We start from the raw sequence: 288,358 nt of genomic DNA, 5'->3' as shown, positions 1-288,358 counted from the left end.
AGAAACGACAAACATTAGCTCTTAATACACAAATATATACCAAGTGATTTGTTCATTGATAGTTTGACTTAAAAAAAATAAATGATTGCATGACAACATTATGTATTTCGATCATAAGCACTATAAAGTTCTATTTATTTGTTGTTTCCAGATAAATGTTCTAAGATAGAGTAGATCTTAACACATTGCATTTCCAGTAAAAATAATTACTGTTTCTGTTGCTTTTTACCACAAGTACTTTCAAAGACTGCTTAGAAATAGAAAGTAGTTGGACCCCAAGGGAGCCCATGAGCCCTACCACATAATGATGGAGCCAAGACAGTGAAAATGGCTGATAAGATCAGCTGTGAGGAAGCTGGAACTGAGTGACAAATCCCAAAGCCAAAGGCCAGCAGAGTTAAGAGGTAACCAGAAATGCCACAAATGGGAGAAATATGAGTAGAATAACATTATCAAGTCACAAAGCCTTGGGTTATACCATTGGAGACAGATGGGGTTGGAACAGAGGTCACAGAACATGGTGGAATAGAAAAGTCAAATGGAGCCACTTTGGAAGGGTGAGCATTGCCACTCCCTTACATCTGCAAATTGTGTTTAGTTGGCTACTTCTTGACTTTTGACTTTACAAAACTAATTTGAAGAGCTTTCTGTGATATAGCTTGTTGCTAAGTGAAGCATCATAAATAGGTCTAAGATATTTAAAAATGAAAGCAATTTGGAGTCAATTCAATTCTCCTTCCCTCACACACACACACTAAGTTTATAAAATGTATTATGTGTGCAAAGCCCAACCATTTCATGGCCCCCTTGTGGACATAATTTCATGTTAAAGAAACATCAGTCTAGCATCCAAAATAATTGAAAAACATGGAAATTTTTGCTGCAACCATTCATAAAAAACATCTAACGGGGAGTGCATCCAGAAAAACTAGGAAAATAGTTTTCTTCTAATCCTCTCAACTCTTTTCACATGTAGCAGCTGCCCCAAAGTCCCGGCTCCTCCCTGTAGTTCCTCCTCCCCAAAACTCTCAGCCTAGCTAATGCAGCATCTCTTTTCTACTCCCTGATCTGTCTCTGCTACAGCCTCTTTAATATGGGGCTCATCTTAACTTCTTTCAACTTCCTTGTTCCTCCTTTACCAAGATTCTGTTGAGCAAAAGTATGCCTAAGAATTTGCACAGCCTGCAAAAAATTCCTCTCTTTGCTTTCCAAGATGGTTTGTTGAGCGCGGGGAGAGATTGGAAACATTTGTAACTTGTTTCTTTTATCCTGTCTCACCAATAACATATATGATCTTTCCTTTTAAAGAAACAATGTGCTAAGTAGCAAAGTTGAAAAGAAAGCTCAGCTTTGCCTTTGAATCATAGAATGCAGGCAAAGCTTTCATTTGAAAGACAGCAAAGCCCCACATCCTTGACCATGTACGAATACCAAGGAGACTTTCAATCCAACTTTACAAAGCTGAAAAAACAGTCAAGTCAAGCTCAGGGATAAACCAGGGTGAGGCTTCAGTAACTCAGAGTAGATCTGAGTGTTTACATTTCTTTCAGGAACTTGACGTTAACATTTTTATTTTATCTGGTAAACATTTTTATTTGAATTCAAAAATTTCAAGTGAGCACGATTACTCATTTATCTCTGAGGTAAAATGTGATTGCTTGGACCACAGACTCCTAACCAGGCCTGATTACTGGCAGAACATTGGAATTGCAAGTAAAGGAAGAGCTAGAGCAGGAGTGTCCAAACTTTTTTCAACGTTTTTTACCAAGGGCCACATGCGGTAAAATACACCAACAGCCGGGCCACTCATTCGAGGTGAAGTACATATTGCCTCACCTGGTTTATTTAAGTAAACTAAATATATTTTTGGAATTTGCTGCGGGCCAATTAACAATGGATCATGGGCCGCAGTTGGCCTGCGGGCCGCAGTTTGGACACCCTTGAACTAGAGTCATCAGAGTAGTAATACCAAAATCAGATAGAATATATATGAGAGTATTAGTTAGAATATTTGAAAATTAATAAACTTCCACAGAAGTCATTTATTTTGTATTTCTACCAGTGATCACAGTGCCATTCTTTATTTTGTTTTACATTTTTTCAATTTAATTTTTTACATTTTTAAGATTTGTATTAAAATATAGCTAACATACAATATATTATTGTCAGGTGTACATCATAGTTATTCAACATTTATATATTTAAAGAAGTGATCACCATAAGTCCAGTAACCATCTGACACCATACCACACAATCACAATATTATTGACTATATTCCCTATGCTGTATATTACATACTCGTGACTTACTTGTTTTATCCATAGAAATTTGGACCTTTTATTCCCTTTCACTTTTCCCCCCTTTTAAAATTTTTCAATTACAGTTGATGTTCAATATTATTTTGTACTAATTTCAGATGCATAGTATAGTGGTTAGACATTTGTATAATTTAAGAAGTGATCCTCCTGGCTACTCTAGTAGCCACCTGGCACTATACATATTTATTACCATATTATTGACTATATTCTCTATGCTTTTCTTTATATCCCCATGAGTATTTTGTACCTATCAGTTTGTACTTCTTAATGTCTTCATCTTTTTCATCCTACCCCTTACCCCCTCCTATGTATCACTCCAAGAAATCTAGTAACCATATGCTACCATACATAGTTATTACCATATTATTGACTATATTCCTTACGCTATACCCGACATCCCTATGATGACTGTGCAACAATCCATTTGTATTCTTAATCCCTTTCCATTATTCACTCCCCCCAAACCGTCTCCCATCTGACAACCACCAATATGTTCTCTGTAATTATGAGTTTGTTTCTGTTTTGTTTGTTAATTTTGTTCTTTAGATTCCACATATAACTGAAATCGCATTGCATTTGTCATTCTCTGTCTAATATATCTACTCAGCACATTACCCCCAGGTCCATTCATTCCCTTCCATCACAAAGCAGTATTCCATTGTATATATGTACCGCCTCCTCTGTATCCATTCTTCCATCTACAGACACCCAGACTGCCTCCACATCTTGTCCATTATAAACAATGCTGCAGTGAACATATGGATGCACATGTTCCCTTGAAGTAGCATCTGGGTTTCTTCAGATAAATACCTTGAAGTGGGGTTACCATGTCCTTCTTTGTCTCTTGTTATAGCCTTTGTTTTAAAGTCTATTTTGTCTGGTACAAGTATTGCTACCACAAGTTTTTGTTTTGTTTTGTTCATTTTCATTTTCATAAAATATTTTTTTCTACCCCTTTACTTTCCATCTGTGTTTGTCTTTCAATCTGAAGTGTCTTGTAGGCAGCATATGTAGGAGTCTTATTTTCTTATGTATTCAGCCCTCCTATATCTTTTGAGTAGAGTTTTTAATCCATTTAATCATTTACATTGAAAGTAATTTTTTTATAAATATGTAACTATTTCCATTTTATTATTCATAATTTTGATCCTTTTTTTTTTTTCATCTTAAAGAAGTCCCTCTAACATTCCTTGTAATACTGGTTTGGTGAACTCCTTTAGCTTTTTCTTGTCTGGGAAGTTCTTTATCCATCCTTTGATTCTAAATGATCATTTTGCTGCTTGGTTATATGCCATTGCTTTTCATCATTTTGAATATTTTGTTTCATTCTCTTCCGGCCTGCAAAGTTTCTGTTCAGAAATCAACTAACAATCTTATGGGAGCTCCCTTCTAAGTTACGAGTTGCCTTCCTTTTGCTCTTTTTAGGATTCTCTCTTTGTCTTTAACCTTTGACATTTTAATTATGATGTGTCTTGGCGTAGGCCTGTTTGGGTTCATCTTGTTTGGGACTCTGCATTTCTTGGACTTATATGTCTAGTTCCTTTGCCAGGTTAGGAAAATTTTTCAGTCATTATTTCTTCAAATAGTTTCTCAATCGCTTGCTTTCTCCCTTCCACTTCTGGTACCCCATGATGTGAATGTTGTTATGCTTGCTGTTGTCCCAGAGGTCTCTTAAACTATCCTCATTTTTTGGATTTATTTTTCTTTTTTGCTGTTCTGATTGGATGTTTTCTGCTACCTTATCTTCCAAATTATTGATTGATCCTGTGCTTCCTCTAGTCTTGTGGTGATTCCTTCTAGTGCATTTTTCATTTCAGTTATTGTATTTTTCATTTCTGACTTTTTTTGTAATAGTTTCTGTGTCCTTTCTTTATGCTTGCTATCTTTTTGTTGAAGTTCTCACTAAGTTCCTTGCGCAGCCTTATAAACACTGTTTTGAATTCTGTATCTGGTAGGTTACTTGCCTCTACTTAGTTTAGTTTTTTTCTAGATTTTTCTCCTGTCCTTTCATTTGAGGTGTATTCCTTTGTTTCCTTATTTTGGCTGCCTCTCTTTTTGCTTGTAAGTATTAGGTAGATATGTTATGTCCCTCAGTCTTGGCTGGGTGGCCTTATGTTGTAGGTGCCCTGTGGGACCCAGTGGCAAAGTCTCACTGGTCACCTGCTCTGGGAGCTTCAGGGGTGTCCCTTGTGTGGGTCATGTGTGTCCTCTTGTTGTTGTTGAGCCTTGATTGCTGTTGACATATCAGTGGGTGGGATTGACCCTCACGCTGCTTGGCTGTGGGGTTTGGCCATGTCCACAAGTTACAGGCTTCTGTGGGGGGTAGTGGTGGATTACCTCACTGAGTGGGATTCACTCCAGTAGGCTCTGGTGCCTGTTGAGACTGCCCTTTGCGTGTGCCACTTGTGGGGCTAATTGGGAGGTTCTCTGCTGTGGTCTAAAGCCAACAAGTATGTTGGTTCTGGGGCCTCTGGTAAGGGGCTAAGGTGCAGGCCCAGGTCACCCACTGCCTATGACTAGCCAGGAATACCTGGTAAGAGTTACAAATGATCCGCAGCTGTTTGTTGCCTCTGCTAACCCGGGAGGCATGAGGGAGAAGACTTGCTGAGAACTGAGGATGTCTGCCACCAGTACTGGACTTATGGTAGCTCCACAAAATGCCAGGACACCCAAAGCCTGCTGCCACCTGCCAGCTCCCTTAAGGTTCAGCTACTGATGAAGCCTTCTGTGGTACACAGGTTGGGTGAGGTAGGGTCTCAGGGAGTCACAGTGGGAAGAGTTATGGTCACCAGGTCAATGTAAATTCTGGTTTGGTGCCAGTGCTGAGTCTGAAGTTACTCAGCAGAAGTCTCAAAGACCACTGAGGCCACTCGCCACCTGCCAGGGTCTGTGGGACTCCAAACATTTTCCAAGAAATAGTGCAATGTGGGTGGGGCTGGATGCTCATGAGAAAGTGCTCCAGCATTGGGTGGGTTGGGTAGGGCAGGGTCCCAGTGAATCAGGAGGGCAGAGCTGTGGAGCTCACCAAACCAATCAAATTCAGATTTGGCCATGTGGGTGTGGGCTCAACACAAGAAAGATGGTGTCCACCTGCTAGCTGCATGGAAGGAAAACCTCCTCACAGGGAAAATCCTTTAGCCCTCAGTCTAAAGCAACACAACTCAGTCTGCCCCCATATGTCTCCAACACACCCAGAGTTACTGTCCCACTGCAGGAGCCCAAGGTGAGTGCCTGGGAGTGAATGAATGAGTCTGTGCACAGGCCCTTTAATAGGACACCTTCCAGCCCACCCAGGTGGTCAGAATCCCCACTGTTTTTCACAGCCAGGTGTTGTGGGGCTCCTTCTCTCGGTACCAGTACACTGGGCTGGGAGGCTGTTGTGGAGCTGGAATTTCTCACTCCTCCAGGGGGAACTTCATGGCTGAATTATCCCTTCCAGTTCTTAACTGCCACACAGAGGCTTGTGGTTAGTCAGTTCTGTGTCTCTGCCCCTCCTACCAGTCTAGATGTGGCTTCTTCTTTATATCTTTAGTTATAAAACTTCTGTTCAGTGAGACTTCAGATGGTTCTCCAGGTTGATTGTTCTATAATTTAGTTGTAATTTTAATTTGTTCACAGAAGGAAGCAGGCACAGTGTTTATCTGCTCCACTATCTTGCCTCTCTTCCATAACACCCTTCTTTAAGTTACAATAATTTTCATCGTAATACCACATGGTGTCTGTGAATAAGGCATTTATATCTAAAGCAAATAGGTAGAATTGAATCAGGGGTCATGATAGATGTAAATAAGAGCTTTGTGTAGACAAAACAAAAAACAAAAAACAAATAACTGAAAAATGTGGTAAAAGAAATTTGGGGGTAGAGAATGAGAAATGTTATTTGATTGTTGTTTAATTGGCAAACACAAGAAAAGACATAAAATGTATAGGCAAGAAGTATCTAAACTAAGGTCTACGGTCAAGAGAAATTTGACTGTTCAGGGAACTGAAAAGGCAAATTAAGGGCATAAATAGATTACTGGCATCAAAACTGGGAGCAAAGGAGGTAAACCAATATCAATGGAGGTAACTATGTCAATTTTTTTGGTATATTAATTTTGCCAAGCCCAATACCTAGAATATAGTGGATCCTCAATAACCGGTCTTTCCTTTTTTCTTCTACTTTCTTATTTTGGATTTATTTTTATGCTAAAAAGATTATCACTGGTAATGTGTATCCATCAATTTGTTTCCTAGCTGAAAGTAAATATTGTTCAAATTACAAATTCTAAAAATTAAATTATAGTACTGTCAGTGCTGTGTAACAGCTTAGATTAGCCTCATGTACACTGTGCCTTGAAATCTTTGCTTTTCACATGGATAATAGCTGCACAGAAGTATACATAACATAGTGCTTACAGCATGACTTTCAGAATAGAACAGGTAATCTTCCCTCTTTCAGAAGGTGACTGAGAAACATGAGGCTATTCCCCACACCAAGTGATAAAGGGAAGGAGATTGAGATGTTGGAAATAGGATGGATAAACTAGTGTGGTCCAGGTAGACTATAGCTGACCACATCCCAGGGGCCTACCCTCTGGAATGACAGCTATTTCTACTGCAAACATTTTGGAGTTATGATCTACCATGGTTACAATCACCTGTTTCTATTTAATTCTCTGTTGTAAATTACCCCACAAACTTAACAGGATAAAAAAAAAAAAAAAAAAAAAACATTTATAATTCACAGTTCTGTGAATCAGGAATTTGGGAGTGGCTTAGCTGGGTATTCTGGCTCCAGAACTTTCTTGAGGTTTCAGATAAGATACCAGCTGGGGCTAAAATTATCTGAAGGCTTTACTGGGGCTGCAAGATCTGCTTTCAAGATGGTCTTTCACATGGATTTTGGCAACAGGCCTCAGTTCTCTTGCGCGACTGGCAGGAGGGTTCAGTTCCTTGCCATGTGGACCTCTTCTTAGGGCTGCTTGAGCATACTCACAAAATGGCAACTGGTTTTCCCCAAAGAGAGGGATTTAGAGAGAGAGAGACAGTGAGAAAGAGAGAGAGAGAGAGAGAGAGAGAGAGAGAGAGAGAGAGAGAGCGAGCAAGGTGGAGAATGAAATGCAAGACACAAGAGTCCTCCTACCCTCAAGCAATTCCTGATTCTCTGCCTTATAGACATGGTCTAGGATTTTGTCAAAGATAATATAATATGTAACAAAATGGAAACTATAAGAATGATATAGGTGGTAAAGCTGGCCATACAAGTCAGTAGAAAAAATAGAGAAGATTATCTTAAGTTACATTATAACATATATTGGGTACATTACGTGTACAATTTATTAAGATTTTATTTGCTTGATATCATCTCGGAGTGACACTACACAGTAAGAGCTAGAACACGTAGTCACCCTTTCGCTCAAAGCATCCTTGTGTATCTTGTATTGTCTCTGTAATGAGCATGAAGAAGCTGTATGCTTCCCTTTTTTATAATGTTTTTCACAGCAATGTCAATTGACCTATATTCGGCATTCTGGGTAATAACTATGTTCCAGAGATTACCAATTTAGTACAAAGGAAGATGGGGCGGGAAACACAAAAGGTGAAAGAGGTATTTTACACTTTTTTAAGAGTATCAGAAGTGCCAGATAATACAGGAAGGGAATGGAAAGAAATCCCAGGAAGGTCACATCAAGGTGGTCCCTGGCAACAAGAGAACACCAGCCTACTGAGAGAGGGGAAAACTGTCCAGTCTCTCTCACTGATAAGAGAGATTCGTAAATGTGGAACAACAAAGATAAAATTTGCATTTGGAGTCTACATTAAGCACATCAATAAAGAAAATAGACATTCAAACACTTCTCAAGGCCAGAGAGTAGAAGCCGTCCATTCTCTGTTCTGAGGCTTCACAGAAGACATGGGGATTTGGGAACCCAGATACTGAAGGTTTTGTTAGAAAGTATAGATTGGACTCATGGATGGATGAGATCACTCAAAATCACTCCTGTATAACTTGAGGTTGTCTAACATACTTACAGAAAGTGAAAGGAACTTGGAAAGTTGAGCTCTAGTTATGAGTTTGATTTGGAAAAACCACTTACAAGTTCTCTAATACAGAGCTTTTTCTACATGGAAGTTGCAGCCTTATTATGTCCTTCAAAAACTTTAGCAATAATTGTTGGAACTTCCAAATCTGTTCATAGAGTTCCATAAGACAAAGGCGGATAGATTCACCCTATATGTACACTAAGCCACTAAAGAAGAAGAGAATCAAGGCAACTAATGTTTTTAATTCAATATAAGATACTAGTTATTCATCATATGACATGCTATTATTTTATGTAGTACCAATGCTGACAATCACATTTTAATGCAATCTTTTTTCTCACTTAAAAAGATGTTATGCTTATTTAGAAATGTTGTCACCATATCATCCCTGGTGCCTTAAAGAAGACTGATGATTCAGAATTTTTTTAAAAAGTGCTCCACTACTAGCTCCATATTTTCTTCAAAGTAACTTATACCCACTTTGCAAGTTCTGATACCAATGCTTTTATACTCAATTGAATTCACATAATGCTGGAAGCTAAGCAGCTTCTGTTCAAAGTCATCAAGAAGTTTCTAATAATTTAATGTGTGATGCCTTACAAATAGTCCTGCATAATGCATGAACCAGTCACGTATGTTTCTCATTTCTTGGAAATTTCTTTCATCTATTCCCAAAGACTTGGCAATTTCTCCTGTCTTTAGTTGCATTGCTTAGTGCATGATAGGCAATCCTTTTCTTGTATTCTGGTAACAGCTTCATCTGCTTGAAGACATCTCCCATGCTTAGGTCATATAAAGCACATAGATGGTTCTCTTGCTAGATAATATAAAAGTTAAGTCCCTCTTCCAACAACAAATATGCCCTCTGTTCAGTTTTCACATCCTCTGCATACACAATAACTTCTTTTCAATGCATGGACTATAACCTTGAGAACATCTTAAATTGTACATATTTCATATATATAATATCAGCAATGCATAAAATATAATCGCAGTGACAACAATATAAACAGCTATGCCCAAGTTAGTGCATATAATAATTATTTCATGACTGCTCTTTGCTAACATTGATTGCATGACAAATCTTAATTTCATAGGTAAAATTCAAAATAAGCCCATCTTATAACTAATGAAGTAAAAATTTTTATGAAAGAATGTGAAATTTTTCATGTTGGACAATACTGTAATGTTAGCTACTTTGGGAACAGTATTCCTGAGAATGAGGGGGAAAGAGTTATTCAACTTGTTCTAACAAATGTATTATAATGTTACAACTATTAAAATAACAGTAACAAGAAATAGGAATAATCAATAAAACAGCATGGAGAGCCCCACAAAATACACTTATATATGTGTAAATTATGCATGTGGTAAAGATGGAATCATGAGGGAAGAGTAGTAGACAAATTGAGGAGGAAAAATTTGTTCACTGGGGAAAAAAATTAAAGAAATTCTTCATTTTACACCATACTACAAAGTAAATTCCTGATATATTAAAGATTTATATAAAAAGAAGAAAACCATGAAATAATTAGATTATTTCTGGGTGAGGCTATCTAAGCATATTAGTAAAAGAAAAAATACATGTAAATTTAGTGACATAAAAATTAACTTCTATACATAGAAGAAGCTCATACACATAAAGGCAGGCAACAAATGGAAAAAAAAGTTTGCCACATAAATATTATAGGTTGGTATCCTTAATATATAAAGAGCTCCTACAATTCAATGAGAAACAACCCATAGAAAAAAATGAACCAAAGAAATAAACAGTAACTTTACAAAAGAACCATATTAATGATAATAATCAATGGATAAAGCTAAATCTCAAGAATTTTTTAAATGCAAATTAAAACAATAGTTAAATATTTTTCATCCTTCAAAGATTTTTTTTTTTTGTAACGACCTAGTAGCCATCATAAATAAGTATGTAAAATGATCATTTTCATAATCTGCTGTAGGACTATAAATCAGTACATTTTTCTCAAGAGAAATTTAGAAATTTTCAAATGTATATCTTTTCTTTGGCAGAATTAGTCTATTATCTTATAGATTCTTTCAGAAATTTAATCCAAAAGAAAATTTAGCTATGTGCAGAGATTTATAGACAAAAATATTTATTGCAATATCATTTGTGATGTTTTAAAAACTCAGAATCAACTTATATTGACAAATTCGGTGAATAGTTAAATCTATTATTGTAAAACCCTCTGATAGAAAATGTACAAGCATCAAAACTTATCTTTTGTACACTTTACAATAACATAAAAACAGCATAATGTCTAGTGATAAAATCCAGATACAAAACCATGTTCAAAAGGTAATATTTTTGAATATTTGAAGTAATTACACTGTATGGCAGGTAATTTTGATTTATTTCTGATACTTTTCTATATCGTCCAAGATCTCTACAATGAGTATGTATTATTTTTTATAATGAGGAAGTATGAAAAAGGGAAAGCACCTAATCAGCATAATAAAAGACAAGATTAATACATTCTTTTTTTAATAGATAATGCAAATGGTAGAAGATACAAGTATATAACAGACGTTATAATAATTGTGGTTCTCAACTATTTCTTGTGCTTGAAAGGATGAAAATATTATCACTCTATATTTGTTTTAGATTGGAAAGTGTAAAAAAGAAAATATTTAATTGGTATGGAAAAATTTAAACATATAATCTGTATTATTTTACAGAACAGCTATGTCCTTTTGGACTTTAATAACATTATTTCATAATGTAAATTCTTGAAATGACAATTAACAGCCTATTATATGCTAATCAAAGACTGTTTTCATTATCTAAGGCTTAAAGAAGCACCCAAATAGAAACAAAGAAAATGCATTTTCCATCAAAAGAACTTAGATATTTACTTCCCATTCACACAGACAATTTGATCCATAATTGTTGATAATTTTTTTAAATAAACCAAATTATTCTGGTACTAGAATTGGGAATACAGCTCTGTGTTCAGAACTGGAATGATCATAACCAAATAAAGGCAAGTTTTCTCTAAGATAAAGTAGAGAATAAACTTGTCATCTTGATGGGTCTGTATTTTCCACCCCGTCCCTCCAAGTACTCCAACTCTGATTACCTTCTCCCGGATAAAGGCAAGATTCAGCCAACGTGTTCATTAAATTGAGAGATATTTTGAACATCTTGCCACTTTCTTCAGTTTACTGTGAAAGACAAAAAATTTCTTTCACTTTTTGCTAGATCACTGACACACAGAGAATTTAAAACATCTCCTCAGGGACTGAAGGTCAAACACTTAGGTGGTGTTTGGCTCTACTGTCTGACTCTGAAAAACAATATTTTTTTCTAAGGGGGTGTAAAGCTGAACACACAATTCATCTTTCTTTGACTGATGGATTTATCAGTAGTCACACAGCTGTTTTGTAAGTACTGCAGTTTCTCCAATTGTATTATTAAATAACAAATACTGGGGAGAAAAAAAATCACTTTTAGGAAATATGAAATTTTAAAACTGTTTCAAAAGTAAAGGAAAATTGAGTGGCTGTTTACCTTCATCTCATGCTGCAAGACTTAACACACTCACTTCTTTTTTTCCAAAGCCACACGATTTTAAAGTGGCATTTGTCTGATTTAAAGTGTTTAAGTAAAAAGATTCTCAAAATACATCTCATTTGAAACCGCTATCTGGGTGGCAGGAACAGTGGCATCAATTACAGAAAAGTTACTGACAACAAAAACATTCAATTCACAAACAAAGGTCAGCAGTAAATCTCTATAAAATATGTATAGCACATAAAAGTAAGGGATTTGCAACCATGATCGAAACAGATGTTCATAAAATCAGCATTTAAACATGAAGAAACTGTAAAATAAAAGAAGATGAGATTAATTTAACAAGTTAATTCCAAAGCTGAATGGGGAAGAAAATTAACAGTAAGCCATACTACTCAAAGTGAGACAGGATGGGTGGCAGTCAAAGACAAGAATATTGCAGTGAGGTAACAAACTGGAAAGCTAACAAAGGGTTTTGTGTAAGGAGTGATTTGAATAGGGCACAGACATTGATTTTATACTGTTTCACTACAGCAAATTACTTTGTATTCTCAGATTATATCTGCCTATATCTCTTCCTATATCCGCTATATATCTATATATAAAACATAAAAAAGATAGAGACATTCAGTCAGTTTCCTTTCTTCACCAGTTGGAGATGAGGGAGTTTCATCTCAACTAACTTAATTCTAGTTTTACGAAAACCCCCACGAAAAATAGAAAACTATGCTAGAACCATTGACAGCTCTTATTTTCAAATGCCAAGTTTGGACGTGCAAAGGCAGCAGTGGAACCAAAGTCAGAGTTCTCCAGAACACCTAAAGAATATATAAGGATGTCTTTCTGGAGCAGGTGAGAGCAATTATCTCAGTCTCATAATCATGAGCCTATAGTCCAGCTCTCTCTGTTCACATTTTGTTTCTAAAAAAAACAGGGGTGGTAGTGGTGCAGAAGGGTCATTTCTGGGTCACAAAGGCCACAGGCGACTTTACATATCCACACACAATGCACGACCCTGAACCCAGAGGCATTTTCCACTATGCTCCTCCTGGGTGTGAAGTAAATCTTAAAGGACTTAAATGTGTTCTCACCACTCGAAGGCAGCAGGCAGAATTTGGGTGGCCTCTGCTGTGTTTGGGCCTCTTGCTGTTGGCTGCAGTCTTTCTTGTAGACATTAATGAAGGGCAAGAGAGCAGCACTGGCTTTAAATCTTCATAAAATAAAGACAACTGTGACTGGAGTTTGGTTTGGACTGCTCACATAACAGAAACAGAGCCAGAGTGTTTTGTACAAACTTTTTGTCCTCACAAAACAGACAAAGAAGTTAGCACTAGGCTGGGGAAAGAGGAATTGGTCCCAAAGGCAAGTTTCTGAAAATTATGCTCTCACTGAAAAACTGATTTATACTGAAATAATTCTTTCAGTGCCCACTATAGGATTGGCTCCTCTGAAGATTGTAAAATTAGCTCTTGCCAGAACAGTGGTTTTATTTGGGGTCTTTCTTTATGATTTTTGACATAATTCACCATATAGCTCAACTTGGCCAAATGGATTGGCATAGATATAAACCCTCAAAGACTTAGGTGCCCCTTTTTAAACAAAAGTCAGGTCTAAGGCATCCAATAATTAACCATGTTGGACTTCGTCTTGAGTTCTTTTGTGTTTTATAGACTCATTCCTTCATGCATGTTTCGACCATATAGTTGATCTCATTAAAACTGAACAAAAATACCAAACTAATAATTTTTCAGTGTAACAAGTTAAGTCAACAAGTTAAGTCAGTTAACCTGCATGTATTAATATAGTACAACAAATAGAGCACTATGATAGATATTAAGGGGGTGGAATGCAGGGAAAAGAGAGAACAAAAGAAAGACTTTAGTCTTATCCTCAGGAAGCCTACCATAATAAAATAGTTTCTTTTTAAATAAAATATATAATTTTGAATATTAGAAAACATTTTTTTTCTGATTTTAGAATATGGGCTCATTATAAACAATTTAGAACACAAAAATGTAAAAAGAAAAAAAAATTATATTACCCATTATACAACCACCCAGAGAAACCCACTATTAATATTTTTAAATAAACTTTTTATTTAAAACAGTTTTAGACTTATAGAAAAATTGTGAAGATGGCATTGAGAGTTCTCATGTAGCCCCATTTTCCCTTACTTACATTAGTAGAATATATTTGTCATAATTAATGAACTACTATTGATACATATTATTAACTAAAGTCCATACTTTATTCAGATTTTTCTTTTACTTTTTACCTACTACTTTTTCCAGTAGAGCTCTTAACATTAGTCCTGGCTATTTTAAATTCCCTGTGTGATCATTCTAACACCTGTGTAATATCTGAGTTTGATTCTGATGCTATTTGTTTCTTCCGGCTGTGCTTTTCTTGCCTTTCAATACACCTTGAAATATTTTGTTGAAATCCAGACATTTTATATCAGGTAATAGGAATTGAGGTAAATAGGCCTTAAGGATGAGGACTAGGGTTATTAATCTGACCAGGGGTTGGGCTGTGTTTAATATTTATTGTAGTTTGTAGATGCCAGAGTCTTTCAATTCCTCTTGTGTCCTTGTTTTTGTCCCCTCTTTTAGCTTTGGGCTTTTCTGAGTATTCTTCCTCAAAGAGTCTGTTATGTCATGCAGCTTTTTCAGCTGTAATCCACCATTATGATACTGGAGCCATGTTGGTGTTGTGGTCAGCTGTGAGGAAAGAGAAGTAGTCTATAAAATCTCAGTCTTTTGGTGGGTTTCTTTTTCTGGTCCATAATCTTTACAAGTGCTTCTCAAGCGATATATCTTTTTTTCGTTTTTTTTTTTGTTTGTTTGTTTGGTTTGTTTTTTGTTTAAACCTACCTCAGGTGATATAGAACGTTTACAGGGGACTAGAGTGAGAGGAAATCTCTTCTCCCAGCTGGGATAAAAGCCTTTTCCTAAGAGAATAGGTCTTTCTTACAGAGAAACTCCTGGGTATATTTCACAAGAATTAGTCTTTCTCTTTCTTGACAGAGCCACAAGGGGAATCATTTTTGGATCTTCACTGTGAGAATCTGGTGAGTTTTCTGGAAAACTCACTAAAGTGTGGGGATCTCCCAAAACCAATTCATAAAAACTCTTTGTATACTCTCTGACATCTGACTGTAAATATTTTTCATATGTTGCCTATTGTTTTTTTTTCATTTCATTTATGGTATGTTTTGGATATACAAATTTTATATTTTATGTAGTCCAAAATTATTTTCTATTTTCATTTTGTGCTTAGAAATGCCTATATATTTACTAATTTCTGATTGTTACTACTGCTCTTTCTATGTTTAACTCAATATGTCTGGAACTTATTTTGATATAACATGTCATTTAGGGATATAATTCTTTTCAAGTCATTAACAGTTTCTTAAGAATTGGTATTGAATATGCTTCCTTTCTCTCCTGATTTGAAATGGTGCCATTTAAATACACTAAACTCTTATGTATAAATGTTGTTTCTATAATATCTATTAAGTTCTGTGGATCTATCTGTTCTTGCACAGTACCTACTGTTTTAATTAACTATGTAATTCTTTTAAATAACTGCAATCCTTTTCTTTTATATCCAAATTTGCTTTGATGTCCATGCTTATTTATTTTTCCATATTAACTTTAAAATAAATTTGATAATTTATCAGCCAAGAAAAAGTTGTTTTGATTGGAATTACATTCTTAAACTGCTGGTAATGGGTAACTTATGAAATATTGAATATTTCCACCCAGAAACATGAACTGTTCCTTTTATTAGACTCTAATGTCGATCAGAAAAGTTATTTTGATCGTCTTCATTGCTGGTTTTGCTGGTTCCATAGAGTTCTTATATTTACTACTAAGTAGTTTATATTTTTATTATTTTGAAAGTCTAGAATATAATTATTTTTCTATGTTCTGTAGTCATTTCAAAACTAAATGTATATTCTTTAGTTATAAGGTGGGAGATTAAATATATATCCATTAACTCAATACTTTGAGTTATATTTCTCAAATTCTCTGTATCTTATCTATTATTAATCTACATGATCTGGCTCAAAAACAATTTCAGTCCTGATATTTACAGCCATGGTGTCTCCTAATTTGTTTAAAATAGACATGAAATCAGGACAGGTCTTAATCAGAGATCTGAACCCTGGCTGCACATTAGACTTACCTGAGTAGCTTTTTATCTTTAATTTAATTTTATTATTAGTTTCAGGTGTAGAAAACGAAATAATGATTAGACATTTACACCCCTCACAAGGTGATAACCCCACCAAGTCTACTACCCCTCTGACATCGTACATAGCTGTTACAGTACCATTGACTATATTCTCTATGCTGTACTTTACATCCTGTGACAGATGATATAGATATAGATATAGATATAGATATAGATATAGATATAGATATAGATATAGATACAGATACCGATATCGATATATACACATATATATAATTATGATTGACATTTAATATTTTATATTAGTTTATTAGTTTCAGGTGTACAGTGTAGTGGGTAGGCATTTATATAATCATCCCCATGATAAGTCCAGTACCCATCTCATACCCTACATAGTCTTTACAACACTATTGATTATATTCCCTATACTGCATTTCATATCCCGTGACTATTTTGTGACTACCAATTTGTACTTTCTAATCCCTTCTCCTTCTCACCCATCCCCCAACCTCTCCTCCCATCTAGCAGTCATCAGTTTTTCCTCTGTATCTATGAGTCTATTTCTATTTTGTTTGCTCATTTGTTCTGTTCTTTAGATTCCACATATAAGTGAGATCACGTGGCATTTGTCTTTCAGTATGACTTATTTCACTTAGCATAATATCCTCTAGGTTCTTCCATGTTGTTGCAAATGGTAAGATTTCATTCTTTATTATGGCAGAGTAATACTCCACTCTATAAATGTATCACAATTTCTTTATCCAATCATCTACTGATGGGCATTTTGGTCGTTTCCATATCTTAGCTGTTGGGAATAGCACTGTAGTAAACATAGGGGTACATATACTTTTTTGAATTAGTGTTTTGGATTTCTTTGGATAGATACCCAGGAGTGGAATTGCTAGGTCTTAAGGTAATTCTATTTTTAAATATTTGAGGAAACTTCATACTGTTTTCCATAGTGGCTGTACCAATTAGCAATCCTATCAACAGTGCATGAGGGTTCCCTTTTCTCCACATCCACACCAACACTTGTTGTTTGTTTATTTATTAATGATAGCATTCTGACAGGAGTGAGGTGATAACTCATTATGTTTTTTATTTGCATTTCTCTGATGATAAATGATGCTGAGCATCTTTTTATATGTCTATTGGCCATCTGATAAGGGGTTAATACCCAACATTTATAAAAACTCATGAAACTCAATACAAAAAAAAAAAAATATTCAATTAAAAAAATGGACAGAAGACATGAATAGACATTTCTCCAAAGAGGACATACAGATGGCCAATAGATATATGAAAAGACGCTCAATATTCCATTGATCTATCTGTTTGTTTTTATGGCAATACCATGCTGCTTTGATTACTGTAGCCTTGTAGTATAATTTGATTTCAGGTAGCATGATACCTCCCACTTTGTTCTTATTTCTGAGGATTGCCATGGCTATTCGTGGTATTTTATTGTTCTATATACACTTTAGGATTATTAGTTCTATTTCTGTGGAAAACATGCCGTTGATATTTTGATAGGGATTAATTGAATCTATATATTGCTTTGGGTAGTATGCACATTTTACCTATGTTAATTCTTCCTATCCATGAGCATTATATGTGTTTCCATTTATTGTATGTACTTTAATTTCTCTCTTTGATGTCTTATACTTTTCTGAGTATAGGTCTTTTACTTCCTTGGTTAAATTTATTCCTCAGTATTTTTTTTTATGCAATTGTAAATAGGATTGTTTTCTTAATTTTTCTTTCTGATAATTCATCTCAATAGCTTTTTAAAAATATGAATGCCTTATCACCCATTCTAGACTGTTTAAAAGGAACATTTATAAGAGAGGGTTTGGGCTTTAGTATTTTTTAAAAGTTCCCCCAAGTGATTCTAATGGAACCAAAGTTGCAAACCACTATCCTAAATTATTATTATAATCATGTGAAATTCACTAATAATTCTACAGCTAATTACATTAAAAAGTGGGTAAAATGTTATCTGGATATGCAAGAAATTTACATATTAAGCCACAAGTGAATTAGCCTGTGTATCTAAAAGGAAAACACTGAGCTTTAGACGTCTGAGTTCTAATTCTGACTCTACCAGGCTCTGACTCTAACTCCTCTGTGCCTTATTTTTCTCACTTGTAGTATAAGTCCGCTGAACTAAATTATCACTAGAAGAAGCTTTAAGCTTAACCATTGAAACTATTTCTGTAAGAACAAGTCAAAAATATATAAATAAATCAGTAATTATACGCAGGTGGGGTGCACAAATAGTCCTGTTTAGCTTGACTATGAGATATAATATAGTCTCAAATTCAGGTGCCTTCAGGGCCCAAAGAGATAACATCAATTTGTGAGGCAGGCAGGTCTAACAAGTATGAGATCTATTCTCAGCTTAAGGCATATGCAATGTCTAAAGATATTCAAATTCAATTATATACACCAGCAGTCTCTAAAGTGGGGTTAATACAACCTAGTGTGTACACAAAATGATCCACTGGGCCGCAATAAAATAATAAGCTATATTAGTATTTAATGAGTGGATAGATAGTAATACATCTGTAACTTGGGGAAGGCTGCTCAAAACTTTTTCACTAAACTTTTTAAAAGAAAGTCTGAACACGAGTGATATAGACCAGTCACTGCCCTTGAATAAGTTTCTTAATTTCTCTGAATTCCTAACTGTAAAACGGGAATAATAACAGAACCTTCCTTGCATGGCTATCGTGAGATTTAAATGAGACATACATACCATGACTGTTAAATACTATTGCAATCAATTAATATCAAAATTAAATCTCCTATGGTACGCTGAAATTATTTCATATCTGACCTTCCTGTTTCAAATCCCTCAGCTATAGTGTTAACTCAAGTTATTTTTCTAGAATACAGCCTAAACGTGTTACCATCCTGCTAAAATGCACTTGTTCATGCACACACACAGATCAGTGGTTATTTCCCTGTTGTCTAGAGAGCAACTTCAGTAGTTAATACCAGTAATTAATATCATTCACAAACTGACCCTTCCACTTACCTAGACTGTTTTGTCACCACTCCTTGACACAAACCAAATGGTTCACTGGTACTGGACTCTTGTCCTTCTTTAATGTGCCAAGCATTTTTATATCTCCTTGTTTATCTCTTTTGGGAATGCCCTTTCTCTGCTTTCTTTTTTCCCATAACAAAGTCCTACTGTCTGTGCATGTTAATTACTTAATGTCCCTAGAATGTGTCTCATGGAAATAGGAGTAGAAAAATAAGAACATATTTGGAACACCTTGGAAGACATCAAAACTTGCCAGTTGTGACTAGACAAATGATGAGTTGTTATGAGATGTAAACTCCCCAAACCTAAATCCACCCAGGTTGATGTGATCACTTTCCAGTGGGCTTGGCATTTGCCAGGAAGAACAAGGCAGGAAAGAGGAATACTATCTCTATTAAAATGAAATGATTGGAGGCTAGGCATTAAATAAATAGATGTTGACTAGGTGTGTGATCATCTACAAGTCAGTCAGTAATTCTTGGTCTTTCTTCAACTGTAAAATTGAGGAAACATTCTATCAGTCTCTCCACAAAGAGCCAAAAATTGTAACATGTAAGTTTACATTTATGTCGTTCAACTTTAACCGTGTATATGTGTGTCTAATCCTGGAATCAAAGGGATGTTATGGTACATCCCTTATACCTTGAACATAGGAAAATCTCTACACTAAGTAAAATAAGAGCCATTTAAATATCTGAGTAAAGGTAAAGCACTCGTCCTCTCACAGTGATGAGAGAACCACAATTAATAGGTATTCCAGATGTGATGTTATTCTGACTCACTTTTCACCTCTTCTCTATTACCCAGGAGAACTGAGGTTTGAATTTCAATTAGAACCCTTTATTGTAAGGATATACAGGTGTTTCTTGGTTTATATAGTGCTAGTGTCGCTCCTTAAAAGTTCTTTGAAAATTACATTTCTACAAATTAAGTCATTTGAAATAAGCCAGAAGCTCTCACTCTTCAAAAGATGCCTGTGATGAATTGCTTTGTGAATGAAGGAAAGTTTGGTAGGATAATATTCATCAGTGTCTGAACACTGGGCTTTCTAAAAGTTTAGGACACTTGTAAATGCATATATAAGTATAAGTGATATAAACATAAATTGCACATATAAATATAAATGTATATAAATGCACATATAAATCTATGTACACAAATATAAATGTATATAAATATAAAAGTATATAAAATGAGCAACAGCACAGTTCAAATGAAAATAGTCATCTAGTATTAAGTGTACTGTCTTACGTAATATGGTCGCCACTAGCCACACGTGACTATTGAGCCCTGAAATATGGCTAGTCCAAATTCAGGTGTATTGTAAGTGCAACACATACACAAGTTTTTGAAGATTTAATACTGAAAAAAAAATATTTCATTAACAGTTTCTATATTGATTACTTCTTGAAATGTTAATTAAATATGTCATTAAAATTAATTTCACGTATTTCTTTTTCTGTTTTATAATGTGGCTGCTAGCAGAACTATATATATGGTTTACATAACACTTCTATGGACAATGGTGATCTAAAGGTCTTATGGCATGTGTGGGACCTCTACACCTATATTTGTCACAGGTATAGGGAAATGGAAATTAAGGATTCTGAGTGATTTATTTTCTTATTTTAGTAAAACTTGGCTTTCCTATTTCAAAGTGAACATCTAATTTGGAATGGATGCCCCTGATGACATTTCCTCAAAATTTTTATGTGTGAGTGTGATAGAAAAAAATATTGTCCATGATGTTGAAAGGCTTTCTTCATTAAAAGATTTTCTAGACGCACTCAGCACGAGCTTTATAGAGCTCACTTAGAAAAATAGTGCTTGAGGTAGCAGAATGCACAAAAACAAACAAACAAAATACAAATATGGGAAGTACAGAAGTTGCTTCAGGTACCAGGCAGCACTTTGCTGCTTCTAAGTCAAAAATGTACACTCTGTATTTAATTAGTGATTGAACTTCTAGAAGTAGGTATCGTAATCTGGCTCAAAGAGTGACTTTCTTCAAAAATAAAGGGAAAAAAAAACTTCCTTGAAAAGTTTTAAGCCTCTTGGTTAAAAAAAACGGTCAGGCTTGACTCAAACATATAAATTATTCACAAATATTAATATCCTTTGTGTAGCATGTTTGAAGTGGTACAGATGTAATACTGTGGGGCTAAAAGTGTTTAATCTCTGAGAGACCTTTTTTTCACAAAGGTTTGGACCTGTAACTAATTAAAAATTAGACTTGTCTATAGAGATTCAAGTTCACGATAAAACTGTCACAATGGCAAAGACCTTTCACATTTTGGAAAACATAGCTTTGTTTTTCTCTTCCCTGTTTTTGCCTTTAATGACTGGCAATAAAACAGAAGGAAATACATTTTAGCCCTAAAACACATCTGGAATGTTATTTCAAATAATCCCCTCATGGGTCTCCCAGAACGGAGTTTAAGCACCCTGCTGACCTAATTCCCTTACCACTGGAAACTCTCTAGATGAAATCAGAAGAGTATTGACGGTAGTTCAATTGGGTCTTGGGGAAAATAAATATGTAGTCCTCGCCTTTAAAACTCAACAGTAGTCACACCCACGTTCATAACAATACTACTCACAAAAGCCAAAAGGTAGAGACAATTTACGCATCCATTATCAGATGAATGGATAAGCAAAATGTGATAGACACATACAATGAAATATTATTCAGCCTTAAAAAAGAAGGAAATTCTGCTATTTGTAACAACATGGATGAACCTTGAAGATATTATGCTAAGTGAAACTAGCCAGTCACAAAAAGACACTGTATGATTCCACTTATATAATATAGCAAGAGTAGTCATTTTATAGAGATACCCATAGAAAGTAGAAGAGTAGTTGACAGGGGCTGGGGGAAGGGGGAGTTATTGTTTAATGGGTATAGGGTTTCCGTTTTACAAAATGAAAAATTTTGGAGATTGGTTACACATCAATGTGAATATATTTAACATTATTGAACTGTACACTTCGAAATGGTTAAGATTATAAATTTTGTTACATGTTTTTGTTTTTTTACCACAATTAAAAATTTAAAAAAACCCAAAAAACTCAGCAGTAATGCCCTCTTCTTTTAATTCAACAATTTGGCTGGTTGAGTCAATGATATGCATGCCCTTCTGCAGACATCAGTAATGCAATTTTGCAAGGAAGTTCATTGAGTGTTCAGTGTTGGAATTCAAAAGCCTTGGAGACAGCTAACCCACGCCCAGAGACAATCAACCCACATTCACAGACAGCTAACCCACACCCACCGTTATATATGCAGGTAAGGGGAGTAAGGTACAGGTAGGCAAAATGGCTTTGACCTAAGACCAGGAAATTAATTGGCAGTTTGGCCAGGGCAAAAATTAAATTTCTTCACAACACAGTACTCTGTTTTCTTACACATATCTGTGACCCAGAAAAGCTCCCTGAATGTTACTATAAACTTTTTTTTTTTTTTTAATGAGAAACTAGCTTAGGTGTTAATCATTGCTGAGGTCTTGTTTTCATCAATTGATTGCTTGCCCCAAAGCTCTTTAGCAAATGTGAACAGAGTGAAACATACAAATGATGAGGTCTCATTAGTATATGACTTCCCAGAATTTCTAGACTTCAGCAATTCAATTTTTATGGTTTTGATCTTCTTCAACACTAATGTGAATTACTGCTGAATCATTTGTTCAGAGAACATCAAAACTGTAAGATGGCCTATTGTGAGGTTCATATGACTAGCATATTTAGAAGGCCAGATTTTTAAACAGTTGTGATTAACCATAATTATTTGTACGGAATACCTACCTAAAAAGATTGAAAACAAATAAAAAGAAAACGATTAAGAGAGGAGCATGCATGATTAGAGCTTCCTCCTCATTACTTAGAAACTTTGGATGATGCATTCATATACTAAAGTGTCTAATCTACCTCTATCTCCTTCCCCATCTAGCCCTCCAGAAAGCCAGGCCTCTTACAAGCACATTTTTTTTTTTTTTTTTTTTTTTTTTTGTAATTCCGTTTCCCTCTTTGATAACAGAAACAATTCCCAAGGTTCACAACCATCCACAACACCCACATTCTCTCTCTAATCCGGACAAATTGTCACTTCCAAGAACATGCTCAACACGGCTTTCACTTTTAATTTGGTCAGTCTCTTGAGTCTCTGAGCACAATATCTCAATAATAGTGTTATTAGTTTTGCTCACAACTCTTTAGAACTGCAGCTCCCCACATTTCCACCGAGGCAACCTGAGCATCTGCAGTGAACTCAGAGAGCACCACGAAATATTTAATTGTTGAGGGAACACAGCAATCCTCAGGCCCAGGAAACTTGGACACTACACAAATTACTAGCTCCAGAGAGTTAACAGTTTCAACATTAGATCCCATGACATTTCTTTGATGATGTCATATCTTTCTATGGGTATTTAGTGTTGACTGTGATATAAAGCAAGTGCTGTGCAAAATCAATGTGAACCAAGAAATGAGGTTGACAATGTCCAATTTGATTCCAAGTTTGAAAAGTTGTGCAGTGCACAACACATACACCTGCCCTATTAGTAAGTAACTGTGGTTACCTAAGAATAAAATAAAAACCAGTATTTTTGTCTTTCGATATATGTGTATTTTTTCCCCCAATGGTTGCCAAGTTGTTAGAACATAAATACACATTGAGTTGTTTGGACCTAAGTACTTAACACACAAATATTAAGCATTTCCTTTGGCCTAAGGACATCCTGAAAAACTTACTAAGACATTAGAGATGCCATGAACTGACAAAGTTCAGGAACTTCTTCTCTAGGAGACTTCAGAGTTGATATGGTAATTTAAAGTGGTTTGAGTTCCCTCAAAGAACCGTTGTAAAAGGTGTGCTTGTTTTGTGCCAGATTATTGGTGCCCAACACACTTTTTGACAGTGATGACAAGGAGGAACTCTATTTCCAAAAAATTGGACAACAGGAGGGGATGAAAAGCTGTTCAGAAATACCACTGCTAAGCAATTGAATATGGCTTTTAAATTGATTCTTTGTTTAGATGATGGTTCTAAAGCATATTGTTTGTGTAGCTATTGGTGACTCTGCTTCTTGGAATCATACCCTAAGAAATTCTCATTGAAATTAAAATTCTCATTAAAATTCTATCTGAAAGCAAACAAAGTGCAGGAGCCCTACACAAATTTCCCTTTAGCCTTGGCATTTCCTGACCATGTCAAAAGGTATCAACAAATAAACATCAAAGGAGCACCTGCAACAATCATCTCTCTCACAGAGATGCACTTCCAGGTAGATACCTTTAGGTAACAGTTTTCATTGCCTTGCACATTTTCCTGGAAATCTAGTTTCCAGGATTCCAAGTGTGATTACAATGTCATGATGAAGCTCACAAAAGAAGTTATATTGGCTTTCATATCGAAGAAAAGCCAAGTGATTTGGACTCTCTAATATGTTATTAAGCATGTTCTTGATTGTAAGATACACTCAAATGCTTGAAATACCCTCTAATTAGATTTCAAAGTCCTCTGTTACAATCTCAATTCTGTACCAGGTGGTTACAATACATCTGCAGACACCAGTGATCACTTCTGACCACATTCAGGTTTTGCTTTTCCAGTCCAATTTTTCTCATGTATGTCTTTTGCTAGAGGCCACCTCAAATATATATGGAAAAAATCAGAGCAATACATTCCAGTAAAAAATTATAGTGACACTTACTTGGACTTCTTTGAAGCAGATTTGTCAACAAAATTGATTTTGCATCATTCAACATGTTTCTCCATGTTCAGCAATAGTAGCTAATCCTAACAAATGGGGAAACTTTCGGAGACTTGTCTTAATTATCTTCATCCATAATTAGCTGATGACCAGAAGACACACAAAAATGTATCCAAGATGCTCCTTTGCCCATATCTAGTCTTCATTCATTTTACCCTAAGAGATTTTCCTTGTTAAAAACCATGTGGCTAGAACAGATGGCCTGCATGTGTTATCTCTATCAGCATCTTGGACATTTCTGTGGGGGTGACTTGACAGTAGCAGAATCTTCAGGAGTATCTATCCTACAGCCATCTGGCATTGATTTTTCAGCTACAACCCCTGAGGTTTCATGAGTATCTCAATATGAAGGCAGTAATAAGTCTCTGGTCACTGCAAATGCTGATGTGTGTGACCAGGACTTTCGATGCCTAATGTGAGGCAGAGATAATCTTTAAATAGTCCTGTCTCCTTAATAGTCAAAAGATTATACAATTAAACTGAGAGTTTGTTTTATGTTTATTGGATAACATTTAAAGCCAAAGGACCTGAGTGCAATCCTAGTCTCTGAACTTAGTATCAGTGAAAGCTTGAGGAAGCCACAAATATCCTTGGCCTCAGTTTCCTTGTATATAAAATAAGAATAATCTTAACATCTAAACCAGAGTGGTTTGAAAGGGATATTCAAATATGAATAAATTTGAAAGGGATATTAAAAAATGAATTATAATTACCTAAAGAGGAAACTGGTATTTTGAACTCAGTAGGGTTGGGTAATCTGTTAGATGTTAGCATTTTTATTGTCTTTAAGTTACTGTTTATATTTTATTGATTGTGAGTTATTAGTATAACAGTGATAGCTCAAGAGAAGTCTTGTGGTAGAAAGTGCTTCTGTCCAAGACACTCTTGTTTTATCACTTTCTTAACACAACATGTAAGTACCCACCTCCTTAAAAAGGTACCTGTTTAGTACCTTGGTGATATCTAATATACAACTGGTGTTTAGATTATTTCAAAAACCTCACCCTTTTAATACAGCTTTTGGTAATGACAGTGTTACAACTTTATAACCTTTTCTTTTAACCCTTGAAATTTTAACTTTAGGAAAATCTCTTCTTAATTTAAATCCCAATTTTTAATTCTTTTTCTCCCAAAAGCTGGAGAATACTTTCCTGTTTTTTGTTTTTTTTCTTAGTCGCTCTTAATTTGGTTTCATGGGTAAAACTTTCTGAAAGTCACTTTCTTGATGGAAATTAGTAACCAAACACAGAGAGGGAGGCCTTCTGTGGGCTCAGAATTTTCACTTTCTACCACCTTCCTATCACACATCACCCAGAGACAGCACAACCATCTAAAACAATTTCAGTAGAAAATACGCAATTCTTTTTCTATTTTTAAAATTGATTTAAGACTGACTCAGTCTGAGGCATGCTTTGGATGCCACAGCTGACCATTTTGTTCCTGTCAGGGTCTTGAGGAAAGGGGGCTTGTCCTGTTTATCAAGTTCATCCAAATTGAACTACATTCTTCCCTTATTGCCCTATTTGCAATTGCAAGGACATTGGTAGGTACTGATTTCCCACAGCTTAATGAGATGGAGGTGTTTCTGTACTTTTGAAATCAGTTTGGGCCCACCTTACCTTTTGATTTGCTTTTGATGAATTGCCCCTCTTTTATCTTCATTCTGTGGTAGTTTTGTTTTGTTTTATTTTATTTTAAATTTCAACCATAAAGAATTCCCTAATAACACCTCTATTGACCAAATACTAAGCAATTATTTAAGGCAAGTCTTACATACAAAATGTTTAGATTTTTTTCCCAGAGGCCCACCCAGCGTAAGATACTTCTGGTGACCAACTTGTTCCGGTTTGCTTGGGACTGTCTTGGTTTTAACACTGAGAGACCAACAACCCAAGAAACTCCTCCATCCCAGGGAAACCAGAATAGATGGTCACCCTAGCACTACTGAACAGTGTGATTAATTTGGCCTAAATTTAGATTCTCCTAACTGAAATCATTTCCACACAAAGCTCTTTTTATAGATTCCAGCACTGTATAGGAACGAGTTCAACTCGTGGAACAGTGAGTGATCTGGGGTCAGAGAACTCTTTACAAGTTTGTCCTTCATTTATGAAACACTCTCTTTTTCCTAATTCCTGTATATGAACAAGTTCAACTTGTTTAGTAGTAATCTGGGGTCAGAGAACTCTTTGCAAGTTTGCCCTTCATTCATGAAACACTCTCTTTTTTCTAATTCCTGGCATCCTATATTTATCCTTTTTCTTGTTGCATTCATTTGTAAGCTTTGGAGAATTTTTATAAAATGTGATTACTTGAACTCTGTTTTTATGAATTAATTGGTTGGTTTTTACTTAAAGAGTCAGTCCAGTTAAAAGAAAAATAATAAGTAATACAGTTTAAAATATTAACTGGGTTTATTCCGTAGTAGAATTATGGGTGATTTTATTTTCTTCTTTTCTAAATCATACTGTGCGTATATTACTTTTACAAAATAAAATCTTTAAAAAATAACTTTAAAATTAGTTTTAAATAATTTCAATTAAATAAAATTTATAATGCTCATCAAAATCTATCCATGAGACCTCACCATTTCTGGTCAGGACTGTTCATGGGAGTACACAGTGAAAATTATCTAGATCTTCTGTCCAGAAAGACATCACACCAGAAAAGAAAGACATCAATCAGGTCCATGAAATAAAGAAGAAAAGCTTGAGAATTTTGAAATAGGTCATCCATGTGACAAGCTGACAAGGTCAGTTGAAGATTGAACAAGATTCAGGAACAAGAGGGCAAGAGGCAAAATGGAATTTGAAAGGGGAGGGGCATGTTGGGAAAATAAGTCTTAGAATGTTTTTTATTGAACCAGAGAAACTTTCATTCATTCATTCATATACTCATTCACTTGAAAATATTTATTGAATACATTCTATGTGTCAGCATTTACACCAATGAACCAAATGTATAAAAAACTCATTACCCTTTCTTATGGAACTTATATTCTAACGTGATAGTAAAAATTGACAGCAAATATAAGTAGATAGTACTTTAAAAAGTGAGAAGCACTATGAGAAAAAATTGAGTAGGCTTAGGGGCATCAGGAATGCAAAGTGGGATGGACAGAAGGATTATAGTATTAAATTGCAGAGCATTGAAGGACTCAGCTGGTAAAGTTCTTAAAAGGGACCAATGTTTACCTAGAGGAAACAGTGAATGAAAACAATGACTTTGTAAAAATTCATTGGGATTCAGAATGCTATTTGACATCTGACCTGTAGACTTGGTAAGGCGAATGGGGTACAATGGATTAAAGTCAACTGAATCTGGCCCAAATTGGGTCTTGGACTGAGTAAAACTCAGTTCTGCAAAGAAGTGCAGAAAGGATATATATAACTTGATGAATGAATGAATGAAAGCAAAAATGAATGTAATAACAACTACAAACTTTGGGCATTATGAAAATTTAATCATATAGCCACTGTTGCTTTTTATTAAGAAAATGAAGCCTCCCAGAGGAGAAACATTATATAAATTGTACTGTTTAAAAATTGCTGTGTTCATTAGGAGGAGCTTAATTATGGTCATCATTTACAAAAAAAAAAAAAAATCAGAGTGTTGTAAAATAATTCATAATAATGAATGTTCCTCATTAAAAATTAATGAACAAGTAGCTTATTCTGAAGGTATAAAGTCTGTGGAATACCATCAATTTCCTTTCTTGTTTAAAAGAATTAATATTCATGCAAATTAGATCCAAATTACTACAGTTTAGGTGGTTACTTAGTGCTACAGATTATGGATTTGTTTATTACCATAGAACCCAATTATATTTGTCAGCATAGGCTAGATTGTGTTATGATAAACAAACCTTGAAACCTCAGTGGTTTAATAAAACAAAACGTTCTTTCTCGCTCTTGCAAAACGCGATGTAAGTCACAGTACCCCTCGAAACAGCTCTTCTCTCTACAGTGACTCAGCAAGCTATGCTGCTTCCATTTTAGACCATTTTATGGTAAACCATTTCAACCTTTAAGGTCATCATGGAACAAAAGGAAAGAGGTAGAGGGTTGTGTATCAGCTCTTACATGCTTCAGCTTGAAGTAACACACATCACTTCTCTTCACGGCCCAATGTCACATGGTTTCGACAAACACATCTGGGATATGTGGGGGAAGCAGATGAATATTCAGTTAGTAACAATGTGCCTGCAACAGCAGTATCAAAACCAAAAGGAGAAATTAGTTAAAAGCATATTACTTACTAGGTAAGTAGTGCTAGGAATTTTTGCACAACGTTGGGAGGAGGAAAAGAGCAGAATATTCCAAAGCACAGCCCAAAACAGCTCTGTATCTTGAAAACAGTAAGTATTCATGAATCTATAAGCTAATGATATAGTTGACATTCTATTCCTGTGGCACTGTAATAATTGTTCATAGCTCAAGAGGGATCGAGCAATCAGTGCAATAGACATTTGGTAAGTCCATCTCTCAAAGGAAAATGAAAGGAGTTACTTCCTTGAATGTGGGGTTACAAATGGCACAGGCAAGCCCCACTCTTCAGATGGATATACTATTCTGTTAAAGTCTAAGAAACGCTCATGTGGCCAAATTAACAAGGAAGGCAGTGCTTTGGGAAGGAAAACCTCTCCATTCTGGTCTTGTTTGAGAACACACACAATTTAACTTCACTTTCATCTTCATCCCTGGGCTAAAATAGCAAATAATTGAAGGACTGAGTTAATTAAATGCATATTTTAACGGCATTTATCTGGCATTGATTGGCTGAGGCCACTTAGAGTAAAGTGTGGGATAGTTAATACAAGTGCTGGCCCTCTCCTAAAGGAGGCGACCTCAAGGTTCTATAATTGTAGCAGTAATTTATTTAGCTTAAAATGAATGTGTTCTCAATTAGGTTGGTAGACATTGTAATAACACAAGTGGGATTTATATTTGCTTATGTCTTGGCTGTGAGGGTTTAGTTATTGGATTTATTTGCCTGTATTTAGTTCTTCCAATTGGTGATCCTTCCCAGTAAAGATCGAGAAGCTTGTTCATGTTAATTAATAGGGGCCCAGTCCTAATGTTGCCAATATCAGCCTGATCTCACCAGAGGCAGAGGAGGAGCAGACACAGGGCACAGCTGCGGGCAAACAACATTATCTGGGACGTTCTGCTCGTGGGAACTCTTTCTCCCCCAGTACAGATCCATTAGCATCTTAAATGTGCCCCATAACTTGGGGATACTTCAGGATTTATTGCAGGGTTTATCTTGCTGAAACTCGTATTTTACACACACACACACACACACACACACACACACACACACTTCTCTTTTTCTAATCTGCTGGTCTTGTAAGGCAGAAAAACTGTTATCCATGTTGCTCTCTACTCTCAAATTTGAACTTAGGATTTTGTTTGTTCAGATAGGGGAACTGAAGCATCTTTACCATTCCTTAGTCAGATGTGATGAAGAAATTTGAAAAGTCAATGTGCAAATATGGCTGATTCTTTATCAGCCCTGCTCACCCAGACCTCTGTGAATTTTTCAATCTTGGCATGTATGCCAAGTGTGTAACTAGTAATTCTGTATGAACAAACATAATATTATTATTATCATTTTTATGTATTTACAAGCTGTCAGATATGAGGGGTTGGTCAATCACAGGGACCAGCAAAGACTGGTCTGGAAGCACAGGATTCAGCCAGTAGTTGTCTGTTAGATTCGCAATAGTGAAGTGTTCATGCCCCCTTGGGAGGATGCCAACTCTCTCAGGATGAATGGAGCCTACTTGCAAATGTGTATTTCTGTCCAATATTTTAAAAACTCTGAAAAAGTAATCTGGTACCAGTTGTACTTGTGTTCAAGTTTAGACTGTCAACTTCACAGCATATTTTGTGTTTAGATCACCCAATGGGGTCGAAGGGCCCACTTGTCATTCTGGTGGAGAGAGAGTAACTCCCACCATTGGATCCCTCTGCATAAAATACAGCCCACATGCAACCTTCCTTTTGTGGGGGGAACTGGAACTAACACCTCACTGTCTGCTCTGAGGCCATCTGTTTTGCAATGCGGGCTTTCACTTTGTTTGTTTTTTTGTTGTCTCTTATGCAACAAATTCAAGTAAGGGATCAAACCTGTGAAACTGCTGGTGATGAAAACTGCCACCAAAGCAAGAAGGAAGGTATATAGATGTGTTCTCCAAAGCAAAGAGTGCACAACACCAACTCATTTTTATTTGGTGTGCTTCAGTAGCTTTGCAACCCAGAGAAGCAGTTTCTTCAAGGATGTGCCAGCACGTCACTGGAGGATATGAGGGTTTTTTTTAATGGTTGCATAACTGAGTCTCAATTACTATGATGCTGCTAGTCTCAGGAAACACTGTCTAGTGGAAAGAAAATTGGATTCAGCATTAGGAGACCCATGTTCTACTTCCAATTTCTCTTTCATTCTCTGTGTAATGTCGAGTTACTTAACTTTGCTGATCCTGCGTCGTTCTCTGTAGCATGGGGATAAAAACAAGAACAAAGGCAGGCAAATGTTTCAAAAGAGGTTGAAAACTTCTTCCTTCTCAGGATTGTCCCAAGGCGTAAATAAGATAATGTGTATAATCCTCCTGAATCATATTCAATTATTGCTTATTTCTTTTCTCCTCCTTTTCTCATTGATCTGAACAATAGGAAGGCTAAGAATACTTTTTTTAAAAATTGATGAGGGGATTAAGCAGTTAAAATGAAGCTTGGAGATTATTAGAGCATATCAGAGATTTTTATGTTTTGTGCTCCATAACACCCTCTTTTTTCCTTGGGACGTAGAACATGTGTTCAGCATCAGAGCAACAACACAGATTATGTGTCAGATTGTTCAAGGACTCTTGGGTTTGAAAGCTGTTGATTAAGATATGCTTTCTTAGCTATCAAGCAGTGATAGATGAAGAAGGTCATTTGCACATACAAATATAAAATACCACAAGCAAAGTGTAGATATCTTCTCTAACACCCAGGCATTCATATTTACTCATTCACTTGTTTATTGAGAACTTCTTTTATGCCAGGGCCTCTGCTGATGGGCAGATGACTCTCAGATCATGGTTCCTCCTATCAGCGAGCTCACTCTACAGCCTGGGAAGAACATCTCCAAGTGAATACCTCCAATTCTAACCGATAAGGTAGATGCTAGATAGAATTTAAAACATTAAGAGAACCCAAATAAGGAGATTTTGCACGCTTGAATAGTGACAAGAGTGTGGATCAGAGAAAGTCCCCAAAAAGAACAGGTGGGACTCAATTGATAAAAGGAAAAATAGCTGAACAATAGATGGAGGAAGGGGAGGATGACATCTTAGTTTCTGAGAATAATAAGAACAAAGGAAGACAAACATTTTGGAGGAAGTTGAAAAATAACCCCATACTTCACTGTAAGAAAGTGTCCTAATGTTGCAAAAATATTCATACCAAACACAGATTTATTCCCTAAAGCTGCTATGATCTTCATGGGTAGTGAGGGGAGGAAAGCTTCACTGCTTCAAACCTGGTCCAATTCCATATTTTAGCAACCTTCTTAGGTTTGACTCAGGCTCTTTGTGATAGCTGGTCAGTCTTCCAGAATGCTCCTCCTTTCCCTGATTCTCTCCTTTCTTGGCTTCCAATGTAGGATTCCTTTGGTTGACCACAGAGACCCCTAACTTTCCATTCAGCATCTCCCTCCTTTCAAAGGGCAAACCAGCCTTTTCAGTCCATCCAATAGAGCTCTCAAGATGGGAGGGCCAAGCACACTTCTCACTCTGTCTATCCACTGCCTCAGTCTCCCCTCTCCCCTTCTCAGATCACCAGGTTGCAGAGTGACATCTGTCCTCCGTTTCCTAAAGGTATATGTGTTCAGGAGATGTAGTGAGAGAAATTGACTTGCCCACCAAGTAATATATCTTGAGAGATAACTCAAAAATACATCTATTTCAAAACTATGCATATTCAACAGAGAGTTCCTACGAGTGTGACTTCAAAGCACTTTGAAAAATTCCTATTTCAACATTACAGAAGGGCCCAGGTCACATTTGCCCCTTGTTCACATTTCAGATAACAGTCTATATAGACAAAATACTTCAACTCTCATTGTTTTAAGCTTTTGGCTCCAGAACAATAGATGGGAATGGGCTCATATTATATAGAAGCATATCTTTCTCCTCAGCAGTGATGGGAATGCCATATAAAATTTACACCTCCCACAATTAGGGTAACACCAAACATTTGAATCCATTTCATGCTAAAGATTTTTCCCAATATCCAAATTGTAATGCTGATGAGCCAGGCCAAATGAAAACACAGCCCAAAGATTGTAACTACAACCACAGTATCTCAGAGAGTAATAACACTTTTTTGAACAAGAAATATCTAGAAAAGAGAAACATGGGGACAGATAGAGCTCGAAAATAATCGCTCTGATTAATGGTGTTTGTGAAGTAAGTGAAGGCTTTCCCCAGAAGGTGATGCAGGCTGGCCTTGTCCTGCAAATGTTTTCTAAGAGCCTGGGATAAATTTAAATTTCAATGTTAATAACTTCATTGGCATGACAGGGCAGACGTGTTTTGTGAAAGTCAGTATAACTGAACCCCTGCTATGAGATTGGTTTTCTAGCATCTCTCCTTTTGCTACCCTCCCTGTCCATGTGTGATTGTGTAACAGACAGACAGCTAAGGCCAAGGTTAACACTTTTCCCCTACCTCCTTTCCCTCTCCTCTAATTTTCTACAATAAATGGTGTTTGGAAAAGGAAAGTGATTTTTTTAAATATGCTACTTTTAAACGTCTCCAGTCCTTGGATTTTGGCCAAGTATATTTCTATATTGTGGTTAGTGAGCCTGAAACGGATATATCTGCAGAGTTTGTGAATTGGCCTTTTAGAAAAACAATGTAGGATATTTGTGAAATGTTCCTTTTCTGTAATGGCAAATATAAGTATTTCTACATTTACGACTATTGCCTGTTTGAGGACCTTTAGTCATGCCAGGACTGGAGCTTGCAATGGTGCAGAAAAAAAAAAAAAAAAAAAAAAAAAAACTGTCAAGAAATATATACCATTCATATACAGGGTGTCCTTAAAAGTATAAAAATATATGTGAATGCATATAATGCCATCTCCAATCTGCAAGAGAAATAAAATAATACGGAATAATATTAACATATCTTTGCTAATGTCAGCAACTCTACTAATATTAACATAGGCACACGTCGGAGATGCTGTGGGTTCAGTTCCAGACCATCATAATAAAGCAACTGGCAATCATTTTGCTGGTAGAGGGTCTTGCTTTCAATTTGTAAAAAAAAAAAAAAAAAAAAAAAGAAAGCACAACACCTGTGAAGCACAACAAAATGAGGTATGCCTATACTGATGTTAATGCAGATAATTTCTTTTTTCACCTGTGTTTTCAGACTTTATGGACACCCTGCACAATATAACCCCAAATTTATTTTTTAATGTATGTACACATGTGTGCATATTTAAAACACCAGAAAAATATACACCAAAATTTTAACAGTGTTTTTCTCTGTGAGGTAAGATTATATACTATTTTTAGTTTCTTTTTTGTTTCTCTGATATTTCCAATATTTCTAACACTAGCATGTGTTACTTGGTGTTGAGGTGAAAAAAAAAAGAAAAAAACAGCAGGATGAACTACGTGTCCACATATCGACCATGCAATATAAGGACCGGTAGATAAATTCTTCTGTAGACACGTTCTGCTCTTTGGACTAATGGTTGTGAGGCTCATACTTTGAAGATAAATGACATGTTTCAAGAATCAAGGGAAGAAAGAAACAAAGGGGAAAAAAGCACTAACAAGAAGTACCAGAGGGTCCAAATGTTTGTCTCCTAATGCATTTATAATAATCTCATGTAATCCTTTTTCTCCCATAGACGGAGTTCCTAGGAAAAGGACAGAATGTGATAGAGTGCTTCCTTCATCTTTGATTTCTTTTGTTTTCTTTGACTATATCATCAAAAGCATTCTGAAAACATACATAAAGTTCCACAAATATTTGTTAACTGATAAATTATGCAAAATATGCTCTTGAGAGATTACCAGAAAGGGTGACATATATGTATATATGCCTGTGCTAGGTATTTTTAAATATGAAAGTGGTTTTAATTCATGTGGTAATAGAAATAAATTATTGGTTAGATCTATAAGGATTAATAGAAAAGAATATCCCAGTGCTAGTCTATGACTAATTCTGAGAGAGCATTTGTGTAACCCGAGTGTGTGTGTGTAGAATTATTACTACAATCTATAGCAATGGTTGGTTCCAAGTTCCCTGTGATAATACAGATTGAAATATGCAATCTAATAACTTTGGAAAGAGATTTTGTCATGAAACTGAATGTGCCCAGTGGTTTATAGATGGTTCAGACCTCTTATAGATTGTTTTCCCTGACACAATATCTATAGCCTTATAAAACTTCTCATATGTTTAACCTATACATATGAAACACAGGAGATGAAAGCCAATACTGCCAAGGTAGCAATTGCTTTCCCTATAAGGAAGACCATATGTTCCTGTAAACCTTAAAGACAGAACGTAATTTTACTTTTCTCCGTGGAATATTTCTAATGCTTAAGTGTGCAACATGACCCAAGCACGTCTGAGTTACATTTGAAAGCTGTTTAAGGACAAAATTGAAAATATGCAGGGATTCTAGTGGTTCTGTTTTCATGCAGGGCTAGCCATTCTATCGTGGACCACTGACGTTATGTATATCTCATAGACATACGTTTCTCTTGCCTTTGAGAAAATGACTTGCAGGCTATTGTAAGGAAAGAGTTTTCATTCTGTAGACACTGGAACTAATAGATGAAGATCTAACCCCAAGAGAAAAATCATTACTACTCCATAGAAAACACCACACCACCATCACTGATCCACATCTGAATAGGAAAAACTCCAAAGAGCACTTTTGTTGAAATGATAGTGTCACCAGCTAGCTCAGTGCATTTTTAATAAAAATTCTTCCACCTTGATCAATCCATGCTCCACAATTTAGAGCTGAGATTAATTCTCCAAACACATTATGGTTTAGTATTAACACTTGAAATCATCTTATAACTGCTTGCTTTCATATTTGGCATAACTATTGTACCACCTTAGAAACAGCTTCTATTGACCTTTAGATTAAAAATATGTTGGATTATCATGATTGACACTTTTAAAATGACTCATTCTTGCCAAACACAGCATAACAACTTTTCAACATTCTCTTTTCTTTACAACTGCCTCTACTTTCATTATATGAAACATGGCTGTATTCTACACCACCTCTCAATGCCTAACATGCTTTTCTTTTTCTTTTTTCTTTTCTTTTTTTTTCATAGTTCAAGAAGATTTACATTTGGAGCAAAATGTTTCAGTGATTGCTCTTTTGGGTTTTATTATACCAGTGTAGTTAATCACAGCAAGTCTGGCCTTGCTACCATGATTCATTGTATGGTTTTTTGAACTTAATCATTTATACAGAATGAATATACACATTATCACCAGGGCTGAATTATTTTAACAGCCTGCCTGACATGGTACAGTAATGCCTTTGTCAACTGCTTGTTACTGAGAACTTCACAGTTGCTAGGGTTTTTGTTAAGACATTTTACTGATGGGCTTTCTATTAGAAAAGGGCAAATGGGAAGCCCCTAGGTGAAGCTGCAGAAAGCAGAGGAAATATCGGTTGACTACTTATCTCCAAGTTGGGCTAACTGGGAATCCTTTCATTGGTACATAATGTTTCTTCTCATGGTGTGTGTGGTCTTCACAGTCATAATTAACAAGTGACTTTTCTTCACTCTCATTCCTAATCCCATCATAAGTTACTGGCTGCTGCCATCTGGGTCGGGTTCGGCAGATCTCAGGTTTTAAGTACAGCCTGAGGGAATTACAGGGTTGTTGTTTTTACACTGAAGAAGCTAATTGTGTAAGTATTAACATATGTGAACTAAGTCTAACAAGACTAGTTTCTGTGTCTCACAAGTCAAGTCCAGTGATGCTCCCACTGACACCCTATTCCTTGACAAAAAAAGCAGATTCACATTTACCCAGAAAAAGTGGAGTGTGAGAGCCTGCTCCAGGCTCGTAGAAGTCAACTGTCAATTTTTCAGGATTTTTATACACTCATTGTTAAGCATAGCCATTATTAAAAATCAAAGTGCATAAACTTTTAATTAAATAAACTATATTTTTAAAAGGTAATAAATACTCAAAACTCATCATTTCCTAAATATTTTACTACATTTGACTACAAAACTAAATACTTTACTATTAATCCTTAAGTAATTATTTGGCCATAGGATTCCACTGCAGGTGTTTTCTGACTTCGTTGTATTATTATCTATGTTCTTGAGGTTATTTGTTATCTAGTGTCTTTCTATGGCGGAAATACCATATACAGTAGTGGCCCCTTATCCTTGGTTTTGCTTTCCAAGGTTTCAGTTTTAAATTGCGTGCCATTCTGAGTGACATGATGAAATCTCGTGCAGTCCTGCTCCGTCCTGCCCAGGCCATGAATCATCCATCCCTTTGTCCTGTGAATCCACGCTGTATACACTACCCACCCTTCCGTCACTGAGTAGCCGTCTTGTTTATCAGATCACTTATCAGAGAGAGAGAGAGATCACATTCACATAACTTTTATTACAGTTTATTGTTATAATTGTTCTATTTTATTGCTAGTTGTTCATCTCTTACTATGCCTGAATTATAAATTAAACTTTATCATAGGTGTGTATGTATAGGACATACACATAGTGTATGTAGGGTTCAGTACTATCCAGAGTCTGAGGCATCCACTGGGGATGTGACCATAATGGCATACTGCACGTCTCTTCCCAACTCTACATTCAGTGGCTTCGTGGCATTCACCTGAAATCAGCCATGATGAGATCACTTACATCATAGGAATTACAAATACTACAAACCAGTACATGATTTGTTGTTTTGCTTCCTCCTTGAGTATGAAGGATATACTATTTGATTTTGCCCACCAGAAAACTAAATTCCACATAAGTTCAGTAAATGATTTGGCCATAGGATTCCACTGCAGATGTTTTCCGACTTCAAAATCCGCTCTCATAAGTCTTGTATCCTATACCTCCCTTCCAGAGGGCCTTTTACCTGTCACATATAGAGCCTGTACCTATATACTCATTAAAACTACTAGTGTTTGATCTGTGTGGTGTGTTCCTTGAATGAGGTATAACTTAAGTACATTTAAGTCTGCTTTTTTTTTTTCCAGAGAGTCAGTTGTTACACATTTACCAACACATCACTATCCAGAATTGAACTTCAATTTAAACAAATCTACCCCCAGGAATGACTGAAGTCAGCTGCAGCAATCCTATCATTTGACTTTCAGGTCTTTATTGCCTATCTTCCATACCATCTCCTAATCCCAGAAAACACTGAAAAGTACTTCCTAGAAATAACTATTTATTTTCTGTTTATAAACAGTCCCAATTACTAGAATTCACAAATTGTCAAACCTCTTACTGCCCTTCCTTCAGATGTTTTTCAGAGTTCACCATCACTGCCACCGCTTTTGTTTTCTGGCATCTGCCAAAATGCTCCCATTTGATTTCAACATGTAAACAACATAAAGGAAACAGAATTAGAAATGAGTAAAGGAGGCAGTTACACAGACATGAAAAGAAGCCCCAGCCCAAGCACCAGGCTTAATGGACTTTGAAAGAAATAGGTCTTGGATGACCCAAGCCTGTCCTCTCTATGCCATTCTGATTTGCTTTCCACGGAGAACACAACATCTCAATGGGATGCTCAGGGTAATTTTTCCACCAAATACTATCTTGCTGACGTAGAATGAAGGAATTGAGTGGAGTAGCAGCTAAGAGACAGAGACTACAAGTCTGATAAAATTATAAGGGGCCCACCCACTTCTGTTTCAGCTTTTCTTAGCATTATTTGTGAGTGTACTCACAAAAGAAGTACTAAGTCACTGTGTGTGTGTGTGTGTGTGTGTGTGTGTGTGTGTGTGTGTTCAAACGTCTTACCAGTTTTGTCTGATATTTAAATTTTGTGTGGGAGTGAAGATGACACATCACATGCTCTATGGGTGGAGCTTCTCTAATGGGATAGTTTATCCCCACCCCCACCCCAAAGCTCTTTAAATGGTGATCCAAAAACCTGACCTGACACATTTCAGTCTTTCTGTTCATTATTGGTACCATATGCAGCAAGAATTACCTTCAGTTTTACCCTTGACCCCGAAAGTCATGGCTTTCTCACAATTTTATCTACTATGGCATGAAGATTGTTTCTTCAAAACTATTAGTCACAGCAAATGCTTTCCTTGTGTGTACCATCAACAACATCCTTGCCTGTTTGGTAATTTCTGGTAGAAAGAAGCTGACAAGTTTCTGCTTCACTCCTGACTCAAAAGAGGCCTGTAGATAGCTCATAATGGAAATGGTTTGGTGTGTTGCAATTAGATACAAATCACACTATTTCCAAGAGGCTTTGTTCTCAAATACAAAAGAAAAATAGTGATAGCAAAACTCTTTAAATATTAAAGAAACTTCTATGCAAAAGTGATACCAAGGTAAGATAATACCAGAATTCATTTAACTGTAAAACCTATAAATTAAAGAACTAAAACGGCTAATCACAAAACTTGTCAATTGTGGGTGTTCTTTTTATTCTCTCATTTAAAATGCACGGTAGCAACTTGCTTCTCCCTAACATGTATGTATTTTCCCTTAGTTGACTAAGAATTAAGTATTTTGCAAACAGTATTGTTGGAAAAGACTAGTCTACTGGCTGACTTCAAAAGCTGTGGGATTCTACAAGTTGACTCATTAAACAGCTATTCCAACCTAAAAGTTAGTCCTGTTAACATTAAAATGCAAGGTTAGACCTCACCTAGGCTTGGTAATGACAATCTCACCTAGTGTATAATTTCAATATGCCAAAATTTCAATTAGGTAACAGGATGCTGGACCCATAGGTGGTAGGGTACCTGAAAATTTGACCTTCCATGATATTTTATTAAGGAAATCTTCTAGCTAACTCACCTTGGGGTTGGACTGGAAGAATAATAAACAGTGATGGCATACAGTAAAACTTTAGGGAAAAAAATCGACAATGTACTGTTTTGTCAAGCTGGTCAAAGGAGCAATTTCTATTCTGCAGTTTGGCTTTAGAGTGCCAGTATGTTCGGTGACTTTGGCCAAGTATCTTTAACTCACCCACTGTCATGCATTTTTTTAAAAGAGGAAAATAATACTCTCTTAGTCAGTTTGGGATGCAATAACAAAATATTTTGCCATTTATGTGTTATGATAAAATACCAAAGCGACATAAACACCAGAGGTTTAGTTCTCACAGTTCTGGAGGCTGGAAATCCAAGATCAGGTTCTGGTGAGGACCTGTTCCTAGTTCATATATGGCCAGTCATCTTTTTGCTGTGTCCTCACATGGTGGAAGGGGGAAGGGGTTTCTGGGGTCTCTTGTATAAGGGCACTAATCCCATTCATGGGGCTCCACCCTCAGGACCTATTCACTTACCAAAGGCCCCACCTCCCAGCACCATCACCTGGGGATTAGGTTTCAACATATGAATTTGAGGGAGGGGTGGGGGGAACACAAACATTGACTTCACTGGAAAATTTCCCTTGATTTCCAGAAGATGAGAATTCTGGCCTTCATATCTGCAAGTGCTCAGAGGGCTTAGTCTAGGAGATACGATTGCATTTCTGGCACAATGGCAGCGGGAGATAAAGAAGTAAGTCTGAAGGAGATAGGCGCAGCTGCAGTGAGAAGCTTTCTTAGCACATAGCAGGATTCTGGCCTCTTGAGTCTCTGACACACTCAGATTCACTGAACACAGAGAGGAGGAGGACTACGTATATTTATATATTGATCTGCATGCTAGGGTTTCAAATGTGATTCATTATGTACTATTTCCTTTACCCTAATCCATCTGCTAAGGTTTTCTTCTGCTGTGCAGAAGGGATTTGAAAAAGAAATGTGACTTCAACTGAGAAGAGAGTAACAGCATGACATAGTTAGAACCACCTGCACTAAGAAAGATTCAAGATGGTATTTGTCAAATATTGGAAGATGTGTGTCTGCTAGCTGAGGGATAACGGGATGTTTTTAGAGACTGTTTTAAAGTTCTATGGCCAAGGAAAAAAAAAGCTGCATTTGCTTCTCATAACAGTGGTTATCATTTCTCTTGTGAAATGTTTATCTACTGGTGATCTCACTATGGCTTCCTTTGGATTGTCTTCTTGTTTTATTTTCTCTCACTAGAAAAAGCAAACATCTTGCTTCCTGTCTCTTTCTATTATAAGTACGAAGCATGTGCAAAGTTAAAACAAAGGCTGCACATTTCCAAGGAATTGGATAAGTACAGTAAGTTGATCCTAATGGGAATGTGATGGTATGGGCATTTGATAACAAATGCTTGTTGATTCTGTAAGAAGTGGAGAAGAGATGGATAAAGGAGAGAAGGCAGGGGTGGGGGGAGTAGAAAAGAGAGAATAAAATAAACATTTAAGAACATAGGTGGGGGTGTATATCAGCTCAACTTACAGCTAGCTGGTCGACTATGCTCTATGTAAACAACATACTAAATTTCATCTGTTGAAACTAGTTGATTTTCAATCAGGCATAAGTAAAATTATGTATCATACCAATATGAGCATTTAAATTTTAGTCTACTGATTTGTTTATTATCTACACACATGGAAAGATATTAACTTCACAAAATTGTATTTTTGAGCTTGACCAAGATATTTATTGTAACTGCATATTTTCCTTTATTCCTGAGTCCAAAGGAAAATTTTAACCATAAAAATAATGTTGCTAAAAATGTTGTATAGTAGTGAAAATGAGAACCAGATACTATCCAAAATGTAACATGATGACCACCTTTAGAATGTTGGTCTATGGCCCTTTGATTTTTTTTGTTGTTGTTCTTTTCTTTTTACTCTGCATTTTTATATTTACTGTTATCATTCATATACATCACACGATTATATATATAAATTTCACATATAGTTATACATACAAATTTTCTATCCTATCTCTGCTCCAGAAAATTATATTTTCATCATTCTCATGCTTTAAAAAATAAAATTTATTGGCTGCATGTTATTTCTAAGTAGATTATAATTTAACCTAGCATTAAGTCCATAGAATATTAATATATGTTAATTCAATAACTGGGGTCCAAAAGGAAACAGATTGGAGTACACCTCGTTGGAAAATTTACAGATGCTATTTTTTAACATTTAATATTTTTTAACTACTATTATGTCCTATAAAGATCTAGGATAGAAGCTTAGTGTGCTCATTTCTCAAACTTAATTAAACATGGAACCATTTCACCATGGAGCATTGTACAACATTGTTTTTCCCCAGAGCACACTTTAGAAAACAATGGTTTAACTATTTCCTTATTGTTGGATAATTAGATGGTAAAAAAAAATTTCTCTATAATAAATAATCAAGATTAAACATCATGTGCAAACAGATTTTTCTATACTTAGAATTATTCTTTGAAGCTAAATTCCCAGAAGTTAAAAAATAAAAATAAAACAAGTGGAAAGTTTCATATATTTTTAAGGTCTTTGCTACATATTATGAAATTTGCTTTCCAATTGTTTCACCAGTGTGTTAAATATATTTTAGCAAATATAATGTCATTCCATGCAGTCATTTATGATACTATTGACAATCACTGCTGGTCTTGGATTTGAGCATGGCTGAGAAAACCAACCAATACATGATCAGTAATATATTTCTACACTGTACTAGTTACACATACTATTAGTTTCCTGATGTATATGCCCTGTGAGACTTATTGATTTTATAAGCTGAAAAGTGAACTACCTACTTCTGACTATCATACACTCAGATTGTAGGCTGAGGTTATTTTCTGCTGATCATAAAAAGGTTAAAGATGGTGAGGGTGTATTGTTGAGATACCTAAAAGTTTTCTGACACATGGTGTATGCTTGGTAAATGTTTACTGAGTGAAAAAATTATTAAATGCATGAATGCATAATACCAAAAAACAAAAGGTTTTTTTTCTGGCCAGGTATCTTGAGATAGCCCCTTTTTCATTCCCCCCTCACCCTGGGCCTCAGCCTATGCTCTAAACCATGGATGATTCAGGTTTGCCATAGAAATTAAATATGGCTGACAGGAAGTGGTTGAGGTACTCGAAAATGCTTATTGTAAGGATGATATAAACAGCAAGCCTCGGAGCTCTTCAGCAAATTTTAGAACTCTTTGAGTTTCAGTTTCTTCACACACAAAATAAAATTAATAATACCCTTTCCTGGGTGTCTAGAAGCTCAAATAGATACAAAAGCACTTTGAAAAGTTAATACCGCATTGAAAATAGAGGTATAATTATTATTTTTACCAACTCTATAGTACCCAATCCAAACAGTGAGAAAGTCTGGAAAATGGAGTGTTAGGAGTTTGTAGATTAAAGAAGAAAAATTAATGGAGGCCCTAGGCATTCATTTTCCTTCAGGTGGCAGACGTACAGACAACACCAATGTTTTCCCTTAAAGAACAAAAGTCTTCCCTCTTTCTGGGGTTTCCAGATTCTTCAGAAGTTGCAAGGAATAGCAAACCTCAGGGTAATTTGCTGACTTAAAAAAATATATTGTTGACAACTGGAATTATATGGTATCACTTTTATCCTAGACTTTTTCTTGATACTAGTTTTATTGGGTTTTAATCAGACACAATCTTGTGAAATGCTTTGAAACTTGATTAAAAAGCAACATGAATAAGGGTGAAGGAGAAATAACAGCAGTGTTGTGGACCTAAATAATAAATTAACGAAAATACAGTGGTAATTATATGCAATTAAAGTAGACATGCCATTCATGAGAGATAAGACTGAGCTCATTGGAATCCTCAAATTTGTGAATTCAGTAATATTAGTACAGACATTCCTGTTGAGAGTCATACATTTGTTGAACATATCTTCATATCATATTAATCACTGCTTCAAACTTTGAAGTTTATATCTTACTTGATAATTTTGGCAATGGCTGGCACATTTTTCTGAACAATTTCATAAACCTAATTTCCTGGTTTCCATATAGAAGTTATTATGGTCTTGTTTATTTTATTTTGTTTGTTTGTTTATTAGTTGGAACCCATGGACAGCAGTTTCCATAATGCTTCATTTTTTTTATTTTCACATCCAATGTTTTATTTCTAGATTCTATAATAAAGTTTCTTTCTCCACATCAAAAATAAACACATTAAAAAAAAAATCTAGAACAAGCATTTAGAGACCACCCTGCATTTAAGTCACTGCCAAATAGATATTGCACTTATTTTCCTAAAATTCCTAGTTGTTCTTCAAGAACCCATTATTTCTTTTCCTTCCTTCCTTCCTTCCTTCCTTCCTTCCTTCCTTCCTTCCTTCCGTCCTTCCTTCCTTCCTTCCTTCCTTCCTTCCTCCCTCCTTCTCTCTCTCTCTCTCTCTCTCTCTCTCTCTCTCTCTCTCTCTCTCTCTCTCTCTCTCTCTTCCTCAAGTGCTCTTAAAACATCTTACAGTGCACAGGACAACCCCTTACAACAAAAAATTACCTGGCCCAAACTGTCAATCATGTCAAGTATAAGCAAACCCAATCTACGATGAGTTAAAGTAATGATAAATAGGAGTGGTTGAGGATTCTTAAACAAGTCCATTGCCCTTTCTTTTTATTTTTGTGATTTTCCTGCTTACAGAGAACACACATTTCCAAAGTTTGAGCTATTCCATGAGGTAAGTTTAATGGGACAGGTTCTGCCGCCCACAGGGCAGACCTGCATTTTAGGGGTATGTGTTCAATTCAGAGTAGTGATGGCAAGCTCATATATCTGCACTCCCTAAACCTTATTAGTTTTAAAAAATGAACATTTTAATCTCCTTCTGCTTGAGTCCTGAATCTCTTTCTCAGTTTATTCTAAACTTAGGTAAGAGTAGTTATTGTTGGTGGGTGGGGATGGAGCTCCCTCAAGCTCCAACACTATATATAATGAAGACAGCACGAAATATGGATAATGGATAATAAGATAATGACCAACTGGGTCCATCTAGCTGCAGCTCTTCCCTCCTCATACCAGCTCCACTAGCAAACGTGAAATGGTGATGGTTAAAGCAATGGGTGCTAAAGGCTGGACAATTGGAAAGATTAAGGTCCTATAGGCAGGAAAATTGAAGAGCTCATTTATTTAAAGATGGAAGAATGACTATGAATAAAAACAAAATATATAGACATAACAGCCATTTGGGATATGCCCACAAATATATCTGTCCCCAACTTGGATGCTAGAGTGCACGTGTTCTTTTTGTCTATCCAGAAAACATCTTTTCAGAACAGAACTTATGAGGTGTGATTAAAAAACACAGTGAATATTTAAATAAAAAAAAAATATTACAGTAAAAGACACATTGCCATTAATCACCCTCAAAATACTCCCCCTCAAGTTGAACACACTTATCCCATCATTCTGCCACTTTCTGAAGCAGTTCTGGAAGTCCTCTTTCATGAGTGTCTTTAGTTGCACCCTGTCACGGCTGCCTCAATGTCCTGAATCATTTTGACTTTGGGGAAGAGCCAAAAGTCGCACAGTGCCAGATCTGGTGAATAAGGTGGATGAGGACACACTGTAATGTTTTTATTTGACAGAAATTGCCCTATACCAGAAGTGATGTGTGACACTGAGCTTTTCTTGTACTCTTGATTCCTCCCTTGATTTCATTTGTTCAACTGCTTTGGACACACTTGAAAATATTTCCTACTGGTCACTGCATAGTCAGACAGCCATGGGTAAATTGATGCCATGAACCAGCCTATAGGTGAAACACCCTATAAAGAGATGATCTTGGCACTTACCTGACCAAATGCTGGGAAAAATCCACTTTAACCAAAAGCTAGTCTACAATAATGACTAAAATAACAGCACAACTAATATTAATACCACCTACCATTGATTAGCACTTTACTGCTTTTCACATATTATGTTAAGTGTTCTCTGTATTATTTCATTCAATGATACTACCAACCCTGTAATGTAGTCCTTATTTTCCTACTTTACAGAGGAGGAATCAGAGACAGAAAGAGGTTCAGAAACTTGCCAGAGGTTACAAAGCTGGCAGCAAGTGGCAGTATTGAGAATCAGATCAGATTCCAGACCCTGTGGCCCAAACCATTGTTCTTTTTTACTCCTCGAGAATACTTGCTGATGGGTACCCTTAGCAAGGTTTCATAGCAGTCAAGGATGGGAATCAGTGATAGGTCCGCTTACTCATTTTTCCCATGAAATTCATTCATAAAGTTATTCCTTTATGGCATCTACAGAGAACAATTTTAAAATAAAAGATTTACAGGTGAAAAATATAGTAGGAATTGTGATGCCCACATAAAGACACAGACCCCAGTAGTACTTGCCATTATCAGTCTGTAACCCTGGTTAATCGCTTACCTCTTTCCGTCTCAGTTTCCTCCACTTAAAATAGAAGAGGCTGTTGTAGTGTGTCATGATAATGGTGAGCACTGATTGAGAGCCTACTATGTGCAAGGCGTTATACTGGCTTTTTACATCCATTGGGTCTAAGCAATCACTCATGCCTTTTTAGGTCTAAACCTTCTGTGATTGTGGCTCTCTATGAATTAAAATGTTTTGGAAAGGGGCATGTGAGAATACAAAAATGCAACTGCTTGAAAGATTTGGATTAAAAATTCCAAATCACAGAGTCCTCCAAAAGTTAATTTTTACTTTTATTCTTCACAGGGCAGCATTGTTTGTACTTGGCAAGCACACACACTGCAGCCATTATCCTTGTCCCAGGGCAGCGCCAATGGATTTGGTGTGAATAAGAAATAAAATGCTTAGAGCTGAGCTCTTGGTGGCCTGCTTAACCTTTTGGCTGAGTCCTATTGCCCTGCTGACACCCAAATGGACATGTGAGAAGCCAGAGCATTTTGTTAATGTGTAGGAGTTTCCTCCAAGGGCCATGAAAGACCTCTATGACTCAAAGAAAGTTAGGTTCCTCAGCACTAAACTGCCCTTTGGGGAAAAGGAAGAGAAATTCCAGAGGAAGAAAAGAAAAACGAAAGAATAAATTTCAACTACTCCTCTCAATTATAATTTAAAACAATAAGAGCAATAAATGACAATGGCTCATTTCAGATGTTTGCCTGCCTCAGACTCATCTTCCAACGAACTGGTTTCCTCTGTATGTATTTATTTTTCTTTAAATATCCTGGGACATGCACATCATTATCTTCTGTGGACATCTTTAGTAAACAGGGATCTTAGGCATGTTTGCATTGTTCTGGCTTGTTGCAGTTGTTGACCTGATTGGATCACACACTGCTTTGATCACTTAAAAGTGAAAGCAGTTTTTACTGCAAATTGTGCTGGAATAATTTTAAAACTAAACAAACCAAAAAGACATGTTCTGTTTATTCTTTATTACTTACACATTTAAAAGAACACACAGACCTCCTTTCTCTCACTTCCCTAAATATGAATGCATTTAGAACGTACTTTTGAACCACTTTCTCTTTGAACATTCTAGGCAAAACCCTCTGGAAGGTGCTTCTGAGAAACATTCGACAAGCTGACAACTTTGGTTTGGAAGCAAATCACACTTTTTTTTTTTTTTTTTACCAGACGCTTACTGCAGCCCTGTTGCATAGGCACAGGTGTTTTAGCCTTGACTCCAGCACTTACTGGCCAAGTAAACTTTGACTCAATCACTAAACTCTCTGAGCTTCACTTTCCTCTTGTAAAATGGGGTAGTAGCTAAAAGTCTTAGTGAAAGAACTGACTCTTTAAAAGTACACAGTAAGTATCTTTCAAGAAAAGATGGGTATTGTTTTTATTTTGGGTGTTGTTATTTTCACTTTACAAATGAGGAAACCAGATCCCAAAGAAATTAAATGGCCTAAGTACTCACAGCATACGAGTGGTGGAAATTAAAAACAAACCCTTTTCTTTTGCCTTAAAATTTGCTTGTTCCTATTTTGTTCATAAAATAGAAACAATCTCAGTAAAAACTCTGTGATCGCTATGCACACACCACTTTAATATAACTCCATCCTTTGTCACCTTACTCTGAGGTTGTCAACTCAAAGTCCCTAGTATATACACATTCTAAAGCTACCAGTTTTCTATCCTATATTTTTAATTAAAGTATCCCACGATTAAAAGATACTGTTAGGAAAATGAATTGAGAGGCAGCGGTTTTAAAACTACTATTTGCATAATGATGTATGTGTTGCTGTAGTTGCCTTTTCTTGTCTTTTTGATCAACAGCCGTGATAGCCTTATCTTTTCCATGTTACAGTCATGAGGTTATTAAAAGGGACCAAATACCCTAACAGCCTTGTACCTTTGATTTTCTGCCATACTCTCCAAGTTAATGAGTAAAAGGCTCAAGGGAATTTATTTCTGTGCTTTAGGAAATCTACAAACAATATTAAAAGAGAAGTTGGTGGCAGATTAAGAAACTTTTAATAACCTTGTGTAAACCTCCCAGACACTCATTACTCAGCTTCGGTTAGCTGATAGGTGATTGAAATATGCAATTTCAAAATATGCCATGGGAGTTAGGAGAGAGCCAGTAGCTGACAGAGAGGTAGTGCAGGGCCAAGGAGTTCAGTGAGTTAGCTCTTTTATTTTGCTGTATTTTTAACTAGAAAACCACATAAAAAGGAATATTGGAAGCCTTGGAGAGTCTTGAATGCGCACCATTTTGAAACCCCCTTAGGATCACTGATTGATTAAGAGGCAAGTATACTGTGGTCGAAAGAGAACACTATATTCTCTCCCCATCTCCCTATTTCTCTTTTTCTTAAGATGCTATTTTTCCAGGCAAGCAAGTAGCTTCATAACTGCTTTATCAGTTCCAGTCTAAGAAATGGAAATTCTGAGATATTTTCCTACTCATCTTTGAACAGGCATTTATCTTCCTAATGCTGTTTCTCAAAGCCAAGTGAATTTGTACATACAAGTTTGAGATTATCAAGTGGATTCTAACTTCTAGCCTTAGCTCTTTCCAGTTCTGGGAACTTGTGCCAGTCATATTATGGTTTAACATATAGCACGTTAAGTAGTTTATCTATATCTGACAGATGAAAATCTGAGGCTCAGAAAAATTAAGTTACTTACCCAAACTTGCACAGCTACTGAGTGGAATTTTGAACAGTCTATCTCTAAAATTCTCAATACCAAACTGCATCCTGGCATCAGTTTTTTCTTCATGAAATAATAATAATAATCTCCCCTTAACCTTCTCAAAGAGTTTTTTTGTAAGAATTAAATGAACAAATATTTGTGAAAGCATGTTATACACTCAAGATCATAATAAATGAATGTGAAAATTTCAGAGAGAATAGAGGAAGGATAATTACAAAGAGAAAACCACATGATCAGGGGCATGGAGGGAAGAGAGAGTGACAGTTTGGATCACACTACGTCGAGTGGGTTTTCATGTGATAGAGTAGGGGTCTGCAATTTTTTTTCTGTAAAGGGCCAGAGAGTAAATATTTTAGGTTTTGTGGTCCATCCGTTCTGTCTCAAATACTCAACTCTGCATGAAGGCAGCCATGGACCACATATAAATAAATGTGTGGCTAAATTCACATAAAACTTTACTTATGGACCCTGATATTTGAATTTCATGTAATTTTCACATATCACAAAATATTGTTCTTGTTTTGATTTTTACTTGAATCATTTAAATATATAACAACCATTTTAACCCAGAGACCATCCAAAAACAGGCAGTAGGTCCACAGGGCATAGTTTGCAGATTTCCTCCAGAGCAATGAAAACTGATGAAGTGGCTTAGGTGTGTGGGTAATGTTTGATAAACAACATAATGTCACTAGTGTTCATTAGCAAGAGAGTTACAAGGCTATATTAATTAGGAGTGCTCTGGGCTGCAAGGAACCAATAAAGCTGATTGACATTAGCTTAGACTACAAGGAATTTTTTGTATAGTTAACAAGAAATCTGAATGTAGAGTTCCAGGATCTGTTTAGAAATTTAACAATGTCATCAGTGACCCAGACTTTTTCCATCCGTTTGTTTCTCCATTCCCAGCATGTTGGCTTTCCAATATTTATGCTTGATACCTCACAGTGCTAAGATTGCTGCTATGGTTCCAAGCAGCATGGCCTCATGATAGCATCCCCAGCATGAAGGAAGGGAAAGGTTGTTCACCAACAAGCTTTCTCCCCATATCGGTCTCTTTTGCTAGGAAGTAAATGCTTTCTCAGAAGCCTTTCAGCAGATTACCCATTGGCTAAAATTGGACTGCATGGCCACATCTTTGCATTGCAAAGGAAAATACAATTGTCATAACTGGTTTAGATAATTTGTTTTGGTCAGTTTAGACTATAACAGAACACCATTGACTGTGTAGCTTATACAACAGAGATTTATTTCTCACAGTTTGGGAGGCTAAGAAGTTCTAGATCAAAACACCAGCAGATTCAGTGTCTGGTGAGAACTCTCTTCCTCGTCTGCAAATGGCCATCTTCTTGCTATGTCCTCGCCTAATGAAGAGCAGAGAGTGATCGTCTCACTTGTGTCTCTTCTTGTAAGGGCACTAATCCCATTTATGAGGGCTCCATTTTCATGTCTTCCCAAATTCTCTGCCTCCAAATAAATCTGACTAGGACACAAATAATCAGTCCATAGGAATCATTTATCATATTGGTCCAAGCAAAATTAGGATTCTATTAGCAAAGAAGATGTGGCTCTATGACTTTTGGATATGCCACTGAGGGATACTTCCCTTTAATGAAAGAAGTAGTGTTTTGTGGGAAATTGAGCTCAAAGCCAAGTTGAGGTAGGATGAAGTTTCTGTATTCCCACAAAATCCTCTGTCTTACCACGTACCATGTGACATGGAAAGTATTAATAATTACTTCTATTTTCAAAGTTGACCATACCTTATTCATTAGGGTGCTCTCAGTGTCTGGAACATGCCTGCAATTCAGTCGGCTTTGAGAATATTTGTTGAATTGAAATATTAGAACTTGCAGGCAGAGTTAAAGAAATCTTCCAGTAAAAAAAAAAAAAAAAAAAAAATGATGGGAGTCTGAATTAAAAAGGAAGAAGAAATAGAAATAAGAGAAAGGAATGTTCATGATTTGAAGCTTCTGTGACCTTAACTCTTTGTTTTCCCTGTGGGAAAGACTGAAGCCCTTCAAGCAGCAAAGCCTGTTCCTCTCCCACAGCTCTTGATCTTGTTGCATCCTCAGTGGAATGGGAAAAAAACTAGATCCAATCTTTTTGCATCACAGTGAGTTAGCCAAAAATGTTATCAGTGTCCCACTGAGAAAGGGCCCTGGAAAATTTGAATAAATTTAAAAGAAATTTCAGTGAAAATGAGAAAACCGACTCATACTTTGGGTACTTCACCAATAACAATTGGAGGCTAGATTTCAACTGTAGAAAATTAGGTTTTTCATCTTCTGGTCCCTTGTTTTATGAGAGATGTATTATAATGTGTTATAGTCTCTTCTAACTTGTAAATTGATGGCCATGTTCTCTGAGCAGATGGCAACACCCCAGTGAGTTAGGTAAGCAAAGCTTTGTCTCTAGCAAAATAAAGAAAACGATAAATGCCTTTTGTTTCTAATTTTTTGAGAGATCATGTATTGCGTGAGTTCAATGTGGTCGTCAAATAAAATGTACAACAAAGTTAATCTATTACAGCATTAATAATACGCTTATTTGTCACGCTGCATGGTAAAAACACAAAGACAGTAAGCAGTTCATGTACATGGCTATAATTATTATTAATCTTATGTAGCAAAGCCAAGGTTTCACAATTTGTCTTTCTGTTATTAATTTACCGTTATCTATAACCATGTCAATGTTTATTACCTTTGCTATCATTTTGTGTAGTTTTATCCCATCACACATAAGAAAACATGTACTCACACAGCATAATTCATACCAAGAGTCATGGGTGCTCATTTGCAGACAAATTTCAGAGGTTTGCTTCCTTTATTGTTAGAATCTTTTGTGTGTTTTACCCTTTTAGCCTCAAGGTGAAGGTCCCTTTTCCCACCCACCCCTCATACTCTTGGTGACTTCTTTGCCCTTTCCACTCATTCCCATTTCCTATTACCTCAGATACGGATGACAAAGGAGTTTGAGCTGAGGTGTCAACTCCAACTGGATCAGACTTGTTGGTAAAGAGCTGTGTTTAGAAAAGTTATGAGCGATGTCTACTCTGGGCATAAAGAGAGTCTTGTATCTTCCGTCTTCCCTCATATCAATGGTTCTTGGAAGGTATTGTTTGATCTGCCCCATTCCTAAGGACAACCGGACCTCATTGCCACGGGCACTGGAGAACTTAAGACAGCCAGAAGTAAGGACATGAGTGCAATGGCTCAGGCCAGCAAGAATATCCTTTCAGTCTGTAGTAAGAAAGAAAGAAGGTTGCCAAAGAATGGGCTTAAAGCAAGCATGGGGATGGACTTCAGAAGATGTAGAAAAGAGGAAAGAGTGAGAGAACCATTTGAGCAAGAGGAACTGTTTTCAGGCACATTTTATGCCTGTAAAATCCATTCTCTATGTCCATGATCTTTATGGGAACAGCTCTTAAATAAACTAGGTCTAAGGAAAAAATATCTAGTGACTGCGCCAGTCTCTCAATGTGTGAGAAAACAGTCCTAAACACACACATACACACACACACACACACACACACACACACACACGCACATGTGCACACACAGAAACACATACATACATGTAAGCACACACGCACACACAGACACACACACGCACACACATACACAGTGTCACCTTTCTTCATTCAAGTTTCTTTTGCTTGGATCGTCACACTTCTTACACATATCATCCTTGGAGTCTCCTGTCACTGGGAATTGTTCGTGCAGCCTTGGATCCAAAAGCTTGCCTGTTCTCTTATCAATATGCTGTGCTAACCTAGAGGCTTGTTTTCATTTTAGGTGTGTGTGTTGCCAGGAGAGCAGAGTGGGCGACAGATTACAAATAGAGGCCTTAGGCAGTGGTAATTGAGGGCTGGTGCAACCACAGTGGCACAAAGCTTAAAGGGAATATTGCTCCTGACTAGAGGATGAGAGGCTAGAAATTTCTTTGTGGAAATAGGAAGTGCAGACAATGTCAAAGACTCCAAACAGCAAGTGTTAATGTGTCTGGGGAATCTACCCTGTTTCCCCGAAAATAACACCTAGCCAGATAATCAGCTCTAATGCATCTTTTGGAGCAAAAATTAATATAAGACCCAATATTATATTATATATATTATATTATATTATATTATATTATATTATATTATATTATATTATACTATACTATACTATACTATACTATATTATATTATATTATATTAGACCTGGTCTTATATTATAGTAAAATAAGACGTGGTCTTCTATTAATTTTTGCTCCAAAAGACACATTAGAGCTGATTGTCCAGTTGGGCCTTATTTTTGGGGAAGCACATTTTTTGCGAAGTTAGCGTTAAAGTTGAAGTCGTACTGCTGAAATTACTCCTCTGTGTTGCTAATATTGACGGTGCTGCCCTCACCTGCAGTTTACCTGAGGTCATTTTAAAGGCTGTACCCCCCCTCCCTCTCTCATTCATCCCTGGGATTTGCAAAATGGAAGCTAAAATCTTTTATTCTACAATTCAGTTCATATTGATGGAGCATCTGTCATGTGCTAGGTATTAGGTGGTTTGGGAAGTGAATTGTGCTTTCCTCACAGAGTTGACAATCTGGAAAATTAGAGAAAAAAACTAGTAACTTAGAAAGAAAGGTAAAATCCTGGCTTAAGTTGGCATTCAGGCGCTTGTCTCTCTCACCATCAGAAATGCCCTCTGTGGGGATATCTCAAAATTGTCCACAGAAGAACTTCAGTGATGAGAATGAATACATACGATGGACACTTTGGGGACAAAGCCCCAAATGGTCCATCACAACCACAGAATTTTGTGGAACTGTCATGCCTCATATCAGTGGTTTTCAATCAAGTGTGAGTTTGTCCCCAACTCCCAGAGGACATTTGGCAATGTCTGGACACATTTTTGTTGTCACAACTGGGAAGAGTGTGCATCTAGTGGGTAAAAGCCAGGGCACTACGAAACACCCTACAAGGTACAGGACAGTCCCCCAAACAAAGAATTATCCAGCCCAAAATGTCAGTAGTGCTGAGGTTGAGAAGCCCTGCTATATATTAAAATTTGTGCAAATTGTGCATTCTACTCAATACTGAAAATAATATTATTTTACATGTTTTTATTTTTCTATGAGTAAAATCCATGCTGAAAGAAAATGGGATGATGTTTTTTCTGATGCCCTGGTCTGGGTCCTGACCCATGGCAGCGTACCATACTTTGAAAAGCATGGCGCCGTCCCTGCCTCTACATTGATTCCACTCACTCATCCTTCCACTCACTCAGCTTAGTTCCCACCTCTTCTATGAAGACATCACAGAAGCTGGTAGCTAAGGGTTACCAGTAAGGCAAGTAAAGATACAAGATGCCTGATTAAATCTGAATTTCAGAAAAATAATACTTTTTAGTATAAGTATATCCCATGCAATATTCTGGACAATTGAAATTTAGAATTTTGGTTTAAATTTGGGATATGAATTTCAAATAAACAACAAATATTTTTTTAATTATTAAATTGTGATATTTGGACTATATTTATACTAAAAATTATTCATTTTTATATCTGAATTCCAATTTTAACTAGGTACTCTACCTCCCTCAGCTTTGTGTTTGCTGTCTTCTCTCAACATCTCTGATGCTATGGATTGTATTCCTCCTTTGGTACTTGTGTTTAATAACTGTATTTGAGTAATTATGTTTTAGCAAGCATATTTTTATCCCCCAAATAGAATCTAAGTTTCATGAGGCCAGGATCAGGCCCTATTGTTTTTGTTCTTTTTGCCTAGAAAAGTGTCCTGAACAATAAACATTATGTGGCTGATACATCATGTCATTTTAATGCTATGCTTGAAAACTAAAAACCTTATCAGGTAGCATTACATGCTAGGTGCACATAAGACTAATCTTTTAGCAGTGGGTAGACTGTATTGGTTAGGATAAAACAAGACCAACAAGAAAAAAAAAATCATCCGTAAAACAAGACAGAAGTTTATTTCTGTCTTACATCAAAGCAAGCTGTAGATCAGTAGGGCAGGGCTAGTGTGAAGTCTCCATGGTCAGAGACAGGCTTCTTCCAGCTTCTCACTCTACCACCCACAGAGTGTGGCTTTCATCCTCATGTTCCAAATGGTTGCTGGAGATCCAGCCCTCATATACACATTCCAAGAACCAGAAAAAGAAGAGAAGAAGGGCTCACCCTCTGCCTTTAAAGACAATTTCCCCTACTTGCATCTCATTACTATGAGAACTCAGGCACATGGCCACGAAGAGCTACAAGGGAAACTGACAAATGCGGTCTATATTCAGGGAGAAGTATGCCCAGCAAAATGTCAGGTTAATTTGAAAGCAAAGTGGAGAATGGATATTTGATGGGCAGGAAGTAGTCTTTGTTACAGATCTCTTCCAGCTTCAGTCACTACACCATTGCCACTTTTGACTTATATCCCTCATTCTGAAAGTAACTGGGAAACAGACATTCCCAACCAACATCACAACAGTTCACATCTTTGTTGTTTTTAAATGCCACCTCCTTTGCCCAGCCTTCTTAGGTTCTTCCTCTTGCTAATCTACCCCTTATGAACTATCCAAGCAGGTTATGTGCCTTGCTTGGGTCTGCACTCTTTTTATCCTGCATCTTAGTTATTTGTGTGAGTTCACATTTTCCCCACCAAACTGTAGATACCTTGAGGACAGAGTCAATTTTGAAATCATGTCTGTGGCCTCTTGAAGTCTTGTACACACTAAGGGTTCAATATTTGTTTCATAGGTGAACAACTGTGTCATACCTGTGGGAAAAAAGTGACAGCCTTGCAAAGACACACTGGGACCCAAGGGAGACATCGTTATCTTTAGTGGTTGCAAAGATAATGTATTGTGGAGATTATTTCATTTTGTTAAGCCGATTTGGTAAAGGAGAAAAATGAGTTTGTTTGGGGACTGCAGGGAGCTTTTTAATATAACTGGTGTGAGAGTCTCAAGATTTGGGATAAAATCCTACCCCAAACTGCTCATGAAAGCAGCATGTCTGCAAAACTCGCCATTACTGAATGACATGGTATAGAAAGGCTGTTAGTGAAGGCTAATGCCTACACAGATGGTGTAATGAAGAAATGGGAGGTTTAGGCTTGGGAAACCACAGCTCCAACAGAAGGAGCTGAAAAGATATAGATAAGATTAGTGACATATGTAAAGGCCCAGATACTGTGTGACAAAGTCTACCCAGCTGAATAGGCTGAAGCCAGAAGTAATAGGAAGGCCATGTTCTCCCTAATCCTCCAAGATAAGCTGTTCCATCCAGAATTATCAGCCAACAATCTTCAGGGTATCAGGCTGAAAATGAAGTTTCAGACTGCTTTGATTCCTCATCCATAAATGAGAAAGTGCCTGAAGGATCTTTATTTATTCTCACTCCCACCGAAACACTCTTCAAAAAGTGCCAATATACTAGCAACAGATGCATAAAGCCTCCCTTCCGCTGATTGACAGAACATGATATAAAGCAACCCTCACTTGACATTTCAGTTTCATAAGTCTCTTAGCAGGGGGAGAGAAAAAAAAATCTTTTAAAAAATCCACCAGAAAATAAAGAGGATTTATGCAAACTCACATGAATGTTTTCAGAATCAAATTTAACAGTTTTACTTCTCTCCAGCCCTTATTTGATATTTTGGGTTGCAGATGAATAATTTTAGCAGGCGTAATTTCAGCCATGTGCTTATTAATGTTTATGGCTTATTAAAACAAAGTATTTACATGTTAATGTTTGTTGATTACTGGATGTTTAAGTCGCTTAGTTATAAATGATTGGGATATTCACTCTCAGGAGGAGATATTTAATTTGGTGCTGTGTGTGCTTTAATTTAGATTTCAAAATAAGTAACTGAATGGGAAAATGTCATCCACACCTATGCATTTCGGTTTTGAAAGGTCATCCCGTGGTTAGTTTGTACATTTAACAATTCTTGTCACATTGTTCAATAAGATATTGAAGTCAACTGCACCCCTGTACATATTTCTTGCAATTGACATATAAATGTTTTGTTTGAAATAAGAGTTGAATTTAATGCCTACATATTTCTTAAGGAAGAAGGGTCAAAAAATATTCCAGATGAGCTTTTAAGAAAGATACTAATTTTTTTTGTTTGATCAAAGGTATTTCTTTTCATGTTTAATTTCTCTCTTGAGTTTTCGCAAAGGTTACGTAGAGTTGGAGTGGTTCACATTCTGTGGCAACCAGAGTGTACTAGAACTCCAACATGCCAGGTTTTTCCTGAGGAGCATCAAAGCTTCTTTGGATCCTGGGGTTGACTTTACATTACTCAAATTGCATTTCAAATGGTAACCTTCAAACTGCAAAGAAAACTCTGGGTAAAAGCAAGAGAAAGAATATACCAAACCTTGGCGAGTTGAAAGTCAGCTTTATTTCAAACATAATTGCCTTACCTGTGCTTCCTGTTTTCCCACTTTCTAACAAGCTGAACAATAGAGAGCCAACAGGTATTGCTAATAATTTTATTATCAGTTTTTGTGCTATGGGTGATATTACTGGTGAGGTGGCTTAAAAGCGTGGTTATCTTACCAGACAGAAGTGGAAAGTTGAGGAAAGCACGCAGGACAATAATGTTCCTGTTATGGGCTGCATGTTTGTGTTCCTCCAAAAATCATAGGTTAAAGTTTAAGTCCTCAATGTAATGTATTTGAAGGTGGGGCTTTGGGGAGATCATCAGCTCATAAGGGTGGGACCCTCACGATGACATTAGTGCCCCTCTAACACTCTCTTCTTCTCCCCCTCTCCTGCCTCTCCCTAACCTTCTTCCCCTTTACCTCCCTCTTCCTCTCCCATATGAGGATAGAGCAAGAAGGCACTATCTATAAGCCAGGAAGTGGTTCTCACCAGACATCAGATCGGCCTCTCTGACTAGTCTTCCCAGCCTCTAGGACTGTGAGAAATAAATGTTTGCCGTTTAAGCCACCCAGTCTGTTTTTTTGTTATAGCAGCATGAAATAACTAAGTTACTAATGACTTTTGTTGGCATAGAGAAGCCAGAAATAAGTTACTGAATTCACCCTAACTTAAACTTTTTTTTTATTGGGTGAGAGATTCTGTAATGTTTCCAGAATTCAGCCAATGACCAAAGAACTCTAAGAACTCTTTAATGAAGAACAATTGTCACTTTAGAAAAGGAAGCTTTGTCTGAATTCTTGCAGCAGAAAATGAGAATTAGATTGGAAAGACAATAGTATACAGACAGAAGTATTTACATAAATTTAGGAGAATTCATTTTAAAAATAGGCTTCTAGTCCCCCTTTCATTTAGTATCCAAATATCCATCTTAAGTACCATAATTCAAATGACATGTGCAAAATGGTTGAAGGCCATGAACTGGGGTGGGATATTAGGGTTACACAATTCAGCCTCAGAAAAAAGGATCTGATTAAGTTTTACGCATATGCTCAACTGTAAACCCTAAATCAGAACTAAGTTTTAAAATTTTTTTAAAATATCTAAAATTGGCTCCTAAAGTGTTCCAGGCTTGACTACCAAAGACATAAATGAGATGTATATTTGATGAACTGTTGCTCACAATGCCTCTACACCCTTTCAATCTATTTTCTCAGTTCACTTGGCAATTAAATAAATCACATCATGACACAAATATCTTCTCTTTTCATTTAAACCTCACAGAGATGATAACCAAGATGATATAGGCTAGGAGTGATGATGTGACAGCAGGAACGTCCATCCTCTGGGGAAAATGTGAAAATGTCCTACAGTGTGGTAGAAGTATTTTATCAACTGGACCTTAAATAACTGAGACACTTAAACTCAGCAGACAGTAATAAAATAAATCTGGTTGACATAGAAGTTTCTCCTAAAAATTAATAATCCCCTTTTTAATGCATATTGTGAGGCAGGAATTCTGTATATTTTATCTCATTTAAATTTCTCAATAACCTGATGAGGCAAATACGATTTTCACGCGTATTTTATATAGAAGGAAACTGAGACTTCTTTCTGAGCCTAAGTGAGCGAGGTTCGGTATATTGGTCAAGACCATACAGCTAATGAGCAGCTGAGTCCAGCTCCACACTCAGCCCCACCTAACCACAAGCCCAGCCTGTGGTCACCACTTTATACTGCTAGTTCCTCATTCTTTTGGTTGGGAATCGTTTCTACACATCTCTTACACACACACACTTTATAGTGTAATGAAAAAACCCAACCATAGCCTATGTTTTACTTCTAAAATCTTTGGATCCTTGAACATGATGAAAAGATTCCAGAATATGCAGTGTGCACAGGATTGCCACACTATGCTTACATGGTAACAATTAAGTATGATGTGTGCGTTTAAAAGAGTTGTTCTTTTATCCTAAATTAAAATTTCCATACATAAAAATACATGCTTTGCTAAAGGCAGCATGTCAGAATGACACTTATAATTTCAGGATAAGCACAAATTAACTCTACCACTTAAAACACTAAAACCTCAAATACACAGATTCCAAAAGCCACTTAACACAGAATGATTGAATAATTCACTCTGTGCTACGTAGGCAAATCCTGTGTTCAGTTGGCATTGGCACAAATCATGTATAAGCTGTTGTATTTTACTATAACTCAAGGCCACTATTTATTGCCCAAATTTCTTACAAATGCATAATTTTGCCTATAGAGGGACCAGATAGTAATAATGTGGATAAATGAATCAATCAAGGATCACTTATTCCCCTAACATGTCTTCTGTACAAGTCAGCAATAGATAATGTTTACAAATAAAGAATATGTTGTTTCGGGTAAATATAGATATAACCCCATTAGCACAAGGAATGTATTCCTGGAAATGGGAATGCTAAGTGAATCGGTACCCTCTACGCCACTATGGCATAGCCTCTGTGCGGATGTGGTCCCTACATGGCATTTGTTCAATTATTAACCATGCCTAAAATAATCCTTGGGCAAGAGCAGACACTCAATAAATAATTGTTGAATGAATGAATGGATTATCCATTCACTTCAGCTTCCTTCGAGCATTGTTTCTTCTGGGAACTAGCCACACCATTGCAGCCTGTCTCCCTGTCTGCAGAGATGTTTATCTGTCTGAGTGCTTCTGTCTGTCATGGGTGCAAGCTGATCTTTACCCTCTGTTTCCCCACTTGCAACCTTGTCCCTCGAAGGCACCTCAAGCCATTGCCAACCTCACATTTTTAAAAACCTGCTTGATACTCCAACTTGTACTGTTGCCCACCTCTGGCATGTTTACAAATACACTTACTATTAGCTATTCTGAGTCAATGTTGTTCAGCTAAACATGCAGCAACAGCAGAATTAGATGCTCAAGAGAGTCACCAAACTGCTTGACAAACACCATTCACATTGAGCCAAGTATCTCATGGTCTGCTACCAGCCTTTGACAGAGGCTGGCATTCCAGTGCTCTTTTCTGCACTGGCTGCCCTGTCATAAGAAAATTAGGTATTAATTACATTTTTCAGTAGACACATATTTAATAAAAAGTATTTCTGAGACAAAGGGTAAGATGGCAAATCAATAGTATAGGAGGGATCCTAAGTACATATGCCTGCATTCGAGTCAGAAAACAACAGATTTGTTTTGTTTCACTCCCTTATTACAGTATAGCGTACATACCATAAAATGTACATACCTAAAGTATACATTTTAATGAACTTTACAAAAGAAACATAACCACCGCACAACCCAGATATAGATTATTACCAGCAAATCAGAAGCTTCCCTCAATACCCACTTCTAGTTATCACTTACCCCATTCCCACTCCACAACAAAGGAACTCTGGAATCAATTATCAAAGACCAGTATGCCTATTTTTTACTTTTTATAAGTGTTCTGTATAGTGTGGTCTCATCTGTGTTTGATTTCTTTCACTTAGTCTTTTATCTGTGAGATCCATCCACGTTGTTGCAGGTAGCTCTCATTCATTTATTCTCATTGTATAGTATCCCATTGTATTAGTGTATCACAATTTTTTCCATTAATTTTTAATTGACATTCAGATTTTTTTCCAATTTGGAGTGGTTATGAACATTCCTGTACATGTTTTGGTACACATATGTAACATTTCTATTGCGTATGTCTAGGAGAAAAGTTACAGAGTAAACAGATTTGGGGTTACAGAGAAACAGATTTTTAATTTTTAGAAGGTATTGCCAAACAGTTTACCAAAGTGTATGAGAGTTCCAATTACTCTATACCCCTCAAACACTTGATATATTCTGGAATTTTTTGGCTTTGATTTATTTTAGTCGTGCTTGTAACTATGTAATGGTATCTCCGTGTGGCTCTCTTTGCATTTTCCAGGTACCTAATGGTGTTAAACATCTTTTCATGGGTTTATTGATCATTTAGATCCTTTTTCATAAAATGCTTGTTCAAATTATTGTCCATTTATATTATCTTGTCTATTTTTTCTTATTGATACACAGAAGTTATGTATATGATGAGTTTTTTGTTGGAGATACATGTATAGCAAATATCTTCTTCCACTCTCATCTTAGTCTTTTCACTATTTGAATGTTATCTGATGAACTAAGGTTCTGAATTTTAATGCAGTCCAATTAATCTTTCCATTTCTGGCTAGTGTTCTTTGCATTCTGTTTAAGAAAACTGCATAAACCAAGGTAAAAATGAAACAAACAAAAAAACACCTATATCTTCTGAGAAGTTTACTTTTAACTTTTCCATTTAATTCTATGCTGCTTCTTGAATTGATTTTTGTGTATGGTGTGAGTTAGGGGTTAAGATTCATTTATTTTTTTAAATAGGGATATCAAATTGAGTTAGCACTGTTTTTTTTGAGAAGAACCTTGTCTTACCTTACAATGAAGTGGTACATTTGTTGTAAATCCCTATTCATGTGAATTTGTTTCTGAACTCTATTCTTTCCATTGATCTACTTGTCCATCTCTGCATTAATATTATTTTAATTAATGTAGTTCTAATAAGTGCCTATATAAGACCTCTTTTCTCCTTTTCCTCAAGATTATCTTTGCTAACTTTTGCCATTCACACTTCCATATATATTTTAGAATCAGGTTGTCAATTTCCACAAAAAAGTCTGGAATTTTGACTAGGATTTCATTGAATTTCTAGATGAGTTTACAGAAAATTTACATTTTAACAATAATGACTCTTCTAATCCTCAAAAAATGGTATGCCCCTTCATTTATTTAGGTATTTTAAATTTTGAATCAGTAATATGTTTTAGTTATATGTGCAGAAATTTTGTACAATCTTGTTAAATATATCCCTAGGTATTTGGTTTTTCATACTATTGTACATGTATCATTTTTCAATTAGATACATGATTCAATTAGATTAGATATTAATCTAATAATTTATTGTTAACATGTAGATATATAATAATTTCTTATTATCTCTGCTTTTAGAATTTCTGTGTACACAATAACACCATATGCAAATAAATAATTTCCTCTCTCTTTTTTAAATTCTTCTACCTTCTATTTTTCTTGCTGAGTAGGATCTCCAGCACAATGTTGAATAAAAGTGATCATAACTGACGTCTTTATTCTTTCCCAAACTCAGGGTTAAAACATTCAATATTTCAACCTTAAGTTGATTTTTTTGTGTATATTTTTTAAGATACCCATTATCAGGTTGAAAAAGCTCTTTTCTATTCCTACTTTACTAAGAGTTATTATCATGAATAAATGTTGAGTAAATGTGGGTTTATCAACTGTCATTAATGCATGTACTAAAGCATAATGCATCTACTAAAGCATAATCATATATTTTTTCTCTTTTATTGTAAAAAGTGAATTTATTGATTCATTTTTCAAATGTTAAACCAACTTTATTGCTGGAAAACTCTAACTTGCTGCCTATTATTCTTTTTAAATGTTTCTGAATTTAATTTGCAAAAATGGTGTTTAAAATCTTTGCCTCTATGTTAATAAAAAATATATATTGGCGAAATAATCAGTCCCTATTTCTGAATTAGTAGCATCAAGTAACTTCCTACAGATGTTTTGTTAAGCAGAATAACTTCTTTCATTAGAATACTGGCATTCAGTGCTATGTCTCTTATAAAATACTAAGTAAGGTTTAGATATCTCTGAGCAAATATGGCTAAGAGTTCTATGAGCCTCTCCTTGGCTATAGATGTGCATAGCAGGAGGTTGAATGGAGTCACTGGCTCTGTACTAGACATGTCTGTGAGCCCACACCTTTCTCTTGTATATGGGTATGAAGAATCAATGTAATGGTCTGCTTTTAGGATGAAATCCAAACTCCTTAATACAGAACCCAAGTGGAGTCCTAGTGTCTATATACCTTTCTAGCCTCACATGTCACTCTTGTGCAATCCTCGTAATCTAAATGATTCAGCCATACTGACTTCCTCACAGTTCTTTCAATATGCCAGGTTTTCACTCATCTTGGAGACTGTGACTTGCTTCTCTCCTGATAGCACCTATATTCTTTATTTAGGATTCAGCTAAAGTTTTCTCTCTTGGTATGCCTTACTACAGAGAAATATGACTGGGGATAGTACTATGTTTTACTCATTTTTTATCCTGTAAACTTCACCGGCACATAAGAGACACTCTAGAAACATCATTTGTCTGTTTGTTTGCTTGTTTGTTTGTTTGTTTGTTTGAATGAATGAAAATGTATTTAGTACAATTCTCCTATGTCTACTGATCATCTTAACATAAGAACTAAGGACCAAAAGAAAAGTGAGAAAAGCAAAAATGCCACTAAAAGATTCATTAAGTCAGCACATAGTTATTGAATAGGCACAACGCTTGACATGAGAGATACAACAGAGGATGAGACAGGAAAACTCAAGAAGTTTATAGTCTAGTGAGAATGACAGCCAAGTTAACATAAAGGGGGGTAAAGGTAAATTTTTAAATTACAAATTGCAATAACTTCCATAAAGAAAAAAACAGGTATTAAGCTCCAGAACATTGAGACTGGATCATGCTTACTCGAGAGAGAATTATCAGGGAAAACCTGTCTGAGAAGGTGATAATTAACTTCTGAAGAATAAGAGCCAGTCAAGACTCTTATTCTTGTATAATTGTGAACCAGGGCATTTAACCCAATCATGATTTTATTCAGTTTTACTTATCTCAGCAGTTCTCAAAGTGCTGTCTGGGAACAAATAGGAGTCCTGAAACCCTTTCAGAGGAGCAGGGAGAGCAATCTTTAATACTAAGATCATAGTACTAACATTATTTTGCCTCTTTCACACTCATTATTTCATGAGGGTATGAGGGTATTTTCTAGAAGCTATACAACATGTGATGTCACAATAGATTGAATGAAGAAGCTGTCTTTTATTAAACCAAACATTAAAGAGATTTGCAAAAAATGTATAACAATGCCACTTTTATCACTAAATATTTTGTTTTAGACAATATAGGTATGTTGATAAAAATATGTTAACGTGTAATGGGTTTATTATTGCTGTTTTGTAATAATTTAATACTTTAAAATTTGCCAATTTCATTTATCATATTGTAAACGTCAACTGATAAAACCCAAATGAGTTAACAAAAATTTTTAAAAAGTTAAAAAAACAAAAACTCTTTCAAGTTCTCGAACATTTTTAGGAGCATAAAGGTGTCTTAAGACCAAAATGTTCGGGAACCACTGGTTTAGCAGGTAGAATTAACATCAGTAAAAAATATAGAATCAATAGTTGAAGTGAAGAGACCCAAGATTTTACATTTTTACAAATACACACAGACACACACACACACACACACACATCCCTGCTAACCCTCCAACTTTGGACATAAAATAACAGCATCTGCCTAGACTGAGGAATTCAGTCAAACATCTCCAATGTTCCTAAAAGCCCATTGCTTAGCAGGTTATGGGCAAAACTTTCTGGGTATTTGAGTGAATGTGGGCAGGGCTCCATGGTAAAGAGGGTTCTCATCCAATTATTTGGTGCCTCGTAAACCCAGCCTGAGCATTTTCTATTTTAAATTTGGGGGAATTTGCAGTTTGTTTATAGCACAAGGGATAGGAAACCAGGCATCCTTAAGTGAAATAAAAATAGAACAAACTCCTTAATTTAAACTTCTGGAATCTTTTCCTAAATGTTGCCTACAGGTCTCTTCCACCCAATTGCTCTGCATCAGGACTGCTCAGACACTGTCCAAGATGATCAAGGCTGACTCCATAAAATATTCAATCACTCCACACCTCCGCCTGCTTCTTGGGCACCATGGCACAGTATCCCCATCATATTTTAGCCTGATTTTCACTTTCATTGGCAAAATTAAAAGTAATGAAACTGCCAGCCATAAGAGATCACTTGTGGAGGATGCTTCTTCAACATTCATTTAAAAAATAAATAAATAAAAAAACAAAACAAAAAACTAATAGTCTTATGTCAGTCCAAAGAAAAATCATCTATTTCTCTTTGTAAAAGTCATCTGTACTTTACACTGTATCTGAACTTCAACAACAAAAGAAAGCACCCCACCAAGAAAAGAAAATAGCAGAATACTTTAAATTGGCAGATTTTAGGGGCTATTTTCATACCATTATTTAATGTTCTATACCCTAAGAAACACTTATGTTTGCACAAGATTTGCAAGCAGAAATCATATTATTTTGAGAATCCTTCTGTTGGAATTTAACCTTTTGCAAGGTTCTAACTTTTCATGTTGTAAATATGCCCATGCAGATTTATATGAGGTAATGTATATGAAAACTGCTTTACACATAAAGATGTATACTCATATATTGGATTAATATTGTAAGTAAACAAAATATAATATAATCTCTTTAAACAAACACTATTGACAATATTTCTATATAATTCCCTTCCATTGATCCTAAGAGTAACTCTTCTTTCTTGACTAATGGAACATTTCTAGACTGACTCTTTCAAGTATATGCTATCAAGCAATCAATCTTGTAATATGGAGCCATTTTTGTTTAAAGATCCCTGAATCTTTCTTGGATGCTAATTAATCTATTCCAGAAAGCTCTATTAGTAAAGTTCTACACTATGCATTCTCCTATGTACCCACATATTGAAACAAAATAATGGTTTATGGATGTTATAATAGACAATGACCAAACATTACCATTATGTTTATAATTATCTACACTAATTTATTTGAGTGCATTGATACATTCTCCAGAGCTAGATTTTACAATTCAGAGAACCAATAGGTTCTCAGAATTCTAGGGGGGGAAAGAAACATGAAAAGTCAAACATTAGAATAACAAACTCATAATAATTGCCATTCCTGTTCTGAGGACTCAATTTATTTGAACAAATTTAACTAGAAAATAATATTCAATGAATGTGAGCATGTAGGATCATTATTGTACATCCTCGAAATAGACTGTTAATAAGTTAAAAAGACATTAAGACACTGTAAGAGGAAATTAGTTCAGTGTAATTATTCTGTTGTTAAAGACTATGAACACATGAATACAGATTTTGTCAACAGAATTTTATAAAATCTTCCATAAAGTGATCATTTACTTAGAGTCCCTTGGTCATCATATCACTTTAATGTTCTTAAGCTTTTCAGTACATTGTGACTAATTTGGAAAAGGAGGAGGGTGCAATAAATACTTAATGGATTTTCTTGTATGTGATATAATCCTTTATTCACCAAAAACTTCTATATCCTATCTTCATTTCTCTGATCACGTCACTCTAAAATGAAAAAAGGGAAAAGGAAAGATGTAAAACTTATTTTTCTTCTTAAATCTATCATCCTCAGCAAACACCAATCTCACCCCTAGGTATGAGAGAGAGAGAGAGAGAGAGAGAGAGAGAGAGAGAGAGAGAGAGAGAGAATCACAGAGCACATTTGGAATCCAGATGTCAAAAGGAGACACCTCCTATTCTTAAGTGCATCATATGCTTAGAAAGAAAGACACTCTTCTGAGGGGGATTAAAAAAACAGAGGCAAGAGTAGAGTTTCAAGTTTCAACTTTCTAAAGTAAGTACCTTTGCATCAGAGAAGAAAGAAGAATGAGGCAACTTGGACAGTCCTCACACATTTCTGGGAGGCAGTGGCATGCCTACATTGCCCAACTTTCATAATGACTTACAACAATGAAATCATAGATTTTGCCCCCAAATAAGTCCATTTGTCAATCATACATGGTAAGTTGGATTATGAAATTATTAAAGTGAATTTAAATGTATTTAAGTTGCCATTTGTATTGCGAGTAGATATTTATATAAGTGTAGACTAGCACCAAAGCCTATGTAACAACGAAAATATGCTTAGCATAAATCAAACAAAATATTTGGTTTAATATTTGATGCATCTGAGCATGTTTTGTTCGCATTTCAGGTTTCTCTTCATCCTCTCTTTAGGTAATGTTAATTAATAATACAAGAGTGTGAAATATCCAACCTCCCGCCTAGTCCCGTTGGTTGGAGCTGAGAAGTCAGTTGGCACACTCAGTGGGGCAAGGACGTTTGGCAGAGCTAGGGCTGAGGGAAAAGCCTGTGAGATTAGAATATTGGCTATTTGGGGTATTGAACAAATTGTAAATAAATAAACTGAGGCTAATGGAAAGCAGGTTTCTCACCACTGAAGACGGGAGTTACAAATATAGAATTAACCCTGAATTGGAATTGGAAGTGTCAGTGTGCAATAATGGTTTTTAAATACACTTAAATAAAAATAGATATAGTGGTATGTGTGCATGTGTGAGTATGTGTACACATGGATATATTCCTTAGCTCTGTCTGCAAAAGGCCTACATACAATGACACCCTCATAGTAAGAAGCATCCAAGGTACTTAGATCTTGATTTCTACGTAGTATTCTCTAATAAAAGAAACCAAAGGCCTCATCAGAAGAAAAAAAATTTTGTAATTATGTATGGTGACGATGTTAACTAATTTATTGTAGTGATCATTTTGCAATGTATACAAATATTAAATTATTATGTTGTACACCTGAAACAAATATAATGTTGTATGTCAACTATACTTTATTTTTAAATAGGGAGAGGGAGAAACCAAGTGCCCTGGGGGAATGTCTGAATCTAGGACTAAGGTAGAGAAACAACAAGATAAGCCTAGAATATCTTGTAGCAGAAACTTTAAAAATATCCACAAAAAAAAAAAAAAATTATGTCAATGGGACATAAGAGGCAGCCTGAAGGGGCTTTTATTATAAAGCCTGAGACAATTTGATCATTAAGATATGTAACAATAATTATGAATTATAAAACTGAGTAGAACAGGAATCATGAGTCAATAATGATATAGATGGTAGATAGACATTAGATGATAGATAGATAGATGATAGATAGGTAGGTAGGTAGATAGATAGATAGATAGATAGATAGATAGATAGATAGATAGACAGATAGATGATAGATAGATTGATAGATAGGCAGATAGACAGAGTTTTTGTCATAGAGAAGAGAAAGCTCTACTTTATAGTAGAAAGCCATACATATAAAAGGAATTTACACAACCAATAAAAACAATTTACACAACCACCATCTGCCAATCATTACAGAAATAACTGATTCAGGAACAGAATATTTACATAGTCATAAAGTTTTCTCCACAAATTACTTAATTACTAATTAATTACAAAGTACAAAACACATTAAGTAACCTTAAGATGGAGAAACCTAGTAAATACCATCTAAAGCAAGTGATGCATTAACAGCCCCAAGAATAAGACATATGGACACCAACATACCTCCAGAAACAATACACTGAGAACACACATCACTTCTATGATATTTCTGCCAAAAAGGCATAAATCACAAGATAACAGCAGACAAACCAAAATTGTGGGACATTCCACAGAATAATTGGCTTTTACTCTTCAAACATATCAAGGTCATGAAAGACTGAGGAACTGTTCCAGATTAAAGATAACCGTAGAAATGTGACAGCTAAACACAACATGTAATCTTGGATTAGATTTTGGACTTTATAAAGGAATTTAGGACAATTGCAAATTTTTAGTGGTTCTGTAGATTAGATGGTAATATTTTATTGAAGTCAATTTCCCAATTTTAAAGATTTGACTGTGATTATGTAGGAGAGTGTCCTCATTTGTAGTAACTATACATTGAAGTATTAAAGGGCAATGGGGTATCACGTCTGAAACTGAATCTCAAATACTTCAGAAAAATATATTGTAATATGCACATTTATGTATAGTGTGTGTGTGAGAGAGAGAGAGAGAAGAGAGGAAATGATAAAATAAATGTACTAAAATATCAATATTTGGGAACCTGATTGAAAGGTATACCAGAATCTTTGTACTGTTCTGTAACTTTTCTGTAAGCTTAAAATCATTTCAAAATGAAAAGTTAAGAAGAAAACTTAATTCTCCTCACCCCTCAAAAAAAGAGCATGAAACCATGACTTTAAAAAGCAAAATAACACACACACACACACACACACACACACACACACACACACACACAGAAGCAATAGTCCAGAGAGTCCACAAAAAATAATTCAGGGTTGTATCCAACTATCAAACATAACAAAGAAAAATCATTGTCTATTTCACCCAATTTTGTCTTCCAGAAGATGAATATCAAAATTTGGGTCCCAAATTTACGTCTACTTTTCTCTATTTCAATTTATCGATTTCTAGTTTCTAAGAGACTCATTTGGCAAAGGCATTCTTTTTCAATATTTCTCAGTGAGGCCACCTTCCCAATATCCTGTCTAAATCTTTATAAATGTTCTCAGTATAGCCACTTATCATAGCTCTCCCTTGTAGGAAAACAGAAAGATTTTTACATTCCTATACAATTCCTAGACAACACCTAGTATTTTAATTTGAGGTATTGTGCCTCAAAATTATCTCTTTTCTCCCCTAGAGTTTTGACTTATAGGAGGGGGCCTCAGATGGTAGGTAAAAAAGATATTGAGTAGATACTGAATATCTACACCCTCTGTTCCTTTCCATAATAAGAATTTGTAACATAGCCAATTTCATGTTTTCTGTCTGATTTTCTCTAATTCTAAATATTGTGTTTCATGACTAATGTTTAAGACTATCTTCCAGGTACAGTCTTTTTTAAAGGGAATCTTAATAAGTTTCAATATTTATTTGCATTATGAACTACGATAAGCCATATTTTCTCTATGTCATATTCTTCTGAGTTTTCAAATTCTTGATCAATTAGCAATTGTGTTTTACAAAGTTAAAAACTTCTCCCTGCAAAGAAATGAACACATTTGCTGTGTTGGGAAGATGCATTAATTTACTTTGGATAGAAATCTAGTGTTACAGAGGTCCCAGCTAGATCCAAAATGATGGTGATGATGGTGTTAATGATGGTGGTGATGATGATGGTGAAGGAGGAGGGAGGACAGGATCATAAAAAGATGATTCTAATGACTATAAGTGCAACATTTCAGAGTTTACTTAGGCCCTCCTTTATATGAAGACACCACCTTTAAGTATCTCACATGCCCTTTAGATATCTAGTCTTTAAAATCACCCTCTGAAGTAGGTATTATCACTATGCCCACTTTATAAATGAAGAAACAGTTCCAGAGTAACAGGTCAGTTGCCAAAGGTCACAGAACTAATAGAGCCAGGCCCCAGACCCAGGTCTGTATGTCTCTTTCAGCCTAATATGTTGAATTAGCAGTCTGTCTGCCTCTACCAAAACACACCTGCTATAATTCCTGAATTTTCATAGAACTCATGATTTGAATGAGAAAAAAAGTTAGTGTGTTCATTATTGTAATTCAGGTATACACACACACACACACACACACACACACACACACACACGAAGGTGTGGCAATTAAGTTCGCAAACTTGTTGCAAAGATGTTGCCAACCGTTTTTTATTTCAGAGGGATTATTCATTATGAATTTGTACTAACTGGACAAACAGTTAACCAAGTTTACTATTTGAAAGTGCTGAAAAGGCTGCATGAAAAAGTTAGACGACCTGAACTTTTCACCAACAATTCGTGGCTCTTGCAACACGACAATGCACTAGCTCACACAGTACTATCTGTGAGGGAGTTTTTAGCCAGTAAACAAATAACTGTATTAAAACGCCCTCCCTACTCACCTGATCTGGCCCCCAATGACTTCTTTCTTTACCTGAAGATAAAGGAAACATTGAAAGAAAGACATTTTGATGACATTCAGAACATCAAGGGTAATACACTGACAGCTCTGATGGCCATTCCAGATAAAGAGTTCCAAAATTGCTTTGAAAGGTGGACTAAGTGCTGGTTTTGGTGTATAGCTTCCCAAGGGGAGTACTTCGAAGGTGACCATAGTGATATTCAGCAGTGTGGTATGTAGCACTTTTTCTAGGATGAGTTCACGAACTTAATTGTCCAACCTTGTAGACAGACATGTCTGACACACTTGCAGGGCAGGAAGACTATGAAGCAAGATTGTACAGATACAAATCAAGAAGCTTGTGAGAGAGAGAGAGAGAGAGAGAGAGAGAGAGGAGAGAGAGAGAGGAGAGAGAGAGAGATTGAGGTTCATACGTGAGGGCAACCTAAGTAACTACTTGAAGGGAAAGGGAGCAGTGGTTCAAGATATAAAGAACACTGCACTGGAATCCACCTGAAATTAGAATCAGAGAGACACTTGTCTTTCTGCCCTGGGAAGATGAAGACAAAGTTGCAAAAACCAAAGGAAATGCAACTGAACGTTCAAGCAACTGCAGGGTGGCCCTCTCCCATGCCCATTACAACTGAAGACGGGAATATTTCAGGGGGCAGGCACTACCAGAGGTCAGTGGGTAAAGTGGTGACCCCAACTGTGTTTGAGGGTACAGGGTGGGTTAGCATCACTACTTGGGCAGCCTAAGGTGACATCAGCAGCCTAGCGGCATCAGATCAGTCCAGCACTCAGCCATCAAGTGAGACAGGCTGAGGAAGAACTACAACCAAGGAGAGCAGAAGAGCAGGCAGAGTGCATTTAACATGAGGAAAACTTTCTTAGAAGCTTGAATTGATACCCGAGAAAGCAGAAGGACTGAGCTTCTGTCTTTGAGGGGCAGGAGCTCTTGAGTTCTGAGTCTTAGGAGTAAAATCTTAAAGTGACTCGTTCTCAGATCCACACGCTCTTGGCACTAAGGACATTTAGGCTAACACTAATATTGAATAGACTGCTAGATTTGCTCTCTATTATTGAGTTCTTGAGATCCCAACTTTTACTCCATAGCTTTCAGTTTTAAAAGATGAGCCAAGAACAAACAAACAAACAAATTATAAGACTGTTTTCCTGAAAAACCATCCAACTGTCCAAATGTGAAAACAGATGATTCACTATCTTTTATGTTATTCTTCCCAAATATAGGTGAAAGCTTGTTTGACACTTAAATGGATCTGGTATACTACCATGATTTATTCACTCACTCATTCAGCAAACATTTGTTGAGTGCTTACTCTGTGCCAAGTAGTGGATATACACTAAGAACAAAGTTTCTGATGTGGAGAGAGAGATCATTAAGACAGTGCATAATTAATAAATTAACTATTGGGGATGCTTGAAAGCACAACTGCTATGGAGAAAAAAGTAGAGAAAAGAGAATCAAGAATGGCAAACAAGGGAGAGGGAAGGTAGGTTGCCGTGTTAAGTAGTATAAATAGCTTAACATTTAGTAATGGAAACAAGTCAGAATTGTTTAATCTGACCCATACCCACACTGTTTCCAAAGGTGCTGCCACTAACTTATAAAGTTGTCCAGATGAGAATTTCCAGGTAGAACTATTTAACTGGAATAATTTAAATTATAAAATTTAGTAATTTAACTTTGTATATAATGATATTGAATGGTACATTATAGAACTGTATAGTTTTAGAAATGAAAGGTTTAATTAGAAAACTGTTGACTTCTCATCCTGTAGATAAGAAAACTAGACCCTGAGAGTTTAAGGGATTTGCCCAAAATTACTCAGCCAGTAAGTGTTGTAAAGAGAGCCAAAATAGAGTTTTATCACACACAAAAAAGTCTCTTTTGTAAATACAACTTTCCATAACAAGTTTATTTTTCCCTTTCCTGTTCGGTTTTTATTCTCCATTCCCACAGCATTCCTAGTTCACCTTGTTCTGCCTTGCCCTGCCCCTTAGTTATTTGACTATGTGTGTATTTATCCTTTAGGTGTTTCTTTATGTAACTACAAGATAAAATGAATACATTATTCAATCTCTTAAACACAAAACTAATTTATAGACACTGAGCTGTACTTTCGCTTACTTCATTGCCTTTCTAAAGAAATCCCTTACCTATTTCTCTAAATTCTTCAGTTCCTGTCTTGTAGTGAAGGATATAATACTAGCAATGATCTTTTCTTAGCAGAGATTGGGACTATAGAAAAGAGGTCTTTAATCAGGCTTTCAGTTAGAAAGGCTGCAGTTTGACTCTAGGTAACAGAAACCTGACTTATAGAGACTGGAACAAATAGACATTTTATTCTTCTCTTATAACAAGAAGCCCTGAGGTAGGTGGTTGCTGGCATTGAGTCAGCATCTCAACAATGAATCAGGAACCTGGATCTTGTTTTTTCATGCTCGCATTCTTGAAAGTTGGCTTTTATCCTCTTGTTGTCTCCTCGCAATTGTAAAAGGGTATTATGACTTCAGGCATTATCTACATTGGGAGAAGGGAGATTCAAAGACCCTTTTCTCAAGCAGCTTTGTATTATATTACTCAGGAAAGAAAGTCCTCCCTACCAGTCCTCCCATTACACCCCACTGGCCAGAACTGAGTCATGTACCCACTCCTAGACCAATCACAGGCAAACGGGAATAAAGTCACCTTGGCTTATATAAACCAATCAGGGGCTGGTTGAGGGTAGGGGCTGAGGGTAGGATCCTATCTTCCCAGATATCCATGGCTCTTTGTTCTCTCCCTGAACAAGAAAGATAGGGGTCAAGAATGATTATTAGGTAGGCAACATCCACTACTAGAAGTAGAGACATTATGTGTAATGTTATAAAATTGTATATTTGGAAAAGTCTGAGGGTTCTATTATCTGTTGAGGGTGTACGAGTATTACATATTTGCACAGCCTGCTCATTGTTCCATTAGGTGCGCTTGCTTTAATACATTCTTTCAAAGATGCAGATTTTTCAAAATTAAGAGGAACATTTCATGGGAACAAGAAAGTGAAAGAATTGGGAGGTTTAATTTCTTAGATACTATATGTGAGGAGAGGAAAGGAAAACCGGGCTTCTATACTTGGCTAGACTGAGGCTTTGTCAGAATACAAAACCTGTGCTCTATTAAAGCTATAGTAAACTACACAATACATGTAGATGTAAATAAATATACACATATCCTAGCTCTGTCCTTATTCATACTTACAAATTACAAAGAGAAAAGGAATAACTTTAGAGTGGAGAAATGTAGCAGACATAACCTCAAACAAGGGATCAAAGGTAACATCTAGCCATGAGATAAATTGAAACCATGTTCCACCCAATAGGATGAAATGAAAAGAATAATTTGCCTAATGTGTGTCACCAATATCTAATGATGAGGACACATCAGACAAGCCCAAATGAGAGATAGCCTACAAATTGAGTGGCCTGCACTCATCAAAAGTGTCGAGATCATAGAAGTGAAGAAAAGACGGGAATTGTTCGAGAGTGAGCACAGATACTAAAACTTAGAGACAGCTGAATGCAATGCATGATTCTGGACTGGATCCTTTTGCTATAAAAACATTATTAGGACAATGAACAAAACTGGAAAGGAATCTGAGGAGTAGATGGCAGGAACATACTGATATCAATTTCCTGATTTTTCTATTTGTATTAATGATATGCTGGAGAATGTCCCCTCCCCCCCCTTTTTTTTTAAAGGAAACATACATTAAACGATTTATGTCAGCAACTTATTCTCAAAAGATCAGAAAAAAAGACTTTTGTATTATCCATGCAAGCTTTCTATAAGTTGAGACTGTTTCAAAACAAAAACACTCTTTTGCTGTTTTCACTTAGTGATATACAGATATGCTTCATTTTATTACGCTTCGCAGATAATGCTTTTTTCACAAATTCAGGTTAAGCTTCTCCACCAGTGAAAAGATTACAAATCGTTGAAGGCTCAAATGATGATTAGCATTTTTAAGCAACAAAGTATTTTATAATTAAGGTATTTACATTTTTCAGGTGTAATGCTGTTGCATACTTCATAGACTATAGTACAGTGTAAACAATACTTTTACATGTGCTGGGAAACAAACAATTTGTGTGACTTGCTTTATTGGATTTTTTATTTATTGCAGTGGCTAGACTGGAACCCACAATATTTCCAAACTATACCTGTATCGAAATGCCCATTCTTTGTACTGGCTGCATAGTATTCTATTGTGTGGAAGTAACTAGTTTTCTATTGAAGGTCATTTAGATTGCTTCAATCCTAGACTATTACAATCTATGCTGCAATGACTATTTCTGTACTTATACTATTTTGCACATGTCCACTTTATCTGTAAAATAAATATCTACAAATAGAAATGATTTTAACTGATTTTAAATGGAAGCCAGGTTCCAAGATATAGAGTGCACAATGCAAAAGTGATGAAATATTTGCTGAAAGTATTTTTGGGTTGACTGATTTGGTTTAATAATATTTTCACTCATTGATTCAACAATTTTTTTTTTGCCTTGCTGCTGTAGAGTAAGCTCTATTGATTCTAGAACACAACCATAATCTTTTCCTTCAAAGGACATGAAAGTTTGAGAGATTTAGCAGGCTGATGTTAATTAGTTTAATTTTTTTCAAATTAAGATATGTCTTAATATTGAAAAATTTTAAATGAAAGCCAAAAAGAATTAACCATTTTCCCCCTTAGATATAGATTATATATATATATATATATATATATATATATATATATATATATATATATATAAAATTTTTGCCAACATGGAATGGAAACACCTAAAAAGTTTTAAATACTTCACTAAAATCACTTATTAGCCTTACTGTTGCTATTAATACATTGATTAGTATTGTCATTGTTATGGGCATTCCAATTACACCCAGTTGGCAGTTTGACTTCTGTTTTTTCCTACACTTTAAGGTTTCACTGTGTTTCCTTAGATGTAAGTTTTATCAACAAGCTCCTGAAAGATGGAGAACGACAGCCATCTCTTCAAAAACAAAATATTATTTTCAAAGGTTGTTTTTTCCACATATTTTCAGAAAAGAATTCCGAAGCAAATACATTCATAAAAATTTTTCTAACATAAGTGGAGGCCACTAAAGACACCCACTCTAGGAAATTGACACTTACAGAGCTGACAAATTGCATAAATGGCCTTTTGTGGATATTGATACCAGCTGTGCAGACAGCGGAGGCTCTCTGTTAAGAATTTATTAAGGAGATCCACAAAATAAATAAATGTATAATACTCAGACTATTCCTAGCCAGTGTTGTTAAGGAATAAATAATAACAAACAATTAAGACTCCATTACAAGGCAATAAATCTCTTATGGTCAAAAAAGAAATTCTTCTAAATAGAGGATCTCAGTGAAAAGGTTTTGAGTTGAATCTAGAGCTATAGTTCAAATTTGAAGTCAACCTCTGGTTTTTAAAGGGCCAGGCAAAGCCTGGATGCAGAACAGTGCAGTGGTTGAGAGAACAGTGAAGGCTTGAAGCATATACTCAGTGTTTTATAGTGTGAGCATCCCATTGTAAAATCTCAGTTTTTCCAACTATTTAATGGAAATGAGTAATCCTACTTTTATCCAAGACTTAAACAAAAACAATCTAATCTAACCTGGCATTGAGTTGAAATTTGCATATGCGTGCGAGGATTGGTTTTTGTTGTGTGCCTTGGTTAGCATGTCATTAAAGATTTGCCCTGAGCCTGCTTTTCAGTCACACTTCCCCTGATAACTTACACTTTAGAGATAATCCCCGTAAGACCATGTTGTAGTTCCCCATGCTGTTTCACAAATCTCTTTCTCTTGTTCTTTCTCTGTTCTTCATGATTCACTCAAGGGTAACATCCATCAGGAAGCCTCATCTCACCATTGCCTTTCCCACCAGTCCAAATCCAGCCTGAGCATGTGTGCTTGTATGTGTTCGGGGTGGGGAGAGGACTATGGGGGCTGAGAGGGAGGGGAGGGTTATACAGGAAGTGATACATGAACCTGAAGAGGTCCTTTGGGGTCACATAGGAAATTGCCTTACATGTTGCATAAAGGTGTTTGGTGGAATCTTAAGGGCAAAATCTTATGGAGGCTACACAGGGTTTTAATAGACGAGTGACAGGATCAGATACTTTTTTATTTAGGAAGATACCCAGCTGGAGAGAGGAGGAAATGTCACAAATCCAGATGGGGCCTGCCAGACAATGAGAACAATTCTTCCTACAAGCTTCCAGCTCCTCTCCTTTGGGGTTTTAGGAGTTGGCTTGTTGATATGTATGGCTGGGTGGGGTGGCATTTAACAGGAGTCCTGGAAACTTACAAAGCATTAGGAGGTGAATATCAAGGCCCCTAAGGTGTGAGTCTGATCGTGACAACCCAGTTTCTGCCCAAGTTCTGCTTTCAGCCCTCCTTCTTTACAACAGAGAAGACAGAAGACAACATAATATATTCTAATAATGAAAAAGACACAGAGTAGGAGAAACAGGGGAAGACAACAAATAAAGAAGGAGCATGCTTATAAAGGTAGTTACTACGTTTGCACTTGGGCACTGTGCCAGGGGCTTTTCCTATTTCAGTGGTTCTCGAATCACCATATTACCTGAAGCGGTCATTAAATCATAGAATCAGTGATTCTCATCCTGTAGTTCTAGGGTGGAGCCAATAATTTGCAATTCTAACAAGATCCCACATGGGGCTGCTGATCTAGGAACCACACTTTGAGAATGACTGTCCTGTTTTTTTCTTTTGGGTCCTCTCAATAACTGGCAGGGTATTTCAACAGAACAAGAAACAGAGGAATGATGGCCCAGGAGATTACTTATATACAGGGGAATTGATCAAATAAAGAAATAGATTAAGGATTATTTTGGAGATGGGAGTTACAAGTTTGAAAAGGCAAAAAACTGGGATTGGAATTAGAGATATCTATGTGAACTCATGGTTGATCATTTGAAAATGTTACATATGTATATATAACATATATATGTATGTTTACTTTATATGCATCCAAATATATAGAATGTCTCTGAAATATGCACAAGAGAGGTATAGCAGTGTTTACCTCTAGGGAGTAGAATTAAGTGCTGGGGCATGAAATATTAAAATTACTTTTCCATGTATTTTCTTTGCTACTTTTAAAATTTTGTACCACATGCTCATATTACCTGCCAGAGATAATATTTTTAGAATATTTAAACATTAAGAAAATAGAAATGGCTCCATTTTAAATCATAATATTAAAAGTTGCTTGGACCTTAGAGATTTTTCTAAGCCAAATCCCTGAATTTTAGATGGTATAACTTAGGACTAGAGAACGTAAGTGACCTTCAACGTTACAGAGTCAACCAGTATGTTACAGTGGAAAGAGAAAGGGCTCTGGATTCAAATACTAATTCTATGTTAAGGCAGTCTGGTGCCCTTGGGCAAGTCAACTTGCTTCTGTAAACCTCATTTTCCTCCACTGTAGTGCAGAGAATAAAGCAAGGGCTTAGGAGTGCTTGCTCAGGGACAAGCCCCACCCAGCTACCCTGTCATGGTTCATAATCTTGGTCAAGTTGACTGACTTCTCTAAACTGTAGACACTTTATCTGTTATGATAGCATTCACTTTATTTAATCAAATCTAAGACATAAATTGCTTAAAATGCACCATTATTTTATGTTCCGTTAAGAAATTTTAAAAGAGCTGCAATTAATTGTAAGATTGCAACCACCATATGATGCAGGCTGATTTCTGAGGTTTTAAAAATGTGAAAAAAATATGCATCTTAGTATTAATATAATATGATAGTATTTACTAAAGAGAAAAGATATATACTATAAAAGGTGGTCCAATGGGAATTGAAAAATAAGCAGACATAAGTGAAGAAAATCAGGATAGCATTTAAAAACAACAGTACAAGGATGGGGGTAAAAAGAAAAAAAGTGAGGCTATATGGGAAGTAAATACCTCAGTCTTTGTGCAATTTGGATCAAGGAAGACAGTTTGCATACGTGGAAGTAAACAAAAAATCATAAACAAAATAGAATTGGAGTTACTTCCCAAGATGACATGCACTGGTGTCCAATAATTTGGCGAAGAACTCAAACCCATTTCCTGTCTTATAATGACAGGTTAACAGTAGGTGCAGATGTGCAATTCTAAGCTGGGCATGGAAGTAGGCAGCACTGGAGACCACCCAGGCTGGACAGGGAATACAGACTGCCTCTGGGCCAGCAGCTGGATGAAGTCAAAAAGAAGCAACAAAATAAGAAAGGGGTTTTGTGAGGTCTGTAAAATACGTAAATCTAAGCGTGAAATGTCTAAGAACTTTGAGGGAAACTGTGGGCCTGTTTAATTCTCCCATTGACCCTAGTGAGGTACAGAAGTTGAAAATAATGTGACGAGTATCCAGGTTGCCCCACCCATTCCACCATCTAATCAGTACCATGTACCAGATCCAAGTCCGAATCTGTGAACCGTGCACTGGAAGAAGGCAGAAGTTCTCCCTAGTGCCCCAGTCTGGGATCCAGGCAGTCAGTGAATCAGGTCAACTTGACCTTATAATCACCTGAGAGGGTGAGGTTGGAGAGTAGGGTGTTGAAGAGGCAGTAAACACTTACGTCATACAGGTGTTATAAAAATTAAATGAAATCACCGCATCTGGCACATGGTAAGTGCTCAATAAATGTTACCTGTTGTTAAATGGGGGGGAGGGGGGGAATAAAGCTTTGCCAACCACAAAATGTTATACAAATGTTTATATTGTATAGATTTTTTTAAGCACCATCACGATTACATCCTGATTCTTGAGGTTCACGAGCTGGACCTCTTTGCAACATGCCAGGGTATGCTTACTTCATGCACTATTAGTTTAAATTGAATCCTTTTTCAATAAACTGCCATATATATATATATATATATATATATATATATATATATACATAAATTTGTTCATAAACAATAGTTTTGTGCATGGGGTGCTGTGTAGCTTTCAGATATTTCCATAATATGTACACACAATGTAACATAGAAACACAGATTTTTCTTTTAAATAGCAAAGCTTCAACAGTTTCTCTTAAATTTTATTCTTTCACTTGACTGCATTATATTTCTGATGTTCAAGTTGCATTGAGTACATTATGGACTTCTCTAGGGAACAGAAAGAAATTTTTTTTGAGTAAACATAAAATGCTTTGATAAATCAAAACATGTGAATGAAAATTCTATTAAAAACATTCCAATCTGTTTTGAGACTTGAAATAAAGCTCTTTAACATAATAAAAACTGTTAACTCAAAGGCAACAACAAAATAGTAATAACTTATTTGTTCTAGAAGTAATGAATAAGGCTTGTTTTTAAAAGTTAGTTGTTGTGTGAAGTACAATGGGAATCTTGCTATAAACTGATTATAAAGAAATTTAAAAGCTGTAAAGTCTGCTATCTGATGTAAGTTGGGAATAAGAAATGTAAATTATTTGGAATCCATCTGTAATGTCTTATATCATAAACTAGACATAGAGTCTCCCACAATGAAAAGTCAACCATATTCTAAATATTATGAACTATCACTTCAGTGTTAGCTTTATGAGGGTGGGCCTACTCACTACTGGATTCCCAATAACTAGAATAATTTCTGTCATAGTAGGACTCAATAAATATTTCTTAAATAAAATGAACAATTCATATAGACATTCAGTGATTTAAGAAATCCCAATAATCAAACTTTCAAACATGAAAATCAGATAATTAGAGAATGATCATTTAAATACAAAAGGGTCCCATAAGCCTGCAAGTTTAATACAGGTCAAAGTGCTATGGAACGCAGATCTGAACAAATTCAGCTAACTAACCAGCTGTGTTTATCAAGTCACACACGTAAGCCATATAACTCCCCCGAGTTTCAGTTTGTGAAATATAATGCCCCACCCCAGGCATTTATGTATATGTTTATTCATTTTACTTGAGATAAAAACAGAGAAACTTGTCGCTTAATCACTATCAAAACCAGCAATGTGGTAGAAATTTGTCAGTGTCCTCCAAAACTTCTTCTCCTCTTTCTTGGGGGCACAAATTTTGGCTACATTTCCTATCCTCCTCTACAGTGAGGTGCAGGCATATGTTCAGGTTCTGTGGACGGAATGTTAGGAAGCGGTGTGCTCCACTTTCAAGCTTGCCTCATAAAACCTCTCATGCATGCTCCTCTAAATCCTTCCCCTTCCAGGTGTGACACCCCCCCCCACACACACACACACACACATTAGAAGCCATGTGTTGAACATAGTAGTCACCATCAATCTGGATCTCTGAATAACTGCATGTAGTAGAACACCTACTTTCTCACCCCAGAAGTGTTGGGAGACAATTCTCCATGGGTCTCACATGTTTCCATATGTCCTGTGAACACAGGCATTGGTTGCCTTTGTTTCAGACAATCTTTTCAAGGATGTTGGTGTAGTGAACAGCTTTAGAAGACAGACCTAGTGTCTCCTTAGAAGCAAAGGGCAGGTTTCTTTATTGTCCAATATAATTCGGGTAATATCTCCTCTGGGGCAAAGTGCAGTTTTGCTCGCAGCAGCTCACTATAAATGATCAGGGAAGCCTAAGCTCCAGGATCCTTAGGTTTGATTCAAGCCCACTCTATGTGTAGTGTTCGCCGGGGCACCCCACATCACCCCTGTGAAACTTGGGGGACATGGAAAAATGCCACAGACCTGAACCTTATCCTATTGCTGCAGCATGAGTAGTAAAGTCATTTGTCTCTCACCCAGATGTTTTGTGTTTTCCGCCAGCTTCCATGAAACTGTGGTAGGCTAACTTGTGAGCTTGCAAGTAGGCTAAGATCTGAGATATTCACAGTTCTTGATACCCACCCACTCTCCCACCCCAGAAAAACCTTGCACTCTTATGTGAGCAAGCCGTTACATTTTGTGCCTGGTTTTTTTATAACCTCAACCAACACAGTAGCAGTCACACCTTATTGAAAAATCAGTAAGATATTAAAATACATTAACTCATCTTTGTCAAATAAGATGATGAAAATAAAGGATATAAATCTGTTAAATGAGGGGATTGAATTAGATAAATATTTTCAAAATATGTCAGAGTGTACATTAGTCCTATCCAATATCTGGTGAAAAATAATGTTCTGTATTCAAATATGCTTGCAACACACTCACTGTTTAAATCTTATTCCCCCTCCCTCCCTGGAGAGTCACAATGCACAGAAGTTTATTAAAGACTCTGAAAAATCCTGTAGTAAAGAAAATTATTTGCATTATTTAACCAGCAGTATTTCCTAAAATTTTTCTGCATAACCTCTATTGACATTCTATGAAATGAGTGTTCCATGGAATACACAGGGGAAATGCAGGGCTAGATCATTTCTAAAATCTCTTTATGCATCTATGATTCAAATGTCTGAAAATAAATAAGAAACACATTTATTCATTTATTAGACAAATGGGAGTACACTTGCTGCTTCCTAAACTTTAATGTACACCTGGGAAGCTTGTTAAAATGCAGATTCTGATTCAGAAAGTCTGTGTGGGACATGATATTCTGCATTTCTAATGAATTGTCAGATTATCTCAATACTGCTGGTCCACAAACCATTCTTTGAGTAGCAAGGGTCTAGACACAGAGGATTTGAAAAAATAACAGTCACAATAATAGTCACACTTGTGGTGATTGTTTTAAGACATTTAGTAAAGGATATATTACTGCAAATAAATTTTTATTATATATTTAAAGAAAAATTGTTCAAACTTGTGGCTGCATTTTAGACACCTTGGAGAAGAATTTCTCAGTATTACCTGATTAATTTAGAGACATGTTTACTTACTAGAAAAATACATGGGTATCAGTTTGAGATTCTGCATCATCATGTAACCTATTTCTAATTTAGAAGTTTGAACACAGAGTCAGGATCTTCAATATATTGAGGGTGCCAAAAAAATGTATACATATTTCAAGAAAGGAAAAAATGGTATTAAAATTGTAACTCAATATATATACCAATAACAAAAGATGAATACAAGTCATGTGTATACATTTTTTGGCACCTCCGGTAGACACTAACAAATAATTTGTGATTCAACCCAGCAAAAGGGATTAATCTCACTAGGTTATTACCTATATAGTTTGTATGAAAGATGACTAAACATTTTTCTCTCCAGAAAATTTTTTTTTGTTGTTTTCTCCTAGCTCAGATTTGAACTTCCTGGGCCTACGTTTCACAAATCATTTTCCCTACTCTGCCCTAACAATTGTGTAGCAGAATTTTTCAACAAAATAGAATGGCATGTGGATTCAGGTAGAAAGGTTATAAGGAGATGAGTTTACAGCAGCATAAAAACTTAATATCAGTGAAGTTACTTCCAACAATGAAAACAAAAAAAAGTTTGGCATGTGCTAATTAAGGAATTTGATATGTGTGAATTTGTTTCCAGTTATGAGATCTGAGTCCAATAACAAGTTCTTTGAACCTGTTTCCAAATTAGCATGTTTGGTTCTATAATAAAATTTCATACCAATCCCTAAATAAAAATAATTTTCAATCTTCATGATAGTAAGAGAAAAAACGTCAAAGAAGATACACTGAATGCTCTCAATGGAAAAATAATTTTTGTCAAAAACATTCAAAATTGTAAGAATCTGGGGAAATTTTATGATATAATGTTATATGGAAAAAGTAATAAGCAAAAGTGTGTCTTTCATATAAGTAGACAATAAGAAAACTAAAGCAGTTTAGAATGTGGGGTGATGAAATCATAAGTGTATTTTTCCAGCATTTTTATTAATATTTCTGCTAATTTTGTATTTCCACTATTAGTAGACATTATGTTACTTAAAATAAGTCTATTAAGACAGCTCTTGCTGAGGGGTCTATGGACACAGTACTAGTTATGTCAATGAGACTTGGAAAAATACCGTATTTGTTTTGTAAATTTTGTTAACACGTTAGAGTGGGAAAAATGTTGATTGCTCAGAACTTTCTGTTAATGTAGTATATAAGACTAAGCCATACAGATAAGAAACTCAGCAAGAAACCAATGGCATACCCAAACTGAATGGTTGAGGAGGGTTTAATAGACTATTTACAAAGGTGTGGACAGGGTTTAGGGAAACCAGTAAGGTTAGGGCAGTCCTGGGGGCTGGCAAGCAGGGAGCTGTTGTCGCCATTGGGCCTGAAGGAACAAAGATGGAGCAGTCCCTGGGACTCAGGTTGGGCAGCTGAATGTAAAGGGTCACCAAAGAAGGAAGGCAGCTGGCTGGGGGAGCCCAAGGAATAGATACCCCACCCTCACATGCCCTCTCATCTTCCACTGATAAATCCTAATCATAGATCCCAACCAAAGCCAAAGAAAGCTGGTGGAGCACATCAGTGCCCGAGGCCCAGAACAGGGATACAGAAGGGTGGACTGTGGGTCTGGAGAGATAGGTGGAAGAGAGTAGAACAAGGGGATATTCTGCAGGGCAAGAATGGGATCTGTGTATTTCCACGTGGGTTCACATGAGGGCTCATGCTAAGTGCTTCAGGCTCATGATAATGAAGAAAAACATGACTAAAGGCATTTCTGAAAACCTGGAGCACTGCATCAATATGTTTATTTCTCCTTATGTACAAGAGTGCCCATGCTGTGCTTGCTTGGCTGAAATAAAATGTTCCAAGACATCCTGCATTCTCCTTTACAATAATAGTAAGGGCTGATGGATCTTGAAATAAGAAAAATCTCACTCAGACCTTCAGATCTTTGTTTAAAAATCTCTCCTGATCTAATATATATATGTATATTCACCCTTATTCTCTCATTAAGACTCTCTTGACTTCTAAACTTTCCACCCAAAAAAAGATACTTTAGTTTTACTCGAAGTATAAATTAATGATGATGGTGATGATAATAATGATGATAGCTATCACTTATTGAATGTTAACTGTGTGCCAAAGCACGTATGAAGTAGGTACTATTATTTTTGTTGTTATTGTTCTTATATTCTGTTTTTATTTTGAAGAGTTCACAGAAAAATAGAAAATTCAGAGATTGAAACAAAACAGCATTCTTTTCTATAAACAGTTTTATAAAGTTAAAATTGAAATGCAATAAACAGCACATATTTAAGTGTACAATTTGATATGTTTTTGACATAAGTATATGCTTATCAAACCATCACCAAAATCAAGGAAAAGAACATATCTGTCCCAAAAGCCTCCTGTGCCTCTTATTAATTCCTGCCTTCTGATTGTCTCTATTTTAAAATTGTACAGGTGAAGAATTGAGGCTAAAGTAAATTCATTAACATCTTCATGTCAAGTCACCAGAAATAAATGACTGTGGTTTTGGAGGCAGTCAGACTACAGAGCTCCAAATTTTAAGCACTGTATTACCGCTCTCTCTTTCTTTCTGGAAACAGTGGACTATACACTTTTTTATTTTTTTTAATTTTGCAAAGTATGATCGGTGTTCTTTAAAGTTTTGCTTGAAAACTAATCAAATGAAATGCAAGACCACCAAAGATAGAGAAACAACAAGAAAAAAAGACATCAGAGGCAAGGTGAATGGAGGGGAAATTTCAGATGAAAAAGTTTCTAAACTGATCTCAGTCTACTTGCTGGCTTCTGCCATTCACAAATGTCTCTTCTGTGCCTTTCCATCTAAACTAGACTCTGTGTCCTTCCCTTTCCTAAATGATGTCTGTGAATTCTTGGGAACCAAGTTTAATCATTTTGTTGAACCTATATTAAAGTCCTACATACAAAGCTCTAACAAAATGGTTTTGCCGTAGGCCTTAAACTTGTCCCATGTCAGCTTTATGCAATGAAATTCTGAAAATGTGATAGAACTGTATAATGTGCATATGACCACACTGCATCTGACAGTGTAAACTGGCTTTGCTAACATGTTAAGCCTCTTTTGTAAAACATACTGATCAACCAAACCAACCAAATAAAGTCTTTAATGCTCAAAACATTAAAACATTATAAAGAAATAAATAACAATTCTCACTTTGGAATCTCAAGGGATAAATAGACAATTATAAATTACTGAGGCTTGATACTTCAACTTTGCACTGCTTGGCCCATTTTTCTATTTATCAGATGGTAGTCCAGAAAAATATGTAAAAATGGAACCCTTCAGTAAGCTAATTTAGTGACTTGTTAACAGCTTTGACAAAAAGGTTGGTGATGAAATTAAAATATTTATGTAAGATGACATATTGAGGTTAACAGTGGGATTCAATTATCCATGATATCCATTAGCATGGAAGGCTGAGATGTTGCTGTAAATTTCCTCAAGCTTGGACCACCCTCCCCCATAGTTTAAACCATATTTTGCAGAAGAGATGAGAAGGAATTCATTGGCTCCAAACTGATCTGATTTGTCTAGTGGCTGTGTGCCAGTCTGTGCTAGTGCAGATGTGTGAATTGTAGGCTGCTAAAGACAATCTTGTTATATCCGTCCTTGCCACATGGTAGAAGAGACTTTAGGCCAGACCTGGACTTTTGCAATATCTTCCTGTAGTGGTTGTTTGTTGTTTTTGACTCTCTTGTATCCATTCTGTTTTTTTCCAGGTTACTTTACATTTCCTTTGGGAAGTTACCCCAACCCCAGTCTCAGATCATGTGCTGAGATGGATCACATGACCCATGCTTAGGCTATCAAAGCATTGAATTTCCTTAATTATGCTGATTCATTCAGCGATGAGCTCCTGCGCCTGCCCTCATATCAAAATTTCATTCCTCTGGGCACATTGATTGGTTTAGAGATGAGCATAAACCCAAATTAATCCACCCACAGTTAATTCACAGTTAATTCAGAGTCTTAAGAAGGTGTACTAAAAAGAGTCTTTTCTGCTAGGATGACTAGCATTAAGGATGATAGCATCTTGTTGCTTTGGGGCATCTACATGGAGTTCACAAATGAAGACATGAAAGTGATTCAGACAAAGCCGAGAAACTAGTAACTAATAACATTGTTTGGAGGCCCTGAATCAAACCATACCTGAAGATATGAGTACTGGACTTTCAGTGATATTACTTAATTTATCCTTCTTTTGCCCAGATGAGTTTAGACTGAGTTTTCTGTCACAGGCAACAAGTAAAGTTCTAAATATCTCCTAACTATATTTAGTCTCACCTTCTAGTTCTAGAAATGCCCCACTGTTGATCTTTCTTTTAAGCTAATAACCTCCTGTTAAAGAACATTTACCAATGCCTGTTCAGCACTTAGCCTGACAGGCACAATCTGGTCTCTGCCTTACCTTGGCTGGCACAGGTATGTGGTTCGCATCATGAGGCCAGTTGGGAGAAAGAACAAATAGGAGTTTGTGGGAAGTGGTCAGAGGGCCATGACCTGCTTGGAGAGAACAATTGTGGTGTCTGGGAACAGTGCTCTGTGAGCATTTCTAAAATCAGGAGTAAAATAAACATGGACGATTGGAGACATAAAACAAGTATTTCAGAGACATCATTCTGGGAAATCTCGGGGATCAAAAAGAATAGTAGTGACATTGAAGCTCAAAGGCTAGGTGAGTTTCCCTCAGTCTATTGGTCCTGCTTGGCTGCAGGAAGCCAACTATCCATGTGGTTGGGTCACCAGAGCTCACTCTGGAGAAAAACCACGTAAGCCTGGCAGGCAAACATAAACTACTACAACATGTACTAACCCTGTTGATACTTACTCAAGAAGTCCTCAGATGGTTCTGAGCCTGTCACATGAGCCCTTTAGTAGCTTCAGCTGGAGAAAACAGAGGCAGGAAAACAAGGTAGCTGCCAAGAGGTGCAGCCCATCTTCTAGTCCTGGGGTGGGGTTGTACACATTGGCTGGGAGACCAACCTAAATCTAAGCTTAAGACCCAAATCCATTTCCAGCTTGTGGTATGACCTTAAGAAAATGTTTAAATTGTCTCTCCCTCAGTCTTCTCATCCACAAAATAGTTCGTTCCTCAGAAGGTAATTGTGAGGATTGAGAAAGGTTTGTAAAATCCTTAGCACAGAGTAAATACTCAGTAAATACTATCTCTCATTATACCCCTATACTACAGATAAGCTGAAGGTACCACTTCCTGTATAGCTGGTGCTCCCCACCTTTACAGGTTACATTTTCTACCCTTATGTTTCCCTACTGAAATTCTACCCATCCATGAAGATTTAATTCGAAAGTCATGGCTTTCAGGAAGGCTTCCTTCCAACTAGATGAAATCTTTCCTTCAGCTCTGGTTCTTTGTAACAGATAGAAACCGCATAGACAGCAATAGTTCTTAATCCTGGCTGCATATTAGAACCATTTGGAAATCTATTAAAAATATTGATGCCTGGGCCCCTATCCCAGAAATTCTGATTTAATTGGTCTGGGGTGATGCTCAAGCATCAATATGTTTAAAAAGCTCCCTAGGTGATTCTAATGTGCAGCCAAGAATTAGAACTACCAGTGCTTGAATGAGTATGTTCTTAAATAATGTTTATCAACAAATTCAAGCTAAGATATTAATGGCTTAAAGTTTTAATGGACTAACCTTTAGAATACTTGCAGTTTTATTAAATGCAATGCAATACTATGCCCCAAGAATACAAAGGTCAGTAAGATTTTTTTTTAATGTCTACCTAAAGGAAAGAATCATAATTTAACTAGAAACACACATATAAAGCTGCAAGCATAGAATGTGATATATGAGTAGTATCCTAGAAATATATCTGAATTATTTTGGGAGCACAAAGGGGAAAAGCCCAGTTATTTGAAGGTGGCAGACAAAGAAGAAAAGAAGCTTCAAAATGTGGGTGACATTGAGCTGAGTGTTGAAAGGTGAAAACAGGTTTGCAAGGTCAGGGGTGAGAAGACTTCCCAGGCCACCTATGGAGATGCCAAAGTGTATGGCTCATTCTAAGCCATGCACCTTCCTAACCCAAGGAATGAATTGCTAATAGAGAAAAATGCAACTCTATTTGCCTAAGTCTTGGTTGTAAGAGGATGTGAGGATGCTTTAGGGCAGGAGGACTGTTTCCCCAAACATACTTAATAGTAGACTACTTTGGTTGCAATGGACCAGCTTCCAACTGAGTTATTATTTAAAAAAAAACGAGAGAGAGAGAGAGAGAGAGAGAGAGAGAGAGAGAGAGAGAGAGAGTTGTTTCCCCAAACCAACTGATAAGAAGGACAGATATGGCATTGTTCAGGGATAACTGTACCAGAAACTGGAACGCCCCCAAGCTTTTATTCTCCTTCTTTCCTCTCTGCTTCTCTCTGGATGTCAATTTCATTGTTGCAGTCTTATATTGCCCACGCTGCCATGGCTAATGTCAATTCCTGGATTCACAGGTTCTCATCTCACTCGCCTGTGGAAGCATTTTGACTAGCTTGAATTAGGCTTTATCCATAACTAGACCAAGCAGTAAGGCAAGATATGGGGTACTCTGATTAACCTAGGTGGGGTCAAGTGTCCATCTCTGTCCCGTCGCTATGGCAAAGGAAGCAGCATCAATAGGAAAATGTCAGCTTCCTTTTAAGCAAGGCCTTTGGTTTAAATGAGCGTTTCTAAGAAGATAGGAGGTGAGTGCTGATTGGAAAAGAACAGAAGAGTGCTGGGCAGATCTTAGAGACAAATCTCCACCACTATCCTCTCTTGACCACCTAGTTCTCTCCTATACCTTCTTCCAAGTTAAATAACTTCCCCAAACCCTCTGTGGTTGACTGAATGCAAAAATGGCTCCAATTCCCTACTTTACCCTCTATCTATGCCCTTTACAATGTGGTTTGCAGCAACTTCCCTCAAGAAATAGAATCTGTTTCCCCACCCCTTGAAGCTGGGCTGGCCTATAACTTGCTATGGCCAATAGAATAGGACAGAAGTGACAGTGAGCTGGGTCTGAGCCTAGGTTTCTGTCCTTTCTAACAGAACCCCACCACCATTAGAACAAGCTCAGGCTAGTCTAATAGAGGATGAAAGACTCTGGAGGCAGAGCCCGATCATTGTAGGTGAGGTCATTTTAGACCAGGCAGCCCCCAGCCACCCACAAGCTGAGTCATAGACACATGAGTAGGCTCAGCCAAGATCAGTCAAGCCTAGCCACGACTGAAGAATTGCCCAACCAACCCACAATCTCATGAGCTAAACAAATTGTTGTTGTTTTAAGCCACTAAATTTTGTAGTTGTATGTTCATAGAATTTTTGTGGAAATAGATAACCAATGTAGCCACCAGTTTAGAAATGCAATAATCCCACATACAAACACAGATATATCTAGCCCACCGCAATGCAGATTGGTGGATGTCCAGTATCACAGAATGATGTCTGTTGGTATCCATTAGGTACAAATGTGACTTTTCTGCTATTAATATTTAATGGTGAGAGAAAATTGAGATGATGCCAATCAAAGCTTCCTACTTAGAAACTGGGGATAGAGAAGTCACAGGGGCAAATGCTACCCAACATTGATTCTTACTATTGATCCTTACGCAGACTGTGCCGATTACCTTTGGGAGTTGCCCTCAGGAATTATGTGTATGTGGCCTTGGCAGGAGGATGATTCCCGCACTCCTCATCAAAAAATAAAAAAATAAATAAATATAAAATAAAATCCTGCTGGTCAGGGATAATAAGATAAATGATCACTCTGGTAGGTCTCTTTGGCATGTAAGTGTTGAATCATTTCCCTGGCAGTATATTGAGTTCTTTAATTGGCCAATCTGGTAGCTCAGGTTCTGCCAGCTGGGTGATTTGCCTCCTCTGTTTTCTTCGGCAGCAACCCCAAGAGAAGGGACAGAGGCTTTGGTAAGTTTGAACCCCTCAACCGTTCAGCTCACCTATAATTGGTGCAGACCTAGAAGCCTAAAGATTTCCCTGGGGTGTAAGCAATCACTGGGTCCTGTGTCCAGATTTGAGATTTCTCTGGCAATATCGTAACTGCCTATTCACCAGTGCCAAAAATGTGGTCCAGCCTGATATTTGAACTAAACATCACCATCACTTTTTTCTCCTATCCTCTATCTGCCTAGTCTTAGTTTAAAAATTTAGATCTCTGCCTCTGTCTTATGTTTGTGGAGGGGTGTAGATAGGGGGGCAAAACTAATCTCTTCCCTTGCCCCACCTAATGCTTGGGAGGGCCTGGGAGATCAAAATTCCTAATACTCCTATGTTTTCCCCAGTACCTCACTTTAGCTTAGGCTGAGAAATGGACTTTTGCAATTTGCATAAATGCTAGACCTTCAGCAGTACAGCACTACTGCTGAGGGACAAAAAGGGATTCTCTTATCAAAGCTATTTTTCTCTCCTACGGGTCTGCCTTCAACATGGGCAAAGCACGTTTTTCTCTCAGCACCATCTTGAATGCCCTAAGAGGAAGCCTTTACACTCTACTGTCATGACATTTTTCTGCCACATCCTTCAACAGTTTAGCCTTCATGGACATGGGGCTTGAATTCCAAAAGACCACAGGCTACAGTTTAACCAATAGCTTCAAATCTGCTTAATAGCCCAGGATTTAAAACACATGCTTGGAAGACTTTTCCAGAGGAAGGATAGTGCTCTTCCCAGAACATTGACATTCTGGAAAAACAAAAGAAATCCCTGACTCCTACAACTCCGTATGGAACACTGCTTCTCTAGGGTTGCCAATTCTGTTTGATTGGTAGGGGCTGCTTTCAGTGCTGCCTTGAGAAAGATTCTGAGGCCATGTCTGGACCCTATGAGAAAGAACAACATGATTAATTAGTTGTGTCTGCAAAGGTCAAGAGAGAGGAGAGTATCAAGACATATGTCATGTTTCTCCATCCTTGTTCTACACCAATTAAGCTTAAGATCAGGTCTGCTATATGGCTTTGTCATTACAAGATAAGAATTCGAGAATTTGATGAGCATTTGAAATAAAATTTGAGAAGAGTCTAGTATGAAAAATAATCACTTTAACTTCCAAATAGAATACCTTCACTTTCTAGTAAACTATTTCATTTGTAGATATAAATCAATATTGTTGACAGAAAATTTTGTTTGCACTCCTAGTATGCTAAAGTCATCCCCAATTGAAATTGCCACATATGGATGGTTACAGATCTCTTTTGTTTTTTAATAAAAAGTCAGATAATAATTGAACACTTTATAGTCTTTAAAAATAATCTCATCTTTTTGAGGCTCAGCTATACCTGATCTGCCTGTATCTCAGTCTTGTGAAGATCAGATTTTGAAACCCTTAAAATACTGTATGAAAGTTATTTTTACTGTTTTCCACTTTGAAAGCTGTAATACTATATGTAAATTGTTTTTACCATCATGCACTTTTTTTTATTTTGGCTACTTGACATTGATCCTTCTTCCCGTGTTGCTCCAATCTCTTGAGAGTTGCCCTTGGGCACTGGGAGTGTGACCTTGGCAGAATGGTGATTCTAGTACTCTCATCCGCAAAAAGTAGGGCAAGAGTGGAGGCACCGGATCCTGCTTCCACTCATTTCTGAAATTGCCAGTGTGCAGTCATGTGAGAAAGCTCAACAGAATCTGACGCTTACTTCTGAAATATTGGCTCTAGAATGTGAAGGGAAGTCAGCAGCAGCAGATGTGGCCACAGCCTTAGCGGGAGCTATGATGGTGGCTTTGACCTGATTCTAACTTGACCATTCCTGAGGGTGACCATGGCTCCTCCTGATGCCCAGCCTCTCTCCTGTCTTCTTTCCATTTTCCAAGTCACGATTTTCCAATCCCCAGGTAAAAATTTTCAATATCCAGTATCTTTTATGAATCCCCTTCCTCATTTTGTTTTATATTTTAATATATTTATTCCAGTAATTTCTATCACAAACAGGAGGCCTGGGTGATGCAATAGCTGATAGGAGTAATGAATATGGACTCCATGTCTGTGTCTGGTGCATTGAGCTGAAAATGTAGTAAGCGCTCAATACATACTTGTTGAATAAATGCAAATATGCAAAGCAACTCTTCTGACTCTAATCAGCCACTTGCTGATTCCACTGCACCTTCAGACAGGATGTCTGAGGTCAAGGCAGGAAGAACCATACCTGCTGCCTCTGTCCTCTTTAATGAGGCAGGCACATTTTTCCCAGAAACCGTCGCCCTGAAATCTTCCACTGACTCTTCTTTCACCACGGGAAGGCATGTATCCCACCAGGGGCTGGGTCCTTTGTTGCCACAAACAGAAATGGGGTTCAATTAGTACCATGTTTCCCCAAAAATAAGACCTAGGGTAAGGACCACAGTAAGGAAGAAAAGGGTGAATGAATATTGGGTAGGCAACTAGTGATGTTTGCCAGAAAACAGAAAAGAAATCTCGTACAAAAGAGACAATAACACATCCCCCGTACAAAACAATAACACGCCCCATACAAAAGAGAGTTAGAGACCATGGGAATCTGAACCACTAAGGAAATGGGAAACCTTCCTAATGAACACGAGCCCTGGTTCCCGTGATCCACTCCCTCTGCCCCAAGCCAAGCAAGATGTTCCTGCTGAAGATATGCTAAGTGTGAAGATGGGACCCTGCTTTCTGATACAAGCATACAACATCTGGCTGGAGAGGGGGACTTTCTTCTTCAGAGGAACCAGAATTACTATAGCTGACCAAGGTCATATAAGCCTAGAGGTTTCTACTTGGAGGTAGAGGTGGCCTTAAACTGCCCAGAAGGAGAGGCTCCAATCTGTGATATATTTCCGTGATACAGCTATGTTGGCCAAGTGTTCCGCGCACTGCCAACAGTCCTGCTGGATCCCTCCTGACAGCCTTCGAAGGGCTGCCAGACTCCTGACCCCACCTTGGCCTGCCCCTTTAGGATAGATGGTCCCAGGAGATTTCACTAACCCAGCAATGACCCTTGATACTCCGACCTCTCCTGAGTTCTCTGCCTCTGACCACAAGAGCTAAACAGTCCCATACTCTGCCCTGCAGAAGCCCCAAACACAGAGCCCAGGGAACAGCTAATTGGTTTTTTACAAGCCTAAGATAATTCAGACATTTAAATATTGATGTTCATTTCTGGGCAGCTATAAACACAAAAGGGGAAAAAGAGCGTGTTTAACTGCTTCCTCTCATTGGGCCTCACTGGGAATGATAATGGTCTTTAGTCAATAAGCCCAGTTTTCTAAAGAGGGGACTCATTTGCATTAAAAGAGATGTTCAGTATGTTCTGTTTCATTGTGACAAAATGGTCCATCTACTTGGTAGAGACTCTGTTGACCAGCACCCCCAGCTTTGGGGCTGCCGGAAGGCTGTAGGAATCTGGAGTCTTGAGCAGAAGGCAGAATAAAGCCCGTTACACTCAGCACCCACGGAAGCATTTCCAAGTAGCTGATGAGACTCTGCTGAGGCTGGGGAGACCCTGGTATTCAATTCCAGGGCAAGAGTGGGAGGTGCCCTGAAGCACAGCCATCAGGGGGCCACAAGGGAGGATTTAAGATGCCAGGGGCAAATCACTGAGCTGACATTTCCAAGAAGGAACCACGGTGCCATTTCTAGCCCTCTCCCATTCCTTTACCAACTCTGACAAAGTCATTCTATGCTTGTCTTGTCAGGCTCTCAAAAGGCACTTATCCCTATGTCTCTGACATATGCACATTTTTTTCTTGTGCTATTTTGTATTGTTTCTTGAAAATGGCCATTGACAAGGAGACAATGATTTGTTCCAACTCTGATACTTCTGTGTTCACATGTATTTGACTGTTATTATTAAATGCTAATAATCCACCCACAGGATCTGTTTCATTCTTAACCAGGATCAAGGAATACTATTAAGATGTATGAACAATGTTAATAATGACAGTATCCTTTGGTTCAATTAAAACACCATTAATGTTACAATACAGGCCGTAGAATAACAATTTGCTAATTTATACATAATTGAAATATGGTCTATCTCATAGACTCAGGTCGATGGGTACCTTATATTATATTTATATAGGTTCTCATAGTATCACTTTAGATTGTAGACTTTTTAAGAGTAGTCTCTTTATTATTCTGGGATTCTGGAGTCACATTTTCACTTATAATGTAAATCAGATGTTGATAGCCTAGTTTCTTTCGTTTTTCTATTAACTGATCCCCTTTATAAATGCCTAACTGGGCATCAAGAAAAATTAAATTTATTTTAACAACCGATAAAATTTCATCCTCTTCATTAATTTTTACACTTTCTCTACCGAATTTTCAGCTTATTTTGGAAGAAATGTTCTGTCTTTCAGATTTCTGCTTTTTCTCTCTGTTTTCCCAAGATGGCCTCTGTGTACATGGGAAGAAGTGGGGCTTCTGTGGCTTTGTGGTGGTAGTGGGGTGACGGGGTCCCAAATGAGCAAAGTTCACCACATTGGATCCTTCTGGGGTCTGCTACAAAGGCCTGGGCTGCCCAGAAACTATCCACGGAGATTTAGTGACTCTCCTTCTTGAAGGTTCTTCTGGGAACTGATCCTTTAGCCTAGTTTTTCTTTCAGCTTGGTCTGGAGCTGGTCATTCCCTTGGTGACATAGCCCAACATTCATTCTTGCTGGTGCTGAGAACTCCCACTGGATCCTGGCCCAGCCAGCCTGCCTGACAGTCCTCAATTGCTGCCTCTAACACAGTGCCTGCCCTGCTTCTAGGAAGTTCCTATCAGACTCTCCGTTAACTTTCCAGACTCTCCTTGGTTCTCCTGGGTCTCATTCATGCCACAGAGAAACAGATTGGGCTCAGGAGGTCTACCTTCTGCCTCACTTTGGGGTATCTGTATGTTTATTTTGCTGTGGCCATTCTTGGTGGCTGAGGGTCATCTACCAGGCTTTGTCCTCATGGAGCCCCAAGAGGAAAGGTGAACAGAAGTCCCTCTCTTCACCTTTTCCCTCAACTTACCACATTTCATTGAATTGAAGATGTCACTGATTTTAAGACTTACCATTGTTCTATATACTGCTAAAAAAGAAAATAACAGTACCTAGGAAGCTATGACACATCCTGATGCATTGATTTCAAGGGATGTAAAAGTGTGAAAAAATGTGTACATTAAAATGTGAATTATTTATGTAACATATGTTCCTGCCCACTGAAAGTTAGACTTAAGAAGAAAAATGAATACTGGGCCTGACCACTACTAACCTTCGTCTCTCACTTCCTTCTCGCCACAATCCCTCGGACCAAGAGGAATAAGCTTTGGGCTTTTCATTTCCTGTCATTGCATCCTTCTGCTATCCCAGGACAGCAAGTTACCCTGCCTAGCTTCCCCTCGCGATGGAAGAAACTCATCTATTCAGCCATGCCTAGCTCTTGATAACGATGACATGATGAATTTGGAAAATCCTTTCTGTTTCAGCAAAACCTGGCTTTCAAGACTGCATTGACTTGTGACAAAATCCTTTTTGGATACCAGAAATTGAATATTAGTTTGTTTGTTTGTTCTTTTTAAACCGTTTATTAAAAATCCTAAACTTCTAAGAAACATGCTTTTTGAATGCCTGTGGCAAAACGGGGAGGAGCTCAGTTTAAGAAAATAAATACACAAACAAAAACAAAGCACATTAAAATACCACACGAAAAAAGTTATCTCGTTTCATTTTCACCTCTCCACAAGGCCTAGCATGGAGCAACGGCCAAAATTGACCTGCAGTAAATTCTAGCAGAAAAACAAAGGATGAAAATATTTCCACTTGTTCCCACAGCTGTTTTTTTGTGAGTACCTCTGAAGGCGGAATTTATATCATTGACTTTCTTGGCAATTTCCCACACAAGTAAAACTAAATTAGTTCCTGTTTTCAAGGGACCTACTGTGGATGTTGACTTAGTAGTTGACCTCTTTGCCATTTCCAAACTGATAATATCTCTCCCACCAAAAATAACCCTGGAGCCCTATATATACTTGTATTTCTTTGTGTTGTAATCTTTGGATAAGGAGCTAATATTTTATTCCTTTTGCAATTTTAGTATTAGTATCTCATGGGCTGAATAGAGGTTACACATGAAAATTGTTATTATTATCTTATATAAATGTGACATTTTTTTAAAACTATTATATTGGAGCAGTCCAAAAGAGAAATTCCAGGGATAGAACTTGTTTTAAGGTAGGGGTTTGGTGTTGCCACTGACGATTTTTGTTTCTGACAGTCTTTGAAAAGATACCTTATTGAGATGCCTGGTGAGGTAATAGGAGTGGTTTCTCTGGCCAGAATTTAGCTGGCTTCACGAGGAACAACTATTTCTAAGGGCCTTTCTGCTGGCTAGCCTGTCCCAGGACACTGAAAACAAAATCTTAATATAAACCTAAAGTCATTGGCAGGTAAACTGTTGACAATAGTAGAAGTATACAAAAGAGATTCATAATGTGATTGCCTTGACCTGTAAATCAGTAGCTGAAAGAAGTGAAAAACTTACAGAATCACAAAGAGTTTCTCCTTCATATTTTTCTTCACCAAAACCTCATTATTTATCCTATTTTCAGTTGCAGGGTTTTAATCACATAACAATCACTTAAAACATAACTTCTGGGAAACTATCATATTTCTTTAAATATACATTTTAAAGTGTGATCTTTACCGTATCTTTACCAAAATGTGTGTGTGTGTGTGTGTGTGTGTGTGTGTGTGTGGTGTGTGTGTGGCACCAAATCTCTAGTATGCTTGTCTTTTATGTGGAAGTTATCAAGAGCGGAAATCAATGAATGTTGCGGAAATTCACATTATAGACATTTCTTTTGGATACTGATGCTGAGCATAGCTATTATCAGTTTTGCAAACATTTTAGTTAAAAGATTTCTGCATATATTGGAAAGATTCTGGAGGTGGAACTTTTTTCTTTTATACTAGTAACTAACTATTATGGCTTTCTCTAGCTGCAAGTATGATCCAATATTTCCTCATCTGTTTTTTCTTGTTTGCAGTTGCTTCTGTGCCTTACTCTGAGTAGCGTTTCCCACAAGCAGGTTAATAGGATGCAACACACAAAAAGGGCCAGTGAATCTGTTTGTTACAGTCTACTTACTAAAGCTGTGGCTACAATACTCCAGTGCTGAAGTCAGTGAAAAGGCTTGGATCATCCAAAATACAATCCAAGGAAAATGCAAGCTGATACAGCACAAAGATGCTTTGTTTAAGAATGGCAGAAATTTCCAGCAACTATCTGGAAAAAAAAAAAAAATGCAGGATGGGAGGGAATGTAATCAAATAACAAAACAAACCCAAACTAAAAGAGAATCTTTATAAACCAGCACAAGGACACTTTGTTTTTAAGTGCACACAATGAATTTTAAAGATCTTTGTTCAGAAGGGAAATAAAGTATTATGAAGGACTGACACATTTGATGGATGGATGGTTTCTGAAAAACCACATTATCAATTACTTTTTTCTTGTTTGGCTCTAGTCCAGCAATTTTTATTTGAACAAGCCACATGTTAGCATGGTTTTGATTGCAGGAAGTAACTGGTTGTTGTTAAAACTACTATTTCACTGATGGGCTTATCTCTTCCTCCCCCCTCCCCTTTCTGATGGGACTTCGATATGAAAGGCACAGCTTCAGTTGTTATAAACAGAGTCAGGGATTGTTTGATAGACCCACCCGTGTTTTGCTTTCAGCCTTCCGTGGTACTATCTGGACAATGTATTCAGCTGCATTTCAGAAAACAAACACTTGAATTCAGCTTATATCTTGTCCTCGACTTTGATAAGAATTTTGATTTTTCAGACATTCATAGCTCTCATTAATCGAAGTTTGTTAGCAGAAAACAGTTATAAATATGATATTCTTTTTTTCTTTCCTTTTTTTGTTGTTTTTACATAAGACTACTACCGTGTTTCCCCGAAAATAAGAGCTAATAAGACAATCAGCTCTAATGCATCTTTTGGAGCTAAAATTAATATAAGACCGGGTATTATATTATCTTATATTATATTATAGACCGGGTCTTATATTACAGTAAAATAAGACCGGGTCTTATATTAATTTTTGCTCCAAAAGACGCATTAGAGCTGATTGGCTAGGTCTTATTTTTGGGGAAACGCAGTCTCAAATGAACCTTGCTGAGAAAAGTGATCTTTATGAGACAGTCAACCTAAAATGCGTCAAGAGTCTTCTCAAACAATACGGAGCCTTGTTCTTGCTTTCCTTATTTTTCATCTAATCAAAATAAGTGTATCAGAACACTGTTTATTGGTCTAAATATAAGAAATGAAGCTAATTAAACTATATTATTATTATTATCAATTTTCCTCTGTAATTAAAGGAAGAATGGGGGACAGTTGTCAGAGGGCAGGAAATTATCTATGAAATCAAAAGTTGATAGTCATAGGGGTGCGTGTGTGTCTGTGTCTCTGTGTCAGTATCTGCTAGTCATGATAACTTCCTTTATGATTAGAGTTCTTGCATGTTACCATGCTTGAAACTTGGAAAATACTTCTAAATTCCCAGGGTAGCATGTTGAAATAGGATCTGAATAGTTACTTGAGTATGGTTCCTAGTTCTTTATTTTAAACATTAATTTTAGTGGTTATTCCTCTGCTGAGAATTAATCAATAAAAAATAAAAACATGAGTTTAGAGAGTGGGTCATTTGATTATTCATTAGAACATGAAAACAATTTGAATGAACTAGGATTTAATCTTGTTCAATAGAGGAAATATAAAATTAGTCACTATTTGTTGACTCACTGGTTCCTATCAAAATTCCTCTAAAGAAGATCCCTCAGCATAGAGAAATATATAAAATGTATTACTAACTACAGCTTATTTCATGAAAACAAACAAACAAAAAACCTTCTAGAGAAACAGTGCAGGGTTTGAATCTTACTCTGCAATTTGCAGGTTGCATGAATTTATGCAAGTTAGGGAACCTGTCCAAGAATCCATGGACTTACGGTTAAAATGAAGATGAGACAGAATATTAACATGACAGTGTTTGGCATACTCAGTAAAAGTTAGTTACCAATGGGGTTGATTGCATGCAACCTATCTGTGGGATAAATACAAGTCCTTCCTAGGATATAACGGAAGGCCATGAGTAAAGCAAGGTTCATAATAGAAATCAGAGGCTTTCCAACACCCTAAGTCTTGATACTGAAAATGTTAAAAACAAAATTATACACCCCTTTTTATCACGATTTAAATTTCCGGTTGAACTGACTAGTGAATATTTTATTTGGCAATTCTTCCTCCCTAAGCTATGACTGTATATATTTGGTTTTAATAATTAGGAAAGTTCTAGTTGTGCATGCAGTAGCTTTACAGATAATAAAAATTTAATTAAACTTACTTTGATGCAACTTTGATTATAAAATTTCCTAAGCATTGCATAAATAATTCAAAAATGTATGTGACTAACATACTTCATTCAAGAAAAAGGGAATTTTCAAAAGCTTAGTGTTAAATATGGTTGGTTGTGTTAGGCTATTGTAAACATTCTAGAACTGATAGAAAATGTACTGTTAACATATCTTTTGCCAGTACAGTTATTACTATGTAGCATTTTTATAGCTTAAAGTAGATTTCTGAATCTAATTTTTACAACATGATTCACATTTACTGTTTTGGGAGCAAGTTGTTAGAGAACATTCATTGCTTTATAGAAATCTCAATGTTTCTAAATACAATTTGCAATAAATATTTGACAAGTCTTTATTTTACATTTTCAATGACTTATTAAATTATACTTACACGTGACAATTACCATCATCATAAATCATTTTCTACATGATTAATTATATATCTTACAATTTTTGGAGAATATAAAATCCTCCAAGGACTAAAAAACAAACTATTTCCTTCCAAGAAAATATAAGTGCCAAATTTCTTAAGCCTGCAAAGGAAAAAGAGTCTATGCTGCTGTTTAAGTCCTTGATGAACGTCATTCCTGGAGATTATAAGATTATTTCCAGCATTGTTTCCCTTTTGAAAAGCCTTAATTTCTTTTTAAATTATAAAAAGTGGATGAATAACACAAAGCGACTCAATTTAGAGTACAAATAGAGAAAGGAGAATGAGTAATTTCTGCATTTCTGTCTTTCATATATAGATGTTGCAAAAATTAGATTCAGAAATCAATCCTAAACTGTAAAACCATTACACAGTAGTAATGATACTGGGAAAAGTATGCCAACCACACTATTGGGATTTTTCCTACGAAATGGGGGGAGATGAGAGAAGGAGAGTTGCTAGACTGAACAAAGCTGGGTGGTGTCAATGATTAAGCAGTTCAAGGGGAAGGAGATAACCAAGGGACAGGAATGGTTAATAGTCTACTTTCCTTGTTTGCCCTTCTGAGTTGTTGACTATCTCCATCACCCAAACCTTCAGTAAAAGTGCTCACCATACACAGTTTGTGTCAAGGGTACTTCAGAAGAAAGAGTAAAGAATGTCCTAAAGAGTAGCCTGGTGTGGAAAAGGAACAGATAAGTGAAAGGCATTGAATGGAGATCAAGCTTTCATCAGAAGCAAGAGATCACAGCCAGTGATGATTCAGAGAAATAGAGCTCCTCCAGAATCCCTAGAGTTACTAAGAAGGACGTTGGGTCTCTGACTGAACACAGGTTGATAATGAATCATTCCTGTTGAAAGTTTTAAGAGTAAGGAATCCAGCCGGCTGGAAGATGAGGCTTTCCAGTTAGCTGACGTATGAGTTATACTGATAATACCTTTTTAAATATACTTTCTAACTGTATACATATTTAGGATTTTTGTTATTATAGATGGCTATACATACAAATTCAGATTATAGAGTTGATGTCTACCTATATGTGTACAGAGGAGTCAGGTCAGTCACTTTTCTCTGTGTTACAGTTTTCACATCTCTAAGATGGTTGCAATACTTGCTCTCCCTACCTAACAGGGTTTTGTAAGGAAAGAAGAGGCAAGTAGAAATACTTTGTGAAGCACAAAGCATTACAATTGATGTAAGTCATTAAAAGGAAGCTCTAGTGGAGTGGAAAGAAATGGAATCTGGAAGCCCAGCTTTGATTTCCAACTTGTTTGCTTACAAGATGCATAATCTTCAAGAGGTCATTGGTTTTTCTGAGCATCCATTTCATATTCTATAAAATGGGGATTTTAATACACATCCTTCTTATCTCTTGGTGCCTTTACATTTTACCAGATGTTATAATATGTGACAGCACTATATAAGCACTTGTGGTCCATATAGATATAAGGCATCAAATGGTCTCTTTTGTGAACATATTTAATAAAAATCTGTAATAAAAGCATTCATTTCTTGTTCTATATAAAACCAAGCAGTGGAAGCAGGGGGTGTCTACACGAATGAAAATTTCCCAAAATATTATAGTCTTTTCTAAAAAGTAGTAGTTCACTGGACTAGATATTACTCTGTGAATGATGGTTCATTCACACTATTTTACAAGGGTTTATATTAAAGGAAGTCATGTGATTTACCAGAATTGTTGCAGGCTACGTAACACTGAGGACAAGTCTTGAATTAAATTATAGCAGTGGCAACCCACACCTAACATCAAGACTATAGATACTTATAGTTCTGATCACTTTCTAAGACGACTAATCAATTTCCAACAAAATGTGCCTGCTTCTACTTTCCCCAAATAATATTCATTCCAGGGTTTCTTTAGACGTATTAAAAAGGAGGAAAGAAAAAAGTGATCAAGTTTAACAGATGATCTTGAATCAAAATTTACTCTCCATGACCAATGCAACCCTCAAGTTATAAAATGAAACATTTTCAGAGCTGCAAATATTTGCAGTTAGTGGAGGTGAACTTAGCGATCACACCACTTTTATGGGTGAGACATCGTGTGGATGAAGTCAGAAAGTTTAAGGGAATAACCAAAGTTAACCAGATCATCGTAGATTATGAAGTGAGCCCCTGTCCCTGGGAATACAATACTGGATTTACATAAATTATTTTCTCGTGCAAAGCAGTGTGGTATCTAGTTATACCTTCCTACACCTACCCCATTCCCATGCCATCCGTTTCAGAAAGTAAATACCCAGTTTTTCTCCTGTAATATCTGCTTTGCAGGCTGTTGTGATAGTTAGCAGGAGTGGGAACCAGTGTGAAGGCATGGAGAGAGCAGCTGAATAGGTGTGAACCCTGCTGGTGTTGGAAAGTTAGGGACCAGAGCTTAAGCACCATTCATCTCTCTTGAACTGTTTATCACACATTCAGAGACTCAGAGGTTGGGGGCTGGAGGGAGGGAGGGAGCCAGGCTTGCTCCCTGCAGCTCTGGGAATCCTCAGGTGCAGCTTTTGCTCAGTGGCAGCTGCCACCTCCATTGAAACAATAAAACATCTGCTTGAAAAGGAGTAAACCACGCAGGTAAGTTGTGTGGTGCTTACATTGCATACTTTAATTGACTACCCACTGGTGGTTTTATATAGGAATGAAAAAAGCAGGTAGGAGAAGTTCTCTCTGCTTCAGTACTGACAAGCTATGTAACATCAGGCAAGTAATTTCTTTCTGAGCCTCAGCTGATTAATCTTCGAAATGGGAATAATACCTTGTTTGCTTAAAGGCAGGGAAATGGAAAAGAAAAATCTTTTAAAGTTCCTTTCTGAGTTCAAGGAAAGTAAAGAAAACAAGAGTTTTTCTCCAGCAAGAGGGTCATTTTAATAGTGTATTACTTAAATATGGTTTGTTGTATCCTTGGAGTATAAAAACTTCCCAAATCCTTTAAAATATTCAGACAATTAATTGTTCAGACGAGCTAGAAGCCCTGGATCTCCCTCAGACACTCAGGATGATTGCTGACATAGGTGTGACTATTGAAGACAGGGGTCCTATATAGACATTTATCAACCTCACACACTCAGCCATTTATCCCAAAGCACCTCATTACCGTGTTTCCCTGAAAATAAGACCTAACCAGACAATCAACTCTAATGCGTCTTTTGGAGCAAAAATTAATATAAAAATTAATACTAAAGACCCGGTCTTATATTACTATAAGTAAAATAAGACCGGGTAAAATATAGTAAAATAAGACTGGGTCTTTAATATCATACCATATATCATATCATATCATATCATATCATATCATATCATATCATATCATACTGGGTCTTGCATTAATTTTTGCTCCAAAAGATGCATTAGAGTTGATTGTCCAGCTAGGTCTTATTTTCGGGGAAACATGGTAGTGCCAGGATACGAAAGCCCCAGAAGGGGATGCTTATCTTCCACCAAGAATCCTTTCAGAATGAGAAAGACCCACAAGTCCCTGTCTTTGCAGCAGCAGATGCTGAACCCAGTCACCAGTACATTCTCCTGTTGACTTTATGGGGAGTTCTAGACAACACTCCACACCCCACAGTGTCTGTACCCCAACCCATGGGAAGAAAAAGGCCTCGGTGTTCCTTCTTGCCAACAGACTTAATTAGGGACGATCTCAAGGGGTTCAAACAAATGTAGCATTTTAATAGAGTTCTTTCTTCCAGAAACCTCCTTAGTCCCTACGTAAATTTGTCCACCCTACTCCCAAATCAAGTAGCTCCCACTCCCACTCCCAGCAATAAAAACCAATGGGTTTCCACTTGCCTTTTATCCATCAAATTAAGAAGGCACATCCCAATAAAAAGATAGTTTGGCAATCTCCACCACTAAACATAGAGACAGCTGGCAAAGATAAGGCTCTGTCTCACCAGACAAGTTCAGAAATGTGGCACTCTCTTTGACATTGATATACTAAATCTTTTAAAATAAGGAGTATGCTATTCAGTTATGTCCATCTTCTCATAGAAGGGAGAGTGGTGACAAGTCAGTTACTGAGCAAGTCAATTGCTGATCTAGAAATGGATCATGTGCTTGATTCTCTATGATCATTGCTGTTCTAGTTGTATGTTTAAAACACATCTTGATATTTCTGAATTGCATAGATGGCCTCTGTTTAAATTTAAATTTATCCATCACTTAGTAGTAGGGATAGGCAGTGGTAGTATCGTAGGAATGTGTGCCTCCAAAATCTTCATCAGCTATCTCGTATAAAAATAATAGATATTCTTTAACATGGAAATGGACGTTTTCTTAATCTTAGGCTAAGTGTGAATAAGGTTACTTATAAACCACACACATATTTGTAATGATCCTATCACTCTCTGCTTACCATCTTTCCTCCCTCCACAATGGCTTTCCATTACACTCAGAATAAAAAAATGAATGCCTTTATCAGGTGTAAGAAGTTCCATGTGATTTGGACCCATAGGTGTGGCCATGACCTGATCTTACACTATTTTTACCTAGACACAGACCAGTCTTCTAAAAATCCTTATCTTCACCAACACTTCCCTAGATGGGACCTTTGTATCCACCTGAAATTTGCGTCTCAGTGATTTCTGCCATGGCTGGCTCTTTCTTGGCACTCAGGCTTCTGCTTAACTGTCCCCTCTTCTGAGAAGCTTTCCAGCACCTCCCATCTACACGAGTTCCACCACTCTAGTCACCCCAACGCTGCTTTATCTCTCTTCATAGCACATACTACCACCTTTATATTATGCTGCTACTTGTTCAACTGTTTGTCTACCTTCCCCGATCAGAATGTAAGCCCAAGGAAGAGACTTTGCTTATGCTGTTTACTGTATCATTCTGAGTCCAATTAGAAGGAAAAGCACACAGTAATTGGAACAAGGAAAGTTTAATATAAACAATTATTATGACAGGAAATGGAACTAAACAAGGATTGGTGAGTAAGAGGTAGAGAGAATCCTAAAGAATATAGAACTAGCAGATATAAGGAGCAGCTGCTGCACCTAAGGCTGAGATCAGAATCTGGAAAGAGCCTCCCCAAGACCCACACATACCCTGTGGCTGAAATCCAGATCTGGTTTGAGGGGCAGATGGACCCTGCTGGAAATTTGCCTTCTGGAACTTCCCAGATATCCACTCTCCAGAACTTACTGGAAATCTGTCCCCTGGGGTGCCAGGGAAAGCTGGGGTACCAGGAGTGTTCAGGGAGATGTCTCATCAGAGGCACTCAACTCCAAAATCACTTAGGGAAGCTGTTGGCTGCAGGTTGCTACTAATGGCCACCTGTACTGTAGGAACCTGCCTGCCTTGCATACTAGAACAAGGAAGCATAACCCTTTCCTCTTATAATGTCTCTAGCACCCTGTATCGACAAATCTTTGGTACCAATTGGCAGAGGAAACTATTTAAAAGGCCCAGATCCATTTTCACACAGCAGGCAAAGAGGATATACTTGGAGTTGAAAGACAATTCATTAAAAAAAAAATAGCCACATTTACTGCTAAATTCCCTTATCCTGGCACATATTAGGTGCTCAATAAATATTCTATGGAAGAATGAATGATTTATAACATATCACCTAAGTAAAAACAATGGGATTACTTGCATATGTCACTTTAAAATAGGAATCACCAGGCCTAGCTTTTAACAGGAATACTATTGCTGAGCCCCACCCACATGAAAATTCTGGAGCTCTCCACTGGTAGGGATAAGACAAGCCTCAAGTGACTTCACATCTTGGCTCATCAGTTTGTGAGAAGCACAATGAAAGAAGCAGGAGCAGAGAGCAGAAGAGACAAAAGCAGCCATGAGCTCCATTCACTTTTTGCGTTGAGCCCCAGGCTGAGCCACTGGTTGCTTCACTTGACATCTTTCTGAGACAGCACTGTGAATTATGTAGATCTGCTGTGGAGGCAAAATGTGAAACATCCAAGGGCTGTATTTTAAAACTGTACTTAATAAAAAATAAACATCCTGATTTTTCTTGCCACTCTTCTGTTGATACCAACTGCAGAGAGAATTTAGGAGAAATGTTCCTGTTACAAGCTATTTGATATCTCCTAACAGAGCAGTTTTTCCCTATGTCCATGACCCATTCCATAGCTCTTCAGGTTCTGTTATTAGGATTCTCATTCCGTCCTGCGATGTGGCTGCACAGAATTTCAAGAAGTATGGCCCAAATGATGTGGAAGCTTTCTATATTGGCACAACATGGTGTTCACTCATAATGCCATCAACAAACATTTACTGAGTGCCAACTATGTGCCAGACATCATTCTAAGTATTTGGAGTGCAGCCATAAACACAACCATGTCCATCTTCTCATGGAACTTGCTAACATTCTGGCTAGAACAGATAACATGGAACTTCCTACAGAGGCACTGTGGGTAATTTAACAAACTATTGAAAAGCTCCAGTGAGAGCAAATAACCAACACTAGAATAAAATGTGGTCTTTGCTGGTGTTCTTAATAAATTCACTGTGCTAGTGTAGAAATGATAACACTCAAGTCTTCTACCTTTTGGTTCTTGGGAATGTTTCAAAACAGTGCTGTCCAAAGGAAATATGTAAGCCACATTAAGTAACTTAAAATTTTCTAGTATTGGAAGTAAAAAGAAATAGACAAAATTAATTTATTTTGTTTAATCAATTACATTCAAAATATTAGAAGTTTTCAACATGTAGTCATGATAAATTATTGAGCTATTTCACTTGGCTTTTTTTTGTACTAACTCTTCAAAATTAGTCTATGGGTAGTTAATAGCACATTTCATTTTGGACTGGCCACATTTCAGGTGCCCAACAGCCATGTGTGGGGATTGGACTGAGGAGGTACAGAAAATTGTCCACAGAGTCCTCCATCTTCTTATTTTGGGGATGGAGAAGATACTTGCCGAATTGAAACATTCTGTGAACTCTAGTTACAGGATTTTAGTAAAAAAAGAAAAAAAAAAGAGGAAGGTGATGACCACCATAGCCCTCCTTTGCCCCAGCCATCCACAGTGCCCAACACAGAAAGGCCCATAGAATGTGCTAGGTTGGATATTAAGTCATTGTTTGATTTGTGCACTGAGGCAAGAAGTGTCCTTAAGAATGGGGCTGGAAGGTGGGGGAGGACTTGGTGACAAGAACAGGCGACCCAGGGCAGGCAGCACCTCCATCCTTAGTCCTCATCCAGCGGGGAGCAGCTCCTGGGTCTTAACAGGAGGCCATGCGGCTCGCACCCTTAGATTAGGCAAAGGACACTCAGAAATAAACGTCAAAACCCAGACCCTTAAATTAGCCAAACCCTTTGACTTTTGTCGTTTTCCAAATCCCTCCCTCCCTCAAAGCTTAGAGGCTCACTGGGAAAGGGTGTGAGCGGCATGGCCTCCCCTTAAACCCAGGAGCTGCTCCTCGGTGGATGAGGACTAAGGGTGGAGGTGCTGCCTGCCCTGGGTCGCCTGTTCTTGTCACCAAGTCCTCCCCCACCTCCTTAGCCCCTTTCCTAAGGATGCCTTAACTCCCTAACCTCCCCGACCCCCCCCCCCCCCCAATCTCTGCCGCCGGACATCCCCACCTTCCCAGCCCTTGTCTCCGCGGTGGCCGACCCTCCATCTCTGGTGGCACGCGTGGCCCCTGCCCATTTCATCCGCGACAAACTGGACTTGTTCCTCCAAAAAGAGGGAAAAAGAGGAACAGATTTTTTTCCCCTACTGAACAGGGGGAAGGAGCATCTTGGGGCGCACAGGGACGTTTTCTTCCTAGTGCCGGGGCTGGCACCCAGTTGACACTGCTTTAGTGTTGACCCATTGACAGTCTACGGGGTGAGGATGGCCCCCTCGACAAAGTTTCTTTGGGAATCCGGCGACCCCTGCCCTGGGCCTACAGCCCCTCTCGGATACTCCACTGTTAACGCCCGCACGACCCCGGGGCGCAGCGTCTTGGGGCGCTTCTTTGAGAAGAGTTGCTTGCGGGAGGCGGTTCCGCTTCGGGGTTAAATGGCAATCACAGCCCTCACGGGGCTCAGAGGGCTCCCGCGCCCCCCGCTCCGGTCAGCGTCTCGCAGCTCTGTCTCCGGCTCTAAACAAGAACAGGGGCCCGAGTCCGCGTTCACACGGAAAATTATGCCGGCTCCAGCCGCGCGTAAAATTGATGTGAACTGAACGAAGTGGGATCGGCCTGATCCTCCCTCTCTTGTCTCAACAGGGGTTTCGGCGCGTTACACAAGGCCGAGCTTGTCTCTTTAAGGAGACATTGGACCCTAATTAGTCCGCATTCCTGGCGCGGCCGCGGAGCAAGGGGCCGAGGTGTTTGGGTTGGAGGGGGGTGGGTGGGAGGACCAGACTCAGAAGGAGATTTTCTGACTAGTCTCCAGTCTCACCGCCCCCTCCACCCTCTTTATTTTGCCGCCACCACTGCCACCAACACCCAGTTCTGAAGAGGCAGCCAGGGCGGCAGCAACAGCAGCAGCAGCCGCCGCCGCTTCTCCCAGGCCCACGTTACTTTGATTGACAGCTGAACAAATGTTTCTAAGGTTCGAACGCTCGCGCTAAGGACCGTCAGCTCAGGCGTAGCTCCGCCTTGGGCGGGCCATCTCCGCTCCGCCTCCTCCAACCACATTACGTTCTGTTCATTGGTCCGAGCTACAGAGGACGCCCGGCCCCCACGTGGGTTCCAGCCCGATCGGCTCCTCCCCACTGGCTCGCCATTTGTCAGCAGTGAAATGATGGGCAGTAACACAGAACGGCGATTAATGTTCAGCCATCTCCGATTGGTTGCTGGAGACGCCTGCTGCGCCCGGGGTGGGCGGAGCGCTTGGAGAGTGCCCCAGAGCGGTCGCGTGGCCGGCCGGTGATTGTAGTCAATCTGGCCGAATCCTCAGTCGCGGTCGCCAGGGGCGCACTACATCTCCCGGGATGCTCCGCGGTCCCTCCACGGACGGTTGTGAATATGTATCAGAATGTTAATGATTAGCTGATGCTAAATTTGGTCAAAGAAGTCACCTACACAGAGCGTGTTGTTAGAGCTGTTCTGAGCGGGTGTTTTGGGCTGTTGGCTGCCGTCTTCCCCTTCTCACACACTTGTATATTATTTTGAGGTGGTGTTCGCGGAGTTTGAAAGGGGAGAGAATTAAAAAAAAAAGCCGCAAGCGTTTCACTCTCTTATTTTTATAATCCCCTTCAATTTGGGGTTAAAAAAAAGACAAGAAAACAGGAAGGAAGAAAAATAAGGAAATGATGTGGTGAAAGAAGCTAAAAGGTGCCTTTTAAAAAATCGTTGCTGTGAAGTGAATAAAATCTCCAGAGAAACCAAAAAGCACCGCCGAGACCTCTTCCGAACCAAAGGAGTTTGTGTTTGCTTTTAGGAAAGAAGAGAGAGATCATTCATTCGGAGGAATACCAACCAATTAAAAGACAAATAAAAAAAGTTTGGAGTGGGACGCCGAGCGAGCGAGAGCAGGCGGGCGGCGTTGCCGGCGGGCGCTGGGGCGCGGAGCTAGCACTTTCCCGGCCTGGGTGAGCTGCGCGGACGCGGCGCCGGGTTCGGCAGACGCGCCTCGGCGGAGCGAACGTCGGAGCGTTGCCGCGGGAGACGCGCGCCGGACAATGCCCGCGGCGGGCCAGTGACGCCCGCGGGGAATGCGGAGCGGGCCGGCTGCCCGCACCCAGCCGCCGCCGCCGCGCGTTCCTGCCGCCAGCGTCACGCGAGACCCGGCGGGGGCCGGGACCGCCCGAGCCGCCCCTCGGACCCGGCCGGCCGCCACCGCCGCTGCCTCCTCCTCGGGGCCATTAAAGCAAATGAGCCGCGCGCCTCTGCCCAGCGCAGCCAACTAAATCGGTTTGGATGATTCGCGATCTGAGCAAGATGTACCCGCAGACCAGACACCCGGTGAGTGCGGGCGGCGGGGCGCGGACTCGTCGGGTGCTGGGGGATTCCCCGCGTCGCCCCCTGCGCTCCGAGTTGTATCTTTGGCCGCAGAGGCGTGGAGGGCGGCTCCAACCCCGCGTCCCGCTCGTGGAGCGGTCCGCCACCCCCGCCCCCCGGCGCGGTGGCACTCTTTGAGATGGGGTGCGGAGAGGCAATTGAGTTGTAGCCATTTTCTTATTGTTGTCTTTGAAGCCCTTGGAAGCCGCGCGGAGCCGTTAGCCGTCCCCGCGCTGCGACTCCTCGAGGGGGGGGTGGCAAGCGATGAAAGAGGCGCGACTCCGCGCCGGGGCGGGGAGGGCGCCCTCGGCGGCGGCGCGGCTGGTCCGGCGGCGGCTGGGGAGTGCGAGTTGCCGGCCCCTTGCGCCGCGGGCTCCAGGGACACGCGAGCCAGTCAGCCAGCCGTCCGGCCGAAGAGGGTGGAGGCCGCGTGCCGCCTCCCCCCAACCTGACTACGGCCCGACGCCATGGCGCGAGTCCCCCCGACGGCCCAGTTTCGATTCCGGGTGGTGAGGGAGTGGGCTCGCCGCGCCCTGGGAGGAGAGCGGGGTCTCGAACCCGTGGGTCCCCGGGATGGTAGGAGGACGCGGGGGCCCGGGGCCACCCCGAAACCAGTTCCTGCCGGCCTGTGCGGCGAGGTGGGGTGGCAGGAGGAGAGTTTTCGTCGCTCTTTGCCGGCCTGCATTGACCCCCCCTTCCCCCCGCTAGCTCCTCGCGGTATGTTTTCTCTATCTCCTTGCCTCGCTGTGATGTGGGCTAATTAAATATTTTATTGTTCTTTAGGCACCGCATCAGCCTGCTCAACCCTTTAAATTTACAATTTCCGAGTCCTGTGATCGGATTAAGGAAGAGTTTCAGTTTTTACAGGCTCAATACCACAGGTAACGATATTTACTTTAGCTGATCCTCTTGTTTGCTTAGCTCTTGCCCCCCCAACCCTCCCCCCGTTTTTTGTTTTTGTTTTTGTTTTGGCCACCACAAAGGTGTTATCATTTTTCTTTGTGGGCAGAAAGGGCAAGTCGAGGCCTGTTTTTCTTGGGCAGGTGTAAAGAAATTAACCATTCCTCCCTTCTCCCGTAAATTAAAAAGGAAAAAAAAAAAAAAAAAAAAAAGGCAGGCAGAACAATCGAAACTGAGGAAGACTTGGAAAATGCTGAGGCCAAACTTTCGATATTGATTTATTGGGGCCAGGAGAATGGAAGGTTGGGGAAGATTCTGGGGCCTTTTGACTTCTTTGGTTCTTTATTACTACGGGCTTGATTCCTTCTCACTTCTTTCTGTCATTCCATTGAAATACAAGAGCTGCGAACCCTGGGAAGTCGCAAGTGAGCGGTTTCATTACTTTTATGCTGAAAAACATGCTTTTGTTTTAGGAACGATCGTTAGGCTTGGAGTGCTTTTGAAATATTTTTCTTTCGTTGGCCTTTTAATGACGTGTAGTTTTTATTTCATAAATGCAAGAACCAAAACAAGCCACTGAACCCAATCCACACTTTGCCCCTGGGTGGTGGTATTCAACTTGTCTCTGTTTTGGAGGGAAAAAATGAGACATCATTCATAAGCTGTGCTTGATTCATATTTTCATTAGTCTCTTCGTGGAACATTAAAGAAAAAAAACTCCCTTGTGACATTTTGGGGGACTTGGTTGTGTTTGGATATGTAGACATTATTGATTTTATTGTTCTTGTTTTATTAAGTGGATTTAGTGAATATTCATTTCTGGATGAGTTTCCGGAATTGAATTGGCTAGAGGGTTTCTTTTTTCTTTAAACAAACAAAACCCCACATTTGATCCTTATTGAAAGGGCAAGTCTAGGCTGGTTCCAATCACCCCTTTCCCCCTGTTTCTCCTTCAATAATGAGGGTGGTGTTTAAAACAGTTGATTAGGCATTTTGTAGGTGATGATTTAGAAGAGGGAAATAATGTGTTTAATTTACATTTGAAGGATATAAGTCAAGATCTGTTTTGTACTTAGATTTCTTTATGTCTTGAACAGCCTGAAGCTGGAATGTGAGAAACTCGCCAGTGAGAAGACTGAGATGCAGCGGCATTATGTCATGGTAAGAAAACTGTGTCATAGATTCATAGTGTCTATTAGTTGGGGATACGAAAAGCAAGAAGAATACGTTCATATTGCTGGAGACTGCGAGGTAGATCACAGTCAGTGCCAGTGCAGTTGAGGTTGTGAGAATGTGGCCATTAGCAACCTGTAATTCTAGGATGTTATAACTTGCCTGTGACCACCAGCTTTGATAAGAATTTTCAAAAAGTTCAGCTAGGTGGGGTATAATTTTCTGTGCTTTGTTTTTACAGATTGAAAAAAAAAGCACAAAACCTCATTTATGTTTTATTTAGAGCCACAAGCAAAATATCTTTGTGTTAGTGGTTTTCTTTGTTGTTTTATTGCTCTTGCTCTAAACCATTTTAACCAATTTTTCTGGAAACTTAAAATTTCAATGGGTTTTATTTCTTTAAAGATGGGTATTATTATATTATTATACTGATTATTATATTATACTGATGGCTAACAAAAAGACACCAGATACCTATTTAAAATTTCCCTCACTCTTTATGTTACTAGCGCCTGTGTATTTGTGTGTTTTCAATCTCTATAGTGTTACATTGGTTTGAGGAGTGTTGTCTCCTGTGTAAACTCATTTGTTCTAACAGAATTTCTATAATGCCAGTTATACTACATGTTCAAAAAAAATCAGATCTGCATTTTCAGAAGTATTACCAAGCATATTTTTATGCTTGTTCATAAAGGCTCCGGAGTAGCTCATTCATTTCCTGTCAGGCCTTTCCCCTTTGACTGTATGAACATTAGCAGTACACTGAAAATGAGAAACTGAACTCTGAGGTAGCATCACTTTTTGGAACAGTTCTTTCAAACCATCAGCATTTGTATGAGACACATTTTTGCCATTAACTTGCTTGCTGTGCCCAGGAATTAGTCCATGTGCTACCACATTTTCATGAGATCTTTTTCATTCACCTGCTTCTGATGTATAAAAACAACTGGAGATGTTAAGAATGCTCTGTTTGAACTTGATTATCTTAGTTTTGTGAGTTATTCTCTTGGAGTCTGTCTTAAGGCTGCTAGTTTATTAGGCTAACGGTAGTGGTACAATGTACCTCCTGATTTAACAGCAGAGGTATTATGGATATTGGGTTTAGGTGAGGCTTTTATGTTTGTTTTAAACATACTTGGGGGAATTTTGAACAAACAAGGGAGACTGTTTGATGAAAGATATGAAATAATTGCTTTTCCTTCTTTGACAGTATTATGAAATGTCCTATGGGTTGAATATAGAAATGCACAAGCAGGTGAGTTATGTATTTCTTTATAACCATATTAAATGACAGTAATTCAATGCACTTTAGAAAGAAAATTGTATGTTTTGCGTTTTATTCTGCACATTTATTTTTGTGGCTACCTGTATTTTAAAAGACTAGTGGAGGGAATGCTATATTTTTACATGTGGTTCCCCATCGCTTTTGCATAGTATCCTAATTTTTTATCATTTAAAAATGTGATTTAAAACGTCTCAGTGCATGTTCAACTTTGTACACTTTAAAAAAAGGATGCTAAATTTTAAAATAGCTCTTATTTTTCTTTTGATAGAGTTAATTTATGTATTTTGGGCATTGCAAACTTGTCTTATGAAAGAGCTTTTCTGGGAAAATATTAAAAAGGATAACTGTAAATTGTGTGGAGCCTTCGTTGACTTGGTGCAAAAGAATGAATAAAGGGTCAGCTGGGAGGATCAAAATGAAATTTGTGGCACTAGAAAAGAAATTGGTGTAAAATCCTTATACTGGTCCCCCGAGCCTACTTAGTTGGATCTTACCAGGCACTGTAACTGTTACTCCCCAAATTTGTACAAAGTAAATGAGCCTGAGAGAGGGATGTGATAAGGTCAACACTGGATCTTGAAATCTAGCAGTTAGTTCAGCCAAAAAAAAAAAAAAAAAAAAAGGATAATCATTAGTCAGAAAGCATTGAGAAGTATGATTCAAACAGCCTTTTTTTTTTAGGAGACTGAGTAAAATGGTTTAAGTTTCCAAGATAGAAAAAGAGCATATATATAAAATATTATTTGGCAATAATAATTCCTCTAGGAGGCATTCATTTTTAGTGATCGCCTAGGGAAAGTACTTCAGGTCTGACTCAACCATTTCAGAGTAGGTGTGTATGTGTTTACCTGCTGGGAAAAGACAAGGGAAAACTTAATGCTTTTCATGTCTTATTACACTCATGGTGGATGTCATTACCTTCTAAGTTTAGAAAATATGACCACATATTATTAGGCTTTTACAACTTATGATTCTTTTATGGATGTTCAGAATATACTCACATAGTAGAGCTTTAAAAGATGACTGTTAGATAATAAAAAAACGATTGGATAAGCAGTATTTGAAAAAGTTGGGGAAAAAATAAGTTATTACTTACACTGAGGATTGTCTTGAATTTCAGATACTTTTTTTTTTAACTGTATTTATTTGGTTATGTCAGTATTAACATTATAATATAGTTTGTTCTGTGTTAAAATTAAGTTTCTTAGTTTGGCCTCTTTGCCATTTCTGTCTAGATTAGTAATGTAAATATCTCTTGCTTAAACAAAATCCATCAGGCTTATGGATGGACTTCCCTTAGCTCTACCCTACAGGAATAAATTACGTGAGAGATACTGTTTGTTAGTTGTCCTTATTACATTCATTTTTCGGCCTGGATCTTGTGCATGTCTTCTTTTTTTTTTTTTTGTCCTCACCCCACCACCCAAGATTAATTGGTGTCTTTTTAAAGATTGGACCAGATGATTAATGTCCCTTTATTTTTTTTCCTGTATCTTATTTGCCATAACAGATCTCTTTATACCATTTACTGTTCTGAGAGGCACAGAGTTTGTAGTATTTGACTGTATTTTTTTTGGTGGGGGGCGAGGGAGGCTGTATGGGAGATCCCTTAATTTTACACATTTTATACCTCTGTAATTCTGTCATCTTGTCCTACTGACTTCAAATACCATCTCTTTAAAATTGAGAATGGAGTACATTTTCCCTTTTTTTTCCTTGCTTTTAAATTCAATCATATCAAGAATCCTGAGGGCAGTTTATCACATTATGAAATATAGACAGGCCTGAAAACCACCTACTTATTATATTTTCTTTCTTTTACCCCTTAAGCACAGAGGCATATCTGTCTTTATTTGTTTTCCTAGGCAGACAGCCTTGGTTCTTCTTGGCCTCTCTTCCAGATGCACTTGCTGGATACCCTCGTAATGGAAAGCAGCAATAATGCAGGGAAGTTGCCCTGCGGCATAATTGGGTCTCATTCTCAAGATCGGGTTAGGCTTATTCACTTATTAGATTTGTGTCTCTGAAGGGTTCAAGAGTAGGAGTCCCCGGAGTCCTTGGAAGTACCCTAGTAATTGGTGGCCCTGATATTTGAAACCTTTGTGTATTTTTTGGTTAATGCTCCTGTTCTTCTTGGCTGCTGCCAGCCACAGCGTATTTATTTTTAGAGAAATTTTTCATTGGAACAGAAAATGATGGCTGTGATGGAGTCATGACTCTGTGACTTAGCAAATTGATAAAAGGATAAAAAGCACAGAGCAGTGACAAACAGGGTCAGGGTCCGGTATTATGGCCCCTCCCCTTTCTGTATGATGCTTATCGTCAGTCACCCTGTGTTGATTCTGATAGAGGACTATAAAGTGAAACCTTTGGGGAATTTGTCATTCTGAAATGAAAGCTAATGTAATTAGTACCAATTAAAGTACATTTAGTAAATTGGATTTAATCTTAATTAAGCCTGCAGAATGTTGCCAATTTTTAACAATTATGTTTGAGAACATAATTAATTTAAATTTTGGTAACTGAGTAAATAGCATTAGTCTGGTAGAATTAGTTGATTTTTTTTTTTTTTTTAAAGGAGAACTCGGTGACATGACATGGAATTAGAGCATAAAATAGGAATCTAATTTTTGGTAATCTTTAGTAGGATCGATAGAGCTGAGCAGATGAAGCTGGAAAAAAACCCCAGAAAAGTTAAAGACAGGAGTGTTTTAGGCTATAGTGTGAACTGGTGCTTCACCACTGTCTTAAGTTGTAGCATGAAAGTGAAGATGACAAATGGGACATGGTTAGAAGGCATATGTTTTATTGTGATGTCTTTATAAGGGAATTTTTGAAAATGAAAGAACATTGGCCTTTATTCCCTAAGGATTTCCCTAAGTGTGGGGTTTTTGTTTTTTGTTTGGATGGGATAGTTGACCCACCATTTACTTGCTACTTTTTTTGCTGATTGTTCCCTCTATAAATACAGAGTGGCTTCTAAATGGGTCAGTGACCGTGGGCAGAACAGGGTGATGCATGCATTTGATAACATTGCTAAACGCTGCTTGTTCCCAGCCTTCACCTGTAATGCTGTAATTAAAGAAGACTGCCCTGATTTAATCTGACAGCAGTAGTTACCACTTTAAAAAGTGAATATTGGATGTAGATTAGGAGTAATAGGTAGTATGTGAATTCATCCAATGTGAACTGTAAATGGAGGTGAACATAACACATTTCGAGAACATCTCATGATTACCTCATAGTTAATATTCTGTAATCTGAAGCTCTCTTTGCTTCTACAAAAATTTAGTTTAGCATTTGAATTTTGGAAATTAGAACATTTTAGAAATCTGTACCTAGTACCTAAAAGAAATGAGTACTGCATATTTATATACACACGTTTGTGTTTATGTGTGTGTATAAATGCATATATTATGTGTATGCATGTATACAATGTGTATGCGTATGCATGTATATATGTGTATACATAAAATTATTATTTTTTAATCAGAGCAAGAAAACTCCTGTTTCACTCCAAGCCATGTAAATTTTATTATGAGACTTGGGCCACAACCATTTGAGTGCTGCTAAAATATTAATTGAATAGAAATGAAAGGGCCTTGCCAACTGATAGGATATCATAATCATAGCCTCTCTGGTCGATGGTAAATGATGATAAATGACATTAGGAACCTTTTAGCAAACTGTAATAACTACAAGGAGGGAAGCAGTATGGATTTGCATTATATCTGATACCCTCTAGTACCAAGTGGATTGCCAATACTGCTTGTTTAGCATTTTCTAAGGGCAATAGGATATTGATTTCTGACTTACAAGGAACAGCTCTATTTTCACCATTGAAAAGTATTGCAGGTTGTTAAGAAGAAATTGACTTGAAGAGGCCGACTGCTGCCCATCATGGAGCAAATAAAGCAAAACTGCCGAAGCATGGTGGAGCAGCGAGACGGGCCCTCAGCAATTTGTTGCTATTAATTTACCATGCTCGACAGCAAATCAATCGGCATCTACTTCATCTGCTGGAGAAAATGCTGTCCAGGGCAGATAAAAGGCTCGGCATGGTACAGAGAATAGACTGGATTGGCCAAAAGGAGGCTGCAGTTAATGTGTAAATAAGTGAAATCAAGGCCACAGTTGCAGAGGAAGCTGTTGTTAATTAGGTTGGTGCTTTTTCGTGAACTATTTTAGAAAGCAGCCGAGGATTTAGAGCATAGAAAGAGATTTATTGAGGTTGAAGTAATATACGACTGGCATGACATTCCAGCCTTGAGTGTACTTGATTCTAGGGTGTAGTAAATTTATTTGGGGACAGGGCTTGCAATGAAAGTCAGTTTGTTTAAAGTTCTGTGTAGACCAGATTTCTCATAAGGAAACTTCTTTTGTGCGTTAGTCATTTCTTGCCTATCTCCTGTCTTAGATTGTATATGCTTAGAATTGGAGTAGTAGATGCAGGAGTGGTGTTTGAGAATGTAGGCAAAAATGTGTCTGTTGTTTGTATTCTTAGGCAGTGACTAATTATGTTTTTCAGAAATGGATGTGATTGAGCTCTTGTATAATAATGAAAGTGAACAATTGTCAAAGCTGGGGTGTTCTGGCTGAAAGTAACTAATAAACCAATGAAAATTTTGCTGACAAAACTTTCTTTTGCTGTATAAACATTGGAAAATAATAATCTAGAGGGGCTGCACAGTGAATGGACACTAGTAAAACTGAAAAATCTAAGCGATTACAAGTGAAATTTTGATGACTGCAAAAAAACTCCAGATACAATTAGGAGATCGTGTGTGGGGAGGAGGGGGGAGGATTATTTGTGTTTTTGAGTTTTTCATTAAGGTATAAGGCCACCTTTTCTAATTTAAGATTACTCATATTTTGATAATATTCCACAATTAATACTGACCAAGTGGAGGTTATTGGTAGTGTTATTTTCTACCCTGCCTTTCTGATTTGGACATTTTGGGGATAGGGAGCCAACTTCAGCCTTGTTTAGTAAATCAAGGCATATGTAGATTTTAAGTTATAAATTTTTGAAAGGATCTAGCATTAGCAAAACTATGAGAGGATCTAGCATTAGGATAGTTGATACCAAGTGGCAGTCCCTTTGGCAGGACCCAGTGAGCTGTTGTTTTCCTTGTCACAGGACCTTCAAGAGAAGCAGATCCGGTGGAGGAATTTGACCTGTCAGGGAATGTGCATAATTCGGAGTGTTTTCTGGATGGCATAGGTTTCCCCCTTTTCTTGCATGTTGGGCTCTTAATTTTTTCTTTCTTGAGGTCTCGTAGAATATCTAAAGGTGTTTCACCTACAGCAGTGATTGTGGAGTGGAACGGGAATTTCCTTTTAATGGAAGCAAATGTTTATTATATATCTGACATGTACTTGCCACACTAATCTGGGCACATTGCCAAAATTCTTTAATTCTCACAGTGATCCTAAGAAAGGGATTATGTCCAATCAAAAGATGATTAAACAGGATCAGATTTGCACATGGTGCTAGAGTTATTAGGTAGTGGATTCAGGACTTCAGATGAATTTACCTGGGAGGATGTCTCTTAGGACATGGGTCTACCTTGCGTTGGAGATTCAGCCCCAGTTCATTCTTGGAATGGGGAGCTCCCTGGGAGACTGGGATAGTCTTTAGGTTTGTCCTTGAGTCACCGAACTTCAGGCTCATTCTCAGAACTCCTGGAGTGTGGAGGTATTCTCTACAGCCCTGCTTAGAGTTAGGGCCTCAAGGCTTGGCCTGGACTTTCTATCCAGATTGCTTTTAATGGATGAGAAGGCAGGGGTTGCTTTCTTTCACTTGGAGTCTCCCACAAATGGGGCAAGGAGAGTTGTTTGCTTATCATGATCTGGTTTGCTTCCTCCCTGGGCAGCCTATTTCTCATTTGTTTACAAACTTGCTCTTCTTCTATTTAACTTTTATCTTTTCCTTGTGGCTTCTAAAACTATGCCTGAAGACAACTGGCTGTTTGTTAATCACCATCTTGTGGGTTTTTGAAGGGGGAAGCTAGGAGGGGAAAATGTGATGTTTTGTGGCCTCTTTGTAGTTCAGAAAGAAGTTCTTAGATGCAGGAAATCACACGCAACTCAAACTTTTAAATGAAGGCAAATGTTTTGCTTTTACGGTTAAAAGATTTTCTTTGCAGCATTCAAACAAAGGGATATTTCCTTCTTACTGCTGCATACTCCCTACTGGATATTGTTTATTTTTATTTATTTTTTGTTTTGCTGGGCAAAGTTCTTTGTAGCCTAAGTAATATCCCTTTGAGCTGAGTTGGACTAATAAACTAACAAGACTTTAGGTATACTGTGTGCCTCAGTGAAGGCTAGATAGTGCTGCAGAAACCGGCCTCTCATTCTGACATTCTTCATTTCATCTTTCCTTTTCCTAGAATTGTATTTTTTTTTCTTTTTGCACTATAGAATAGGTAAAGTCAATTGGGAATTAAATGTTTAAAATACTCGTATGCAGTTAGAAGTTACTTGTGTTTGTTTTTAATGAGAACATTTTTTATTGCCTTTGATGTGACTGGATAGTCTGATGTATTACTTCAGGCCAGCAGTGATATATTTGGCTGTGGAGCAAATGAAAGGGACGTGATATTTAGAAGGTACTTTCCGTTGATCCCTCCCCATACCTTCTCTTAGAAACGCCAACACTCCAGCAGTGGCAGCACATCCAGTGGCCTTGTGGTTAAGGTGTCAGCACTTTGGCGAGTGTGGCTGTTGGAGAGAAGTAGGAGGCAGCATGTTGAGGTGTCGGCAGCTGAGCATTTACACTGATAATGACATTTTGCAAGGCTGAGGACTGGACTTGTTAGGAGTAAGTGCACTGCAGTGTTCGTGAAATCGCTCTACTTTAAGGGGGAAGGACCTCAGAAGTTACAGTCAAAAGCGAACATTAGTGTTGTTTTGACTTTGCCTCAGTAACACTGTCCGAGGTGGTGGTTCTATATCTGTAAAGAGGGATTTAACTGGCATTCATCAACACAAATCTCTATACCCTCTCTGTTTTCATTGGACTTGACCCAGCGTTTATGCCACGCTCTTGCTATTTCTCTACCACCAAGCGAAAACGTTCCTCAGAGAGCGGTAGTGTGTAACCCATAGTCTACCAAGGGGGACGAAGGTTAAGGTGTGGATTTTCTTAGCGGGATTGTGAAAGAAGCAGAAGAGAAATACTCCCTGAAGTCGCCGGGGTACTCTGTCCTCTGGTGAAGTGGGTCACATTATCATCATTTGTGAGGATTTTGCCCACAAATGCTTCACAGTTTGTATTGTGAAGGGAGCTTCTGCATTTCATGGAAAGAAAGGAGGGCTGCTTGCTGGCCTGGTACCGGACTTGGGCTCCGTCCACAACCGCACTGGCCACGGTGTGCCTCGGATCCTGCAGTGACCCGGTGTTTGCAGCAACTGAGGCAGTGAGAGCTTGCGGGAAGAAAGATGGATATTGACGTTCTGATTTTTCAGCAAGCTTATTTTACTTATTATTCTAATTAGAATTCTGTTCTTACTTTCTAACTATGTATTCTGCTTCTGGTAGTCTGGATTATTTTGGTTAAAGAATTTGAAAATGCAAGGAAATATAACTGGAAAGAACAGCAATTGTACAAATTATGAACACTAGTGCTCTTTCTTTACAGAGACCTTAAGGCATTTTATACGTTCTCCTTAATCTTCCAGATGTTCCTATAAAGCAAGTAGCAAGCTTGGATGCATGTATTTATTTAAATAGCTTCTGTCGGTGGAGTACCCGACAGTTTGCCAAGTAGTGCCATTCCACTGGCCTTCTTGAACAGATGACACTGAGCCTTAAGGGCTTAAGAGACTAGCCCAGTGTCACAGTACTGGAGGCTCAGCATGCAGGCAGCGAGACCAGGCTTCACGTAGGCCTGTGAAAGGCAAGAGGTCGCATAGCCAGAGTCCATGGCAGAAAAGGAAATGGCTTTCTTGACTTCCCTTCCAGGGCTTCCTTCACTGACCACGCTGTTTGCAAACAGCAAATAGTGTGCTTGTTTCTGTGATGCTCTTGACTGTGCAACATGGGGAGCAAAGGGGTGCTACTGGCAGTCTAGGACGTGTTACAGTGTCATCTCTAGCTAGAGATTGGATCTGTGTTTGTGTATGAGTACAGAGCCTCCCTCTTCTTTCCTCTCCCATTCCAGTGTCTGGGCCTTGCCAAAGGGAGGCTAAGATACACAAGTTAAAACTTGAAACCTAGATCCCCTTTTAGCGAAGCACTGAAAAAACCTGGCTGTTCTGGATTCCTAAAGTGTACAATGCAAGCACACTGTACTCGATATAAACTTGTGTCTTGCCAGTTTCCTCTGTCCTGCTAGAACGTAAGCTCCCCTGGAATGGGTGTGTGTATTGTTTTCTGCCGTGTGCCCGATGTTGAGAATGGTGCCTATCACAGAGTAGGTGCTCATGAAATCTTTGCTGAATGAGGGAATATTTGCATTCAGATTGAGCTAGCCAAGAATATGTGTGATTTGGTATTTTCAAGGACATATATAGGTTGCAGGATAACAAATGCAGAACTTCCAAGCCTAGCCAGGTCTGTGGCGCCTACTTGCTAAGTTTGTGGAAAAATGGCAGGCAGAAAGGGAACATAAAAGCCTCTGAGCTTGGTGTGCTTTTCGAAAGCAAGGTAGGCTAATGGAAGCAGAATACGTGTATATGTATTTTAGCATGTGGAGTCCACCTTTTTAAAGATACAACCATGAATCCTTCCTAACTGAATTTAAAATTTCAGTTTGAACATCACTTTATCACTAGTCAGTGTGTATATGAAGAATTTTTGTACTATTAATAGGCCAGTATACATGTGGTTAGAGTGAGTGTGGGGAGATACTGATCTTAACTACACTGTGGTGTGTTTAGCTAACTTCCCTCTAAATCAGTAAAAATGCAAGCTTCTAGTTCTTTTCAAGGGACAAGGAACTCTGAAGATATATTAGTTTTTTTAGTGGAGATGGGATAGTGTTGTTGAAATAGTAATAGTAACAATCGTAACAAGCGATTTTAGAGAGCTTGCTGTATGGATAATATTTCACTTATTCTCACAACAGCCGTATGAGATTTTAGTATTATTTCCATTTTATATATGAGGAGGCTGAGACATAGAGAAATTAAATAACTTCTTGGAGATCAGCCAGTCAATAAAACAGGTCCTAGGTTTGACTCCATTTCAGATCCCTGGTACGATAAGTTTTCCTGCTGCATTCCAAATGCTGTGTTTGGAATACTGTATTACCAGCACACCCTGCTACCTCCCCCAAAATACTTAATTGAATCCGGACATTCAGATTCTGGTTCTGACCTTGCCGGTACCCAGCTGTGTGGTATTGCTGAGTTCCTTAACTTTTCAGGACCTCTTTTTCTCAGCTTAAAATTAGAGTGTAAGTGAACGTCAAGATCTCTTTGAGCTCCTTCGGTCTAAGATGGCTGTTTGGTTTTAGTCTATTATTTTTTTATGACCTAGTGAACAAAAATTGAGACTCCATATCACTTCTTTTTAGTCGCAGAAAGTCCTTTTTAACACCTATTTTCAGAGTCTCCCCCCCACTTCTCCAAGTCTAAAATTAACCTAATGAAGCCAGGAATAGAAATGGAGACACCCACACACACACCTTTATGTTTTACCAAGTACTGTCTTATCATTTAAGTCCTGATAATGTTGCTAAAGCATTTCCCTCATCCTGTGGGTAAATAAAATAATTCAGGTGTTAAATGACAAAGTCCCACAGTTAATTAGTGGATGATTCCTAGTTCACTGATTCTCTTAAGGTCAGTATACAGGCTAAAATAATGTTGATGCAGAACTAGAGCAGTTATTGTAAAATATGGCATAAAATACACACACACACACACACACACACACACACACACAGAGTATACCAGTGCTGCTTTAAAGTGATTAGTTTTTACTCTTTTCCTTTGGCCTATATTAGAAAATTTAATCATACAACTTCTGAAATTATGTGAATTATAATGTAATCCAATAGTTTTCTCCCAAAGTGTTGAAGGGATATGTAGTAAATTACCTGTTGCTTAGCTCCTAGGATTACTTACCCTTTCAGAATCCAATGTATATGTCAGTTTCTCTAGCTAACATTTACCTTGTGACACCCAGAGTAAAAAGCATGTCTGTAAATTGGCTTATAATGAGCTTGAGATCTTAAATCCTCAGTTTTCTTGTATTGTCTCATCAGGATTCTTAGGGAAAGTTTGGACATTTCAATTTGGTTCATAATAAGTTAATCATAGGTAAATAAAAGAGAGGGGAAATGTTTAATCTTGGCCTTTTTGAGCTGATGATTCAAGGATGTAGTAGAAGTGTCCTTGCACCTTCACTAAGGTGTAGGTCCTAAAGGGAAGATGTGTCTTCTTACTGCTGTATCCCTGGCACCTAAAACAATGTTTGGTAGAGGAAATGAATGAATCAGTGCTGGAACAGCTCTAGGAATGGTTTAAGTTTGCATTTCATTGCATTTCTTATAGCACTCTACATTTGAGTGCTGACCACCCTTGTGTAAGCTTTGTTTCTGCACTCTTAGGCAGGACTCGGCTTTATGAGGAGGAAAAAAGGCCTCGATATGAGGGCAATCCAAGGTTAGGAGTTCTCATTGCAGTTCTGCCACAGGTCCTTGAGCTGGCGATTGGGCATTTTAAAAACTTAGGATTGGATTTGTTTCCAGACGATGATTTATTCTTTCAGCTCTTGCATGATATGATTTAAAAATGATCAGTGTTAGCAAAAGCTCTGTTCCTAATTTTGTTGCTTGATACTAGAGGGCATGCCATTTCAGTAAGTTAAGGTTTAGAATCAATTTTATATATGAGGAAATAGTAACATTTTTTTAAAGAACCTTCCTTGGAGAAGTTAGGCTTTGTAGACGGCAAAAAAAATCCTAACATTGCCAGTGTTTTATGATAGAACCACTTGCTATGTAGCTTGCTTCTTTCACAAGGCTAAGAGCATATACAGTGATGACATGTAGTTACAGACTTGCATATGTGTATCGTTGGTATTAATCATAATAAGAACGTTTATTGAGCACCTCCTGTGTACCAGTGATGCACTGAGTGCTTCAAATGTATTAGTTTAATTCATAAACGTTTGAGGAAGGGATCTGGTTGTCCCCATTGTGTATGAGATGAGGAAACTAAAATAAAGAGAAGCTAAGAAATTTGCCTAGGGCTTTATAACTGGCAAGTTGCAGAGGGAGGATTCATTACCATGCCACCTGGTTTCAGAGCCCATGTTCTGACCCACTTGGCAACACCTGCCTCCTATGTGACCATTTTAATGTGGTAAACTTGTTTTGTTTTTGTTTTTTAAATGTACCTAGTTTGTCCACTGTGTTCTGTACACAGTGAGCTTAAGTGTTACAAATAATAGTGGACCTCCTTTCAGGTATACATTTGTATCAGAAAAATGTTTTTTGAATTCTCAGATCAAGTTTTTTGCTGCTAGTCCTTTTTGAAAAGCGTGGTATAGTTTTCCATTGGTTTGGTGTGGAAGAGAGCAGTTCTCTCATTAACTGAAGCAGCTTTCTCCACCTAGCTGCCAGACCTCTGCACTCTGCATGGGCAGTCGTGCTCTGGCGCTGCTTCACCAGCCTACAAGTAGAAGGCACACTTTTTTTTTTTTTTTTAAAGGCAATAGCTTTGGTTTTCAGATTCAGTTTTTCATTTGCAAAACAGTTCCTTCACTTTTTGCTTCAGGACTTTTTACCAGTGTAACTATTGAGTGGAAATATGCTTTGGGGGTCGTTTTTAAGTCAGGGCTGCAGAGCCATGTACATGGCCATGAATTGATTAATTAGTCCAGGTTGGAGAAAACAGTATATCTATCTACACAGATAGATCAATATATATGTGTGTATACACACACACACACATACATATATATAGTATTTGTGTGTTTGTGAGAGAGTGTGTGTCAACAAGTACACAGCTGGCTCATGGCCTGATTGCAAGCCTATAGATATTTTTATACTTCTGATCATGAAATTTCTCAAATAGGCACAGTACCTTTTATAATCACATGAGAATGTCCAGAAGACTGGAAAACCATTGAGTGCCTACCTGGGGTCAGAATAGGAATGCGGGTAGTTGGCTGGGTTTTAAAGGACCCACATAGGCCTTGAACTTATATGCAAAATTGTGTGTCTTTTTCTGTGGGAGAAGAGTCTGTAGCACTCACTGATCCAGTAAGGAAACGGGGGCCCAAACAAAGGAGTTTGAGAACTCTTTCTCTAGACCAATGGTTTCAAACTGGGAAAGTTCTGTTCTCCCAAGAACATTTGGCAGTGTCTGCAGATACTTCTGGTTGTTACAACTTAGAGGTGTTACTGGCATCTAATGGGTAGAGGCCAAGAATCAGCCTGGTCTGGCTTCTAGTTAATTATGTTGTTTTGAGAGAACCTGTCAAACTGTACTTGTCTTTTCAGGTTTTTTGTTCCCTCTCTCATGATGATGAGCAGAGTAGAGTTGGTGGTAGTAGGTTCTTATTTCAAGTTCAGAATGAAGATATTACACAGTTTTCTGTAACCACCATTTTCCTAAAGAAGGGAGAGTGATCGACTTTTTTCTTGAAAAACTGGACTAGCAGAAATTTCTTGCTTAAAGTGAGGCCCAGTTGTCCTGGCTACCCATTGAGGGCCTCAGAATTAGTCTTAGTTCTTTTCGATGTAACAGTTTTTCAGAAATGTTGTCCTTCATTAGCCTTCCTTAGTCCATGCTGAACACTCTGTTATTCCAGCCAGTCTCCTGGACACCCATCTGCTTAGTACCAAGATGTATTTGATGGACTGGACACCTGAGAATTCATCATGACACTTGGGTCTAATGTGCCCCAGCTGAGGGATCAGGGCAGATCCTGCTGCAGAACAGTCCTTCTGCTCTTTCCCTTAGCTTCACCGTTAGGTCACAGTGCATTGTACTCGTCTTTGTCTAGTCCTGATCACATTGTCATAAACAAAATGGAACCTTTAATTTTCTAAGTATCATGAGAGTCTAGAACATGGGCTCATTTTATTTTTGAATGCATGGGCGTTGATCAGTGAATATAAGTTTTACTTGGCTTACTTTTCCTGCCTGCGTATTCCATTGTGCTGTGCTATGTATGTGGGTGACTATTTTAAAGGCTTTTGATTGTTTTGGGACATAGAACTGTTTTGGAGTGTGGCTTATTACCTCTAAATATGTCTGCCTCGGTTAACCTCAAAAAATAGAGTTCTCCTAAAGTGACCAATAAAAAGCATGGTGGCAGTTCCACTGTTACTTGCTTGAACATTTTTTGGCTAGGTTGGGGGATACAAAATGCTTTTTTGGGCTTCTTAATGGAGGAACTGTGTCCTGAAAAGTTCTAGTGAGCCCTTCTTAAGTCCCAGGAATGTGGAGATGACAGCTTTACTTCCTTGTAAGCCCTTTTCTTACATTTATGAGGTTTCAGATTTAGGAGAGGCTGGGTCAAGCATACAGTGTTAATTTTTGTTCCAAAAGACGCATTAGAGCTGATTGTCCGGCTAGGACTTATTTTCAGGGAAACATGGTAGTACATTTATGTACAAAAACCTTGCTTTTTAATATGGCAGCTCATTTCCAAATGCTTGATATGGCTGGCCTAGGAAAGAGGCTGATAGTGAGGACCTACTTTAACCAGATCTAAGCAGAGCTGATAGGATTTCCTTATAATTTAAGTGAGAACTCTTAGGATATTTGCATCAGTGTCGATTCATACAGAAAAAAAATTGGTGAGATCTTTGTAAGGTTTGGATTGTGAGATGGTATTCAGGCTAGCTTCCCAGGTTAGATTTAGAAATTCCATTTTTTCTTTGATATTCGATTTTATAGTTTGGAGGCATGCATTTGTCACTTTTGTTTTGAGGCTCACTCCAAAAATTAACTTTCTAAATGGAAATATTTAGCTTCTCCAACTGAAATATCTGGAACTGGATCTACAAAGATTAAGAAGATTTAAACCTGAAAAAGAACTTAATCCTCGTGAAGGTGTTGTATTCTTTCTTCATTGGGAGAGTTACTTGGTAAAGAGAGAGTAGTATTGGACACCTCAGATGGAAGGCAAAGGCTATGATGGTTTTTCATCATTCATTCAACAAATGCTAATTGACCTATTATGTGCAGGTGCTTTGAGCGCTATTGAGTTATGAGAGGTAGAAAGAACACTTGCCTCCATGGAGATTATAATCTTTTATGGCATTTGGACGAGTGTAAACCGTACAAGGCAGTGTATGGTGAAGGCAAAAGAAGTCGTGACAGCAAAAGAAGAGGAAATCTTTTCTGGCTCAGGAGTGATTAAGGATGCCGTTATGGAGGATATAGGGACGTTTTAGTGGGACCTCACGGAGGTCGTCACTGCGGCAGGAAGAAAGGAAAGCGGAGGATTCCAAGTAGAAGCCACAGAGATAGGAAAATGCTGTTCATGTTCAGGCTGTGCTTACCATTTCCACCTTGATTGCTTGGTAGAGGAGAGAATGGTTTGAGGAGGTAGGTTTGGGATGCATTGTATTAGGTTGGTGCAAAAATAATTGCGGTTTAAAAGGTTAAACATAACTGCAAAACATGCAATTACTTTTGCACCAATCCTAATAATAGGCCTTGAATGCTTGTTCTAGTACATGGGCTATTGAAGGAAAGCAAAGGGGAGATTAATCAGACAGTAGGAAAGGGAGCCTGTTTGTTTGGTTAATTTGCTTAATTCTCAGCAGCAAGCATGGGGTCTGACAGCAAGTGTTCAGTAAATGTTGGTTGAAATGATTTGAGTGGAGAAGGACATGACTGGAGGGGAGAGGGCTGAATAGGTGACCTGGGGCTGGAAAGGAGGAACCCAAGTGAGCCAGCAGCTCATGGCGTAAGGGGTGTGGAAATGCATAGGAGAAAGGCCTAAGACAGTACACAGACTGGCAGAATCATAGCACCATTAATAGGAAAAGAGACGTTGGAGGGGGAAACTTGGTCTTGATTATGCTTAGGGGGTGAAGTGCCTAGGGAGGAGAGAGTGACAGGAGGAGGAGGAAGGAAGGAAACTGAGTTTGTTGCTTCTCTCACCGTCATGTGTTCACATCAGCACCTTCCTTCATCTCCTGCCAAATCGGTGTTCCTGCCAAGAACCTCTAGGATTCTTCCTTAAGATCTGTTTTTGTGCTTTTATTCTATACCCAGACCACAATGGACTTTGCCAGGCAGCCCTTTGTGGGCTGTGGTTTTAGGAACTTAGGATTTTAAGGAAGGTATTTGACCTTTGTGTCAGTATTATGGGAGTGTTTCTCTTAATCATTTTGCTTGATTACTGCCATTACCTTTATATAGATATAATAGTGGGAGTTTGCCAGTTATCAGATTTTTTTTTTTTTACTTTTCCTTTTAAAGTTTTTTTTTTTAAACATTAAAAATAGTCACAGAATCCTCTAAATTATTCATCAGCTATGGAAACTCTTTGCTCCAGTCATTCTTCTTCTTTTTTTTTTTTAATTTTTATATCATTTAGCCAAGAACTATGGATAGGTTAGTGATTACTTGTTCTTTTTGTGTGAAAAATTTCATGTAAATATGAGGCTGAATCTGTAATTATCTTGAGAAGTTACTGTACTTCAAAAGAAATACCCTATTCTCATTATTCATTATGTATGAGCTAAATACTGAAATTACAGTGGATGCTTTTAGTCATTGTGAATTATCTGTGTGTGGTTAATTTTCTTCCTTTTTTTCCTAATTTGAGGTATAGTCTTTACTTTAAACTTTCCCCCCTTTTAGACACTTGTCTTGAGTTGCTGTAATTGAGTAAGAACAGCAGTGATAGTAAGGAGAGTTAAGTAAACATGAAATTAAAAAGGCCATAGAGTACATTTTGGTAAACCAAAATATTGCTTGGTGGCATGAAGCCACAGATCCATTCCAAAAAAAACAAACAAAAAAAAATGCGGAAATGTGGTTTTGCTGTCTGTCATGCAGTCTGTTTCAACTGTCACAAACATACGTTGCTTTATGGAGTATTTTTTTCAAGCCTGACCGCAGCTTTTAATTTCCTTCACTCCACCCACACCTCCCACCACGCACCAATATATCTATTGCTAATTTATGGGCAATTTAAATGTAATGACATAATCATCAACCACCAAAAGGGTCAGCAGTTGGGGCAAGTTTCTTGTCTTAGGTGCTAAGTATCAGCCCTCTGCTTTTGGAAACTTATAATCGGAACACAGCGTTTGTCCTTGTTATAGGGCTTTTCAATCTAAGTTAAATTGAGATCTTTAAAAACTAGTATTTCTTTGCTTAAAAAAAAAGTAATATATTCACATTAAAGAAATGTTAGAAAGCAAAAGAAAGAGAAAGAATCGCCCACGGTCCTACCACTCTGACCTAACTGCTGACCTAGGCAGGCGCCAAAGGCCGAGGCTTCACCTTGTCTCTACCAGCGGAGTTGAGGTTGATGGAGAATGATGTCCCCCGTACCCCATGTTGAAAACTAACAGGTTAAGATTCAAAGGGTGGGACATAAAATAAACATGAATATGTCTTTATTTCTTTTAAAAGTATAAAAGTACAACACACTATACAGTAAAATGAATTTTAGATCTTCTAAATTGATTTTCATTTATTGGTAACTATGGTTTCCTCAACTTTTTATGGGCAACACAATCCTGAATATTCTGTAGGATCTACTCTTAATATTCAGCCAGTAACTTCCTGTGATGTTGGTAAATCATTTAACTTTTCTGAGTCTCAGTTTCTCATCCATAAAACAAGGGGACAGGACTGGATCAGTGTTTTATAAAATGCTGGTTCCTGGGTACTCTAACCTGGGACCTGGGCATCAGTGTTTTCAGAAAGCTCCAGGGGTGATTGAACTTAGAGCAGTGCTTCTCATACTTGACTGTGTATACAGGCTGCTGAGAATCGTGTTAAAATCAGATTCAATTTCTGCAGGTTTGGAGTGGTGCCTGATACTCTCCATTTCTAACGTCCAGGTGATGCTGATGCTGCTGGTCCACTGACCACAGTCTGAGTACTAAGGAGCCAAAGAATCGCCACAATTTCTTCCATTTCTATGTTATTTCTTATTTCCATGGTGTAGTTTATGCAGTGCGTGGGAACCCACGTGCGGTTTCATTGAGACCCACAATTTAGGATTTCAAGATTGATACATTGTGTGGTATCTGCATAACCTCTTCATTGCGTTTCTGAAACAATTCAACAAATTCTGGTAATTTTAATGGTGCCTTGCTTTCGGTGGTGGCCCGTGGGTAGGTACATTGCTATAGAGAAGAGGGGCACATTCATACCTCCCTCCTCTCCTCACTGAGACCGCTCATAGGTACTTATACTTTCAAATTCTGTCTCCTTTCTTCACATTCTTCAATGGCCACCCTGCCCATCTTGACTTCTAATTCCTGAGCAATATTTTAGGTACATGGGGAAAAAGAATCATGAAGTAGTACATTTTATTTTAAGTTGGTTTCTCATTTGAGCATGTTCTCTGCAGAAAATTTGTTAAACACAAATTAAAGCAAGCAAAACTCTAATTTTAAAGTGTATTTTGTTGTGGGAGAGGCACAGACATCTTTAAGCTGTGACGTTCTTTATGCTCTTCTTTAACCTTGTCATTTAGAAATAACAAAATACTGTTTACAACTGTAGTCCCTTATTTTTGTTTGTTGTAGCACAGCAACAGACTAGCAGGCAGCATGATCAAGTGGGAAGACCCCTGGCTGGGGTGTCTGCAGACCCTTAAGTAGATAAGTGTAACTGTGAATACTTAGCTTCTCAATGTAAGCCAGGCAGGGGATCCTGGAATGTACCATTTATGTAATAGGGCACTGGTAGAATTTTGTTGCCCCAAAAGGAATGTACCTATCACCTGTTGTGAAGTCCCAGGCAGTAAGAATAGTTGCTTTAGAGCAGTACTACTTTGTGGTCCATGTACTTCAGCAGGTGTGAACTGTTTTTAAAAGGTGGGCAATACAATAAGAAGCTTGTACCAGACTATAAATCGACACACTACCCTGCTTCCCTTCAAGGAGAGTTTCTTTATTGTAAAAACAAAACAAAAAAAGCAAAAAATTTAAAAAACCCTCTTACTGAACTAAACAGCAGTTGATTTAATTCCAACACGAGCCTATTATCTTGCTGATGGAAAACAATTTGGTGATTAACTACTTTCAGTAGCACTGCTTTAGAATATTTAATCAATTAAAAGGTTTACTAGGGTTGTTTTCTAAGTTAGGAATAGACTGAAATTGAAGTTCATAAAACAAAGGAAAATATACCGTAAAAAAATAAAGGTAAGTTCTAAAGCAAGTTAGGTTAAAGGTAAGATCACGTTCAAGGTCGTAGGGACATGTCAAGACTGTTGACATATATTCACAAGTAGGAAGCTCTGAGACTCAGCAGTTCTTTGGTTAATGCAAAACTGGTTTAAATTCTTCTGTGTACTTCTGAATTCTTAATTGAATAACTTGCCTTAGAATGTTTGTTTTCATTTCACCATCTACCTAATGGAAAGAAGATTTTTCTGTAAATCTCACATCGCACATAACTGTTATTCTGTAATCTTAAATTGCAAGAAGCTTTGAAATAATTTCAAGAAGCTTTGAAATTAAGCCTGACTTCCCCTCCACCTCTCTTCTTCCTCTCCCCCCCCCCATCCTGCTATTCTTTACTACTATATATAAAATTTATTGCATCCAGGGCAAGTATCTGTTTACCAAGAAAAGAGGAAGAGAGATCCTTTGCCAGTAGTGAAACATAAATACTAAGAATGTCTTTTCTGGGTCACAGTTCAAGAAAGTGGAGAAATAGCAAATTTTCTAGGTCCAGGCCTGTGACCTCACTTCTCTTTCCAATCAATTGGGAGGCATTGTCTGTCCTCTGTTATTACTGTGCCAGAGTCTGTCCCCCCACACCCCCATCTCCCCGCCACCCCAGTGAGGGATGCCTTCTTAATTGAAATTTAGGAAGAGCCCTAAGCTTGAATCGATACCTAACAACATGGCTACTCAATTTGTAGCACTTTCTCATCTCAGTTCTGTCTTAGAACAGAACTACTTACCTTAAGGGATTTTATTCATAAGTCTGCCCTCATAAATACTTCTGCCAACAAGATATGGGGCAGCTATTATTCTTCCCATTTCATGGTTGTAGAAATGGAGTCCCAAATCATTTAGGGCTTTGCTTAGAGCCATGGTTCAGCTGGATTAGTAATTAGAGAGTCAGCCTGGGATTTGGGACTCCACATTTGTATTATTGGCAATATCTTGCTTGCTTTTCAGAATGTTTTGTCACTGGAGTCTGGATTCTTCCCTTGCCATTCCATAACTGTCCCTCAAAACAAACCTTGAAGCGAACCTTGTGACTTCCTTATTTTAATGAATGGGAGCGCCATATCCAGGATTTCCATGTTGGAATGGTGGATTTCTTACATCCTCGCGTTGTCCAGATCTAGTGGAGTCACAGGGTACTTGTGATTCTCCGTGTAGCATGTGTCCTTTCTTTGCCCTCCCCGTCACTTCATCAGACGCTTGTTATGCATGTATTGCTATGCTGGCCTCCCGGTGATGGCTGGGTCTGCAGCCTTTGCCTTCTCTGCTCCCTTATCTGGGCTTAAGAAGTTGAGGGTACACTTCTGTATCTGTTTGTATTGGGTCATGCTTTAGGGGCTCTTCTCTACTCCTGGAAATCCAGCCAGTATTCCCAACCTGCCTCTATGTTCTTCACTGCTCCTTTTACCCTTTAGTTAGATGATTTTGTCCACCTACTAAGTAGGTGAATCCCCTAATTTTTTTCTGTAGCCCAGTGTCTCCACTGAGACCATTGTATGTAACTTAGAATTCACAGGTACTTAAACTCATCATGTCCTAAAATGACATCCTCCTCCCACCTACTCGCAGTCCAGTGATCTCTATCTCAGGAAATGCCAGCAGCATCCACCCAGTTTCTCCAGCCAGAAACCCAGAGGCAGGTGATGACTGCCTTTCCCTCTCCTTCAGTCGCCGCACCCAGTCAATCATCTGGTCTCTTGGAATCTACTCCCAGTTACTCCTGCATTTGTTTACTTCTCTCCAGCATCTAATCATGGTGAATTACTTAACCACCTTACTCTTTCTTGGCTTCATCTGGAAAATTGGGGACAAAAGTAATCATCTTAAAATTGTTCTGAGTTTATGTGAAATCTAGCACAGAGGAAGCTTTCCAGGAATTTTAGGATGATGATGATGGGTACCCTTAGCTACCATGTTTAAGGTGAATCTCACGATGAGTAAGTAATGCCATTGTCGCCTCACTCACTGATCTAACCTAGGCCGAGATGATCCCTGTACTCGAGGCTCTTCTGGATCTGCTTCTTCAGCCTCAACTTGTGCCATCACTGTTCCCACTGGTGCAGCAGCCTGATCCTGTGTGGCATGTTTTTGCCTCTTTCCCTGCCCTTCTCTGTCTAGCAGGCTCACTTCACTCTCAGTTACTCGCGGAAGGAGACTCCCCTATTAAGCATTTAAAAATACCCGACATTTCGGTGTCTCCTTTTTTTTTTTTTTCAATGTCTGTCTCATTTGGTAGATTATGGGCTCCATAAATCCTGTCTTATTTCCCTACTCTTTTCTCAGACTGTAATAACAGTGCCTGACAATATAGTAAACAATTGTTGATAACTATGGAGTTAATATGGCTCACGTGTTGCTTTCTCCCCAAAGCCACTGTAATGACTTAAGTCAGAAGGGGTTTCTGCCACCCTCACCCTGCATTTCTAGGGCTCCTCTGTCACATGGTGTCTGTTACTGTGCTATTTCCATTTGCTCTTCTCTGTACTGGATTGTAAACACAAGGGCACAGATTAATTCGGCATTCACTGCTGTTTCTACCATAGCTGTTAGCTTAGGGTAGGAGTGAATGAATGAGCCAATATATGAAAGCATCTTGTTGAATTTCCCAAGTCAGTGGTGCTATGGGAATTCATATTGTTTCTATTCTGAAATTATCTTTCATCCTCCATCTTTCCTCTTGTGGTATGTATTGTGGTTATAAATCTCTTCTGTCCTTCCACAGCCGCTCAAATATAATCAGTGCCAAGAAAGGGGGGTGGAGGGCAGAAATGCACTGGAGTGTCTTAACCTCCTGTCTGGTATTTATCATAGGTTTCCTAGGAATTGTCCTTGATAGGTCCTTGCTGCCTTGCAAATCAAGTTCAAGCTCTTTAGCGTGGCATTCAAGACCTTCCATAGTCTGACCCCGGTGAACCCTTCTGTCCTTATTTTCCACTCTGTTTTTCATTGCATGCATCCTGTGCTCAGGCTTAATAGTTTTCAATCCTGCCTGCACATTAGAATCACCTGGGGAGCTTTAAAATAAAATACTGACATGTGGGTTCTACCTTCCAAGAGTGAGTTCATTGGTCTGGGGTGAGGCCTGGGCATTGATATTTGTGAAAGATCCACTAGTAATGCTAGTGTAAAGCCAGGCCTGGAAACCATTGACTAGCTCAATGTTTCCCATGAAATACAATCTCCTCTAAGAGCTTTGAGAAGAAAGGTTTTATAGTCAAAGTAGTTTGATTAGTACTACGTTTTGTGTGCTACTTTCCAAAGATTTATAACTAACATTATCAAATGAGAGGCTCTGAGATGTCCAACAAGAAACCTATTTAACTTTGTTTAAGCCCTGTGAGGTCATCTGATCAGGGAGTGCGTTACATATATAATACCTGTTAATAAAGCTGCAAACTTGGTATAGAACCTGCTTTGGGCAATGCTGCTTCTTCCAGCCACATCTCAGCTTTTAGTCATTTTTCTATTTGTCCTTCCTTTATTTTATCTAAACCATACCCACCCCCTGCCCCAGGCTTCGCTCTTAGACCCTCCGTTTTATCTCCATAGAATTTTTCAGTATCTGAAATTCCTCTTTCTATACTTGTATGTTTGCTTCTGTGTCTCCCCCCTACGATGTGAACTCCATGACAGCAGGAACTTGTCTCATTCACCACTGTTTCCTTTCAGCCTAAAATAGGCCTGATAAATACTAGGTGCTTAATATTTGTTGAATGGACATGGTTTTGGCTTTTTAAAAATGTAGATGTGTTTAAATATTTTAAACTGGCTGCACAATTTAATTAAAAGCTTGAAATACATTTTAAAAGTAACTAGGAATACAAAACAGGAGCAAAAATAGATGACTGTAATGCAGGGACTCAGCTCCCCGCACAAGAACGCAGGACATGGTGAGGCCGAAAAGGAACACCCAGGGAGCCATGGATGGGGGAGTCATACCACTATATTCTTGCTGACGGCTGGGTTGGAGACACAGGAAGCAGGAGCCCGTCTGCTTTTCTGCCAAGCAACCAACCCCCTAGGGTAGCCACGGCAGTTATATCAGGGGCTATTTGGCTAACTGGTTACAGCTGACGGCCAGTTAGCCACAGCTGACGGCCATCCACTACCCGAGTCAGCACCTTTCCATGTGAGGCCGAGAGCCTGGAAACTGCTCTTTGGGACTCTGTCCCCACATGGTGTCACCCTATTCAATTCCCTATAGTCCACAGTCATTCGCCAGAGCTGTGAACCAGCCCCACAACATATGCCCTCTCCTCAGGGCTAGGGCTCCAAGTCCTCCCCAACCTAGGGGTGAAGGACGACCTTGACCTCACCCGCATCCTCCTCCGAGGACTCAGCATGCGTTTCCTCCTGGGATCACAAATCCCGCATCTGGACTGCCTCAGCAAGCACTTCCCAGCCCCCATGGCTGTAACGACCTTCACTTTCTTTGGCCTATGCTGGTTGGAGAACCATCCACGTCTTCCCACCCCTCCACAGGGGTCCAGGTCTCCAGCAGCTGCACAGCTCCTTCCACGTTGGTCGGAGAACCATCCATGTCTTCTCCTGCTCCCAGCGCCACTCCTCCTGGTCCTCCTGAGACTGAGTGTTCACACGCACAAACTGCTCCATCGCCCTTCAGAGAGTTTGGGCCGCCAACATACCCTACTCGCTGCACCATGAGTAATGCAGCGACTCGGCTCCCACTCCCTGCACAAGAACACAGGATATGGCGAGGCCAAAAAGGAACACCAGTGGAGCCATGGATGGGGGTTCATACCTGTCATGCAGGGTGTCATGCGGGTTCTCAGCTCCTGCTCCCCACACAAAAACACAGGATATGGTGACGCCAAAAAGGAACACCCACGGAGCCATAGATGGGGGAGTCATAACACTATATTCTCGCTAGCGGCATCCGCCTCTCTACAATCTGCAATCCACACTCCACTGCTTGCTAGCTCAGCCACCATCTTCTTGCTAGCCCCCAGTTTCTGCTAGTGTAGCCACAGCAGTTATATTAGTGGCCAATGGCTCACTGGTTACAGCTGACGGCCAACTAGCCACAGCTATTGGCCATCCAATCACAGTTGATGGCCATTTACTACCTGAGCCAGCACCTTTCCACGTGAGGCCGAGAGCCTGGAAACTGCACTCCTGGCTCTGTCCCTACAATACTACTATATTCTCAGTGGCAGCTGGTTGAGACACAAAAGCAAACATCCACCAGTACCCCAACGAGGAGTCTTTCTACACCCCAGTCTCACTGGCTGCTAGAAGAGACACAGGAAGTAGAATCCACACGATCTGCAGTCTGGCATTCATTCTTGCTAACCCCACTTGTTAGCTGCAATCCCCAGTCCGCTTCTCTGCCAACCCACTAAACCCCACTTGCTAGCTGCAATCCACGCTTGCTAGCATAGCCACAGCAGTTACATCAGTGGCCAATGGCTAACTGGTTACAGCTGATGGCCAGCTAGTCACAGCTGATGGCCATCTACTACCCAAACCAGCACCTTTCCACGTGAGGTCGAGAGCCTGGAAACTGCTCTTTGGGACTCTGTCCCCACAATGACAATAGTTTCCTATACCTTTAATTTTCTCAACCTGCCTAGTAAAGTATTAAAGAAGAAAGCAAGCAAAAGTTGATGTGAGCCTGACTATAGAGAAAATGCTATTTTTCTGATTATAGAGAGCCTTAAGTCTGTAGTATGGGACTTCTTTCTCTTTTAATTTCTTAACCAGCCTGTCATAGGCATTTTTTCCCAGAGTACAGGGATCACACCTATGTGAGACATTAAAAGGGTTTGGGTGAGGAATCAGTGAACAATAGTAGATTGTTTTGTGTGTGGGGTACACTGCACCAATGACCAAAGAAATACATACACACATACACACATATATCAATACAATACAATATAGTATGGCAAGGAATTAGTACATTCTAAGTAAAGACTTCTAATTATTAGAACCATCCTGCACTGTGAGTATGCAAACAGGTTTGTCAGAGATGGTGGGGAGGGGCTTTGTGTACGCATCCGTACGTACGTAATCCCGTACATGTGGAGCTGTAGCAATTCTTGGACCTTGTTCAGAAGGGATTTGAATGGTGTGTTCTCCCTGTGAATCCTCACGCTATAGCTGTGTCCGTGGCTCCCCAAGCCTACACTGACTGTCCAGGTGTTGAGCAGGTTTGATAAGTGTGAACAGGTCTGCTTGTGTGGTCGAGTGTATAATTTCTGTGACCACTACACCTTGAATTATCAGGAACTGCCCTTTTCTGTGACACCAGGGATGCCGGTGCATGTCCTTGGGTTGTTGGAATCATCCCACTGGTTCTCTCTGGAGGAACCGTTGTGCAGTTTTATCATAACAGCATCCCAGGAGCCCTTCCAGTGTGCTGTCTTAACAGTTACGCCAGCTCAGTGGTTCAGGTGATAGCAATCTGGTGTGAGTAATCTCAGGAAGGAGGTTGAGTGGCATCTCCTTTATCATGTTTCTAAAATCATCTTTTAAAACGTATCTTGCAAAGGTTTCAAAATGGAAGCTTTAATCATTTACTGTCAGTCAAGAATTGTCCAGAGTGAATTTGCATTTCTTTTGGGGGCCCACTGTGATTACTTATTATTCTTTTTGAGTAGCTTTGTATCCTAAATGCCATAAAAGATGTGTGTTGGGAAGGTAAACAAACCAAAGCAGAGTATAAGCAGGTCTTGCCTTAACTATTCCCAAACAATTTTAGCATGCTTGCAAAAGATTTCTGGAAGTTCCAACCACCTAACCTGAACTGCAATTTCTTCTGTTCATTCAAATGTGTTTGAGTGTCTTCTACATAGCAAGCATTGGGGCTATAGACTAAAAAATATCTTTGCATTCATTGAGCCACCCTTCTCTGGAACCTTGCTGCTCAGGGTGTGTGGTCTGTGGACCCACAGTGTCAGTATCACCTTGGAGTTTGTTAAAAGCGTAGACTCTCAGGCACCACTCCAGGCTGTATTTCAACAAGATTCCCACGTGATTAGTATGCACATTAAAGTTTGAGAAGCACTACTCTTGTTCATGAAAACAAAAACACATGTGAGCTAATTTCAGATGGTTATAATTGCTGTGAAGAAAAGACTATAATGGGCCAGAGTGGGAGAGGGCGTCATAGAGGATGGTGAGTGAAGATGTCCATGGAGATGTCTGTGGGCTGAGACTGAAATGATGAGTAGGGGATAGCCGTGGGAAGATCTGGGCAAGGCAGTTCCAGGCGGAGGGGCGCTCCTTCATCCTTGCCATGCTTTGTTCACTCCCATCTTTTTTGATGCTAGGGTCAGACTTTTTCTTCTCCTCTCCCCCTTTGTGCTCTAGCCAGGACCCATGGGTTCACTTGTCTGTAGTGCCTGGACCTGGTTGGTAATGGAAGTGTTTGGGCAGTACGATTGCAAACAGCAGAAGAGCAAAACTTTGGTTTTACTAAGAGCTGGTTATTTATCAAAGTGAGAACATAATCTAAGGGGATGGAAGGGTATCTTTGCAATGATGTCTTCAAAGAGTTGGAATTTTATATAATTGGGATGAGGAAAGCGATGCCAGAATTGAAAGGACAAGAGGAAAAAACGTGGAGGAATGTGGATATAATTGGAGCTTTGTTGAAAAATGGAGATAAACAAGAAGAAGAGACAAGGAAGTCTTTAGCTTAACCTAAGAGAATAGTCTGAAACATAGCATGGCTCTGTCAGTATATGAAAGGTGACTTGCTGCTTTCCTGGTGATAGGTATCCTTGATGAGAACTTAGTAAGAAGATAATGTTTTTCTTGGTGGTTTTATTCCAATATCCCAGTTTCCTCAGTCTTTAGGTATTTCTCACATACATTTTAGTCACATAGATCATGTTGGAAAAAATCAACGCGAATGATCTTTCACCTATTAGGGGCACAAGGAATATTTGTCCCCTCACTACGGCTCAGTACTAAAAAGTGTAATTCTGAATCAGCATTCAAAGGCAACTGCACATTTATCTCAGTAGGAAAAAATAGGGGTGCAAATGAGAGCGAGCGAGAGAAGGAGAGAGATTAATTCAGACACGAGGGAGAGAGGGAAGACAGAAGAGAAATAAAAAAGTAGCTGGCAGGGCTTGCTGTGACACACTAGCCCAGGAGTGCTAAGAAATTAGCATTTGCAGAACTTAGGTGTCTTAGTGCTCAGAGTAATTAGGGTATCTGAGCAGCCCCACCTTGTACGGTGAAGACTGAGGTTAAGCTCACTGGAGAAAGCTATTTTCTTTCCCTACTCCTGACATTCCGCTTTTCCCTCCCATCTTTTTTCCATTTTCCTTGCCCCACTCCTCTGGTGGAGCTGAGTATAACCGTGATTACCTGAGAACTAAAATGATTTGACCTTGTAGGAGTAATTGGACAACAGGCACAATGATCATCCTTCTCAACCTTGATAATACATCACTCTTAACATTTGGAGCAGTATTGCAGCACAATAGCCAGAGCCCAGAAGATGTAGGTATGATAATAGGCAAATATCTGTGATTTCTCTTAAAGACCTTCTAAAAAGCTTGAGAGGTGAGAGAAAGGGGCAGTTTTTTCTAACCATTGTGAAAATGCTTCGGTAAAATACCCCTTCATCTTTGGAAACACATTGGAAGTTTCATGAAATGGAGGTGCACTGTGATACCTCTGGGAAAGGACATTGCCCTGCATATTCCCACTGTAGCACCCTAATACCTTGTGAGGACAGACAAATGGAGCACTTCGGTGTATGTCATTAGTTGAACTGCCTGCTGACTGGTTACTTTATAGCACACTAGCATGCAGGAAAAACACATAAACTGGAGTTCCTACACAAAGCCAGTTGACATTGCTTGAGGTATTAACGTTAGTAGAGTCATTGCGTTAGTCTAACTCCTGCAGGGGCAGATAAAAAAATGGTTGAACATTGGCACTTTCATATCATTCAGGTATGGTGTCAAGGTATTAGTAATGGAGCACTCTGTAGACAGTACCTGTGTCTCTTTGGAGGAAGTGGGATGATGAGCTTTTAAAGTCTTAATACTTTGCAAAAAAAAAGTCTTGCTAGTTTGAATCTGTCCTTTAGGGAACTGATAGATGTCCTATTAAATTGATTCTTAATATGTTATCACTTCATTTTATTGCTCTATTAAGCAATACAAAATATTTTGTGCAAAATAAGCACCTGCATTAAAAAAAAAAAGGTAGGCACCTGGTTTACCAACTTGCTAGCAATGCTGACAATACTTTCGATTTAAAACTCTAAGCATTATTCTAGTCTGGCTTTTTTTCTTTTTAACACATAAAATTTGTTCTGTTACATATTCTTATCTCTTTTGCAAAGTAGAATTTTGATGACAAGATAAAATCATAGTTGTCAGTTTAGAGAAATAGTAAGACTTGAATATTATTCCTTATGTTTACTCTGGATTTTTATTAAGTTGGGAAGAATTTCTTATTAGTCCACTGGCTTTTTAATTTAGGGGCAGGCAGTATCAGTTCCAGAAGTTGTACTATTTCGCTTAAATTTTGGAATAGGTTGATGAACAAATCAAATGAATTTATTTTCTGATTGAATTAAAAATTAGTCTCAGTCCTATAGTGGTGAAAGGGTGAAGAAGAGGGTTACAAGATCTATTTGTACTTATTCCAAAAAAGATTCCAGACAGAATAAGAAAAAAGTGTTTATAATGGGTGTTATGTTCTTGATAAACACGTAATAAAATAAATAGATTCATCTTTGAGAAAAGTTTTTGGCAAAGAAACTGCTAGAAAACAAATTAATCGTGAAATGTTATTCAAGAATGTTTTTCTGAAACTATAGTTGTTTGGGTTTTCTTTTTTTTTTTTCAGTTGGCTGCTGAAATGGTTTTCTAATAATGTTTTGTTATTCTGTTTTATTTCAACACTACTATGTAATAGAGTTGTTCCTATTTTAATGAGAGACTAAAGATTCCAAGAAACATTTTTTAAACCAACCGTTGCTTTTGATACATCTCTTTGGTTACTAAAATAAAGTCATCTGTACTTTCTCTCAAGTTTATTATGTGGTTAAATAAAATTTGTTTAATTTTTTAAGGAAATCATAGGCGGAAATAATCTAAATAAAAATTAGGTTTTATTATATTAAGACTATTAGAGGGGCTGTAATTCAATATAAGTATGTGCTTAACTAGTTTTTTGTCTTATTTAAATGACTAATGTAATTTGTTATAAGTGATAAAGAAAATATGTTTTTGATATTGTGTGCTTGTATTTTGTTACTTTTTTTTCAATCTAGTGATTGAATTGTGGCATTCTTTCCAATGCACGGCATTGCTTTCCCGTGATGCAGGGTAGTTAATAAATTTTCCAGTGGTTCTTGAGTTGGAGTGTGAAGAACAAAGGGATAAAGGTTCTTCTTGGTGTTTTTCTGTTTCATTACTAACTGGTCCTACTAGTCCACTGGCCATCACCACTCTGAACTTAGCTGGTCAGCATTCATGTGCCAGGGGTTGAGTGCGTAGGCAAGGGGTTTTCATAGAATGCCCATTTTTAAGTGCATCTTTTTCTAAAATATTTTACTCAAACATTTTTTTTATTGGGGATATCATTTTTATTGGTTCTTTTTATTGAAGAGGGGCATAAACGTGGAAAATGGCAGAAAGAGGAAGTAGAATAGTAGTGAGTTGAAGGTGGGAAATACGTGTATAACTTATTTTTAATGAATATTTTGATGCATAGAGGAAGATGTACACGTGTCAAAAACTGTTAATGTATTTGACAAACTATGGCTACATAAACAATCTTTGTTATATTTTGACATGAACAGTTGTTCTTTTATTGGGGCCGTTAATGCTATTTTGGCATATCCTAGGCATTTGAAGACAATAGATAACAGTGTCCAAAAGCATTGAATACTGTGATAGCATCTAGTGACCCTAACAGCAGTATTTCAGCATCTCTGCCTGTTTAAATGGTCTGTACGTGAATATACTTGCTCAAGGATGCATGAGCCACATCACCTATAAATCTGATTGGAAGCTACAGTTCTGGCATAGGCTGATGGATAGCAGATTAGAGCCCTGATTAACCATGTGATTCGAAGACTGGGAATATATTGTCTAAGCAAGATTCATCAGACGCAATCAGAATTTCAAGTGGTCAGATGAAATTCAAATGTGTATTGTGGCTTTTCCTCCCCTAGTGCTTTTCCTCCTAGGTTGCCATTTTTTCCCCTCTTTCCCCAAAGCTGAAAAATACTTCTTTGATGAATCTGCTCCGTACCCTAAAGCTGTCTGTCTGTTATTCATCAGAAAGCAGGTCGCAGTTCAGTGAGCAGAAGAAAAGATTTTAATAGAAGCTGTGCCAAGGGCTGTAATGCATCATTTTAGGGCCCTAATTACATTACAATGACAAATATCAATGGTGACAACAGCAATAACCTACATCCTTTAATGGCTGTGCTGGAAAAGGAGTTTGGGCTCCATGCCATTAGATTAGACTCAGTTTCAAAACATAGGCCATTAGAACTGTGTGTCCACAGTATTATTGGCTGATCACTGAAGCCCAGTGGAAAGGCCTGTAAATAAATGATGCCTCTCTAAAGCTGGGTCCTGTGGGACAAAAGAAGCAAAATTAGATGACCATGGAAGCAGCCAGTGTTTCCGAGGCAACTTTAGCTTTCAAAGTGAGGAATGACCTGCTTAATTTTATGAAATCATATACACATCCCACCCCCCCTGCTGCCAATTAGCCTGACCATGAAAATCCATTGGCATGACAACTTAAAGAAATTAAGTCTTTTAAACAAAAGGAGACCCTTTAAAGAAAAAGTTTGGAACGTTCCTGACTCCCCCCTTCTGTTACATATGTGTGTTAACATACATGAATCAAGAAAAACAACGTTTCTACATTTATTTTTAAGAAAATAACTTTTTTTTTTTTTTAATAGTTGCTCAGACTTAAAATAGCCTAGGTCCAAAGTTAAAGAAGCCGAGTCAATACCTCTTGGTCTTTATTTTGCCAGCTGAGTAAGTTTCCTTAGAGTAGTTTTTATTACCTAGATTATGTAGGGAAACGAAAGAATTCAGTTTTCTTATGTGCCCACACATTTTTCAACCCTCCAGCAAGGGACTATTTTATTTATGTAAACAACATAATGAGAAAAATATGCTTGGCAGATGGTTCTAAGCATTAGAATCATCAGTTTGGTCTTCCCCAAAGTGTCTCATTATCTTTTATTCTCTCCCCTTCTACCTCTCTCCACAAAAAGCTTAACAGCCAAATGCCTTTGAGACCAGTGCTTTCAGTCTGGTGAATGCTACTCTATTTTCTCAGCTCACACTGGAATTTCACCCCATAACCACTGTGGTATGTTCGTCCAGGTGGCGAGTGGTTTTTGGTGATTGCCATTGCAGCTTTTCATGGTGGTTTAAGCATTCTTAAAGGATAGCTAAATGCTCCATGGGGCCAGTGGAGTAAATTAAATCAGGTCAGCACAGTTGGGTCCTTATTCACTGCTGCTTGTTGGTGCTGGGTTTTTGTCCATCCTGTTAGGAATGCAGAACTGAAATAGAAAGCTTAGGGTTGAAACTTCATGGTGAATTTGTTTTCTCTTGGCTGGCAAAGTTTTTAAGGTGCTGGCATTTAAAAGATTGCATAGCTACAAAAAGTCAGAAGGGTTGCTGATGAAAGAAGGAAACCTAGATTGCACAAGTAGAATGTCGCTGTCATTCTGGTAATGACTTAGCAAGAAAAAGCATTTTTGTCCTTTTATAAAATGAGGAACTGACCCTGGATGGAATTTATTTTAAGAGTGTCTCAAGAATAGTAATTGCTTTTATGTTTTCTGCTTCTCTCCTTTTGCCTACCCCATTGTTAAAATAAAAGCTATTTTGTATGTATTAGTATAAAAACCATGTGTTTACATGTCCCATGCCAAAGTCTATAAGGAGCCATCTGATAATACAAATTAAGATGAACATTGGTGAAGCTTTGGGTAGCATTTAAAAGAAAACATAGTTCCTTCCACCTTCCTGTAACATCCTATTGGTGTAAAATTTCTATACTTAGAAAAATTATTAGAGAACACTCTCTGTTACCTGACATTATTGGGACGCTCACAGATCTGTAGTACAACGATAATGTTCCCCAGGCTACTCTCCGTATGTACACAGATTGCTTTCTGCTACGTATATACAGGAAGATTTTAGCATGTTCTAAACCTCTGCACACAGAAAGAATTGGCGGGATGCAATTGGAAATTTTGATGGTTGAAGAAAACATGCAATTCTCCAACAACATTTTGAAGTTGGTTGGGTGCTATTCTTTTGGGAGGTTGGAACTTGATTCTAAAATCCCAGTGTCTGTGTTTAAAGGAAAGGCCACAGATGTCGATGAGTACTGCTTGAGGGAAGTTGGAATATAGGGAAGAATGTGTCTTTATTATCTAAATTCTAAAAACTCAAGGTGTTACAAAAAATCACATTAGAATGAGCAAGGGTCCTGTTGAAGGCTTTGGAAAACTGATTTTCAGTCATGAAAATGAAATTTCTTTTTTTGTTGTCCTGGTGCTTGAAGGCTGACTTTTTAAGATGAATTGTGGTTAATAAATTGTGCTATTAATGTGGCACTGTTGTCACTGCCTCCCTTTAATGGGCTTGCTGATGAGCGTTTTCCTCTTCCTTAGGAAATATGCCAGCCAGAATATAAAGTGTGTTTTAATATCATCCTGTTAATATTTCGGGAATTTGTAACCAGCTGACTGTTCTCTTTATTGCTTTCTTTTCTTTTTTTTGCAGGCAGAGATTGTCAAGAGGCTGAATGCCATCTGTGCACAAGTCATTCCTTTCCTGTCCCAAGAGGTAAGGCAGTTGGTTTCAGGCACGAGGCTACAAGGTGCCATTTTAGTGGTTTTGCAGAAAAGGGATTGTGGGACTGACTCTTTGGCCTTGTTGGTCTCTTGGTGTTTATGTTGCACATATCTAAGATACAGTATTTGCATTCCAACTTCTACATCTTATTAACGTTCAGTGGGATATAATCGTGTGTATATAATGGAATATTTTCTAAAGTGCAAAGTGAAATTCAGTTGCAAAATATTTTGCTGTCATTGGACGATGTAGTGTTACTCAGAGTTATGACTGTTCATCTTAATAGCTGAAAAATCGTTCCCAAGACAAGAACTTGTTCTACACTTGTGTCACTGGGCATTAAAAGTTGGTAGAAGACATGTCCAATAGAAAGTGCTTTACATAGTAAACAAACTAATGTAACTTTTGGCTAGCTGCTCTTAAAAAGTTACTTATTACCTGATGACGTCTTTATGTTGCCTGTGCGTTTGGGAAAGACATGCAAGATGGACTCAGTGGACCCAGTGCTCTGAGTACTGGGGACTTCATGCGTTGCCAAGGCCGAGTGTGCAGCTCCCTCGCATTCTCCCCCTCACTGCCTGTGAAAAGTGTGCACTGTGCACAGATGCACCTTGTTGGGAAGAGGAAGTGCGTATCTAGTGCATGGCAGCCTCGTGGCTTTTTCTTTTCTTTTTTGCTTCCTTGCTTTTGGTAGTTACAAAGTTTAGGCGAGTGCGCTGGAAAGGGCTAGTTTTTGCTTCTGGATTACTGAATCCTTCATTGCACAGGAGACATCAGCTGTGAGAAGGAAGAAGCTAACTAATGGAAGGAGCATCTGCATGTCTTGTAGCCACGGTGCTTTGTGTGGTGGGATAGAAAGAAGTCACCGAGGCACCGTCCTCCTCCCCTTTGGCTCTTTTAAGTATGTTGTGTCACTGCTTTTCAGGAAAGCTTTTCATCACCTGCCTACCAGTGGGCATGAGCTGATGTTAGTGAGCAGCTGGTACTTGAGCATGCATGTGTATTCTAGAGAGAGGGATTCCTGTGTGACTTCTTATTGGCCTTATAGGTATGTGAATTCCTATGTGCCTTTTTATTTGGTCTTAACTGGGTTAGACTTCAGTAACTATGGGTGCCTTTCATCAGGTGCATATCCCACAGGGGTGCTCGTATTCACAAGTAAATATCCTGAACTTGAATGCTGTTCTGCATCCCAAACAACAAAGGATGTATTGTCTTTCTCCTCCATTAGCTGTGACCACAAAACCTCCACCCACTATATCCCCGTTTACCTCTTTCTTCTATTGAGGATTTGCTTGTGACGAGATTAGTTGGAGTGGTGAAGGAGGGTCAAGAGGTCTGTTTGAATTTTTCTAGGAAGCCCGGCTGCCCGTTGCCTGTTCCAGACCAGTGTGTGTTTCTTCTTACTTGAAGCAGCTCTGTTTTATGGAGATGGAGAATGGGAAGAATGTGTAACCCACAGAACTGTAACCATGCTAAAATATAGCCCAAGGTAGAGGGGGACATTTGAATTATCCCTGGGGGATAGTATTAGAATTTAGGCCTCTGCAGGCACAGACCCATATATAAAATCACTGGACAGTTTCTTCCCATAGCATTGTTGCAGGATCTGTGGGGTTATGTTCAGAAGTGAAAGGAGGTCTTGGGGCTGATTTGCCAGTAGGTCGTTTTCCCGTGTGAGTTATATTGTTTGTGTGAGCAGGCCCCGTAGGAACAGAATGTGTAATGTCGGTGGTGCTGAGCAAGACTGGACTGGAATTAATTGGCTGAGAAAGTTGTACCCTGTCGAGGAAAGCCACGGGGAGATACCGGCAGCCCCTTTGCTGCTTTAGGCGGAAAGGGAGGCATCATAATCTCACCTCTTACTATTTACTTCCCTGATACTTTTGATATTTCTTGGTTGAAATCCTTGATTCAGGTGTAATGAATGACCTATGTCATGGTTTTCCAAATTGTGATCCTGTGTATATCTTTTCTTCTGCTTACTTTGGATTTAATCGGCTCTTCTTTTTTTAGTTTCTTAAGGTGTGTTTATATCTTCTAATGTGTGGGCCACAGACATGTTTGTTCCTGTCCAATCCAGTCCTCTCTGATGTTTTGTGTCTGAACATTGCCAGCCTTCTTTTCTCTTCTGAGCATTCTGTGAGCATCAGACTCCTCGCCTCTCTACCGTCAGGCCAGATGGACCGTGATCTGGAGGGAGGGGAGGAGGCGGGTTATTAGAGGAAGATGAATTCTATTTCCTGTCTCTTCAGAGGCATGGAAAATCACTCTTGCATGGCTGCGAGCATCACTTGGTGCCAGGACTGAAGGCTCTTAATCTGATCTTTTAACACCGGCTCTCTGTGTGACAGTCTCACTGCCAAAACGGCAGCTGTGGCATTAGAATTTATTTTAAAATGTTTTTATTTAAAAATTAAATGATCGTATTCGGAGAAAAGGAAAACATTCCCCGAAGACTAGTGCATAAGCTGGTTGGAGGGATTTTTTGTAATTTGACAGGAACAAGAGGTAAATTTACGTATGTCTAGATGAAGTCTGTTTGTAATTTAGCCCCCATGTGCTGATTAACTTACCTGCGTAACGTCGCTTGTGTCTAGTGTACACATTTTCTAAAATTAAAATATATAGTACTGAATGACAACTATTAAATTTGGTTTAAACTGCAGGACTTTTCTTTAGAAATAAATTGTATATTGTAGCTCAGTAGTACTTGGAGTGTATGTATATAACAATTACAGAAGTATTTTTCTATTAGATTTCACTTACATTTAAAGAAAACTATACCAATATATATTTTAACAATGTGCTTACGGTGCTCACATATGACAACTTCCAAAGTCCCAGGCTGTAGATAAAATTATTGCCAATTCTTGTCATTAAAGTGAGTAACTATTACTTACAGTTTTAAAATGTTATAGGATCTCTAATATCAGAATTTAGAGAAACCTTATGAGTGAGTTCTCACCTGTCTAAAGTGTTTTTTACCCTACCCTTTCTTTTGGCTTTTAGGAATGGGTAAAGACTGATCCTCAGATTTATTTGTTAAAAGGCAAATCTCAAAGTAGTGAGTGGGAAGCTCTTCTCTATCCCATTTTGGGTCTCATTTGTAGAGAAGGGAACTATAAATATTCAACTCCCCATCGGCATTCCCATAAGCAAGAGACGCCAGGATGATGACAGTTGGCTCTTGGTCAAGTCTTGGCCTCCCTTTTACAAATTAGTGGCTTACTGTAACTGAGTTAAGCTGGGTGACCTCTGGCAAGTGATTTCCCTGTGTAAGCCTCAGTTTCCTCCTCTGTAGGAGGAGGTTAATAATAGCATGGGATGCACACAGTCACTTTGAAGACCACTTGGGATTACACACATGCAGCTTAGCACGCAGTCAGCACCTCCTGATGTTGCCTAGCGGCAGTGCTCCTGCAGCAGCTGTGAGAGGACTTGGAGTCAGCCCTTTCTCCTCTTTTTAGTCATTGCTTTTTTGGAAGATTCAGACTTGCTTATCTTCCTCTCTCATGTCCTGACACAGGGGGAAAATGTAAATGAAAACTGAACCCAGGGTTGACACTAGCTAAGAATCTCAATGAGGCAGTAGGTAGCCCTAGAGTGATAGAAGAGTCTAGCTCCACAAGTTAATTTTCCCATTTAGCAAACACCTGTCTCTCCCCAACCAGCAAGGAAAGAGCTGTAAAGTGACAGTTTTTCAAGGTGCTCAACCTGTAACGCCCACTTCACAAGGAGCAGTGGTTTTAGATGGGGTGTGTGTTTTACCCACAAAGCTACCTGGAAAAGCAAACTTGTCAGTCCTGTTGGGGACTGGCTGTTTTTCACAATATACCTGGTTGGTTAGCTGAAGTTAGTTGTGTTTGTACAAGTAGTTTATGTGGACATACTCTTTTGTTCATCAGCGATCTCAGGATATAGCTTTTGTAGACCTTATGGTCTATGAAAGCTAGACCTTACGGGCCCTCAGGAAAGTTGAAGGATGCCAGTAAGTACAACTTGCCTCCAATACCCTCCTCCCCTCTTCCAAGAACATACCTTTAAGGAGATTCTAATGTATATTGAACACTATGTGCCACTTGTTACACCCTGGCAGCAAGGTACCGTGTTTCTGCTAATTTGAAATCAGACCTACTCTGTCTCTTTACCGGCTTGATGTTGGGAAAGTTGATCTATCTGAGCCTTAACAGCCCTATAGAACTGAGAATAACCCCATATTTATAATGTGTATTATACGTACTAAATTATAAAGCACTTGGGATAATAAATGCCAGTTTTGTTTTCCCTTTTCTGGGAAATGGATTCTATTCCAGCTTATTTTGGGTCCCAAGACATTTGGAGAGGAAGGACTTAGTGAAAACTGGTAAGAGTTCAAGGTAATATTTCAGAGTGAGCTGACTGGCAGTCTTCCTGTGAAGTTAGTTAGGCCTTGCAGCTCCAGGGGCTGCTTCCAACAGCAGGCAGGTAGTTCCACACAGATTATCTTTCAGAAGGAAGGGGATACTTCATATTTTTGGCAAGCCAGTAAGTTTTGTCTTAACTTAATAGATTAAGCATTAAATATTGGGCACTAGATGAGGGCCTGATTTGGAGGACAGTTGTGTTTTTTGTACTCTTAATTCTCTAGATTATAAAATAGTTTATTTTTGAAATAGGCAGACTATATTTCATGGTGATCAACAAGGTATTCTAAGACTTTTGAGAACTTCAAAATCCCTAATAGGCTGTAGGTGAAAATTTATTACATTATAGTTGAAAATCTTTTTTCCTCAGAGTACAGTTGTATTTTTCAGAAACTTGTTGCTCCTCTAACAAGGGGCAGAGTTCATTGGAAGAGTTACGTCATGTGAGAGGCAGTGTGGTAAGGCCTAAGGTCAGGCAGACCTGGGACCAAATCGTGGCTCAAGCCACTTGTTTCCTTTTATCATGTTGGGCAGAATGCTTCACTTTTCTGTGCTGCAGTTTCCTCATCCATGTCATGGGAAACCTGCACTGCATACCTGCACTATAGGTATGTTACAGGGTAATAATGTAGGGTTATTATATGAGGATTTGTGACAGTGTAAAGAACCTAGCTGGATATTTGGCTCCTTTCATAGATCAAAGGAACAGTGGCTTAGTCAAGATTAAAAGCTCATTTGTGTCTCACAGAACAGTTTGCATAGAAGCAGCTGTAGCTAATTTGGTGATTCCATGATGCTGTGAACTCCTGTTCCTCTGGTATTGATGTTCATCATCCCTAGCACCATCGTCTCTATCCCCAGCCTGCAGGAAGAAGAAAGAGGGCATGTGCTTTTTGTTTTTTGTTTTTTTCTTAAAGAGCATGCTGTTGAAAGATGTTCATATGTTTGCTCACTCTGCAATGGCCAACGCCTAGTAGTTACCTGCCCACAGCTAGTTTCTGGGGAGACTTGGAAATGTAATCTTAGCCGAGTGGCCATTATGTTCACCTAAACCTCATACTAATGTAAGAAGAGTGGTATCAGGAGACACTGACGAATTTCTTCTAGACAGAGCTCTGTGCATAAAAATAGTGGACAATTATTATTATTATTGCCAGTGTTGATTTGAAGGGAAGTCATATTGAGCCAATGGTGTGGCTTTATATGACAAACTCTAGCTCCACCTGCATAATCACAACTCGTATTTTAGTTCAGCACATAAAATGTAAAATAATGCATAGTTCTTATGAATGGAAATCTCCTCCAAGGTCTGAATTATAAGGAAAAGAACAGCTATCAGTTATTGTTTATCATTCATACATTCACAAGGGGTGGAAAGGAACCCAGATGAACAGTTATAGGTCCTGTGGGCTATCTAGGTCTCGATGTTCTAGCTTATGTTTAAAGCTGTATTTTAAAAACTACCAAGATTCTTGAAGACGCCTCTTCATTGAAGGATGGTATATAGCGATCACACATAGACTTACCCTATTTTGTGGTGGACTTGGAAGAAAAATGCTACTTGAAACTGGAAAAGTGATTGTTAAGGAAGTGTCTTATGAGAGGAACATTTTGCAAGTCTTAATTTAGTCTTTTTTCCCCTCACCCATCTCAGACATATTCTTGTGATATATATTGTCCTTGGTCAGGAGAAAATGGGATAAAAATTTTTGACTGTTTCTCTTCTCCAGAAATCATGGAAGACATATTGGGTAAGTCACTGTTTTGTGGAGTTTTAAGACATCAGAAAAATTAGCCCAGGTTGATTGTTTTGTACACCAGACTTGATCCATTTTCATGTCTTGGACCTCAGTCATTTCCCAACCACAGCCTGAAGTGACCTGAAATGTGTGTACCTCACTGGAGAGAGTGAGAGACTATAAAGAACACTGGTTCCTGATGACCAGTGGCTTCCTACTCCCCACTTATTCAATCCCATACTTTAATTCGTCACGTTTCAATCATCATTATGTTTGGAGAAGTGACATTCATCTGAACCTCGTTTTCAGGAGGTTGTTATAACTTGTTTCAGTGCTGAGGAAGATGGATGTACCCCTCGTCCCCCACTCCTATAATTCCATGGCTAGGTTTTCTTGTTCCTTGAGTTAAGAGGAAGCAAAGCTGCTTAGAGGCTGGTGGAGAAGCCCTGTTATAGACTGGTCCTCCCAGAGTCCTGGTGGAGGCCCAGCTTGGAGGCCTGAGTTTATTAGTGAGCAGCTGTTCTTCTTTGTATTTGTAAATACTGATTTAACAAATGAAATAAAGAATTCACATCGTTCTTTTGACACCTTTAACAATAGTTCTCTGATCATTAGAAGTTTTAGAGTATAAAAGGAAAATCAGCGAAAATTTTAAGCCTTTTACTTTTATACATACTTAGGCATAAGAACTTTCCAACTTGAATGCTTGCTGGTGCAAATTTAAACTCAAAACTTGGTTTTTATTGCCCTGTTAGCTTTTCTAATGAACAGTAAGCACCAAGTAGGTAGTGTCTTTCTACAGAATTCTGTAGATTTATTTGGGTGTTCAACATTACATTTAATGGTAGAAAATAAGACACAATTACATAATCATGATAATATGCCTTTACATAAATTCTAATTTTAATAGGCTAGAATAGCTAGTCAAATCAAATGACACATGAATTTCTATTTTGGACATGCCATTAATTTGGTCCTTTTAATTTGATGGAAAACATACCCTTTCTACATTATGAGATATGGGTATATCTCAAATGCTATTTATTTGGCACTTGGGTTAATATAGTACTGAATTACTCTGAACCACATTCTGCATGTATAGAATAATTGTAAAATGGAAGTTGAAAAATGTGACCAGTCACTTTCATATTGTGCCTCAGGGAGGAAATGAACAAAATACGGTGGTTACATGCACTGGTGGCAGTGTTCTCGCCTCATAACGGCATCAGGGTAACTTGTCTTATTGCTTGTTAACTTTGTAAGGAGTCAATGGCTTGTGATAACATGGTTTGATGTAAGGGAGCTTGGCTGAAATCACCAGAGATGCCCTGATAAGTGTGCAGTGACACCTGGAAGACCAACTTCAGAGATTTCATGAAATGTCAGCAGTCTTTACAGGACACGTCATTTAAAATACCTTTTTTTTCCTGTCCCGTGTTCCACGGTTGACTAATTGGCTTGTTCTACTTGATTATACGTTTTGGTGACAGTTGGATGTTTGGTGAGATCCTTATGGTGGCATTGTGGACCGCTTGCCTTCAGCCAGTGAAAGGTGATTCTCAGGAGGGGGAATTTTTTTCCTGCAGGTTTAAATGTGGGCCTCCTTCCAAAAGCAGCAATGCCAATCCTAAATGTGTCTAAAAAAATTAACATTTATCTGAGAAACTGACTCATTTCTTTGATTTTCAGTGAAGTAGTAGTTAGCTTATTACTGGAGCTAAGCTTTAAAATACTTTAAGTAGGGCTGCTGTATTGCCAAATATAGTAGCCATACCTACCATGTGGCTATTTAAATTTATTTTAAATTAAATAAGGTTAAAAATTCAATTTCACAGTCACAGTAGCCACATTTTAAGTGCTCAGTGTCCACCCAGATGTGGGTAGTAGCTATTATTAGCACAGATCTAGAACATTCCCAGCATTGCAGAAAATTCTGTTGGGAAGCATGGACATGTATAGCTGATTGGACATCTGTGAAGAATGCCTTGTCCCCCATATGAGCGAGACTGGAGAAGGCAAGGCCAAGCCCAAATCCCAAGGTGTGTTCCCAAGAGCTTTAAGCTCATGTTCCATAGCCACAATTGTTTGGAAAACCTTGCATAAGTATTCCCTCTCTGAGATATGAAGCTCAGAGAAGACCTGCAGTTTACCAGGTATTGGCCAAATTAAATTTGGTGGATTTTTTGTTTGTTTGTTTTGTAATATCTAATTTCTTGTGGAAGTAGTATTTATAGGAATACTATTTAGGAAAGGCTGATGTGAGGAGTTTGGGTTAAATTTAAAGCTTATTTGTGTCAATAAACTTAGCAGAGTTGCTGAAAAAAGGCTCAGTAGGATCTTAGCCTGACTTACTTAAGGACGTGGAATGACACACTCAGATTTGATTTGCTCAGCTGTACCTGGAATATTGTGTCTAGTTACATTGAGCGTGACCAGAGAAGTAGCCAGAAGGATGAGTGGCCTAGAGCCAGTGACCTGGGGATATTCAACCTGGAATAGAGAAAATTGAAAACGTGTATTACGCATTTTTAAATAGTTGAAGTGCACTGCAGTGGAAGAGAATATAGAGGGAAAATGGAGTCCACTTGGAAAAAGTTGTCTGCCTAGATTTCTACTCATCCCTGAATGGAAAAACTTATCCATGAAGTAATGAGTTCCCTTTCAGAGGATGTGATGAAGCAGAGACTGACTGACTACTCTTTAGGGTATGAGACAAGACATTCATCTGTTGGATATACTAACGGCCTTTGGCCTGTGGTTGGTACTGCAGTACCACCATCCCATTCCTCTTAGCTTGGCAGCCTTTAGAAATCTGTAGGCATTTGGAAATATGGAGAGTCTTGTGTTGGTTAGTTGTTGTTACAGTGCTTGGGGACTCTTGGAATCTGGGTCCCATGATTTCTAAAGGTCCTTTCTAGTTCTGAGTGGCTTTTTTTGTGCATGCGGCTAGTGATTCCTATTAGCAGGAAGGGTATTTGGTCCAAGTTCAAGCCTAAGTATCTTTCTCCCTAGAATATTACATTAGCACTCTAACTGTTCTCCCTCCTAACTGGTTTATTTCCCTGCCATCCAGCTTCTTACTATTCCCATGTCCATCTTACTAAAATGAACTGATAGCACACAGCTGCTTAAACATTTTTAAAGAAAAATGTCTTGCTAGGGTAAAGTCCAACTTCTTTGCATGTTGTGTGAAGCCCTGCTCTTTGGCCCCCTCCTGCCTTACAGATTTCACTTCCCACTAGTATGTGGTTCTAGTATAATACATCTACGCCATACTCAGATTACTTCATGCACTTGGCTTTGTTGTTCTTTCTTTGAATACCTCTTCCGCTTTAAAGTGTTTGGTATGTGCATCTTGCCATTCCCAAGATGGCCCTCAAAATCCAACATGCCTTGTTTCTCCCAACTTTTCCCCTACCTTACACTTCTCCAGCCACACATTCTTCCTCTTCCTTGACAGACATGCTCCTTTCTCCTTCAGGGACCTTACCCAGGTGGTTCTCTCTGCCTTGAATTCTTTTCTCCTTGTGCTTCATTCACAGAACTCCTACAGATCCTTTAGGTCTCAGTTGTTGGGTCAGCTTCCCTAGAGTATCTTCCCCTAGCCCTGAGATTCCATTAGATATTTCCCTGATAAATGGTTGCATAGCATCCTGTGATTTTATTCATGTGGATTGTCCTCCAGTTGTAATTACAGAGCCTCTTGAGTATTATTCAGTGAATGTCTTGTTTCTTGCTCTCATCTCAGTTCCTACTGCAGTACTACATAGTAGGTGCCGAACGAATGAATGAATGAGAAAATGATGCCCCAGGAAGTGTGTTTTTGCAGTTTCCTTCTGTAACCTCCCTTGGTATTTTATATCCTCCTTTCCCGTATGTCTGTGAGGAGGGGCCATGATCTCTTGCTCACTTTTTCATTTCCACATGTCAGCAACGTTCATGTTCATTGTAGGAATCCTGCTTCATTTTATGTCTCTGCCCTTACCACCCCTTCACTATCCCTGTCAGTAAGCGGGGTTATTAAAAACAATTCTAACTTGTTGCAGAGTTTTCGTTTTAATTATTACTATTTTTATTAGAAGAACCACATCTATTTGCATGACAGATATTGCCATTATAACCTCCTCTGAGACATATACATTAAACACCTATTATACACATATTTGTGTTTTGTTAGGTCTGTTTCTCAGCAGGCTTTTTTGGACTTACAAGCTTATATTGTGTATATTTTCAATACTTTTCCTGAACAAATTAAAAAAAATAGTATGAAAGTGAGTAGGCAAGTGACTTAATGTATAGAATTTCATTTTATTGACTTTTTCCCAATCATGCTTGCATTCCTTAAATCACAGTATTTTATTGAGATATAATTTACACATCATAAAATTCACTCATTTTCAGTGTAACGTTTAAGATTTTTAGTAAATTTACAGAGTTGTGTAACTATAACCACAATGTAGGGTTTTGTTTTTTTTTAAAAGAATTCTTTAAAAACTATAAATCACAATTTTTTAAAGAATAAATAATTGGGCTTTGTTCCCCCTCCCAAATCCTAGCTAGAAGGCTCGTCGCTTACCTTTCACTTATTAATGTATTCTTAGTGGCATTTTATTTGATGGTGCTGGTGGAAAGTTAAAACCAGGAGTTTATAATCTGAGTGAGCAGTTTGAACAATAAGAGAAGCCATAGGAATGTTGACTTCTGCGGAGTTACTGGGTCTCTAGAGTGGCTGTCACCACTTGTGGTGAGGTGGCAGAGGGGATAAGCAGGAAGTGAGTGAGGAAATGAGATGTAGGGTGGAGTGGGAGGCGAGAAACAGATGGAGAAGGGGAAGAAAAAGGGAAGAGATGGCATAATGAGAAAGCTATCGTGTTACTAAGACGATTTTAAAAACTTGCTTTACTTTCTGAATCACAGAGTTTGTTAAAATTTGAAAATGGGGAAAAAAGCCTTCTTTGGGTCAGTTTATGAGAGTACTTTGGGCTGCTGCTTCTTCATGTTTGTTTTTTTTCTTTTCATTTGCCCCTCCTCTGAGTTTTAATTTTCACACCTTACCTGGTGAATGCTTCTTTAGTCTGTGATATGTTACTGTGTGGCTGAGTGAACAATGTCAGGGTGTTTCTGGTGCTTTCAGAGCACACAGGGGAGGAGGCATTCTTTGCCTTAGGGACCTTCTGTTCAAAATGCCGGTAAACAGCAGATGATTCACAGTTGTAAACAGAAATAGGGAAGTAAAATCCTGAACTACCGGTGAAGTTCAGATGTGGCATCACATGGCCATTGCCATGAGAGAAAAGGAAGGAGCTGAATCATGACTTCAATTGTCATTTTAGCTTTTTAACAAGAGTTTCTGTAGGAACCTCAGATGTCAGTGTTACGGTCCACTGGTCCCAAATCCTAGCTGGATTTCTGGTTTTCTGGATAAAGGCACTTGATTTTAATGCCAAGCCAAAAAGTTACCCCCACTGCCTAAGGCATCTTTGCCCATATTGGCAGTTGGACTCCACTTTATAAAGCAAGAGTTGATCGATCTTCATGGTAGAAAGGCCCTAACTAGATGTGTTTTCTGCATCTATGTCTCATGGAGCTATTCTTTGAATACTTAATATAAAGTAGGTGATATTACAGTAATACGGAGATTATATAGAAATGGTGCAGACTAAGAGCTTAAAAGCTTTTATTGAATGAATGGATGCAGGAGAATCAATGATGTACATATGGGATGTGGAGAATGAATGATAACTCGTACATGTTCGATATGTGTACATGCGGTCCTTTGGCTTTCAATTTCTTGGAAGTTTTGAGCAGCCATTGTAGAATTTCAACAATTTCATTGTTGAAAGTAAAAGGTGAGAAATTCATAAACATTTTTGTCCATAGACGCTCTTTGGGTGTTAGATAAATCCCAGAGTTGTCCTACGTTTTGTCTTTTTCTCTGCTTTATAGGTACTGCCATTTTCACAACCATTTTGCCTTAAATTTAAAGATGAGCTCTGTAATTGGCACATGGTAGGTGCTCAGTAAACATACATGGTCAGACTGACTTTAAGGGAAAACTATTACTGGTCATTTTATTGACTGTGCCTCTATTCCTTCTAGTGGTTTCATAAATCTTTAAGATTTGTACATTCGTCAGAAAGAGAGAAAGGAATCATTTCACTTTGGCAAATATTTTATTAAAGAGTAAGAATGGACGGAGATATCTATGAAGACTTTGGGATTGCTTCTTAAGCCCTTGTTTTGAAACTCGTACAATTTAAAAAATCAGAAATATATTTAATGTTCAGAGTTTATTAAAAACTTCAAATACAGTGGTCTGTTACTTGACATTTTTCTTGCCATTAGTTGTAGGCACAAACTACTAATTTCTGTTAGGAAATCAAGGGTGAAAACACTATATGTATTAATAGATAACTTAAAAGGCATTTCCTTTCCCACATCACCTCCCCCACTATCTATACCCAGCTGGAAGGTAAAAAGGGTGGTCACCCTAGTTAATCTAAATAACTATTTGAGCCATTTGGAATGTAGTACCAGGTAGCTCAAGGGGAATTTCTTGTTTAACTGATGGCTTAGCTCTTTGTATATATTACTTATGATAGCTGAGGCCTGTTTTCATGGCATAGTTCCTTTGGCTCTTCATTCACTAAACCTAGTTGAAAGAAGTCCAAAGAGACCCCTTTTAGATCAAGTTTTAGTCTGTGAGATACTAGAGAGTTGAAGTGTATTTAGTTGGGAATTATACTTATATTTTGAGGGGCACTTGTGTATGTCCAGATGTGAGTGCCTCCATGTGGAGACTTTTGTGCTTTTTAATTTTTCTAATATTACAAAAATTACTAATATCAGTTCTTGTTCCTTCTCTTTAGAGCTGAGTCATGGATAAAGGGATTTTCCTATACTGCCTATCCTAGTTTTTCCCAAGGAAAAATAACTTAAACTTCTAGGTTTTAGTTTTTCTGTTGCATTTGAAAGAAATACCAGAAGTCCTAAAACCTTACTGCTAGCAAGAGTTGTACATTTTTTATCTTAAATATGCAGCCCTTCATGACAGGAATTCAAATACGAACACATCTCACATTTACAGAAGAAGCATAAACGTTTAACTCTGTATGTCCTTCTAGTGTTTGACATCAGGAGAAATTTACAAAATAAGTATATCTAGGAAATAGTTTCAAAATTTGTATGGAAATGGCAGAAAAAAGGAGGTACAAAAAAAGCAGGTGAAAAGGTTGTGTTCTTTTGTTTGTTAGTATTAGTGGAAAGATACTACTGAGTCAAAGTGCGCTACTGACACGAAAGTAAAATTTTGGCTGCTTCTACCAGTTTTAAGGGAGCATCCTTCGTGGGGACACAGTTGGATGCCCAGTCACTTCTCAGCAGTACAGACCCACATGTACCCTAGATATTCATTCAGTCACCACCACCCCACCCCCGGGGCTTTTCTTTGAAATATAGAGACCCCTCAATCCTGTTTTGCATGTAATTAAAGTTAGAAGACATGTTAGGAAAAGCTATTCTTGACTGACTAGAAAACAAATAATTGTATTCTGTTTCTGATCTTCATTTATAGCACCAGCAACAAGTGGTGCAGGCTGTGGAACGGGCCAAGCAGGTGACCATGGCAGAACTGAACGCCATCATTGGGGTACGTGGCCTTTCCATTTTAGCTCTGATCTCGGTGTTTGTCATCAGCTCTCTCACTCTCTCTTTTTAAATTTTATTCCATCAGAAGGGCAAAAGGCAGTAGAGCACCACAAAATGAAATTAAGCCCTTTGCCTTTAATCTCATGTAAAATTTGATGGCTACTTCAGAAAATTTGGATCACATTCTCACCAATTCAAGGTGACATGCTCCTGAAAACTCCTATGGAGACAGGATAGTTTTCATAATTTCTTTCATTTGCAATCAGCGTCTGTTGCTAACCTGTGCCAGAAAAAAGATACAGATTGCCCTGATATTAAAATGACCTGATTGCTTTTATCTTTCCTCCAATACAGAGTATCTTACTGTCATTTTTTAATAAAATAAAATGTGCATTTTCACATCTCCCTGCTACTCTTCCTACTCTGTGATGAGTGATTCTATGGGCTAGTGTCCATTTTTAGTGGAAATAGCAGATGAACTATACTTTTTCAAAAAACCAGTGGCCCAGTTAGAAAATCCCTGCTGGTGATAGTAGCATTAATGTTGCTTAGAAACCCTGCTGGAATTCATGGGTTTGGACAGTCATTCCAACACCACATGTAGTTTTCTTCTCCCAGATTAAGGTAACAAGTAATAAAACAAGGTGCTAAAAACTTACAAATAAAAGCAAGGAGTCTTAGCTGAAAAGAGCACAATCTTCACATCTCTGTATAGCTGGTACAAGCAGTTAGGTTATTGTAATGAAGACACTACAACTGTTCTTGCTTCTTTCTGTCCCCTCCCAAATACTTTCTTTTGTGTATAGATTATACACACAAGTCTTTTCTCTTTTTTCCCCTTAGTGTATCAAACACACTTTGAAATGCTAATTATTCCATTTACTTTCATTAAAATTCAAATTGCTGAGTGAAGATGCATATAAGGGTCGCCTGATAATCAATCTGAAGTGAAGATATTGCTTCAATTATGCCTCTGTCTTTTAACAAGGAAATCAGAACTCGGGGATGACTGCCTAGGGTGGTGGTGCAGCAATAGCCTGATTGTAGCTTGTTTCTTAATGGGTTATTTTGAGCTCTATTTTGTGTCCGCCTGACCACAAGAAAATACTGGTAGTAAATTAGAAGACATGACAAATGGGAAAGAGTAACCTTTATTTCTTCAGAAGTGGCCCTTGGAAAGAAGAGACTGAATCAGAACAAGCCATGTAGACTCGTTTGTCATACATTTTCTCTACTCGGAGGGTGGGGGAAAGATGAGAGATGAATACGTTTCACAATTAGTCTTTATGTTCTAAAATTCCAGAAAATAGAAGTATATTGAAATTTTAAAAATGTTGAGAAAGCTATAATTCTAAAGTTAGTGAATATGTATAATACCAGCTGCATTTGCTTGAAACTTTTTTTATTCACCTTGGCATGTATTTTGGTCACCGCACCTCCCAAGGTCATTGGGGATACAACCTACATTTGTCAGGCACTACACTGTCTGCTGTTGGAGAGAAAGTAGATGCAGTGCGGTCTCATAAGAGCTTGCAGGGTCGTTTCTGGCTTAGTGTTTATTGTTTGTACGAAGTGCTAAAGTACAGGTAGCCATCCTACCTAATTTCTGTTTGGAAGTCTTTTTCTAGGAAAACAATGCTCTTTTGTTTATTTTTTGAGTCTTATTAGTTACTGTCTGTACAGTGGAGTGATTAATCTACATCAAAAAACATTGTTTTGTGTTGGATGTTGCTTAAAAATATGTGGGAAGATATAAAAATCAGAACAAATTCCCTTCCTTCATCACATCAAGTACATTTTATTACTGTTTTATATCTATTTCATTTTATATACTTTGTTTTGAATGGGATGGTGGATTGCCTTTTCTCAGGGAAAGGATGATTTATTAGACTGTAGCCAAGTAACTGACATATTGCATATATATGGATTTAATTATTAAAATAAAGCTAATTTAATTTTTTGACTTCAAAACTTATTTGAAGAACTGACTCAGTAGAGCTGCATGCTATCAAAGCCGCATGTGTCAGAGTTTGGTGGGAATTCCAAATTATTTGTATCTGAGCAGAAAATGGAGTCAACATCACGTAATCTGACTATTCTGAAAACCTAGATTTCAGAAGTACCAAACAAACTCAACAGTTTTAGGGAACCACAAACCAAGTCAGAAGGAAAGAGCTTGATTGTAAACTCCATGCATTTCTGCTGATGCTGTTTTATGTCTGTTTGGTCTTTGTCTCAACCTTGGTAGTGCCTTGTGTCCAGTAGTTTGCAGAGTTGTAACATTATGGAATTTTCAACACACCTGCTGTTTTGTGTGCCTTTGGGCATGGCTGTGTTGTGAGGTGAGAGTAGTTTGACCTGCTTCCAGAACTGATGAAGGGTCAATTTTCGATTTTTGTTACTTCAGTCTTAAAATGTAGTTGGCAATGATTTTCTGCACCAAGGGAATGAAAATTTTCCTTGGGAGAAGCAAGGACCCGTCTAAGCCCCTGCCGACCTTCATTTATTTATCGCTCCATATGTATCTTTTTTATATGTATGCACACCATCCAGACAAGTGCAAATGTTCCCAGATTTAATGAAATCTGATGAAGCACCTTTTTAAGTCTGCAATATTATTCTACCTTCATTGGTAAATGAGCCAAATCAGTGATCCATGCCGTTTAAATGCAAAATGCTGAAGTGAGCCTGAAACCTGGAGAGTCGGCTTGTTCTCCTGACAATAAGCTAGTTGTGCTTAATGGAATGAAACACAGTTATAATGATTTCTTTCACAGGTCATGTTCAGTTTAAAACTGTTGATAGATTGAAATAAGTTAAATATCATTTATCTTTTATTTATAAGGAAAAAACAGGAAAACTCCTGTGATGTTTTTCATAGTTAGTATTTTGTGTTTTGTTTTGAATTGGTTGTAGTTCACGTTTCCTTGCAGCTTTCCTGGAGTTCCCCCAAATGAGCTAAGGGAATGTTGTGTATCTCGTTTGATCTTGTCATGTGTCCTACTAGCCACTGCGTTTTTAAATTAGAATCTCTGCGAGATCACACTGTTGGAACAACACACAAATTGTAGTTTTAAATCAGTAATATGATCTAATTAGAAATGATGTTTTCATTTCCTGTATTATTAAATTGAGTCATCTGACTATCTTAAAATGCTTTTTAAATCCATTACACTATATAATCAGCACATGCTGTGTGAATGTGGTTATGCTTAATAAAGGAGGCTGACTTGGAATCTCATAAAATTTCACCAAAGAAGCTACCAAGAGGAGCGAAAGTTTTGTTAGTATGAACATTGGAAAGGAAAATGTTTGGCTTGTAAAAATAGAAAATGGGTTGCTTTGGACAGGCCCCCCCCCCTCCCCCCGCCCTTTAAACTAACTCTTTGAAGAAAAAAAAAATAGAAATAATGCATTTTCAAAAAATCCTTAAGAACAGGTATGCTATGGTGTTGTAGGAAAATGCAGTTTAGCACAAGAAATGCTGAACCTCAATTTTTAACAGTGACATTTTAATGATAGGAAGTCTGCAAAATTATTTGCCATCAATTGTGAAGGCAATAACAAGCCTTGGTGGTTTTTCACACTCTCTGTGTTAAGTGCTTTCAGAATGACAGCGTAAACTGTGTTAGAGAACTCCAAGGAAGTAAAACTGATTAAAATGTTCATGCTTGAATGGTGCTGATGGAATAGTTCATTTGGACTTTCTCTACCTCCTGCAGCTCACGCTGAAATATTAAAATTCAGTGGATTTAAATCTCTCTCCTCTCAGCTCAGGAAAAAAACATTACATTTTAATAGGTTTTAAACCCATAATTCATTGGTTTGGAGCAGCACTATTAAATCTATTTAAATATTACTTGTATTACTAAGGAAATGATTTAAATGACTTTGCCGTTACTATCCTATGTGTTTGAGTTACTTTAAAAAAAAGAAAGACAATACCTTTGGGGTTTTCTTCTTCCTCTTAGCATTTTGTTTTATTGTCCTTGTCATAAGATTGGCCCTGAAATTTACACACACACACACACACACACACACACACACACACACACACTTATACACACACATTCCAGATTGGCACTTTGGCAGAGGATTTTGCAGTGTGACAGTTTTCAAATATATGTTCCTCTTTTTCCATTATAGATTTCAAAACTGCCATTTTAAGTTTCAGAGGCATTTAGATGGACCATTGTGGTAATTTCCCTTAGACTTTTAAAAATAATTAGCATTAGGCAAAAAACTGAAAGATATAAATATGTGGGCATATGTAAAACCGTGTGTATGTTGTGTTTCCCCTTCTTATAACACAGCCTCCAACAACACAAAACTGAAATAAATTAAAAATATAACCTTGCTTTTTTAATAAAACCAAAATGCGTTAAGTATCCAAGAGCCTTATTTTTCATCTCTTCTGTGTTTGCTAATAAAGGACTTTCCAGAGATATTGTTAATTGTGCAGTAGTTGTGCTGTTATCCTGTTTTGGACACTGCTGCTGAACCAGTGTCGTCCTTCTGGCCCCACCTCTTACCCCTTTCACTCTAGCCACTGCCATAGCAACATGTGGCCCATGGCTTGACAGCTCTGCCCAGCCACACTGTGAAATACTTGCATTCCCTAGTGCTTTTTGTGGGGCTTTGGTGGGACCCCACCCTTCACTTATGAATATGCAGCTCTGAAAGGTGAGGGAGTTACCACCTAGTGGGGTAATTCTGGACCTGCTGGCAATTAATTGTCAGTGGAATGCTCCCCTGCTGTCCCTTGGGTGGAAAATTTTGAGGTGCTTTCTACATTCCTTCACCAAGGGTCCCAGTGCAGTGGAGCTTCAGTGCCCAAGGTAATGATGAACTCGTGGGGTAGTGATCAAGAACCCGTCCTTGTTTTGAGTTTCCCTTCTTCCCTGATTCGCTATCCCTGGGCCCCAATTCCTGTGTGGGGTTCATTTCTCAAAATTACCTGCAGCCAAGCCCTGTCCCTGTGCTTTTGTGGCGGAATTAAAAGACACTTGGAATTGGACTTCATAGAACTCAAGCTCTGTAAGGGGGGCGTTTCTGGTGTTGTTAGGCGTTTGTACTCATCTCGTGCTAGAATCATGATTTGTTTTCTGATGTGAGTTCTGTGCATGAAACATTTTCTGTAACAGCTAACATTTATATTTTTAAAATAAATCTTAATAAACTTATAGGTGATCTTCCCTTTCTTGTTCTTCTCCCAACTGGTTGCTATTGCTGTTTCCTAAATGTATATTATATGGAATAAACTTAAAAGTGAGCTGTAAAATAGATTTGTGTTTTATCAGAGATTGTTTTTCCAGCTATACTTGTTATTGTTTTTACTGAACAGTGCCTTGAGCGTAAAGGCCTTAGAAAACATGCTAGCCACTGGTTTCAGGCTGTACACAGCTTGCTGGGATGGGGTTTGGGGGCAAAAGGCAGGTTTTCTCCAATTGTAGGGCTTTGCTTACCTGCTCTCACAAAGTATGATAAAGCTATGATTACATAAGACAGAGCAGTTGTACATTGTAAGTCTGCACCTTCTTCTGTATCTTACGTTGGCATGCCTGCACCTCACCTCTTTTGTTTTTTGAAAACTGGTTCATTTACTGTGGATCAGGAGACAATGTTATTGAGTGATGTAGTCATAATGTAATCTTTGTGCTACAATTCGATGAGGCTCTAAGAGGCAGTAATTTCCCTTCTCTCATAACAAAGACTCATATATTTAAGTCATTTTTTAGCTCTGGCTCCACTTCAGAACTCCCTAAAAAACCCAGGTAAAGAACAGAATTTCTAATTTGTCCTTATGTTCCGCACTCCGTTAATTTCTATGACAAAGTTTCTCTAGAAGAAATTTCTAGAAGCTAGTGGCTTTGTGTGTGTGTGTGTGTGTGTGTGTGTGTGTGTGTGTGTGTGTGTTTAATTGTGCCAACATGGAGTGCTACAATTTTGCTTTCTGTTGAGGGAAGGAACCCTTCTCTCCCTCCTTCTCCCTAATAAATGCATTTCTGTAGCTCAGGAGAGAGTTAAGCACATAGTGGAGTGTTACAAGAGTTGCAGAATGTGTCTGGGTGGGTACACCTGACATAATTTAAGGCATGTGGGCGTTGGGTTTCTACTAAGAAGAAAGCAGTTTCCCAGATCTGTGAGTCTGCATTTTGTTCACACCAGGCCTGTGTAGGGGACCATGGGTCCCATGGAAATATCACACGGAAAAGCAGGCTATATTCAAGGCAGCTGGCAAGCTTGTACCTTGTTATCCCTTTTTATTGGTTAGTGGGTTTTTTGTTTGTTTTTTCCATTTTGCTTATTGTTTTCCATTCTACTTCCCCTTTTCTAATTTTCTTACTGACTTCTTCCCAGTTGTGTAAGAGGCATCACTAACTACTACTTAGTCAGACCTTTTCCCTTGCAGACTCAGCTTGCCTCCTACCCCTCAAAGTTGCAAGCGAGGGAGGAGACAGGCTCGTCCCAAACAGGCAGCTAGAAGACTAATGACTTAAGATAAGTTTTAAGGGCTATTGGTGTGTGTCCTCATAAGAAACCAGTTTGGGCATATTTTTACCTAAAAATGCATTTGTAATCTTACAGGTTTTAAGGACCTTTGCAAAAAAGGTTAAAACCTTTTAGGAACAGTAAGGATGATTTAATGATTATATGTAGTCATTCATTCAGCAAATATTTGAGTACCTTCACAAATCCTGTTAAAGGGGTGCATTTTATTTTTATTTTAAATGATATTTCTAAATGTTTTCTGAAATATTCTGAAATGATCTTCAAATTACATTGTCTTATTAAGGTTTTGATAGCTATAAACTTTCTGCTTTTACATTTTACTACACCTAATCAACTTTTAATTACCGCATTTTAATTTCAATGTAACTTTAGTTTCCAAGGATAACAGAGTAAAGAAAAACAGATAATAGAAAACATAATAAAAATGAGGCTGCATACATTTACAAATTTGCACGTTTTTATACTTGTAGATATTTGGAATTAGGAATCTAGCAGTACACATTCATTATTGGTATATTCTATATCCTTTTTTAAAGTCAGATTTATCAAGGTATAATTTATATTATATATATATAAAGTAAAATTTACCCATTCTAGCATATAGTTCTATGAGTCTTGACAACTGAATCCAGTCATGTAGTTACCACCACCGTCAAGCTCTAGAATATCTCTCTTCCACCTTAGCCTACCACTTCCAATTCCTTTGTTCTTTGTACTCAGTTCTTTTCCCTACCCTAGTCCTTGGGCCAACCGCCCGTGATGTTTTTTGTCCCAAAGTTTGCCTTTTTGAAAATGCCATATAAATGGAATATACACTACGTAGCCATTTGAGTTTTCCCATTTCATTTAGCACAGTGCATGGTTTGGTTGCCTGTATCAGTTGTATAGCTGAGTAATATATTCCATTGTATGGCTGTAACTGTTTAGCCATTCATCCCCTGAAGGATAGTTGGATTACTTTGCACTTTTTGGGGAATTTGAATAAAGCTTCATTAGCTGTTCACATACAGTTTTTTGTCAGTGAATGTAAGTTTTCATTTCTTTGGGGTCATTACCTAGAAGTGGGGTTGCTGAGTTTCTATATTACGGTAAGTCTGTGTGTAGCTTTCTAAGGAACTGACATATCCGTTTTCCAAAGTGACTTTAGTATTTTTTATTGTCACTAATATATGGGAGAAAAACTGTCCTCACATCCTCACCAGCATTTGGAATTATAAGTTTTTAGCTATTTCTGATAGATGGAAGGTGGTATTCGTGTTTTTATGCATTTCCATAATAGCCAGTGACGTTGAGTGTCTTTTTTAATACTTATTTGCCATTCCTATATCTTCTTTGGCAAGTATCTTTACCTCATTTTTTCTGTTATTTTTGTTTTGATAGCTTTTTTAATATTCTGGATATAATTAATTTATGTATTTTGCAAATATTTTCCAATCTGTAGTTGTCTTATTTTTTTAATGGTAATTTTTGAAGAGCAGTTATGGATGAAGTCTATGATTTTTTTTTTTTTTCCTTTATGAGTCTTACTTTTGGTTTTGTCTTTCAGTAATCTTTGCCTCACCCAGGACCACAAAGATTTTCTCCTAGGTTTTGTTCTGGAAGTTTTATGTTTAGGCCCATGATCCAGTTTGCGTGAATTTTTGTTCATGGTGTGAGAGGTGGCTGAGTTCCTTCTGTCCGTCTGTCCAGCCGGCCGTCGTCCTTCCTTCTTCCAGATGGACATCCGATTCAGTTGTTTAGCATCATTTGTTGAACACAGTGTCTTTTCTCCATTGAATTGCCTTTGTACCACTGTTGAAAAACTATTGACTATATGTGTGGGTCCATTCCTGGATTCTATTCTGTTCCATCAAACTGATGTCTATTCTTTTGTCAGTGACACACTGTCTTTATTTCTGTGACTATTATTATTGATAATTTTCCATTTCATTTCGTGCTTATTCTTTACTGTTCTTGCCCTCTTTCCAGAACTCCGTAGAACTCAGGTCCTTACTGTTGGTATTCTACAGTCTGACTGATAGATGAAGGGAAAGAATACAAGTTAAAATAGAGAAACTTTCTCTTATGTCAAAAATGGTGTCTATTCTGACCCCAAACTGTTCTCTCAAGGGTGAGTGTACCTTCCATCACCCCCTGGTCCCAGGTACTCCCTCCTCTGTCTCTAGCAGCCTCCTCCTTATAAAACTTCTTGTTTGTGCACTTTTCTTTGTACACTTCATTCCGCACACAGCAGCCAGAGAGATCTTTTTCTAAAATATAAATTGGATCCTGTTGCTCCCCTGCTTAAAACCTTTCTCTCATAGCTACCCATTTTACTTAGAATGAAGTCTAAATATCTTACCATGGCCTACTAGACTGTGTGAGCTGACCCTCTGCCCACCTCTCCGACTTGACATACCACTCTTTCTCTTAATTTGACTGTCCTTCAACCACACTGGCATTTTTGTTCTGTCCCTGGATCACCCCAGGCATCTTGACTGAGGGTTTGTGCATCAGCTATTCCACCTCGAGAACACTCATCCTCCCTGTGTTGACATGCTCTTGCTCGTGTGCTCTTTATAGTCCCAGCTCATATGTCCTCTCCTGAGAAAGGACTTCCCTGGCTGGCGCATTTAGTAGCTCCTTCACCCAAGTCATTTTCTGTCCCATTAGCCTGTTTTATTTTCCTCAGAGCATTTACCACTTATTTATGTGTGTGTCACTTTGCCTTCACTAGCAGGTGAGGTCTTGTTCACTTTTATAGCCATGGTGCCTAGAACAGCATGCAGTTCATCATTTTCAATAAATATTTGTACAATAAGTACTCAGTAACTATTTGTTTAATAAACATGCAATACTTTGTTTATAATATTTAATAAAGATATGTTCAATAAATATGTGTTAAATGAACAAATACTCTATTTTGAGCTTTTTTCGCATTTGGATTTTTCCCAGCACAATTTTTGAGCCAAGATTGAGAGGAAGCACAGACTGGTAGAAAATACACAATCCTGGGTGTCACTTATATTACGATCTTAGGAATTTCATTTAAAAGTTTTCTCACTGGTAGAGTACAGGGATGGAGCTGAAATGCTATCTAGTTTTCTAACATTGGTTTTGTAAATATATTTGTTTTGATGACTACACCGTTTTTTGTTTGTTTGTTTTTTAACTTAGTAACCTTTGTGTCAGTTATTTCTTTAGATTTTTCGTATCCCCAGGCTACATTCTTTTCCCCAAACAGGTAACTAAAAATAGCAAATGTTTATTGAGTACATGCCATGTGTCAAGTACTGTGCTAAGAATTTTTGCATGCATTATTTTGTTTAATCTTCACCTCAACCCCATGTGGATGGTGGTAGGATTATTTTCCCAACTTTACAAATAATGAAACCAACTCTCTGAAGGGGTAAGTAGTTTTCTGAAGGCCACACAGAGAAAGTGGCAGAACTGGGATCTAAATTTAGACCAACTTCAGAGCTCACACATTTAACCATTCTGTTATACTTGCCCCTTATTTGTCCCCTCAACTCCATGTTCGTCTTTCTTTATCCCTGTCCACTAATATGATGGAGTGTTGAGTGTCCAGAGCTCACCAGGGAATTGGAAATTGGGTACGCCTGATGCACATACTAATTAATTGGTTAGCATAAATTATCTGAGTTATATTAGTTCCATACATTGCTTGGATACTCTTAACTCATGTCATACTATGCTGCTTCCTGTGTGTAACTTACTCTTGTGTGTAAAAATCAAAAGTTGTCAGAAACACCAAGGCAAATGTTTTAAACCTACATCCGTGGATCTTCTCAGATTTCATGCTTGGGTATTAGGCTGTCCATCAGCTTCCAGAAATGTTTGCAAAATTAAGTTTATGGCAGGGGGAGGGGTCAGGTAGGGTTATGTACATTTCCTGGAGAAGAAATTTTGGTCATAGAGTCACACAGGATCCCATGACACAAAAATATATTTGAGCCTGTCTGTGCCTTACAAGATAGAACTATGCAAGATCCAGATACGAAGTAACAAAATATTTGGTGGAACACAAGTAGACCAAAAGCTGTCTGTAACATTATAAGGAGACATTGTCGGACAATTGTTCAGAAACCTGGAAATTAGCGGTTTACTAAATTTGTTTCTAAATATTGCCTAGGAGATGGGGATGTTTCTTGAACTATTGATGGGTTAAAAACAAAAAACAAAACCAAATACCAAAGCTACATTTTGTTCATATCACCATAGGTATGGAAAATAAGTTAGCCACATTAAACTTTCCAGCTTTAACAATTAATGGTAATGGCTGCTTGGGATATGCTTATATTAAGAATTAACTGGAGCCAAGCAGCTCATTACAGTCATATCAAAAGAAAATACAGACAAGTAAAATTTCCTTCAGAATACTTGTTCTTTTGTTGGTTTCCTGTTCATACAAGCATCCTTTAAAGTTCTGGGACACAACGATGACTAAGAACTGGTCCCTGCCTCTGCGGTGCTCATGGTTTCAGGGAAGGGGTAGATCCATAGATGTGGAAATCATGTTTATATAAAGTTATGAACCAAGTACAAGGGCAAATGGGATAGCTATTACCCTTGAAGGCAAAAGGGAGGGTAAGCTAATTGAAGGCAGCAGTGGGTGAGGAAGGGGAAGGACTGGTAGAGGATGACAATAAAAGTCCTGACCAGATGCCAGTCAAGGGACATAAATAAGTTAGAACCATAGGCATTGCCAATATATTCCAGGGAGTCCTGTTTTTGAAATTATTTCATTGCCTTTTCCTCTGCTTCAATTTCTCCATCTTTTGAATAACAACTTCATGGGATATAGTAATATTGCAAACTTAAATAGTGATTTGACCTAATAAGCAAGAGTTGGAGCTTCCTCCCCCACTCCCAAAAAAGACTTTTAAGTAAAACTAAAAATGGCACATTTTTGAGCCCTTTCTAGGGTAGCTCTACAGCTGGTCTGCCCTTTCTGATGCTCGTACATTTTCCCCCTTGATAGATTCATGAAAAAGTGGAGTTTATCTTGGCTCAGGTTGTTTTCTGTGACCAACAGGGGCACAATCACTGGTCCCAAAGCAAAGTGGCAGTCACATTGTATTTTTATTTTATTCCCCCAGAGTGTTTCTGGATTGACCCAAAACAATTTGCAGAGAGAGCTCTTCACAAAGTAATATCTGGGAGAAGAAACTGTTGAGGGGAGGAAAACGGTTTAAGCTGCAGTCTACTTGGATTGAAAGCTCAGAGGTTGCTTTTGGGTTTCCTTCCGCTTATAGCCCCAGAATGGTTTCTGAGCAAAGATAAGTGTCAAGGCAGGCTTGGGGGGGGGGGGGGGGGGGCATGTCATCTTGCTGGCAGAGCCGACCTCCTTCTTACAGAGGCTGAAACATTCCAGGTGCTCTTTCCAGCCTTCCTCACAGCTGAGCTGTGGGCATGTGACCCTGTCTAGGAGAGTGAGATGAAATGAGATACCTTCTCTCCTTAACAGAAAGACACATAAAGAGAATTACCCACTTTTCTGCATTTGAACGTGGTTGTGTGAGGATATGAGTTAATGCTTGGAGCCGTGGCAGCCATCCTGTGATGAGAGAAATGGGGTACAAGAGAGGCCATGAGAATCAGAGAGATGTTAGCCCAGAGCCTTGGTACTGCCAAGTTGTCCAACCACTTATATATGAATTGACCCCTATTATTTAGGCCACTTTTATTTGGGCATTCTGTAACCTGCAAAGGAATGGTAGAGAGAGAGGAGAGAGAGACACACACAAAGGAAAAAAATCAAAATTGGAAACAACCTAAACTTTAACCGAATGATTGAGGACCACTTAGGTGAACTCTCATACAGTCTATATCTGTACAATGGCATAAACTGTGCAGGCATTATGAATGGTGTAGTCAAAACATTACTTTAGGGATATGGGAAAGTGTTGTTTGATACACACTAAATAGGAAAAGAAGAAACATTTTAAACTACAAGATAGCATGATGTCATTTTGTTTAAAAATGCTTATATATGCATTGAAAAAATACTGGACAGACTTGGCCAACGTTATATTAGTTTTCTTTGGCTGGTAGAATTATGTATGACTTAATTTCTTTCCATTCTGTTTGTCTTCATTTAACATACAACTTTACTAGTCTAAAGTTAAACCCATGAACTTAAAACCTGCTCTATAGAAAGTATTAATTTAAAATATTATGAAACAAAATTGTATTTATAGACCCATTCCTCCTCACTTCTGCCCCATCTGAGTAAATGGTACAGCCATCTACCCAATCCACCCTCAGCTTTACGAGGTAACCTGAATTCCTCCAGTTAGTCTCACCCCCTTCTTTGTCTATAACCGTGTCTTTTCAGTGCTGGTTCAAATTATCTTAACTCCTTCAACTCTTTGCAACTTGTAGTGCTACAACCCTAATCTCAAGTCATCATTATTTTTTAGTTTAAACTCATTTTATCTGTCCACTCTCACACCCAGTCTCCACATAGCAAGCTGACGATTAAAAATTTTTTAATTATGTAATACACTAGCTCAAAGACTTATTACTCTTTATGTAGGCCAATGAAATAGAATAAAGTACTCAAATATATCCGCTCAGTATGTCAGAGGGGCAAGCATATCAGTTGGGGAATAGATGGACACTAGTGAATATTACCAGGGGGATAGTTGGTTATTTTTGAGGAAAAAGTGAAATTAGATCTGCCTGTCTCATCATGTATAGAAGTCAATCTGAAAAGCATAAAAAGACAGATCTTTTAAAATTTTTTATCCTGAGGTAGAAAGGGATTTGTTTAATGGGTCACAGAAAGCTCAAACAAACCATAATAAAAATGATTGATAATATCGCTCAGTTAAAATTAAGAACATCTGTTCATCAAAAGCTGTCTTAAAGAAAATGAAAAGGAAGCCAGAAACAGAGAAGATATTTATAGCACATATAGCCAACAAATAATTATGCTCCAGCTTATTAACAGTTAAGAACAAATTAAAAGTCCGCCTTAAAAAACAAAACAAAACCAAAAACACTGGCCACATCCTAAAGGTCTTAGTATTCTTCAATGAAATTCTAAAACCGTGACCTGATTCCCATAATATTTACAGTCTATCACATTTTTCCCTTGCTCACTGAGTTCCTACCAGACTTCGTTTTTCTTCTTTGGTCACTGTAGGGCCTTTTCTGTTCTGGGCCTTTGCAACTGCTTTTCTCTCATCTCTGAGTCTCTTTTCCCAGCTCTCTGTGTGGTACTCTGATTCTTCGGGTTTCAGTTCAAAGCTCACTTCCCAGAGTGGCTATCTCCATTGATTCTTATGATGAGTGCTTACCTTTAATGGCAAGATGTCCCTAGTTAAGAAAGGTCCTGATGGGGCAGCCAGTATACACCACGGGACTAGATGGTGGGGGCTTGTGCTCCATTCTTGATGCGGATACAGTCTCCCACTGCCCTTATCTTGGTCCTCACACAGGCTGCTGTTGGCCTATAAAACTGTGCATCCAATTCCAATGTGGGGTTTTCCCGCCACACAACCATGCAATTCTCTGATACTAGCTGGGTATTGTATAGTTCAGCTGAATTCTGACACTGTCTACCTGGAGATAGCATCAGATCACATAGGTTAAGGGCTCAGCGCTCTAAGACTGTGCCCCCCACCCCCACTTCATACACCAGTTGCAAGTCCAGGTTGTCGTCTGTGCTTCTAACACCCCTCCTTGGGTTTGATTAATTTGCTAGAGCCGCTCACAGAACTCAGAGGAACATTTTACTTACTAGATTGCCTGTTTATTATAAAAGGAACAGGCAGTTGGAAGAGATGGGAGAGGGCAAGGTATGGGGAAAGGGCTCGCTACCCCCCCCCCTCCCCCCGTTGTGCCACTCTCCCTAAATTTCCAAGTGTTTACAAACCTGGACGCTTTCTAAACCCTGTCCTTTTGGATTTTTGCGAAGCTTTATTAGATAGGCATGCTTGATTCAATCATTGGCCATTGATGATTGGACTCAAACTTTTGTTTTATTTACATGTGCATTTTATGCAAATACACACGTGCATGCACACACATGGGCAACACATGAGTTGTAGTGAAAATGTTGGAAAGCAATTCATCTTGATGTCGTCTGAGGTGCATTCTGCTTCTAAAGTTCTAACGTCAATTGCAGAATTACTGAAGAGCCTAAAGTAGATAGGCTTTTTAAATGCAGCTTTATTTTTTTAAGTACTCTGAAGTAACTAAAGAAAGTCTTTCTAAGCATGATCCCTTAGCGTGGTGACTTTAATGAGTAAGATACAAAATAGAAGCATTGGTTTCAGTAGGATAATGTGTTCAAATCTCTGAAAAAAATTATTTAAAGTGTTTAAACAAGCCTCCAGGAAATTGTGTTTTTATTAATTTACTTGTTTAGAAAGCCTTTCCTAGTAAACTTTGGACCAATTCAGAAAAAATTCTAATAGGCTCTCTGATGGGAAAGTTAATATAACAAATCAAATTTTTTGGATTTCTCCCTTCTCCCTTCTTTTCTTGCTGTTACTACTTCATAAGTAAAACTGCAAGTTAAGGAAATGGACTCCTTAGCACAGGACTCATGGGATTTGCTCTCTTGGCTTGTCACCCGTCTTCCCCTTGTCACCAGTCCCGGGACCTTGAGGACTACAGAGACCTGTGGTTTTACTGCGAGACACATCCTTGCACTGATCACCTTTCTGGGAAGCTCTCAAGGCAGGTCTTTCCCCTGTAGTAAATCTGTTTTAAGGCACCAGGAATGAGTTACAGATAAGTTTAGTTTGAAAAATTCCTTCCTTTGTTGTCTTGTTTCTTGTCTCTTTCTACATATTCACTTTTAGCTTTTGGTAGATACTTGTTAAGAACTCCCAGTTTTTCTTGGCTAGAAGGGCACGTCTTATTTTCCCCAAGCCCACAAGTACAGGAAAGTGGAAAGAAGAATAAAACACTGGACTCATCACTTAGACTCACCAGTTAATATTCTGTCACTTTTGCTTGATATCTGTATATGTGTACATGCACGCGGACATACATACATTTCTTAGTGGTGACCTTCTTGAAAGTAAGGGGCAGTCATGATGACACTTCACTCCTTGATTCATCAGCATGCATCGTCTATGGACAAGGGTGTTTTTCTGTATAAGCATCATACAGTGAACACATCCATACATCCAATGTAGAGTTCATATTCACATTTCTCCAAGTGCCCACAAAATGTCCTCAGTGGCCTTTTTGTCTTCATAGAACTTTCTCCCCAATCTAGGACTCACATTCAAAAATGCTTTTGTTTTTCTGTCTCTTTAGTCTATAATGTAAAACAGTCTCCAAACCGTTTTACTTTGTGACTTTGGCATTTTGAAAATTCCAGGCCAGTCTTGTGGAATGTCCCACAATCTGGATTTTTCTGATTGTTTTCTTATGTAGATTCAGGTTAAGTATTTTTAGTGAAAATACTACCTACGTGGTGTTGTGTATTTCCAGTTGTATCATATTATTGGCAAAGCTAGGTAATCTGGGGTGTTACACTGTGGATAACCTGTTCCCCCAAAACTTTACCCAACGGTTTTAGTATCTGTTGATGCTATTAATACTTTAGGAGTACTGAAGTGGTAAATTTTAAAATATTTTTCCTTTTAAATTAACATTATTCAAAAAAAATTAACATTATTCTGTAAAGAAGAGCTTTTTCCGTTTCCCCTCACCCTATGTGTGTGTGACTGAGATATGAAGTTCTGGATACCTTTTTCCAATAATAGCAGCCACCATTTATTGTGCTAACCCAAGCACTGTGCTAAGGGTTTTTTATGTGCACAACCTCCTATAATTCTTCCAACATCCTTGGAGAGGTAGAGTTTATAACTGTTCCCACTTTTTACATGAAGAAATTGACACCTGGAAAAGTTAAGTGATTGACTCTTGCGCACATAGGTGGTAAGGATTCCAGCCAGGTAGCTCTGCAGCTTCACTATGATGCATCTCTGAATGCTGTCCAGGATCTCACTTCTCAGACTCAGCCCAGCCCCCAGACACTGTCCTTACTAAAGGGCATCTTCACAGTCCAGCGACTAGACACCAGCCTGTTCCTGGGCCCTCCCCCTGTGCTTGTTGCTCCATTTCAGAGTCTATTGCCTCCTCTTTCCTGGCTCCTCACAAATCCCGGACCTCTCACACTTCTCTCCTAGTAGGCTATCTCCTGGTTGGATTGGGCACACATGCATGCTCAGTGCACCCAGCTTGGCCAGCTGGTTGGAAGAATGGTTGTGGATTTGGGAGCCATTCTCTAGTTCTTGGCCCCAGAACGCTTCTCAGCTGCACCTGTTTTCTTGGGGTGCCATAGACCCCACTCTTGGAAACTTTTAAAAATGTGTTAACAATCTATTAGTTATTATTATGGTGCTCAAAATGTCTTATGTTTTGTCAGTGAGGACTCCTTCAAATTGGCATGTTGTCTTATTTCTCAGTCTCCATTAGTCTACATAGCTTCCTTGCTCACCTTGCACTTTTATTTTTAAAGAAACCAAGATATGACGCTAAGTGTGCTCATTGCTACTGGGTCATGGTTTCTAAATAAGATTTTTTTTTTGGTCTTTTTTTTGAGGATTCTTCTGCTGTTGATAGCTTACCGTGTGTCCCCGAAAATAAGACCGGATCTTATATTAATTTTTGCTCCAAAAGATGCATTAGGTCATATGTTCAAGGGATGTCATCCTGAAAAATCATGCTAGGGCTTATTTTCTGGTTAGGTCTTATTTTTGGGGAAACATGGTACAACTAATGAAGGGTGGTGGAAAGAAAACTTCTGCCCAGTTTTCAGTCGGACAGAGTTGTCCAGAATTGCTAAGGATATGTGTGGATTGCAGCTCTGCCCTTCACCCTGTTCCTGCTTGGTCATTGGCCTGTCAGGCCCTGGTGGTCAAGTAGTTGGGGACATTCTATTAAAAAGAATTCCTCTTTTTGAGGGCAGAAAGACATTTTAAAAGACTTTTCCTGTAAATTTGATTTGCTAGTGGTCCTTTTTCTACCCTCTTACAAACATGAAATTGCAAGGAAATAACTCTTTGTTACAGAAACTCCAGTAAAAAGCTATTAACAGAATTGCGCCTCTGTCTACCATCTCATTGCTGTATATTTTCAGAAATCATTACTGGCTGTTTTTCAAAATTAATATACCTTAATAGAGCATTTACTTGCCTAAGTTTAAAGTTCACTCCATTTTAATGTTTATTCTCTTGAGTAGCCCATCAAGAGAACAGAAAAAATGATTTTTATTTAGTATTGTAGTTTGAGATAGGAGAGCTTTTCTTTTCTTTTCTTTTCTTTTTTTAATGAAATAAGGCATCCAAAAGTAGTAATGGCCTAGGAACCTGAGTAAGAAGAATTTTTCGAAGATATGCACCTGTAGGTTCTTCTCAGTTATAGTTACATAGAGTGTATTTTATTTTGATTTTTAATTGGTGCTATAATCTGTTCCCTCCTCTTTGATTCTTTGGCTTGATAGTTTCCTTTTTTCTTTTCAAGTCAACATTTTTTACAGCTGCTGGTTTATCATTACCTAGAGTGGTGATTTATCTTAAATTAGTAACAAATCAGTGTTGAAGTATATACTCTTAATATGCATTTCCTTTCCTCTGTCTTTAAAAAGTAAGGTTTTATGTTTCTTAGAGTGACTACAGATTAAAATAGTAAAGCTTTGCAGATTAGGTGCTCTGTAATGAACATAGATGGGGCAAAGATCAGAGGACAGCATTAAAGCTACCAGGAAACAGCAGCAAGCTTTCCCTGTATTGTGGGATAATCCATTAGGTGATGCTACTCTCAGTTCCTTGCATGATATCCAGAGAGACCTGACTCCTTTCGCAGGGAGTCTGCCTGAGTTTTCCTTTGTTGATGAGAAGACTTGATAGAGATTTTTTCTTATATTGAATTCTTGAATATTATTTGAAATTTGGTAAATTAATGCCATTTTTTTAAAACTAGAGGAAAGGGTGAAGTTCATTTGAGCTGTTGGTGACATGTTTTTACTTAAAGATTAGCTCTACTACATTGGTTTTACTGACTAATCAGGAGTCTTTATCAATTCTTTGTCATCTGCCACTCCACTGCTAGGATAGTTTCTAAGCTGTAAACTTACAAAGAAGCTTAAAAATGACCACTAAGTACAAATAGTCTGTTTTATTGGTGTAAACATTTTAAAACCTACTACAGTGTTTCAGTTTTTCTGTCTTACATTTTTATCATACCCTTTCATAACTTTTCTTATTTTATCTTATAACTTTGTTTTAAAAACACTTGATAAAAATTATTTTTTCCTAAAAGATTCACTAATGAATACACTGTTTTTGTTTCATATTTGGTGCGTATATATAATGGATGATTGGTAACATAGGTTAATGGTAGCTGCCTCCTTTTTTTTTGTCACCTAAATTCACGGCATATTCTGTTAAACAATTTGATTGTAATTTGGATGTTGCCATTTATAAAATCTTTGAAAGGGCTTTGTAATTTGGTATAATAACAAGTGAAAAAATAGAACCTCTCTAAATGCAATGTGGCATCCTGGAACAGAAAAGTGACATTGGTAGAAAAACTAGGGAAATCTGAATAAAGTCTGTAGTTTGATTAATAGTAATATACCCATGTTAATGTTTAAATTTTGACAAATTCTATGGTTATATAAGATGTTAACATTTATGGAAACCAGGTAAAGGGCATATAAGGAACTCTCTTCATATTTAGTAGAAACTTAATTCATCAAATGCTTTAAATACGTGGCCATCTGACTAAATAGTGGTGTTCTAGATGCCAAGGGTGCATAGAGGCCAGAGACTGGGCTCTTTGTTCAACAGTCTAACAATCTCATTAGCAAGTCAGGTCTTCTTCTTCACAAAAAGATGAGTAACAGTACCTTTACATGGCAACCTATGCCAGTGAATGACACAGAAGTCCTGTAAGATCGTAGACACGTGGGATGTTTGGAGAAGTCTTGGCAGAATAGGTGAAACATGAGCTGAGCTGGGATGGGTGAATTCTACTTAGATAAGTAATGGAGAGGTAGTTCTAAGAGATGGGGAAGATGACATGACTTTTTTGGGGGTGGGGGGAATTGCCAGAGGTGATGCAGGATAGGTTCATTGGAATGGAAATGAGCTAATGGAGACTTGTGGTAATCAAAGTATGGGGTGATAAGGGTCTATCTAATATGGTGGCAGTAGAAATATAAGGAATTATTTGAGCATTGATAGGATTCGGTGATTATGTTGGATACAGGAGCACAGATGAAAAACAAATCGATGGTGACTGATAACTTTACCCAGTGGAAGTTACTTAGAGGATTTGTGTTAAACCCTTTCATTTTCAGGTGATGCTGGACTGCCAAGTAGAATTGTCCGGGAAGAAGTTAGACCAGAGTACTGGAGCGTGGAAGAGGAGCAAACAAATGGTTAGGACTCCTCCTCTTTAGGGAGCAGCTGTAGATAAAGCCAAGAAGGAAATCTAACAGACTGCTTCAGAGAGGTGTAAAGAGACACTGTGGTAATTACAGTGTTACTGAAGCAGCTGGAGGAAAGTTTCAAGGAGGATATGCTGCCTCTGGTTGCAGATATGTCAGAAAGAGAACTGAAATACTGAAATACTGTTTTCTTAATTGTGGGCATAGAGTCCCAGAGAGCAGTGTCCAGGCTCTCGGCCTCACGTGGAAAGGTGCTGGCTCGGGTAGTCGATGGTCGTCAGCTGTGGCTAATTGACCATCAGCTGTAACCAGTTAGCCAATTAGCCCCTGATATGACTGCCGTGGCTGCGCTGGAGAGTAGAGTCAGGAGTCGAGTGGAGAGTCGAGTTGCTTGGTTGGTAGGCAGAGAAGCGGACGGCCGGTTGCAAGTCGTGTGACTCCAGCCTCCAGTGAGACCATAGTGGTATGACTCCCCTACCTATGGCTCCGTGGGTGTTCCTTTTTGGCCTAGCCACATCCTGCGTGCTTATGTGGGGAGTGGGACTAGAGACCCCACAGGCCGCCTCGCACGACAAATGGCGCAGTGAGCAGGGTCTCCCACACAACACTTAATGGTCATCAATTTTATGAGAATGGTGGACCTGGTTACAGGGGTTTAAGGAGTGAGGGTGTGTGTGTGTGTGTCGTGCGGGGCGTCCGGCGGGGTCTCTGCTCCCGCTCCCCACATAACGCAGGATATGGTGAGGCCAAAAAGGAACACCCACGGAGCCATAGGTAGGGGAGTCATACCACTACGGTCTCACTGGAGGCTGGGTTCACTGGACGTGCGACCTGCTGTCCCTTTTGTCTGCAACCCACCGGCGACTCTCTTTCACTCTCCTCCACTCTCCTCGGCTCTCCTTCGTAGCCGCAGCAGTTATATTAGTGGCTAATGGCTCAATGGCTACAGCTGACGGCCAATCAGTCACAGCTGATGGCCACCTACTACCCGAGCCAGCACCCCTCCACGTGAGGCCGAGAGCCTGTAAACTGCTTTCTGGGGCTCTGCCCCCACAGTGTGTGTGTGGTGGTGGTGGTGGTGGTGGTGGTGTTAAATGGAGACAGCAAATTTACTTTGGTTTTTAAACAAGTTTGTGCGAAAAGAAGGATACATTATACATACATACAGGGAAGTAGCTGACGAGGGCAAAAGAAGGTGATTTTAATTAAAGTTAACAAACATTTATCAAGTGCCAGTTATGTGCAAGACACTATGTTTGGGGCAGTGGAGGACACAAAAAGTGATTAATAAAATAGTGTTTTTCCTTCTTGGAAAAAATGCTGCCTCAAGTTCTTTGGGAACTGGATAGGTGATTCATTTCAAAATGCTAGGGACATGTATTAAGCTTGCAAACAGAAGGTCAAAATCAGTGACAGAACAACTGGGGATGAGAGAGAAGTGGCGAATTGACTGAGCAATGAAACAGGGAGGACGTGATGCAGCTTGTGCAGGTCCGGGAGAGAAAAGGGGGACCCTCCTTCCTCTGAGGCACAAGGTAGTGTTAGAGCTATTTTGAGGTAGAATAGAGCTCAAGTAAGGATCCCAAGACGTGTTCACGTTGAATGGCATGTGCAACAGACCGACTAGGGGTATATTTTCTACCCTTGAACGAAGTTCCTGGTCAGATGGAGAAATGAGGCTGTTAGTGCTTACTTTTTGACCTGTGAAAGAAATCTAAAAGTGAAATACCTGGATCACCAGGGGTACTGCTTTTGGCTGAGGGTTATTTTCTTTTTTTAGTATTTAAAGAAATAGTCATGTATATTTTTAATTGCTCAGGTATGTGAATGTCTCAGTGCCTGCAGTTAACTAGGGTTTGTGTCACACGTAGACTCACAAACTTTAGAGTGTCGGAAAGGTGATAAGAGAGACATACATGCAGGCTCTTAATAAATCCTTGCCAGTTGAACTCTGATCTGAGACAGAAAGTAGCTACGTGACCGACCCGTACACACTAAGTGTTAGGTGACTTAGAGGAGAAAGAGAATTGGAGCAATTTTCTGGCAATTTCAGTTGAACAAGGTCTTGAAATAAATTTGCCATATATTTACCTGAAGGCCGTGTTTTCTTCATAGATGTTATTTTCAGCACTTTTAGAAAATATGATTGTGTGTTCATACTTTTTGGTCACAAAGAAATAACAGTACCTAAAGAATTATGAACATGATTTTGGTCACACAAATGATTAGAAATACATTATTTTGAGCTATCCAGTTAGGTAGTGCTTTGGCAAGGCTTTGGGGAGCTTTGGTTGGTGGAGTATCTAGATTACTGCACTGATTTTCCATTTTATGTATGTAAACGTGCCTTATAAGTGTTAGTACTATGTTTTACTGACAATAATTTAACTGCATGTAGCTAGGAAATAGGTGCTGGTCAATTGGAGAAAAGAGCTAATAATTAGTGCTATACTTCAGCTTTTATAGTCAGACACAGGAAGACATGTAGAGAGGGAAAAGAAGGAGATTAAAGTAATTTGGGGAGGAGAAAAAATACTTGCTTTTTTCTTTGATGTACTTTCTTGAAAAATAAAAGCATTTCAAGATCCTTCTTACCAGTGGAGGGGAGCAGAATTTGCTACCCTACACATTTTTTAAAAAAGCTATTTAAAAAAAAAAAAAGTGAAATCCTGCTTAGAAAATTATTGAAGAGACTGTGGCTACCATAAGGTGGGCCTGAAAAGTGATTTGTTTAAAGGCATTAATTGAAATATAATGACTACAAAAGTTAGAGAATTTCTCACCACTTATTTTCAAAGAATGTTGTTAAGCAGGGTCTCAATTTGAAGGGATTTCTGTTGAGGGACATACTCACTTACATCCTTCTGTCACCTCCCTGCTTCCCCCTCCCACTAGAAGAGGCAGCAAGGCCGCTCACAGCCAAGCCTGATGCAGCCTGCGTGGTGATTCTGCCTCTGCTGAGGTCAAGCACTCCCATTTCAGCCTCTCGAGGGCTTTCTCCATGTGTTGCCAGTGTGCTGGTAAAAATGACTTGAAACTCTTGTCAGCACAGTTACTGGTGCATGCATCACAGTCCCACTCAGATAAACCTGTCACAACACAGAGGCGGCCGCTGGAGAAGAGTACAAGGGCAGGCCTCTAGCTTTTCATTCGAGCATCACTAAACGTGCACAGAGTGCCCAATTATTTCAGCATTATTGAGCAAGCCTACAGGAGGACCCAAGCCTTGCTACATTAGATTTTCTTTAGTAATTTGCTCAAGTACCGCTGAGGACACTTAAAGGGCTTAAAACGGTGGCTGCAACCAGTTTCCTTTTCTGGGTTGTTAATTCAGGTTTTCTCTTTCAAATTAACTCTCACTGCATGCTGTGCAGCGGTTCTGGGAGAACTGTTTAACACTAATTTTCTCAATTTTCAGCTTTTTTTTGTTCAACATAACTGCTTTAACAGTTAGTCACGTATATGTTTTGATTAGAAATGTATGATAGCAAGGCCTTATGTTTTGGAGAACAAAATACTGACGCTTTATTAAAGAAATGTGAATTTCAGCTACTAAAAGTTAGATAATTTCACTATTTAAAAAATTAAGTATTTACTGTGCATTGCAAAACCCTGAAATCTAAGTTAAAAAGAGCATTTCTCCATTATATATCTCCATCCTCCCACTTTAAATATATATCTTTCCTTCATGGATGCTGTGTTTTCCATGATCTTTTTGCACCTCTTTTCTCTCTGTTTTTTTTTGGGGGGCGGATATAGGGAACAAGTTCAATATCTTTGTCTCATTTCTCACAGCAGCAACAACTCCAGGCCCAGCATTTATCACATGGACATGGTCTGCCGGTGCCTCTGACCCCACACCCTTCAGGGCTCCAGCCCCCTGCCATTCCACCCATTGGTAGCAGTGCCGGCCTGCTGGCCCTCTCCAGTGCCCTGGGAGGCCAGTCCCATCTTCCAATTAAAGATGAGAAGAAGCACCATGACAATGATCACCAAAGAGGTGAGTGATTCTCTCGGGATGTCAATCTGATACTACCTACCTGCTGCTGGAGGTAGGTTCTGGATGCCATTTTGTTTATTCTGTCTCTGGATTTGATTTTATCATCGAGTAAACAAAGGATTTCCACCAGAAGGTAAATTAATTATGGGAAGCCATCTTTTGCCAAATGATAGATGCCCTAGTGGTTGGCAAGGTTAACGCAGTCCCAGTGGCAGAGGGTCCTGTTTCCTGGTTGTTACCTTTGATCCCTTGCTGCCTCCCATGTTCCCCTAAATCAGTAATGAAACCCCGTGAAGCTCTGAGTTGGAGATAGTGAATGACATTAATAGCTAATTTTGACCGAATCTATTTTGGTGAAAGATTTACTGATTTAAAGCGCACTTTATAGTTTCACAGAATCATTATTTATAAATCAGATCAGCCTGTATAGTGCAGTAAGTCTCACAGGTAAGAAAACAATTTCAGTAGTCTTAGTAATTGAGAAAAGTACAGCTCAATTTAGTGAAATCTGTTTGTTTAACTACCTCTCTCACCCAGTCTGTTTAAAAGCATGAAATTAACTCATTTCTTCTGATAAGAACACAATTGTTAATGCAACCTAATTGATTAAAGGGCCAGTTATGCTCCTTCTAGATTGGTTTTCTCCACTAAAGTAGGTGATGGTGCAGAGACCTTTTGATGTGACTATATGCTTGTATGGTGCTTGCTAATAATTTTTATTAGTTAATGGCAGAAAAGCAAATGAAAAAGTCTCTCCCAGCATTCCTTTGTGGAAATTTACTTAGCACTTGGGTGGTTCTTTGGTTGGAAGGGTGTGGTTCATAATTAAAACCTCATATCTACTGTTGCAGTGTCATTACCATGAATGATAATCTTAGGTAAATGATACTTATCACATAAAATAAATTTCCCATTTCTGATGTTGGAAGCACTGTAATATTTGTCATCAGTTATCTTAATACCGTGGTTCAGAGCTAAGGCATAATTATAAACACTTTTATAAGTGGGAAAGTTGATAAGGAATATGAATAATAGGAATATCCATCTTTGGTTTCTGAACTTGTGTCAAAGGTAGATGGGCACTTTGTGAATCTGATCAACTACTGTTAATAATTAACTTTATTGCAAAGTTGTCGTCTGTGCCTCTTGTTATTTAGCAGAGATCAGGTTTGATAAATGGGTGATTTTATGTGAACTAACAAGTACTTTTCTTTTTTTATTCTCCCCACCACGTGATCTGCGTGTGTTGTTGCTGTTTTGCCTATAGACAGAGACTCCATCAAGGTAGGACTCAAATTCACAGATGAAGAAATCTCTTCAAGGGGCTTAGAATCATCTGAATATATCTAGTAATGGATTCAAGATTTAGAGAATGATTTGGTGGGCTTTACCAAATGGTGGTTAACTGTAATTTTGGATTACTTTCAGTTGTGTGGTTGAGATTTTTGCAAATATCAGTCCCATTTTCCTATCAGAATCATATTTGTAGACCACGATTAAATTAGAAGATCTGGCTTGGATTGCTCATTTTATTATGTCTTGCCACGTAAAAAAGAATAACTGCTTTTCTTCAGTTAGGCTTTGGATATAAGATAAGTAATAATGAAAGGAAGTAAATAAATTGGTTTATAAGGAAATGCACGTTAGTCTTGTATTTTGGCAAATAGTTTCATCTTATAAACCTCTTTATCAAAACGTTTGTATAAGAGCATTTTCTTCACCAAAAAAAATTTTTTTTTTTAATTTAATAATATCTTGGTTTCCAGGATAGCAAGTTACTCTCCTTGGGTTTGGCATCTGTCTTACCTGCCTCCTTTATCTCTTTATAGACAAGTTGTCAGGAAAGGGGAAAAGTATTTAGGCCCTAATTATTTGGATATGCTTGTGTAACACCCAAATGGGATGTGCTAAGGATCCCTGAATTTATACAGCAAGCAAACAAGAAAGACAGGCTCCCATGGCAGGAAATGAATAAAATATGAAAATTACTTGATCACTTTGGAGCCAGGCAGAATGTAAATGTGCTACTGTACTAGGCATAATTGTGTTATATATGCCATTGTATTTTGTATAGATTAGAAGGAAAGGACTGTTCTCAGGCATTGGCCAAATCACCGATGCTGTCAATGCCTTTCCTTGTATTTTGCAGTACAATGTTTGGGAACATAGGCAGTTGTGTCTGTTGCAGTTTTTAATGAAGTTGTATATCTGAAGACTACTATCTTCCCCTGGGACCACATGTGCTGTTACTTTGAATGCCTCTTTATTCCTTGTCATTTTACAGTAAAAGGGAAGTAGGGTTTTCTCCAAAGCCCTTAAATAATGGTAAATAAAAATTAAGTGTATCTATTTTTCCCTTTAAGAATCTTTGTAATTTGAAAGGGCATCTGCACACCCATAGAAATGTCAGCATTTATAATTGCAACTTCACACATTGAGTGATTTAATTATACATTTATAGTTGTGTATTTTGTTGCACAATATGCATATCAATACCTAGATTAAGAAGCATTCTAGAGTGTAGTAAGTGTTCCATATATGTGTACTTACAAAGTAGTAAGTAAATGCACTGACCACTATTAGCTGATAGCAGCCTTTGGAAAGCCTGTCGAGTTATTCTGAGGCCATAATGTAAACCTTCCCTTCCTTCCTTATGATAAATACATACCTTTAGGCGGGCCAGTGAACTAAACAAAAAGCCTCTTCTCCTGCCTCACTCTCAGAAGACTGAAAATATTTATACTCTAGTGCACACTTTTGTATTCCCTTACACCAGAGTAGGGTGTATTTTGAAATCATCTATACTCATTCAGTATGAGTCGGAGTGAGTATCTACATCGCTAGAAGCCAGAGAAAAACAAAAAGGAAATAGAGGTGAATGATTGCCATGATTTATTATGGAATTGTAACCATAAATAGATTTTGGAGGGGGAGTACCGTTCTCAAATTGGAAGTTGTGTTGTGTGAGGTTTGGAGCTATCCTATGGTTTTGTAAGGTGAAATAGTTTGCTAATTTTCATAAATGTTCTGTGATGCTCAGAGCAGCAGTTAGTTGCTTGTTCCATGCATCGTCTTCATCCTCCTGTAAGTGGTTCCCGGTTAAGAGGGGCTTTTTATGACTGTCTGCTGTGTGACTTGAGATGGTTTTTATCAGCCAGAGCATGCCAGTTGCCTGCAGCTGGAGTCAGGCTTGTATGAAATAATTTATTCATGCCGGATAATGCTCCTTAACATTTAACAGGTAATGAACGTGACATAAATTTTCTTCTTGCTTTTAATTTTTCCCTTTCCTCTTCTAACGTGCAAACAGGCAGCTCTGGTACTCTAAATAATAAGTAATTTTTGGCCATCTGTCAAAAGGAAATTTCAATACAAATTTAAATTAATGGTGCCTGAAATTTTTTATAGCTCCTCTAAAAGCCTCTAATGTGCAGAAAATTCTGAATCTGCTGGTAGTAATTAGTGTTGCATGTAATGAGGATGTGGGCAATGTTATACAGCCCCAGTGTAACATTTTGATATGGTAGCAAAGTTTTGATTTATACAAGGTTGTGCATGGGCTTAATTGTCAGAGAGACGTTAAAATGTTTTCTTGACGTTACAGATTATTAAACAGGGCAGATTTCAGAATAGCTCATAAAATACAAATTTAAACTTAATGTAAAGATTCAGGTAATTAAGGTGCTTTACCTTCAGGTGTCAAGTAAAATGAAAGAAAATCTCTTGCTAAGGTTGTTGAGCCTTTTCCTCCTTTTTCTTTCTCCCCTCGGAAGTTCTGTGGCCACTAAACCACAAGTTATTGGCTTCATTGATCTTGTTTTCTATAGTTCCAGAGGTCAAGTTCATTCCTAAGCCTGTTATTTGCAGACCTGTATCTGAAGTTTTTCAACAAGGTGGAGAATGTAAATATGGACCTAAAGGAGAAATCACTGTAGGGTCCCAAGAATCAATTTATTTGGTGATGAGAAACAAGAATGGTGTGTGTTCTAGGGCTGTTGACAGCCGCTGGTAACTTGGCTATCAGTGACAGCGTGTGCCCAAGAGTAAGCCCCAGATTTGGGGCCTGAAAATGGCTAGAAACAGACTAGGACCCACTCTCGTGCTTAGTGATAGTGTGGAACACCCAAATTTAGCTCTCCAAAGGGCTCCCCAAATAACTTCCTACTTTTTTTTTCCCTGGGTGGGGGCTTTCTCACAGTCTTCTGGACTGTTTAGAACTGTTGCTCCTATCCCTTGAAAAGATGTGAGTGAAACCAAGGAAAGGTTTTCTGAGGTTATGATACCTTCTTCCCCTGCCTATCCTTCTCACTGGGGGTTAAGAGGTAAAAGCGAAAAAAAAAAAAGGTTAAAAGCGAGTTGGTTCCAAAGTGGCGGCAGACAGGGCATCCTCACCTACTGCCAGTTGCTTCCCAGTTGCTGAAGGTACCAGTTCACGAAGAGGATGCTTCTGGCTCCTCACAATACTCAGTTTTCATCTGAGTGGCTGGAGTGAGGGTAATGATGCAGAGCTGTGAAGGACAAATTGCCTAAAGCTTGGTAGGAATTTGAGGTTGAGAAATCAGTCTAATTACCCCCTCCCAAATGTCTACACGTTCTGATAATAACTCTTAACAAAAAATGGGCACCAAAATCTAGACCAGCTTGAATATAAAGAGTAAAATTCACTATCAGCAGCTATAGATTAGCCCTATGACCTCTCCCAAGTTGATATTGTGCATGGTTTATTGCTTAATAAGTTCATTTTATGTATCTACATGGTCCTCTTGTTTTTTATTCTGAATGCAACAACCTCCTCGTGTCAGACCTATAAAGGATTTGCCTTTTTTTTTTTTTTTTTTTTTTTTTTGGTAAAATATAACGCACTTTTTTTACCTTTTAAGTGGTGGTGTTTTTATTTTTATTATTTCATTGGAACGTCTTTCCCAACAGTATGATCATTTTTAGTTACTCCAGAAACACTGTAGCATTTTAAAATGCCAAGTGCAATGTTTGGGTGTTTTCACACAATTGTAGTTTTTGCTAGTATAATAATAAGTATGGATAGTGTACTTTAAAAAATTTACATATATAGTTTTTTTTCCAAGTTAAATGCTTTTCTATGAGTGTATATGCTAGCATTTTGTTGTTGTTGTTGTTTAAGGGTTTTCATAATGATCATTCATTAGTTATATCTAAGACAATGCCTGTTTATTCTGCCCCAGCTATATTTTGGTGTTTATTGTATGTAGCTGACTAAAATGTCATTCATTGCTTTTCTTCTTGTCTCTTCAGTTAGTCTCTGTTGGCACTAAAGTTTTACTCATGGAGAATTAGACTAAGGCTTTTTTTATGTTCAAAGTGAAATGTATGATTCAGGCCAAGAAAGCACTTTTGCCCTCATTAATTGGGTGTTACAGGTGAAAGTGTGTTTTTAGCCTGAATCAACAGAATGATTGCTTCTGTTTGCCACTTCACTTCATACATCAAGATTTAATGGTCAAGGTTCTGTTCCAGGATCTTGTGTGACCTGTAGGACTTGGTTCACCCTACCCCCACCCTCATTTTTCCTGTCTCAAGGAATATACCAGACTGAAAATAGTGTGCCTTTAATATGTTTAATTCCTCAGCATGTACTGTATGGGCGAACAGCAGAGACAAAACCACTTGAGGAAAGTGGGGCCAGCAGGACAGGTATAACCATAAGGCCAGGGCAGTTTTAACACTCTCATCTCCCCCATTCACCTGTTTGAGATAGCAGTGTTTGTAATTTTACCCTTTGGGAAAAAGCTTGGTGGGAGAAATTTGTATTACTATAGACTTTAGAAGGACACGTTATAGAAAGACCAAGGCATAAAGCAATAGAAGGCTAGATTAAAAAAAGTAATAGATGAAATTGATAAAACACTAAAAAGAGGGTATAAGAGAAAGGAAGAGGGAGGGAGGGAGGGAGGAAGACACCACCACCCAACCAAACTGTAGTGAGGCTTGCATGATCTCCTGTTTTCCTCTCAGTCATCAATAACCAGAGAAAAGAAGCTATCTAGGTAAGTGCTGTGACGTGGACACTAACCTAGCAAAAACTAAGGTGGATCCCTAGTACCCACTCAACCCCACTGATGTGAGCCAACTCCCCACTGCATGTGTCGCTCATAGTTTAGATGGCAGCTGTGAAGGTAGCTGATGTACGCCTCTCCTTATTTCCTACATCAGTAAACGGGAAGGTGTTAAGGCCCTGCCCAGCGTGATATAGCCAGGGCCATCCTCAAAGGAAAGCTTTTTGTCTCATTCTTTATTAAAATTTTGAAACATACTCAGAAATAGAAATGACACAAAGATCTTTAATCTATTCAGCATCCAGGTACAAGAGGTATCAATATTTGGCAACATTTTTATCTATTTCTTTCTTTGCTGAGAGATTTTAAAGCAAATCCCAGGTAGCATTCATTTACCCTTGCATACACTTCAGTAAGTAAAATGAAAGCATTTCTCTAAATAATAGACATTGTTCTGGTAACCCTAATCATTTTAATCACTTATTAAAAATAATTCTTTGATGTTTCCTAATACTCTGTCTATAAGCAAACTTGGGTTATTTCAAATAATTGGTTTGCTTGAAATGGGATTCAGATAAGATCCATTTCATTTTGTTGTCATATCTCTTAGGCCTCCTTTAATCTAAGACCTTTTCTCACTTAAAAAATGTTTCCTGTGCCACTGACTTGTTGAAGACCCCGGGTCAGCCTTCCTGTAAAACGGCCCCTATTTCAATGTCTCTGTGTGCTTCCTTGCAGTGTCACGAACGCTTTCATATTAGGAAAAGTCTTGTTTCTCATGATGGGCGAGTGGGTAGAAGTCTAGGTCTGTATGTGCGTGTTATGTTGGTGATGAACAGTTTAATGAATTTACCAATAATTAAGGGAGTGAAGTGTCTAAAAATGTATGCTGGTCATCAGTAAATAGAATTCTTTTTTTTTTAATCCTTTTACCTTTAAACACAGGCTAAGATGTATTTGAAATCCAACTCTACTTTCCAAATACAAGTATTCTTTAAGATAGGCTTTTTAAAATACATTTTTAGTAGGATTTTAAAAATATATTAAGTACAACTATTTCCCTTTGGGTGGTGTCCCTAATGCTTTATTCCCCAACAGTCAAGTTCTCTCCTACTAAATTGTTAACTCCTTGAGGGCAACAATCTTAATCTTCTTTATGGAACTACATAGAAGGGCAAATCAAGTCTTAGTTTGAGAAGGGAATTGTAATACAATTAGGAAAATCCTGACTATGCTAGAAATCCTGGCTCTCCTTTTAGGTAAGCTGTGTCAGTGGATCTCAAAGCTATTCTGGGAATTTTTTTCCAAGCATTTGGAATGTAGATGTTTTCCTATGTTATTCAATCCCATCCTAGAAATGAGTTCTACAATAAAAATTGTACAACAAAGAGTATGTTTCAGCAAAAGTTGGCTCTAGCATTAGCCAAATAAACATAATGGTGATATTTCATTTTGGGTGTTGGGTTATAAGGGAATAGTTTAATTTTTAAAGCATTCCTTTCAAGCATTTAATGTTTAATTCCTTCAGTTTTCAGAAATAAGATGGTAATGTGATGTTAAATGTTTGGCTACTACTGTTACTAATTCTTTGTAGAGGTATTTGTTTCTACCATGTATTTTACTAGAATTACCTTATCAAAGAACAATCAAGAACTTTATGGGTTTATGATGCATTAATTTGTTCAGTGTTAATTGATACTTGCCTCTAGGCATATAAGCTGTGTGAAATGTAACAGGTGCCCTAATTCCAGAAAATATGTTTTAATTGTTTGTTTATCGAACAGATGAGTAAATATCTTTAGGGCATAGCTGGTCCTCAGGTGGTGAACATGAATGGATTAATGATGTGAGTGGAGCAGACGTGCTTGTTTGTGTGCCCTCCTGCACGGATCACCAAGGCAGAACAAATATTAATTAACAGGGGCGGGCTGGTTGTGGGGTCTGTCTTGCCCAGCTGATTTTTGGCAAAGGTGGTTCAATTCTTTTCTGCCATAAACTAACCCATTTAGTCACGAGAAACATTTTTATCCTGATTGTTAACGTCTTTAACTTTCTTAATTAGAATGCATTTTGTTTCTTGCAAAAATATTGCACCATAAAGTTTCTAATATGTAACTGACACTTGAATTTCAAAAGCATTTATTTCTCAAAATGTAGATAATTCCTCCAAAAGAATTAGTCTAAAGAATCGTTCACCATCTTTTTTGTTATCTGATAAACAATTTCCCATAACCCACTCTGGAAAAATCATAAAGTCACCCAGGAAGAAGCTTAATACTCTCACTTGCATTCTTTAATCATTTCTGCTGTGATACTCTCAACCTGGTGCATTTTGTCTGATATAATTTAGATACCTTCTAGGTTAAAGACTATATGTTGGGGCCACCACTAACAAGGGTTGTAATTTTGGACATGAAGAGAAGTCATTATTATTACTAATTATTAATATGGCAGCTGTCTTGGGACAGGATTGAACAGAATGCGGGCTACATGAAAGAAGATTAGAAGGGAAGTTTGCTGAGTGCTGCATACTATGTTCTTATTTTCTTGAGTAATTATTTTGAATGAGCTTGCTGTTAGATGAAAGTGTATTTCAAGATTAAATAATGCTGTTTAGACCTATCAAATCTAAACTTTGTCTTAGAAATGAATAATTTAGTTGTTTTACTTTGAAACTAAAAGTTGAACAAAGTATTTAAGTTGGTCAGATTCATTATTCAAAACCAATCCATTTACTTCTGTGTGTAATAAATTATACAGCTTTAAAAAAACATTTAAGCTTCAAGTACTAGTAGTTTTATAACTTTAATTCTTGTTTCTGTGTGGTAGTTGTAATTGGTGGCTAAGCCCCGTCTCCCCGCTCCTCTAGGTTCAGTGATGCTCCTGGCTTTGCTTCACAAGAAACGGAAAACAACATACACATGCATGTAATCCACTCATGTGCAGTCTGCCTTTCTTATACAGTTGAATATTCCATCCCTCTTCAACCACTAAGTGTTCACAAAGAGCTTACACTTACTTTCCTGTCCTTCACCACCCTCCCCTTGACTGAATTGCTGGCAGTGAGGTGGAAGTTAAAATGTCTTAAGTATTCTTGTTGTAAGTGAACTTTCTAAGATATGGCGATAGGGTGAGCATGAGGAATTCTTTTTCATGGAAATAGACTCATTATTTACTTGTATCACACCCTAAGGATTCTTGAACCGTTTTTCTGAAATGAGTACTTTCTAGTTGCTCAGTGTTGAGATGTAAGGGGAGTAGGTGGGGAGGTAAACAGGTTTAGTGATGCCACCCAATGAGAGAAGCCAAGCCAGTAGGCCCATATAATAACACCTCATTTTTATTTATTTTTCCTTATGGTCATTTTAATCATTCTGGAAATTTTTGATTATTCCATTCATTTATCTTTTTTTAAACTTCTGTTTTCTCGAACGACATTTGGCCTTTTGAACAACAAAATAAAATTGGAAATGCTAATGTTTTGAGCCAACTAAAGGAGGAAAATAAAAATGTCACCATGGTAACAAAGCTGCTTTCTAGATGGTTTCCTAAGATATGCCTGAACTAGAAGCAGATGTCTGATTTGAGAATCTTGCCTCCTTCAATGTAAACAAATAACTTCTGGGCAGGTGTTGGAAATAATATGGAAATCCTATTAAGGGGCCCAGGGTTTCTGTCAGTCAGGGAGCCCTTGCCACAAAAGGGCTGGTTGTCACATAAAGGAGCAGAGTAAATTCTCATTAGGCTTGAGCTTTTCCCAGGAAATGATTGTCTCGGTATGTTCTTTCTCCTGTGAATCTGAATGTAAGCTGTTGCTTCTACTGATCTATTCACTGGCTTTATTTTTCTCCTCTTCATTTGCAGACCCCCCCCTCACCCCTGCCAGCCAGTATTGGTATTCTCCCACCTCAGCTACCCCTTCCCTTTAGATTAACACTTGATCTGTGTTACTGCTCTGAGAGTTGTGACATTTGTGATTTTAACCTCCCACCCTGGGTGGGGTAAGGTAGGGGAGGAGGGGAAGTCAGTCTTCATCCCAGGGACTGTTGAACCAGGCTGATGAGGCCGAATGCTGAGAGCTGTTTGGAATGGGCATGGCGAGCAGCCCTGGTCCTGAGTACCTTTCTGTGTACTTTACCTGGAGTTACATTTTTACCTATTAAGCATGAAGAGACAGCTTTTTATGAACTTTTAAACCCGGCATGATTACCTGGTAAGCCTCTAAAACTGCACTGTCCAATATGGTAGCCAGTAGCCACATAAAGCTATTTAAATGTAAATTAGTTAAGAGGAAATAAAATTGAAAGACCCCGTTTCTCAGTTGTATTAGCCAAATTGGAAGTGCTTAGTAGCCACATGAGGCTGTGGTAACGGCCCTACCAGTGCAGATACAGAACATTCCCGTCGTGGCCAAGGGTTCTGTTGGACAGGGAGAGACTCGGGCCTGATGAGGAGCTTGCTGGGTCTGCTGTTTCAGCTGCGGGAAACCGACGTCCAGTGGTGTAAAGCAAGGTTCTTCCCGATGCGTACAACACAAGGGGCATGTGTGTATTTTGGTTTTGCAGCTTCTATACTGCTCAGGCATGGTTGACACAGTCGGCTGCACTAGTGCAGTGATCTTTAAATGGTTGTAGGTTGTTTTTCCCTTTGTGGAACTGGTTGAGCAGTTTGACATGGATCTTCCCAAAATGGACTTCCAGGAGATGCATTTTCATGTTTCTAGAAAGTTGAGGCAGTTTGGAGATGGTGATGGTGTGGTTGTGGTGGTGGTAGTGGGTAGTGCTAGTAGTGAGAAGGTTAAATGAGGAAAAACACAAAACAAGGCTTCAGAAAAGCCACACTATTATTATGCAGCATTTCTTGGACTATGGTCCCTGAGACACACTTCATAAAGCCAATAAAGCGCACACTGGTGGTCTCCCGTTGCCCTAGCAACGGACCATGGGACACAGTGTATGTGAAATGCATGAACATCTGTGAATTAATCTTTTTTAGTTTGTTCTTTTCTTGGCACTGATTGGGCCACTCGGGCTTGTGCCTCTGCCACTGTGTGTGGAGGGGTAATCTGGAGCAGTTCCCCAGGGCCTTACCCTAAAGTGGATGGTAGAATGGCAAGTGAAGGGAGATTTATCCTGGTAGTGCATTCAGCAGTGCAGGGATTTGGCCCCATAGCACTCTCAGTGGGACATTATTAGCTTACTTTTCTGGTGCATGGGGAAATGAATAAAAAAATTTTCTAGTAAATCTGAGCATTATTGGCTTTATTGGGTTGCCCTGAAAAAAATAATCTTTAGAAATAAGTCACTTGTGTTTATACCACGGTTAGCAGGACTTGAAAGGTCTCTGAGTTATTCCACACCTTTGCCTCAGCCCCAGGCCCAGCCTCCACCCCGGGGATTATAACCAAAGCATATTGGACTAGACTGAATGAGACTCCTGAATTGGATGCTTAGGCTGGAATCTGTTTTGATAATAAAATCTGGTAGTATCCTAGTCTGACTTTACTTAGAGAAATTGTAAACTAAGCTGGTGACATTTTTGCCCTTGGGAGAATAGAGCAAACTATGACTAAATAAGAAAAGCATGCAGGAGCAATACTTTGGTTACCCCCTCGCCCCCCATACACCCACACACTCCTAACAGGATTGTCTTCAGTTCTTCCCCTTTCCCGCCCCTCCCCCCATTTTCAAACTGGCACCCCTCCCTCCAGACTGTACCACTCTACAGATTGTGTTCATTTCCTCCTGTCAGTGCCAGATGCCCACTTGTAAACTGTTTTGCTCACCCTTGTCATTTTCAATTCCCTTCTCTTTTTCTTCCTTTTTTCTCTTTCTGCCCTTTTTTTTTCTCTTTCTGCATTCTTCCTTAAGCGTCAACCCTCTTTCCTTCCCGGGGAAGAGAGAAAGAAGATTACATATGGGATGTCTCATGTTGGATGTAATATGTATGTTTAATATTTAGGGTGAGAAATTTCTTTAACAAATGCCTTTAAGACATGTGTGTGCTTTATGCTAGTCCATTTGATTTGCTTCATTGTCATTAATTTGAGGGGCATTTAAGATGAACTACTTGTCGATCCGTACATGTTTCCTTCGGATATTCAAAAGGCATAGCTGTACCTTTGTAGCTGAGTGATTTTCCTGATTTTATGTTAGACAACTAACCAAAAATTATTTAAATGGTTCATGACTTCGAAACCTACTGGTGTTGATAGATGAAATTGAGCAATGCAGTCTAAATAAAATATTTAAAGTTAGTCGGTAGGTATTGATTTGGCAGCTGGAGGGCAAATAGGCCTGCACCACGTCCTTGGGGGTGCATAGTAAAGATTAGATACAATCCCTTCCCTCAAATCGTTTTCCTATTAGAGTATGGAACTGAGATGTGCTGCCTTCTGAGTAGAGTAAAATATATTAATGGCTTGTTCCTCTTCATTTCTCTGAGCTTCCAGTTAGTCCTGAATTCTCTTTAAATGTGCATATAAAACTAGTTTGTGATGATTGGAGGACTAGCTTCTGGAGACAGTCTTACCAGGAAGCTGCCAGGGCTGATGTGCAAATACATGCTAACACGGAACCTTTAGCAAACACTGGCAGCAACGCTCGTGGCAGCGTTCTGTAGACTCCCAAGTCTTGATGCTGTGCTTTTTCCTGGCATTCAGACTGTGTTTTGTAGGAATCAGCAAAACAAAATATTAAGGTGGGACTTGTGGGTGTTTGAACCCCCTTACTTGCTTTTCAGGTGGTTTCTCTGATTTGAAAAAAAAAAAAAGTTGTTTTTTGCCGCTGTCAGTAAATAGCCCATTTCTATTCAGATGACGTTTTGTTTTTTTGGAGTACAAACTTTCTACTTGGTACTTGAAGCCAGCCTCAGAAGTATAACAGTTACAGGCATTATTAGAGACCATTAGAAAGAAGTAGAATTCTCAAGTTGTATTTTTCATGTCCTGGACTAGTATTTGTTTGGTTTTTTTGAAAGCACAATTCTTTATGACCAAAACTAAAAATTCTTAGACGTGGTAAGAAGTAAACATTCCACTGTAATAAATGGCAGTGAGTAAACTGGCTATAGTGAGGAGAGGAAATGAGTTTGAATCTCTACTGTTTCCTTCATCTGTGTTTGACAAAGTGTGTTAAATGCAGTAATTTTGTAATCTGGATGTTTGAAGGCTAGAAAAGGAAAGAGAACACAAATAATCTAAAAGGCAAAAGGTCTCTAGCATTCAGATTTTTTAATCCCTACTGTATATACCAGCCTAGCAAACAATAATGCTTGAATTTTATTTTTAATGTTTTAACTCTTATAAAGTACTTGTGGAAATAAAATCAGTATTTTCATTACTGTTGTGGATATGTGGATATATAAAAACAAAATTCTCACATGGTTTTCTTATACACAGCATTGTAGTGGAACATTTGGTGGTAGGAATTATCTCAGAAGGTGGGGTTCCCAAAACTGTACATGACACCTTCCTGTTGGGACTATCCCTAACATTTGTGTGGCCTGGGAGAGTAAAAGTGGAAGCCCTCATATCGTATGTCTAAGTATTTAAAAGTTATAAATTCAGTTAATAAATACACCTCATGATTTGAAAGTCCAGGTTTGGATTTTAAATTCTCAGGCCCCTTGCCTTTCATTGGTGGAACCATGTGACCCTCCCACAGGTATCTTTTGTTTCTCACTTCAAAGCTTTATTTCACCCCAGTAGCTGCCCTCAGGTCTAGGTATGCTCAAACCTACAGCTTAGTCTACCGCTGGGAGGCCCCAGAAAGAGGACTGATGAACCCTGAACTTGGGCTTTTGAGCAAGGAATTTCAGGGTCCTGGTACCCAGCTCGTGGCCTAAAGTGGGTTGGCAGAGAGTGCATGTGGGCATATCCCCTTGGTCCTGAGGAGGGCTTAGCTGGATGAGGGCCTGGACCCAGGTCAGGGATCCCACTTACCAGGCTATTTGGTTTGTATATGATTTCACGAGCCGTACATACATTGAAGAGGCAAAAAAAGGGAAGTGGGAATTTTCATCTGTTACATCTCAAAATAATTATTTTTAAAATAAACATTAATATTTTTATCAAAATTAGGCCAGGGAATTGATGTTCTAAAATATAATCTTTAGGAACAGGTTACTTTTAAATTGTGCTTTGTAGCTTGTTAATACATGTCTAACTGTGCTCTGAAAATACTGCATTAAAAATCATAAACATACATTGTGACTACTGGCAGTGCTTGTGAAAAGGAGGGGGAAACTTTAAAAGTTGAACAAGGTAAAAGATGATAGAAGGCCATGATTGTGTGTTCTGATGGCCTGGTGTGTGTGGTTCTGTTAGCCGAGTTAATGGCTTTCCACTTGGCCCCAACCCAGTCTGGTCCGTAGTGAAGCTTGGGCCTGTGGTGACAGTGCCAGGGCAAGGTTAGACTTAAAAGGATTAGTTGTAAACACTTGGCTCTCTTAGACTAAAGATTATCACTGGGAACTAACTTGGGTCATGATTTCTGTTTTCATGTGTTTGTTCCTTTCATGTGCTTCCGCATGGGCAGTTGGACAGCTGAAATTGCCACAGAAATATTTGAAGAGCCCTGTTTAGTAGTTTACGTGGAAAGTCTTTGAATAATTCACATAACAAATGATTAGACAAGCACTTGTCCATCTGACTGAATTACTCTACATGTTTGCCCAAGCAGCAGAGGAGGAGCTCAGTGTTTCCCCCTCCAGAAGGTATACAGTGGCCGTATTGACCCATCTAGTTATTGGGTTTCAGCCTTTTGTTGACATTGTTGTAAATGAAAGCAGCCCTGACTAGCTTGGAGCAGCTGGGCCAGATAATTGTGAAGGATTCATGCTTGTTGCTGTTACCCCCAGTGTTTGCAGTGGGTTGTTTGCTTTGACTTTTGTTGAACTGTTGACAAAAGCATTAGATACAAATGGGAACAAATAAAGTGGTGAGATGCCAGGAGGGCTTGGCAGGAGTAGTGGTTTTCATTCTGACTTAAATAGGGGATGTGGAACTTATCTAGATGGGAAATGGAAGGTGTGGGGGGTGGGGGGGGGGAGAATGTGTGTGTGTGGAGAGCTGTTTTCTTTTCAGGCACCAAACTGGAAAATAGTTCCTGTTTATAAACCTTGGCTCAAAGAGGTGAGAGAATTAAAGAGGCCACCATGTTTTATAACCTTAAAAAAGCCATATTATACTTACGCCCTTCAGGTGTCTTGCTGGCCAGGCATGCTGTAACAGAAATAGTTTCTGGGTCTCCCCTCCCCACGTTAAAAACAAACAAACATTTTTAATGGAAGTATTTTGGCTTGGGGAGATGACAGGCATGGTGTTGAGGTAGGGAGGATTAAGAAAAACAGTATATGCTAAAATAGTATAGCTGGCAAAACGGAAGTCATTTACCGGAACGCTTTTAATTCGGTTTAAACAAAATACTCTTTTGTATATTCAAATGGAGAGTAGCTCAGCTGTTGTGAAGCCAGAAAATTAATGGTATTTTTAGTGAAATAGCAAAAGCATGTCAACAACATAGCTGCAGATGATAATGCTGGCATTTTATTCATGAGGAATTATCAATGCAGGTTACCGGACAACATAGTGTGACTGAAAATGATTGAGTGTCGGAGAAGACGCTGTCCTTCTGCTCGATGATTTCATTTTGCATTTAGTCCTTCCTCAGGCTCCATTTGTACATGTATTTTCCCTATCACAACCCATATATAAAGTCTTATTGGCTGAGGATTGTATGCATATTTCTCCCTTTAAAATTTCTTCAAGTGAAAGTTTCTTTGAGTATTGACTCAAAAGCTGCAGAGTAGGTTTTAGATGGTCAGTGGAGGTGGGTGTAGGCTTCAGAGAAAGGTCTGAACAATTCATCCAAATAGGTCTGTGGGAGTTGTCGAAAAGCTCTAACCAGCAAAACTTGCCACAATGCAATAGATGGAATAACTGTCATAGAAATGCCTTCATAGAATTGTCTTCCTTGGCAAGTAATGGATTTGGAACACATAGTGAGGCCAGAAAAATGTTTATAAAACATGGGCAGGGATAGACAAACTATATTTGGAAGTTTAAATGCTCTCTGGGACAGTGCATTTCAGTGATATGATAATGGATTTGCATGGTCAGAAATTAAACCATGTCTTTGTGTTCGGTCTCCAATTTTAGTCCGAAGTGCTCTGGGTAGCATCAGTAGGACCTTCTTTTGTCAGTACTCCTTTACCCAGTGTTGGAGCAAGGAGGAGGCTGGTACTTCCTCTTCCGTGTTCTGTTCTCCAACCTCATCTGGTGGATTCCCCTCCCCTACTAGTGACAGAAAGAATGGCTTGTATCTGTGTCATTGTTCTTTGGTCCCAGTACCTCATATGACCAAACCTTAAGGAATTATAGTGGGAAACTATAGGCATATACTGTGCCTGTTAAAAGTGGGAATGGTAGACTGCTTTAATATTTGCAGCATCTTTAGTCCTAGAGACTAGTAATCAGTTGCGTGGTGGGTAAACAGACTTTATGGGTAAACAGAAATAGAGGTGTGTATCACATAACTGCTCTGCAGTGTTCTAAAAAGAAATGCAAAATGAGTGCTCCCCAGGTTTCAACTCATACGTGATAGTTTGCTTATTCCAATACTAGGTGATCGAGTGTAGGGACCTAGAGCTGAAGTTCGCAAGGAGGAAACCCCTGAAAGGACTGGTACTGAGTGGGGATAAAAGCGTCTGTGGGACTGATCAGTTGAGGTTTCTTCCAGAGTTTAGTCCTCTAAAAAGGAGGAGGTGGGGAAATCATACAAGTTAGAAAACTTGAAAAGACAATAAGCAAGAGTTTATCATCGTTAACAAGCTAGAAGAAGAAAAGAGACCGAGACTCCGCAGACTTGACTGAGCATGACTCCAAAATTACGAGAGACCATAGGCAAAAACACAATAAAAGGCTCATAAGTAGAAGGAACGAGTTCAAGAGAAATCGACTTAGGCCAAGACAAATAGTTTGGTGCACTGTACCCCTCAGGCAGTGGCCAGAGCCACAAGGGTAAGCATATTTTGCAACAGACCTGTTTTACTGATAGATTGGTCTCAGTCTTCCCTCCTCCTCCTTTCCCACCGCTCAAGCAGGTATTCACGTTAGCTGTGCTCTTAAAGCTAAAATAACATGCTTGTGAAGGGTGACTCAAGGTGGCTCTTTGTACACTCTGTTTGAACCACATTGCTTAATGTTGGGAAGCTGGTGTGTGTTGGGACCTGTCCACATCTGTGCATGCGACATGCTGTGAACTCTAGCCAGCCCACAGGTGAAAGGCAGTGCTGAGATACAGGTTAGAAACGCAAGCTTTTGAGTCAGGGGACCTGGGTTCAGACTGTGCCTTCTGCCATTTACCAACCTGTGACTTTGGACAAGCTACTTCTCTCATGTTCTATTTACTCTAGCAGGGGGATGGTAAAGGAAAGTTTTCAAAGGTGCCTGACATTTAGTAGGTGCTCAGTGACTCTTACTCTTTTTTAGTACACAATACGGGTAATTTGAAAATAACTTAGTTCCATTTCTTCTTTGAGGGTTTAATATTTAAATTATCTTGCATTCTGCAGCAGAAAGACGCACACTAGAAATGTGCTGGGTTATTGGGGAAATTATTCTGGGATTAAAATTTTGCTGCAAAAAAAAAATCTACGAAATGGATATTGTACGTGCAGATGGTTGAGAATTAACTTTAGCTGATCTGAGCACATATTTAATTCCAAAGGGGATTTCATGTTTCGGGATAGTTCAACCTCGGCCGAGAACGTGACTTTTATGTATTTTACAACAAAAACCACTTGCCACTCATAATAGATGAAATTGGAGATCAGACAGGGAGAACCTTGTGGGTTCCTGTCAGTCTAAATCTAAATCCTCCTTTTAACAGCCATTCCCCTGCTGTGCTGGCACCATTTGCTTCTGCTGGGAGGAGAAGCTGCTGCTAAGTAGCCTTGCAAACACTGAAGGAGTGGCCTGCGGACAGTGGTCCCAGCATGCCTTGCGTTTTGGAAAGTGCCTCTTTTATTTTCATGTCAGATTATCTGTAAAATGGACTTCTCCCACCAGTGTTGTAAACTGTAACAATTCCAGCGTTTCTTTAATTGTGTGGGGAGAGAGAGTATACCCAATAGATGCTTGTGGAGCAGGAGAGACTCTTGCTGCTTTTCATTATTTTACTACTCATACGCCTAATCCCTGTCAATAAGGTTGACTGTTTGGGGAAGGAACACACATCCCTGTACTATAATACTGATTTATTTGCAGCTCCTTTTTTTCCCTTCAGGCTGAGTTAACAGAAGAATTTCACAAGGCATTGACAAGGAGTCTTGGTATGCGCTTTGGCAGGGGTGTATTTGGGGAAAAAGGACATTTGCAGTATTCAGGGTGCTCAGGGGGACAGTCAGCCTGTGCCCAGCAGGGGAGGGTAAGGACAAGAAAGTGCCCCTACACCTATTCGACAAGTGACAAGTGCTCTCTCACTCGTAGAAGTGAATATTGAGAAGAGACGGGTTGCCATAGGGTGGTTCCTGGTTGCTGGGTTTTGAGTAGAGGTTAGCCTCAGTTTCTCTGTAAAAATGTCAGTCTGGAAGATTTCGTATGGCCTATGCTTGTTAGGCTATTGAAGTAACACTTGACCTTCCTTTGCTTATCTTTTGGTGTGTGCCCTTTCAATGACAAGTGCTCTGCGTAAGCTGTCTCCCATGGCTTACAAAATTAGGGAACCCTCCTGTCATGGGGAGAGGGTACCCAGAATGCAAATTCACATTAATCAGTCATATCAAGAGGATTCTAGCATATTCCATGTTTTCTTAACAGGAATGACAAAAGGGCCAGAGTTCTGGACAGTAAGATACATTCTGGGCATGGGGTGGTGCTTGCCCTCTCGGGGAAGGTGCTGACATAGCCATGTTTCCCACGGGGGGTTGGCAGTGAAGGGCACCTGAGCAGATAGATTTCAGCTGCCCACAAGGGCCAGGGCTGGTCTGGCAAAGCCTTAGAAGGGTGTCTTTCAGATGACTCTCTGATAGACAATTAACTCATCTGGGTGTTTAGAGCCATCTTCCTGGATGATGTTTTCTGAGACACAGAACCTGGGAACCACCAGGCTATATTTGGGGTAGCCCATTCTTACCAACCACCAAACCTTTGTTTTTAAGAGTGACATCTTCACCGAAGGCCCAAGAAGCCTTTGTGGAGTTGCCTGTGCTTGAGCATTCTTGGGTCTTAGCTTCTCTTTACTTTCTCATATCTTAGATGCCACTTTGGGAGTGCTGTTAGCTCAGGTTTGGAGTCTGATCAAGAGGGTTTCAGATTTTCTGGTTATCAAAACTAAACAACAATGTTTCTTTGTAGAGATTTATTTAAAAGATAAGGAAAGAGACTATACATTTCTCTAGCTCAGAAAACTCTTTAAGAGGAAGGACTAGATTAAGTGGAAACTTTCTACAGCCACAATTAGAGTTCTGCGAAAGAAACAAGTGCAAGTGAGGGCAGGTGGGGTTGTAGAACAGTCTCAGCCCAGGGACTCAATTAAAAATGCTTTAAAAATGTAATTCCAATCAATTTGGATAGTCTCAGAACACTGCAAGATGTGTGAAAACATGCTTTAAATGCCAGCAACCATTGAAAAGGGCACGGTTTCAGAAACCCTGCTATGAATTATCTGCCTTTGGCTTTCAGAAACATGGAGGCTACCTCACTGAAATATTCAGAATAAATACCAGAGAGAATTGTACATTTTTCATTGCACATTTTACAAGGAATGAAATTTTTAAAGGAGCTAGTTTTCTTTGGCCTAAGATCCTGAAATTTTTTTGTGGTTGTCAAAACATTTGTTTTGGAAGATGTACAAATCAAATCTGATTACAACAAATATCATTACAACAAAAATATCCCGATAACCAAACAATTTCTAGAGCCCCAACCAATAGTCTACTTACTTAAAATAATATTGAATGGAACCCGATTCCATTAAGTCAAAATAATGTGTGTTAGTCTAAGAGGTTTTTCCATGAGGTTTTACTTACCTCCTGGAATCCATACACGTGGATTGGCAGTAAGTGACTTCAAAATTGTTTACCTTTCGAATATACTATATCATTTTTAAAGTGTAGTTTCCCTTACAAATTATTTTCCAGATTGAAGTACTTGTTTTTGTGCGAGGAGTCCACCCCAAATGAAATGCTACTGTCTGATTCCCTGCTTTGCATATTTTAGTTTCTCTTATTTTTCATATCTAGAAAGTTTTTCATGTAGAACTTAGCCCTAAAAATAAATTAAAGTATTAGCAAAATTTACATTTTACTTGTTGTCAGCCACCAAAACCACAGGCCTCAACTTGTTCCAATGCAGTAAATGTGAAAAAAACACAGACTCAAAAACACTGTTGTAGTGAAGGGTCATCATCACACGTGAGTAGTTTTTGCCTCTGGGCCCTGGTGGCAGTTGCTTCCAATCCTGGCTGTGTCTGCCTTTCTCAGCATGCTGGCTTTGTAGAGGGGGCAGTTCTGGCTGGTGACTCCTGCCTCTGGCTGTCCCTGGGCCTGTCACCCTGGAATCTTCCTCTTGATTGCCCTCACCTTCTTCTAGTCCCCTCACATGACACTTGCCTCAGGCTTCTCTTCCCAGATAAGAAAATTGGAGAGGTGGCCTGTTGCTTTTCTCCATGTTTATGAAAATGGCTCGAAGGCTGCTTAGTACAGAATGAAAAGCATGCACTCTGTAGCTACTGCCATGGGTTCTAAAGACAACTCTGCCACCTGCTAGCTTTGTGATCTTGGATGATGATAATAAAAATAATTAGCACTGAGGGTGCATTTCTGTGTGCTGGCCAGATCCTTACAGCCATCCTCCTGTTCAGTCATAACAGCCCACTAAGGTGGTGTTTCTCTTTATTTCTAAATTGCAGATGAGGAAAGTGAGACACACCACAGGCTAAGTGACTTACCCCCTGTCACCCAGAATATAACCTGTCAGATGAGCTGTTTAGAGCTAAGTCTCCAGAGCCCATCCTCTTCATCTCTACAATAGGGTCAGTTTGTTTAAACCTCATCTGGATGGATCTTACTGGTATAGGATAAGTGTGAGGATTAGAGACCCAGCAAAGTGCCTGCCATTTAGAAAGTCAGTTAATGGTACATGAGCTTCTTCCTTTGCTTGTCTGTCATATAAGTAATAATACAAATTAAATATATGCTGACTGTGTGTGTCTGTAATAATGCTGTTGTGGTGTGTTTGTTTGTGTGATGGTAGCTATCATATGTCCTTAGAGTATAAGCTGCTCACGGTGAGAGGAGTCGGCGTGTGTTCTTAGTAGTTCCTATTTTGTGTGCCTTCAAAATGGTGATTTGAGGCCATTTTTATTTCACAGCATTTTGGAATGTCATCACACAGTCTTGTGTGTTTTTATGTTAAATGTCTCATATCTAGCAGATGTATCCTCCTCCTCTTAACAGCTCAGAATCTGTTATCTGATTAATTAAAATTTATGCAGATTAAAAACTTTGACAGAGTTTAACTTGTAGCCTCATCAGTTTGCTGGAGGTTAATAGGAATACTCTTACAATAATAGAATTCCCCTAATTTGGATTTTATAGTGTGATGTCATTTTCATTTCATGGAGAAGCAAGAGTAGTAGTGTTTTCTTTTTTGTTTTCTAAAGCCACTAACTGCATTTAGTGATAATATATCCTAACTTAAGTGTTAATAATAATTTACAGTTTTTCAATTTATGCTTTCTGTTCTTCCTTAGTTGATGAATGCTCATGCGTTCAGTGTTTTGGCTTTTGATCCTGTCAGCTGACTTTTGGAGATTTATGACATGGATTGAGGAGAGACCCCACAACTGAGTACCTTTAGAATAGAACAGATAGGCTAGTTAGGTGGGAGTCACAGAGGAATGAATGCTTGATTCCAGTGCTGTATCAATTTGTTGAGCATAACTTGAGGAATTAAGTTGAGGGCTGTGTATGATGGTGGTTTATACTTTTCGAATACCAAATTAGGCCCCATAGCTTGACAAAAGCATTTCTGTACCGATTTGTGAATCCATTTGAAAAGAATTAAGACATAAAAATTAAATCTCATTTATTCTACATTTAACAAGCCACCTTTATTTAAAACAAAAATAAAGCATGCTACCAAGCTATCCTGTAAATCCAGAATGTATAGTTACTAAACAGCTATTTGCGACTGGGGGCTTCATCATTTTCATGATTCCTCTTTTGTTAACTTAGCACAAAAGTTAGAGCCACCCTGATGTGTAATTTTGCTTCTCTTTCAAATGCACTTTTCAGCATACATTAGGGAGCTAAAGTGAGGTGAAAGATATGACATCTTAGAATCCTGTACAAGCCACTTTGATGTGATTGGATCACAGGCGAGATGCAAGATGCTTACAGCTACAGTGCCCTGGTAGAGTGGCAGTAAGGGAACCTATTTTATGCTCATTTTATTTTACTGTCATATTTGATGATCTGTTAATTGCCATTGATGTTTGTTTTAGATACTCTTAATTAATGGGATTCTTCACCATTTTTGCTCCCCAGGGTCTTTTTAGCAAAGGGCACAACTGATAAAGTAAATAAATTATTGCTTTTGTTACCACTGAAACTGTCTTGGTTCAGTGAGTGTTTTATTAAAATATGTAGAAGTTGGGGGGGAAGCCAACTAAGGGTATAGTAGAAAGAGCACTGGACTGGGATTCAGGCATCCTCACCATCATCTGACCTTGGACATGCCCTCTATTCTCTCAGCCTCAGGTTTCTCATCAGATTGCATGACCATTGGGTTCTTCTGAACCTAGAGTTTATTGTATACATTATAAACCCTATGAAGAGTTCTGTTTATTTAATAGCAGTACTTTACTATGTGTATTAGTTAAAGCTAGGTGGTGTTATTCTTCTATACATTCAGCTCAGACATGTAAATCAAAGATTTTTTTCGATACTTTAATTTACTTTGTATGTTTGAAGGTGCATTTCTCCCCTTCCCTACCCCCCTTCACCCCACCGGCCAAATTCCTGTGAGAATGATGGTTTTATCTATGAATCTAACAGTGGTATAATGGAAGGAGAGAGGATTTGGAATTAGATTTAGGGTTCGAAACATAGTCTTTCATAGACTAGAGATAAAGAACTTAGCAAATTAGTCAATTTTTCCAAATTAGATTCTTTATAATGATAATGACAACAGTAATAATATCTATTTCATTGGGTTATTATACGATTAAATGAGACAATGTGTGTAAAGTACCTTAGTACCTTGCGAAGTGTCTAGCATTCAGTCAATTCTCAATGAATGCTCCTATCATTTATTTAAAACGGTATTCTGGCTAATTCAGAACACTCTTTACATGCTAAAAGTTGTAGTGCCTGAGATTAATTCAGTTTGTGGCATCTTCATGATTTTCTGTTCTTTTGAGAATGTATCCACAGTAGAAGTAATAGTAACAGCTAGATGACTATAGCATCTGGAACACATGTTGTGGACCAGGCATTTGGACCACGTGCTTTCTGTGCCTTGTGTCATTTTAGTCTATTCTTTTCCTTCAAGATGTTAATTTGAATTACCTGTAAGTACTGGACTATGATAACAGCAGGAACAAGATGACATGGTAGGTGGGAACTTTCACTTTCTTTTTTTTAATTGATAATTGCAGGTCCTGATTACCTGTTGTATAGTTACTTCTTCATTAAGCTTTTTTGTAAGACACTTCTGTATTTTGAATTTACATATAACCATTGATAGATTTAACTTCTTATTTTCTTTACTGGAAACAAACTTATATTGAGTCAGTACTAGCCTAAAAGTTTTAAGATGTGACAGCCTCAAACTATCCTGCTTCCGAATTTTGTAGGCTTATCGTTAATTTTATACCTATATAAATGTGGTCCAGTTGTGGGTGCTTTTTAACTTACAGAATCAGGAGTGGGCAGTGTAAGAGGTTCTTTACATTTACCAAACTCAGAAACTTCAGACGGAACATTACTGAAAGGTTAACCTTACCAGCTGCTCTTAGTAAAACTTGTTTTTGTGTTTTTCGTGTTTATGTATAAAGTTGAGTATCAAATCAGTATCTACTTAACAAAACAAATAGTGATGCAATTTCTATACAGGTTCAGGGAACTATTTAATAATGAATACAGTCCCTGTGTCTGCTACAGAAATTGGTAGGATGTATGTGAACTATAATGAGACAGAAACTAAATTATGCACAGTCTTATCAAGGATCCAGGCTGCTTAGGTCCAGGGATGACGAGCTTCATCCAGTTATGTATGTGATACTGCCTCTCTGATAATTAGCACCTTTGTTTCCTGTAATCTTATTCTGTAAGCCTCATATAGCAAGGTCAAAAACAATGATCTCTGTTCATTATATTGGTAAATGTCCTTGTTTATCAACAGAGTTCCATTGCCAGCTTCAATTGGAAACCGCATGCAGACCTTGTTTTAAACCTAGCTTTGCCTCTTACTAGCTATAGGACTTTAGACAAGTCGCTTCACTTGCTTTAACTTAGTACTAACAGCAAAGTAGTTGGACTAGGAGCTCTCTAAACTTGTGTCTACATCTAAAACTTAAGATTCAATCTGGGGAAGTTATATACACATATTGATGAATTAGAATGAGTCTTGAATGTACTTTCTCTACTGTGGTGGAAGGAACGTGCCATCTGCCCATGCAATGAACAATATATTTTGTTCTTCGTGTTTAGGTGTACAAATAAAAATAGCTTTCATATATTTGTTAGATTTTGATAAGGGAATTGCTTCGTATGGGGTGTTGTAGCAGAAGCAAAGGTCAATTGGGCACACTCTTTCCACACAGAGTGGCAGGACATACCTACTGAGAAGGTCAGATGATCTCTAGCTTTACTATTATCGGGTACTGGAGTGTCCTCTTGGGAATTGATGTAATAGCCACATTAAGGCGGCCCTTCTAAAAGGTCACATAGCCACAGGTACTTAGTGATTTCATTGGTAATTTGTTAAGAAAACCATAGCTACTTGATTTCCAAGGATTCCTTAACTATCTACTAGATGTATTTTTTTAAATCTGATTTGTTTTCTTAGGACTCTTAGGTAGCATAAGAAAGTGATACAAAGAGTCAAATCTTCTTTAGCGTGAGCTCACCTCACTGGTGTCTCAGGCAGCCTGTTGTAAAGATCTGGTACTGTAAAGGCCACGGTAGAACAGCAGAGGTTGGCAATTGCTTAGAATTTGGATCTGAAATCACTGCATTCTTTGATTCTCTTAAGTTAAAACTTTATTGTAAAGGAGATAGATAAAACAAATTTGCAGATTCTTCTAAGATATTGGGCAAGCCCACAATCCCTTATCCATTACACTGAAATCCAAAAAGCTCTAAAAACAAAGGTTTTTGTTGTGTGTTTTTTTTGCATCCCATTTGGTAACAACTGAATTGACTATAGAAATATTCATGTTTGATTATGGAGTGTTATTCTGGACCCTGCTACAGTAAATGCATCATAATTGCTTTTCTCAAATTCTCAGAATACTGAATTCCAAAGCACAACTGGCCCCAAAGGATTTTCTGACATGCAGTCTTTAATTGCACCCTTGGACCTTGTGTGCTTATCTTATCTCTTAACTTTTCCATGGATAAAACTCTTTGAGGGCAAAGACCTTGTCCTTTTCAGCTTTGAAGATTTCTGTATTCCTGTCTGGGTACCTCTGTTATAGTAGCCATTTGTTACACTCTTAAATAAATCAGTGCAGGGAGAGAAGACCGTTCAGGCAACTTTAGCCTGGTCTACTTCAAACCAGTCAGCCAAAAATTTCCCGCCTAATGTCCTAGGCATAAGTTAAGCCATGAAATTGAGTTGACTAATAACTGAAGTTATCAGATGACAATTTGTGACCTTTGCCCTGCATTTAAAGTTATAGAAATCAAAGTGTTCAAGCATCTTAGAAATGACTCCTGGGTAGAACTAGAAATGATACCACACAGACCCTCATCACTCCGCTCTTGGGTCCACCCTGAGGAGAGAATGCTGGACAGTTGTGATACAGTAGGTTTGGTGATAGTCTTTAGATTCTACAAAATGTAGGAATAGACTGCATTCTCTTGTAGTTATATGGATGAGGGGCTGGGCAAACTACGGCCCATAGGCCAAATCCATTTTCTGGGTGTTTTGTTTTTGTTTTTATGGTCTAAGACTAGTTTTTACATTTTTAAACGGTTGTGAACAAATAAACAAGGATATGCAACAGGGGCTTCATGTAAAGACTAAAGTGATTACTGCCAAAGCCTTTATGGAAAAAGATGGCCAACCTTTGATTTTAACTTCCAGTTTGCTCCTTGCTATTCTTTAGGGTGAATTATTTCCTTCTCTCAGCCTGTTGTCTTTTGGCTTCAAGAGTCTACTGACCCCATCCCAGGGCTTAGGTGGCCCTTTTCATGAAATGATAACCCCAAAAGATGCTCTTTTAAAACTCTCCTCAGGAAGAAATTTAAATGATGATGAGATGTAGAATTAAGCTGATCATAAACATGAAGTTGAGAGTTATTTTAATAATAAAGTCTGGAGAGAACCAATTGTAGAGCTTCTATGGTGCCTGTTCTAATTTTATGAAGGCATCGTTACTCTGGTCCTTTTATCTTCAACATTCCTTTGATTCACAAAATTGTGTACACGGTTTGAATACTGAGAATATTTTGAAAAATACTGACTTGGGAAAATACTCTTTTTTTTTTTTTTTTTTTTTTAAGAAATGATATTTTTAAACTTAAGATACGTACCTAAATTATGTAATCCTGGGATATCTGTATAATTTACGATTCATACTGTGAAACATTCTGTTTTTTTCTACATCATTTCAGTTATATTAGTATGCAATTTTTATGTCTTGTGTTTTTACTCCATGAATTGATAAAGTGTGAATAATCTCACTGACCTTGTCGTATCCTTATATGTGTCAGGGTATTAGTGAAAACCAGTTGAAGTATAGAGTAAGATGACCTATGTTCTAATACCAGCTTTACTTCTCTAGCTATAGGACCTTAACACGTTGCGTACGGATCACGAGAATCTTCACGAGGGATTTAAACCCCGCCGTACGCAACGTGTTAAGCAGTCACAGAGTTCTGTTCGCTCATCACTAACATAGTGGTGATAATACTATCCTAACAAAATTTGGGAGAGGGCAAATATAGTGATACATGTGGAAATGATTTGAAAATTACAGCATGCTTTTCAACTGTTAGTTGGTATTAATGAAGCAATAATGAATTCATTTATACTATGTTGATTTATTTCTTAAAATATTAGAGAAGTCATGAGGCTGAGAAAGGAATGAGCTTGCTTTTTAATATACATTGTTTTTATCTGTTTGCGATATGTATGACTTAAAAAGGTGAAGGAGAATTTATTCCTATAGCGTATAATCTCAATTAAATGGTTGTATCAGTTAGCAATTGCTGTGTAAAAAACCTTTCCAAAACACAGTAGTATAAAATGAAAACTAGTTGTTACATCTAATTAGTTTTGTGTCAGCTGTGGGGGAAGTCTTTTTACCTTAGCTGGCCTTGGCTGATCTTGGCTGAACTCAATTGCTCATGTGTCTGCAGTCAGCTGGATGGTCTAGAATGTCTTCAGCCCGGGTAACCTAGTTCTCGCTGAGGGATCTCTTGTTACCCCCGCAGCAGGCTTGTTCTTTGGGCAGTGGCAGAGCCCAAGAGAGCTTCTCTTTGCATCAAGTTTGTTACTGTGCCCTTGGCCAAAGCAAGTTACATGACCAAGTCTAGCATTAGTAAGGCAGGGTGCTGCCAAATGTAGATAGATACAGGGAAGTGTGAAAAATTGTGGGTACTGTTGAAGTCAATCTGTACAGTGGTCTTTTAGGTAAAGAAACATCTGCCCAAGTGGAAACTGGATTGTAGCCCGGCATGTGAGTCATGGGGGCTCCCATGTTCTTGTGAATGCCTTGCATAATTTCCGTGCTTACATACTCCCATTTCTCACCACTATACATCACAATATCACTGCTTTGGAAAAAAATAGCCCACGCCCAAATATGCACCTCTTCTGTTTTAAATAATACTAAGAATATTGTTTCCAAGACAACTTTGATGAAATGTCAGCTTTCTCTAGGTTCTAAACCCACATAAGAAGCATTGTTATCCTCATCCCTGCTGGGTATTTTGTATATTGCAGTAGTTTGTTTGGAAACATGCCTGTTCTTTAAAATACGCTTAATGCTAGATTAGAGAACAGATTTTTTTTTTTTTTTTTCTGTTTATGCAAGCTCATTTCTAAAGCATTTAAAATAAAGAGCTTGGGCATGTATGGTATTTAAAAACCCTTCACATGATGTTTTTAAAACAGATCAATTTCAGCATTAAAATGTTAGGAATTCAGCCAAAGAAAATTCAACTTGGATTGTATAGCTGTAATGATAATGTATTATAGCCATCTTCTTTGAAAGTGATTGTACCAGCAGCGCTGAACTTGGTGAATTACATAATTTAAAAGTGTTTGCCAGAGCACTGTTTTAGAGAGATTATTTAAGCCTTTTCTAAACAACAGCAAAACAAAAGATGGATTTTATTATGAGGTACTTAAATTCCAAGAATAGTCGTCACAAAATATCTAAAGCTAACTCATTTGAATTGAACAGAAGGTCATATGTCTGAATGTCAATTATCACACTTAACTGCTTGGCATAATATTAGGATATAAGAGTAGGATTTTCATTTTTTAGCTACGTTGGCTTGATTTTTAAAAATTGTCTTGAGTTAACATATACATAACCAAAGAGTATTTTCAATATAGAAGTGACTTTGTAATTGAGACTTTATTGATTTCAGATACTGACTTTCAAGTAAATAAGAAAATGTATGTATCATTCCCATCATTTAGGCATATCATAAAACTTTTTTTTTAGTTTTTAAAGGAAAAGCTCATGTAGTCTTAGTTTATCCTCAACCCAGTATCCCTGTGTCTCAAAGGACCCCACCATACATTGCCTGAGGGATGTTTTTGTGAGTCTGTCACACCTTGTTTGCTGCTGTCCTCACTCATTCAAGGTCTTGAGTCAGAATGTTTGGGAAGGTCATATTCATCATTTTGCATTATGAATATTGTTCTTTTGGAGAAGGGGCTACAGGTTGAATTGCTTAGTACTTCCAAAGGTGGAGATGAGGCGAGAGTCTGAAAGAAATAAGAAGTAGGTGGGAGAACTTTTGTATAGGGATCCTAGCGTTAAAAAAGCCATGCCTCTACCTTGACACTGAAGCTGTGTGGATGTGGTGGGGAAAGTCATCCAGAAGGAATCGTTGCCAAGACACTTTAGTGACATTGTCACCATTACTGAGAGTGAGGGTGAGGGCAGGGAAGTACATAAACTGAGAGGAAAAAAAAGAAGGCCGGGTGAAGACAGATAGAGATTGGAGGCATGCTGCCACAAACCCAGTAATGCAAGGCTGCCAGCAACCACCGTAAGCTAGAGAGGCAGGAAGGATTCCTCCCTAGAGCCTTCATAGGGAGCATGGCCCTGCCGTCACCTTGATCTCTAGCCTGGAGAGGTGTGAAAGAATCAGTTCCTGTTGTTTTAAGCCACCTGCTTTGTAGGAATTTGTTATGTCAGTCCTAGGAAACTGATGTAGCTCCCAAGAGTTAAGTTTATCTGTCAGTTTTGTTTCATCATCAATGTAGTAATTGCTCTATGATGCTAACTAAATACAGTGACCATCTACATATAAGCCACAAAACTGTTATGTATAAATGTTATTCCATGGCTAGCCAAGTACAGGTATTGTAGTTAGTCTTTGAGGATATAGTGGTGAAAAAGACAAAGAAATGCCTGCCCTCATGGAGCTCACATTTCATTGGGGAGAGAGACATTTATTATTTGATTAACAATAATGATGAAATTACTTCAGTTGGCTTTTATGTAGCCTACCTACATTCTTGTTCCTTTTTTTCCATCCTCCTGAATCCTAATTGCCCTTTGGCTCCAACCTTATATGATGCAACAAGCCTTCCCATGCTTCTCACTGCCTCCCGGGCTTGAGTTAGTCTGGCCCCGTGCAGCTGTGCAGGAGCACAGTTCACAACTCCCAGAGCTGTGCAGTCCACGTCCTCTATAGTCACATGTGGTGGCCCCACGGATGCCACATTTTCTCTCTCGTCTCATTTTGAAAAAAATAAAGTGGAGGCCACAGCGCTTTTCCTTCCTGCAAATTTTTTGTTTTCATTTTACACATTTTAATGTCCTTTTCATCTTTCATATTTACAGAATTTGTAAGTTTTCACTTTGTACATGTTTGATAGAGTTCTTGGCCTAGGTCAAACCGATTTGAACTCAGATCTGTCAGACCTAATGAAGCAAGCCCTGTTGTCATTCCCCTGACTATTCTGCTGCTCTGTATACAGGTTGTTTTCTTTTCACAGTCTCCAGGATCATTTCCTGTGCCTGTTAGAATCAGAGGATTGGATTGTCTTCCAGTATGTGCCCTGCATTACTAGATGGAGGATGAGTTATTTCATCTCTTGAGATTCAGGTTTCTTACTATACACAGTGAGGAAGTTGAAGTTGACAGGTACTCCTCAAACCTATAATGAGCATAAAAAACACACATGTTGGTTAAAATATAGATTCTAATTCTATAGGCCTGGAGGGTAGGGCCTGAGATGCTGCATTTCAAACAAGCTCTCAGGAGATCTTGATTCTGCTGGACAGTGGATCGCCTTTGTGTAGCAAGAGGCTAAGTGATTTCTCTCATCCTAGCTAAAGAGGAGAACTTTCCTGCCTTGTTTAGTAGAGCCTGTGCGTAGCTGTGGCCTTCACATTGAGAAGGCCCAATGCTTGCTGGTCTTCACGTTCCAGTATTCTTACCATCCCTGCACACTGTGTTCCAAAGGAAAGGGCAAAGTACACCTGGTGCCTCCCAATAGTGCTTATTAAAAGGACCTGCTGTCTGCAGTTCTTGTAGCTACGTAGCGTGCTTCCTCCCCCCCCCCCTTTTCTTTTCTCAGACTGAAGCTAAATCCACTATCTAATGCATAATTAGCATTAGCCTTCGGGTTACATAGTTCTTCTTGTGGCTATTTGCCTTGGTTTTCCTCCATTCCTTCATCTCACAGTAATGGTAGATTTATAACCATCCTCCTAACTATGATTAAATGTCTCAATTCTTTTGCTTTATGTGGCGTTCTTGGCCACTTAATTACACTATATTAAATGGTATGTTGTTGCTGTCAGTGCAGTTGCATTGCACTGTGGAAAGCATCTTTGGATATTTTGAAAAATGTTCCTGTCATACGACTTGAGCTTGTAAATAGAAGTGCTGAGCATGCATAAGTGCGCTTAAGAAATGATTTCTTTATTACTGTTTAGTTGGACTGATGGTGACACTACACATCAAGACTTTGATGTTTTATACAGCATTCTTCCCCACTAATTAACTTCATTAGTGCAGTTAATTACTGGGGGGAAAATACCTTATAAAACATCAAAGTCTTGACGTTTAATCACAGCTTAAAAAAGAACTTTTATGCTCTTCGATTGCCAGACACATTCCAATTACCCGAAGGAAGGTTAAAATTTCTGTTTCTCTCTTCTGGTCTTCAAAGCTTTTCCTGACTCTCTTCTGGTTGACCATTGGTTACTCGAGTCTGGGTGTTAATGTAGACAGGCTGACAGTGGCATGTGGAAGCTGAAATATCTTCCCACAAGCTATAAACCAGCATAACTGACTCAGTTTCTGGGTTGGAATGCAACTCACAGAGTATGGGCGTTGGTTTTTCTCTTGTACCCCTATTTTTATTAGTTTAGAGCCATTCCATTTCCCTGTGTTACAATATGTTGCCCTTCTAGGCCACTTCTCTGACGTCTGATAGGCATATTTCCGTAATAAACTCAGACTGCAAAGCTGAGGAAACATTTTAAAAGGATAGGCATAAGGGGGGCGGGCGCTACAAAGTTGATTATAGGAATTCTTAAATGACCAGTAGTCAAGCAACAAGAACTCCTTCTCAGGTCATTTCCCTGTGCTGTGTGTTAGATCAGTTTTTATAGTTTTTTTTTTTTCTTTTCTAAATCAAGTGGGGTTTACAATAGCAATAATGTAATTCAGATAAGCAATTATTGTAATTGACCTTGGCGATGAGTATCCTTGGCTTTTACCACAGTTTGCTTAATACCTGAGGATGGCCAATTATCTCGTAATGCCCACTTTATTGAGATTCTTGTTTTAATTACGGCACTCAAAATACATTCCTTTGTCAGCATTGTAGAGTCACGCATCGGAACACCACATTCAGGCGTTCAGAAACGTGTAAAGAGCATCTTGCCTCATCTTGTGACATGGTTGTGATTGAGTTTTTTCTCTCTCCCAGCTCCAAACTTTGATTTTGAAATACGTCATTTCTTACCAGTTAAATGTAGTTTGTCTTGAGGAGAACAGTCACAGGTAGATTAAGTCTGGGGTGCTGTCACTGCTGTTGAGCTAACTGTGCTCTCTGAAAGGGCTGGAGGTGACATGTTGCTAATAGGTAGGAGGTTCTAGTTGATGAGGAGTTCTCACTGACAGCAATCACAGTGCCTGCTGATTCCCTGTATGCTTTAGATCAGAGGTTTGCAACTTTAGAATCCCCTGGGAGCTTTTAAAGTGGCCCAGGCCCCACCCCTCCAAAGAGAGTCAGGCAGAGCCCAGGTGGGCCTATTTTGTAAAGCTCCATAGGTAATTCTGACAGGCAGCCAGAGTTGAGAACTACTGCCCAGTCCTTGAATTTTGTTTGCCACCTGCCATCTTGTCTCATCCCAGCCCATTACCCATCCCAGAAACAGGGCACCTTTGAGGGGCTTTGCTGCTCTGTGCCTTACTCCTCCATTTCCTCAAAGACTCACCTGGTCTCCTCACGTGCCTGAAATGCCGCAGTCCATGTTTGGGCCCTGACAGTGTTTACTCCTCCATTCCAAGCAGTTCTTGGGCCTGTGTCTCTCATGGGAAGTCTCTGAATAAATCCCACTTCTTCTGGAACCTGAGAGCACCGTTTCTTATTAATATCTCCCTGTGCGCTTATAATTCAGTTTCCTGTTGATCACAGAAATGTATCTTACTTTCCTTTATAAGTTCCTTTTTAGTGAGGATCAGCATTTATTCTTGAGCATCTACCTCCAATGCCTGGTCTGCTACTTTGTGGAAATGTAATTCAGGTTGATTAGATCAGTATTTCCCAACCTCCCTGTTGTGTTTCCTTTTGTGATAAACCTGGAGGATGCAGGTCCCATGAGCCCCTTCAGGTTGGGAGCATTCTTGTGCGACCCCTAAGGCTCCTGCCCTTTCCTTTCCCAGTAAGAACCTGTATCAGATTGCAGATGCATGAAGATGACATCAGTATGTTGACAAACTTGATGCCGTTCTAATTATATACATACGTACCGTGTTTCTCCGAAAATAAGACCTAGCCGGACCATCCGCTCTAATGCGTCTTTTGGAGCAAAAATTGATATAAGACCCGGTCTTATATTATATTTGATATTATACTATATTATACTCAGTCTTATAATATATTATATAAAACCCCATCTTATTTTACTATAAGACCGGGTCTTATATTAATTTTTGCTCCAAAAGACGCATTAGAGCTGATGGTCCGGCTAGGTCTTATTTTCGGGGAAACATGGTAGATACTTACACATACCCGTGCATGCTTAACCTGTGCACACACATCCATATGTTTGTATAGGTCACTGGTTGTCCCTGTACATCTCTATCAGATCCATCCTCTTTCCCCTTCTCCAGCACCCTGTCCAATCTTAGACACCATCATCTCCCCCACCACTGCTTCTCCTCTAAAGCTCTATTACCTGGCAGCCCATTGAAGCCCACGCTAACAGCACTAGTAAAGCAGGGACGTCAAAAGTGATGACGGCTGAGTTTTGATGATCTGATTCAGAATTTTGCTATTTTAATTTTAGCACACATGTAAGGTTTATATTGTATACTTAGTATTGTTTTTAATTACCAAGGGTGGAGGTAGACAACATCATCTTTTCTGCTCTAAAGTGCTTCTAAAAGTCTTATTCTCACTCTGGCCCCCATCTCACATAGAACTTTTCGAAGGTCTCCTGGGAGGTATTTAGAACATGTGTCATCTCATTGCTCCCTCAGTGGCACTTAGAAGAAACACAGATTCACCATGGCCTGCTGGGCCCTGCGCAGCCGGCACTCAGCCCTTGTGCCTCTCTAGTATCACTGCTAGTTTCCCCCTTCTTCGGGGCCTCTGCATAGGCCGTTTTCTCTATCTGCAGCATTCTCCTGGCTGTTCAAATGGTTGACCCCAACTTTTGCTTCCAACGTCAGCCTGAATGCCGTTTCTTTGAAGAGGCTGTCCATGACCATCCTGTGTCTCGTTAGTCTCAGTATTAGCATCCTGTTTATTGCCTTTATAACACATTGTCACTTGTACTTATTTTATGTTTTATTAATTTTATTAATAACTTAAGTGAATTTATTTTTATGTCCTGTTACTAGAACCAGTGCTATATGAGGGCAGGCTCCTGAGCAGTCCTTTTAATTGTGTTCCGAGTCAGTGCCTTAGGGCCCAGCAGACTGCCTGGCACATAGATGAGACTTAGTTCAGCAACTGATGGCATTCCTTTATGAACAAGGGGTATGTGGGCTGTGTTCCCGCACCCCATTAGTCCTGATACCTCACTCACTTAAGAGTCATTTGTCAAGTTCCAGTGAAGTTGGGGTTGCAAGTCTAGTCTTCACCCTGTCACTCTAACTCAAGGTCATCCTAAAAAGTGCATTTGATGAGAGTTCTACAAATAAGGAGAAAGAGCAGAACATTGAAAGAAGGGCACCAAGCCAAGAAGGCAGCCAGATGCCTAGCCTGGAGAGTATGCTGTCTGAAATATTTGAATCTGGACAGAGTGACTTTTCCCCAGAATCTGAGGCTTGAGGAAGTGCCCACTGACCTCTTCCAAAGGAAGGCCCAGAGGAGACGTCTCATTGGCCACAGTGCCGCTGCAGGGCCTCCTGCTGCCCGGATTGGGTAGGGTTGCTGCTAGAGGCCTGGCCTTTGCCTTCTAGGGCAGATTCCAGAAATAAATACTAATGGCAGCCTGCCACTTCATGTAGCTATCTCATTTCATCTTTATGACAATCCTGTAGGACACATATCCTTATCTTCATTTGAAGGTATGAAAATTGAGGCCTCCGAGGGGTTAACTTGCCAATATGCGGTTAATAAGTACTGGGGCTGAGATTTGAAACCAGAGTACTCGCTCTAGAGCCCCGGTAGTTATTTCATTCCCTTCCTTTAGACCCCACAACACTAAAACTGGTGCCTTATTCGCTTTGTGTCACCAGTGTCTAGCACATTGCAACAAAGTAGCCATTCAGCTACACTTGCAGGATTCAACTGGTGTCACACATGGAGACTTTGCTTGCTAAGTCTGTTGTTCTTGAGATACAGGGGTAAAGCTTCATTTTTTCCATCTACCAACTATAGTTTTGAAAGTATGTCCACAGAATTACAATCTGCCTGCAGTGGTCTCGTTGGCTCTGTGAAGGCTGCTAATGGCCTTTCCAACCCACACCATTCCCAGTGGGAAAAAGGCCATGGGTGCCTGTTTTAACAAACTTTGTCAGTGGCTCAAAGGTCTGTGACATGACATTTTATTAATCCTGTGCTGCTGGATGCTTTCTTGTACACACTAAGTCATGGGACCTCCTGCCTTTAGATGCTTGTGCACTCTTATAAACCAACTAGCAAGATAATACACTGTTGGCTGTGTTAGCAAAGGGTTGTCCTGTAATGGGATGTGTGTGCTGTGTGTGCGCACATGCAAAGAGAGAGACACCACAAAAGTCATTTTGTCTCCATTCGTTCAGTGAACACAAGACTGTCCTTACATTATAAAGTGCAGGATGTCCTTCCAGCCATATTCTGTATTAAATAACAAAGCGTACTACCACTGAGCTAGTGTTCTTCCTTTCTAATAAAATAGTGATTGATCGAATGGTATTCACCTCGTTTCTCAGTGTGGTGAGTGAGAGTATTTTCTTCCAGTCCATTTTCAGCATGCTGCTATTACCGCACCATTTAGCTCGATGCCAAATTGCAGTTGGCTCCATTCAGTTCTGTTTACCCGAGTAGCACTATAATGATTAAATGTCACTGGGTACACCGAGTATACAAAAGTAATTAACCTAAAAGGACATGTTAGAATAAGGGTCAACAACCTCTTTAGCCCATAGTGCCACTGGCAGGAAGAAGTATTGACAAGAGGTATTGCTAGCAGGGCGGGGGGCCAGCGTGAGGGGTGGGGAGAAGGGAGGAGGGAAAAGTCAGAGAAGCAGGAGCTACAGACCAGCACTCAGTTACTTGGGATGGCAAGTAGACGAAGCTCTGAGATCTTTTCAGTAGTTTCCTTATAATTTAGCTCTCTGACCTATGATCGTTTGAGGGGAGCAGGGAGATGTAACCGTGATCTGACTCCCTTTTCAACATCTTAGCCCTAGTTAGTGGAATGCTGTTTCCTGGTTAGACCAGAGTAATGTTGGCACACACTTGGTAAATCAACCTGTTCTTCCAATGTTTTATGTGTTTTGTCAGATCCCTGGATCTTTAGATACAGTTGTCAAGTGAAAGCTGCTTGAAATCGTTTCTTTGGAACAATTTGGAATTATGCCTCTAAGTATCTGTCTCATTTGTTTTCATCCCTCAGTATACTGAAGTCACTTTGTTAAACTAACATTAATGCTTTATGTTGCTTTACATACTAAAAATTTACATAAAGCTCTAGTCGTTTGATTTAAAAATCAATGAATGTAAAGCTTTAAAAAAAAAAGTATTTGCCCTGTATTTGGCTTTTTCTTTTATCACCTGACTTACTATCCAGAAAAAAAAAGTAAGGACTAAGGATTTTTTTTCCTTTTACCACGTACTTCCTTGAGGGATAAACATTTCCAGGAGATCCCCAGGGATCTGTGTTCTCTAAGTGATCAGCCACAGAAAAACTGCTAATGCTGCATTCCTCACATGGTGGTGGGTCAGGCAGGATTCATTAAAATCCTGCCTTTTCAGTGGTCAGACTTGAATAAGATTTGTTTTTCCCCAGTCATAAATAGCTGATGAGTACATGATGAGAGATAAGAGGGGTAACCAGTTGCAAACTGTCTCCCTTATGCTGAAGATTTATCTCTTTCAGAATAAAAAGAATTAGTAGCCTTGATACGTTTCTACAACAAATACTCCTTGCATGCCCATCAAGGGGTGAAGCCTGGTGCTGATGGGGGCGGGGGCTGTGCCCTTGATTGGTAGGGGGTAAACAGGGAAAAGGCACCCACCTTTACCCTCTTCTCTCTGGCACCATTCTGACCTTTGTTTCAGTTTTATTTTTTGCACTGCTTCTTCTTAATATATTTTCAACAATTATCTTTTCGGAAAATTGTTTTGCCACTATATCTTTTTCAAAAAGTACCACTTTGGGAGGCTGCCTCTCTCCTTTGGTGTGCCTTCATACATGCACCTGCATTTCTCCCCTCCCACATTCACACAAAACTATTCTTCTGACTGTGACAGTCATTGTATTGAGTGCTGAGAATACAAAGAAATAAGGTATATAGTACATGTCCTTTAGGAATATGTATTCAACATAATGACAATATATGGGAACAAGGAAGACATATGCATAGCATTAGTGTCTGAGCAGATCAAGTCTTGTACTCATTCATTTCTTCAGCTGCCATTAATAGAGAAACCAAGCAAAGTGCAGGATTTTTGTGTGATGAAACCAGGCATGGTCCTTACTTTCCTGGAGCTTCTAATCAAGTAGGAGAGAAAAGCAAATAATCAAAATAATAGCTGTGATAAAAAATACTAGGAGGTGAAAAAGGGACCATTCTAGAGATTGGCAAGAGGAATCTTGGATAACATCACCGACAAGACCTTTCTGAGAAGGTGGCATTTAAAGATTGAAAAAAGGATGCTAGCCACTCAGAGTCTGGGGAAAAGGGTTCTTGGCAGAAGCTTGCACTGGGAAGTGAACGAGTATGGAGTGTCCAGCACTCTGAGAAAGAGACTTTCAGCTGAGATTGGAGAAGGTAGGCAGCAGCCAGATCAGGCCTGTACCTTCTATAAAGTGTTAGATGCTTCTCTTACTGAGTATTGATTCCTGTTGTGAATTCAAGAACTTTTAGACCTTTGTTACCTAATATGATAGCCACAAGTGATATGTGGCTATTAAGCACCAAAAATATGGCCAGTCCAAATTGAGGAGTGCTGTAAGTGTAAAGCGCACACTAGACTTTTAAGACCTAGTACTGAAAACAAATGTATAATATAATAGCTCATTAATAATTTTGTATCGATTATATGTTGACATGGTATTTTTGGATACACTGGGTTAAATATGTGATTAAAAATAATTTTACCTGTCTTTTATTTCTAGTTTCTAAAACTCAAGCTATTAGAAAAAATTTAAATACATACTTAGCTCACATTACATTTCCGTTTGTCAGCTTAATTCTGTTCTAGAGTACAACTCACCTTAATATTTTAATAAAGGACCTTAAGGCCAAATAGGCTAAGTGATCCCTGAAAACTGTTTTGCCCTCTTGAGGTGCTATGAAGAAGATTTGGAGTTTTTAAGGATTAGCAACCTTAAAACTGTTAGGCAGCCTACCTTTAAATCAGTATACTGTCATTTCCTTTTGAATTACCATCTAATATTGTATTGTATAGAGTATATTTGCGTACATAATATGTAATATATATGATTCTCTGGAATTAACAGTCTTTGGAAGAAAAAAAATGTTTGGCCTTTCGGATAGATTAAAACAATTTACTGGGAAAAATAGCAACATGAAAAGACTTTTTTTTCCAATAAATTTTAATAGTTACTAAATGAGAATTCTGGTCCATTAAGGTACAGCTTGCCAAGTCTTAAAGCTGAGTCACTTATTTCCTCTGAGCAGCTATCCTACTTCAGCTTCTTTCAAAGCAGCTGTTAGAAGTATGTTGATATTTTCATTCAAGAACAGAGCACACAGTACAAGAATAAGTCTAAAGCCAGTACACCTTCCCAGAAAACTCAGGAAAAATATTTTTTGTCAACCCCCCCTCTTTTTTTTTTTAGGGCGGTCAAACTCATACAACTGATTCATTTTCAGCAGTGAGACTTCGTGACATTGATTATAAGGCAATAGATGAATGAATGATTTAGGATATATGTTTTATAGGTATTATACTGGAAAATGTAATCCCAGAAGAAGGGGGCGAGTGCATGGGACTATAACTTACAAAACATACCAGATTTATAGAATCTGTATTAAGGAGGGAAAAGACTTCTGGGTAGAGGACAAGTGCACTTAGGAATGTTATATTTGTGTGCACTTGGAAATTTTTTTATAGTTTCCAGGAGACAGTTAATACTCTGCCATCTCTAATAATCAGGAGGGATATTACTTGATTAATTTAGCTTGTGCTTGGGCTCTCCTCTCCATCAGTGGTCAGGGTGTGTATTTGAGGAGGTGTACTTGTCTCCCCTCTGATTCCCTAAGTTCCTTCCTCCTATGGCCCACAGTTTGGACCACATGCAGTCATTGGCTGTCAAGAGAGGAAGCTAAGGTGCCTACACAAGAATTAAACCTGTATCTTTGGTGTCAAAGCATCATGTTCCAGCAGCTCAGCTCACCAGCTAAAGTAGCTGTATTTAATGAAATTTTTGGGGCGGAGCCAACCTCTTTATTCCAGGAAGAGGAAATAACAGTCAAGAAACCCCAAGAGGACATTAAGATAATGTTCTAATTTAAAATCAATTTTATTGATACCTTATAAATTATTACGGCATTTTATCCTGACCAAGTAATACATAATGCTGAGGCTGTGGAAACAAAACATATGAATGACTGAATATTGAAGTGTTGTATATTCTACTGCACGAAGGAAAAAAATATGTAGGACTTCAGTATCCTAAGTAATATGGATGGTGGACCCTTACTGGAGGGCAAGATGTATATTTCATGCATCTCTGTATTTCTGTACTTGGTGGGTATTCAGTAAATATTTATTGAGTGCAGCCATAAGTAGGTTAAGAGTGTGTGGTGGTTTTTCCACATTAGCCGAAGAGCAGTAGCTCTTCATAGTGCTAGGTCCATGTGCTTCTCAGCATGCACTCTCCGGTCCGCCTCACAGCAGCCTCCTGAGGAAGCACTCCCATTACCCTCGTTTTACCCACTGGGGAGCTGGAAGCTGGGAGAGGGTCATTAACTTGTCCATGGTCATTCAGCAAGTGGTACAGCCTGGTCTTGAACCCAGGGCTGTCTGACCCCAGTAGCCACAGCACAGCCATCGTGGACACTGCTCTATCAGTTCTTAATGATCCCCCTGTCAGTTCCTTCTTTATCTCAAACCAAGTTTCTCTTACCAGGAGAGAAGCTGAAAGACAAAGACAACATTAGAACATTTAAAAGAGTGTGTTGTTCTTGACATGTTATAAAGGTGAAACATTTATTAAGAACAGACTCATTTCTTTATATGGAGATTATATTAAACCTTATTTTAAGAAGGGCAGGTCTTCAGAAAGTCTCAGTCATTTTTGAAGGTGAATTTTGATTTATGTTAATTTGAAAAAAGCAAGTTCTGTGAGGGTTATATACAGATTGTGTTTTTAATGGTTTCCTTAATCAAGCAGGTTATTTTAAAAAAAGTTCTACCGTAATGAGCAATAGACTGACATCAGGGACTGGCTCAGAGCCCTACCATATTTAGGTATTTCACCACTAGCACGTAATAAATTTTAAGCTAATTTACATAAATTTGCATGGTTATGAGTCAGTATATAAGACAGGTGCATTTTGACCAAATAATTTTTATTGTAAAGTTCTTACATTTAATTTTTCCTGGTTGAGGATTATTTTCCCCATCTCTCCTGGTTATTCCCTTATCAATGAGATAATACATTTTAAAATGTTTTATCAGTTAAAAAAAAAGAGTTCCATGAACAGGAATATACAAATTGTGATATACTACGTTGGTGTGTAGTACTGTACAATAGAATGTCAATTAGAAATTTACTGGGGTAAGGTACTTGTTAGTTTGGTATACATAGGTTTATTCAGGATATTACTTTTACTTCAGAACTTGTTGAAAGAATTTCATAACTGGAATGCTTTCAGGACTAGGACCATAGTTGACTCTGGATGACTCATGATTGGTGGGCTTCTCCTGATGGCCCTTCTGCTTAGAAGGAGTGGGCTGAGTCCCTGCTGATCACCAACAGTACCTTGGCCTTTCTGAATTCAAAAAAGTCACCAGTACTCGTTTCTGTTCTAGGTATTGGTCTTTTACAGAGGGAATGATGATGGAAGTTACGGCATCAATAAAGGGTCTACAGGGCTCTTGAGCCTGCCATCTCCCGCCCTCTCACCCCCACCGCCATAAACAAATTCCCCCTGAATTGTTCCTGATTTGAATTAATTCCTGTATTCAATGAACTACAGGTAGAAGAGCAGTATAATTTCTTTTAACCTGGGCTGGTTTTGAGAGTAAAGAGGCCTGGACAGCAGTGTAAAGCAGGGACAAACCAGGATTTGCAGTCACCTCAGCCAGATTTTTATGGTGCCCTCTGCCCCATCATTATCCCCTGTATCTGTTTGAAAAGGAATTTACCCTTTGGTGCCAAGTAGATGGGTTGTTTGAAGGCCACAGCTGATGAGCCAACAAATGGTAACGAATGAGTTTTAGAGTTCTTGATCATGGTTGTCCACTTGACCTTTAGTGTATTCTTTCTGGCTGGAATCTTGTTAGTGGGCAGGGACATCCGAGCACTGCACCTATGCCAGTGGAAAGCAGAATTAGCTTGATGTGCATTTGAAATCAAATTAGAAAATTCAATGTGAAGGTGGTATTTATAGTTCTGCCTGCAGTATTGAACCAAAACCTATTGTGATTGCAATAGGAAATGTGTTTTGGTTAATAGCAGCCTATTGAAACCCTATCATTATGGACCATCTGTATATCTATGTTGAGGGATAGTGCTACCCAAATGCCTAGAATATTCCTTATGTGAGTCTTAAAATAGAAGATCCACACTAGCTCTGTAGTAAATAGAATGTGGTACAGTCATAACGCTGAGTTGCTGTTGCAGAGAGCTCAGTTATCTGCCTGGATCTGTACCTTGTACCTTACGTGGATTCTTTCATTTAGTCCTCAATGCAGCCCAATTGAGGGCAAGGTGTTGTTGACTACCAGGCTGAGTGACACTGAGCAATATGCCCAAGGCTACACACCTATTAAGTGGAAGACTCTACACTCTAACTCAGGCAGTCTGACTCTAGAGAGAGGCTCTTGCCTGCTAGTAAAGTCGGCTACCTGTTATTAAAATTAGCTAATTATAACAGTACTCTATTTGGGGGGGGGGGGGCGTAATACTTTATAGAACTCTTTCTCATACACGGTCATCTTTGATCTTGAGGTGGCAGAGGAGTAAAGCTGAAGAGGCAGACCCAGCCCTTTAGAGTGCTGGAGGTGTCAGTTTTCCAGCTGACTTGGTCAAATACCCTTAATAAAGTCTAGATTGGGTTTCAGACTAGGATCTAAAATTTTTCTCATTTTGAGATAACATGATTTTAATGTTAGGAATAACTATCTTTGAAACTTATTTTTTACTACCAAAGCAATTAGGATTTTTCATATAATAAGACTTACAAATTTTAATATTTTTTTCTTGGTTTCTCCTTGTTTGTGCCCCTCCTCTTTTTCTTTCATTAAACATCTGCCTTGTCTTTTTTTTAATACCCTAATACACGTGTTTACTTCTTACAAATACAGAGCTTTTTAAAAAAGTTACTTCTAGGTCATTGCTTTATTTTTTAGAGCTTTTTACTAAACATGCACATTTAAGGTATTTTGCCCTTTCTGGCTCCGCCACCACTTCTGATTGTGACTCTCTGTTTGTTACAAATTTGCTGTATATTTACATGATCAAACTGTAATGAGAAAAGATTTATGTTTAGTGTTTCTAAATTTGTAGATTTATACAGTCATAATGCAGCTCCAATAAGTTTCTTATGTAGTAAGCTAGGGAAATATCTAACCTAGCTAAGCTCTTAAAATAACAACAAAGAAATAAAACTAAGCTTTTCTTATAAAACTGTGACTTTGTCTTTATTAATATTTATGTAATTCCTCCTGTTCACATGCCCAGCAAAGATCCAAGTGGTCTTCCGGTGGCAGAACAGTGGACTTAAGACATTCATGATGAGAGTCGGTGCCAAGTCCAATTTGATTGCAGAGCAATTATGTTATTAAAATACTGCTTATTGCCCCAGTGCCCGTTGTTCAGCCTAACCTTTAAGTGCCACTGATAATTAACTACTTTATCATTCTACCAGGAAACTCTAACATGTAACTGTTCTATAGTAAAATTCACAAATAAAATATTGCCCATAGAGCCTGAAACAGCCAGTTTTTAAAAAGTAAAGCTATATGTATGTGTGTACCAATAAATAAGCATAAAAGTCAAAATAAGCATTACCATTTAGTATTTTAAAGAAAGTATTTCATCATTGTTTACAAATCAGTCTTTCGTTTTGGACAGAGTGGAAATAACTTTCAGTAGAGTGCATCAGAATCAAAAGGCTGAGAGATTTGTTAATCATACACATGCATATTCAGTTTTTTTTATTCTTTCTATAAAATAATCAAATTAGTAGGATGAAGGCATCTAGAAGTAGGTAAAAGAGTAAAGGTGGAAAAAGGGCAGAGCTTCCATATTGCCAGTTCCAAGGGGTGCCACTACTCTGGTCTTACTTACTTTACTTTAGTGAATGGTTTCCAATGGAACTGAACTGTTCAGCCTAGAGGCCCTCTGAAAGGGAAGATGAATTTTGGGTTGAGATTAAGGAGTGCCGAGGGGGTGTTTAGTCATCATGTTCAAAAACATTTCTGGGCAGTTCTATGCCACTCACTGTGTCAGGGGTCCTTACCACCCCAAGAACCCTGGAGTAGGAAGTGGCCTTGCAAACAAATAGCCATAAATTGGTTGTGAGTGCTTTACTCATTGGCTGAGCAAAATGTTAAGGGAACAAAAAGAAATGAGTGATTAATTCTGCCTGACAGAATCTGAAGGAGCTTTGAAAGGTGATATTAGAGCTGGTTCTTAAGAATGAGATTTCAAAAGGAAGATACTCAGGGAAAGGGCATTCTCACAAACCCTGATAAAAAGGCTACAGATGCAATGAAAATACACAGAGCACAAGAAAGAACAACAAGCTCATGGTGCTGAGACAAGGCCAGGACCCTGGTTTGGGGCAGGGAATGAAGGACTTTAGAAAGTAGCCATACTCAGAAATTTGGGCTTTTTTTTTCTGTGGATGATGGGAAACCACTTGTCACTTTTTAGGGATTCAATTTGTTGAATCTCTGTTTAGGAAATATGAATCCAGGAAATGTGGAGAATAGACTGGAGGGGGAGAAACTAGATATGGGGTTCTGGTATTAAATACGGTAGATAATAATAGCTTACGGATGACGTTTGTGTGCATGATTTCAATGCAGTAATGGTCATAAAAACCTAATTGCGTTGGGTCATGGTGTGAAAGCAAAGGCATTGAACCAAGTCTTATAGATTGGGAATGAAGAATGGAACTCAGTGGGGATATATGAAAGTCCAGAATTAATCCACTTTTTAAAATTGTTTGGCTTCTAATGTTTTGCTTCAGTCTTCAGCCTTACTAAATAAATGCCTGCCGTCTTTTCTTACACTAAGCTTAACGGCGAATGTTTAAGTAGGGATAGTTACAGGATTTGGTGTAGACATGTAGAGTATTCATATAAAAAGCGAGAGGCACTGGTACATGAAGGAAGGGTTTAGAAGTATCAGCCCCTCCCTATCAGTGGGAACCTACTCACTGGTCATGATGTCATCTTTCTCCTCCTTGGAAGTCCCACCCTCCACCCCTGCCTTTAGAGCTGGTGGTGGAATTGCCATCACGACAGCTGACCACTAGGGGGTGATTTCTTGGTAGCCATACCGACCAAGATGTGGAAAAAGTTTATTTTCCTCTAACAACAAGCTTTGAAAGTTTAGCCACAAAAGAGAATGTGGCATTTTGGATCAATGGAAGTAAAACGGTATATATAGCCCAAAGTTCTGGCTATCACGCTGCCTCCCATAGTTAATTAAAAGGCCCTTGGAAATTTTGTGTATCTTTATACAAGTTAATTATTACTAACAGACTAAGATAAAGGGGAAAAAAAGTACAAGGTGTTAATTTTAGATAAGATGAATAAAGTTATAAATGAGGAAGAGCTTAATGAACAGTTTTCTGAATTGATTTGAATGCCAGGCAAAGATACCCTGGTGATTCTTGTTCTTCCTAGAATTGACTTTCTTATCTCCAAGTATGTTTTCCTCTGCCCTCTGAGATCAGCCCTTCCCTAGCACAGGCTGGGTAATTTAGTACTTGGAGTCTTGCCCTGGTGCCTTACTGAGGGGCTAGGCTCCTCAGGCTTTTACAACCCACCCTCAGCAGGTTAGCCCTGCACTCGGCCCTGCTCCCTCTTATACCCTCTTCACCTTTGTGTAAACCTTCTGTTTGGTCTTTCTGGAACTGAGTCACTAGCCAAATCCAAAGGTTAGTTCCAGCTTTCATCACTTCTATATCGATGGTTTTAAGCTCTCAAAACATCTAAATGTGCTCAGTAACCACCTGGCCTTAACAGCAGACAGACTCATTCTCTGTGCTTCAGATCTTGTAACCAGTGTTTGTTTTCTGTGTTGAGAGCTCTTTGGGAGAGCAGAGATGACAGACGTAGCTTGAGCCCATGCAGATCGTCCTTACCATGATCCCAGGAGGGAGGGACCACCTTTCCCCATTCCGTGGTCCTGATGGGCTTCCTGGGTTTCCAGAGATAAGAAGGAGCAGGTTCATGATAACTCTAGAAGTCAGAAAGGAATAAAGTGCATTTTTGCAGGTGTGAGTTTGTGTGTGTGTGTGTGTGTGTGTGTGTGTGTTTCCTGGTTTTGTGTTCTTCTACTCTGCATCATCTCCCAGGCCCTTAAGGTACAAGGCTAAGCACAATTCTGTAAAGATGATATTTGTGTCGCATGATCACCATTTTGGGGTACTTAAGTAATTCTGAAAGAGTACCTCTCCTTTTTTTTTTCTTCATTGAGGAATTACTAATTATCTCCCAAGCTGGACTCTAAATAATTCAGTTTCTCTGTAGAGGCTTGAAACACTAGCTTCCCATTAACCAGCAAACTTGAAAAAAAAAAATAGCCTGTCTTCCTTCCTTTTTTCTCTTGTATCTGCTTTCTTTCTCAACTCGCTGAAGGTGCTTCAATAGTATAATATAAACATCTCCTTTAGACCAAACCTATTCTGTCCTTTTGGTTTACACTATTTCCTAACTCCTTTTTTATCCCTCTGCTCCTTCTGCCCCATCTCTGTTTCCTCTGTCTTGTTCTTTCATTTTTTTCCGTTCCTTTCCCTTTTTGCTTTTTCTCCTTGTTTTCTTCTCTATACCTGTTTTCTTCTCCCTTTCCCCTCCTCCTCTCTCTGGTCTCCTCTTAACAGCTTTGCAAGTGTGTACTAATGAACACAAAGTAGATAAAGTCTGAAATGATTGAAGAATCACACTGTTAAATGGCTGATCATTTCTCAACCCTGCTTCCCTTTCTAATTTCAGAGTTCTTCGGTGTCCCCGTCAGCCAGTTTCCGAGGTGCTGAGAAGCACAGGAACTCCACAGACTACTCCTCTGATAGCAAAAAGCAGAAAACAGAAGAAAAGGAAATTGCAGCTCGTTATGTAGGTTCATTCACCTTTGCTTTGGGGGAGGCTGGTTTACCTGGCTTTTTTTATCAGTAGCCATTTTGCCCTTCCTCTATCACCAACCAACACTAGAATAGACGATAACATCCTAGGGGAAACATTTTTATTGCAGTTAGAGCCATGTTAATTGGCTAGCCAAAGTCCTGTGTGTGTGTGTGTGTGTGTGTGTGTGTGTGTGTGTGCAGGTGAGTGTGCAACACATACGTGAGCCAGAACAGAGTGCTTTACCTGGCAACTAATATTAATAGAAGATTTGTGTTCCATATTATTATTTCTAGATGTATTTGTTTCCCTCCATATATTTTAAGGTGGCTGAATTTCTTGTGGTCAGCCAGAAATGTTAAGGAAAAGTGTAAAATTACAGAAAGCCTGTTAAAATGTCCTGTGCTGAAGAATTGAGCAAGTTTTGTGGAATACGACTGGCAGCGACATCCAGGATCTCCCTGGCATGGGTTGACTCTCATTTTTCTTCAGTGATTGGCCCTTCCAGTCACATAGTGAAGGGAGCAAGCTAGATAAGACTGATATGGAGGCATGCAGTCCCCACTCTGCTTTCCATTGTGGTACCCCACAAGACTGCAGATCTCAAAAAAAAAGGCTGAAAACTAGAATTTTCATGTGAAACCTCCCAGTTTAAAAATTGTGGCTATTTACCCAGTTTTTAAAAAAATGCTAACAGAACAAGTCGCACCCATGTGTAGGCAGGTTTAGTGTGGGCATGTCAGTTTGCAGCTGGCACTTGAGAGAATCAAGGAAGTCATAAGCTTCAATTTTTTTTAGATAAAATAGAATCATCATATTACCTACTTCAGAACTTCATCATGAGGATTGAAAAGCATAGTACACTGTACAGTGTTTAGGACTCTTTGATGCAGTTCAGTTTTCTAAGATGTGAGGAATTAGTCTGGACTTATCTAGAGTAAATCTGGCTTTTATTTTTCCTCTGGGGGAGGAGATAATACTTCTCAATTGTCGATGCAGGACAGCGATGGTGAGAAGAGTGATGACAACTTGGTGGTTGACGTTTCCAATGAGGTATGTTTATGGCTCATTTAACTTCCTGTTCTTACCCAGCTCTAACAATGACTAGTGTCCTAACAATTAGCATCCACAATGTTTTCTTAATTTCTAAAAGGACCGGCACGCTTTATTTACCTGAAAATTTTATGTATTACTGATTTTACATGTGAATAATCCTTTTGTTACAATTGCTATTCTTTTCCTGTGATGTGCAAGTGTGTTTTACTACCAACCATAAATGCACACCAGACATCTGTGGTTCGCCTGCAGATCTCACTGACAAGTGACTTGCAAATTTGTAGAGTTGTAATTTTTGTTTTTATTTTAAATAAATACTACAAATTTGTAGTATTTGCTTTGATCTCAATACCGAATATTTTCTTTAGCAATTTGGTGAGTCTTATCTATTCCAGAATATTTTGCACTTCTAAGCTATTAACTACTTTCGGCTAGAAACGTCCACACCCAAGTACTTCAGCATTGTGAATGCATATGCTACATTAATACCTGAGGTATTCCTTTGTAGGATCCATCTTCCCCTCGAGGGAGCCCAGCACATTCCCCACGAGAGAATGGCCTGGACAAGACGCGCTTGCTCAAGAAAGATGCTCCGATCAGCCCAGCCTCGATTGCATCCTCCAGCAGTACTCCTTCCTCCAAATCCAAAGAACTTAGCCTTGTAAGCAGTTCTCCATCTTTTTTAGTGTTCCCTGTTTTAGGATGGGTGGGTTTGACTATTATTTTTTCATTTTGTATTTTTTACATTTTCCTATAGGACTTTTATTTCCAAGTGTGTGTATATGCTTGGTAATTGGGTTTAATTGACAAAAATATTTTTGGAACAGATGGGTTTACTGACTTGTCAGTGATGGATGTTTGTTTTGTGAGTCTTTTTGCAAGGCTTGGGGAGGAATGTGGGGAAATTGAGTGAAATGTGTCTTAGTGAAGATGAAAAAATACACACTTGGGTTACATACAGAGATGGTGTTGTCAGCTGTGGTTTATGGTAAATTTAGTTTTTGGCTTGGATGTGATTTAGTTGCTAGTTTTGTTTGAATTACCATGCTATGTATGATTGTAATCATTCTCCCTTCCTATCTAAAAAGGAATCTGTCATTTATAAAAATCTACGTTGACTCACACACAAATGCAAAATGTAACTGTTTGCAAGTCAGGATAATCTCCCTATAACCCCTTCTTCTGTGGCTTTGTAGTTAATTCCATTTTTGTATCATGTGTCTTCCTTTTTCCTCACCAGTTATTTCCTTATACCATAACATAACATTAACAGCAACAAAAAAGACAAATTCCGTTTTTAAATAACCTTTTGAATCACAGCTAAGGGAAGAAAATTCGTCAGTTTGTGTGCAAATCAGAGGGATATGTCTGACAGAGAGTTAGATTAAGTTTTTCTCTTTTTTCCTGGCCTTTTGGCCTTGTTGTAATGGCATCTGCTTTGTGCTGATCTGTAGGATAATTCAGGCTTGGATCGTTTCTAAGACGACCTGTTAACCAGGAAGTCTTTTGTGACTTGAGCAATCTACAAGGAGCCCAACTCAGGCCACATAGTCTTATTTAAATCAAAGCCACCAGCAAGTTGCGGTCATAGTCAAGATGCATGATATTTCAACCTCCATCCAACTAACCAGTGTCCTGGAAATGGTCTTCTCTACCCTAAATTCAGCTTCAGTTTATGTCCTCCTGAACATTGGTTTTGGGGTCTCAGGGAACTCTTTTTTTTTTCCAGCTATCTTTAATTAATGAAAATAAAGGCCTAAGCTACAGAGTCTTTTCCATTTTTTCCTTTCTTTACCTTTTTAAATGTCAAGCATCATTTTTACTAAACACCAGTGTTTTTCAACATCATTGTTAAAACCGTGTTCTAATTGCCAGTGTATTATATCTCTTGTTAGAATGAAAAATCTACTACTCCTGTTTCAAAGTCCAATACCCCTACTCCACGAACCGATGCACCCACCCCTGGTAGTAATTCCACTCCTGGACTGAGGCCTGTACCTGGAAAACCGCCAGGCGTCGACCCCTTGGGTTAGTAAGAGAAAAGTTTGTCTACATACTTATGTTGCTTGTTTTTAAAGAAATAAAAGCAATTTAAAGAGTGCAGTACATTAAGAGTGTTTATTAATAACCAGCACTGAATGGCTATTTCGCAAAGTTATTTAATCCTAAACAAGCACCTGGCACCTACCATGTCTGGCACATAGTAGGTGTTCAATTTAATAAGGTTGAATGAATGACCCTCAATGAAGGCTTGAATGACTTTTGAGAATATTGAAACAAGCTTATTTAAACTACTGATCCCATTTTTAAATGTATATAAGAATGCCTTACTTCACTATTGTTTCCTGTGTTCTTGTTTTGATTTCCTCCTTCCATTTTGGTCTGTAGCCTCAAGCCTAAGGACTCCGATGGCAGTTCCTTGTCCATATCCAACCCCATTTGGGATAGTGCCCCACACTGGGATGAATGGAGAGCTGACCAGCCCTGGAGCTGCCTACGCAGGGCTGCACAACATCTCCCCACAGATGAGTGCAGCGGCAGCTGCTGCCGCTGCCGCCGCCGCCTACGGAAGATCACCAGTAGTACGTTTGTGGGTTTTTACAAAATAAAACTATTTCAGAGCACGGAGGATTGTCATACATATTCTTTTAATGTGGTTTGTTAATTCGAGTTATTTATATGGTGTGTATTTATAAGTTAAATTATATGTAATTATATTGAGATCCATTTTCTTTTGTAAGGTGAGGGAATTTCTTCTTTATACTTTATTCTGGTAAAAAAATTGTGACCCTACAAAAGTACAGCAAATAGTATAATAGTATAGTGAATGCTTTGTTTCCATCATGAGCACGAATAATTATTAGTATATTTTTTATGTATGCTCCACTCCCAATTTTGTTACCATTAAATCATAAACATTGTATCATTTCATTAATAAATACTTCTGTATGTATTTCTAAAATTCCGTATTTCCCCGAAAATAAGACCTAATCAGAAAATGAGCCCTAGCGTGATTTTTCAGGATGACATCCTCTGAACATAAACCCTAATGCGTCTTTTGGAGCAAGCCTTAATACAAGACCCGGTCTTATTTTCGGGGAAACACGGTTTTTAAAGGATCTATTCTCCCAGGTTTTAGAAAAGATATTGAGTAGGATGAAATGAATGAATGTAACTGTGTCTGGTTTTATTGTTTTGCTTTGAAATATTTTTAGGTTGGATTTGACCCACACCATCACATGCGCGTGCCAGCAATACCTCCAAACCTGACAGGCATTCCAGGAGGAAAACCGTGAGTACCTGTGTCAGGCCCTGGGCCCTTGCTGGCCCTTTAGACTTTGAGCACTGCTAGACACTGTGGGGGAGTTCCCATGGCTTGCATTTTTTCCCTTGCAAAGCATTTTTTATTTTCTCTTAAGTAAAGAGGTAATGAGGTGGGGTTTTGTGTTTTCAATTTAAAATCTTGAGCTTCTAATATGGAAATGTAAATTGCTGAGGCATCTCCAGCAGTCAGGTTTTCTCTGTATGTCTGTTACTGTTTTCAAGGCAATTCTTTTGCCTTGAAAAAAAAAAACTCTTATATGCAAACCTGGATGCTCAAAATTTGAGCATGTTGAGAAAAGACATACCAAACTTCAAAGGCTGAAAAGAAAGAAGTGTGGTTTTATGCTCAGTTGTGTTTCCGGAAAAGGTGGCTTCTTGTCTTGTGAGCCGGATATTTGGAGTCCCTGTATTCACAGCCCCCTTGAGTCATGAAGGCAAAACACAACCATGCGTTGTTCCAGCCTCTTCTTATACATTCTGATCTCACCATATGTCATTCCACATCCTTCATTTCAGTCCAGTGTACCTTTTGATTACTACCTGTGCACAGTTCTCACTGCTATGTGGCCTCATCTTCCCAAAGAGTGGACTGTAAAATAACACTGGGTTTTCCTTTAAAAATCCCAGCTAGCTTCCTCCTCTCTTTTGGGAAGCATCCCTGCAGATTCTCCCAACTTATTAGTCAAATGTGATTTTTATTCTCATTGGTCTTTACATTGGCATCCAGTGTGTCACTATACATGCCGTACACATGCTGTTTCCCCAATCTCTAGTGCTTTCTCAGCTGCCCTCTGCTTTCCGAACTGGACCCTCAGTAGCAGCTGAATCCCATTCTCTCAATGGCTTGCCTGCCCTGGGGCTTTTGCTCTTTCTGGTTCTTCCTACACATTTTTCCTGTGGCCTGCTGTCTCACTTCAGGTCTCTGCTACGATGTCCCTTACAAGTGTTCTGGCCTAACAGCCCTATCAGAAGTAGCATCCTTCTCTTCCTTTCTTCCCATCACCGTTCTTTTCTGTGCCTTGCCTTTCTCATACTTGTCTCTAGCCATTATCTGCCTCTCCCCACTTGAATATAAGGTCCACGATAGCAGAGCAGAAGAACTCTGCTTTTCAGTTATAGAATTAACTCCAGTGCCTAGAATGGTTCATAGTTGATCACAATATATACCTATTGAATGAAAAAAAGAAAGGGGGGGAGGGAGAGAGAGACAGAAAGAGAGAAAATATGTGCCAATCTTGCCCTTCTCTGACCTCCCATTGTTTGTTTATTCTCTACTATACACTCAGAAACGTAGTTGTTACCCTTTTGTTTCCTGTGTGCCCTCTTTCTCTCTCCATGTTTCCTGCCCCTCAGTGTTAATCATTCCTGACCTTGACCTTTCCCTTTCCACCTGGTGCATCAAACTCTTTGTTCTTCCTTCTGTAACTCCCTTCTCTACAAACTACCCTAAACTTCCCTGTTGGATCAGACACAATGCTGGCTCCATAGTCAAGTTGCTTAGTAAATATTTGACTCATTAATAGGGAGGCAAGGCAAATGAGGCATTTTGAGTTCCTTGAGAGTTGAAGGTATAATCAGTTATCATAAAGTTGTGTGTACTTGTGTGTATTCTGCAAATAGTTGTTTACTGACTGACAAGTCTTGTGGACTGAGAAGTGCGATGTATGTAAAGGTGAAAGTTTGATCTATTTAAAGCAATGACTAAATAACAAGATCAAAGGATTAATCAAATAACTCAAACACCTACGAATTCCATATGAAGCTGTGGGGATCGAGGGGTTCCTTTAGGGAAGAGACATCACCCCATGTTCAGGTACTGCATAGTCCTCAATTAATCAGCAGTTGCACCCACAGCTGTATATAACCACCAAGGCAGATGATGTAGTGCTTCTCACCTCAGCTGCTGCCCAGAGGCCACAAGAGGTGAAGGTGTGTTAGGTGTATTTAAAGAAGCAATGATAGCCTTGGTTTGGGAGTTTGGGCCAATTGAACCACTGTAGAATCACAGCTGGTCTGATTCAGTTGGTGCTTCTGAGCTTTGAGCTGAGCTCCCTTCCTTTCCCCTATTGACTCTAAGCATTATAAAAATTTTGAGATACTTTTGGGAAGGTTGGAGGATAGTTGGGAATTTTTGGTTCTGAGAGTGATAGAGTCACACCTAATGCAGTTGACAAATGACACCAGGAATCCCAAAGAGAGTGTGTTGTGGTCCACAGAGTATGGGTTTTGGAGTGAGACAGATCCAAGTTTGATTCTGACTCTGCCAGTTGACAACTAGAAAGAGAGTGATTCTGCAGTTTCTTAACTTTGTGAGCTTCAATCGGCTTATCTGTAAACCTGGCTGGCACTTCCTGACAAGAGGGTGTGAGGATAAAATAAGACAATATGTTATATGTTTAGTACACGGTGGCTATTCAGTCAACTATAGCATTATTTTCTGTTCAGTTTGCCCCAGTGTTTTATCAGTTTTTCAACCTCTTATACAATAGAATGTATTGTAGGGGGCAGAAATGGCCCAAGAAGATTAGATGGAATAAATTAGACTCCATGTTCCTGTTACTGGTATGTCTTTATATAACAGGGTATCGAGACATATAAATTCACATTAATTTACGCATATAGAGGTGCTATACTTTCATTATAGATTTTTACAGAAGACATGATTATAATGATTATGTGATTCTTCAGATTATAAAATACAGAATTGTGAAACTTTATGTTGTGCATATATTTCAACATAAAAACTATTTTTTGTGCTAGAACATAAAACATAATAAATCATCGTAAGGTCTCCCCCACCCCATGCACGCACAAAGTAACTGCCTTGCTCCAGAAAGACCTAAGAGTTGAGCATCTCTGTCCTAATTATTTTTACATAATGAATTGCTAGATAGTATCAAAAGTTACAATTAAATGCATGTTCCAAAGTAATGAATAAAACACATTTATTTGATAATTCACATTGGGCCCTCTTGTCTGTTCTGGTGAATTAGCAAAGGTTCCGCTCAATATGTAATTGGAATGACAACATAGTTTAATTTCAACATAAGCCAAAATTGGACTTTCTTTCTCACCTGCTACTTAAATGAGGCTTCTATAAATAGTATGAAACTATTCGATTAAAATCATAATACTCATTGTATTATAGTCTATGGCATATGAATACAGTCATAACATAAGACCTCAGGTTTATGGGTTTTAGGCTGCTCACAGTTCAGAAATCTTTCTCTGTTGTATCTATTTGTTTTTATAAAGCAAGATTATTCAAAATAGGAACAAAGCTTGACATAAGAAAACCCTCAACAGTATTTTTTGACTGGCTAAGCTACTAGTGGGTTCATATGCTACTTAGAACTTAATTTTCTATCATACTTTAAAAAGTATGATAACCCGACTTTTAATTGTGAACTCAAAATCTAGTTCAGTCTTGTTAGACATTAAAAACTTGGAGAAGATTTTGCAAAGTATGAGAAAGACATGGGTAGTGTTACAGAATTTGGCCTCTTAGAGAGGGTAAATAAAATGGAGGAGGAAAGGCCAACGACCTTCTTTAAGCTGGATTTTCAACAAAGGGTAATAAGCCAAATAAAGTGACTTCAATGTGCATGTTTTAAAAAGAACAATTTGCAGATGCCTTGATTGTTTGAAGTATAGTTCTGTCAGAAATTCAAACTCCCTCTGTCCTCACCCTCTCCCTTAGAGAGCCACTCTTAGCATTAGTAGCTTCACCTCTGTGTGCGTGCGCATGTGGCAGGTCACTCTATTGCTCTGGCTTCCCCGCACCCTCTCCCTTGAGCCTCGTGTTTCTAGTTATTTGCTGGACATGTCAGCTAGGCATCTTGAAGTATATATTACTTCCACTTCATATTGCAGTTCCATAGAAGTCACAAAATCCTTCCCCACACTACATCTTCCTCCCTATTTGCCCATTTTTCAGTAACTACTAGTGTTGTTTCTTTTTTCCTGAAATCGGAAACTCAGTTATTATTGGCTCCTTCCTCACTTCTCGTAAGTTGAGTCCTACAGAATTCTATATCTGGCATGTTAACCTTTCCTTTGCCTAGTTCAGGTAGTTCAGGTACCCCATTGCCTCTTATCTAGATCATTTAAATAACTGTCTTTTATTCCTCCTATTACTCATACTCATTGTTACCAAATTTATTCTGTGAATGGCTTTGCCCCAATAATATCCCACCCCTTCTCCCCACAGAAAAAATACCTTCATTAAATTCTGTTTGTGAAGTTCTTAGGCTAGCATTTGAAGCCCTCCCTTTTGTAGCATTATATTGAGGTGTTTGCGTGTGTTTTCCAGATGTGCTTAGGCCAGCTTTTCCAACCTCTGACTATGGAGTCATTGCTGAATAAATGAATCCCTGAATTAAAACCTATCAAAAAATTACCCACATCATTTCACCTCATTCTTTTAGAGAGTCCTTGTTCTCTCCTAGTCCCACCCACTGGAATCATTTTTCCATCTTCCCCCCTCCTTGGTGAAATCCTTCCATTCTGTAAAATCCATCTCAAGTACCGTGTCTCTCATGAGGTATAAGCTTTTTGAACCATCACAGAACTTTATGCTTTGCATCTTCCACCTGGTCTTATCATCACTTCTGTGTGTTTCTCATCACACTCCCTACACAAGAAGCCATTTGTGGGCAAGGCCAGTGCCTTACCTGATTTTGTATCCTTCACGTGACACATAACAGAGTATGTGGATAGGAGGTACTTACTGATGCGTTTAATTGGATAGAAAAATAATAGTTCTTCAAATTCAAGCCTGGGTTTCTTTGATTTCTAGAAAGGTTGACTTTGCTCGCTCCAATCCTTTTTGCTGTGTACACATCAAAGAGTTTGTTGAAATCTGATAATAAGTATGTACTAGAGCTGTACTTTTTCCAGTCTTGAGTAGCTTACATATACTTGCAGCAAACAGAGGGCCACATTATGTCCTTAATGTAAGTAAGCACTTGAAATTCTTAATAAGGGCGTTCCAGGAACATAGTAGGTGTTCACAGAGTGGTTGTGGTTGAGTTGAAGAATGTCCTATGGAAAACCTCGAACGAAATTATGTGTCTGGTTTTTTAACTGTTAGGCCCTTTAAAAACCATTAGTGATTATAGAGAGGAGAGAAAGGATGTCTTTTCAAGTAAATCATCATTAAGAATGTATAACACCATCTAAACTTGAAATAGCCTTTCTTTCCCTTCCTTTAAAATTTAGTCTTCATAGCCTCTTAATTGCTAGAACAATTAGCCTTTTTCTTGGTCATCATCCCTCAGAATCTCGGCCTTCTCCATAAGCGTTCCTATTTCCCCTCCTTGCCTGAGCTGACACCTGGCTCTCCCTTGAGGGGACCCCTCCACCTGCAGCCCTCTAAGGAATGCCCTTTCATTTGTTTCACACCCACAGTCCTCAGTGGCGGGGGTGATAAAGGCTGTCTCCCCCTAACCCCCACTTCTGCAGTCTCTTCTAGAACTGAACTCCTCTACCTTTTTATGGAAAGCACCTTTCAGGCTTATGCCATTGGACTGTACGTGTTCTCTCCTTGTTGGAGGAATTTCCCCAATTTATTAAAAATTTGACACTGGCTTAGGGTCTTCCTCCCCTCAGAGCCTGCCATCACCCTGGGTAACTCTGGTGTTCACAAGGTCAGCCTTCTAATAATCTGATCTTTCTTGGGACTTGGACCACATCATCTTTAGTGAACCTGTGCCCTTCTCAACTTTATCTTCTTACAGACTCACAAAGAAGACCTTGTCATCATCCCTCACTGTGTCACCTTAGAAATCCGAATGTCCCATCCAATATAGCCACCTCTACCTCCCCCTAGCCAGATTGATTTTTTTCAGTTGCAGATCTGTTCCCAGTTCTCTCACAGTCTCCCAAGCCCCAGCCACAGGCTTCTCCCCTAGATTACTGCCCTAGCCCCCCGACTAGTTTTCCTTCTTGCATTCTGCCACCTACAATCCACTCTTCACCCAGCAACCATAATGATCCTTTAAAACATTAACTGAATCATGTCACTCCACTGCACAAATGTCTTCAGTGACTTCCCATTCTACTCAGAATAACATCACTCTCCTCATCACCACCTGCAAGGCCCTTTTACCAGCCCCCTGCCTCTCTTCTGCTGGTCGTCCTCCCCTCAGTGCACTCGGGCCTTCTCCCATGGGTCTGCTTCAAGGCCTTTGCATTTGCTGCTCCTCTCCCTGGCAGATGTGCAAGGCCCCAGTCCCTCAGGTCTCAGCTCATACGCCATCTCATGCCTTTCTGTGCATCTTTAGTCTCGTTTATCTGAAAATAAAAGCGAGAGAGAGAGAGAGAGAGAGAGAGAGAGAGAGAGAGAGAGAGGCAGCATTTAACCACCATTGAAGTTACTTATTATTCTGCATATGTTGTATGTTTTCCCTTGTAGGATGTATGCTTTGGAGGGTAGGGACTCTGCCTCTTATTCACCTCTGAGTCCACATCACCTGGTAGTACCTGGCTCGTATTAGGCATTTAACAAACACTTTCCGATTAAATGGGTAACAAGCATTTTATCTGACTCTGGCCTTCAGTTTGCCGTACTCTTCATCCGCGTGCCGTCTTTCTTACTTTACCCAGGAAGTTAATGCCCATTCTTCATATCGCAGCCCCATTGCCATTTTTCCTGTCCTTCTCAGTCTGTCAAAATCCCAGAGAACCATGGCACGAACCCTGTTCATAGCATGGGCTAGCTGACATTTTAAAATATTCATTTATGTGAATATCTCACTAATGAATCTGCTTCTCCTCCCACCTGTTACCCTCCCTCCCCCATAGGCTGTAACTTCAGGAGAACAGGTGGTATGTGGGTTTTTTCTTTCTGTTCATCCTCAGTCCTGTTGTACCCTCAAGCATGGTGCTTGGCACCCTGGGGTACTCAGGGAATATGTGTTGAATGAATGAATCTCTTAGTAAGTTGTTATGTAATTAACCATCTTCCCTCCTCCCCCTCTCATCTCCCACCCCTCCCCCACCTCCCCTTTCCACTTTATCCTCTCTTCCCTGGTTATCAACCTCCCTGACTGTTCTTGCTAGAGGTTCCTTAAATGTAAGCATTCTCTTAGGTTCTGCATCTGTTCTACTCATGGTGTGCTCTGCTCCAGGGTTATTCTTTCTTCTCCTTAGCTTCTACTATCACTTCTTTGTGGATGACCAGACCTTGATCTGTCTAACCTGACTTCCCTCCTGAATCACAGTGCTTAACTTCTGGATGGGCTCTTTGGGTTCCCCATGCCCTCAAGTTGAAGAAAACCAAACTGTTTACCTCCTGACGTGTGTACACTTCGGTTATGCTTCCCTGTCACCTTCTAATGGACTGCAGTGTACCTAGTCACCCGGGGTCCAAGCCTCACAGTCGTCCTCAGTACCGCTGTCTCAGGTCCCACGTCTAGTGTCCGTCCCAATCTATTGATTTGACCAAAGAAGTACCTTACATCTGTTGTCTTCCTAGCTTCCCACCTCCTTCCCTTTAGGCAAATCTGACATACTACTTTTCTCTTACAACCCAGTTCTGAGTCTTTCTCTGTAGTCTACAGAGAAAGAGAAAGCCGTCATTGTCTGGTGCCCACCTCTCAGAGCCATGTGCATGCTTCAGCCTTCATGGAGCTCCTCAATCAGTAATGGGCTGAATTTTGATGAATGGGACTAGTCTGTAGATTTTTGCATTAAGTAACCATAAACTGCTGTAATTTGATTCTAAAACTTCTCTGCAGCTTGGCCCAAGCTCCTATCCTTTGTGTACCCACAAATGCTTTCCCTTGGTATGTCTTCTGTAAACTTCTTCCATAAACAGAGCACATTCCAAAGCTCCATGCCAAAGCAGAATGACATCATTTCCAAATGGGCTATGCCTGTGATACCCTCAGGACAGGCCCTGCTCCCTCCCACGTACCGCTAACATCTCCTGCCTCCAGATGTCTCATAAAAGCCTCACTCATTGTCCCCTGCCTGACTTCAGTGCCCTAAGAATAGAGATGTCTGTTAAGGGAGATGCTCTAATTTAAGTTTCATTTGGAACCAAATGCTTCACAACTGGAGGGTTTTCCCTGGAAATGAATTTAGAGATGGAGCTGCTGATAGGTACTCACAGGTGGGTCTTTGGGGCAGTCACATGGGACACTTTTTCAGGTTCAGATGCCATTTAGAATTTATTATTGTCAAGTCTGATAGGACTGTGTGTGTGTGTGTGTGTGTGTGTGTGTGTGTGTGTGTGTGTCTCACATCAGCCATTTCCCCATCTAGACCTGGAGACTCCTTAAAGCTTCGTGATTTTGGCTTATTGATCTCCATTAGTAAGGCATTTATTGGCGTGATCTCTAGGCAAAAGTCTCATCACAGGCTTCTGAATCACCCAAAGTGGAAGGCAATGCAAGTTTGCAGAGTGCCCTGCAGAAGTAGATACCATACTGGACATTGGCTATTTTATTTAATTCTCTGTGAAGTATAGGTAGCATTCTCTCCATTTTAAAGGTTCAGAGAGGCTAAGTAACTACTGATGTCACACAGTGGCTAGTGAAGAGTTGACCTGAAATTTCATCATAGATCTGTGACTCTGAATTTTTTTTTTTATTTCTCTTTGAGCTTTATTAATATTCTGTGCATCCAACAAGTCCAGAAAGTATACATAATAAATCCATGGTTAATATTAGGATAGTAAAAATTGAAACGAATATTGATTTTAGGTGAATAGCCTTTGAAAAGTATCATATTAGTGATGCACAAAGCAGATTCTTTTTTTTTTTTTTTGACTACTTAGCATTCATTTAAATTCTAGATTATTATAATGGTTTCAGAGCAGAATGTCTCATGATCCACTGCTTTTCTGAAATGATTTTTATTCTTTCTTTCTTTCTTTCTTTCTTTCTTTCTTTCTTTCTTTCTTTCTTTCTTTCTTTCTTTATTTTAAATTCACTTGTTTTTGCAACATCTATTGTTTACTAACTAGTAATAGCAGGCTACGTTCTGACAAAGCTGACCGACCATCTCATTTTTGCCCAGGGCAGAGGGGTGTCCTAGAATGCTGGTCTTTCAGTTTTTTGTTTGTTTGTTTGTTTTAATAAGTATTTATCATTTATAGCCCTCACACAGTGATAACACCCCTTCCCAAATCTATTACCCCTCTGACATCGCACACAGCCATTACATTTCCACTGTCTCTATTCCTAATGCTGTACTCCGCTTCTTGTAACTATATAAATATATATAAAATTGTAGTTGGCATTCATTATTCAGCTTCAGCTTCAGGTGTACAGTGTAGTGATCAGGCATCTACATCATCCCTGAAGTGGTCTCCCTAATGAGACAAGTGTCCATTGATACTTACAAAATCTTTACAACATTATTGATTACATTCCCCAAATTGACTTTCAAATCCCCGTGGCCATCTTGTTACCGATTGTGCTTTCTAATCCCCTCACCTCCCCCCTTATGCCCACCTCCCCCATCTAGAAACCCTTAGTTTTTCTTCTATGTCTCTGAAACTGTTTCTGATTAGTTCATTCATTTATTCTTTTCTTTAGATTCCACATATAAGTGAGATCATATGGTATTTGTCTTTCTCTGTCTGGCTTATTTCACTTAACATAATGTTTTCTAGGTCCATCCATGTTGTTGCAAATGATAAGATTTCATTCTTCTTTATGGCTGCGTAATACTCCATTATATAAATGTACCACAGTTTCTTAATCTAGTCATCTACCGATGGGCATTTCGGTTGTTTCCAGGTCTCGGCTATTATGTATAGTGCTGCAATGAACATAGGGGTGCATAAATTTTTTCAAATTAGAGTTTTAGATTTCTCTAGTTTTAGATACCGAGGAGTGGAATTGCTGGGTCATAAGGTCATTCCATTTTCAGATGTTTGAAATACCTCCATAGTGGCTGCAGTCCCCTTGTACAATTTGCAGTCCCACTAACAGTGCACAAGGGTTCCCTTTTCTCCACATCCTCGCCAGCACTTGTTGTTTGTTGATTTATTGATGATAGCCATTTTCACTGGGGTGAGGTGCTATCTCACTGTGGTTTTTATTTGCATTTCTCTAATGATTAGTGAGGTTGAGCATATTTTCATGTGTCTGTTTGCCATTTGTATGTCCTCTTTAGAAAAATGTTTTTTCGTGTCCTTTGCCCATTTTTTAATCAGGTTGTTTGTTTGTTTGGAGTTGTGTGACTGAAAATTATGATCTTTCTACTATACTAGGCACATTTGACTTGTTTGCAAATCATAAGTATCACTGAAAATGTTTTTGTTTTATCTCATTACGCTGACCAGTTAAGTAACGTCTTTTACATTCCCTTCTTCCTATCTTTTCTCCCCTCTACTGCCTTAGAGCATACTCCTTCCACGTTACTGCAGATGGTCAGATGCAGCCTGTCCCTTTCCCCCCCGACGCCCTCATCGGACCTGGCATCCCCCGACACGCTCGCCAGATCAACACCCTGAATCACGGGGAGGTGGTGTGTGCCGTGACCATCAGCAACCCCACGAGACACGTGTACACGGGTGGGAAGGGCTGCGTCAAGGTCTGGGACATAAGCCACCCCGGCAATAAGAGCCCTGTCTCTCAGCTCGACTGTCTGGTGAGTGAACGTGGATGGATAGGGCTTAGACCTTCATTCAGAAAATAGGATGGGATGGTAAGAGACCTGGATAGTCGAGCAGCACGCAGTATTGATCCCAAGTGGGTAGTTGTTTTCAGTGGTTTGTGGTCTTTCACTTGGAGATCTAGAGTGCTGACGAGGAGGTGTGTCTTCTTTCAGTTCTCAAGGTGGAATTATCCCATTCTTCATGTGGCATGTGCACCAGGACAGTTTTCAGCTTGCCCAGCACGTGGGAATAGGCAGACCACTTGTTTTCCCATCTGATAAAGGAGTGGAAGAAAACTTAAGAGTCCACAGTGGTTTCTATGAGAGGACACCTAAATATCATAACTAGTCACAGAGACAAGAGTAACTTGATACTTCACGTGGCAAACACTAGACACCCCGTGAGCTGCTCCATGGCTATCTGTTTTTGAGTTATTTAGGAAATTTCCGTTTGCTCTTCTTTCTTAGACCAGCAGTAGGATTTTTGCTGCAGCCCGAAGCTAGGTCAGTTTAACATAATAAATGTACACAGAGTCTAATACATAACCTCATGAACTGGGAGGAAATTGTTTTTTTCTGTCACTTAGCACTCTTTGATCCTGTCTGCCTCTAATTGATGCTGCTGCTTAATCAATAAAACCCATGATGCCCTTGAGCCAGGTAATGAAGGTCCAGGTGAATGGAAGAGACTGTTAGGTCTCTTGATCCCCCTGGTCGTTTGGGCAGCAGTAGCAGGACCTTTCCCCAGCCAGGTCGAGTACACCAGGCCCCGGCGTGGCGACTCCAGCATTATGAGGGCTGCTGCGTTAGTCTGTGGTTATGCACAAGTGGCTCAGGCAGCTGCTTGATTTGGTGATGGTGGGAGTGGGTCTAGATCTTTGCATTTACATGCTAATTAAGATTAAATGTCTTAGTACTAAATTTTGTAGATCAAGTTTAAGTACTTCCCTAATTTCATGTAATTTTCTAGCATTAATCTACTTTATCATTGTCATAAGTAAAAATGGCTCATTAAAACCAGGAGGGAACACAATACTTTTATGGATTTCTGCTCTCGTGTTAATGCTGTTTTTCTTTCCTCATGAGTAATCTCTTGATGGTTTTTGTCTCTGTAGAACAGGGATAACTACATCCGTTCCTGCCGATTGCTCCCTGATGGTCGCACCCTAATTGTGGGAGGGGAAGCCAGCACTCTGTCCATTTGGGACCTGGCTGCTCCTACCCCACGCATCAAGGCCGAGCTGACGTCCTCGGCCCCCGCCTGCTACGCCCTGGCTATCAGCCCCGACTCCAAGGTCTGCTTCTCCTGCTGCAGCGACGGCAACATTGCCGTGTGGGATCTGCACAACCAGACGCTGGTGAGGTGGGTCAGCAGGCTGCTCACCAGGGCGAGAGGAAGAGCTGGTTTTACCACTGTGCCAGAGATCTGTGCCAGAGATGTGTGTGTGTGTATGTCTGAAAGATGAAATATGCTTCACTTACTAAAAAATTGTTAAGAACAGGCTCATTTTAAGATACCAGAAACAAATTATTAATGTAAGATCTTGTTTTCTGCATTATTTGAATTTTATTAAATGAGGGGGTTGTTTTCTTTTTCTTCTCTCTCTCTCTTTTTTTTTTTTTTGACTTTATACTGAGCATCACCAATTCAGGTTTTAAAAAACTGAGGTCACTTTTACATAATTAATGTACATAAGGTTCCCATGACCTCTTGAGCTCGTTAAACACCTATAATTTGCCACCTGTGCTTGCTAACACACTGTCATTGTCCATAGACACTCACTGAGAGGTTTTGTAGCACATGGGGCTATTCTTGGTACTATATGTACCTGACACATTCATTCCTTCAACAAATGATTATTGAGCACCTACCACGGACCCAGGATTGTGTTCAGTGCTGTTCACCCTGAAAAGGTCTGGAATGTCTATAGTCCCGCATTTAAGGATGGATAGACATAACTATGATGTCTGTTTAGAAATGAGATTGTATAGGATTGGTGTTGATAGGTAAAGCCCTGAAGCAAGTCTCCAGATGTCAGCACCTGAGAGCAGGAAACAAGAGGTGTGATCCACTAAATGGTGTGAGAAGGTTGTAATCAAGTGTAGCTACAAGTCAGAAGGAATGTGCAAGGAGAAAAGGCCTCTACTGCCTTGCCTGTCTGTACGATATTTTGCAGGACTGAGCTCTGTATATGATTCCAAAAATCAAAACTTTGGTTCCTCTTGAGTAAGGCTGTTACGAGGAACTACTTACTTTTGTAAACTGTGCAAAAGACCCCTTTTTCCCCCTCTGTGTCTTTTGCACAGTTTACCAGCTGCTGGTGCTGCTGGGTCACCCTCAGGTTCTGTCCGTGTCACGTGCCTTTCCTGAGAGCGTAGCCTTCTGGTCTTGCACAGCCACCTGCAATTGCATTGTTGCTCCCTGCAGCAGAGTGGCTTCTGTTCCCTGCACCCAGCCCTGTAGCTTTGTAGACAGGAAATGCTCCTTAAATTCTCTCCTTCATATCACAGTGATAGAATAGGTCTCAGAACACATCTTTGATTAGTTCATATACATGTTGCTATGTGTTTTCTTTTGTTCGTTTCAGTTGGAGTTTTTCTTTCCCCCCATCAGTTACATAGTGTTTTAGCATCAGAGTAATTTTAAATGCTTCTAGTGTTCAAAAATAAAAAGTGCAGAAAATTCAACATCTCAGTTAAACTTTAATCTCTCTACGTATAAGCTTTCTAATTACTTTGAATACTTAGAAAACATAATACAACAAAATGAAATCTTCAAATAAGGCCTTCAGTGAAATCGATTGCTGAGCCATTCTAGAATGAATTCACCTAAAAACTAATTTTAAGAATTTTACCTCCATTTTGACATTTTCAGGCAATTCCAGGGCCACACAGACGGGGCCAGTTGTATCGACATTTCTAATGATGGCACCAAGCTCTGGACAGGCGGCTTGGACAACACGGTCAGATCCTGGGACCTGCGTGAAGGGCGGCAGCTGCAGCAGCACGACTTCACCTCCCAGGTACAGCCCTGTGCCTATGACATTTCAGAAGACATGGTTTTGTGAAATACATGGTATACTTAAGGAGTAATTCCTTTACCACGTGATGAAGTCACTTTTGACTCAATCAGATAAGTGAAAATTTCATTGTTTTCTGTCAAAATACAATAGTGTGTATTTTATTAAAGGATTAAAAATCTAATTTATTATAAGCTTTTAGTGGGTTTTTGTTTCAAGGTCCATCTGCACATATTTGAATTTTACATAACTGCTTAGTAAATTACACTGTGGAGATCTGTCTCATTACTTTGGGATCACCCATTTATTTGACTTTGATTTCTTCCTGTACAATTCCAATTATCTTGATTTCCTTCATAATTTAAGTAGTCTCCCAGAAGAAACAGTACCTCCCAGGTGAAGGAAGTGCGTCCCCTGTAGCCACCATCTCTATCACTTTTAATTCTAGATCTTCTCTTTGGGCTACTGCCCAACCGGAGAGTGGCTCGCAGTGGGGATGGAGAACAGTAACGTGGAAGTGCTCCATGTCACCAAGCCAGACAAATACCAGCTGCATCTTCATGAGAGCTGTGTGCTGTCGCTCAAGTTTGCCCATTGTGGTAAGCAGTTCCTCTCGTCCATTTTCTCTCACCCTGAATGATCCCTTCCTTCCACCCTTCTGCTAATTCATTTTAAGTTAGGTCCTTTAGCTCATTAACATGTCCCTCTTCCAAATAACATTACTTGCTTATGCATGCCCACTTCCCTAATGCCATGTAATTTTTTTCATTACCCACTTTGCCCTTCTCATAAGCATAAATGACACATTAAGCCTAGGAAAATGGGCTTTATTTTGAAACTCTTGTTTGTTGTAAATTTGATGAGATTTCTGTGAATAACTTGATACTCTGTAAAGCAAATCTCGGGTATCTGACAAAGTACGATGAACATTGCTTTTTTTGAAACCTTCTTCCTGTAGGCAAATGGTTTGTAAGCACTGGAAAGGACAACCTTCTGAATGCCTGGAGAACACCTTATGGGGCCAGTATTTTCCAGGTAACACCTTGTTTAGTAGCTTCACTTACCATGCGCTCACTGTGTGGTACTTGTTTAACAAAACTCTCTCGGTGCGTTCTCTCAGATTAATGATACACATAAGCATCTAGGAGGTAGGAGCTAGTATTATTCCCATTTCACAGAGAAGAAAACTGCCTGAGGGAGGCTAATGTCACAGCCACAGCTGTGGAGCTGGGAATCTTCTCCAGTCTTCTTTCAGCCCAGAGCCAAGATGTGCCCGCTGCACTAACCAGCTCGCATCCCTCAGTGCCTTTTTATACGCTGGAGTAGATAGACATTTAATGTCTCTGATTTTTTTTTTTTTTTTTTTTGCGTTGCCTATTTTAAATTTTTATGCTTAAAATTTGAGCATTTTGCTGAATAGTATTAGTAGTATTGTTATTTCTTTTTCCAAAGAAGAGTGTTATGGAAAAGTTCAATACATCTTGATTAATTTTATAAACTTCTATTCTTCTTATTGACTCAGTGGTACTTTGTGTAGTTTGTGAAATTATTTGTAGGAGAACCAAATTGTAGACATGATATACACATACAGTCTCTCTCCTCTCTCTCATAATAGTATGTGAGAATTTCATAGGTAAGTTAAAAAAGACTTGTCATTTTATTCTTCTATATTTAGGATGTTATTTTGTAGGTGTTCTTTTTTTAGAACTAATGTCACATCATGTAACAGATCTACAGTTTTCTTGACCAAGTGATATTAAGTCACAGAGTAGATTATAATTCAGTTGAATCCCAAAATACATATTTTGAGTGAAAATACTGTGTAAGATAAAAAAAAAAGGACAAAAATACCTGATTCTTACTGTCACGAAATTTATAATCTAATATCGTGGGGTTTTTGTATTGCAAGTCACAGCCTTTTAGATGGTCCCGACTAGAGCTTTTAAGAAAAAGAAAAATATTATAGTTCATCTTTTGTAGTCAGTATAAGTATTATGCCTTAGGTATATACTGGGTTGTAAATTAAAATATATTCAGATTCATTACAATCAAAAAAGTTTGAGAAGCACTGGTAGTAGGTTAGCAGCTGCATGTCAGACATTCATTTTTTAAGTGTTCAAAGTCCTAGTTAAAATCCTTGGGTTTTTTGTTTGTTTGTATGTGTGCGTGTATGTTTGTTAGTTTGTTAGCATAATTCAGTTAAAAGTTAACCGCGAACCCTTTGTAATTAGTGCAGTTGAACAAGGTATCCAGGGCTCGAAGTACAGTACACTTTCCTTTCTAACTGTTGAACCCCTCCCCAATAGCATATTTGTGTTCTGTTTTTACACAGGGTAAAATAAGACTTTATTTTAGAAATATTTTTCCATTCCCTGTCAAAAATGTATCTTCCACTGCTCTTACCCATGTATTAATTACCTCACTTGAACGCTGCGGCAACCCTCTAGAGGGGGCAGTCAGGTTAGATGTCTTTATCTGTTTGCCTTTGTAAGAAAACTAAGGTTCTGACAGGTTTAGTGACTTGTCTGGTGTCTCGCAGCTCCACCTAAATCCAAGACATCTGAGTGAAGTTCAAGGTTCTTCATATTAAGAATACGTGCCTCTTAACTACCTAGAGAATAGGATTTTAAATACTGTCTTGCTTCATCAGCAAAGGTGCTCATACCACTGACTTGCCTGGCACCTGATGTCCCTGGTGCAAGAGGCTGTAGACTAACTTGGTGAGGTGTCCCGAGGAAGGCACCTGCTCATATACACTTTAAGGAAGCGCCGAGACCGCCTTTCCTCGCTTGGGCTCCTATTTGGTCATTGGAACATGTCATGCTTCTTTTTGCTCCAAGTCCTCCGGTCCTGCCTCTCAGTATTCATGGCTTTGTCTTTCAGTACTTAACATTTGTGTTCATATGTTTTTATCCTAGTCCAAAGAATCCTCATCGGTGCTCAGCTGTGACATCTCTGTGGATGACAAATACATTGTCACTGGCTCTGGGGATAAGAAGGCTACGGTTTATGAAGTTATTTATTAAGGACAAATCTTCATGCTAACTGGACTCCTTCTCCTTGTAGCACTTTGTTCTGTCACCTCCCCCCAACCTCCCGCATCTAAAACCAAGGATTTCAAATACTCATTGCAGTTGTGGTGTTTAATCCCTTTCCTTCCCCTCACTTCCTCCTTGCTATTGAATTGTGAATACTCATTAAGAACCTGTGATACCAAATCTTCAGCTATCTCCTTGGAAGAACATGGAATAACCATACTTAACAGTGAACAGAATCTTTAATTATGTATTATATCTGTAATATATTTATTTTGTTTAAAGAAGGCTTTCTAACAATGACCGACTAAATAAAGCTATCTGCTCCTGCATTGATAATGAGGAAGCGTTGTATTTGATACCCCTCCCCCCCTTTTTTTGGCAAAGGAGGGGATAGGAAGGTTTAAAATAATTGATTAAAAATGTCACTAAATGTAGACTAATGACTGTATAGAGATGTGAAATGTATAATTACATATGGAAGCAATATGTTGCTGTGTTAGATTTTGTTTTTGTTTTCTACTTATTTTTAAGATGTTCGGAAGTTTGAACAATTAGAATATGACAGGTCATGTCATGTTCATTTGAGTCTATTTGGACAACTTTAACCAATATATCTATAGCTTTAGATTATATTCTATAAAAGTAATTGGACTTTTTTTTTCTTTTTTTTTTTTGACTTGTTGATAAGTGTCTTTGTAATGTTTTTTAATTCTTTTTTTTATTGTAGTATAGACAGATGAACAAATCAAATTTGGCCTCAAAGAGAGAACTTAATCCCTTCTGGATATTTTTGCCACGTTTCTTTGCAAAGGGAGATGTTTATCTTTGGGCAGTTTTGTCATTAGGAGAGATTATGGGCTATTTTTTGGCATGTTCTTTGGAAACTGCACAGATTCCTCCCGCTGTGCAAGTCAAGTCTTTTACAAAACAAGGACAACAGAGGAGGATTTGCAAGGACCTCCCTCTGCAAACCAGAAAGAATGGACTCTCACCTGGGATGAGGACTTGCTTTCTTTACCTCCGGTTCTTTCCATGTCTTAGTTGGATGTCCCTAAAATGGACACAGGCTGTGCCATTGTGCCAGAAACATTGTGTTATCTTTTATGTTGTTGTTGTTGCTGTTAAACTATGATATGTGACTCCCTTTTTTTATTATTTTTTGTTTGAATGCTTTAAAAATCTTTTAAGTCTGTGGATCTGCTGATGTACAGTGCCTTTGCTGCTATGGATCAAAATCAAGAGAACCGTGTAGATAAACTTTATTGTGTAAGTAGAAAATTCCTTAATTTCATACTAGAAATGGATGGATGCTGCAAGTTGAAATGGACTGTCCATTGACGTTCCTAATGTGGTAGCAGAAAAAAAAATGGTGTCTTAAGTGCTTAGTGTTTGATGTCATTAACAGTTTCGTAAAACTCTACAGTGTAGAAAGATTTTGATACTAAACTGTGCATTGTACATAGTTCTAATGCATTGTATTGACCACCAGTACTTCTATAATGGTAGATTGTTTGTGCATTCAGACTTTTAAGCATTAAACATAAATAACTTCTAGTATGCTTATTTCTAATTCTTTGTTTTGCTGGTGTTGGTTTCTTTTTTATCTTGGACTATGCCACTCCTAACTATTAAAAATTACTCGTTTTTTTCGAGGGAGATTAGTGTTCACCTAATGTGGAGTGTTTATTGTTGCTATTTTAGTTTTGTTTTTATTTTTACTTGAGAAGAGCTAGAAGGAACAACGGATAGAAGTTATCAATGGTAGGTTGCTACCAAGTATTTATTGAGTGCCTCTTTGGTTTATAAAAACATCTATTGAAAAGTTGTCATGTTACCCAAGCCTTGGTGCTTTAGAATTGTGCTGTTCAATATGGTTGCCACTCTCCATTTGTGCCTTTTACGTTTATTAAAATAAAGAATTCAGTTTATCTGTCACACTAGTTAGTGTGGCATTTCAAGTGTTCAGTAGTCATATATTGCTGTTGGCGACCATATTGGATGACATGATTTTATAGAACATTTCCATCATCAGAGCAAGTTCTGTAGGACCAACGCTGCTCTAGAGTCAGCCCACACATACCACTTCCAGCCATTTGGGTTTGAGAAACCTTTCCAACATAACTCACTGAAGTCTTTGAACGCACAAAGCCTCTTGGACTGCTACTGGTTGGATGTGAAGATTCAGCAGAAGGAGGAGCTTAAAGAACTAAATATCTGGGACTCAGAAACTTGACATTTGAAGGCTCCACTGGGTAGAAGGCTGGGAGTTGGGAGCCCCACGGTGGTCTGGAGTGTGCTGGGTGATCATCTATAAGAGGTATTGACCCTCTGTGCTAAGAGTTCAGCAGTGTTCACCAGTGGGGTTGGAGAAGCACTTCAAATGTGAGTACTCTGAGCTCGGCTCCATCAGATAATGTGTTTAAAGTTTTCTTACCTCAGTATCTGTGTATCCTTATTAAAACTTCTTAAAAAATGATGTGACTTAGAGTAAAGAAAAATCACTTTGGCACAGAGAGTATGACACGTGTATGATACTGCATTTACACTTTCAGAAAGAGTGCCTGCTTCAAGAAATTCACATTCCCGTTCGGTGCCCGATAGGTCGAGTCTGCCATGCCCTTTAGTGTTCTCTTTAGAGAGAGCCAAAATCGTTTGGTCTGTTGTACTGGATTAAAAATTCAGATGAATGCATAAATAGACCTTCCTTTTTTAAACAAATAGGATCTTATTTCCTGTCATTGTCAGAGTTTCATCAGATTAGATTTTTATATCTTGGGTGTAAGTCTCAGGCCTGAATTGATCTGCATAGAAGTCTTGATGTAGTTGGTGTAATTATAACTTGGTTTACCATAGTTTTTTACTCCAAGTGTGGTATTGCAGAGTCTGAAGAACAAAGATAGGAATCATCCTGCACCAAGGAAAATTTAGTTCCAATGAAAGAACAGAGTGCTGTAGGACTGAAGGATTGACTTACATAAAACTACCAAGAAATAGGGGAGGGGGGGAAAAGATTAAAGAAGTAATCAAGACCTTTTGAAGACTGACAGGTCAAATGTAGAGTAACAATCTCTAAGATCTTCAAGTTTCTACAGATACACATCTCACTTTTGGGCCACTATTTAGCAAGGTGGCTTCTTGGGCAGCGAGCTACAAAAGGTGAGCCATGTCCTGGAATAGTGTCTGCCAAAACTTGAACTGCAGCCCAGTAACATCTACAGGTGATTGGAATTTGACAGCCATGGGATAGTCCGAAACAGTTTCAAACCATCTCACATAGCTTTGAAATTCCGGGACAGCACAGCCAAGAGTAAGGGAAATTGACATCTCACAGTCAGAAGGCAACATTCTGGACCAAGGAGCAGTGCGTGTGGGAGACTGTAAGCAGCCAGGTCATCAGTGATGCCCTCAGCTGTCAACTCGGCCACTTCTTGCATCCTCAGTCTGGACATTCTTGCACTAGGGTTGTAAAACACAGAAACAAAATGTACAACAGGGTATTTGTCAATGATTGTTTTTGGCAGTTGTAAGGACATCTGTACTGGAATTCCTTGCCCAGCATTAATAAGCGATTACAAAATTACAAAGACATTGATACAAAAAAAGTTATTTCTTTGACATTCATTGTGACGGGCCAGCCGTCACGCCACCACGAGTCGATCAGTACCTGAATGGGGGAGTGGGAATGAATAAAAGACACACACAAATGCTAATGCGGCCGGTCTTCAGTCATGCTGAAGCCCTGAGTTTATTATCTCTAACCAATATATACAGTTTGAGTACGTGCAGTTAAACGAAGAAGATATGTATTATCTCAGCGAAAGTAAATCTTTTACTTTGACATAGAAGATATAAGGTCACTGAAACTCACAAAAGTAAATATCTCAAGGAGACAGAACCTACCAATTGTCCAGAAAGCCCTTAGTCTTCTGTGTCCGGGAACTGGCCGTTTCCACCACATTCCTCAGCAGCCGTTAGGCGCCTCTCAGATAAGGCAGAGGCAATGTTATGGGGGCAGAAACCGAGCCAGTCTGCAAGGTTCAGGGTTGCAAGAAACCATGGCTCCCCACAATTCATTCTAGGATGTTCATTTCTGTAGTCACCCAGCTCCTGGGCAACCTGTAGAGTAGCACTCAATAATGAGCTCGGGTCTGCCACCCCTCAGTTTCTCGCTGGGGCATCCGCAGTGGCTAGCAGCCATCCCTGTTCTTTTGAGCTAACTGTAATTATTGGCCTTTCAGTTCAAACTTCTATTCAGAACTCATCATGGAAATGGCTTATTTTCAATAACCCGAGCACGTCAGAAAACTTCTCATGTATTAGAACATTTTCACAGTGATGCAATCATAATGGTAGGAGCTGAGTCTCTAGTTATAAGCTTTTGCTAACGCTTTATTTTAGTGTTTGGGCTTTTGGCAGCAAGTGAGAGAATCCTGGGTCCCAAATAAAATTAGCGGGGGAGCTGGTCTAGTTTACCTCTCCCCAGGGAAGGAAATTCTCAGCTGGGACCTTAGGTATTTGGCCTGCAGAGAAAGAATTCCCACAGGGCTGCCTGTGGTCCAGAGGAAAGCCATGAGCACAAGTGTTTTCACAAAAGTCCCATTTGATCTCACAGCAGGTCTAGACAGGCTGGGTGCCAGAATACTGAACTTAAATGAGTGCACAAAGGATAGGAGGTAAAAAGTGATTTACCCAGACTTCCTCCCCTCCCTAGGAGGGCCAGCAGACCTGAACCCCAGGGCTCCGAACTTGCCATCAGAAGTCTGTGCCTGCTGTCCAGGATGGCAGATGGGAAGAAAAATGGAATAGGGGTGTCCCAGACCCTTGCACCTCCCTGGTCTTTGCCTCCCGGTTTCACAAAAGTTAACTAGCTGGAAATTTCGGCATCGCAGAATTTCTTGAAAATTCCTTAAATCCATGACAAATTGTCTTTTGACTTCCTGTGATATGCGTCTCTACTGTGGACTGAACGTGGTACGTACAAGGTAAAAACGCACTTGTGGGCAAGTGGGCTTCCCCAGGCGTGACCCTGGTGACACTGGGCATCTTACCACCTCAAGCAGGGAGCCTCACCCATTAACTTCACATTGTGGCTTGATGAGAACATCCAGAACCAACAAGTTTTATGTTATTTTGGAAGAAGAGTTAAACTCCCATAAACGGCATGCTTTTTTATTTGACTTGGGCCCAGCAAAATAAACACACACACTAGAAGATACTTGTGAAGTATTTGGGTTTTGAGAGTTTGGGCAGTAAATTTTTGGACTCTGTTTAGGTGGCGTCCTAACTAATGCCCAGATGTTTTTTAATGGCTCAAGCTTTCTACCCCCAGACCTACCATGTTTCCCAGAAAATAAGCCTTAGCATGATTTTTTTCAGGATGATATCCCCTGAACACAAGCCTTAATGCATCTTTTGGAGCAAAAATTAATATAAGACCCAGTCTTATTTTTGGGGAAACGTTAGGTAGCAGTTGGCCATTTCCCGATCTTTACTAGATATTCCACAGCCTTTTCTAAAAGTACTGTAGGTGGTACCCTGGCCATATTGTGTGTCATGTGGCAGAAACGATGAGTTGAGCTAGAGATTTTTGTTGTCGGAGGTGGGGAAGAAGCAGAATGAGTTAGTGGTAGGAATTAAGTCAAAGACAGAGCGTTGTGGTGTACTTGTGATCACGACTAGGGCGGGCTCCCACAAAGAAAACTGTCCGGTTAGCACACACCCTTCCTCCCGGCCCGCACTGCAGGGACCAGAAAAGACACCGACAGAAACCATCAAGGGATGAAATGAGAGTCCCCGAACCACCATGCATCAAGCAGAGCAGTTTTCTTTATAGGGTAACTTCTCATTAATTGAAGAAATTCAGTCCAATGCCTATTTGCCCCAAAACAGTTTAGCTTAAATACTGTTCACTTCTATTACAGTCAAGTTTTGTTATCATGCATCCAATGCAAAGAAGCCTGGTGCTGCTAAGAACAAAGCACCACCCCCGAAGCCAACTCATTCCCAGAATCAGTGAAAACAAGACTTTGTTTCGAGGTTCATTCAAGAAATGTTAAACTTGGTTCTTAAATCTTTCAGGTTTTCGCAGCACCTTTCATTTTTCCTCCAAGTAATCAGTGTTAATGAAATCTGATTTTAAGTTTTATGACTGAGCCGGGTAAACAGGTTTTCCACAATGATGGTCAGTCTGCCCCCACCGCAGACACATCTTTAAGCTTCCACGGTTGAGTGTGAATAAGAACAGCGTCCTGGGCACAAGATGATTGTGAAGATTATTGAGGCCAAACGCCTTGGTTCAAGACACTGGTTTCTGAGCGATGGTCTTAAACCATGAAGTGGCCCTAGTGAGAATTTTTGGTGTCTCAAGCCGACTAACTGAAGGATTTTGCTCCAATCTCTGAGGGGGTTGCTTGCTCTCACATTGGGTGGCTCAGTCTGAGGTGGTTGGTCTGGACTTTGCAGACATTCTGCTGCGGGTGCACTTTGAACCAGGAGTATCACCAAATGGACTTGAGCTCAGCTCCTTCAGACTTCCAGAGGATGGCATCTCCACCTCATGGAATTTTGTGTTTGTTTGAATATATCTTTTTCTTGCCCAAGATTTGTTCTTGCATGAGTTACAGAAAAGGGTGTTATGCTGTCTTTTTCCTATTACACGCCATTGGATTTGTAAAACTCATGTAAACTTGTAACCTGACCACAGACCTGCAGGGACAAAAAAGATACAGCAAGTTGGTGTTGCTCCAACTTACAAAGGCTTATCTTTTCTTCCCCCAGCTTTATTGAGGTATGACATACATTATGTAAGTTGAAGGCATACAGCATGATTTGATCCACGTACACACTGATGATTCCCACAACAATAGTTAACACACCCATAGCCTCACAGAATTACAATTTGTGTGTTTAGTGAGAACAGTTAAGGTGTACTCAGCAATTTTCAAGTATATAATACAGTACTGTTACCTGTAGTCACCATGCTTAGTATTAGATCCTCAGAACTCACTCATAACTGGAAGACTGTACCCTTTAAACATTATCTCCCCATTCCCCCCAACACCTCCCCCACCCCCAGCCCCTAGCAACCACTATTCTACACTGTTTCTGTGAATGGCTTTTTTAGATTCCACATATAAATGAGATCATGTAGTATTTGTCTTTCTTCATCTGACTTATTTTACTTAGCATAATGCCCTTGAGGTCCACCCATGTTGTCACAAATGGCAGGATTTCCTTCTTTCTCATGGCTGAACAATATTCCTCTGTGTGTGTGTGTGTGTGTATCACTTTTTTATCTGTTCATCTGTCGATGGACACTTAAATTGTTTCCATATCTTGGCTGTTATAAACAATGCTCCAATGAACATGGGAGTGCATATGTCTCTTCAAGATAGTGATTTCATCTCCTTTGGATATATACCCAGAAGTGGAATTGTTGGGTCATAAGGTAGTTTTTTAAATAAATTTTGAGGAAACTCCATAGTGGCTGGACCAATTTACATTCCCACCAACAGTGCACATGGGTTCCCTTTTCTCTTTGGATGATAGCCATTCTAACAGGTAGGAGGAGGTGATAGATAGCTCACTGTGGTTTTAATTTGCATTTCCCTAATGATTAGTGATGTTGAACATCTTTTTATTTACCTATAAGTCATCTGTATTCTTTGAAAAATACCTATTTAGGTCCTCTCCCCATTTTTAAATCAGATTATTTGCTATTAAGTTGTATGAGTTTTTAAGTATATTTCGGATATTAACCCCTGATCTGGTGTACGAGGTCTGACAATTAAGTTCGCAAACTCATCCTAGAAAAAGTGCTACATACCTCATTGCTGAAAATCACTACGGTCACCTTCAAAGTACTCCCCTTGGGAAGCTATGCACCAATGCCAGCACCTAGTCCACTCTTCAAAGCAATTTTGGAGCTCTTCTTCTGGAATGGCCATCAGAGCTGTTGTCGTATTACCCTTGATGTCCTGAATGTCATCGAAATATCTTCCTTTCAATATTTCCTTTATCTTCAGGTAAAGAAAGAAGTCATTGGGGGCCAGATCAGGTGAGTAGGGTGGGTGTTCCAATACAATGACCTGTTTACTGGCTAAAAACTCCCTTACAGACAGTGCCGTGTGAGCTGGTGCCATTGTCATGATGCAAACGCCATGAATTGTTGGCGAAAAGTTCAGGTCGTCTAACTTTTTCATGCAGCCTTCTCAGCACTTCCAAATAGTAAACCTGGTTAACTGTCCAGTTGGTACAAATTCATAATGAATAATCCCTCTGATATCAGAAAAGGTTAGCAACATTGTTGCAACAAGTTCACAAACTTAATTGTCTGACCTTGTATGGTTTGCAAATATTTCTCCCATTCCATATGTTGTCTCTTCATTTTGTGATTGTTTCTTTTGCTGTGCACACAGCTTTTTAGTTTGATGTGTTCCCACTTGTTTGTTTTTTATTTTCTTGTGCTTTTGGTATCGTATCCAAAATGTCATTGCCAATACAAATGTCAAGGAGCTTTTCCCCTCTTTTCTTCTAGGAGTTTTATGGTTTCAAGTCTTACATTTAAGTGTTTAATTCATTTCAAATTAATATTTGTAAGTGGTGTAAGATGGGGGTCCAATTTAATTATTTTGCATGTGAATATCCAGTTTTTCTAACACCATGTGTGGAAAAGACTATCTTTTCCCCATTGGTATCCTTAGGTCCTTGTCAAATGTATTAGTTGGCTATATATGTACATGATTTGTTTCTTGGCCCTTGATTCTATCAGGCCCGTGGTCTATCTGATTTTTATTCAAGTACCATACCATTTTAATTACTGTAGTTTTGTAGTATAGGTTAAAATCAGGAAGTTTGATGCCTCTAGCTCCCCCCCCTCCCCACTGCATTAGCTATTTAGGGTCTTTTGTGGTTTCATATGAATTTTATCATTTCTTTTTATTGCTGTGAAAAATTCCATTGGAATTTTGATAGGGATTACATTGACTCTACAGATGGCTTTTGGTAATATGGACATGTTAACGATATTTCTCTCACCCACAAACACCTGGTATTCTTTGAATTTTCCATCCTGGAATTGGAAATAAGGGATTTGTGGATTTGTACGTCTGTTATCCCCATTTTACAGATGAGAAAGTGGATCCCCAGAGCTCAAGTGAATTAAATGACAGGAGTTTGCTCTGTCTGATTCCAGAGCCAGTGACTAGAACAAGGTTCCCCAGAATATTTCTTTGGATTCCTCTTTTATACTGCTCTGTCTCACTCCCATATACTATTCCATATGCTCTCTGCATTTCTTCCTCTAATTAGTTACCGAAAATTACTTTCATGGTGCCAAGCAAAGTTCAATACTTTTTCTTTAAAAAAAAAAAAAAAAAGTTGGGCCTGGGCTTTGCTACAGTGTCATCAGCTCTGAGAAACTTGTTTCTTGGCGATGCTATTTATGTCACTAAAAGTCTAATCTTTAGACAAGAGGCATTGTTAAAAGCCATATACATTAATGATAACAAAATCATCAGCAAACATGTAGCACCAAAACTATCTTTCAATTTCTGGTTAGAAGTATCCTAATCATGTTTCTTTCTCTTCCAAACTTTAAAGGTAGTTAACTTTTTTTTTTAATGTTGAATTACTCTTGGTAGTTGAATTACTCTTGATAAAATGGTGTGTTTTGTTTTGGCTTTATTTGTTTGTTTCGAAAAGCCCTTTGTAGCATGAATAGTCTTGTTTGAAAGTCAGGTCACACAGGAAGATTTTCTTTGATTACTAGTGTGTGTTTTGATTCATGATCTCATAAAGTCCCAACCATGGTGGTTAAAACAGAATTGTTTACAGTCATGTTAAAATCGTACTGAAGTAACACACCTTGCTCACAGGATAGATTGCGCTGTGAGGCAAAGGGCACAGGTTGCTTGAAATCCTGGAAGCCTCTATTCTGGGTCCACAAAGGCATTTTGATCTATTGCTCTAGTTCAGGGACAGTTGATTATGTACTTTGAGTGCTTAATATCACACAGCTGTATTAAAAAGGTCAATTCTCTCCACCGCCAAGAAAGAAACTCGTAGGGAATTCAGAGAGATGACTCTGTAGAGTTTTAATTAAGATCTCATCACAGAAGTTGGACCAGTTAAGTTACTATCTGAATTGCTTTCCTGTGAAAAACAGGGGCTGCCAGAGCCCGTGGAGGGATGCAAAGCTGTTTAGACAAGTCTATAATTGTGTCCCTGGAGGAGAATTGAGCAGCTATGAGTGTTATAAGTGTTTTGAGGGTCATATTTTAGGGATGTTGCAAAACTATCATCCTGTTCATCTGGTCCCTGAAAGGTCTTTCATGAAATCTGCCACCATCCAGGGAGGTATCACTATGTCCAGAATTAAACACTGACACCTTGCTCACTTCACCCTCTGCTTGGAGGTAGCGATTGTATACAATGCCAGTGGCTGGCACAGCAGGCAGTAAGAAATGTTAGCTCTTCCCCTGACTCACCCAACTCCCCTTATGCTGTTAGAGAAGACAGCAGTTTTAGTGGGTATTTTCTACCCGAACTATTGTTTGACTAACTTACAGGTATACAGGGTGCCAAAAAAACAATGTATACACATTTTAAGAAAGGAAAAAAATATTAAAATTGTAATAATATATACCGATAACAAAAGATGAATGCAAGTCATGTGTATACATTATTTTGGTATCCCCGGTAGAAGTTACCATATGGCAATAATCAAGCAGGTTGACAACTGTTAAAAAAGGAAAATTTGCACAACTTTTTACAAAGAAGATCAGGGAAACTGTTAAAAAAAAAAAATCAGTTTGTATTCCAGTGTTTTCTAAGACACTTAATCTTAACTGTGCTGGGCACTGGGGATACAGAAATGCACTGAACAGAGACGGTCCTTGACCGCGGAGAGTTTAGGATGGATTAGGACTTCATGTGAGGAATCATAGTTGGATAAGCAGTATGCTGGGGGAGTTCAGAACACTAGGAGCACATGGAAGGGACCATAACTCATTTGTGTGGTTGGAATCGGCTTCTGGAAAGTAGGATCAGGATAGGCTTCTGGAAGAAGTAACATCCTAGCCAAAACCTGAAGAATGTGTAGGGATTGGTCAGGTAAGGAGTTTATGAATATGAGAGAAAACTCAGTCTGAGGAAACAAGTACAAATGTCCAGAGGTGACAGAGAGCATGGAAACTTCAAAGAACAAGCAAAAAATGCGGATCTCTTGGAAGGCCATGACACTAGGTCACCAGATCATAGAGCAAAGTGAATAAGCAGGCGGAGGATGCAGGAAGCACAGAGCTGCATCTCTTCAGTCTCCAAAAGCCCAAGGGGCTATTTTTTCCTAGAGTGCCGCCATAAAATTTGTTGGTATCAAACATTTTCCATCTTTCAGATATATTTACTCAGAACTCAGTCTTGGGAGAGAAAATCTGAATGCGCCAGCCCAGACCCCACTGCCCACCCCCCACTGCCCACTCCCGTGCAGCCAGGGTTGGTATGAAGTGGAAGGAGGTGGAGCAGGGCCAACCAAAGCAGCAACCACCGTGTGGAGGCAGTTGGGGGAGGAGTCAGGCATTAGGCCCAGGTCCCTGGTTTGGGCAGCTGGGAGGATGGTATCATCCTGAAGGAGGAGGTTTGAAGGGAGCAGTGGGGAGTGGCATTTAGTATTGGGCATACACATGAAGAGGTCTCGCAGGAAAGTGCAAATACTAATTGGAGCCAAGAGGGCAACATCTAGGCTGAGGAGGTAGTCCTCAGTATTCACACTGTAATAGAATCCACAGGAATGGAGGAGTCGATGTAAGGACAGTGTGAGTAGGAGAGGAAGAGAGACTTGGACAGAATCCTCAGAATTCAGATGCACAGAACTAAGGAAAACCAACGACTGTAAGTTGGACACGGGCTGTAGTGGGCAGCCTCTGAGATCCTGCATCCTGGTGTACACATCTGTGTGCAGTCTCCCTCCTGTGCTGTACCCGAATTGATCTGTGTAATTGATAGGTGTGCAGAAGTCATGGTGTATTAGTTTATAATAGCTTATGAAAAACTGTGGCTTCTGTTGTGCCCTCTCTCCCCCTCTTGGATCACTCAGTCTGCCAGCTGCCATGTTGTGAGCCCCCGATGGAGCCCATGGGTTGAGCAAGCAGCTCACGCCTTTGGCCAAGTCCCATGTGAGTAAACTTGGAATCAGATCCTCCAGCCCCAGGTCTCACCTTGTAGATTCATGAAAGACCCTGAACCATAACCACCTGGCTAAGCTGCTCCTGGATTTCTGACCCAGACAAGCTGTGAGATAATCAATTTTTGGCTGCTTTAAACATTAAGTTTGTAGGTTGATCTGTTATATAGCAATAAATATCTAGTACACAGGCTATCTGTAACTCGGATCTTGTTGATATTTTTCCTCCGACGTTAATTCAGTTCCATTATTTAGTTTTCTTTGCATCACCTTTTATTTCTGATCTCCCTCCAAATTATTATTAAACCAATAATGACGTTCAGGGTTACTTGTTCATTGATAGACAGAACTACTTGTTTTTCTCTGTAAGCTTAGTAATCCTATAACTGTAACTTCTTGGGGGTTTTATTGCTTAAATAGTTTTTTAACATCGAAGGAGTAAACTATCCAGAGAAGACTTTCTTTAGTTATAGTGGAAAAAAGAGATAACCAAGGAAGTTGACCTGCTAGAAAGAAGAAAGAAGACTTGTGAAGATGGAAAGGGGTCAGTATTTGACAGAGCATTCTGAAGTACGTGAGCATTTCCTTCACCCAAAAATGGTCAACTCTTAGAGGGTAGCTGCCCTATTCCTCCCTGGGAGGGTAGAAAGTTAAATGAAATCTGGAGATTTTAAACGGTTAAAGAAAATGTCAGTGTTGATTACATTCTGATTATACTCAAATAATTTAATGATATTTAAGAATTGGTGGGTATTACTGCCTTGAAGAATTCCCTGAAAGAGCAATTATAGTACTATTTTTCAAAAAAAGGAATGGGAATTGTAGTTCTTCCTTTAACTTTCAATTCACTCTTATGGAGAAGAGCACAAGCAACCATACAAATAACAAAATAGTATGAAATATTTACAACATATATGACAGGTAAAGCTTTAATGTTTTTATATAGAAGTAGCTTTTACAAATGAGCAAATGTGCCAATAGAGAATTAAGCAAATGACACATTTAGCAAAGATGAGAAATAAATGTTATTAGAATTTATATCTAAATAAAAAATAAAGACACAATTTGTCACCTATCAAACTGGCAAAAATATTCTTTTTAATTCAATGTTAGGGAGTGATTGGTAACAGACATTCTCATACTATAGGTGAAAGTTGAAATTAATAAAACAGTGTGCTTCAATCATCTTAATGTATATACATAAGTTTTGACTTAAAAATACAATTTCTATGATTTTGCTATAAGTAAATATCTGAGGGTATAATCAAAGTTGTTGTTTTTTAAGGGTTTTAATTGCAGTGTTTTTTTGTTTTGTTTTTTGTTTTGTTTGTTTTTCTAATCTGGCTGCAAATGACTGAAATCCAACCTGAAAAGGCATAAGCAAAAACAGTTTATTGGCTAGGGGAATACAAAAGTTTGAAGAACTGAGTTACAGAAGGACATAGATGCAACTGAGTCTCAGGAACAATTGGGACCGGGGTTTGAATATTGCCAGGTCTTATCCCATCATTCTTATCTACTGTTCTCTGAGTATTTTATTTTTAGGACAGACTGGCTTTTCCTCATGGTGGAAAACATCTCTATTGGTCCAATAGACCTTATTAACAAAGGAGAGGTTGCCTAATCTCAAACTGCATTCTAGTTCAAAAACAATTCTATGGAAAGACTCTGAAGCCCCAGTCTGGATCAGAAGCTCACCCATGGAATAGTGAGTTGTGATGGTGGTGATTGGCTGATACCAACTCTAGTACCCAATCCAGATGGATTGGTTGTAGCCAAGATGGTGAGAATATGAGAAAACATGGCGATTTCTGTCACAGCCATGTAGCCTTGGAGAAAGGGAAGGGGTATAATGAGGTCAGACAACCTCATAGATATCCACCAGAAAATTTTGTTTTGTTTTCCATGTTATAAGCCAAACACTAGATGGAGTTTGGTGTCTAAAATATGGATACTGGGGGTGGGGGATGAGAAACATGGGGTAAACCATCAGATGGCTAATGGTGACTTCAGATTAATGACAGAAGATAGGAAGTTAGTAGCTGTGTTACTGCATCCACTCACTATAAGTTGTTTCTTTGAGATGTACTTCCCTGCATGTGAATGGAAGTGAGGAACTAATATTTATCACATGCCTACAGTATGCCTAACTGGGGAGGTAACTATATACCTAAATACATTGTATATGTGAGTATGAATATATATGATGTAATGAAATCTCATTTCTGATTTCAACTCTATAAGAGTTAGGAGGCCCATTTTACATACAAGAACATGGAAGCCTGAGAAAGGGTAAATAACTTACCCATAGCTAACAAGTGGCGAAGCCAGTCTCCTATGTGCTGGTTCCTTATATCACTTAATCATCCTCAAAATTTTTACCCCAAGCCGTCTTAAGGATATGGCATATCTTTCACTTACCCAGCATTTCCTACACCATTCTTTTTTGTAATTTATAAAGTTTGAGTTTATGTAGTTTGATTTCCCCCAAATAAATTTTATACCATTATTTCTGCATGTTTATAAAACCTGTCAAAATACTTTGTAACTAATATATCCCAAACAATATAAATCCCTCACCTTAAATGTAGTCCAAGGTACCCGTAGGGAGCTAGCTCTTTATAGGAGGGGGCAAATATTCTTCATCTCTAATATACTGCTCTCTGCCTATCCATTAATTTTAGAGTCATGTTAACTCACCAAACAGTAGATATCCTACCTGTCATTCTTTTACTGAGCAAGTGTTGATTGAGCACGTGCCAGGATTGTGTTTGGGATTGATGAACCTATTAAACCGTCCAAGAGCCATTCATTCCTGGGCCAAATGTCATACCAAATAGATCCTATCCAAACCCCCACCCATCAATTTAATGCTGAGATGCTGAGAACTGTGCTTTTTAGTAAACCTTTACAACAAATTTCTTCTGAAGTCATCTGTTGATGAGCATATCATGGGAGACAGAATCAAGAGCTTTGTAAAATTCAGGCTCCATTACATCTATTTCATCCCTCTGATCTACCAGGCCTGTCACTCTGTTTTAGAAGGAAATTAGATGGTTCTGACAAGACTGTTCTTCACAAAGCAATGTTGATTATTACCTAGTATTCTGTGATCGTATGGGTGTTTGCAAATTGATTTTTTGATGATTTGTTCTAGTATTTTCCAAGTATGAAAACTGAACTGACTACTCTATGATTTTCAGGGCTGTCCCTTTCTGTTTCAAATATAGATGTTATCTCTACTTTTCTACTGTTCTGTGGCCTCACTGATCCCCACTGAATTTTTTAAATTGCTTTTGAAAAACATCATTAGGCTTGCTTAGAAGTTATGTAAGGGGAAACACTTAAAGGAAATGACAACTTGAACATTTACAATTTTAAAAAAGAATACATGGTAACAAAGAACTGAAATGTAGTGTTTTTTACAAATTGGCAAACTCCTAAAAGATTTGCTAGGTCACCATCCACAGCTCTAAAGCTAGCCTTAAAACAAAGCTAGGATTGATAAAGTTACCGTTCCAGGGACATACAGGACAGTAAGTAATGCTTAGTGAAGTAGGTAAAGGTGTTTAAGGAAAATTGATTCAAATATTCCTTCCCCTTGGTAAGCTTGCTATGCAAAAGGCATATACAGAATACAGGATACTTTTGAGATATAAAGAGATTTGTTTAGACTTCCAAAGAGAATAATCATTGATGGAGATCAGTTTAACTGCTTTTTCCTGTCATTAACATAAATTCAATACATATTAGAAGCACAGGTGAAATCTCCTCTTTATTATAACTCATTATGAAAATGTCAGCGACGAGCTTAGACTGTCGCTGTGTGGATATGATATAAAGATGAAAACCTTTGAAGTTGTGCTAAACTCATTTGTAGGAAAACCAGAGAACAGCTGTGAAAATTTCTTCCCCCAAAACATTTGGAGGTAAAAACTAGGTGAATATACCTGGATGTGCTCCAGGTAGAGAAACAATGGGATTTTCTTCATTCTCTACTTATCTTCTTGGCACCATCGTAGGCTCATTGGTACACTTGGTTTTGGAGTCTCAAAGCAATAGTTCAGTAAAGAGAGCTTTGTGACTCCAAGGCAGACAGATCCATTTTCAATCGCAGAAGCACTTAATTCTTTCTCACTTTAAGTGTGAAAGCCATTTGGGTGATAGCCCAGGCAGGGTATTGCAGACCGGGACTGAAAAACTCTTGGCCTCTAAGAAGAAACAGTGGGGGGAAAAAATTCAGTTACCATTTACTAAGAGACCAAGAAAAAAATACTACGTTCAGAAAAAATTTGCTTTTGGCAACTGTGCTTAAGACTCTCGAATTTGGAAGTTAAACATGGGAAAATGTTATAAATGGGTTGCACCATATTTGTCTATCACTCTCTTTTTGAAGTGGCAATCTGGGTGACTGGAAAGTATGAACACATCTCTATTCTGGTGCAGCTTGCTGAGAAATGCAAGTTACAGAATAAAGCCTGCCTGTTGGGCTGCTGCTTATAAATAGAAGGAATCTGGTTTCTGCCACAGAGGAGGAGCTTCCGTTTGATTTTGTGTGTGTGTGTGAAGGCAGTTAGTGTGTATTTGACAGGACAGCTCAGCTGTCATGAGCTGGCAAGTAGGGACAGAGGAAGAAAGGGCAAATAGCCATTCTCTGAATGTACTTCTTGAGAAGTTGGGATGTTTCCTGGAGCAGTAATCCTTAGCTTGGGTCAGGACTCGAGGCTGGCTGGAGTGTCACAGAGGAGACCAGCGGAGTTCTGGAGTGCCAGAGCATCAGGGCTGCCCATAGCTAGTTGGTGACAACTCATCCTCTAATATGACAGGCATATCTTCTTCCTCCTTATTTTTTGATGGTGGTAGTCATTTTATGAGATGATGGGTCTATAGAAAATTCGGGAGGGTTATGGGTTGCTTGTATTCAAACAGAAAAAATCATTAGAAAAGAGATAATAGTATCTGCTAACTAAGTTACTGCATTTACAATATTTTGTTTAATTCCCTCAGTAATACAATTATGTAGGTGGCATCAGCCAAACTTAAGTGCATGGAAATGAATGTTCCGGGAAGTGGAATGATTGGTCCAAAGTCTATCACCAGTCAATGGTGTGTTCAATCTACCCAACTTGAGCTTGACAGCTGATGATCAGCTGCTTCACCTGCTCCTCCATGAGCAAAGCATGCCATGGGTTGCACCGAGAGCCTGATTGTCTTAGGAGAACAGTGAGCCTTTGCCATGTAGCCTGGGGTATGACTTAATGTCTTCGCACTTCTATGAAGGAGCAACAGGAGCTCAGGGACCAGCCACTCTGGCGATTCTGTTGAGAGGCTACATACCCATGTTGCAGTTGGGCTCCAGTTTTATAGAGGGGATTGTATGCCATTTGTCAGCACTCTGTGATTCTTTCAGTTTTCAGAGTGAGCATAAAGTCTTTACTCATTCCTCGGGGATTGTTGTCATCCAGCTGTGATGTAGAGTGCAAGAGTTTGTGCTGTTCACCTGGTCATATTTCTCACAACAATATGTTTCTCTCTCTCTTCTTCCCTAGTCCCTGGTTCCATTTAGATGGATATACTAATGTGTTTCTTATGCCTTAATAAGCCAAATAAGCCAAAACCATCTTGATGGCTTGATGTTTCAGGACCACCGTCACAGGGATATTTTGAAGTCAAGGCAATGAATGATATTCAATGATTTCTAGACTTCTATCAATCTGGTAATAAATTCTTCACCAACCTGTTCGCAAAAAATGTATGTCCTGTAGTATCATAGCTCTGCGGCGTCTTTCTGCAGAGATCTTGTAACAGCTTCATTGGCCCAGGCACTGGATCCCAAATTTGGTGCAAGAACAAGATCCTGTTCCTGATGAAGCTCTGACCACATCTTCACAGCAAATGAACAAATTAACAAACAAATAGATAAATAATCAATAAATTTTTTAAAATTATCAACTTAAATGGTTTTTAGTCTGAGTTTATGGTCTTCATGACTGTGTGTGTATTAGGAGAGTCTTTTTCATGAATTGATGGAAATTATAGATGGTTGATAGTTATTTTCAATGGCCTAGTTTGCCCTTCCCCCTCAGCCAATGGTCAATTCTGTATGGATTTCTAAATTTATATAAAAAATGTCCTAGTGTTCCTTAAAATCCTAAATCTGGGAACCAGTAATGCCAAATATGATGTGTATTGTGTCCACTATCCTATACCTACACCCCCCAAATTTCTATCAGTGGAGAGATTCTAAGAAGGGTAAAGCAGAAGGAACTGGGTAGAAAGTCCCATTTGCCATAGAAAAACAAGAAGAGGAAATATATATTTATATATGTATAATTCCTAATTATATATTATGTAAGTTACTTAAAATATGTGCATTTACATATATACATATATTTGTTTAGAGAAGTTCTTTAACAGGTGAAATGAAGATTTTCCTTTGGGTGCTCTGGAACTGAAGAGTGTTTTTGACTGAGCCTGTTAGGTCAGAAGCTTTAATTTCTTGGGAGTGTGGGAGGTTGCTTGAGATTCTGTCTCACTTGTTTTCCTTTTGTCTTCTCTTACGTCCTTCCCGCTCTTCATTTCCCTTTCTCCTTCTCAGCACTGAGATTAGACCAGACAAAAGGGGTCCATCCCTGGCCTCACGTTTTAGAGAGCTCCACTTATTACAAAGACATAAACAGATTGAGGACCACACGGGCACCTCTGTCACATGGGATCCGGTGTTGAGTGCTAGGACAGGGTTACCCTATACATTCACCTTAGAACTAACACTGTTCAGGCACCAGAGAAATACTTCACTATCCTTGCCCTTTGTCCTAAAGAAAGTGGCTCCATCCAAATGGCCTGAAGACCTATGGGCTGTACGGCTACTGTTTACATCAGAGAGAACACTAGGTGTGTAGGGAAACATTTGAGTATCAGAAGAGCTTAGGTAAGAGAAAGACAAATTAATTAACTTGTCAAATCACTTTTCTCTGATAGTGTGAATGTGATAAAATCTCGTGTGATTGAATATTTCCCAGTAGTGCTGAGCAGCCACTTTCTTATTTCTCTTTGTAGTTCCAGAGGTATTTACAAGTTAGCACAGTATTCAGAACAGTAGCACATGGAATCTTAGGAACATTTTCTAAAATAATCCCAATTACTACTAAATCTGTATGGATGTGGATACAAATATAATGTGAGAAGTGTTTTTCTTTACATTATTATACGGCTCTATATATTGCTTCAAATGATGGTGGAAATTATGACAATTTGTATATTGAAATTAAAACACTTCATAATATTTTGTGTAACAGTAATCTATTATATGCAAATCAAATACAATGATTGAGCATGATATATAAAAGAATTTTGTTAACAAGTTCAGTTACTACTGCTTTAGTAGAACAAATGTTCTCCATATAAAATTAATAATAAAAAATTACCTGTGAACTATAATATTTCGAAAAACGTGTCTATTTAGCATTACTGTCAATAGGATATAAAGTAATGTGGAAGTGTCGATTATAACATAATTAGTGTTGCTGAAACAAAGGCAAGAAAAGCAAATTTTATGGAATACATTTATGAATTAATGAGTTATTGTATAACTTATCAAACATTACTAGCCCATCAAGAAAACACCAGACAATAATAATTAAATCCAGTCATGTTTGAGAGTTTGTTGACTTTTAGTCATACAAAAACAATAGCTTTAAACAGTTGTTCATTCTACCATTGTGAATATTTATTTGTCAAGGAAGGGCATAGAATGTATATTATTTAGCCGTTGGTTAACTTGTTTTATATCTTACAATTATCTACATCTATGGCACATGGGCTTCTATTTGAACCCTTACCATATTTGCCTTCTTTCCCCTCATTCTCTCTTTATCCCCTTCTCCCTTTTGTATGACTTTATTTCTTCTTATTATGCCTCTCTTCTCTCCTCTTTCCCTGTAAATCTTACTGCATAATCTCAAGTGCTTAATAAGTATAATATTTCCTTATTTCATCTCTGAATCTCTGTCTCTCCTAGAGAGCAGGAAAATCCAATATTAGTCATTACAGAAAAGGACATGAGGTTGGACTTCTCTTCCTCTTTCTTTCTCTGGGGCCATAGAACAAATCAGAAAGTTTATACAGAAATCAGAAGAAGGCTCTTTCACTTCAGGGCATCAGGTTGACACCTGAAATCATGGGTCCCTAGCTAGGTGACTCTCTGAACGCAGGCAGTTCTGCATGCTTCCTGGCAGAGCTAGGACTTGTCATCACTGCTATTGGAGCCTGGTGGTCAGAGTCCAGCCTCTCCAGAATCCCACAGCCATTCCTTTCTGAGGTCCTGCCACCCACGAGGTGCTAGGAGAGCTAGGTGTGGTTCACACTATTTGAGGGTCTGCTAACACTAATCTCTTTCCAGTCTGGAGAAGTATCTCTGTTTCCTTTAGCAAGCTTCAAATTCCCCCCTCCCTCCCCATCCCCACAATGATTCTTTCAAGAATCCTGTGCTTCTGGAAAAACAAGCCTGAGAGTCAAGTTGTCTGAAGGCAATCTTTGCTTTTATGGATCACAGCTCCTCTAAAGCAAGGAAGTAAACACAAAGGTTTGGCTATCTGCTTGACAGTGGGGAAAGAAAAATACAGAAAGGGCAAAACAAATCAATATTGTAAAACATTCTCGCTCACATTTGGACTTGGGGAACAAGGAGAAGAGGGCAGTGTCCTACTTAGTTCTGGAGACCTAGTGATCGTTGGAAAATAAAAGCAAGGGACCCAGCTTATTACATTGATTTTAGGTTTAAAGGGAAACTTCAGATTTTGGTCTAGACTATCCCTTTGGCTCACTGAAAAAGGGATGGAGACGGGAATCAAGCTCATACTTCTGGCCAGGAATCAAGCCTGTGCATTTGGCTGGTGCATTCCCTGAGGTGTATCTCTTAGTGTTTTCTTCAAGCTCCATCGCTTGCTACCCCGCCCCCAACACATGTCTGCTGTCCCACACATCCTTTATGTATAGACAAAATTCAACATGCTCAAAAGTGAATTCCTTCTTATTTTATATATTCACTTATTCATTCAACAAGTATTTGTTGAGGGTCTTCTAATTGCTAGGCATTTTACTAGGTGCTAGGTGTACAATGATGCATATAATAGATATGATTTTGTCCTACGAAACTTGCAGCCCAATAAGGGAGATACCCAATAAACATGATATCCAATAAACAAACATTTATATCCAATAAATATGAATTACAAATTGTGTTAAGAGTGTACACAGAGAATGACCAGAATATGAAAGAGTACTAAAACATTGTTGTATGAAGAATTGAAGGAATCAGGAAGGTTTTGCCTTCTCCGTGGAAGGCTCAGAAGAACTTCTTAACTGTACATAAATTTTAAAGGATGTCATATGAAAAAGTATTTTCATACACTCTAAGGGTTTAAGCAAGCATCAAAAGCTAGAAACTTGAGAGCTGTGTTGGATTGACTGGATGAAGAATTTTTTGAGTTGCGGAATGGGTTGCTTGGAGGGTGGGGTCAAGTCAGGAGTTTTCTTGATTAAAAATAGCCACAATTACCACTCAGTAATAAAGAGGAGTAAATACACAACAACATGTATAAATCTTAGAAACATGCTGAGTGAAAGAAGCCCTATGCAAAAAAACCTATATATTGTATGATTCCATTTACTTGAAATTCTAAATGAGGGCAAACCAATCTATATGGGAGAAGTAGAACAATGATTGCCTGGGGTAGGGAGCAGGATGGTGAGGGTTGGGATTTTATATCTTCTTAGAGATTGTCTTACACAGGTATATGCATTGTCAATACTCATCCAAAGGTTCACTTAATATTTGTGCATTTCACTATATGTACATTTTATCTAAAAATAGATAAGGGAGGAAGGTGGGGGGGAGAGGAAGAGAGAGAGAGAGAGCGAGAGCGAGAGCGAGAGCGAGAGCGAGAGCGAGAGCGAGAGAGAGAGAGAGAGAGAGAGAGAGAGAGAGAGAGAGAGAGAGATAAAGGGGAGAAAAAAAGGAAGGAAGAAGAAAGGAACTGTAGTTAATGATATACATGCTGGAGTTTTAAGGGTGGAGTATACTGATATCTTCAATTTACGTAAGGAAACAGTAATCATTATTTATTAAAGACCTATTACAATTTATTAGTCACTGTGCTATGCATTTGAAATATATTACCTCTAATACTATAAAATAATCTATGGTAGAGATTACGTTTTTTCTACTATAAATTAGTAAATTTGTAAATTGTAAATCTGGAACTTGGGGTTAAGACAAGTCAAAAAACTTGTCCCAAAACATATGACTAAGTGACAGTCCTTCCTGTTTTCAAATTCTGCACCTATGCCATCCAATATGATGCCCACTAGCCACATGTGGCTTTGAGCACTTAAAATATGACTAGTATGACTGAAAAACTGAATTTATAATTGTATTTAATTTAAATTTTAAAAACCGATTCAATTCGGTTATTGCCAAACTCAGTTTAGTTACTGGAAAAGTTTTAAGTATATTTCTAACAACTTGGGTAAGTGAATCTACTTTTTCAACTGTAAATTTTATGAAATCTAAAATACTTATCCCAATGAAAATTTAGCATCCCAACTGTAATGTGCCATAATTGTAAAATAGACACATTTTAAAGACTAATTGTGAAAAAAAATGTGAAATAGTTCATTGATAGATTTTATATTGAAAATTTGAAATTATAATATTCTAGATGTATTGGCTTAAATTTGTAAATATTAAAATTTGTTCACCCCTTTTTTACTTTAAAATATTTGATATTACACATATGACTCATATATCAATTGGACTTAGAATTGGTCTAGCTCTTTCCAGTATACCCCAGCATGGATAATATTCACGTTTAGGGTAGGGGACGCAAGTTACCAGGTGTGGGTTGGGGTATGGGTGCACATAATCATTAAGATTGTTTGTAACTGTGAGATTCTAAGAAACTTGTAGGGCTTACTATGTACCAGGAGCTATTTTCAAGTTTGGACATTTATTAATTCATTTAACCTTTACCAAAACTCTATGAGGTAGGTACTATTATTATCCCCATTTACAAATGAGGAAACTGAGGCATAGAGGTGCATACACAGATATTTAGTAGCACCTAGATCAAAGTAAAGGAACTACAGCAATTGGGATATACTCAAAATTTAAAACGTAGTCTTTCAGAACTTTCTTTAAATGGCTTAGATTTAGAGATTTGGTTTCAATCTTTCTGACTCATTTGTTTGTTTGTTTGTTTTAAGATTTTTATTAAAAATATAGCTAACGTTACTTTCAGGGGTATACCATAGTTATTCAATATTTATATACCTAAAGAAGTGATCACCATAAGCCCAGCAACCACGTGACACTGTACATGCTATCACAATATTATTGACTATATTCCCCACGCTATCCATTACATCCCCATGACTTATTTGTTTTATACCTGGAAATTTGGACCTCTTATTCCCATTCCCCTTTCCGCCCCTTTTTAAGTTTATCAATTACAGTTGACATTCAATATTATTTTATATTAGTTTCAGGTGTACAGCATAGTGGTTAGACATTTATATAATTTAAAAACTGATCCCTCTGACTAGCTAGTACCCACCTGGCACTATACACAGTTATTACCATATTATTGACTATATTTCCTATATTTTACTTTACATCCCCATGACTGTTTTGTAACTACCAATTTGCAATTTTTAACCCCTTCACCTTTTTCACTCTACCCATCCCCTCCCACCTATCACCCCAACAAATCTAGTACCCATCCTACATCATACATAGTTATTACAATATTATTGACTATATTCCTTATGCTATACCCTACATCCCCATAACTACTTTGTAACAACAAATTTGTACTTCTTAATCCTTTCTCTTTCTTTCACCCACACCCCTGACCCCCCTCCCATCTGGCAACCATCAAAATATTCTCTGTATCTATCAGTTTGTTTCTGTTTTGTTTGTTAATTTTGTTCTTACTTCCATATATAAGTGAAATCACATTGTGTCTGTCTTTCTCTGACTTACTTCACTCAGCACAATACCTTCCAGGTCCATCCATGTCCCTGCAGATGGCAAGAACCCATTCCCTTCCATGTCCAAGCAATATCCCATTATATATATATATATATATATATATATATATATATATATATATATCACCTCTTCTTTATCCATTTATTCATCAACGGACACCCAAGCTGCCTCCACATCTTGGCCATTGTAAACAACACTGCAATGAACATATGGATACACACGTCTCCTCGAAGTAGTGTTTTAAGTTTCTTTGGATAAATACCCAGAAGTGGGATTACTGTGTCCTTCATTGTTCCTTCATATAGGCTTTGTTTTAAAGTCTATTTTGTCTTGTATAAGGATTGTTACTCCAGCTTTTTAAATTTTTTTCATTTCCATTTTCATTAAATATCTTTTTCCATCCCTTTACTTTCTGTCGTCTGTGTCTTTCAATCTGAAGTGAGTCTCGTGTTGGCAGCATATGTAAGGGTCTTATTGTCTTATCCATTCAGCCCTCCTATGTCTTTTGATGGGAGCATTTAATCCATTTAAATTGAAAATAATTGTTGATAGATAAGTAGCTATTGCCATTTTATTAGTCATAATTTTTTTTTTCCATCTTAAATAAGTCCCTCTAACATTCCTTGTAATGCTGTTTTGGTGATGAAGAACTCCTTTAGCTTTTTGTTGTCTGAGAAGATCTGTATTTGCCCTTTGATTTTAAATAATAGCCTTGCTTTGTAGAGTAGCATTTCTTTGTTTCCTTATTTTGGCTGCCTCTCTGTGTTTGTGTCTTGTGTATTAGGCAGATATGCTATGTCTCCCAGTCTTGGCCAGGTGTTCTTATGTAATAGGTATTGTGTGGGGCCCAGTGACACAGTCTTCCTGGTCACCTGATCTGGGTGCTCCAGGACTGTCCCTTGTGTGGGTTATGTGTGCCCTCCTGTTATCGTTGTGCCTTGACTGCTATTGGAATGTAAGTAGGTGGGATTGACCCTTAAGCTGACTGGCTGTGGGGTTTGGCCTTGTCTACAGCTTAAGGGCTGCTGTGCAAGAAGATTACCCTACTGAGCATGATTCACCCCAGTGGGCGCAGGTGTCCATTGAGACCGCCCTTTGTGTGTGCCACTTGTGGGGCTAATTGGGCAGTGCTCTGCTATAGTCTGAAGCCAACGTCCAAGTATGTTGCTTCTGGGGCCTTTTGGGAGGGGCTTCAGTGCAGGCTTAAGTCAGCCACTACCTGTGACCTGGTAGGAGCTACAAAGTAATCCATGGTTCTTTGCTGCCTGTCCTGTGCTAAACCTGGAGGCATGTGGGAGAGGTCATGCTGTGAACCAAGGACATCTGTCACCAGTACCAGGTCTGGGGTAACTCACAAAAAGTCATCACACCCCAGGCCTGCTACCACCTGTTGTCTCCTTTAAGGTTCAGCAACTGATAAAGCCTCATGCAGTATGTGAGTTGGGTGAGTCAGGGTCTCAGGGAGTCACTAGAGTGGGAAGAGTTGTGGTCACCAGGTTAATGTAGACTCCTGTTTGGTACCAGTGCTGAGCCTGGAGTGACTCAGAAAAATCTCAGAGCACACTGAGACTGGTCGCTGCCTGCCTGGGGCCTGTGGACTCTGATAGTTTTCCAAGAAAGATTGCAATGCGAGAGGGCCTGGCTGCTTGAGGAGAAAGTGCCTCTGGCATTGGGGGAGTTAGGTAGGGCAGGGTCCCAGCTGAGTCAACAGGATGGAGTAGTGGAGCTCATCAGGCCAATCAATTTCAGATTTGGCCTGTGGGGTGGTCTCAACATAGGAAAATGGTGCCTGCCTGCTGGCTGCATGGGAGAAAGACTCCTCACTGGAAAACTGCTAACTGTCCTCCAGTCCTCCCCCTGAAGACACACACCTCAGTCTTTCCCCCGTATGTCTCTGAGGCCCCCAGAGTCACCTTCCCTCCACTGGTGCCCAAGGTGAGTGCCTGTGAGTGAATGAGTCTGTGTGAGGGCTGTTTAAGAAGATGTCTGGGTTTCACACAGCCTTTCATCCTTTCCGAATGGTCGGAATCCCCACTGTTTTTTACAGCCAGATGTTTTGGGGGCTCCTCTTCCCAGTACCAGTACTCTGGGCTGGGGAGCCTGGTGTGGGGGACTGGGTCCCTCGCTCCTCCAGGGGGAACCTCCACAGCCAAGATATTACTCCTGATTCTCAACTGCCAGAGGGAGGTTGGGGGCCCATTCCAGATCTCTGTCCCTCCTACCAGTCTCAACATGGCTTCTTTATATTTTTAGTTATAGGCTTCTGTTTGGCTAGACTTCAGACAGTTTTTTCAGGTTGATTGTTATATAATTTAGTTGTAATTTTAATGTGTTCACAGCTTGGATCTCTCCTCTTAGACTCTTGAGAACGTTTTTTTCCTCTTAAGACACCAATCCTTTTTCCATGCACAAGCAGCTCTCTAACTTGTGCTTCCCTTCCCAGAATTCTAAGGCATTGATTCAAACAATGTGTATCAAACGAACTAATTGGCCAACAGGCATACACTGCGGCTGAGCAAATGGATGGTTAGAGGGGTCCCGTTTGAGAATTCATCATTTTTTTTTTTCAGTAGAAAGGGTAGTTTAGTCTCTCTCAAAGTCTGTGGCACCCTGTGGTAATTGATTTAGCCATGGAATTACCCTTACAGAAAGCACCTGCATTTCTAGGGCAGTGCTGCTAATGGAGGTCTTGAAGAGACCCAGGAGCTGCTGGGTTGTTCTTCCGAGATAGTCACCGAAGGAGAAAAGGTGAGGACTACTGCATTCAGAGGCAGTTAATTCCTAAGTGCTAGGGTCTGTTCATTTTGAAGAGAACTTGAATTGTCTGGAGTTCCAGAAGCTGCAACAAAGAAACTCAGATGAGTCGTCAAAAGTTACTTGAGCAGCTTCGATGGTAAGCACTGTTGGTTTTCAGTTCCTGAGATCAAATCTTTCCCCTCTTTTATAAGTATGTCGTAAAAGCTTGGGTCAGTACAGATGCCAGTTATAATCCATGTCTATTTCCAGAAGGCATTGCCATTGTCTCGTGGTTATAAGATGCTTGCTGTACACTGTTAACACACTGGCAAATCTTTCAAGTAGTAAAAGAGGAAGCTATAAAAATTTAGGAGAATGTCACCATAGGCCAGTTCTAAGAGGGTAGAAGGTGATATCATGGAAAGGCCTTGAAGAGCAGAACACTCTGAGATGGACAAATGGTCACTTCTGTATTCTCCTAAAAGCACAGAAGGTGCCAAATATAGATATCTGAAAGGCATTACATTTGGGGACCACCAAATTTAAATGTCCAGGTTTGTTAGTCATCAGTGACAGATGAGTAGCATATTGCATTTGGTTTGATCTAGGTTTGTGCTACTTAAAGTGTCATTCTGACCAACAGAAGCATCACCTGGGATCTAGTTAGAAATACAGATTCAGGCCTCACCTCAAATCTAATGAGTCTGAATGCCTGGAGCTGGTGATTAAGAATCTGCATTTTAACAATACCCCTAGACCAGTACTTCTCAAACTATCTGTGGTGAAAGGCAAGTTTTTTTTTTTGTTTCAAATTTGTCACTAACCCGTTTTTCATAAGACATCCTATTTAGCGAGATAAATCCAGCAATCACTCCATGGAGTGTTGCAGCAATGTCCATTGCAATAAAAGTTTTCAACATTTACTCTCTATGTGCATACCTTTCCTATTGGAGATTGTTGTAATGAGAGTTCATGGTTAACACTGGTCCATGGACCACACTTTGAGTAGCTCTCATCTAAGCCATACCTCTCCAGTACACTGGCCTCCCTCTCCCAGAACGATAACTGTTACTGCCTGGAACTCAGGGATCTTTGCCATGAAACACCACAGAGCCTCACAAGGAATAAAACTATGGAGATGAGAATTAATTAGAAAGCACCCTTCCATCTAGATTGGTCAAGCAATTGCTAAACACACTTTCAAATAACCCTTTTCAGCTGAAATAAGCCAGGCAAAATTTTAGTCATGGATGGATCATCTCATGTTATTGCATTAAGATGTTGAATTACAAAGATTTGCTTTTCATGTAATACTGTTGTGGTTCATGAAGCTCACAGTTGCCATGAGTATGTAGATATTATGGAGCAAAGTAAATTTATTTTCATGTCTCTCTTCTAAATGGAAATGAGTTTCTAATTTTCTGCTAAAAGGCTGTGTGAAGGAATTTGGCTGGTCAGTTGACATTTGGAGTCCATCAGATTCTAATTGATGAATAAACACAAGGAGAATGTTTCTCTTCTGGACTTAAATTATAGCGTTGTCTTTGTCACATGAGATTGAGGTGTTATAAAAATTTTGCTTTAATCTGTACTCCATTTGGTTATCCTCATCCCGTAGCCACATCTCTTAAAATCTTGTTAAAATACATTAGGGCTTATTATACCTCTTGTTTATATTAGGGGTTCAGTAACAGAAGGTGTCAATGATGTAAATATTAAATAAAAGTAAAGGCTTCAGAGATGAAAACAGTGCTTAATGGAGCTGCTTTGCTAGTGGGAAATGAATTCTGATATTATCCAGAACCAGTTCTTACTCTGAGATGCTCCCTACTTACAAAGAGTGTCAAACAGCCTTTTAGCAACCTTTGGGGAAAAAAAAATCTATGATTGTTTACATGAAAGTGTTTCAAACTCTTCATCTGCTATAAATTTTGTACAGCCAAGTGGGCGCATTAGGATTTATACTAAATCTCTATCTGGTAAGATAAAAGAAATGTTTATAATTTCTCAGAAATGTATTTGCTTTTCCCATGGCTGTGGATAATATTACTAACCCCCTAAAAGGAGCCATTTAAGAAATAGCTGTTTATCCTACAAAACAAACAGTAGCATAAGTCCTTTGGTATTTTCTAAGGTCCAAAAATGAATAATTGGCCTTTTGCAATTATTTGACCTCTTCTATAAGAAGTGGCCTGGTTTGTGAAGTTTATCCAGTTTTTTAAGAATGGCAAATCACTTTGAATGGTTTCTCATCTTGGTTTCTTGAATTCACATGTGATGAAAGTATACCCTGAAGAAAGTGCAAATTAAAATTACAGTAAAATACGGTTTTATGCCCACCAGATTGGCAAAAAAGAAAAAGGCCAACGATACCAAGTGTTGGTGAGGACATGGTACAAAGAGAACTCTCACACAAGCTGGTGGCAGCATAAATCGGTATGGCCACTTTGGAAAACAATTTGATCTTATGTAGTGAAGTGTAGCATGTGGATATCTACAACTCAGCATTTCCCTTCCTAGGTGAACACCCTACGGAAATTCTTGCATATGTACACTAGGATAAACACAAAAATATTCTAACAGGTGTAGTTTCTGATAGCAAATATTCCCAACAGGAAACTCAAATGGCCATCTAATAGAAGAGATAAATTCATACTGTTATATTCATACAACTGCAGAAAAAGAGAATAAAATATAATGACATGCATTAACAAGGATGAATCTTAAAAGCATGACATTAGATTAAAAGGCAAGTTCTAGAAGATAAGATTTTATTTGAATAAAGTTAAATAATGTGTCATACTAAGCAATATAGATGTGAGATAAAATGATTTAGAAATGCAAGTGCCCATGATGTAGGGGTGGTCGCCCTAAGTAGGTTTACTCTTCCTTTCAGAAGGGGACGAACAAGCTATGCTTGATACAGGACACATAGTGATATTGGGAAACTGTAATGCTAGGTGGCCACTCAAGAAAAGTGAGTTACCTATCAGCTGAAGCATGTGAAGTGCCTGTCACATGGAGCCTTGCATTCTTGCTTTTTGAATACACGTCCAAGAAGCAGCCTGGTGACTAGTTGACTCATGAGTCAGAAATCTGAACCTAAATATTGATCCCATTGCTTGTTATAGGTGTAGTCCTGGAAAAATTCTATAACCCCTTAGAGTTTCCATGTCCACATCTATAAAATAAAGACGCCACAGAAATTTTGTGAGATGTAAATGATACAAATGATATGAAACATGTGAAAACAACTACAGCAGTGCTTGGCATATTAGCATTCAGTTATATTTGTTCCCTTAATTTTTTTCCTCTATTTGATATTAAGTTCCTTGAGGGAAGGATCAGGGCACATTTATTTGCATTGCCTTAAGGGCCTGGAACATAGCAGATGCTAGATAAATGTTATTAAATGTGCAAATGAAAGGGCTCTTGGTGAGGCTTTGGAGCTAACCATTGCACCCTAGTAAATTAAAATACTGACCTTTTTCCCTTCATGAGATTTCCCTTAAGAAGTGTGTATTAGGTAGGCTTCAGTTTTAGTAGCATTTAACAGAGACTCCAATAACAGGGGCTGAAAAGATAGAAGTTTATTTGTCTCCCGTGTAAATTTTTTTTTTTTCCGAGGAGCGCCAGCTTTATTGGTCACTCCTGCTTAGAAAAGTGGGGGCTTGGGCCCCTGTAAAAAGCCTTAATGTAAGCGATGCAGGTTAAGATTGATGTAGTGGCTCCATTGAGGGTCCCAGTGACCTTTGACCTCATTGTCCGAGATGGAGGAAAGGGAAGAAGAAGTGTTACATTGCCACTGCATTTAATGATACAATCAGGTAGTTACACATATCTCTTTTCCTCATGCATTAGCCATAAGTTCAGCTGCAATGGAGACTGGAAATGGAATTTTATTCCAGGCGGCCTTGTGGCTTCCATTCCTTTGGAAAGGGAGACTAGATATTAGATAACAATCTGAAGTTCCTTCTACAGTCTTCCTTCTATAATACTTTTTAGGAAACGGAATGATTGTAGATTCCCTGTTCTGGACCATGAGGATGGCAGCCACTTTCCATGGATGGAGAAGAGAAAGTCTAGAAACATCCTGAGTCCCAGAGAAATAAGGAGTTGTCAGATAGTCTGGAATTATCCATTTATATGTGACGAATAAATTGCTTTCTTTCAACCCCTATTATTTTGGATCTTTGTTATCTACAACTAAACCTATATTCTAAATCATGTGATAGGGCTTGAGCCCATCTGTGGCGATGTGCGAGGTAAGGAAACTTGAACCCTTCTGCCCATGGTATTACCCACTGGGGAGCAAGTGGTTCCTCTCTCTCCTGATGCTGCAGCTACAATGACTGGCAGGGAACCATTCTTCTCTCCACCCAGCTGTGACTTCATTTTAATAGGTTAAAATTTAAATCAGGAGTAAGTTAATATACAGAATTGTACCCCAGTGGCCTCCAATTTATTCTCTTTCTCGCTTACAGGGTCAGTTCTCGTATACTTACATTTTATACTAACAGCACAAATTGTACAAGACTCTTTTAAAAAATCAAGCCAATCAGAAATAAGAAGATGATAAAACACAGTCCTGCCTCACTGTAGAAAATCTCAGTATGTGAAAATTCAGATATATTTAAAGTAATAATTCCTGTACAAAAAGATTGATCTCTTTACAAAATAACTTACTGAATATCTAATAATTGCTGAATCTGTAAATAGTTTTAAGTAGTGACATTTACTTACATATTTATAGTGCGGTGCCCAAATTACTTTCAATGTTCACATAATCCGTCTGTTACACCGGCTCAAACACCCGTACTGGGTTTGAATAAAATAGATGGAATTTTATCAGTGTAACGTTCTTTTTCCAATGTTACTACTGCTTTGACATTACCAGTCAGTATGAATAACCTGACGGAATAGCAAAGAAACATTTTCTAAAGAAATAGTAATGGAATTAAAATGGTGTTCCAGTTTGCACAAGATCAAGCCTTCCATGTTTCTTCCCATTACATTTTATCATCGTTCTGACACATATTTTTTTCCACATTTTAGAGTTCATACCTTGTGTACTTTATAGTTTATATCTTGTATGTTTTTAATGTAATTTAAAATAAATCTGAACTCGAGGCATTTTCCCTTTCTATATTGTAGCTGTGATACTACACGAGGTTGGAACTGAAATAATTATGATGCCTTAAGGCAAGACCTCCAGCTTTTGAAGTAGGCCAGGCTTTATACCTAACAGCTTTCACCTCTAATAACACAGAAAGATACAAAAAGCCCCTACAGGAGAAACCAGCCTTTCATCTGGGGTGTCTTTTCATTATGAGTTCTTTAAAAACAAAACAAAACAAACAAACAAAAAAACTGTTTTAATGATCTATATTCTTGCTTTTCTTCAGGAAGATTTTCTGGATTTGAATACGGCATCTTTCTTTATCCATGAATCCATGAAGTACATTTTTCATGAACAGTCAATTAAATAACTCACCAGCTTTGCAGCCCCAGTTTCATTTGCAGCTCATGCTGCCACTCCACAAGGAGGAAGGGCCCTGGCAGGCATCCAAGCCCACACACCAGGCAAGAAAATCAAAGTTTGAGAAGAGCATTGGGTACCATCTCTCCTGGATTATGCCACGACAAGTGAAGCATTTAGAACCTCTATTAGAGCCCTAGTTCAGGTTTATTATCTTCTCTTCCATTCCCAGGGAATGTCTTCTCCAGATAGGCAGGCATGGGAAAATCTTTTATCAGCACTCTAAATGCAAATTTATAGAAAGAAATTCAATTACCAGAGGGAAAGCCATATATAAATACAATGTAAGACTATCCAAACAACTCTTATACCTACAGGCTCTTTTCTGTCCAGATATCTGCCTGATGGTCCATTCTGCTCACTCTCTGCTTTTGGGAAGCAGGAGGTTCTCTTTCCAGGGCTCCTCAACCAAGGCTGCCTCATTTGGGGGTTTCTACTCCTAGCTCTGACTTGATCAGAGTCCCTTGGGACTTCTTCAAGACACCAACGTACATCTGCATCGAGGGTTCTGCTTGCCTGATTTCTGGGTGCCCTGTGTTGGTTCCTGAACTATAGTGCACTCTACTTGGAGGAAAGAAGCAGAGAAAATCCCCCCAGATTCGCTTCTGAAGTATTGCTTTTCCTTCTTGCCACTGTGTTGCCGACCCATCTCCTGCCTCCATCTACATGCTGGACAAAGCAGACACGAGAAAAAAAACAATTCCTCTCTCTGCTTCAGAAATGTGCAGTAGAACTGCACTTAACCACAGGCCAAGTGCTTCCAGCCTGCATTCTTCTGCCTGACAGACCCCAGCATAAGAGCTCTGGTAACCACTTTCTGTTCTGCCTTTAGTTTATTTCCTGCATGAACCATAGATGCTTGTTGGAGTGGAAGACAATGAAGTGGAATGAAGAGAACTTTGATCTTGAAGTCACACAGATAGTTGTATCAATGTTCCTGGTGTGCAAGCTTAGTCTATGTGTCTTCAGATATCATTTAACCTCACTGAGACTCAGTTTCTTCATCTGTAAAATGGATGTACACATGACCCTACTGAGTCAGCAGGGGCCAACAGAAACTTCTTTACTAGGGGTTCCCCCTCAGACTAGTCTCCATACATCTATTTTTTTATATTTTTTTAGTTTTCGATGCAATATTATATTAGTCTCAGATATTCAACATACTGATTAGACATTTATATAACTTAAGAAGTGATTAGTCCAATAAGTCTAGTACTCATCTAGCACCATACATAGTTATTATAATATTACTGACTATATTCTCTATGCTGTATTTTACATCCCTGGCACTGTCTTTATAACTGGCAATTTGTATATCTCAATCCCTTCCTCTTTTCTCACCTCCATACCCCTTCCCATCTGGCAACCATCAAAATGTTCTCTGTATGAGTTTATTTCTGTTTTGTTTGTTTATTTTGTTTTTTTTAGATTCCACATATAAGTGAGATCATATGGTATTTGTCTTTCTCTGTCTGACTTATTTCACTTTGCATAATACCCTCTAGGTCCATCCACGTTGTCACAAATGGCAAGATTCCATTCTTTTTTATGGCTGAGTAATTCTCCATTGTATACATGTACCACATCTTCTTTATCCAGTCGTCTATTGGACACTTAGGTTTCTCCCATATCTTGGCTATTGTAAATGAAACAGCAATGAACATAGGGGTGCACATGTCTTTTTGAATTAGTGTTTTGGATTTCTTTGGATAAATACCTAGAAGTGGAATTACTGGGTCATATGGTAATTCTATTCTTAATTTTTTGAGGAACCACCATAATGGTTTTCATAGTGGCTGCACTAATTTACAATCCCAATAATGGTGCACTAGGGTTCCCTTTTCTTCACATCCTCACCAACACTTGTTGTTTGTTGATTTATGGATTATAGCCATTCTGACAGGTGTGAGGTGCCACCTCATTGTGGTTTTAATTTGCATTGCTCTGATGATTAGTGACATTGAGCATCTTTTCATATGTCTATTGGCCATCTGTAGGTCTTCTTTGGAGAAATGTCTGTTCAGGTCCTCTGCCCCTTTTTAAATAGGATTGTTTGTTTTTTCCTGTAGTCTCCATACGTCTTTTTAAAGAATTACCATATGTTCTGTTTAGTAGTTAATAGCCAGACTCACTTAAGAAAGCTGAAATGGAAGTTAGTAACAAAATCTAGAGATTTTCTAATTATGTGTTGTTGTGAAGTTTTGTTGCATTACTTGATAGAAGAGAGCTCAGCAGAGTCAGCTATGTGGTGGAGACACTGCAAGGTTAATTCTGTTCTCTTTTCTCTTGTAGCAGTCCCCTACAGCGCCCTAGGAAATCAGGGAAGAGGGGTTGAAAAGTATCCTATCCCCATGCAAGTCATTTAGAAGGTTGGGTTTTCTTTCATAGAGCATGCTTGTTGGTGTGTGTTCCCTTATAGAAGAAAGGGTAGAGCGAAATTCTCTTGATACAGTTCTGCTCAGGAGTGATCACTGAAGGTGTACAAGTGGATTGGCGTGAGGTTCTTTCCAACTTCCGATGTCTCCTTGTTGATTACGATCTGAGACAACAGAGCATGGGCTAACCTAAGATGCCTGTTAAGCCCAGGAAAGGATTGGTGGGGCTTGTGGTCATTTGAAAAGCCACATAACCACACTTGTGGTTGAGACTGCAACGGCTCAGAGGAGTGGGTTTGGATCTGAGGAAAGAGCTGAAGCTGTTACTAAAGAGGAATTCTTTCTTTAGAAAGTCTTCCTCCTCTTCTCTGCATGTGGTTTTGGTTCTGTCCAGCCTCCATTGCTCCATGTTGCTCAGGCAGGGCATTCTGCAGGGTGCTTGGTATTAATTTTGTATCAGAGGCTGCCGCAGTCTCCCTGTGTGCACATTTATTGAGTGCTTATTGCGTGCCATGGTCTTAACTGATTTATTCTACTGATCTTTACTCGTTTATTTCTCATAGCCCCTCTGTGAGGTGGGCATCATTTTTATCCCTGCTGCACAGAGAAAGAAACGGAGGCAAAGAAAGGCCTAGCTTTCTTCCTGCCCTTCTATTACTAAAAGCCAGCTTAGTTTTATAGGTATTAACTTGAAGGTGGCAATTTCTAGGGATTTTTTTCCCCCCTAAATGATCTTGTCTGAACCATTTGCTTACTAAGCTATTAACATGTTTGTTTCATACAATAACAGATGCTGCAGACATAGCCAAGGAGAGACTATGGAAAGTCACTGATGTTAGACCCGTCTATGCCACGGAGCAGGTGGCCTGAAGGGTCATGTTTATAGGGGACACCTGTAGTTTTCAGATATTTTATTGGTCTCTGACCTCAGGCCTGTGGTTCTATAAAACATCCCACATTTCCTTCCAAAGCAAAGGCATCCACATGCATCCTTTCTCAGATGACTCTTTAAAAGGACTTTCAATCGCCCATTTAGTTTGAATACCTGTGGAGCAAATTCCAAATTGCATATTATATCTTCTGTCATGACTACAAACAGAGATTGAAAATGGAATTTAATATGCAGCTACTCTATTGACCATGAGGAAGAATGTGGGCAGGCTGGTAGTAGCTCTCACACTGCGTTTGAGATCCACTCATGCCCTTTGAACTCAATAGAATCTGGTGTGAAATTTGACTGCAGACATGAGCAGGGTAGGAGGCCAGAACCAAGTGCTGGATGAACGGCAATGGCATTATCAAAGCACCTACAATACTGCAGTGGAATGAGAAACTGGGATTACTGGGAGATTGCTGTCAGACAACATTGGAAAACTAGGATGTGGAGGGCCGGTGAAATTGACTAAGGCAAGTGGTTCAAAATTTAGGCTATTAATCCAAGTGTTGTCACCATGCTATTTTTATAGTAGCTGGTTTATACTATAGTGGTAGTAGAGGACTACCAGGAAACTAGGCTGCATGGCCCTGGGCTAGCTCATTATGAGCC

General features: G+C 38.8%; 1 protein-coding gene across 7 annotated transcripts; it reads left to right on the top strand.

The window, feature by feature from the left end:
- Positions 1–109,834: 109,834 nt before the first annotated feature.
- LOC109449935 (TLE family member 4, transcriptional corepressor) lies at positions 109,835–253,483 on the top strand. Of its 7 annotated transcripts, none has more exons than XM_074330584.2 (21): positions 109,835–110,731; positions 111,551–111,648; positions 112,765–112,828; positions 114,051–114,095; positions 146,242–146,304; positions 160,032–160,106; positions 179,952–180,032; positions 183,837–184,041; positions 185,309–185,325; positions 230,755–230,874; positions 231,880–231,933; positions 232,445–232,597; positions 233,832–233,964; positions 234,325–234,518; positions 235,152–235,228; positions 245,616–245,865; positions 246,987–247,234; positions 248,747–248,894; positions 249,340–249,490; positions 249,850–249,926; positions 251,810–253,483. In XM_074330584.2, exons 1-21 carry the CDS (start codon positions 110,687–110,689, stop codon positions 251,915–251,917), a joined length of 2,406 nt encoding a protein of 801 aa, XP_074186685.1. In that variant the 5' UTR covers positions 109,835–110,686; the 3' UTR covers positions 251,918–253,483. The 7 variants fall into 7 exon arrangements, with proteins under 7 accessions (XP_074186685.1, XP_019592243.1, XP_019592242.1 ...); XM_074330585.2 differs by lacking the exon at positions 109,835–110,731 and adding an exon at positions 111,118–111,276; XM_019736684.3 differs by lacking the exon at positions 179,952–180,032 and having other exon boundaries at positions 183,840–184,041.
- Positions 253,484–288,358: the final 34,875 nt, after the last annotated feature.

The sequence above is a fragment of the Rhinolophus sinicus genome, chromosome 16 (assembly GCF_057876585.1).
Source record: "Rhinolophus sinicus isolate RSI-liver-muscle chromosome 16, RSI-T2T, whole genome shotgun sequence".
Classification (NCBI taxonomy): Eukaryota; Metazoa; Chordata; class Mammalia; order Chiroptera; family Rhinolophidae; genus Rhinolophus; species Rhinolophus sinicus.
The sequence above is the reverse complement of the archived record's forward strand: the minus strand, read 5'-3'. Positions and strand labels throughout refer to the sequence as shown.

What these genes read in the sequence shown, in the direction of transcription:
- LOC109449935 (XM_074330584.2), top strand. Translation starts at nt 110,687, where the DNA reads ATGATTCGCGATCTGAGCAAGATGTACCCGCAGACCAGACACCCG. An exon ending in ACCCGCAGACCAGACACCCG is followed by an intron (nt 110,732 to 111,550) that starts GTGAGTGCGGGC and finishes ATTGTTCTTTAG; the next exon opens with GCACCGCATCAGCCTGCTCA. An exon ending in TTACAGGCTCAATACCACAG is followed by an intron (nt 111,649 to 112,764) that starts GTAACGATATTT and finishes TGTCTTGAACAG; the next exon opens with CCTGAAGCTGGAATGTGAGA.